General features: G+C 39.0%; 2 protein-coding genes and 1 pseudogene across 3 annotated transcripts; 2 read left to right on the top strand and 1 right to left on the bottom strand.

The window, feature by feature from the left end:
- The first annotated feature begins 99,628 nt into the window (after positions 1–99,628).
- On the top strand, positions 99,629–237,081 carry ELOVL6 (ELOVL fatty acid elongase 6). The gene is made up of 5 exons (XM_082652907.1): positions 99,629–99,985; positions 100,140–100,260; positions 179,415–179,546; positions 215,019–215,170; positions 231,370–237,081. Exons 2-5 carry the CDS (start codon positions 100,172–100,174, stop codon positions 231,792–231,794), a joined length of 798 nt encoding a protein of 265 aa, XP_082509033.1. The 5' UTR covers positions 99,629–99,985; positions 100,140–100,171; the 3' UTR covers positions 231,795–237,081.
- LOC309821651 (small ribosomal subunit protein eS26-like) lies at positions 149,164–149,534 on the top strand. Its single transcript, XM_082653143.1, has one exon. The coding sequence runs from the start codon at positions 149,169–149,171 to the stop codon at positions 149,514–149,516; it is 348 nt and encodes a 115-aa protein (XP_082509269.1). The 5' UTR covers positions 149,164–149,168; the 3' UTR covers positions 149,517–149,534.
- A 21,768-nt stretch (positions 237,082–258,849) lies between the features above and the next one.
- Positions 258,850–259,773, bottom strand: LOC309821648 (small ribosomal subunit protein uS5-like; annotated as a pseudogene). Its single transcript has one exon. The product of its transcript is annotated as a small ribosomal subunit protein uS5-like (transcript).
- Between the last annotated feature and the right edge of the window lie 28,585 nt (positions 259,774–288,358).

Genomic DNA, 288,358 nt, shown 5'->3' with positions numbered 1-288,358 from the left:
GGAACATTACTTCAGATGGACATAATAGATTTATACAGAACATTCCATCCAAATGCAGCAGAATACACATTCTTCTCAAGTACACATGAAACATTCTCAATGATAGTCATTATGTTAGAACACAAAACAAGTCTCAATAAATTTAAGAAGGTTAAAAATCATATCAAGCATCTTTTCCAACCACAATAGTATAAAACTAGAAATCAACTACAGAAGAAAGCTGGAAAAATCACAAATACGTGGAGACTAAACAGCATGCTACTGAACAACTATTGGCTCAATAGAGAAATTAAAGGAAAAAAAAATTTTTTTTTTGGCTGCGTAGGGTCTTCCTTGCTGCACGCGGGCTTTCTCTAGTTGTGGCAAGTGGGGGCTACTCTTCATTGTGGTGTGCAGGCTTCTCATTACAGTGGCTTCTCTTGTTTCCGAGCATGGGCTCTAGGCACACAGGCTTCAGTAGTTGCAGCATGTGGGCTCACTTGTTGTGTCTCGCGGGCCCTAGAGCACAGGCTCAGTAGTTGTGGTGCACAGGCTTAGTTGCTCCACAGCATGTGGGATCTTCCCAGATCAGGGCTCGAACCCATTTCCCCTGCATTGGCAGGTGGATTCTTAACCACTATGCCACCAGGGAAGCCCAAAGAGAATTTTTTTTAAACCTGAAGACAAATGAAAATGAAATATGATGTACCAAAATCTATGGGATGCAGCAGAAGCAGGACTAAGAGAGATGTTTATAGCAAATACAGGCCTACCTCAAAAAAACAAGAAAATGTCAATTAAACACTAGACCCTTACACCTAAAGGATCTGGAAGAAAAAGAAAAAGCAAATCCTAAAGTTAGTGGAAAAAAGGAAATGATAAAGATCAGAGCAGAAATAAATGAAATAGAGACAATACAAAATTCATTTTAGACAATAGAAAATATCAATGAAACTAAGAACTGATTCTTTGAAAAGTTAAACAATTGACAAAACTTTAGCTAGACTCACTAAGAAAAAAAGAGAAGATTCAAATAAAATGAGAAACTAAAAATGAGAAATTACAACAGATACCACAGAAATACAAAGGATTATAGAAGAATACTATGAACAGCTACAGCAACAAATTGGACAACCTAGAAGAAATGGATAAATTAGAATCGTACAACCTCCCAATACTGAATCATGAAAAAATAGAAAATCTGAATAGACTGATCACTAGTAAGGAGAACAGTTTTAACCAAAGAGGTGAAATACCTGTACACTGAAAACTATAAGACATTGTTTAAAGAAATTGAAGACACAGATAAATGGAAAGATATTTCATGCTTATGGATTCAAAGTATCAATATTGTTAAAATGTCCATACTACTTAAAGCAATCTATACATTCAGTGCAATCCCTATCAAAATTCCAATGGCATATTTCACAGAACTTGAACAAAAAATTATAAAATTTGTATATGGAACCACAAAAGACCCCGAATAGCCAAAGCAATCCTGAGAAAAAAGAGCAAAGCTGGAAATATCACACTCCCTGATTTCAACTTATACTAAAAAGCTGTTACATACTATTGGCAGTAAAACAGACACACAGATCAATGGAACAGAACTGAGAGCCCAGGAATAAACCCACACATATGTGATCAATTAATTTACAGCAAAGGAGCAAAAGGACATACAATGGAGAAAGAATAGTCTCTTCAATAAATGGTGTTGAACTGACAGCCACATACAAAAGAATGATTCTAGACCACTGTCTGACACTGTACACAAAAATCAACTCTAAATGGACTAAAGACTTGAATGAAGACGTGAAACCATAAAACTCCTAGAAGAAAACATAGGCAGTACATGCTCTGGCATCAGTCTTAGCAATATCTTTCTGTATACGTCTCCTCAGGCAAGGAAACAAAAGCAAAAATAAACAAATGGGACTACAACAAACTAAAAAGCTCTGCAGAGCAAAGTAAATCATCAACTAGACGAAAAGACAATCTACTGAATGAGAGAATATATTCGTAAATCATATATCCGGTAAGGGATTAATAATCAAAGTATATAAAGAACTCATACAACTCAACAACAACAACAAAAACAACTCAATTAAAAAACGGGCAGAGGATCTTAATAGACATTTTTCCGAAGAAGACATACAGTTGGCCAATAGACACATGAAAAGAGGTTCAACATCACTAATTATTAAGGAATGTAAATCAAAACCATAACAAGATATCATCTCATACCTATTAAGATGGCTATCATTAAAAAAGGCAAGAGATAACAAGTTTTGGCAAGGATATAGGGGAAAGGGAACCCTTATACACTGTTAGTGGGAATGTAGATTGGTGCAGCCACAGTGGAATACGGTATGGTGATTACTCAAAAAATTAAGGCTAGAATTACCATACAATCCACTTGTTTCACTTCTGGGTATTTATCTGGAGAATATGAAAACACTAATTCAAAAAGATATATGCAACCCTATGTTGATCGCAGCATTATTTACAATAGTGAAGATTGTGGAAACAACTAAGTGCCCATAGACAGATGAATGGATGAAGACGTGGTGTGTATATATATATGTGTGTGTGTGTGTGTGTGTGTGTGTATACACAGCCATTACAAAAAGATAAATCTTGCTGTTTGCAACAACGTGGATGGGCCTTGAGGGTATTATGCTAAGTGAAATAAATCAGATGGAGAAAGACAAATAACATGATTGCACTCATATATGGAATATTTTAAATGAATAGCTAAACAAGCATTCAAACAAAACAAAAACAAGCCCATAGATACAGAGAACAGATTTGTGGTTACTAAAGGGGAAGGGGGTTGGGGGGAGCATAAAATGAGTTAAGGGGGTCAACTGTACGGTGACAGATTGAAACAAAACTTTTGGTGGTGAGCACACATAGTGTATACAGAAGTTGAAATATAATGTTGTACACAAACTCATATAATGTTTCAAATCAGCGTTACCTCAGCTAAAAAAAATAGAAAGTTTTCTGTGTGACATAAAAAAATAAAGGTCAAAATACAACAAACAGGCGAAATGTTTGCAACATGTATCAGAAGGGCTAATTTCCTTAATAGATGAAGAATTTCTCTGAATCACTGAGAATAGATGAATGATCCACTAGAAACACAGAGAAAACATGAGTAAACAGTTCACAACTTACAAATGGCTTTTACATATTAAAAATGCTTAATCTCTGTCATAAGTAGAGCCAGTGTGAAATAAAACTATAATTAAATAACATTTTCACCTATCAAATTATACTACCTTTTCAAAACTTAAAAAATTCCCCCGATACAAGAAATTATAAGGGCATAAGCTAATAAAATGGTTGTCACGCAGATAAATGTAGAATCCTAATGCACCAAGTAAAGATTGGGGACGGGCATCTATGCAGTTGCCCATGTGGAAACATCTCTAAGCTCTTAGTTGATAATAAATGCAGTACGGTGAAAGCTGAAAAACAGTATTCTCAGTATGATTCCTTTCGTGTAAAAACGTTTTTAAGTACCTTCACAAAATCCAAACAGTTTTATAATGTGATATGTTTACAAAAACAAACAAAAGTATCTATTGGGATTTCAGACTGCCATAAAAGAAATATGTGATCCTGTTTAATGGAAATAAAGTAAATTTATTTATATAAATAAATAAATTTTTATTTTTATTTATATAAAATATATTTACTATAAATATAGTAAATATATTTCCTCACATAGTAAATATAGGACAAGCTTTAGATTCATACATGTTTAAATTTCAATCCTTCCTATTAAAAGATTAGGATCAATTAATTTAACATCTCTGATGTTTCATTTTCCTATCAGTAAAATGAGGGAACAATAATCCATTCTCAAAGTTTTGGAGGATTAAAGAGATAATGTGTAAAGCCCTTTAGCATGGGGCCTGGCACAGAATCTGTCCTTAATTAATGTCAATTCTCTTTCTCTTTCCCCTCCTCTCTCCTGGCCCCCTCCCCTTCCCTTCACATTAGACCACTTCCTCGTGAGAGTACTATAGTGGCCTGAGAAGTTGGTGGGGAGTACTTATCAAGAGAGATAATGGGAGAGTTCCTAGCAGAGTTAAAGCTATGGAATTTAAAACAGCTTGAGCCAGCCCCAGCAGAGTTTGGGAATAAAGGTGGGATAGAAAGAGCTGGAGTTCCAAGTAGAAAGAAGAAAGAAGGGAAGAGGGCCCAAGAGAAGCAGTGCTGGACAGGCAGGCTCAGTAGCTCAGGTCAGCTGTAGGAACTTGCAGAAAATATTCACATCTGCAGCATATTTTCAGAACTGTCTCCTTGGCTAGTAGGAGGAGGCTGAGAGGCAGACTGAGGAATATCCCCTCAGAGCCAGAGTAGGAGCAATGGCCAATGAGGAATCAAGGAAATCAGAGTCCCAGTCGGATCCAAGCAGGTCAGAGGACTGTGAGCTAGAGCCAGAAAGCAAATTAGAGCAGTCCTCTGACAACAGCTGAGGAACTGATGAGACCATGCATAACTTTTTTCTTTTTTTTTTTGCGGTACTTGGGCCTCTCACTGTTGTGGCCTCTTCCGTTGCGGAGCACAGGCTCCAGACGCGCAGGCTCAGTGGCCATGGCTCACGGGCCTAGCCGCTCCGCGGCATGTGGGATCTTCCCGGACCGGGGCACGAACCCGTGTCCCCTGCATCGGCAGGCGGACTCTCAACCACTGCGCCACCAGGGAAGCCCCATGCATAACCTTTGTTTCTCAGCTGGCAGCACTGTTCTAAGGAGCCAGGAAAACTCAAAGGAAAGTAGATAAGTACCAGGGGAAATGTAAGTGCCTCTCTAAGAGTTTCCTAGCTATGGAGAGACAGAAGTTGATTTTTTTTAATATCTCTTTACAAAGGAAGTCAAAACTGCTTAGGGACATGAGGGAAGAAGGTTAGCAATTTCTTGCTTCTAGGAACAAAGGTCAATCTTATGACATGACCTCCTTAACCAGTATGAATTAGTTAAGGTTCTCCAGAGAAACAGAACCGATAGGATATGTATAGACATATAAAAGGAGATTTATCATAGGAATTGACTCACACAATTATGGAGGCGAGTCCCACGATCTGCCATCTTCAAGCTGGAGAACAAGGAGAGCAGGTAGTGTGGTTCAGTCTGAGTCCAAGGAGAACCAGGGGAGCAGACAATGTAAGTCCCAGCCTGAGTCCAAAGGCCCCAAAATGGAATGGGGGGCAGACGATGGTATAAATCTGGGTCCAAGTCCAAAGACCTAAGAACCAGGAGCACCTATGTTCAAGGGCAGGAGAAGATGAATGCCCCAGGACAAGCATAGAGCAAATTTTCCCCTTCCTCCACCTTTTTGTTCTATTCATGTCCTTGAATGACTGGTCCTGAAAACAAAACAAACAACCCAATTGAAAAATGAGTCACAGACTGTTATCAGACACCTCACCAAAGAAAATATACAGATGGCAAATAAGCATGTGAAAAGGTGCTCCACACCATATGTCATCAGGGAAATGCAAATTAAAACAACTATGAGATACCACTACTCATCTACTAGAAAGGCCAAAATCTGGAACACTGACAACACCAAATGCTGGTGAGAATGTGGACCACACTAACAGTTACTCATTGCTGGTGGGTGTGCAAAATGGTATAGCTACTCTGGAAGACAGTTTGGTGGTTTCTTACAAAACTAAACATACTCTTAACATATGATCCAGCAATCATGCTCCTTGGTATTTACTTACCCAAAGGAGTTGAAACTTTATGTCCACACAAAAACCTGCACACAGACGTTTATAAGAGCTTTATTTGTAATTGCCAAAACTTGGGACCAACCAAGAAGTCCTTCAGTAGATGAATGGATAATTAAGCAGTGGTACATACAGACAATGGAATATTATTTGGCACTAAAAAGAAATGAGCTACCAAACCATGAAAAGGCATAGAGGAACCTAAAATGCATATTACTAAATTACAGAAACCAATCTGAAAAGACTACATACTATATGATTCCAACTATGTGACAGCCTGGAAAAGGCAAAACTATTGCTAAAAAAAACCACAAACAGACCAAAATGGAGTCACATATGCTAAGCCCCACATCACCAAACCAAGACTTAACTTACAGTTTCAACTCTCCTAGAAATGGAATCTTAAACCAATTGGTCAGGAATTAGCTGATGAGCCCTAGTTTGGTAATCTGCCTGATAGACCCCTGCCATCCTCTAAAGGACAGTAACCTTGCAATAACCAACCTGCTTTTTTGCCTAGTATAATTTCCTTTTTCCCACTCTCTTTTGCTGTAAAAGTCTTTCATTTTGTACATTTCCTCAGAGCTCCTTTCCTTCTGCTAGATTGGATGCTGCCTGATTCAAATTGATTTTTGCTCAAACTCAAAATTTTTAATATGCCTGTTTATCTTTAACACTATGAAGACAATAGAAAGATCAGTGGTTGGCAAGAGTGGGGTCAGGAAAGAGAGAAATGAATAGGCAGAGCACAGAGGATTTTTAAGGCAGTGAAAATACTCTGCATGATATTATAATGATGAATGTATGTCATTATACATTTGTCCAAACCCATAGAATGTACACCATCAGTAAACCTTAAGGTAAACTATGGACTTTGGGTGGTTATGATGTGTCAGTGTAGGTTCATCCTTGGTAAAAAATGTGAGTGATGTTAACAATGGCAGAGGCTGTGCATGAATGGGAGAAAGAGGTAGACAGGATCTCTGTACCTTCCTCACAATTTTGTTGTAAACCTAAAACTCCTCTAAAAATTTTAAGTTTCTGTAAAAAATAAAATAAAAAACATTGTTAACCTATAAGATTGTTAAAGATTAATAAGATTGATAGTACCTAGTTGGTAAAGATATGAGAAGATAGCATTGTCATATAACTTTCATAGAACTGCATTATGGAGCAATATTCTTGGGGAGCAAATTGGAAATATTTTGCAAAATGTAAATGATGTATAGACTGTTTATTCAGCAACTTTACTTCTAAAAACTTTTCTGACAATTTTTAAACAAATGGTCTGAGATAAATGTAGAAATTTTAATTGCAATATCGCTGTAATCACACACGCACACACAACCAAAACAAGACCAGCCTAAATGTTCATTCATAAAGAAATAGTTAAATAAACCATGGTATACTGGAATAATGTGAAGCCATGAAAAAGAAGGAGTTAAGATTTTCATGTACTACTAAGAAAGTATCTACAGGAGACATTGTTCAGTGGAAAAAAAATGAATGTGCAATGCAGTATGATTTCATTTGGTTTAAATATATATGTATGTATATATGTATGTTTATGCACGGAAATTTTCTGGAAGGATAAGAATATGAGCATTATCATAGTATAATTCTATTTGTAATATATATATAGAAAATTTCTGGATAGATGGAGAAGATACCATTAATAGTGATTTCCTCTGGAGGAGCAAGGCTGAGTCAAGGAAGAATGAGGTCATCTTAGTTTTTATTCTATATCATTCTGTATTGTTGAAAGTTTTTTATCATATGCATGTATTGCTTTTATTACTAAAAATATATTTTTAAATGTTTGTTATTTATATTTCACTGGTCAATTTTCTTTTGGATTATTACAGTTTCATTATTATTTCACATTTATCTGTGGTACACATGAAATATGAGTTTGCCTTTCTCTTTCCCTTTCCCTGTTAGCCTTGGACTTTTTGTTGATATATACATACGTATATATGAGTATAAAATAATAGGGCTCAGTGAAAAGTGTATTCACCATGTAACCAGACTCAGATCAAGAGATAAGAAACTATACTAAACATGGATGTGGGAAAGAAATGCATTAGCAGAAGGGCAATATAAATAACACTCAATAAGTAAGAGAAAACAATCAGTAAATACTGTCAGAGAAGAGGTGAGCTTTTGTCAGAAACTTATCTAACCCTAAGGTACATCATTAAAATGTCTAACACAGTGGCAAAATAATGATAGTTTAGCAGGAACTTTGTACATGATGTGATTGTAAGATGTGAGAAATATATTTATAAGTCTGTATGAGAGTGTATTATTTATATATTTATGTATTAGCAGTATATGCCACAAAAGAATTCTTTAGCTGCATCAAGTTTTTCAATGGTATCGTTTCTTATACTCATTTACATCTCATCTAAGTGATTTTTTTGGTAGAAACTATAACATTTATAAGTATTATGGACAATTTAAAATAAATATCTTTTTAAGTTAAAAAAAAAAAAAAAGAAACAAGCACTACCAGTCCCCAAAACCCCCTCTTACCCTTTTAATTTTATTTACAGTTTTTGAAGAAGAGTCTCCCTTGCTTTGGTTTTCAAACATAGTGCTCTGTTCCTTTGAAAATTCTTTCTTTTCTTTTGTGCATATAAAATCTTTCTTGATCTAGAGATAAAATGAATATTCACTCATATTTTTGTCTAGTATTAGTAGCATTTTATTTTTTTACATTACTCTGCTGGAGTTTGTGTAAAATGTCAATAAGAATTTCAATTAAATCGTTTTGCCGAATAGCCAATCTTACAAAATCTTTTGTTCCTGGGAGAACACAGCTAAGAGAATTTAACCAGCTTCATCATCCTAAATACACCATAGCGCAAGAATCATCATTTTAGTTTAAGGAGAAGAGAAGGACCTCCCTGAAATATTGATCATGGCTGCCCAGTACTGGAAAGAACAGCAGAAACATTTGTAATGGTGTAAAATAGTATGCATCCTTATGGTACTGTTTAAAAGTGAATCAGGGGGCATCCCTGGTGGCGCAGTGGTTGAGAGTGCGCCTGCTGATGCAGGGGACACGGGTTCGTGCCCCGGTCCGGGAGGATCCCACATGCCGCGGAGCGGCTAGGCCCGTGAGCCATTGGCTGCTGAGCCTGCGCGTCCGGAGCCTGTGCTCCGCAACGGGAGAGGCCACAGCAGTGAGAGGCCCGCGTACCGCAAAAAAAAAAAAAAAAAAAGTGAATCAGGGACTTCCCTTGGTGGTGCAATGGTTAAGAATCCGCCTGCCAATGCAGGGGTCATGTATTCGATCCGTGGTCCGGAAAGATCCCATATTACCGTGGAGCAACTAAGCCCGTGCGTCACAACTACTGAGCCTACGCTCTAGAGCCTGTGAGTCACAGCTACTGAGCCCACATGCCACAACTACTGAAGCCCATGTGCCTAGAGCCCTTGCTCCACAACAGGAGAAGCCAACACAATGAGAAGCCCACGCACTGCAAGTAGCGCCCACTCAACGCAACTAGAGAAAGCCTGTGTGCCGCAATGAAGACCCAACGCAGCCAAAAAAAGTTAATTGAACTTTGTACATACATATTTAGACATAGCTATACAGATGTTCTGGGAAGGGGCAGAAAAGGCCTTGGCTAAACATTATCCCAACAATCTTAAGTAGAAGAGAAAATAGAAAAAAGGGCATTGCCCGGACCATGGTGCATCAAAAGGGCAGCCTCTGATGTTTTCTGGGATAGAGACCACAAGATTATCCACAAATAAGCTGGGAGAGAGTTAAAAGATTGGCTCAGTGAGGGAGTTTAGCCACAAAGCACAAGAAAAATACACAAACAAGAAGTCAAAATCTGTATTCTAATTCTTTTTCCACTCCTTGCAAGCCACATGACCTTTAACAATCTAACTTTTCAAACTTGAGTTTTCTCATCCCTAAAAGGGACACGAAAATATCTGTCCTGCCTGTTTCACAGGGTTAACAAAGAATTAAACTGAAGATTTCAAAATGCTACATAAAGGATAGGATCACAGCACCAGTGTGGGAGTCCTCTTTGCACCAGTTTCCCCACATGCAGGAGGGTTGTACTTAACAGTTGAGTGGGAGAATGTTGGGTCAGGTGATGGATTCATCTGCATAACAGGCTGCGGAACAAGAATTTCAGGAAGTGAGAAGAGTCATATGAGGACAAGTTTGAAAATTTTGAGAACTTTATTTCTGTGCTTTCCTTCCCAATGGGAAGGGATCATTCTGAAGCTGTAATGGAAAGAACATGGACTTTGGAGTCATGCCAAAATTCAAATCCAGGCTCTGCTCTTTTCTATCTGTGTTACATTAAGCATGTTTATTAACCTCTCTCTAAGCTTCATTTCCATCTTGTAAAATGGGGGAAAGAGCAATGCTTTTTTTAAAAAATAAATTTATTTATTTATTTTTGGCTGAGTTGGGTCTTTGTTGCCGCGTGCAGGCTTCCTCTAGTTGCGTTGAGCGGGGGCTACTCTTCGTTGTGGTGCATCGGCTTCTCATTGCGGTGGCTTCTCTTGTTGCGGAGCACCGGCTCTAGGCGTGCGGGCTTCAGTAGTTGCGGCTCGCAGGCTCTAGAGTGCAGGCTCAGTAGTTGTGGCGCACGGGCTTAGTTGCTCCGCAGCATGTGGGATCTTCCCGGACCAGGGATTGAACCCGTGTTCCCTGCATTGGCAGGTGGATTCTTAACCACTGCGCCACCAGGAAAGCCCAGAGCAATACTTTTTTCATAGAGTTATAAGGACATAATGCCTAGCACAGCTTAGGCACTTAACAGTTTCTGTAATTTCTATTCATATTTTCCTCTACTTATTTATAAATAAAAGATTTGTTATTTTAATATCAATAAATTAAATTTGATAAATGTGAACAAGAGATGCCTCTATGATGGTCACAAGGATATTAATATACCCTGTCATACTCTAGAGCAGGGTTTCTCAGCAGTAGCAATGGTGACATTTTGAGAGGCGCCATGTTTTGTGGGGGCTATCCTGTGCACTGCAGGAGGTTTAACAGTATCCCTAGTCTCTGCGCAGTAGATTCCAGTGGCATCCCCCAAGTCGTAACAACCAAAAATGTTTCCAGATATCACCAAATGTCTCCTGGGGGAACAGTTGCCCCCAGTTGAGAACCACTGCTCTAGGAGACTTTTCTGGGTATGAAGGGGAAGATAGGAAATAGTTCCATCAAGGACAGGGCAATGGGAAGAAGACAATCAGAGATTTAGGGTCAACTACAAGTAAGGTTTTCCACAATACAGTACAGAACTGGTTTTCACTTAAGCTGAATATTTACCCAGTAGTAAGCTAATACAAGGGATGAATTAGATAGATGTTCGGTTCAGCACAGAGCTTAAAAGTTTAGATAAGATGACTCTATAGGAGACTCACTTAAATATTAGCTATCAGCAAAACTACCTGAAACATTAGAACATAGCCTATGCTTATGACAGGAGATTTTGGTAGTTTGGTTCATCCGAGTCAAAACCAGGAAATAATTAGATACAGTTAGGTCCCCTAATAGTATGGAGGACATTTTCTAGGAGACTAGAATAGATATTGTCTCTGTCCTCATGTGTCTTAAATGAAGAGCTAGACCTTAAATAATGATCTTAATAAACATAAAATTTTAAACAGAAATAAGTGTTCAAAGAAAATTTCAGGGAACTATGAGTGAAGAGCAAGGGTGCTTAACACTTGCTCAGAGACTAGTTTGGAAAATATGGTACATGGCTCTTCCCTAGGGGGCTTTTTGCTATCCCTTGTGACACGTAGAAATATTTTCATTCAATTAAAAAATATTTATTGAAAGCCAAGTGATGAGTTAGATGTTGAAAACACACAAAGTAAAAAGACATTGTCGATTTCCATACTCTCTCCCTCAGTGATCTCTTCTAACCCCAAGGCATTGAATACCTCCTATAAACTGATGACCCCCCAAAGTATATTTCCATCTTGGATCTCTTCAATTGCCTTCACAGCATGTGAAACTGCATTTTTAATAGAGAACTTTCTTTTTTTCCCCAACCTACTTCTCCCTCAGTCTTCTCCGTCTCAGTCAGTGGTAATGCCATCCATCCTTTTGCTTAGGCCAAAACATTTGTAGTCATCCTTAACCCCCCTTTTTTTTTCTCACAACCCATATCCACTCCATCAACAGAGTCTGTCATCCTGGCATTCAAAATATTTACAGAATCCATCCACCGCTCATCACCCTCACTGCAAATACCCTGGCCCAAGTCACCATTATTGCTTTCTTGGATTATTACCATGGGCTCCTAACTGGTCTTCCACCTTCTGTTTGTGCCCCCTTCCGTCTATTCTCAACACAACATGCAGAGAGAACCCTTTAAAATATCAGGTAAAAATAGAAGTCAAAGTTCTGACTGTAGCCCTACGTGCTCCCGCGTGAGCTTACCTCCAGCTGTAACCAAAAGTGGGGTCCAGCTACTTGCCTCTCAAAAGCCAATAAAGAGGCAAGGTTGGTGGAAAGGAAAGTTTGCTTTATTTTGGATGCCGGCAACCGGGGGGTGGGGAGGGGGGGCACAGACGACTGTCCAAAGGCCGACGCCCCCACTGACAATCGGGGGCAAGAGCTTTTATAGACAGAAGGAGGGGGCTACATGCAGAAGCAACACAGTCAGCTCTGACAGTCATCTGGAAATTGGTCATGGGTGGTCTGATCGGCGTCATCTTGATTGTTTTAAGTACAGTTAATCTTCAGTTCCAGGGTCAGTTTGTTCCCATTTCCTTGAGGCCAATTCTTGGAATCTTGGCAGCTTCTGTCATGGCTACAGGCTGGTCATCATGCAGTTAACTTCTTCCACCTGGTGGGGATTTCAGTATCTACAAGACAGCTCAAAGGATATGGCTCAGAATATTATCTATAGCCCTTGAGACGGAACTGAAGGTCCTTGACTATGCTTAATGACTAAACTATTATATTTTGGTCTCCTTTGACTGTTTTCCTCTGTTTCTGCATTTTCTCACTTCTCTGATTCAGCTTATTCTTTGGCTAAAAGTTTTTCCACAGAGAAAAAGCAGGCAGAGGACATGGGAGGGGCAAGGACCCATAGGTTCTGCTCCGTTTCACAGTCACCTCTTTGATTTCACCTATTTCTTCTCTGCCCTTTGTTTTTCTCTCTGCTCATACTCTCAAATCATACTGGCCTCCATCCTGTCATTCAGACATCAAGCACCTTCTTGCTTCAGGGTCTGCACACTTGCTATTCCTTCTTACAAGAATAATCTCTGCTGTATTTCAAATACCGCAGTCACTCACCTCTTTCGGGTCTACTCAAATGTCACCTACTCGGGAAGCTTTGCTCCTGGGGCACCCTATCTAAAATTTCAACTCCCCTTATGCTAACAATTTTAATTTCCATTCCTTGATTTATTTTTGTCTAATATACTGTATATTTTATTTTTTTTAATCTTGGTTATTATCTGTCTCCCCTGGGTTGCAGATGACCTTCATGGACCCTAGGCATTTTTGCTTTCGTGAGCCTCTTGTTGCAACAAAAAATATCAAAAATGGACTGTATTGGTGTAAAGACAAATATAATCCAGGCTCGATTCATTATTTTATATTCTTTTTTTCTGATTTTGAAAGAAGTTAAAACAAACAATTTTGTGGGTCCTAGGCACTGTGTTTACTCTGCCTAATAGTTAAGTTAGCCCTGGGCTCCCCAATGTAAACACCATAAGAACAGAGATGTTTTTCAGTATTGTTCAATGCTGTGTCCCCAACCCCTCAAATAGTACCTGGCACATAGTAGACACTCAATAAATACTTGTTGAATGATATAATGAATGAATGCATGACCTTTGGATGCTTAGGCTTGTGGGGAATATGCCCTGCACCTTGTTACCTTTCAGTAACATCAAACTGTAGTTCATTAATCTTAAAGCATGAAGGCCTTAACACCACCAGTAAATGGCTTTTCGAGAAAACTGCCATATTTTACTGAGTTTTGACCAAGCACAGAGCCAGTCTGTAGAGTACAAGCTTTCAGGGCAAGTGCACCATGCCCTTTACTCTGTATATTCGATACAACCCTGAGGCTTCAGTCTTGTAAATAACATAAATTGCTTTAAACCAGGTGATATGAGAGTCAGTGGCATTCCCTAGACTTTGCTAACGGATATCAAGAGGTCTGCTTCTTCAAGGCACCACTCTCTGTTGTAGACTTGTTACTCTGAACCCTTGAAACCATAAGTAGAGCTTTGGTAGCTGAGCAAGTGTTGACAAGTGTTGGTACATCTAAACTGGCCTGCGGACATCTTATAGAGACTATTTCCTGAGTTCTGCTGACCCTATTGCCAAGTGTGCTTTGCTTCAGACAGTTTCATTTTACAAGATGTCGTCTTAAATGTCTGTGACGTGAAGTGATGCTGCCTCATCAGTGCGGGCCTCTAAAAACATCAATTGTGTTCAATTGTGAAATGTCTTTAAAGGTTTCATTTCAAACTATACCTATAAGGCAATTCTGCAGTGTGTCCCCAAGGAGATGTAAACCAGAGAGTTGAGGTTGATGGAGTGACAGCCAGCAATGTCCTCTCTAGGTGATACATAATATATAATAAATTAAAATCCTTTCACCTCCAAAATGACAAGTTTACCTTGTATGTTTATTTTGGGTGATGTTTATATGTTGTGTAAAATATGAGATACTCAGCAGGTTTCTTTCAAACTCTCACTTTGTTTTGTAGCAAGGGTCCCAATCTAACTTATTCTGTGTTTACCCCAGAATTCAGATGAAGTGAGCCATCATGAGAAAAAAGTACCAAGGCTCACAAGTTTCAAGAACTATGAGGAAGTTTCTAAAGGGAGAAAGGAATCGAAATTGGGCACATTTGTCCTATGTTTATTTTCTTCTCCCGCACCATAGACAAAAATATAGGTTCACCTATTTTGTTCACTGATGTGTCCCTAAAATCTAGAACAATATGTATACATTGTAGGTGCTCAATAAATATTTGTTGAATAACTGAATGAATTGCATTTCTATCCAGTCCCCACAGATTCCTTTGAATTGTAGCGTGAGGGAGCTACAGAAGAGAAAACATTAGAACTGTTAAGGAAACTTTCTGAAAGCACAACACAGCTGCTGCACTGGTGACAGAAGTTTGAACAATGGCCAGGGACAGGGATGTCGGCTTCAAAAGATAGCACCCTTGTACCAACAACAATGCTCTTGGCTTCAAGTGTGGCAGATATAAGGAAAAGTAATAGTTGACATTGGAGATATGTCCTCAGTGGCCATTAGCAGGAGATCTGCTGCTTTTAATAGTAATGAGGGCCATCACCCTTGAAAAGCAGAGCTGAGAAGAGTAAAAAATGAATCCCATAGAGTACCCAAGAAAACTAGTTCATGACTCATGGACCCCAAACACCAAACTTCTTTATGCTCTAAGGTAGTTACTGTTAAGCACCAGGGTCAGTCTTGAATTGGTTGTTGAACTTGAAAGTTGATTTGCCCTGCCTATAGCCATCCAGCTTTCTTTTTAAAACAGGATTCTTGTCTTGGTGATAGAAGATGTTTTGTAATGAGTACTGATAACATGAAACAACACACTATTCTTTTATCAAGACAAAATTACTCTGGGCTAACCCTGCCCTGTGACACTACTTCACATAGTGTCAGAGACTCAAAAGGAACCAAACTGAACCACAGTATGTTTTGACTTACAAGCACCCCTGATGTCTCATACCCCTTCTCAGGTAACATGTGCATTTTCACAAGGACTATCTGGAAACAACGTCTATTTCTTTATTGTTTAATCCCAAAGACAAATTTGAGAAAGAAATGAGTAGCCAGTCAGGAATGGACGACAGCTCAGTGATAAGCAGTTTGGGGAGGGACTCCCAAATGAGGCTTCTTCAGTGTTGCTGGCAGCACACCACTCGACCCGTCTGTAGGGGCAGTCCTAGGATTATAATCACTTGTGTCTTTTCTCTCTTCACCCTGATACAACCAAATTTAGCCATGAATAAATCCAGTTAGGACTTGAGAGCAACACAGTGACCTTCTTTTTTACTGAGAGAGTCTGTTGGATCCTTAAGAACTAGTCCTGGACTGAAGCCAAATGCACTGGTCTTGGGATGAGAAGAAGAGCAGCTAGTGGAGCTGGAGAAGGAGCCCTAGGGAGGCTGCCACCTGGAGTGCTGTCCCTTTCATGAGCCCTTAACTTGCCTTTGGAGATTGGAGGATTAAAAAACAACATGAAGAAAATAATAACAGCCACAAACAAGACACAGGAAAACTGTGACATAAAAGCCAAGGGATGCATGTGTTTTGAGAAAGAAACTGTCAACAATGTAGAATGTGCTGAGAGGACAAATAAGATGAGGCCTTATATTGCCCAGTAAATTTAGAGATGTGGAGGTCCTGAGAAACGGGGAGAGGACAAACCAGGTGCAACAGAAATGGGTTGGTTGTCTTCCAATGTCCATTCTCCCCTTTCTCTTTGATAACTGAATTTTTTAGCTGGACACATGACATATAAAAACTCCATTTGCCAGCCCCACTCTGTCCCTGCAGCTAGGTGTGGCCATGTGATTGATGTAAAGCGCTAAGATGTAAGTAAAAGTGTCTTGGGCCAGCTGCCAAGCACATTCCTTAAGAGCCAGCTAACACATGTCTTTTGCCACTTCTTCCCCCTTTCTGCATCCTGTTGCCTGAACATGAATATAATCATGCAAAATCAAGTTAGCTCCTGAAGGCCATACCCAAGGCATAGCAGACCAGAAAGACAGAAGCAGCCTTAAATTCTAGGGACTTTCTTGGAGCTGAGCTTCTTTACCAGCCTTGGATTGCCTACCCCCAGACCTTTGTGATAGAGAACAATAAAATTCCATTTTATTTCAGCTACTGTTCTAGCCATATCTAATCATTTCTGAAGCCACGGTCAAAAAAGGTATCTCATACACGTCATGGCCAAAGCATAACTCTTGGCCTTCCTCCCCCAAAGTCTGCTTCTCACATATTCTGCCCCATCTCAATTAATGATATCCTATAAACCCAGCTGCTTAGGCCAAAAATTAAGCATCATCTTGATTTCTCTCACAGCTTAATTTAATCCACAGAAGTCCCATCAGCAGAACCGTCAGTAAACACCATGATTGCAACTATTTCTCCCACTCCACCCCTACCTCTTCAGTCCAGGCCGTTAGAATTTCCCTCCCAGATCACTGCCACAGCTTCCTTTCTAGTCTTTATGCTTCTACCTTTCCCTCTATTATCCATTTTCTATGAAAGATTTGAAATGATCTATTTAAAAATGTAAATCAGGTCATAACTGAATTCTCATCAAACCCATCCAATTAGTTTTCCTTCATACTTTGAACAAAATTTCAAGTCCTTGCCATGATCCACATGGACTTCCACGATATGCCCCTGACTACCTCCCGATTTCATCTCTTAACCAATCTCCTCCTAGCTCATGCCGTTCAAATTACGTTGGCCCTCCTGCTGTTCCTTGAACATCCTACCTCATGAAGATATACACACACTTCTAAGCCTTGGGTTTTGGGTTTTTTGCGGTACGCGGGCCTCTCACTGTTGTGGCCTCTCCCGTTGCGGAGCACAGGCTCCGGACACGCAGGCTCAGCGGCCATGGCTCACGGGCCCAGCCGCTCCGCGTCATGTGGGATCTTCCCGGACCGGGGCACGAACCCGCGTCCCCTGCATCGGCAGGCGGACCCCCAACCACTGCGCCACCAGGTAAGCCCTGCCTTGGGGTTTTGAAGAGCAGTTATTACATGCTAATTGCTGTCCTTGTTTTGTCTTATCTGTCAGCAAAATTCTCACCACTTATCCCCAGAAGCCTCTCCTTGTTGGCAAACTGCGTTTGCCAACAAGCTCTTAGACTGAGTGAACAGTTCAGTATTTACTGAACGCTTACTTTGTGTCAGAGGAGCTTACAGATATTATCTTTTATTAAATAGAGAATATCATTATTTCTATCTTCTGGATGAGAAAACTAAGAATTAAATAGGTTAGGTGCTGTGCAAAACATGAAGAGTTAGGGATGTCAACCCAGGTGTGTGTCCCCCTTGAGCATCAGTGTTACATGTAACTCTGGTGTTCATGTACCAGTGATGAGGAAAACCAAGCCAAGAGAAACTGCATCTGGGAGTTCAAATCCAGAGAGGAGGAATCAAAGGCCTCATTTCTCATGGGAATGAATCTTCTGTTTCCTGGAAACCATATCGAAAGTGGCAAGACTGAGTAGAAGGCTTTGGAAAAAACAAAGGGAAACTATCTTCCTATCTTAGTTTGAACTGTCACCATCCTAAACTTACTTTCTCTTACTTACCAAGCTCTAAGACGACTGCCCCACTCCAGTTGGGCAATAAGATCAGATAAAGTGCCTTTTAAATATATTAAAAGAGCCTTCACACCAAACTAGTTAACTAAGATATAAATCTAAACCAAACACTGGTACAGGACAATTATGTTCTGCAAAAGTAGTTATTTCAACATTGTGCTATCTACTTATAAAAAGGAGTGGTGGAAATTGATCTATTAAAGATATATCTACAATCTATATCTATATCTTTCTCCTATTGTTTCTGTTTCTCTGGAGAAGCCTGACTAATATTGTGACACTATCATAGGCATTGGGGCCTCCTCAGGTCCGAATTGCTCCAGATTGTCTTCAATCAAAACCAGCTTCTGGGCTTCCCTGGTGGCGCAGTGGTTGAGAGTCCGCCTGCCGATGCAGAGGACACGGGTTCGTGCCCCGGTCCGTGAAGATCCCACATGCCGCCGAGCGGCTGGGCCCGTGAGCCATGGCCGCTGAGCCTGCGCGTCCCGAGCCTGTGCTCTGCAACGGGAGAGGCCACAAAAATAGCTTCATTTAATTTGCCATGTTAGGCTCTGTAAAGAAAAACAAAGAAAAACTGTTTTTAAAACAGTGATTTGCTTTTGATTTGTAAAAATCACATGTAACAGTTGCACCTGGAATAATAGCTTATAAATAGTAGGCATGCAGTAACTATTTGTTAAACATTTATTAGACTGCATAACTTAGGGCATCTCTGGTTACTTAATGGCATCATATCCTAATTGCTAAGAAGAGAATGACTTCTGGAGAGCTTAAGTTAGAAATCTAAAGTTAAAGTCAGAGCCAAAATACCGTGTGTTATAGAGAAGTGGTGGCATTATGGAAATTGGAGATCCAGAGTATAGCCACAGTTTTTCTCTTCTTGAAAAATAATTTTCTTCTGAAAAATCAAGTGTTTCAAAATACATTGCAAGGCCAAGAGATTTATTTATAGCAACATTTTTTCTTCATAACTACAATACCTAATTATAGTTAACTTATAGCCATGATAGATTTGCTCCTATAAACTAATAAATACTGGTGCAAGGACTTAGAACTGCTGAACCAATGCAGGCTGGTTGATTTAAGGCATATGCATCCTCATGTGGATCATACAGGCCATTATCTCTAGCAGAGGTAGAGCTGAATGGTCAGGAATTGATTACAGTATTCCAAATAATGTCAGCTTTCTTTAATTATCAGATAGAAGTTATTGAAGCAAAGACTGGTGCTTTGGTGGAACCAAAGGCCAAAGGACAAGGTCTCTAATAATAAAATGAAAGTTATCTCAAAAAAGAAGAAAACGGGCTTCCCTGGTGGTGCAGTGGTTGAGAATCTGCCTGCTAATGCAGGGGCCACGGGTTCGAGCCCTGATCTGGGAAGATCCCACATGCCGCAGAGCAGCTAGACCCATGAGCCACAACTACTGAGCCTGTGCGTCTGGAGCCTGTGCTCCGCAACAAGAAAGGCCACGACAGTGAGAGGCCCGCACACCGCGATGAAGAGTGGCCCCCGCTTGCCACAACTAGAGAAAGCCCTCGCACAGAAACGAAGACCCAACACTGCCAAAAATAAATAAATTTAAAAAAAAAAAAAAAGAAGAAGAAGAAAACACTAGAGATATCTTAAGGAAGAGAAAATTTCATGATATTTATTTCTAGGCCAAGTCCAAATAAACACTTACCTGTGCTACCGTAACAAAGTTACATGGTTTCCTGGTTAGAAGCTATACATGATAGTCATGGGGAAACAGCTTTGTCATTTAATTAGGCATTTAGTCAGGTAACTGCAAGAAGTTGGGGGTTCTCTCCATTTCCAAATAATAAAAATATTAAAAGGCAATTGACACCTAATTTTAATATTTTTAAAATGCTTTCTTATTGAGCACCCTACAGAAATTTTAAAACTGGGGAAAATATAAGAAATGACTGCTTTTAGACATTGGCAGCACAAAACTGTGCTTCCTAAAAGAGGGGATACCAAAACGATGAACCTTACAATAATATCCTCAGCTTTCTGCCTAGAGGGACTTTCCAAGCTGGGGTACAAGGAGGTACAAGAGCTGAGCTGGCCATCCATGGGGTTCAAAGGCAAGACAAGTGCCTACCTTTAAGGAGCAGTAGCTTCTGCATCTGACTCCTCTTCTGCATTTCAAATCCCATTGCCTTGAGGCCCTTACATTTTCGGAATTACTGAAGTTTCTTCCCTAATTATCTTCTTCCTTTCATTTTCAGAACCTAAAAATCTATCCTTGAAATTTATGTCAGACTGATTTTCTAAAAAATAAACTTAGTTGCAATTCTTCCAATTAAAATTATTCGGTGACTCCCTCTGCCTTTGGGATTAATTGAAAATATTAGCACAGAACATAATTTTAGTGATCTAGGTTCTATTAATGATCACCCCCACCTATCTACTCTGCCTTACTTTTCTACCTCCACAATATCTGACACTCCATTCTTACTGGTAGTTGCCTAAATAGGGCATTCTTCCACAAGCCCACGGCCAGCTTATGGCACACAAGGACCATGAAACATCCCACAGGGCCCCATACTTAAAAGGGTTCTGCACTTGCTTTAAGGTTCTGCTGTCAGCATCTTGAAATTCTTAATAATGTTTTTGTAAGATGATTTTACTGGGCCCCACAAATTATGTAGCCAGTCTTTTCTAGTTTTATATATTTTGTTCTCTTTGACTGGAATTAACACACACACACACACACACACACACACACACACACACACACACGCCACTAGCACTGTGGAGAATGAGGTGATAAAGTTTGAGTGAAATGTAAAAAGCGCTGGGGCACTTGGATTTGAGTTTTGGCCCTATCAGATTTTAGGCCTTAACCTCTCTTAATTTGTTTCATTATCTGTAGGGGATTAAAATATCTTTTCTGCTTACCTTATAGAGCTGATAAAAGGATTGGCTTAGATAGTGTACAAGTTTTTAAACAGTAAAATACAGAGAGGGATTTTAACCGTATCACCACATCTTAATTGGCTCACTTGTTTTAGTTAATATCAAGTAATCACCATTTCCAGGAGGAAAAATTATGATGCCAAAACAAATTATTTCTTATACTCCAACAAAAACTGAAATTTAGATGTTTGAGATTGTGTAAGATCCTTTTATAAAGTAAGTTTTAAGATGGCCTCCAAACGCCTCTGCCTTTAACTATAACTTGGAGAATATCACAAATGAATCAAAACAATCACAGATTCTTGCAGTATAAAGGGGAAAAGTTGAATATGCAACCTGGTGAGTACACCCTGTCATTTTACCTTCCAGAAATTTCCTCTCAGCAAAGTAACTCACAGCAGCTTACCCTTCAAAAAGTTCCCCAGCAAGAGAGTAGAATGCTCTGGGGAAAATGTTTTTTGACATAATATTCAAAAATGCCTTATAAAGATATATACCTAGGGGTTGAAATTCACAATTAAGTAGACAGAGATCTCCTTAAAGCAAGGGTTATTGAATAGTATGAGACTCTTGAAGTGACATGCATTTTTATAAATAAGATTTTGGTAAAAGGAGACAGGGAAAGAGAAGCTGTTTTTGGAATGCTGACGGTAATGTCAGGATAGGTGCTTTCAAATACATTTTCATTAATCTTATCCTGTATTAGAATTTAATTTGAAAAATCTTAATGGAAATAAATTTGGAAAAAATAGGATATGAAAAGTAGAATTATTCTATTTTACTAGAGAAAGATGAATATAGATGTAAAAATCTTCAACAAAATACTAGCAGAGTGAATTCAGTAGCATATTAAGAGGATTATACATCCTGACTAAGTGGGGTGTATCCCAAGAAAGCAATATAATATGCCACAGTAATAGAATGGAGAATGGACTTCCCTGGTGGTCCAGTGGTTAAGACTCTCTGTTTCCACTGCAGGGGGCACAGGTTCGATCCCTGGTCAGGGAACTAATATCCTGCATGCATGCAGTGTGGCAAAAAAAAAAAAAAAAAAAAAAAAATAGAATGGAGGAGAAAAACACATAATCATTTCAATTCATGCAGAAAAGAAGTTTGACAAAATCTAATACCATATAATGATAAAAACAAACAAACTAGGAATAGAGGGGAACTTCCTCAACATGATAAAAGACATTTGTGAAAGATTATAAGTAATATTCTCAACGATGAAAGACAAAGTTTTCTCCCTAAAATCAAGAAAAAAACCAAGAATGCTGCTTTTGCTACTTCTAGTCAATGTTATACTGAAAGTTCTACGCAGATCAATTGGCGGAATAAAAGAAAAAAGAGAAAGAAAACAGGAGCGAAATGTATCTAAATCAGAAAGGAAGGAGTAAAAGTATCTCTGTTGTCAGATGACATGATTCTTATATATAGCAAGTCCTAAAGATTCCACAAAAAGAAGTTATTAGATCTAATCAAATTCAGCAAAGTGACAGAATATAAGATTGACATTAAATATCCAGTTATATTCTATACACTAGCCACAAACAATCTGAAAATGAAATTAGGAAAGCAATTCCATTTATAAGAGCATCAAAAATAATGAAATACTTAAAAAGAAATTTACCAAGGAGTTGAAAGACTTGTACACTGAAAACTACAAAACATTGCTGGAGGAAATTAAAGAAAAACTGAAATAAATGGGAGGACAGACCATATTCATGGATTAGAGGACTTAATATTGTTAAGGTAGCAGTACTATCCAAAGTGACTGACAGATTGAATGTAATCCCTATCAAATTCACAACAGTCTTTTTTGCAGATATAGAAGAGTTCATCCTAATATTTATATGGAATTGCAAAAGACTCCAAATAGCAAAAACAATCTTGAAAAAGTAAAGCCAGGAGTCTGTTGATAATTGGGGAGGCTACACATATGTGGGGGCCAGGGGTATATGGAATATCTCTGTACCTTACTCTCAGTTTTTCTGTGAACCTAAAACTGCTCTTTAAAAAAATCTTTAAAAAAAGAGAAGCAAAATTTAAGGACTCAAACCTTCTGATTGTCAAAACTTACTAAAAGATACAGTAATCAAAACAGTGTATACTGGCATATGAATAACATAGATTAATGGAACAGAGTTGAGAATTCAGAAATAGATCAATACATCTATGGTCAATTGAGTTTTGACAGAGGTGACAAGACCATTCATTGGAGAATGAATCGTCTCTTCAACTAGATATCTACATAAAAAAAGAATAAGGTTGAACCCCGATCTCACACCATACACAAAAATTAAGTCAAAATGAATCGAAAACTTAAATGTAAAAGCAAGAATTATAAAAAAAAAAAAACCACTTAGGAGAAAATATAGCACAGGGAACTCTACTCAGTTCTCTGTAATAAACTGTACGGCAAAAGAATCTGAAAAAGAAGAGAATATGTATAAGTAAATCATTTTGCTGTACACCTGAAACTAACACAACATTGTTAATCAATATAAATCTAATATAAAATAAAAATTTAAAAACACTTAGGAGAAAGTATAGGGCAAATCTTCATGGCCTTGAATTTAGCAATAAATTCTTAATATGTCAACAAACGTATAAGCAACATCAACAAAAAAAATACATAAATTGGACTTCATCAAAATTTAAAACTTTAATGTATTAGAAGATACTATCAAATAAGTGAATAGACAACATGCAGAATGGTAGAAAACATTTGCAAATTGCATATCTGTTAAGGGTCTAATATTCAGAATAAAAAGACAAACAACCCAATTGAAAAAATGCACAAAGGACTTAAATAGAGATTTCTCTAAAGAAAGGCCAACAAGCACATGAAAAGATACTCAGCATTATTAGTCATTAGGAAATGCAAATAAAAACTACTCATACTCATTTTCATCTGGATGTCTATAGTTTTTTAAAATGGAAAATAAGTGTTGGCGAAGATGTATTGAAATTAGAACCCTCACGTAGTGCTGGTGGGAATGTAAAACAGTACAGCCACTATGGAAAATGGTTTGTAGTTCTTCAAATAGTTAAACCTAGGATTACTATATGACCCACTAATTCCACTCCTCAGTATAAGCCCAAAGAATTGAATGCAAGTATTCAAACCAAAACTTGTATGTGAATGTTTGTAGCAGCACTATTCATATTTGGCAAAAGGTGGAAACAACCCAAATGTCCATCAGCTGATAAATAGATGAGCAAAATGTGGTATATTCATTCAGTGGAATATTATTCAGCCATAAAAGGAAATGAAGAGTGATCTTGCTACAACGTGGATGAACCTTGAAAACATTATGCTTAATGAAAGAAGCAGTCATATAGGGCTTCCCTGGTGGCGCAGTGGTTAAGAATCCACCTGCCAATGCAGGGGACACAGGTTCGAGCCCTGGTCTCAGAAGATCCCACATACCACAGAGCAACTAAGCTCGTGCACCACAACTACTGAGCCTGCACTCTAGAACCCGCGAGCCACAACTACTGAGCACGTGTGCCATAACTACTGAAGCCCGCATGCCTAGAGCCCGTACTCCTCAACAAGAGAAGCCACCGCAATGAGAAGCCCGCGCACCGCAACAGAAAGTAGCCCCCGCTCGAAAGCCTGCACGCAGCAGTGAAGACCAAACACAGCCAAAAATAAATAAATAAATTTATATATTAAAAAAAGGGTCATAAACTGTATCATTCCGTCTATATGAAATTCCCAGAACAGATAAATCCACAGAGACAGAAAACAGATTGTTTCCAGAGACTGGTGTAGGGAGGTTTGGGGAGTGACTGTTTAATGGGTTCAGGGGTTTTCTTTTTGGGTGATGAAAATGTTTTGGAACTAGATAGAGGTGATTGTTGCACAATATTGTGAAGTAGTAAATGCCACTGAATTGAACACTTTCTTTTGGTAAATTTTTTGTTTTGTTAGTTTTACCTCAATTTTTAAAAATCGAGGGAAGAAGATTCCATAACACAAGGAGAACAATTAAAACTTTTTTGAGGAAGGAAGTGATAGGACCTGACTTCTAGGAAAATAATTTTGCTGGAGTGTGAAAGGTTTGTTGGAGAGGAAGTATATTTCAACCACAGGCAGTGAGCAGTCTTTTATAATATTGTTTATAATCATGAAAGTGGTTCTGTGTTTGTGGAGCTGGGAGAATGGAATTAAGAGTAAGAGTGAGGGCTTCCCTGGTGGTGCAGTGGTTGAGAGTCCGCCTGCCGATGCAGGGGACACGGGTCCGTGCCCCGGTCCGGGAAGATCCCACATGCCGCGGAGCGGCTGGGCCCGTCAGCCATGGCCATTGAGCCTGCGCATCCGGAGCCTGTGCTCCACAACAGGAGAGGCCACAACAGTGAGAGGCCCGTGTACCGAAAAAAAAAAAAAAGAATATGAAGGAAACTTACCCTAAAAAATGTTGTCACAAAGCAGATGAAAGTTATAACTCAAAATTCCTACATGAATGGGGGGATAAACACCTTGACTTTGACTATTAAATTGGCTGAGAACAGAACAAGAAAAAAAAAAAGACTAAAATTTTATTGACATAAAAGTGCCTGGAGCTTCCCTGGTGGCGCAGTGGTTGAGAGTCCGCCTGCCAATGCAGGGGACACGGGTTCGTGTCCTGGTCCGGGAAGATCCCACATGCCGCGGAGCGGCTGGTCCCGTGAGCCATGGCCGCTGAGCCTGCGCGTCCGGAGCCTGTGCTCCGCAACGGGAGAGGCCACAACAGTGGCCCGTGTACCGAAAAAAAAAAAAAAAAGATCAGTACTATGTGATTCCATTTATATAACATTCTATAAATAACAAATTTGTAGAGATGGAAAATAGATTAGTGGTTGCCAAGTGTTAGGGATGCAGGGGAAGAATGGGTATGACTATAAAGGCACCAGGGAGACTTCTGTGATGATGGAATAGCTCTGTATCTTGATTGCATTGATGATTATACAAATCTTCACGTGTAATCAAATGACGTGGAACTACACAACACATTTGGACTGATGTCAAATTCCTGGTATTGATATTGTACTATAATTCTGTTAAGAAGTAACCGTTGGCGGAAACTGGATGAAGATGGATGAGACTCATCCGTTTTTGCAACTTTCTGTAAAGCTATAATTATTTCAGCATAAAAATTTTTTAAGACTTTTAAAACCCTACTGACGGTCTCTGGACCTAAGAAAAAAATATTTTCCACTTATTTCCAATCAGAGGAATTCTGATCAGAGTTGATTTTAATAAACATTAGTTTGCAAACTGGCCTCTGTACATGGAGGGCAAAGAGAAGCCAAAAACAGAGGCAGGTCACTCCAGATTGGTAGGTGGGAGTTTTCATAAGCAAGGGAACTTACTTCACGGGCTTGTCTTGGGCATCCACAAGATGAGTAAATCTCTGCACCTACCCACCAGAATCTTAAAAAATTGTATAGAGGCCTTAACTGGGTTCAGTCACTTACACAATCCAGAGGATCTCAGCAACAGCTTACTCTCGTCCTTGGAGTAACTCCCACTGTGGGAACATGGGGTGGAGTGTGCATTGCAAGGACAGGGGAGGGGGTAAGGAGCCTCTGAATGCCCCAGTTCAGCTTGAGGGACACTTGGCAGTCACATCCTCTTAATCATTACCTCCTCCAACAATAAAGCATAAACAGTAAAACAGAATGGTATAGAATTTTAAGTATACTCTAGGATAGCATAGATTTCAATCAGACATCATCTCTAAAATATACGCCTATGGCTTCTGAAAAAGATGGAGTCTGACCATTTAACAGGCCCTGATTCAGTACAGCTCAGGTCAATTTGGCTTTTGTCTAAATTGTCTGAGCAACTGCCTCATTCATTTTATTCTTCTGGGTCAGAAAGGATCAGCAAGGTTTGCATTCCTGATCATTGAAGCTCAGACTAGTCCACACAGGCTGACAGGAGCAATGTAGCTGTCTATAATGTCACTGTTAGTTGCTTCTTTTGAGTTTTTATATTTGTAGAATGATCCTTGGTGTTTACTTCTCAACTCAAAGAAGTTGTCCCACTGACATATATATGAACCATGGTTTGGGGCTGTTTGACATTTGATTGTATTTAAAAGATATTTGACTGGACTAGTTCACTGTTGAAGCCTTATTCATGACACCCAACTCAAATACCATTGTCTCCAACAAGTTGTCCCTGATCTCCCTGCCTGCCCCACGCCCATTAGAATAGATTGGTTTTCTTCCATATGCCTACAACACATGACTCTCAGCCTGAAGGTCATTTTGCCATGGGTTATAGAATCTAATAACATCTGTGCTTCCACTGAATTTAAACTTTTTGATTACAACAGCCTAATCTCAAAGTATCTACCATAGTTCTTATCACAAAAAAGTGGTACAGAAATCTTGGTTGAATTTAATTTACACAAATTACATGATAAATTTATCCTGATGAGAATTCAGGATCTAGGATTTGAGGGGTTCTCAATTGGCAAAATTAGGAAAGAAAATAAACCTTGTATTTCTAAGCTGCAAGCAGGAAAACTATTTAACAAGGCAATTTAGTTACAAAACTGTAAAGCGAGCATCTCCCATGTTCTTAGGAAAAATGTAACTTGGACAAAATTTTAATGTGAATGCAGATATTCCAGACTGAGATCAGTGCATGATAAGCATGTAGCATAGTGCTGGGTACAGAGTTAGCACTCAATAAATGTTACCTACTGCCTATTTCATTAATTTTAAGAATTTTTTTAAATTAGTTTTTATTGGAGTATAGTTGATTTACAATGTTGTGTTAGTTTCTGCTAGACAGCAAAGTAAATCAGTTATATATATATATATATATCTCCACTCTTTTTTACATTCTATTCCCATATAGGTCACTACAGAGTATTGAATAGAGTTCCCTGTGCTATATAGCAGGTTCTTATTAGTTATCTATTTTATATATAGTAGTGTGTGTATGTCAATCCCAATCTCCCAATTTATCCCTCCCCCCTTTCCTGCTTAGTAACCATAAGTTTGTTTTCTACATCTGTGACTCTATTTCTGTTTTGTAAATAGGTTCATTTGTACCATTTTTTTTAGATTCCACATATAAGCAATGTCATGATATTTGTCTTTCTCTGTCTGACTTACTTCACTCAGTATGAAATCTCTAGGTCCATTCATGTTGCTGCAAATGGCACTATTTCATTCTTTTTTATGACTGAGTAATATTCCATTGTATATATGTACCATATAAGATGTACCTTTTTTTCATTTTAACCTGTAGAATCAGGATGCACCCTGCAATCCACAGTATCTTACAATCTCTGTCAGCCAGAGGCAGTCTTGGTGTAGGTGTTTAAAAATCTTTCCTTGATATCATTTGGAAAGAGCAAGAAGACACCAACAGCAAAGTGTCTTAGGTTCAGTAAAATATGGATATTTTAATTGTGCATGGTTACATCCTAGACTAGTACCTGGCACCTAGTAGGTGTGAATATGTGTTGAATAATAACTAGTATGATAACCTTTGGTTATGATGTAAATTTTAAGGTACCTTATAAATTGGAAATGTGCATATAAGACAAGAGCTCCCTTCATTTGGTGATGTCTATACAAGTGAGTAGAATGTCACCCTTGTTCTAGCTCATATTCAGACATTAGCATTACCAGTTATTGCAGGAAAGTTGCAAATTAGGCATTTTGCAAAATGCCACAAAGGCATTGTGTGGTGTTCTGCAAATACATGCATCGGAGGGGCAAATACCTAAGAGCCACTGGTGCTCGTTGCCCTTCTCAACACAATTGATCTTGAGCCATTTCCTACTTTCTTGGTAGAAAATGTATTCCCTGTGTTATTCATTATCAAAAGTAGTGCAGGTTACTTCACCTTAAAAGGCAATGTGAATTTCTTGGTTGCAGTAATGAAATAGACAAGACTCGAGTGAGATTTTAAAAGAATCGTGATGGAATAAAGGAATAAAAGTATCAGAGGGCTTTTCCCCCCTAAACCCAGTAGGGTGTATTATCCAGTTTCTTTGAGGCTTTTCTTTTTTTTGCTGTGCCGTGCATCTTGTGGGATCTTAGTTCCCCAACCAGAGATGGAACCCCGGCCATGGCAGTGAAAGAGCCAAGTCCTAACCACTGGACCACCAGGGAGCTCCCTCTTTGAGGCTTTTTAGAAATGACACAGAGAATTTTCTGTTTCATGTAAGAGAATTGAGAAATCAAAATATAAATATATACGCGGAAAAAAAATCTTCCTCTGCAATTCATCTCTTCTTTTTGACTAATGTCACTAACCACTATCCCATTACCCAGGCATTTAATCTTTCTCACCCTACAAGTCTAACCAGCCACTAAATTCTGGACATTCTGCCTGTGCAATATTGCTGTCCTTCTCCCTACTTCCACAGCTACTGCCAGTTCAAATTCTGGCTTTCCTTATCTGGTGCCAGTTATAACTGCCTTCCAGATCATTTCCTCTATTCCAGTGTCTCCTATTCTGAGGCATTCCATGCTGATAGAAACCGATTACCAATTTCACACCCCAAAACCTTCAGAAGCTCCTTTTGCCACATCGATGGCTAATAGGCATCTCACATTCAATATGTCCAAAACTGTGGCCCTGATCTTCTCCTCCAAGCTCTCACTTCCCATAATCTTTCCCTATCAATCAGTGGTGGACGTTACAAAATCAACATGTTCAGCCGGCAGCTCCTGATTTATGCTGCAAAACTCATTGCTCCCATAGTTTTCCCTGTCATTCCAGTTAATCGCGGCAAAAATCTTGAAGTCTTTTTTGACACCTCTTATTTCCACACTTAACATCCAATCCATCAGGGAAAAAAATCTGTTAGCTCTTATATCAAAATAGATATCCAGACCAGCTGGCCTGAGCCACTATCGACTTTTGCTTCCATTGCTGCAGTAGCCCCTACCTCGTCTCCCACCTTCTACCCTTGGCACTCAAAAGTCTGCTCTTCTCATCACAGGACAGAATGATCCTTTAAAAAACATAAATCAGATTTGTTACCCCTTTGTTCAAAACCCGGCAATAGCACTATTTCCTATAATTTCCTAGCATGATCTGCAAGGCCCCACGTGATCTGCCCTCCACGTCACCTTTCTGACCTCATCACCTACCACTCTCCCCTGCAGCCGTGCTGGCCTCCTTGCTGAGTTCTCCAAACAAGCCCCAGCCATGCTCCCACCTTAAGGTCTTTGGATAGTCTATTCTCTCTGCATGGACTACCCTTTCCCCAGGTATTTACCTGGCTGTTTCGCTAACATCTTCATATTTTTGTTTAAATTTCACCTTCTCAGTGAATAAATATCCTCTATAGAACCAAACCCTCTCTACTGCCCAGTACTCTTGAGCCTCCTCACCATGTTCTACCTTTATTTTTTCATGATGGCATTCACCACCTTCTAACATACTATACAGTTTTCTTATTTCTTATTTGTATTGTCTTTCTCCTTCTGCTACGATAGAAGCTGCACAGATGCAGGAATCTTTGCTGATTTTCTTCATGGATGTACACTAAGCACTTACTTTGCTGAACATACTGTGAGTACTAAATGTTTTTTAAAGAACTTAATTAAATGCCAACCAATTAAGAGTGGACATTCTGGACATGATGAGAAAACGTCCACACAACAAGTCCTAACCTATTTTCCCATCTTTATCACCTACTTCACTCCTTCAATTTTCTACACTTCAGTGAATAGAATACCCACATTTAGGTAGTTTTCATGAGAATAAAATACTGGAGAAAAATGTACTTCTATGAAAAGCCTTTTTAACCCTAGGTCATTTGTCCAAATTACGATGCTAAAAAGGGGGACTATTTCAGGTGTCTTTCACAGTCATTCCCAAGGTGGTTGTTTGCACAGTTCCTAAGTGAAGATGGAATAGCGCCACCTGCTGTCGGCCTGCTGATTTTGATTAAATGACTTATTTGGGCCTTTCTGTAAGCAATTTGCTCTCTAATACATCTTAATACTTGCCTTCTTGAACTTTGTTCAGTTCTGTCTTTCATTTTATCACACAATACTTTTTATCTGGCCATATACATTTTTTCTCTTCTTATTCTATAAAAAACAAGTTTGTTTTGTAATTACTGCCAAAAACATTTGTCTGTTGTATAACTAAAACATAGTGCAAACAAGGAAATGATTCATTCACAGAAATGTGGAAAATTTCATATCTCATCTCTGGGAAAATTAAGGAAAGTGTTAAAGTAGTAATTCTAATTTTTCTGGTATATTAGTCATTTCACATCATGGTTAAGTCATGAATAAAGAATATTTCCTCCTAGGGAAAATACCCTTCTTGTGTCCAGATCTTCAGAAATGCAGATGTCACTCTTTTTTCTCCATAAGTGATTATTACAGTGATTGCTTATCATAGAGTCTATTAAATAAAGGCAAGATCGGTCTGACCCTAAACGTCATCAGTTCACCCAACAGATATTTATTGAGTGCCTACTGTGTGTCATATTCTGTTATAGGTGAAGGTGATTCAGCAGTCCAAAACTGACAAATTCCCTATCTTCAAGGAATTTACATTTCAGTTTTGGTTGTCCATTCGTTGCTTAGCTAGTTTGGGAAGACTGACAATGCTTGCCCTCCTGGTAGCTGATATTTAACTGAAAGGAAACAAACCATGGCCCGTTAGGAACCGGGCCGCACAGCAGGAGGTGAGAGGCTGGAGAGCAAGCGAAGCTTCATCTGTATTTACAGCTGCTCCCCGTTGCTCGCATTACCACCTGAGCTCCACCTCCTGTCAGATCAGTGGTGGTATTAGATTCTCTTAGGAGTGCGAACCCTACTGTGAACTGCACATGCTAGGGATGTGGGTTGTGTGCTCCTTATGAGAATCTAATGCCTGATGATCTGAGGTGGAGCTGAGGTGATGCTAGCGCTGGGGAGCGGCTGCAAATACAGATAATCATTAGCAGAGAGGTTTGACTGCACAGAGACCATGATAAATCAATTGCTGGCAGACTCATATCAAAACCCTATCATTGAGTGGCAAGTGACAATTAAGCTGCATCTGGTGGCAGGCTTTATAGTGGCAAGTGAGTTGATGTACTTCAGTTGTACAGCTGCATCTGGTGGCAGGCTCTAAGTCAGAACCTGACATTATTTTAGTCTGAGCGTGGCCTGCCCATTATTTTATTTACCACTTCTGCCCACGCCTCTTTCCCATATTGCACACTTGTCTCAGTCACATTTTGGTAAGCCCACAAGCTAAGCCTAGACAAAAAGTAAAAAACAAATGTCACTGGAGAGCTTCTTTGAAAAGGGGGAAAGACCCAGTGATGAGACAGCAGAAGACTCTAAGACTGCCCACAAAAAGAAAGCTGCATTTAAAAGAAAATACCAAGAGTCCTACTTAAATTACGGGTTCATTGCAACAGGTGATTCACGTTCTCCAAGCCCACTTTGTATAATATGTGGCAACTGGCTATTCAAGGAAGCCATGAAACCTTCAAAACTGCTTCGCCACGTGGAGACCAAGCACACCGCATTAAAAGACAAGCCTCTAGAGTTTTTCAAAAGAAAAGAAAACTTGAACACGAAGAACAGAAGCAATTAGTGAAGGCCACCACTTCATCAAGTATGTCTGCACTGAGAGCATCATTCTTAGTGACTAACAGCATTGCTAAAGCTAAGAAGCACTTTGCTGTTGGTGAAGAGTTGATCTTGCCTGCTGCTAAGGACGTTTGTCATGAACTTTTAGGAGAGGCTGCAGTTCAAAAGGTGGCACATTCCTCTTTCAGCTAGCACCGTAACTAGACGAATTGATGAAAAAAAGAGGATATTGAGGCACAATTGTTAGAGAGGATTAATGAGTCACCGTGGTACGCAATCCAGGTTGACGAGTCTACCAATGTTGACAACAAGGCAATAATGCTTGTTTTTGTGCTATATATTTTTCAGGAGGATGTGCATGAGGATATGTTATGTGCACTTTTGTTGCCAACCAACACCACAGCTGCAGAACTATTCAAGTCTTTGAATGATTACATATCAAGAAAACTGATTGGTCATTTTGTGTAGGTATATGCACGGACGGAGCAGCTGCCATGACTGGACGGCTTTCTGGTTTCACTACTCAGGTCAAAGAGGTCGCTTCTGAATGTGAAGTATTCTACGCACTGTGTCATACATAGGGAAATGCTGGCTAGCCGAAAAACGTCACCTGAACTTAACAACGTTTTGCACGATGTGATTAAGATTATCAACCACATCAAAGTACATGCCCTTAACTCACGTCTGTTCGCACAGCTCTGAGGAGATGAAAGCAGAGCACACACGTCTTCCCTTATACACAGAAGTAAGATGGCTTCTAAAGGGAGATCACTGGCCAGAGTTTCTGAGTTATGAAAGCCGCTCCAGAGATTTCTTTTAGAAGAACAGTCACCACTGGCAGCACATTTCAGTGACACAGAATGGGTCGCAAAACTTGCTTACTTATGTGACATATTCAACCTGCTCAACGAACTCAATGTCACTTCAGGGGAGAACGACAACTGTGTTCAAGTCGGCAGATAAAGTGGCTGCATTCAAAGCCAAACTGAAATTATGGGGGCGATGAGGGAACATTGGGATTTTTGACATGTTTCAAGCATTAGCAGAGATTTTGAAAGAAACTGAGCCAGGGCCTTCTTTCTCCCAGCTGGTGCATGACCACCTATCTCAGCTTTCAAAAGAGTTTGAGCATTACTTCTCAATGACAAAAGACCCCCAAACTGGGAAGGAATGGATCGACGACCCATTTGTGAATAAGCCAGGTGAATTGACTTTGTTGGTGCTAGAATCAACTGCTTGAGATCTCAAATGACGGTGGCCTTAAAAGTATGTTTGAGACAACTTCAAATCTCCATACGTTCTGGATTAAAGTCAAGGAGGAATATCCTGAGACTGCCACAAAAGCACTGAAAAGCCTGCTTCCATTTCTAACATCCTATCTTTGTGAAGCAGGGTTTTCTGCAGTGACAGCAACCAAAACGAGGAGATCACGGAGTAGACTGGACATAGCAGCACACTTCGGGTGTCTCTGTCCCCATCTCCCCCAGATGGGACCATCTAGTTGCAGGAAAACAAGCTCAGAGCTCCCACTGATTCTGCATTATGGTGAGTTGTATAATTATTTCATTATATATTACAATGTAATAATAATAGAAATAAAATGCACAACAAATGTAATGCTCTTGAATCATCCTGAAACCATCCCCTCTACCCTGGTCCGTGGAAAAATTGTCTTCCACGAAACCGGTCCCTGTTGCCAAAAAGGTTGGGGACTGCTGATGTAGAGGTTGCAATTTAAAATAGAATGACCATGCAAGTCACTGTCTAACTGGGTTTGGGGTAGGGGGGTGTTTTTTGGAATGATGAAAATGTTTTAGAACTAGTTAGAGGAGGTGGTTGCACAACATTGTGAATATTCTAACTGCCATTGAATTTTACACTTTAAAATAGTTCATTTTTTAACCTTTTTAATGAAATACCTAGTGTGCTCTTTGCCCATTATTCTTTGTCACATTGTCCCTGGTGCCCAATGTGCAGATATCACTTACGGCTGTAGCTCTAGCACTCCAGTCACTAACTTCTCTTTTCTTCAATAGACAAGACTTTATGTTATATTTATTTATTTTCCAGGTTGGACAAATTGGATGTAGAAGCATAACATAGTACATTTCTACCATCTTCATCTAAAACATACCAAATATGTACAATTATTGTATTAAAAATACAAAAGGGATACAGAGTCCACCAATGTCTTTCTGAAAGACATATAGGTACAAGTAGTATCAAAAGTGTGAGGAAATCACCAGCTAATTGTACGTTCTACACTTGACACCACAGAGTGAACCGACATTAGCAGTCTATGTTGTACAATTACTTAATGCTTAGATAACATTTTGCAACTTGTGGTAGTGCTTGACTGCTGTCTTTTCTGTATGCACGTGAGGTCCATAGCTTATATAATAAAACTGGTCAATAATGCATATTACCTTTAAATTTACAAATGCATAATTGACAATGTAATATATAAGCAAGTAACAAATGCCATGATACAGAAGAGAATTATTAAATAAAGCACTGACATTGTTTGATACAATGAAGAAAAAACACTGAATCAACTTTTAAACTTGACTTTTAAAATTTGAAGCTATTTACATTTATCTATTGATCAATATGATCAGCTGAATTTAATGGGAAAAAATCCAAGACTAGCAGTTCCTCACATTTGAGAACTACTCAGATTAGCAGCCTTCAATTTCTGAAATCTGTACAAAAGCAACACAAAAATAGAGTGGAGGGGTCCTTTCAGTCATTAAAGGGGTAACTATCTGTGACCAGATAATTGCCACACAGAGGCCTTTTCTATCCTCATTGTCCATGAAGCCACTTACAGGTTAGTCTTTGTTGACTGACCCTCATTGCAAAGGCCGGCATCTCTAACCAGGTTTTTGATCTTTTGATACCAGTCACCATCTTGGATAAAGAAGATGGGGATACTTCCTCAGCAATCCTCGAAAGGAGTTCAGGCCTTTTAGGTTTTTGCAGAGCTGATCTGCCATAACATCCCCAGATGGCAGCGTCCTGGGCTCTGTTGTGAGAGAGAAAGAAACTGTCCTGTTTAGTTTTTCTTTTCCAGTTGGAGCGCCATCTAATTCTAACTAATACAATTTGGAGCTGGAGGTTTAACTCAGCTCTTTATAGACAAGGAAACTGACAATCAGAGAGATCCAATGATATAGTTTACATAATTTTGTGTCCATAGCGGTATCTCAATAAATATTTGTTGATCTCCTGAGTTTTAACCAGTGTGCTAGCCACCCGTAATACTTCTCAATTTAGGTTTTCTAGGAAAGAAAGCACTAGAAGGAGGTGGTTACTTCTATTACGGCTGAAGCCAGTCTCTCAATAAATCTTTCCCTTTGTTGCTCCCCTTCTAGCCTTAGGGAGTAAAAGAAGTCCCAGAAATAGTGCCAGAGGATCAATAACCAATGTAAAGATTTAAAAAATAACTTGACAAGGCACATTAATCATAATATAGCTACCATTTATTAAACATGTCCTATTCCCAGGCTCTGTGCTAAGAGTTTCACTAAGATTTTCTCATATAATCCTCACAACATACCTATGAAGTATTACTGTTATCCTCATTTTTCATAGAAGGAAACTGAAGCTTCAAGAAATGGATTGACTTTCCTAAGTGATCACAATTAGTAAATGGCACATTACCCAGAACACATTAACCCAAGGTTGATTGGCATCAAACACTATGGTCTTAAGTATTGTGAAAACAAACATGAAAGCAGATGTTGACTGGTCACCACTTGTATATGCCGTCAGATTGAAACCTTTTTCTTTATAACCACCTCTTTACTGCTTACTAATAGGAAGCTCAGCTTGACCATGTTATACTCTCTATAAATAATTTTCCTTCTGCTACATAATGAATTTCCTTCTGTCATATATGTATTCTTTATGCATAGTGTAAGGTGTGCATTGTAGAAGGTAGTGAAATTCTCCATTTATAAATACAGGAATGGCTATAGCATCTAATTAGAAATCTTGATTCAATTTCTGTATTTATAGAAATGAGGAATGCATTACCTTATATCCATATTCCTACATCTTTAATTTCTGTTTGTGGAAGAAAGGGACTTTTTTAAGGAAAATGAAGGTTTCTCTCAAACAAAAGATTACTTGCTCCCCTCTGTGCCCCATCATGCTTGGTTCAGCTCCCTATTACACTCCTTCCCTCATTAGATTGCCTTGTCTACCCATATGACTATTTCCTCCATTAGACTGACAGCAACATGACAACATGGACATGTCTTTTGCTGTTTTGAATCCTTAATACTCGAGTTAGTTCTTGGCACATAGTAGGTAGATAAATATTTATTGAATGAATGAATGAATGATCCAACAAAAGAAAACGGCATATTACTGTACAATTCTCTGGATAAAGCCACCTAATGACAAGTTTTAAAATAAAGAATTTAAGGTAGTTTTATTATTTTATAATATGGAGTCTAAAATTAATTTAACATATAAGAAAGGAATTGCAAAACAAAAAAATTCTCTAACGTCTTTTTGCCATAACTATGCTAGACATTTCAACCATGTATTTTGAATTGTTTGCAAGACATGTTTGTAAAGAGATACCATTTTTTTTCATTAGATTTTAAGGGGTTTGATGGTTGTGAATTTTCTTTTTTTTTTTTTTTTTTTTTTTTGCGGTACACGGGCCTCTCACTGGTGTGGCCTCTCCCGTTGCGGAGCACAGGCTCCAGACGCGCAGGCTCAGCGGCCATGGCTCACGGGCTCAGCCGCTCCGCGGCATGTGGGATCTTCCTGGACCGGGGCACGAACCTGTGTCCCCTGCATCGGCAGGCGGACTCTTAACCACTGCGCCACCAGGGAAGCCCGTGAATTTTCTTCTCATGATATTCAGATATTCTGCCCCATAAAATCCAAATGAAAATTTCAGTGAGCAGATAAATCATCTATTTTACTGCTGTAAATTATAATCCTTTCTAACCTTGCAAAAATGCCAGGTGTTGAATGATTTTGATCAAAACTAAAAGTGTTAACTAAAGTAGCTACCAATTTCCTCCTACAGATGGGCATGTTTAACTTATGAACACACAATATGAACATGAGTATATATCTTTTCTCCTATTCAGCTCAACAGTTATTCATATGATTCCTCGTATATTTTCAGAATGCTAGTCTGCGAGTTATTCATCCAGGAATAGAATCTCTGAAATTAAATAGAAAGGGCTTTAAAACTGTGAGTGTAGTAATAAGCTATTCAGAGCAATAATACCATCAAGATGATTAACTATTTTATAGCTCCTAGTCTTTAATAATAAAATATGATTTTAAAAGAAATCTTTCTTTCTCCCAAGTTGAGTTCTGAAAATTTTTTCCGCCTGCCTCTCTCTAGAATAGTATATCTATAACCCTATCATTAAAAGAAAAGAGTGAGTCCTGCGTCAAGATGGTGGAGTAGAAGGACATGCATTCACTCCCTCTTGCGAGAGCACCGGAATCACAGCTAACTGCTGAACAATCATCGACAGGAAGACCCTGGAACTCACCAAAAAAGATACCCCACATCCAAAGACAAAGGAGAAGCCACAATGAGATGGTAGGAGGCATGCAATCACAATAAAATCAAACCCCATAAGTGCTGGATGGGTGACTCACAAACTGAAGAACAATTATACCACAGAAATCCACCCACTGGAGTGAAAGTTCTGAGCTCCACATCAATCTTCTCAACCTCGGGGTCTGGCAATGGGAGGAGGAATTCCCAGAGAATCAGACTTTGAAGGCTACCGGGATTTGATTGCAGGACTTTGACAGGACTGGGGGAATCAGACTCCACTCTTGAGGGCACATACAAAGTAGTGTGAGCCTTGGGAACCAGGAGGAAGGAGCAATGACCCCATAGGAGAATGAACTCCACCTACCTGCTAGTGTTGGAGGGTGTCCTGCAAAGGTGGAGGGTGGCTGTGGCTCACCGTGGGGACAAGGACACTGGCAACAGAAGTTCTGGGAAGTACTTCTTGGCATGAGTCCTCCTTGATTCTGCCATTAGCCCCATCAAAGAGCCTGTAGCCTCCAGAGCTGGGTCACCTCAGGCCAAACAACCAACTGGGAGGGAACTCAGCCCCACCCATCAGCAGACAAGCGGATTAAAGTTTTACTGAGCTCTGCCTACCAGAGCAACAGCCAGCTCTACCCATCACTAGTCCCTCCCATCAGGAAGGTTGCACAAGCCTCTTAGATAGCCTCATCCACCAGAGGGCAGACAGCAGAAGCAAGAAAAACCACAATCCTGCAGCTTGTGGAACAAAAACTACGTTCACAAAAAGATAGACAAAATGAAAAGGCAAAGGACTATGTACCAGATGAAGGAACAAGATAAAACCCCAGAAAAAAACAATTAAATGAAAGGGACATAGGCAACCTTACAGAAAAAGAATTCAGAATAATGATAGTGAAGATGATCCAGGACCTCGGAAAAAGGATGGAGGCAAAGATTGAGAAGATGCAAGAAATGTTTAACAAAGACCTAGAAGAATTACAAAACAAACACCTAGAAGAATTAAAGGACAAACAAACAGAGATGAACAATACAGTAACTGAAATGAAAATACACTAGAAAGAATCAATAGCAGAATAACTGAGTCGGAAGAACGGAAAAGTGACCTGGAAGACAGAATGGTGGAATTCACTGCTGCGGAACAGAATAAAGAAAAAAGAATGAAAAGAAATGAAGACAGCCTAAGAGACCTCTGGGAAAACATTAAACACACCAACATTCACATTATAGGAGTCCCAGAAGGTGAAGAGGGAGTGAAAGGACCCGAGAAAATATTAGAAGAGATTATAGTCGAAAACTTCCCTAACATGGGAAAGGAAATAGCCACCCAAGTTCAGGAAGCGCAGAGAATCCCAGGAAGGATAAACCCAAGGAGAAGCACACCGAGACACATAGTAATCAAATTGACAAAAATCAAAGACAAAGAAAAATTATTAAAAGCAACAAAGGAAAAATGATAAATAACAAACAAGGGAATTCCCATAAGGTTAAGCAGCTGATTTCTCAGCAGAAACTCTACAAGCCAGCAGGGAGTTGCATGATATATTTAAAGTGATGAAAGGGAAGAACATACAACCAAGATTACTCTACCCAGCAAGGATCTCATTCAGATTCAGCAGAGAAATCAAAAGCTTTACAGAGAAGCAAAAGGTAAGAGAATTCAGCACCACCAAACCAGCTCTACAACAAATGCTAAAGGAACTTCTCTAAGTGGGAAACACAATAGAAGAAAAGGACCTACAAAATCAAACCCAAAACAATTATGAAAATGGTACTAGGAACATACATATAGATAATTACCTTAAATGTGAATGGATTAAATGCTGCAATGAAAAGACACAGGCTCACTGAATGGATAGAATATATATGCTGTCTACAAGAGACTGACTTTAAACCTAGGGATACATACAGACTGAAAGTGAGGGGATGGAAAAAGATATTCCATGCAAATGAAAATCAAAAGAAAGCTAGAGTAGCAATACTCATATCAGATAATACAGACTTTAAAACAAAGAATGTTACAAGAGACAAGGAAGGTCACTACATAATGATCAAGGGATCAATCCAAGAACAATATATAAGAAATATAAATACACCCAAAATAGGAGCACCTCAATACATAAGGCAAATGCTAACAGCCATAAAAGGGGAAATTGACAGTAACACAATAATAGTGGGGGATTGTAACACCTCACTTACACCAGTGGACAGATAATCCATACAGAAAATTAATAAGGAAACACAAGCTTTAAATGACACAATAGATCAGATAGATTTAATTAATATTTTTAGGACATTCCATCCAAAACCAGCAGATTACATTTTTTCTCAAGTGCACACGGAATGTTCTACAGGATAGATCACATCTTGTGTCACAAATCAAGCCTCAGTAAATTAAGAAAATTAAAATCATACCAAGCATCTTTTCCAACCACAAGACTATGAAATTAGAAATCAGTGACAGGGAGAAAAACATAAAAAACACAAACACATGGAGGCTAAACAATACGTTACTAAATAACCAAGAGATCACTGAATAAATCAAAGTGAATTAGAAAATATCTAGAGAAAAATGACAACCAAAACATGACGATCCAAAACCTGTGGGATGTGGCAAAAGCAGTTCTAAGAGGGAAGTTTATAGCAATAAACTCCTACCTCAAGAAGCAAGAAAAAACTCAAATAAACTATCTAATCTTACACGAAAAGGAACTAGAGAAAGAAGAACACACAAAACCCGAAGTTAGTAGAAGGAAAGAAATCACAAAGATTAGAGTAGAAATAAATGAAATAGGAACAATGAAAACAATAGCAAAGATCAATAAAACTAAAAGCTGGTTCTTTGAGAAGATAAACAAAATTGATAAACCATTAGCCAGACTCATCAAGAAAAAGAGGGAGAGGACTCAAATGAATAAAATTAGAAATGAAAAAGGAGAACTTGCAATGGACACTGCAGAAATACAAAGCATCCTAAGAGACTACTACAAGCAACGCTGTGCCAATAAAATGGACAACCTGGAAGAAATGGACAAATTCTTCGAAAGGTATAACCTTTCCAAACTGAACCAGGAAGAAATAGAAAATATGAACAGACCAATCACAAGTAATGAAATTGAAACTGTGATTAAAAATCTTCCAACAAACAGAAGTCCAGGACCAGATGCCTTCACAGGTGAATACTATCAAACATTTAGAGAAGAGCTAACACCCATCTTTCTCAAACTCTTCCAAAAACTTGCAGAGGAAGGAACACTCCCAAACTCATTCTATGAGGCCACCATCACCCTGATACCAAAACCAGACAAAGATACTACAAAAAAAAATTACAGACCAATATCACAGATGAATATAGATGCAAATATCCTCAACAAAATACTAGCAAACAGAATCCAACAATACATTAGAAGGATCACACACCATGATCAAGTGGGATTTATCCCAGAGATGCAAGGATTCTTCAATATACGCAAATCAATCAATGCGATACACCATATTACCAAACTGAAGAATAAAAACCATGTGATCATCTCAATAGATGCAGAAAAAGCTTTTGAGAAAATTCAACACCCATTTATGATAAAAGCTTTCCATAAAGTGGGAATAGAGGGAACCTACCTCAACATAATAAAGGCCATATACGACACCCCCCCCCCCCCGCCAGCAAACATCATTCTCAATGGTAAAAAACTGAAAGCATTTCCTCTAGGATCAGGAACAAGACAAAGATGTCCACACTTTTTTTTTTTTTTTTTTTTTTTTTTTAATACATAGTTCTTTTTTTTTTTTTTAAACATCTTTATTGGAGCATAATTGCTTTACAATGGTATGTTAGTTTCAGCTTCACAACAAAATGAATCAGTTATATATATACATATGTTCCCATATCTCTTCCCGCTTGCGTCACCCTCCCTCCCACCCTCCCTATCCCACCCCTCCAGGCGGTCACACAGCACCGAGCTGATCTCCCTGTGCTATGCGGCTGCTTCCCACTAGCTATCTACCTTACGTTTGGTAGTGTATACATGTCCATGCCTCTTTATTGCTTTGTCACCGTTTACCCTTCCCCCTCCCCATAGCCTCAAGTCCATTCTCTAGTAAGTCTGTGTCTTTATTCCTGTTTCACCCCTAGGTTTTTCATGACATTATTTTTTTCTTAAATTCCATATATATGTGTTAGCATACGGTATTTGTCTCTCTCTTTCTGACTTACTTCACTCTGTATGACAGACTCTAGGTCTATCCACCTCATTACAAATAGCTCAATTTCGTCTCTTTTTATGGCTGAGTAATACTCCATTGTATATATGTGCCACATCTTCTTTATCCATTCATCCGATGATGGGCACTTAGGTTGTTTCCATCTCCGGGCTATTGTAAATAGAGCTGCGATGAACATTTTGGTACATGACTCTTTTTGAATTATGGTTTTCTCAGGGTATATGCCCAGTAGTGGGATTGCTGGGTCATATGGTAGTTCTATTTGTAGCTTTTTAAGGAACCTCCATACTGTTCTCCACAGTGGCTGTATCAATTTACATTCCCACCAACAGTGTAAGAGGGTTCCCTTTTCTCCACACCCTCTCCAGCATTTATTGTTTCTAGATTTTTTGATGATGGCCATTCTGACTGGTGTGAGATGATATCTCATTGTAGTTTTGATTTGCATTTCTCTAATGATTAGTGATGTTGAGCATTCTTTCATGTGTTTGTTGGCACTCTGTATATCTTCTTTGGAGAAATGTCTATTTAGGTCTTCTGCCCATTTTTGGATTGGGTTGTTTGTTCTTTTGTTATTAAGCTGCATGAGCTGCTTATAAATTTTGGAGATTAATCCTTTGTCAGTTGCTTCATTTGCAAATATTTTCTCCCATTCTGAGGGTTGTCTTTTGGTCTTCTTTATGGTTTCCTTTGCTGCGCAAAAGCTTTTAAGTTTCATTAGGTCCCATTTGTTTACTTTTGTTTTTATTTCCATTTCTCTAGGAGGTGGGTCAAAAAGGATCTTGCTGTGATTTATGTCATAGAGTGTTCTGCCTATGTTTTCCTCTAAGAGTTTGATAGTTTCTGGCCTTACATTTAGGTCTTTAATCCATTTTGAGCTTATTTTTGTGTATGGTGTTAGGGAGTGATCTAATCTCATACTTTTACATGTAGCTGTCCAGTTTTCCCAGCACCACTTATTGAATAGGCTGTCCTTTCTCCACTGTACATTTCTGCCTCTTTTGTCAAAGATAAGGTGACCATATGTGCGTGGGTTTATCTCTGGGCTTTCTATCCTGTTCCATTGATCTATATTTCTGTTTTTGTGCCAGTACCATACTGTCTTGATTACTGTAGCTTTGTAGTATAGTCTGAAGTCAGGAAGCCTGATTCCTCCAGCTCCATTTTTCGTTCTCAAAATTGCTTTGGCTATTCGGGGTCTTTTGTGTTTCCATACAAATTGTGAGATTTTTTCACTTTTTTTTTTCTTTTCTTTTTTAAGAAGTCTTAGCCATGGCAATCAGAGAAGTAAAAGAAATAAAAGGAATCCAAATATGAAAAGAAATAAAACTGTCACTGTTTTCAGATGACATGATACTATGCACAGATAATCCTAAAGATGCCACCAGAAAACTACTAGAGCTAATCAATGAATTTGGTACAGTTGTAGGATACAAAATTAATACACAGAAATCTTTTGCATTCCTATACACTAACAATGAAAAATCAGAAAGAGAAATCAAGGAAACAACCCCATTCACCATTGCAACAAAAAGAATAAGATACCTAGGAATAAACCTACCTAAGGAGGTAAAGGACCTGTACTCAGAAAACCATAAGAGGGCTTCCCTGGTGGCACAGTTGTTAAGAATCTGCCTGCCAATGCTGGGGACACGGGTTCGAGCCCTGGTCTCGGAAGATCCCACATGCCGCGGAGCAACTAGGCCCATGTGCCACAACTACTGAGCTTGTGCTCTAGAGCCTGCAAGCCACAACTACTGAGCCCATGTGCCACAACTACTGAAGCCCATGCTCCTAGAGCCCGTGCTCCACAGAAAGAGAAGCCACCACAATGAGAAGCCCATGCACCACAACGAAGAGTAGTCCCCGCTCACTGCGACTAGAGAAAGCCCGTGTACAGCAACAAAGACCCAATGCAGCCAAAAATAAATAAAATAAATTTATTTTTTAAAAAAGGCACCATCCCTGCAGGTCCAAAAAAAAAAAAAAGAAAACCATAAGACACAGATGAAAGAAATCATAGATGACACACACAGGACTTCCCTGCTGGTACAGTGGTTAAGAATCTGCCTGCCAATACAGAGGACACGGGTTCGAGCCCTGGTCCAGGAAGATCCCACATGCTGCATAGCAGCTAAACCCATGCACCACAACTACTGAGCCTGTGCTCCAGAGCCCGCGAGCCAAAACTACTGAGCCTGTGTGCCACAACTACTGAAGCCCACATGCCTAGAGCCCGTGCTCTGCAGCAAGAGAAGCCACCGCAATGAGAAGCTGGCGCACCACAACGAAGAGCAGCCCCCACTCACCACAACTAGAGAAAAGCCCGCACACAGCAACGAAGATCCAACACAGCCATAAATAAGTTAAAAAAAAATAATTAATAAAACATAAGAAAAAATGACACAAACAGATGGAGAGATATACCATGTTCTTGGATTGGAAGAATCAATATTGTGAAAATGACTATACTATCCAAAGCAATCTACAGATTCAATGCAATCCCTATCAAGTTACCAATGGAATTTTTTACAGAACTAGAACAAAAAAATCTTAAAATTTGTATGGGGACACAAAAGACCCCAAATAGCCAAAGCAATCTTGAGCAGAAAAAATGGAGTTGGAGGAATCAGACCCGCTGACTTCAGACTGTACTACAAAGCTACAGTAATCAAGACAGTATGGTACTGCCACAAAAACCAAAATATAGATCAATGGAACAGGATAGGAAGCCCAGAAATAAACCCACGCACCTATGGTCACCTTATCTTTGACAAAGGAGGCAAGGATATACAGTGGAGAAAAGACAGTCTCTTCAATAAGTGGTGCTCAGAAAACTGGACAGCTACATGTAAATGATGAAATTAGAACACTCCCTAACACCATACACAAAAATAAACTCAAGGCGGATTAAAAACCTAAATGTAAGACCGGACACTATAAAACTCTTAGAGGTAAACATAGGAAGACCACTCTTTGACATAAATCACAGCAAGATCTTTTTTGACCCACCTCCTAGAGTAATGGAAATAAAAACAAAAATAAACAAGTGGGACCTAATGAAACTTAAAAGTTTTTGCACAGCAAAGGAAATATAAACAAGACAAAAAGGCAACCCTCAGAATGGGAGAAAATATTTGCAAACGAATCAATGGACAAAGGATTCATCTCCAAATTATATAAACAGCTCATGCAGCTCAATATTAAAAAAACAAACAACCCAATCAGAAAATGGGCAGGAGACCTAAATAGACATTTCTCCAAAGAAGACATATAGATGGCCAAGAGGCACATGAAAGCTGCTCGATATCACTAATTATTAGAGAAATGCAAATCAAAACTACAATGAGGTATCACCTCACACCAGTTAGAATGGGCATCATCAGAAAATCTACAAACAGCAAATGCTGGAGAGGGTGTGGAGAAAAGGGAACCCTCTTGCACTGTTGGTGGGAATTTAAATTGATAGAGCCACTATGGAGAACAGTATGGAGCTTCCTTAAAAAACTAAAAATAGAATTACCATGTGATCCAGCAATCCCACTACTGGGCATATACCCAGAGAAAACCATAATTCAAAAAGACACATGCACCCCAATGTTCATTGCAGCACTATTTACAATAGCCAGGTCATGGAAGCAACCTAAATGCCCATCGACAGACGAATGGATAAAGGAGATGTGGTACATATATACAATGGAGTATTACTCAGCCATAAAAAGGAATAAAATTGGGTCATTTGTTGAGACGTGGATCGATCTAGAGACTGTCATACAGAGTGAAGTAAGTCAGAAAGAGAAAAACAAATATCGTATATTAACTCATGTATGTGGAACCTAGAAAAATGGTACAGATGAACCAGTTTGCAGGGCAGAAGTTGAGACACAGATGTAGAGAACAAACTTAGGGACACCAAGGGGGGAGAACTGAGGTGGGGTGAGGATGGTGGTGTGCTGAATTGGGCGATTGGGATTGACATGTATACACTGATGTGTATAAAATTGATGACTAATAAGAACCTACAGTGTAAAAAACCAAACAAACAACAAAAAAAACAACTGATACTAAACTTTCTTTGGGTTATTTGTATGGAAATATGTTAATGTAAATGTTTCAGACATTACATGAAATTTCTAAAAATCGTATATGTTCTGGTGTAATGTTATAAGCCATAAATCTAGTTATCACTTTAAAATGTATATCTCAGAAATAACTAATTTTTCTTGTCAATTGCATTATTATGAACTTTCATCAAATCTTTAACCGTGGTCATTTTTAAGTCTTTTGTCATTTACAGACAGTTCTGGGTGTACTCTGATGCTTTTGCAAAAATGTTCCTATAAAAGGGTTTCATCTTCAAGTAATTCATGGAAAAGACTCTGACGAGTACAGGTTTCTGGTAACTGAGTATACTGCTAAGCTGAATGAATAAGCATTTTCAGAACTCTAATGGAAAACTGATGAATTCATAAAAGTTCTAACAAAAGATCAAGATGAAAAAAATTAATTACATGGGACTGAGTGAACTGATGAGGATGATTATAATTTTTGTGACTTTCTGTTTGAATAAAAAAAAAAAATCCCCCCCCCATAAAAAGAAAATCTACAGACAACAATTGCTGGAGAGGGTGTGGAGAGAAGGGAACCCTCTTGCACTGTTGGTGGGAATGTAAATTAATACAGCCACTATAGCGAACAGTATGGAGGTTCTGTTCAACTAAAAATAGAATTACCATATGACCCAGCAATCCTACTACTGGGCATATACCCAGAGAAAACCATAGTTCAAAAAGACACATGCACCCCAATGTTCACTGCAGCACTGTTTACAATAGCCAGGTCATGGAAGCAACCTAAATGCCCATCGACAGACGAACGGATAAAGAAGATGTGGTACATATATACAATGGAATATTACTCAGCCATAAAAAGGAATGAAATTGGGTCATTCGTTGAGATGTGGATGGATCTAGAGACTGTTGTACAGAGTGAAGTGAGTCAGAAAGAGAAAAACAAATATCGTATATTAATGCATGTATGTGGAACCTAGAAAAATGGATACAGATGAACCGGTTTGCAGGGCAGGAGTTGAGACACAGATGTAGAGAACAAACGTATGGAGACCAAGGGGGGAAAGTGGGGGTGTGGGATGAATTGGAAGATTGGGATTGACATATATACACTAATATGTATAAAATCGATAACTAATAAGAACCTGCTGTATAAAAAAATAATGAAATGAAATTCAAAAAATTGTCTACAGAATAACTTGAAAAACAAAAAAGACACTTCCTTTCATAAGCACATTTCTCTCATCTAAACATCTCTGAACTCTTTTACAAGATCGTGAGACTTCTACATGTATAGTGATTACTTATAATGTTTATTTTATTTCTATCATATTTTTCCTGATTTCTACTCACCCTGCTCTTACTTTATCTTTTTTGCCTTTTTCTTGTCTTGTAGTAGACCAAATCCTGATACTTCTTCATCTTTGCTTCTGGAATACTCTATAGTCATGTCATCCAACAAATATAATGTGAGCCACATATGTAAGTCTAAAGTTAAAAAAGATAAAATTAATTAGTTCATATATGTTATTTCACAGTGTATCCAAAGTGTTATCGATTCAATGTGTGATCAATAACCATTTTACTTTGTTTTATTGTATTAAGACCTGAAAATATGGTGTGTATTTTACTCTTACAGGACATCTCAATCTGAACCAGCCACCTTTCAATGCTTAATAACTCCATGTGGCTAGTGCCTGCCATACTGGACAATGTAAGTCTAAAATTTATTCTCCTTTGTCAGCCTTAGGAAAACTAGGGTAATTTAAAAATACCCATTTGGAAATGGAACAAAAAAAGAACAATAATTAACTGTCAATATACATTACAGTTTTCCTAAGCTTGGGTTATCTATTCAGGAGTTATTCCTCAGGCAAGATCAAAGTGTTCATAACGTGCCAATTATTGCACATTAAATCAGCAAAATTGTTATGTGCTCCTAAAATCAGGAGCTCTAAATCACTACAGAGAGTAGTGAATGTATTCACTAGAAGATAGGATCTAAGAATTTTTTCCCTGTTTTTAAAATTAGCAATCCAAAGTCTTTCAGTTCAATATCAATAAAAATATAACACTGGCATAAATTGAAGAAAACATGATATCATTTAATAATTTTGACATCAGTTTTCCAGTGAACATGATAAATCTCCCCAGTGACAGCATTATTCTTCACTCTGTGAATGCAGAGTGAATAAAGGACACAGACTAACTTATCATGCTCTGGATGGCCTCTACCTACTGCTAAACCATTGCATGTGCATGCCTTGATCACATGCAAACTTCTCTAAAGCACTCAACTAGTGGCTGGGGAGGTTATAGTTCTACTGCCAAAGTTCTAATTGAACTAATTTCAATGTAAATATTGGACCTATCTTATCTCCTCATTTTGGCTAGCTTCATAAAGAGAAAAAATAAACTATTGAAATAATTCAGTTCAGTGTTGAAAGAACTTATTTCAAACTGTCAGTGCAATTGTTCAAAATGTTCCCCACATAAATCAGTTTAAATGAGCCTGTTTAAAATAACCAAAACTGTGCCTCAATTTCCAGCAACTTGAAACACATAGATTTTTTCTCTTTCCTTTTAGAAGTTATACTTCTAGTGGAGAAAAATTATTTACACCATTTCTTATCATGTAAGATAGATTTAATCTAAGTATAAATAATTTAAAACTTTAAATAATCCTCTCACAATTCATTTTGATTTCTTTTTCTTCTTTTTTTGGCTTTTGTGTGACATGCATATATATATATATATATATGTTTCAGGTGAACAGCATTGTAATTCAACATCTGTATATACTACAAAATGATTACCCCCACAAGCCTAGTTATCATCCTTCATCATACAGTTGATCCCCTTCACCCATTTCACCCACCCACCCACAATCCTCTTGCCTCTGGTAACCATTAGTGTGTTTTCTGTATTCATGAGTTTGTTTTTGTTTTATTTTGTTTGTTCTTTGGGTTTTTTTTTATACTCCATATATGAGTGAAATCATATAGTATTTGTATTTCTCCATCTGAATTATTTCACTTAGCATAATATCTTTAAGGTCTATCCATGTTATCATAAATGGCAGGATTTCATTTTTATGGCTGAATAATATTCCATTTTATGTAAACATATACACCATGTCTTCTTTATCCATTCATCCGTCAATGGACACTTAGGTTGTTACCAGATTTGGGCTATTGTAAATAATGCTGCAGTGAACATAAGGTGCATATATCTTTTTGAATTAGTGTTTTCCTGTTCTTCAGTTAAATACCCAGAAGTAGAATAGCTTGGTCATATGGTAGTTCTATTTTTAATTTTCTGAGGCATCTCCATACCGTTTTCTATAGTGGCTTCACCAATTTATATTCCCACCAGCAGTGTATGAGTGTTCACTTTCCTCTGAATTCTCTCCAACATTTGTTGTTTCTTGTCCTTTCCATAACTGCCATTCTAACAGGTGTGAGCTTGATATCTCATTGTAGATTTGACTTGCACTTCCCTAATAATTAGACATCGAGCATCTTAGATGTTGAGCATCTTTTCATGTGTCTCTTGACCACCTGTATGTCTTCTTTGACAAAATGTCTATTCATAGTCTCTGTCCATTTTTTAATCAGAATGTTTGTTTGTTGTTGAGTTGTATGAGTTCTTTATATATTTTGAATATTAACCCCTTATCACATATATGATTTGCAATTATCTTCTCCCTTTCAGTAGGTTGCCTTTTCATTTAGATTATGGTTTCCTTCACTGTGCAGAACTTTTTCAGTTTTAGTTTGATGTTGTCCCATTCTCATTTGCTTATTTTTACTTTTTTCCCCTTTCCTTTGGAGTCACATTCAAAAAAAAACAACTCTAAGTCCCATGTCAGTGAAGTGACTACCTATGTTTTCTTCAAGGACTGTTATGATCTCAAGTCTTACATTTAAGTCTTAAATTCATTTTGAGTTAGTTTTTTTGTATAGTGTAAGATAGTGATCTAATTTCATTCTTTTTCATGTGGCTGTCCAGTTTTCCTAACACCATTTATTGAAAACACTGTTCTTCTCCATTATAAGTTCTTTACTCCTTTGCCATAAATTAGTTGTTCTTATATGTGTGGGTTTATTTCTGGGCTTTCAGTTTTGTTTCATTGATCTGTATGACTGTTTATATGCCAGAATATGTTGTTTTGATTACTGTACCTTTATAGTAATCAGGGAGTTTGATACCTCCAGCTTTGTTCTTCTTTCTCAAGATTGTTTTGGCTATTCAGGATCTTTTTGTGGTTTCATACAAATATTAGAATTATTCACTCTTGTTCTGTGAAATGTGCCATTGGAATTTTGAAAAGGATTGCACTGAATTTGTAGGTTGCTTTGGGTAGTATGGACATTTTAACAATACTGAGTCTTCCAATCCACGACCAGGAAATTTCTTTCTATTTATTTGTGTCTTCTTCAGTTTCTTTCGTCGGTGTCTTATACTTTTCCGAGTACAGGTCTTTCACCTCCTTGGTTAAATTTATTCCTAGGTATTTTATTCTTTTTGATGCAGTGGTAAATGGGACTTTTAAAAATTTCTCTTTCTGATAGTTTGTTATTCCTGTATAGAAATGCCACAGATTTCTGTATACTTATTTTGTATCCTGTGATTTTACAGGATTCATTTATTAGTTCTAACGGCTTTTTATTGGAGTCTTTAGGGTTTCTAGATATAGTATGATGTCATCTGCAAATAGTGACAGTTTTACTTCTTCCTGATTTGGATGCCCTTTATTTCTTTTTCTTGCCTAATTGCTCTGGCTAGGACTTCCAATACTATGTTAAATAAAAGTGGCAAGAGTGGGCATCCTGTCTTGTTCCTTATCTTAGAGGGAAAGCTTTGAGCTTTTCACCATTGATCATGATGTTAGCTGTGGGTTTGTCATATATGACTTCATTATGCTGAGGTACTTTCCCTTTAAACCCATTTTGTTGAGAGTTTTTTGATAAATGGATGTTGAATTTTGTCAAATGCCTTTTCTGCATCTATTGAGATGATCATATGATTTTCATACTTTATTTTGTTAAAGTGATGTATCACACCGATTGATTTACAGGTATTGAACCATCCTTGCATCCCTGGAATAAATCCCCCTTAATTATGGTGTATGATTCTTTTACTATATTGTTAGTTTTGGTTTACTAATGTTTTGTTGGGGATTATGCATCTTCAATTTTTGTAAGTTTGAGTCCTGTCCTGGACTTTGTTTTTTGGGAGATTTTTGATCACTGTTTCAATCTCCTTACTAGTGATCAGTGTATTCAAAATTTATATTTCTTCATGAGTCACCCTTACAAGAGTGTATGTTTCTAAGAATTTATCCATTTCTTCTAGGTTGTCCAATTTGTTGGTGTATAATTGTTCATAGTAGTCTCTTATGATCCTTTGTATTTCTGTGGTGTCAGTTTTAACTTCTACCCTTTCACCTCTAATTTTATTTGAGTCCTGTCTTTTTTTCTTGGTTAGTTTAGATAAAGATTGGTCAATTTTGTTTGCCTTTTCAAAGAACCAGCTCTTAGTTTTTTCTTAGTTTCCTTTTAATTTATTTGCTCTGATCTTTATTATTTTCTTCTTTATACTAATTCTGGACTTTGTTCTTTTTCTGTATTTTGGGGGTATAGGTAAATTGTTTATTTGGGATTTTTCTTGTTCCTGGAGGTAGGCTCTATTGCTATGAACATCTCTCTTCGAGTGAAACAGAAACAGACTCACAGACATAGAGAAGGGACTTGTGACTGCCAAGGAGGAGGGGGGATGGGGGAGGGTTGAAATGGTAGCTTGGGACTAGCAGATGCAAACTATTATATATAGAATGGATAAACAAAAAGGTCCTATTGTATAGCACAGGGAACTAAATATATTCAATATCCTGTAATAAACCATAATGAAAAAGAATGTTTGTACATGTATATATGCATATATAACTGAATCACTTTGCTGTATACCAGAAACTAACATAACATTGTAAGTCAACTATACTTTAATATAAATAAATAAATATTTTTAAAAAATTTAAAAGAACCATTTGCACTGCATCCCATAGACAACTATACTTTAATATAAATAAATATTTTAAAAACATTTTAAAGAATCATTTGCACTGCATCCCATAGACTTCATGTTATATATCTATTTTCCTTTGCCTCTAGGTATTTTTTATTTCTCCTTTGATTCCTTTGATGACTCACTGGTTTTTCAGTAGTATGTTTTTTAATCTCCATGTTATGTTTTTTCCCATTTTTTTTCTTGTGATTGGTTTCTAGTTTCATACTTTTGTAGTTGGAGAAGATGTCTGATACGATTTCAGTCTTCTTGAATATATTGATCCTTGTTTTGCGACCTAACATGTGATCTATCCTGGAGAATGTTCCATATGCACTTGAGAAGACTGTGTATTCTGCTGCTTTTGGATAGAATGTTCTGTAAATATCTGTTGAGCAATTGGGTCTATTGTGTCATTTACGTCTGATGTTTCCCTGTTGATTTTCTATCTTGATGATCTGTCCATTGATGTAAGTTGGATGTTAAAGTCCCCTACTTTAACAAGAAATTGCTTTCAATTTCTTCCTTTAAGTCTGTTAATATTTGCTTTATATCTCTTGGTGCTCCTCTGTTGGGTGCATATACATTTATAAATGTATATCTTCTTGCTGGATTGACCCTTTTATCATTATGTAATGCTCTTCTTTGTCTTTTATTATAGTCTTTGTTTTAATTCTATTTTGTCTGGTATGAGTATAGCTACTCCAGCTTTCTGTTCATTTCCATGTGCATAGAATATATTTTTCCATCCCTTCACTTTCAGTCTGTATGTGCCCTTTCTTCTGAAGTAAGTATCTTATTAGCAGCATATAGATTAGTCTTTTTAAAATCCATTCGGCCACTATATGTCTTTTGAATTTAGTCCATTAACATTTAAAGTAATTATTGATAGATATGTAGTTATTGCCATTTTGTTAATTGTTTTCTGGCTGTTTTTTGTAATTCCTCCCTATTTCTTCTCCTCTTTCTCTCTTCCCTTGTGTTTTGGTGGTTTTCTTTACTGTTATGTTTAGACTCCATTCTCATTTTCTTTTTGTATTTACTATAAGTTTTATCCTTGTGGCTGCCATGAGGTTCACATACAACACCATTTATAAGTATTAGCCTGTTTTAAGTTGGTAGCAGCTTAAATTTGAACATACTTCAAAGCTTTATCTTTTTATAGTTTAAAAATATACTTTTTATACTTGTTATACTTTTGGTGACAAATTTTACATCGTTTTATTTTATGCATCCCTTAAATAATTACTGTAATTTTAGTTATTTTTACTACTTGTGTCTTTTAACCTTCAAGCTTGCTTTATAAGTAAAAGACCAATCCACTGCCTCTTTTATGTACTTACCCTTTCCAGGGAGATTTTTACTTTTGTGTGTTTTCTAACTGTGCCATTTCTTTTCAACTTAGAGAAATCCTTTTAATATTCTTGTAGGGCTGGTTTAGTGGTGATGAACCCCTTTAACTTTTGTTTGTCTGGGAAATTCTTGACCTCTCCTTCAATTCTGAGTGATAACCTTGCAGGGTAGAGAGTTTTTGTTTGGTAATTTTTTTCTTTCATCACTTTGAATATGTCATGCCACTCCCTTCTGACCTATAAAGTTTCTGCTGAAAAACCTGCCAATAGCTTTATGGGGTTTGTCTTATATGTAACAAATTGTTTTTCTCTTGCTGCTTTTAGAATTCTCTCTTTATCCTTAATTTTTAACATTTTAATTATAATGTGTTTTGGTTTGTGTCTTTTTGTGTTCATCTTATTTAGAATTCTCTGGATTTCCTGGACCTATATGTCTGTTTCCTTCCCCAGATTGGGGAAGTTTTCAGCCACTATTTCTTCAAATAATTTTTCTGGCCCTTTCTCTCTTATTCTGGGACTCCTATAATACAAATGTTACTCCACTTCAGGTTGTTCCAAAGGTACCTTCAGGTAGCTTCACTTTAATAAAATTCTTTTTTCATTTTGCTGCTCTGTCTGAGTGAGTTTCATTGTTTTGTCTTCCAGCTCACTGATTTGTTCTTCTACCTCATCTATTCTGATATTGAATGCCTGTAGTGTATTTTTCAGTTCAATTATAATTTCTGTTTGATACTTTCTTATATTTTCTATCTCTTTGTTGAAGTTCTCGTTGTGTTCATCCATTCTTCTCCCAAGTTCTGTGAGCATCTTTATGACCAATACTTTGAACACTTCATCAGGCAGATTGCTCATCTCCATTTCACTTACCTCTTTTGCTAAGGGTTTTGTCTTGTTCTTTTGATTGAAACATATTCCTCTGTCTCCTCATTTTGCCTCATTCTCTGCATTTGTTACTATGTGTTAGGTATGTCAGCTATGTCTCCCAGTTTTGAAGGACTGACCTTATTTAAAGGATGTCCTGTGGGGCTCAGAAGTGTAATCCCACCTGGCCATCAGAGCCAGGTGCTCAGAGGGTGTCCCCTATGTGTTCTGTGTGTGCCTTTCCATTATGGTAGGGCTGCAGCTGCTGCAGGGCACTGATGGGTGGGGCTATCACACAGCTGTGAGGCACAGCTGAGGTGCAGTATGGGTGGGGCTGTCCGTGGGATGTGCTCACAGGTGATAACAGGTTAGATAAAGAATTCCAAAATGGCACTTGCACTTCCTACTCAACCTTTTTTTCTTCCATCTTTCCTTCACAGAGGTCATACCTGAACCAAAGTTCTCCCCTGAACCAAAGCCTCCTCCAGCTCCCCATTTTCCCTCATAGGCATTTTTCCCAATAAATAACTTGCACATTTAATTCCATTCTGGTGTCTTCTTCTCAGAGAAAGCAAACTAATACATCATTCTTAACTTTCTTCTAGTCTTAAGATATGTCCCTTCCTCCTCCTGCCCAAGGATAGCTCATTCAACAATACTCTTGACCACAACCCCTCCTGTCATCTCCAGGACCTTTTCTGCCTCATTCTTACTTACAGTACTTCTAATTTTCTTCTTGGTATACATGGTCTTTCTCAACTAAACAGCAACTACTAATACATATGCCCTGGAAACTGAACCCTTTCAGTCTGGATTTGTTTAAGAAAGCAGAGCCACTTTAAAATTCCGGGAATAAAGGGTTTGTTATAAGAATAAGGATTTATCTGAAGGATAGAAGAGCTGGGGGAACAAAGATCAGGGAATTCACCACCAAAGTTCAGAAAAAGTGAAACAGGCACTGATGACCACAATCTGAAGCACTGAGGTAACAGGTTATCTATCTAAAGTTCATGTGAAACTTGGAATTTTCAAGTTTCTCTGAAAAGTTTTCATTGACTAATTTACTCCAAAGCAATGAAGCAGGTGGTTCTCAAACAAACATAAAAAAGACTAGCTCTCATTCAGGTTTGGCATTAGCAAAATCTATGACCATATGATAACCAAAATCATATGATAACCAGAGTTATCAGGGCTTACAACTAACTAGAAAACTTGTGACTGTAAGAACTCTGGAAGCCTGGGTCATTTCAGCACCTCTTTTCCTCTCTCTGCTCTCAGCTAGTTGTCCCTCATGGCCAGGACTGAGTTTCACTAGAACCTCCAAAAATGAAAGAAAGGAAACTACAAAATTATATTTCTCTTACCTAATTCAGAAAAATATGAGGAGAATGCTCCCTTTCTTAGTACTATTTTTATCAGGTCCTCAAAAAATTTCTCATCACATATCTATAGCAATTAGAAAGGAAATGTTAGGTTTGTTATTTCTTTATTTGAGGACAAATGGTTAAATTGCAGGAAAATGAGGTATTCATTCTGTCTTTACAAGAACCCGGGAGATCAGATTCTCTGGCAAGTGTCTAACCATCCTACTTCTACTGAAATATTTTTGTGATGTATGCTAACTATCCATTGAGCAGTTATTTCATATTCACTTCTAAATAATTCCCCAGAAATTTAGAAATATATGTTCACTTTTCTCTCACCTATGTACACAACATATATCCAGAGAGTTACTCAGAACTGTTAGAAATCCAAAGGTGGTATAACATGTCTGTTGTCCTGACTGAGGACATCTCAAGAAACAATCGTATTGACAGCCATAGGAGCAGAGGAGAATGCAATAGTGCTATCACATCGGCTCAAGGACTGCAGCCTAAAGTATATCACAAGTTAGCAGAAACTCAGCTAAAATGTTTAAGAAAGGGAGCAGTCATCCAAGGAGCATTCATTTAGAAATATAACTGAGACAAAATTTCCTAGTTCATACGATTCCTTTTTGGATACAAACTATGCATTTGTGTAAGCTGGAAAAATCTGGAAGAACGTTGCTTTCAATATCATAAACATGGTTTGTTCACATATTCGCCAAATGACCTGCGGCAAAATAGCTTCTGTAGCATCTCAGATTCCTCATTTGACTTTTAAAAATATTTATCTTAATTACCACCAATAAGGCTATTATGGAAATTAAAGGCAATCTTGTGTGTAAACTAAATACACACACACACACACAGAGAGATTAAAATAAAGGTAAAATAATTATTATTTCTTAAAGACTATTTTTTTTTGTTTTTTTGCGGTACACGGGCCTTTCACTGTTGTGGCCTCTCCCGTTGCGGAGCACAGGCTCCGGACGCGCAGGCTCAGCGGCCGTGGCTCACGGGCCCAGCCGCTCCGCGGCATGTGGGATCTTCCCGGACCGGGGCACAAACCCATTTCCCCTGCATCGGCAGGCGGACTCTCAACCACTGCACCACCAGGGAAGCCCCCTAAAGACTATCTTGATTAAACCCTGAGAAAGTCAGGTTCATGCTGTTTCATAACATCATGTAATGATTAAAATGGCAATATAATAATGTGTCCTTTCTCTTTTAATTAATTTATGTTCCTTCTCTTCTTCAAAAGTCAGCTCAAAGCTTCTACAAGAAGCTTAAGAGGGTATACAGAAATATTCAAAGATGAAATGTCATTATATCTGCAACTTATTTTGAAATGTGGCAGGGGGTGGAGTCGAGATCGTGGACCGGGAGGACGCAGAATTCGCGTCTCTGCACAAGTAGGGCACCTACCAGGCACTGGTGGAGGACCATGGACACCTAAGAGGATGGGAGGAACCCCCAGCGACTGGCTAGGATGTGGGGTGTGTGGGGGGGAATGAGGAGGGAGGAGAAATGGAGGCGAGACAGGATTGGTGCCCCAGAGGGGCCGCTGGGGTGAGGAAGGGATCCCACACCCAAAGGGGGAAATTGGGGGCCATCGGGGAGGGCAGAGGATCAAAAAGGAGCGTGGCCAGGTTTTCCGTGCCCGCTTGGGCCCCCAGGAGGCTTCTGAGATCCTGGGCCTGATCCTCTGCCCACTGAGGTCCCCTCCAGCCACGCAGGTCCTGAGGGAGTGGGAGGGAGGGAAGGGGGAGCAAAAGTAAAGGCAGAATCTACAGGACCGGCACCCCTGAGGGAAGGCTGGGGGAGGCGAGGAGTTCCTACGCCAAGTGGGACCCACCCCCAGTTAGCAGTCCAGCAGTGCGGGGAAGACCCTGGGGGAGACAGTGGGGGTGGGGTGCGAAGGAACAGACGGGAACGGGGCCAGTGCCTTCCCTGTCCACTTAGGAACTGGGTAGCCTGTTAGGTTCTGGGGCCTAATCCTCTGCCCTTGAAGCCTCCCTCCTACCATGCAGAGCCCAAGCCCCGCAGGCCCCTACCTCTACACTCAGAGACACCCTCTGAGACCCTCTCCAACTGCACTGACCCTAAACCCCAGCCTCAAACCCTCACCCAGGGCCTTACCTCCAAACTCCAGAACTCCACACTCCAGAAGACCCCCTTTGGACGTGCTGCCTCTCCTCTTACACACAGGTCCTAAGCAGAGGCCCTGCCCCATGCTTGAACATCACGCCACCTAGGACCCGCCCCCAAGGCCTTTTTCAGCTGCGTGGGTCCTCAGCCTAGGCCCCACCCCATGCTCAAACGTCACCCCCTCCCCACTGCCTAGGGCCCACCCCATCCTAAACCCAGCCCCTGCCTAAGTTCTACTCCTTGCCTAAACTCCACCCCCCATATCCAAGGCCTTTTTTTTTTTCTTTCTTTTTCTTCTTTTAGGTTAGGGTTCTGTTTCAACTTGTTGATTCATTTATATTTTTTCTAATAAATCTTTTATTTTTCTAATTTTATTTTATTCTTTATACTTTGTTATTGTTCTGCTCCTTTTGGCTTGTTCCCCTGTTGTTTGTTTTTTTTCTTTTTTCTGCTGTGGTTTTGTTTTACCTTGTTGCAGTTGTTTCAATTATATTTTTATTTTTCCTAATATATTTTTTATCTTTCCAATTTTACTTTACTTTTTATTCTTTGCTATTGTACTGCTCTATTTTTCTTTCTTTTTTTTTTTTTTTTTTTGCTGCGCCGCATGGCTTGTGCGATTTTGGTACCCAGCCAGAGGTCAGGCCCAAGCTCCTATGGTGGGAGCGCCGAGTCTAAACCACTGGACTAAGAGAGAACCTCAGACCCAGGGAATATTAATAAGAGTGAGGCTTCCCGGAGGTCCTCATCTCAGCACCAAGATCTGGCTCTACCCAACTGCCTTCAAACTCCAGTGCTGGAGGCCTCAGGCCAAACAACCAGTAAGACAGGAATACAGCCCCACCCAGCAAAAAAAAAAAAAAAAAAAAAAAAAAATGAAATGACCAAAAAAAATGTTACAGATGAAGGAGCAAGGTAAAAACCCACAAGACCAAATAAATGAAGATGAAATAGGCAACCTATCTAAAAAAGAATTCAGATTAATGATAGTAAGGATGATCCAGAATCTCAGAAACAGAAGGGAGAAAATACAAGAAATGTTTGACAAGGATCTAGAAGAACTAACAAGCAAACAGTGATGATCAACACAATAACTGAAATTTAAAGTACTCTAGAAGGAATCAATAGCAGAATAGAGGAGGCAGAAGAATGGATAAGTGACCTGGAAGACAGGATGGTGGATATAACTGCTATGGAGCAGAATTGAGAAAAAAGAATGAAGATAATTGAGGACAGTCTCAGAGACCTCTGGGACAACATTAAATGCACCAACATTCGAATTATAGGGGTCCCAGAAGAAGAAGAGAAAAAGAAAGGGTCTGAGAAAATATTTGATTATAGTTGAAAACGTCCCTAACGTGGGAAAGGAAACAGTCAATCAAGTCCAGGAAGTGCAGAGAGTCCCATAGAGGATAAACCAAGGAGAAACACACCGAGACACATATTAATCAAACTGTCAAAAATTAAATACAAAGAAAAAATATTAAAAGCAGCAAGAGAAAAGCAACAAATAACATACAGGGGAGTCCCCATAAGGTTATCGGCTGATCTGTCAGCAGAAACTCTGCAAGCCAGAAGGGAGTGGCAGGACATATTTAAAGTGATGAAAGGGAAAAACCTACAACCAAGATTACTCCATCCTGCAAGGATCTCATTCAGATTCAATGGATAAATCAAAAGCTTTACAGATAAGCAAAAGCTACAAGAATTCAGCACCACCAAACCAGCTTTACAGCAAATGCTAAGGGAACTTATCTAAGTGGGAAACACAAGAGAAGAAAAAGACCCACAAAAACAGGCACAAATCAAAAAGAAAATGGTAATAGGAACATACATATCGATAATCACCTTGAATGTAAATGAATTAAATGCTCCAACCAAAAGACACAGACTGGATGAATGGATACAAAACAAAAAGACCATATATATGCTGTCTAAAAGAAACCGACTTCAGACCTAGGGACACATACAGACTGAAAGTGAGGGGATGGAAAAAGATATTCCATGCAAATGGAAATCACAAGCTGGAGTAGCAATATTCATATCAGATAAAATAAACTTTAAAATAAAGAATGTTACAAGAGATAAGAAAGGATGCTACATAATGATCAAGGGAGCAATCCAAGAAGAAAACATAACAATTACAAATATTTATGCACCCAACATAGGAGCACCTCAATACAAAAGGCAAATTGTAACAGCCATAAAAGGAGAAATCAACAGTAACACAGTAATAGTGGGAGATTTTAACACCCCACTTACAGCAATAGACAGACCATCCAGACAGAAAGTTAATAAGGAAACACAAGCTTTAAATGACACAATAGGCCAGATAGACTTAATTGATATTTTTAGGACATTACACCTGAAAGCAGAAGAATAAACTTTCTTATCAAGTGCACATGGAACATTCTCCAGAATAGGTCACATCTTGGGTCACAAATCAAGCCTTGGAAAATTTAAGAAAATTGAAATTTTATCAAGTATCTTTTCCAACCACAACTCTATAGGTTAGAAATCAGTTACAGGAAAAAAAAAAGTAAAAATCACAAATACATGGAGCCTAAACAGTGTGCTGTTAAATAACCAAGAGATCGCTGAAGAAATCAAAGAAGAAATTCAAAAATACCTAGAAACAAATGACAATGAAGACACGACGATCCAAAACCTATGGGACACAGCAGAGGCAGTTCTAAGAGGGAAGTTCATAGTAATTCCTGCTCACCTCAAGAAACAAGAAAAATCTCACATAAACAATCTAACCTTACACCTAAAGCAACTAGAAAAAGAAGAACAAAGAAAACCCAAAGTTAGTAGAAGGAAGAAATCATAAGTATCAGAGCAGAGAAAAACAAAATAGAAATGAAGAAAACAATAGGAAAGATCAATAAAACTAAAAGTTGGTTCTTTGAGATGATAAACAAAATTGATAACCTTTAGCCAGACTCATCAAGAAAAAAACAACCCAAATCAATAAAATTAGAAATGAAAAAGGAGAACTTACAATGGACACCACAGAAATACAAAAGATCATAAGAGACTATGACAAGCAGCTATATGCCAATAAAATGGACAACCAGGAAGAAATGGACAAATTCTTGGAAAAGTACAACCTTCCAAGATCGAACCAGGAAGAATTAGAAAATATAAACAGACCAATCACAGGTAATGAAATTGAAACCAAAATTAAAAATCTTCCAACAAACAGAAGTCCAGGACCAGATGGCTTCACAGGCAAATTCTGTCAAACATTTAGAGAAGAGTTAATACCTATCCTTCTCAAACTCTTCCAAAAAATTACAGAGGGAGAGACACCCCCAAACGCCTGCTATGAGGCCACCATCACCATGCTACCAAAACAGATAAAGATATCACAAAAAAAGAAAATTATAGACCAATATCACCAATGAACATAGATGCAAAAATCCTCAACAAGACACTAGCAAACAGAATCCAACAACACATTAAAAGGATCATACACCATGATCAAGTGGGATTTACCCCAGGGATCCAAGGATCCTTCAATATATGCAAAACAATCAATATGATACACTATATTAACAAATTAAAGAATAAAAACCATATGATCATCTCAATAGAGGCAGAAAAAGCTTTTGACAGAATTCAACACACATTTGTGATAAAAACTCTCCAGAAAGTGAGCAGAGAGGGAACCTACCTCAACATAATAAAAGCCATATATGACAAACCCCCAGCAAACATCATTCTCAATGGTGAAAAACTGAAAGCTTTTCCTCTAAGATCAGGAACATGAAAAGGATGTCAACTCTTGCCACTATTATTCAACATAGTATTGGAAGTCCTAGCCACAGCAATCAAAGAAGAAAAAGAAATAAAAGGAATAGAAATTGGAAAACAAGAAGTAAAACTGTCACTGTTTGCCAATGACATGATACTATACATAGAAAATCCTAAAGATGCCACCAGAAAACTACTAGAACTAATCAGTGAATTTGATAAAGTTGCAGGATACAAAATTAATGCACAGAAATCTCTTGCATTCCTATACACTAGCAATGAAAAATCAGAGAAATTAAGCAAACAATCCCATTTACTATTGCAACAAAAAGAATAAAATACCTAGGAATAAACCTACCTAAGGAGGCAAAAGTTCTTATTCAGAAAACTATAAAACACTGATGAAAGAAATCAAAGGTAACATAAACAGATGGAGAGGTATACTATGCTCCTGGATTGGAAGGATCAGTATTGTTAAAATGACTATACTACCCAAAGCAATCTACAGGTTCAATGCAATCCCTATCAAGTTACCAATGGCATTTTTCACAGAACTAGAAGAAAAAATTTTACAATTTGTATGGAAACACAAAAGACCCCGAATAGCCAAAGCAATCTTAAGCAAGAAAAACGGAGCCGGAGTAATCAGATTCCCTGACTTCAGACTATACTACAAAGCTACAGTAATCAAGACAGTAGGGTACTAGCACAAAAACAGAAATATAGATCAATGGAACAGGATAGAAAGCCCAGAGCACATATGGTCACCTTATCTTTGACGCACATATGGTCACCTTATCTTTGACAAAGGAGGCAAGTATATACAATGGAGAAAAGACAGCCTCTTCAATAAGTGATGCTGGGGAAAATGGACAGCTACATGTAAAAGAATGAAGTTAGAACACTCCCTAACATCATACACAAAAATAAACTCAAAATGGATTAAAGACCTAAATGTAAGGCCTGACACTATAAAACTCTTAGAGGAAAGCATAGGCAGAACACTGTATGACATAAATCACAGCAAGATCCTTTTTTTTTTTTTTTTTTTTTGCAGTATGCGGGCCTCTCACTGTTGCGGCCTCTCCCGTTGCAGAGCACAGGCTCCAGACACGCAGGCTCAGCAGCCATGGCTCACGGGCCTAGCCACTCCGCGGTATGTGGGATCTTCCCGGACCGGGGCACGAACCTGTATCCCCTGCATCGGCAGGCGGACTCTCAACCACTGTGCCACCAGGGAAGCCCAGCAAGACCCTTTTTGACCCACTTCCTAGAGTAAGGGAAATAAAAACAAAAATAAAGGGGACCTAATGAAACTTCAAAGCTTTTGCAAAGCAAAGGAAACCATAAACAAGACAAAAAGATAGCCCTCCGAATGGGAGAAAATATTTGCAAATGAAGAAACTGACAAAGGATTAATCCCCCAAATATACAAGCAGCTCATGCAGCTCAATATCACAAAAACAAACAACCCAATCCAAAAATGGGCAGAAGACCTAAATAGACATTTCTCCAAAGAAGACATACAGATGTCCAACAAATAAAAGATGCTCAACATCACCAATCATTAGAGAAATGGAAATCAAAACCATAATGAGGTATCACCTCACACCAGTCAGAATTGCCATCATCAAAAAATCTACAAACAATAAATGCTGGAGAGGGTGTGGAGAAAAGGAAACCCTCCTGCACTGTTGGTGGGAATGTAAATTGATACAGCCACTATGGAGAACAGTATGGCAGTTCCTTAAGAAACTAAAACTAGAGCTACTATATGACCCAGCAATCCCACTCCTGGGCATATACCCTGAGAAAACTATAATTCAAAAATATACGTGTACCACAATGTTCATTGCAGCACTATGTACAATAGCCAAGACATGGAAGCAACCTAAATGTCCATCAACAGATGAATAAAAGATGTGGCACATATATACAGTGGAATATTACTCAGCCGTAAAAAGGAATGAAATTGAGTTATTTGCAGTGAGGTGGATGGACCTATAATCTGTAATACAGGGTGAAATAAGTCAGAAAGGGAAAATCAAATACCATATGCTAATGCATATTTATGGAATTTTAAAAAGTGGTACTGATGAACCTAGTGGAAGGGCAGGAATAAAGATGCAGATGTAGAGAATGGATTTGAGGGCATGGAGGGTAAGGGGGGTAAGCTGGGATGAAGTGAGAGAGTAGCATTGACCTATATACACTACCAAGTGTAACATGGATGGCTAGTGGGAAGCTGCTGCATAGCACAAGGAGATCAACTAGATGCTTTGTTACGACAACCTAGAGGGATGGGATAGGGAGGGTCGGAGGGAGGCTCAAGAAGGAGGGGATATGGGGATATATGTATACATATAGCTGATTCACTTTGTTGTACAGCAGAAACTGACCCAACATTGTAAAGCATTTATACTCCAGTAAAGATGCGGAAAAAAAAATGTGGCAAAATGTTAAAAGTGGGGATCTTAGGGAAGGATGCTTATTAAACTATTTGTTTAACTTGTCTCCGAGTTAAAACATTTTCAAAATAAAAAGTTGATGCAGGAAGCAGAATACATTCTCTCTCTCACTTCAGTCCTTCACATAGCTGTTCTTTCTCCTAGCACAGTATTTCCCTTCACCCTCTTTGTCCAGAATTGATTACAGTGGTGAAGTTTAGAGCCGTAGATCCTGATTCTGCCACATTTAAGGGGTTATTGGACTTCTGAAATGTTATTTTATCTTTCTGAGCCTCAGTTTTCTTATTTGTAAAACAAGAATTTTAATAGTATTGAGGTCAAAGACATATAGTTGATAGTACCTAACTCATGAATTTATTTACTTTAGAACTATGCAAAGTAGCTTCAGTAACCTTTTGGGCTTCAACTTTCTTACTTGTAAATGAAGAACAATGACACCTCATAGAATTGTTGTGAAGATGAGTAGAGATGATAACTGTGAAAATATTTTGCAAACCACAAAGTTCTATTATGATTATTATTATTAATTTATGAATTTTAAGTGCCTAATATACTAGCCACATGGTATGGGCTTAGAAATAATTATGAATAGGTTTTTGAATTTTTAGTAAAAAACTTTTTCTACAGTAACCTGTTAGATTGGACCACTGCTCTGTTCCCCTCAGCAGTTGTGTACCATTTGTATGGTGTGAATTTGTTGCTCATGTACTGATGTCTCTAGATGTTAACAGCATCTGTTGGGAGGAAATCCAATATTGGTCACTGTGGGGATCCTACCACTCCTTTAATATTGTACAAGATCCCTAATATTTATATAATTTGGTAAAAGTGAGGAAGATCTTCTGATGTTCAGTCCATTATGATCACTACTGAGATGCCCACTGTCCAAGTCTACACGGTCCACATGAAGATCAGTGAGTTGGTTAACAGTGTCTGCACCTTCTGAGGCAAATTTCACCACTGAGACATTTACCACCAAACTAAGGGAACACTGAGTGTCCGGTCTCCAGGCATGCACACAGTCAACTCCATCAGGCCAGTGCACTGATCATCACAGAACCCACCACCTCTCAGTCCTTCTAGTCTTGATAAATCCAACCCTCTTCCCAAGGTAAGCCCACATCTCTCTCTTACTCTGGCAAAGCAAATGCTTCCTTTCCCTCCCCACTCAGTACAGGTTTGGTTAATATCAGTGGACCTGACACACTGAGAACACAAAGAGCTGGCTGGACATCCACAAAGGCAATAGGGGAAGTCATCTTTGACTTTTTGTCTGTTCCTCCATACCAACAACAAAGATACCAAGTAATTAATCAATAACTCATCTGTGATAGTGCAGAAAATTGCACTGACTCTTGCTAGGTCATCAGGATGAACTCCTCTCCAATTTTTTGATAAGTCCATGATATGACTTAAAATAGATTTGTCATACTGGAGTCTGCAGGTGTAGTTTCAGGTATCCATGGTTCTCAGGTTTAAGAAATAGTGATTTAAGGCAAGCAAGTGATCTAAGCAAGCAGATGACATCAGGACGCTGATGGGATTTCTTCTCTGTCCAGAATTTCTATTTCAAAAGTTCAAGAACTGATTTTTAAAATAGCTTTGTGTCTTTCTTTCTAGTCATCTTATTGAAAGATTTTCAAATACCTGGGATTATTGAAACACTGAATATATTGTCTTAATAGAAAAAAAATGGTATAGAGCCTGCTACACCAGATAATTAAATGTGAGTCTTTCTTCGGTTGTCATGTGTTCTTTTCTTAACTCATCACTTTCATAATCTCTGGTACCACTGCAGTTAATTAAATTCTGTTATCTAAAGATTTGGGAATGATAAAATCAAAACTAAAGGAGAATCTCTGGTTTGCTGGGTTTGGACTATAAATACCTAAGATATCAGATATGGGGGGGAAAGTAGTCATTTTAATAGGCATGAACATTTAAAAGCTAAAAGAGGATAGAATCCATTTAGTTCAATTCATATATGACAAATCAGAAAAAAGGACCAAAGACTTTTTTTGTCTGAGGTCACATATTATTATTATTTGTTTTAATACAAAAACATTTCCATGAATATATCTTGAATGAGTGGACTGGTTCACTATCATCTTAGACTTTACAATTGGCATTTCCTACTCCTTTTTGGTTACTTTTAATTTAGGGAAAAAAAATGAGGAATGAACCTAATTCTTTGAGGGTCTATTAAATTTAGTATCTATGCTTTAATTTGATTGCTGTCTTTTAGCTAAGGCTTACCTTTCTTAGTTTTATCCACAAGTAAGCCAACAGTGATTGGTCCCCTTAGGCACATGCTCATTGAGATAAAATCACAGTGCTTTATCACAACCCAGCAAAACACACACCTAAACCAAAAAGCATTATCAATTAGTACAGATTTTCCTAAATATTTATTTACAGTTACAATTATTTACAATTATCTCCTGCTCCAGCTCCCTTAAAATCCAGTCATTAGATTCTTTTCTCCTGTTTTCATCCCAATGTAGCATCTCTGTCAGTTATTGATCTATTGTCTCTCAGCTTCAAACTAGCCCCTTTAATCTTTATGATATTGGGACTGGGCTTCTAAAACTACTTCTGTGGTTTCATTTGAGGTTTTGCCAGTAGGAGAAACTAGAGAGAGACTAGAAGGCAGGAGTAGGGAGAAAGAATTCACCATTTCCCTTTTGCTTTCTATTGCTGCTTGGGTCACCCCAGTATGGTTCTTTATCCAAGTAGCACTGTTGGTTCCAGAAGCAGATGGCTCCAGTTTCCAGGTTTTTTTCACCTTAGATCCAGCCTCATAATGAGGTAATCACCAGGCAAGCAGTTCTGAGGGCCCTTCCTCCAAGTGTTTAGGTTTTTGAGAACCCCAATCTTTTTCTCTTTGTACTAAAAATGAAGCTACTTCCTGAACTTATTATTTTCGTTTTATCTGTATTCCTTCCAAAACCCATTTGACCGATCCCCCACATTAAACTGTCTTTGTTAAAATAGTTGTTGCGGTTTCTCTTTTCCTGATTGGACTCTGACTGACACATGCTCAACATCCCATCTGTTGAAAGAGGTCTTTCATCACGTCTGTCTTGGATTTCAAAGTTCACTTAGCAAAATATTAAGGGAGCGCTTTAATTCATAATTTGCCAAATATATTCCTGCTCAGGACTATAGTTGGGAAAAGAGCTTCAGTTGACCCTTTTCCATCACTTTTGTCTTTCAGTTTCAAATGATGCACAGAAAAATTGTGCTCAAAGGGAATGAGATCAGGATAATCTTGGTCCCAAACAGAGAAGCTGAATGCTCGTTATCCTTTCATTGGCTGGCAGAAACTTCATCCAAACAGATGTCCTAGACCAATTTTTCCATGAATCTTGGTCTTAAATTCAGGATCTTAAAAAAGACTTAGAGATGCAGGACAGCTTTTCATCTGGGTAACTCAGAGGATCACAGATTGAAGCTCCCCCATAGAGAAGAAAGAGATATAACCCCAAAAGGCAGCTCAGGCTCTGACATTGAGGACAATTTTGTATGAATTAAAAGTTACAGCCTGAAAATTATATGTTCATCTGGTACAGGCCAAATCATCCATTCTGAGCAATCCAGGGAATGAAACAGAAAAGAAGTAGGTGATCTAAGGCACTTTAGGTCTAGAAAATTGTCCAATAGTTTTGAACTCTCCAAAAGAAGAACCAAACAGATAAAGAATACAATAACTGAAATAAAAAATACACTAGAAGGAATCACCAGGTCGATATCACTGAAGAACATAGATGCTAAAATTCTCAATAAAATATTAGCAAACTGAATCCAACAATACATTACAAGGATTGTACACAATGACCAAGTGGGACTTATCCCAGTGATGCAAGGAAGATTCAATATCATTAAATCAATCAGTGTGATACACCACATTAACATATTGAAGAATAAAAGATTGTCTCAATAGATGCACAAAAAGCTTTTGACAGAATTCAACATCCATTTGTGATAAAAAAAAAATAAAACCCTCAAGAAAATGGATATAGGGACTTCCCTGGTGGTCCAGTGGTAAAGAATCTGCCTTCCAATGCAGGGGACGTGAGTTCTATCCCCGGCTGGGGAAGTAGGATCCCACATGCTGTGGGGCAGTTGGGCTCGCATGCCACAACTACTGAGCTCACACGCCTCAACTAGAGAGTCTGCATGCCACAAACTACAGTGCCCATGCTCTCTGGAACCCACATGCCACAACTACAGAGCCCACCTGCTCTGGAGCCTGTGGGCCACAACTAGAGAAGAGAAAAACCACATGCCACAACTAGAGAGAAGCCCATGCACTGCAACAAAGATCCCATGTGCCTCAACTAAGACCGAACACAGCCAAAAATAAATAAATAATAAATATTTTTTAAAAAATCTTTAAAAAAAAACCCAAATGGATATAGAGGGAACATACCTCAATATAATAAAGGCCATTTATGGCAAGCCCACAGCTAATATCATACTCAATGGTGAAAAGATGAAAACATTTCCTCTAAGATCAGCAACAGGACAAGGATGCCAGCTCTTGCCACTTTTATTCAACATATTATTGGAAGTCCTAGCCACAGCAATCAGACAACAAAAAGAAATAAACCCAACTTGGAAAAGAAGAAGTAATACCTGTGACAGTTTGCAGATGACATGATACTATACAAAGAAAATCCTAAAAACAGCACCAAAAAAACCAATGAATTCTGTAAAGTTGCAGGATACAAAATTAACATACAGAAATCTGTTGCATTTCTGTCCTCTAACAGTGAACTGTCAGAAAGAGGAAATGAAGAAAACAGTCACATTTATCATTGCATCAAAAAGAATAAAATACCTAGGAATAAATCTAACCAAAGTGGTAAAAGACCTGTATTCAGAGAGGTATAAGACATTGATGAAAGAAACTGAAGATAACACAAGCAGATGAAAAGATATAACATGTTTATGAATTGGAAGAATTAATATTGTTAAAATGACCATAATACGCAAAGCAATCTACAGGTACAATGCAATACCTATCAAGATACCAATGATATTTTTCACAGAACTAGAACAAATAATTCTAAAATTTGTATGGAAACACAAAAGACTTAGAATAGACAAAACAATCTTGAGAAAGAAGAACAGAGCTGGAGGTATTATGCTCCCTGACTTCAGACTGTACTACAAATCGACAGTAATCAAAACAGTGTGGTACTGGCATAAAACAGACACGAAGACTAATGGAACAGAATAGAGAGCCCAGAAATGAACACTTCTTATATGGGCAATTAATCTATGACAAAGGAGGCAAGAATATACAATGGGGAAAAAACAGCTTTTTCAGTAAATGGTCTTGGAAAACTGGACAGCTACATAAAGAAGAATCAAACTAGAATATTCTATCACACCATGCACAAAAATTCAAGATGGATTAAAGACTTAATAGTAAGACTTGAAACCATGAAACGTCTAGAAGAAAACATAGGCAGTAAGTTCTTTGACATCGGTTTTAGTAATTTTTTTTTTTTGGATATGTCTCCTTGGGCAAGGGTAAAAAAAAGCAAAAGTAAATAAATGGGACTACATCAAACTAAAAGGCGTTTGCACAGCAAAAGAAACTATCAAACAAAACGAAAAGGCCATCTACTGAATGGGAGAAGATATTAGCAAATGACACATCCAACAGTGGGTTAATACCCCCAAAATACAAAGAACTCATACAACTCAACATCAAAAAAAAAAAATCTGATAAAAAATGGGCAGAGGATCTAAATAGACATTTCTCCAAAGAAGACATACAGATGGCCAACAGGCACTGAAAAGGTGCTCAACATCACTAATCATCAGGGAAATGCAAACCAAAACCAAAATGAGATTTCACCTCACACCCATCAGAATGGCTATCGTCAAAAAGACAGCAAATAATAAATTTTGGTGAGGATATGGGGAAAAGGAAACCCTCCTACACTGTTGGTGAGAATGTAAACTGGTGCAGCCACTGTGGAAAACAGTATGGAGCTTTCTCAAAAAGCTAAAACTAGAACTACCATATGACCCAGTGATTCCAATCCTGGGTATATATCTGAAACACACAAAAACACTAACTCAAAAAGATACATGCACCCCAGTGTTCATAGCAGCATTATTTACAACTGCCAAGATATGAAAGCAACCAAAGTGTCGATCAGTAGATGAATGCATAAAGAAGATGTGGTACATATATACAACGGAATACTACTCAGCCATAAAAAGTGAAAGTTTTCCATTTGCAGCAACGTGGATGGGCTTGGAAGGGATTATGCTAAGTGAAATGAGTCAGAAAACTACAAATATCTCATGATCTCACTTATATGCAGAACCTAAATACAAAACAGAGAAATAAAAAAGACAAAACAAGAACAGACTCATAGATACAGAGAACAAACAGGTTGTTGCCAGAAGGAAGGAGGGTGGGAGAAATAGGTGAAAGGGATTAAGACTTACAAATCTCCAGTTATAGAATAAATAAGTCACAGGGATGTAATATACATTATAAGGAATAAGATCAATAATATTGAAATAACTTTGTATGGGGACAGATGGTTACTAGACTTGTAGTGGTAATCATTTCATAATGTCTGCAAATGTCAAATCATTATGTAGTACACCTGAAACTAACATAATATTGTATGTCAACTATACTTGAATTTAAAAAAGAAACATTCAGGGACTTCCCTTGTGGTCCAGTGGTTGGGACTCCGCACTTTCATTGCAGGGGGTGCAAGTTCAATCCCTGGTTGGGAAACTAAGATCCCACATGCTGCCTGGGGCGGCCAAAAAGAAAAAAAGAAAGAAACATTCAGAAGATAAGTGATCCTTAAACATAGGAGTTAAATACCAAGTGATATACTCGCATGAAACAAGAAATTCTAGATCTCCTTTGTCAAACATATGTGAAATAGAGAGGCCCTTTCAAACTAAACCCCGATTCCTTTTTCAAAGGCCATTTATTTCACCCAAAGTGTTTTAGGTATAAAATAATGTTATCCCAATCTAGACTACTTTGAACCCAGAGGGGAAAAAAAGACAGATAATTTCAACACTATAACACAACAATTATAATTTTTGCCTAATACCCTACAGTATTTTTTTCCCAGGTCTGTTTGAAATTTTGAGGATGAAATCTTCACTGTAGATGAAAGAGCCCTTTATAGAGATGACTCATTGTAAAACTCACCACCTCTTTAAATTTATTTATCTCATTTTAGTACAGATGAGAAGATAAAGCCGTGGGAAATTTTTTAAAACAGACCTTATTATGGAAAGAGAAAACAGGTTCTCATTAATAAGATTTGGGATAACTCCTGGTGAGACCCAGCCTCAAGCTTCCCAGTTGCAGTGAACCAGCTCAGTCCTGCTGTACTTAATTACTGTATTCTTCTGTTGGAAAAAAAAATGAGAAAATAATCTAGTCCAAATTTACAAATCAAAAGGTTAAGAAACCTTGCCTACTCCAGATCTGAGCATATAGCCTCCTGATTCCATGGGAGAAAGGAAAAGAGAGAGAATCTACCTGTGAATGACTCTTGGGAAATTCATCGCACAGGCTTACCTTGCACTACAGTAAAACCAACAGTAGTTAGAACACAATCTCCAATTAGCAGATGAGGGAACTGAGGTGGGAAAGAACAAAATGCAAATAAATGGGCAAGCTCAATAACTCTCCTTCCTTTCCATTTTTTTTTTTTGTTGTTGTTGTTGTTGTTCAATTACACCACACTTTTGTTTGCTTCCCTTTAAGCCCTGAATGCCTATGTTTATGCTGGTTGCCACAGGCCAAAAAGGACTTGTTCAAGTTTCACTTCAATTAGGGAAAAAAGCTTAATTTGAACACTTAACATATAATCTTCCCAAAACTGCTCAATTTGTAAACTACACCTTTTTATCTGAAACTCCAAGGACTGCCTTAGTCAAATATATGGATATATTTGATTATTACAGGCATCCCCCACTTTTTGAAAGTTCGCTTTACACTATTTCACTTTTACGAAAGACCTACATAAGTGCCTGTTTTTGCTAACCAAAAGAAATCCAAAGATTTTCACTTGTGCAGAAAAAGGCAAAAAGCGAAAATGGCATTCAGCATTGGTTTTGCAGGAGCTGTTTTAGCTGCAGCGCGCACTCTGAGTAGTGAGAGGGGCCCCGCCCAGCTCCTCCCCAGGAACTACACCCAGCATCTCAGCATCAAGCCACCATAGCTCTGAACTGTGTCTGTGAGCATCTGTGCTTTTTCCTCAATGTGTTCTGTGCATCCATTAGCAAGATGTGTCCTAAGGTAATTGCTTCTTCGCTATATGCCATTTCTGCTTACAAAAGTTTTCATAGGAACGCTCCACTTTTGAATAGCGAGGGGAACCTGTATTGTTCCAAGTAACATGACTATTTTCCCAACGTAAACATAGCAGATGTTTATGTTTGAAAAAGGATATTTGAGCATGAAACTCTAACCTTGATAATTAAAAAGAAAAAAATTTAGACATATCCAGTGCAGTCAAATGAAACTCAAAATGAATATGTTTCCATTCCTTTTTCTTACATTGATACAGCTTATGATAACTCATACTCCTAAGACCCTGGAATTTGCGAAGGGGTTCACTCGTATAAATTTGAGCTCAGTGTCACCTTTATAATTTCCAACTAAAAGTGTTAGCCTATCTTTGGAGGCTTTGTGTGGTTTTTGTTTTTGTTTTGTTTTTTCTCATCTGTGAAATGAATGTACAAGACAGTATTTTTTTCAGCAAGATTGAAAACTTGTTTTGCAGTGTGACCACCTTCACCACCGCAGCCTCATTGTTGGTAGAATTACCCTGGTCTTCATACCTTGCAGTATTATCTGGGTCTTATTCCTCTCAAACTATCTCTGACTTGCTGTAAAATTTATTCCCTTCACCTCAATTGTGGTAGATGGCTCTAATGGCCCCAAGTTTTCACCCTCCCTATGGCCACATCTTTTGTCATGGGACTTTGCAGTTTCTCTCCTCACTAAAGCAAAGTATATTTCTCCTCCCATCCCTGACTTCAGGGCCAGCATGTGACTTGCTGAGACCTATGCAGTGTTAGTGGATGGGACGTGTCCAAAGGCATGAAAGTCATATGAATGATTGGGCTTGCCCTCTTACACCTTGAAGAAGAACATGCCTAGAATAGCTTGCTGACCTCAAATTAGACATGAGGAAGACCCCCAGCTCATCCCAGATGCAAGAACAAGCCTAGCTGAGACTAACAGAACCATCTACTTAAGCCCAGCCCGATCAGCTGAACCCCAGCTGGCCCATAACAAATGGTGACTGTTGTATGTCACTGAGATTTCTGTAATTGTTAGTTACGCAGCATTACTGTGGCCATACTTAACCGATATATCACTCCTATACCATTGTATTAGATGTCTGTTGCTGGGTGAACTATCCCCAAACTTAATGGGTTAAAATGGCAAACACTGCTTATCATTCTGTGGTCAAGAATTTGAAGAGGCTTAGTTGGGTGGTTCTGACTCAGTCTTTCATATGATTGCAGTAAGGATGTTGGCAGGGGCTGCAGTCAGTCATCTGAAGGCTTAACTGGGGCTGGAAGACCTGATGGCTCATTCGTAAGGCTAATGACAAGGGGCCTTAGTTCCTCACATGCTATTGACAGGAAACCTCAGTTCCTTGCCATGTGGACCTTTCCATAGGCTGCCTGAGTGTCCTCATGGCCTGGCAGCTAACTTCCCTCTGAGAGAGATAGCACAAAGGAAGCCTCAGTGCCTTTATGACCTTGTCTCCAAACCCATATACTGCCACTTCTGCTTTATCATATTCATTAGGAGAGAGCCACTAAATCCAGACCATATTCAAGAAGAGGGAAATTAAGCTTCACCTCTTAAAGGGGGGAGTAGCTAAGACTTTGAACATATTTAAAAGCCACCACAGAATGCATTCTAGCATACTATATAAATTCCTCCTACACGCAACATACACTTACTCCTTCCCAAGGCTTCCGAAATTCTCATCCCATTTCATTTACAGCATCAGGTCAAAGTTCAGAATCTCATCATTTAAAGCAGGTCCGGGGGCAGAAGAGGCACTTCAGTTGTAATGTCTTACATATAGCTCCTAGGGTCCAATTCCTCTCCACCCAAAGATCTGTTCACTAAAGAGGCCAATTACCTGCACCCACTCCCACACCCAACTACAATGGTGAGACAATTGTACAATAGGAGAAAGACCATAATCATCCTCAGATTTTCAAAAATATTTAGAAACCTAACCTTTACAGTTGTTTTCTCCTCAACTCTATAGGAGAGATGTTACTGCTATTTTACTAAAGAGTATATAGGTTTATGAGTTCATATTTAGTGACAACAAGCTAACCCCTCGTGAAAGGACAAAATGATCCTAAAGAAAAATAAATAATCAAGTCACTGGAAACTTGGGTAAAGTTATTAGTTAATAGTGGTGGTGGGAAACCCAGAATGCTTAGATTATAAAAGGCTTAATTAGTCATCTTATATCACTATTAAAAAGACTTTCCAGATGAGCAGCTGTGAGCTATAAGAAGATATCTACTTCTGCTTCACTGGTATTACCTGCTAAAACAATGTTTTTATACTATAGAATTTCTGCTTGGAATTCTTCTGAATTCTATCAACAGACCAGGTGTATCATATTTTTAAATCATGTAGAAATATACACCATTATATATCCACTCAGTGTGCAAAAATGGTATGCAGGTAGAAAGGAATTGGAGAATGGTATTTGAGCACTGGATTTTATTAAATAAGTGTTTTATTTACACTAGGAGGTAAAAAGGCAAGATAGTATACATCTTACATGGTTACAATTCTGCAGGTACAGAAATCCTTCTGAATCATATACATAACACTGTACACACTCTGAATTGATAAAAGTATACTACCAAATCAAGTAACTTCATAGCAATGTGTCTTTCATGCGAACCACCCAAACAAAATAACCTCCGGTTTATTTTTCCACTGCTCTTGGATTTCTTTTCTCCTCCATGAATAGAAATTCTTGTGTTTCATTTAAAATAACCTATGAAGTCTAAAATCAGTTTAGTGAAAATTGAGATAATTATAACTAGGGAAAATATTTGTGGTATATATGACCCAAAATAGTTAATACTTAATACATAAAGATCTCTATAAATAAGAAAAAGGCATGAGCTCAAAAGTCCACAATACTATTTCAATTCCATTTCATTTTTTTATCCCACATGAGTGTTCCTTTCCATCCATCCCACTCACCCACCCATCCATCCATTCATCCATCCATCCACCCATCCATTAAATCAACAAGTAGTGTTTACGTGGAGAATCCTTATTCAACCTTCAATATGACAGGAGATGCTATTATTACCCCATTTACATCCCCTCAGCACCTGTGACTGTCAGACCACAGAAGTATGCCTCACTTGGGGCGCAGGCCATAAGTACTGATGAGTTAATACCTCAGGAAGCAACCCTCAATCGATGAACAGAGGTGGTGGATAAATACCGCAACGCCTCACTCTCCAGGTGGAACAACTGTGAGTAACATGGTTCACTGTCTCTCAATGGGAGTTCCCTCCGGGATTGAGCCCTAATTTCTCTTTACACACGTTGTACTGGCTTCCTTCTCTTCCCTGACACATTTCCCTTTCCCCTACCTGTGTTCTCTAAAATTACTTCTTAAATCCTTATCTCAGAGTTGGCTTCTGGGAGAGCCTGGACTAAGGAAAAGCCTACCTCAAGCTTCCCCTCCATGAATGAGGAGTTGTGCTCCCCTCTGTGCTCTCAGAGTACATATTTACCTTGTTCTCATAGCACATTTCATTTGTTGACTTGTATTTGAAAGGCTCTTATCTCTCTCCCATTTTAGATTACAAACTTCTTGAGAACAAGAATCTTGTTTATATATTGTTTATCCCACACTGACTGGCACACTTTTCCTATAAAATTTATCATTTTATTTCTTTTCTATCTTTTCCATAGGATATCTATGTTTTATTAATTTTTATTGGAGTATAGTTGCTTTACAATGTTGTTACTTTGTGCTGTAGAGCAAAGTGAATCAGCTATACGTATTTATATGTATATCTTCTCTTTTTTTGGATTCCTTTCCCATTTAGGTCACCACAGAGCAGTGAGTGGAGTTCCCTGTGCTACACAGTAGGTTCTCGTTAGTTATCTATTTTATACATAGTATCAATAGTGTATATAATGTCAATCCCAATTTATCCCACCCCCTACTTTCCCCTTTGGTATCCATATATTTGGTATCCATACATTTGTCCTCTATGTCTGTGTCTCTATTTCTGCTTTGCAAATACGATCTCTATACAATTTTTCTAGATTCCACATATATGCGTTAATATGCGATACTTCTTTTTCTCTTTCTGACTTACTTCACTCTGTATGACAGTCTCTAGGTCCATCCACATCTCTGCAAATGACCCAATTTCCTTCCTGAGTAATATTCCATTGTATATATGTACCACATATTCTTTATCCATTCCTCTGTTGATGGACATTTAGGTTGCTTCCATGTCCTGGCTATTGTAAATAGTGCTGCAATGAACACTGGGGTGCATGTGTCTTTTTGAATTATGGTTTTCTTTGGGTATATGCCCAGTAGGGGGATTGCTGGGCCATATGGTAATTATATTTTTAGTTTTTTCAGGAACCTCCATACTGTTCTCTGTAGTGGCTGTATCAATTTGCGTTCCCACCAACAGTGCAATAGGGTTCCCTTTTCTCCACACCCTCTCCAGCATTTATTGTTTGTAGATTTTTTGATGATGGCTATTCTGACCAGTGTAGGTGACACCTCATTGTAGTTTTTTGTTTGTTTGTTTTTTTATAAATTTATTTATTTATTTATTTATTTTTGGCTGTGTTGGGTCTTTGTTTCTGTGCGAGGGCTTTCTCTAGTTGCGGTGAGCGGGGGCCACTCTTCATCGTGGTGCGCGGGCCTCTCACTGTTGCGGCCTCTCTTGTTGCGGAGCACAGGTTCCAGATGTACAGGCTCAGTAGTTGTGGCTCACAGGCCCAGTTGCTCCGTGGCATGTGTGATCTTCCCAGACCAGGGCTCGAACCCGTGTCCCCTGCATTGGCAGGCAGATTCTCAACCACTGCGCCACCAAGGAAGCCCTCATTGTAGTTTTGATTTGCATTTTTATAATAATTAGTGATGTTGAGCATCTTTTCATGTGCCTTTTGGCCATCGGTATGTCTTCTTTGGAGAAATGTCTATTTAGATCTTCCACCTATTTTTGGATTTAGTTGTTTGTTTTTTTGATATTGAGCTGCATGAGCTGTTTGTATTTGGAGATTAATCCTTTGTCAGTTGCTTTGTTTGCAAATATTTTCTCCCATTCTGAGGGTTTTCTTTTCGTCTTGTTTGTGGTTTCCTTTGCTGTGCAAAGGGTTTAAGTTTCATTAGGTCCCATTTGTTTATTTTTGTTTTTATTTTCATTCTCTAGGTGGTGGATCAAAAAAGGTCTTGCTGAGATTTAGGTCAAAGAGTGTTGTGCCTATGTTTTCCTCTAAGAATTTTATAGTGTCTGGCCTTGCATTTAGGTCTTTAATCCATTTTGAGTTTATTTTTGTGTATGGTGTTAGGGAGTTTTCTAATTTCATTCTTTCAACATAGTTTTGGAAGTCCTAGCCACATCACTCAGAGAAGAAAAAGAAATAAAAGGAATCCAAATTGGAAAAGAAGAAGTAAAACTGTCACTGTTTGCAGATGACATGATACTATCGTAGAAAATCCTAAAGATGCCACCAGAAAACTACTAGAGCTAATCAATGAATTTAGTAAAATTGCAGGATACAAAGTTAATAACACAGAAATCTCTTGTGTTCTTATACACTAACAATGAAAGATCTGAAAGAGAAATTAAGAAAACAATCCCATTCACCATTGTAACAAAAAGAATAAAATACCTAGGAATAAACCTACCTAAGGAGGCAAAAGACCTGTATGCAGAAAACTATAAGACACTGATGAAAGAAATCAAAGACAATACAAACAGATGGAGAGATATACCATGTTCTTGGATTGAAAGAATCAATATTGTGAAGATGACTATACTCCCCAAAGCAATCTACAGGTTCAGTGCAATTCCTATCAAATTACCAATGGCATTTTTCACAGAACTAGAACAAGAAATTTTACAATTTATATGGAAACACAAAAGATCTCGAATAGCCAAAGCAATCTTGAGAAAGAAAAATGGAGCTAGAGGAATCAGGCTCCCAGCCTTCAGACTATAGTACAAAGCTACAATGATCAAGACAGTATGGTACTGGCACAGAAATATAGAACAGGATAGAAAGCCCAGGGATAAAACCCATGCACCTGTGGTCACCTAATATATGACAAAGGAGGCAGGAGTATACAGTGGAGAAAAGACAGCCTCCTCAATAAGTGGTGCTGGGAAAACTGGACAGCTACATGTAAAAGGATATTTATTTTTAAGAAATAAATGTTTAAGTCAACAGTGTCCTCTTTCCTTGAGCATATTCTTCTTCATCTTCTCATTGGGGTATACTTATGGAGTATGCTTTGGAAACCTAACATATAATCATATTTTGTGACTTTACTATGGGCATTTGTATTCTCTAGTTCTAACGTCTGTCAATCTAATCTACCTTACTGATATGGTATTTAAATATTTTATATCCTTATTTCTTTGTCCAATTGTTACATTTTTAACTGAGGTTAACATCTATCATTATTAATGTATTTCTGTCTAGTTCTCCTTTCTTCCCCCTAATCTTGACTTAATGAATATTGTGGCTGTTCTATTATATGCATGGATATTCACTACTTCTATATCTTCATGAAAATCTTTAGCATTATAAAGTACACTACTTAAAATCTCAGTTATATTTTGTCTTACATTAAGATCACAGTCCCTATTCTCTTTTTGTTCACATTTATCTGTTATAATTTTATGTATTCTTTTGTTTTTAACCTTTCTAAATTACTTTTTTGTAGGTATGTTCATTGTATACAGCATTCAGTTGGATTTGATTTTGTGATCCATTCTGTTATTAGGTGCTATAAAATTATTATTATGTCTTCTTAATGAATTGACCCTTTTATCATTATGAAATATCCCTCTTTATTTCTGATAATACTCATTGTCCTGAAGCCTAACACAACCAATAGTAATATAACCATTCCATCTTTTGTATGCTTACTGCATAAATGGTATACCTTTTGCTATGCATTTATTGTCAACCTATCTGTAGCTTTATATTTACAGTGCATCTGCAGTAAATGGCATATAGTCCAGTCTTGCTTTTTAATCCATTTGGAAAATCTCTGCTTTTTCATTGGAGTATTTTGATTAATAGCATTTAATATAATTATCAACATGGTTAAGTTTACGTAGATCATTTTACTGTGTTCTGTTTTACCCTGCTGTTTTTTGTTTGGTTGTTTACCTTTCTGTTTCACATTTTCTGTTTTCTTTTGAATAGTTTGAATACTTTTTAGAATTCCATTTTAATCTATCTATAGACTTATAAGCTATATCTCTTTGCATTAATTTTTAATGGTTATAATAAGGATTACAATATACATCCTTAACCTTTTGTGGTAAATCTAGTGCTAATATTGTACCACTTGATGACTTGATGTAAAATACAGAAACCTTATAACCATTATAAGGTTATAACCTTATAACCGTTATAAGGCATTATAACCATATACTGCCCCATCTTCTGTATTCTATAGTCATCATATGTATTACATCTGCATACATTATAAACTCGACGTGGCAATATTATAATTTTTGGTGTCAGCAGTATTATATATTTTAGGGAAGTGAGATGAAAAAAAGATTGTGTTTACTCAGATATTTATGATTTATTCATTTTCTCACAAAACGGGAGATCCAGAGGAAAGCAATCCCAGAATCGGTTCAGTGGCTTAAAAAAATCTTCAAAGAGTAGAGTCTTTTTATCTTCCTATTTTGCCATCCACATCAAATTGATTTAGACCCTTCCTGGATACACCATGGCTGGCACATTTCAGGTATCGTCCCTTGTAGATATACCAACATCCAGCTGAACAAGGGTGTTTCTTCCAATACTTTCCAAGAAGCCCAGTAGGACCCATGTTCATGCCTTTGAATAAGAATCCTAAGAAATTATCTGTCATTGTATTTTCATCCTCTGTCATGGGAGGAAGTCTCTGTTGCATAGGAAATCAACAGTCCCTGCCATGCCCTCTCACATCTATTTATTGGTAGTGGCTGCTAAGAGTATTATATTTAAAAGAACTGAAGACTCAATTTAGAACAATTGCAGACTGATCAATGTATGATATCTGCTTTGCATATGGGAAGGAAGAATGTTGGGAGTGCTTTTTATCCACTGGCCTAAAATGTGTCCCAAAATTCTGGAACTATTGTCTTCAACACTTTATTGTCAAGCCCTCAGTGCTTTAGAATTCCACTGTCTGAATTTAAATTTTTGTTTGGTACACACCACTACTTAAGATGCCCCCTCTAGAACTTCTACTCTATACTTATAGTTAGCTTTCATATCCAACTTTAGGTCCAGCTAGATACAAATTTCATTTAATTATTAGTTCTGAGCCCAGTCTTACCTGAACTGAACAATTACTAGCATCTCAACATAAATCTACATACAGTTGCCCTACCCTCTAGCCTGCCTCATACTCCAGCATAATACCTAAAGAGTAAAGTTTAGCATAAACTAATTAATTTTTAATGCTAAAGTTCCAAAAATTTTAATGAAGATCATTTGTAGTAGAGGAATCTTCTAGAGACCCTCAAATTACTCAGCATATTTCAAAGCAAATGTTAAGACCATGTTTGAAACTCCTCTGCTATTTAGTAGGCTATAGAATATTTTTAACATTTAGTCAGCTTGTTTGCAGTATCCTAGAACAACCAGAAAACTGCAACATTTTATCAGTTAATGCATATAATTAAAGCCAACAATTACTATTTCACACATCAGCTGATAGTGCTTTATTAATTTTTTAAAATTAATTAATTTATTTTTGGCTGCATTGGGTCTTTGTTGCTGTGCACAGGCTTTCTCCAGTTGTGGTGAGCGGAAGCTACTCTTCATTGTGATGTACAGGCTTCTCATTGCAGTGGCTTCTCTTGTTGCGGCACTCGAGCCCTAGGCGAGTGAGCTTCAGTAGTTGTGGCACTTGTGCTCAGTAGTTGTGGTGCACGTGCTTAGTTGCTCCATAGCATGTGGGATCTTCCCGGACCAAGGCTCGAACCCTTGTCCCCTGCATTGGCAGGTGGATTCTTAACCGCTGCGCCACCAGGGAAGTCCAGCTGATTGTGCTTTAAATCAAATTAATGAATAAGCCGTCTGAGCTTTGATAAACTTAACACTTGGATTGGCCTTAGCTCACACATAATACCACACATAATACATAATAACCATAATACATATTTTCTTCTTTATTATGTGTTTTCTTTTTTCTTGAGAATTCTTTTACTATATGTTTTGGAGAAAAAAACCAAAGATTTTATTCCTGGAAAATTAGAATTTGTATATCACATAATTACATCTCATATTTTAATTGAAGCTTTTTTTAAAAAAAAGAATATTAGGGGGCTTCCCTAGTAGCACAGTGGTTGAGAATCCACCTGCCAACGCAGGGGACAAGGGTTCGCTCCCTGGCCTGGGAAGATCCCACATGCTGTGGAGCAACTAAGCCCCATGCGCTACAACTACTGAGCCTGTGCTCTAGAGCCTGCGAGCCACAACTACTGAGCTCACGTGCTGCAGTTACTAAAGGCTGCATGCCTAGAGCCAGTGCTCCGCAACAAGAGAAGCCACCACACCAAGAAGCCCGCACACTGCAATGAAAAGTAGCCCCTGCTCACCGCAACTAGAGAAATCCCGTGCACAGCAACAAAGACCCAACACAGCCAAAAATAAATAAATAAATAAATTTTATTGTAAAAAAAAAGAATATTGGTGATGCACTGTGGGAGGGAATGAAGTCATGTTCCCTAAAAATTAGGGCTAAGGTTGCAGAATCCTGAAATCGATTGATCTCTGTTCACTTCCACATCCTTTGACAACTGTGTCAGTCAGTATTCGGTGAAACACACACTCAAACCACTGTAGTTATTTTAAGTAGAAAGGAATTAAATACAGGGAATTATTCTAAAATTTTTGGAATAGCTCATGCAGAGAGCTCTAGGCTGAGTCTTTAAGAATGAGTCCTAGAACAGGATGAAATGGATCTGCTGGAACAGCTACTATCTCCGGGCCACCACTGGAATTATTGAGTCAAGAGCACGCCACTGCAGCTGTGACCCAGGAATGGGGATACTGGAATCAAGTCACTGCTGCTACTGCTGCTGCTGCCTGTGCCACACATGCATGGACACACAGGACGCAGAATAGACCCTGGGAAACTGCTGTAGAAATATCTGCTAGCTATAAGAGCCAAAAAGGGCAGGAAAATGGCTTCTAGCTAACTCTGTAATATATTGATTTATAAGAAATATCTGTTTTTTGCCCTCATTCCTGACACAGAGCTCCTAAAACCCTTGGAATTTCCTTAGTGATAAAAATGATAAAGATATCTTTATTAGTCATAACAAGCCCCTTTCAGCCACACCTGAGTTATATTAATGAAGTGACTTTTGGTTAGCTTCAGGATGAAGGCTGGTTGCCAGGGGAACCAACCACATGATTAGAGGAACTATCAGCCCATCCCCCGACCTCTGGAAAGCTCCGTGCCCTTCCCCCATACCTTGCCCTATAAAGCTCTTCCATCTGGCTGTTCCTGAGTTGAATCCTTTATGATAAACTAGTATCTAGTAAGTAAAATATTTTCCTCGGTTCTTTGAGTCACTCTAGCATATTATTAAACCTAAGGAGAGGGTTGTGGGAACCTCCAATTTGTGGCAGGTGGCTCAAAAGCACAGGTGATAACCTGGACTTGTGATTGGCATCTGAACTGGGAAAGTGGGGTGGGGGAGTCTTGTAGGACTGAGCCCTTAACCTGTGGGAGCTGTTGCTATCTCCAGGTAGACAGTGTCAAAACTGAATTAAATTGTGGGACACCCAGTTGGCGTCTACAGAGAATTGGAAAATTGCTCAGTGTGGAAAAACCTACACATCTGGTATCAGAAGTGAAGTATTGAGAATTAAGTGTACAGTAGGGAAAAGCAGGTTTTCTTCACAACCTTCCTCCTTCCAAATGTGTTACGACTGCCTCTGATAGACAGAACCTAATTTGCATCCAGATTACAGATACAAAGGAGAGTGGTCAACACAGTTTTCAGTTTTCCAGTCTCGAGTTTACATAAAGGCACTCTGAAAGGAGAGTGGAATGGGCCTGAGAAGGCCATTCTTCAGTATCTATCACAGATAGATACTGTGATAGGACTGTGTCACAGTCCTAATATATTTGTGCATTCTAAAATTATACAGTGCCAGAAAAACATGATGGAAGTTGCCCTCTTTGGGAAATAAACTATTTTAAGGAAATCTATTCTGTTGAAGGCAGAGGAAATGCAAGTAGTGTTACCTGGCAACTTTGAATATCGATGAAATGATTAAGCACACAGTTTCCATTTATTCATGAGCTGTAGCCACACATTGACAAATTTCCAATCATGTGATATTCCAGGAAAGGAGAAAAAGAGTCTGACGTGTAGGGCTCATTTGATCTTGAAAGTATTTCAAAACCTGTGCTTCCCCCAAGTTTATTCATTCTCTCCAACCCCCGCCCCCGCCAAAAAAAAATCCAGGAAGAAAGCCACTCTGGCTTGTATCACATAAAATCTGAAAACTCTACAAATACTAAATAAAATGCTGCAATGGACTAAACAATGGCCACCCGAAGATATCAGGTCCTAATGCGTGGAACCTATCAATGTTACCTTATATGGCAAAAAAAAAAAAAAAAAGTCTTCACGGATTTGATTAAATTAAGGATATTGAGATGGAGAGAGTATCCTTGTTTATCCAGGTGGGCCCTGAAGGCAATCACGTGTATCCTTATTAGAGGGAGGCAGAGGGAGATTTAACACAGATATATAGAGGAGAAGGTGATATGAAGATAGAGATTTGAAGATTTGGCCTCAAAGATTAGAGTGATGCTGCCACAAACCAAGGAATGCCAGCAGCCATCAAAAGTTGGAAGAACTAAGGAAGAGATCCTCCCCTATAGCCTCCAGAGGGAGCATGGCCCTGATGACACCTTGATGTTGGCCCAGTGATACTGATTTTGAACTCCTGGCCTCTAGGTCTGTGAGAAAATAGACTTCTGTTGTTTTAAGCCACTCAGTTGACAGTAATTTATCTCTGCAGCCATGAGACAAGTATTTCCCAAGGGCTGAAATATCAGCGCCTACTAATTCAGTTGCTTAAGGCAATTTTTCTCCAGGGACCTGTTGCCACAGAGCACCAGTGTGTACCAGATGTAGAGATGTGAGTGTGAGTCAGAGAGAGAGCACACTGCTTAGATCACACGAGACAGACAGTGATGCAGCAGGGATTTAAACTTCAGTTGCTCTGATTCCAGAGGCTGTGCTTTCTCCACTCTACCACACTGCTCCCTGAAAAGTGGGACAGAAGTTCCCTTGTGTCAGCCACTGGAGTCACTCTCCGCTGCACTCCCAGTAGAAACCCTGGTTTCTTGCTCAATTTCTCCCTCTTCCTCATACCACACCCATTCAACAAGGAAGCCATTCCTATCTAAATTCAGTTACGGTTCTTGAATCCATCTCCTTCTCCCACCCGCTTGTCACTACATTAGTTCATGCCTTTAATATCTTTTCCCTCAGACCATGGTAATAATTTACCAACTCTTTCCACTTACGGTCAACGGTTCCCTGTTACCTAAGGTATAAAGTCCGAGAGTATAGCATGACACAAACAACTTTTCATTATCTGACCCCAAATTACTTCACCAGCTTTGTTTCTCCCCACGCCCAGGGTTCTAGTTACACGCTAAATTTTTAATTCTCCTCCCATACACCAGGTCTTCACAAATGCATGGTTTTGTACATGCTGTTCTTTCACTTGCCATCTCTCTTACATCCTCCAGAATTCAGTGCAAATGTCACCTGTTTCATAAAGCCTTTCTTGATTTTCCCAGGCAACCCTAAATTCTTCCTTTATAGCATGTACTGCAGAGCATATACCAACTGGATCATGAATTCCTCAGGAGTAATGCATGAAATACTGTGGGCTCCACATTCTGGTTCAGAGTCTCCAAAGTGGGGCATGCAGTACCTGTTTGGTGTGCATAAAGTAAGTTTTAAAACTTTAATTTTAAAAATCTAATTTATGTTTATAATTTTCCTCTTGTTTTAAATTTTGATATTTTTAATATTTTATAAAATGAACATAATATGTACCAGTCGTACCTGTATATAATTTTTAAAAAAGAAATATATATGAGAGGAATGCCCACTAATTTTTTTTTTAACTGACAGAAATGTACAATAAAACATTTGGCAACCACTGGTCTTGCCTATTTGAGGAGATTTAATATCAAATCACCCAGATGCAGCAGGCGAAGCTCTTTATCTCCAAAAAACCAGTATCTAGAACAGTGCTCCACACTTGGCAGATACTCTGTGAATGTAAAATGACTGAATAAGTAAATGAGGAATACATTTTTAGCATGCATGTTGTCATGGAAGAAATAAAACATAATCTTTTGATGTGAAAGGGCTTGAATTGGAATCCCAAGTTTCATACTTTTCAAGTTTGTGTCCTTGGGTAAGTCATTTATCTCTTTGAACATCAACTTCGTCATCGATAAAATGAAGATAGTACAACGAGCTGGTTTTGAGAATTAAAAGAAATAATAAATGTAAGCTGCTTATCCTATTGCCACATTAAGCACTCAGTAAATTGACGCTGTGTTTACAGTTGTGTATGGCAGTAAGTCCAAACCAGAAGCCCCTTGTACCTTGTAGATCCACCCTTACTTCTACTCAAATTATTTTGCCTTACAGTCACCCAAGGAAAGGACCTGTGTCCTTAGACATGGATGAGTTACATGGATGAAATATGGGTACTTTTAAAGCCAGAGAAGAATCTTGTAAGTTCAGGGTCATTCATGCCCTTCCTCATTCTGCCACACTGCCAGAGAGGTTTACTGGATATTGGCAGAATTATTTCAAAACACCTCAGAAGAGAAACAAAATGAAGTCACCTTTCTTTAGGGCTTAGACCTTTGTGCCTCTCTGGGCTCATCTGGGCTGAAGGGTGGCATTGCTCCTGAATGACTTACAGGTGGGAAGGGGATGAGCCTCTTCTTCCAGTCATTGAGGGAAGGAAAGGCTCCCTGAGCAGAGGGTCATCATCTTCTGTGACCTGTGAGAGCACAGGTAGGTCCAACAGAACTTCACAATATCAGAGAGAGAAGGCTTAGAGAGAAAAATTACATTAGGCTGGTAAGTCCTAAGTGAGATCAGAGCAACTGAGAGATTTGTTTAATAAAGTGTCAACCTATGAGGCTCTAACAGGATTGCCTCTTCCCAGGCCCTCCCCAGATTGAATAGGAGGTTGTATGGCAGGAGCCTCTGGCAGATTCATAGGGGATTATGAGTCGTGGAGAGTGCAGCTCAGGTGCCCACTGAGTCCCAGTAGGGCAAGACAGGAAAGGCAGAGAATCATATGCTACAAAGGGAAGAAGTCAGGGTAAGCAAAGGATGGACAGCCTTTGTGGGCTCTCCTGAGTTAAAGAGGAAACAGTCACACTGAATGGCCTTGGGGCTCCAACCCACCCATCAGCTCTTAGTTGGTAGCTTCTCTTCTGGGAGATCCTTCCTGATCCCCCAATACAGAAGAGCTTGTGTTCTGAACCTTCACCATCTCCATGGAGGTACCATCTTGGGTCTGCTCCTCCCATTTGCCTTTCCCACAGTCGGCTCTTGGACACCATATTAGGGGTAGAAAAGGCTTGTCAGCCTAGTCATAACTTTGATTTAGCTAATGGCACCATTCAGAAGAGAAACAAGGGGATCACTTGATTCCTTGTTCTTCTTTCTTCCAAGGAGTCCCAAGTCTCGAACATTTCACTTCAGATTTTTTTCTCAAGTCTGTGCTCTCTTCTCCACTTTGTCATGACCTTAATTAGCCTTCAATATTATTCTCTTCAACCATAAAAATCCTTTTCTAGTCCCCAGTCCAGTCTCTAATTTGCTCTCTCAGTGCTTTTTCAGAAATCCATATCTGATCCTGTGACCCACCCCCCAAGCTGCTTTGGTGACTCCCCTCCTCTGCAGACTGAAAATTAATTTCTGGCCAATGTTTAAAAATCTTAACATGTCATACACAATTCATATTAAAGTTTTTGTTAGTTTTTTTTTTTTAAGAAATTAAAGATCTGGCCAACCCTGGCCTGCATTCAAACAAGGCCACAGGTGGCCAGAGCTGCCCAGCTGCTGCCTTCTTTAGATGGGACCTACTTTTCAAGTTCAGCACAATCCCCACCATGCCTTATTGTCTTTCCACATGGGCCAAGTATCGGTTACCATTTATCACCACTTTTGTGGTATTGTTTTCTTTTAAGTTAAGAGGAAAGTGAAATATTCTTATACCTGTGTTTCTGTTCAAGTAGGAAAAGCAAAGATAGACTTGAAATAGAAATGCATTCAGAAAATGAGAAAAAGTAGATCCTTTGAGGTGTGAAGACCATTTCAATTTATTTAATATGCATACAAGGTGTGTCCAGGTCAACATAACACCATTTTTAATAGCCTGCTTACTTGATTCATTTGTCAGCGAAAACTGTCTTCTAAAGGCATTTAGTTTTTGACACTGACCTAAAGGATGGAACCATAATCCCTTAACATGACAGACAAAGACATTCACCTTACCAGCTCTTGTTTTGTTTTGTCTCCACCTCATCACTGATACCCTTAATCCATTCTTTCCAGACAACTGCCGTGCTTGGAAATAATAATAACTACTACTGAGCCTTTTCTATCTACTAAAAATAGATGGGTGTAAAAATAGGCATGTTTCCCAAGGAGATATGTTTCCTAGTCACTAAAGTGTTTCAGGAGCAGGAAGATATATCTAGAAAATCTAATTTGAGGTTTAAGAAGAATGTTTAATGTACACTTAGAATTCTATGCCTGATACTCTTCTAAACTCTTTATACAACACCCCTAAAAGATAGGTTCTGTCCATCCTATATTACAGTTGAGAACACTGAATCCTAGAAGAGTTTAGGAATTCTAGATAACATGGTTAGTGAGAGACTCAGGCAGGAACTAAATTCAGGTTTCTCTTGTATCAATGATCTTGACCTCAGTTCTTCCCCAGAAGTGTTCCTTGGTCTACAATGCATTTCTCTACCATTACGTACAGTAAGCTTTTACCAATTCTCAGTGACTCAGCTCAGATATCCTCTGCCACATAAAGTCATCCCTGAATTCCTCTCCAAAGCCTCCAGCTTCTTCAAATACAACATTCATTCCACAAATATTTATTGAGTTCCTATCTGAGATAATATGCGTAAAGAGCTTAGAGCAGTGCCTGGCACATAGTAAGTGAAGGAGTGATCTATTATAACCCCTACTACCCATTTACACTGCATTGTAATTGTTTGCAATTATTTCACCTCTGATGGCACTCATAATCTGGAAGGAAAGAAAAATGATCAAAGAATGCTGGGCCCATTCATATGTAGGATAACAGAAAATTATTTCACAAACTATAAGAAAACCAAAACCCATTTTAGCACAGTATCAGAGGATTTCATCTGTATGCGAACACCAAAGTCTGAATGAATAATGATATGCTTTGAATGGGGCAATGCCCTAGAAAAGAACCTCGAGTGACCATTGAAAACAACAACTCATTAGAATAGAGAAAGAAAAAAGCAATAAATAAAAACCCAATGAAGGACAAAATAAATAAGCTTTCTGGGGAGGGATCCACATGGAAGCATTATGTTCCAGAAAATGCCAAGGACAGAATCACAAAGAGCCTAGTTTTGTACTTTTGTGAATTGAAGATTTTAAAAAATCTTATTGCATGAGAATGTTGTCGGAATTAAAGTAAATGAGATAATCTATGTGAAAAGCTTTATTCCCTGCCTGTCATTTGTTAGGGCTATCCAAAATATTAGTTCTCTCCTCCTCAACACTCCCCTTCTGAATGCTGGTATCCAGCCTGTCTATTTTTTTTTTCTTTTTGTAATAGCGTTATTGATACATAATTCACATACCTTATAACTCACTCATTTAAAGTATATAATTCAATGGTTTTTGGTATATTCACAGAGTTATATAAACCATCACTACAGTCAATAGAACATTTCCATCATCCCCCAAAAGAAACCCCATACCTTTTAGCTCTCACCCTGACACCTATGCTTCCCAGCACTAGGTAACCACCAGTCTAATCCTGTCTCTGTATATTAGCCTATTGTGGACATTTTATATAGATAGAATCATATAACATGAGATCTTTTGTGACTGGAGTCTAACACTCAGCATAATATTTCCAAGATTCATCCATGTTATAGCATGTATCACTACTTCATTCTTTTTTCTGAATGAATATTCCATTGAAGGAAATACCATATTTTGTTTATCTGTTCACCAGTTAATGGACATTTGTGTTGCTTCCACTTTGGAGCTATTATGAATAATGCTGCTATGAACATTCGTGTACAAGTTTTTCTTTGAACACTTTTTTTCACATCTCTTGGGTATATCCTCAATAACAGTGGAATTGCTCTATCAAACCAGACTACTGTTTTAAAAATCCATCCTCCACAACGCTTTCTTGACTCTATAATTGTTCAAAATTGCAAAACTTATATTACTCCGTAGCAGACAAATTCCTCAGAAGCTCCTCATTATATAAAGAATAAGGTACAAATTGCTTAAAATCAAAATGACCCACAGGATCCTTTAAGATTGGGCTTTTGCATTTCTCCGAAGAAGACATACAGATGACCAAGAGACACATGAAAAAATGCTCAATATTGCTAACTATTAGAGAAATGCAAATCAAAACTGCAATGAGATATTACCTCACACCAGTCAGAATGGCCATCATCAAGTCTACAAACAATAAATGCTGGAGAGGGTGTGGAAAAAAGGGAACCCTCCTGCACCATTGGTGGGAATGTAAATTGGTACAGACACTATGGAGAACAGTAGGGAGGTTCCTGAAAAAACTAAACGTAGAGCTACCATATGATCCAGCAATACCCACTACAGGGAATATATCCAGAGAAAACCATAATTCGAAAAGATACATGCACCCCAATGTTCATAGCAGCACTGATACAATAGCCAAGACATGGAAGCAACCTAAATGTCCATCAACAGATGAATGGATAAAGAAGATGAGGTACATATATACAATGGAATATTACTCAGCCATAAAAAGGAATGAAGTAATGCCACTTGTAGCAACATGGATGGACCTAGAGATTGTCATACTGTGTGAAGTCAGACAGAGAACGACAAATATCATATGAGATCACTTATATGAGGAATCTAAAAATGTTACAAATGAACCTATTTATAAAACAGAAACATGTAGAAAACAAACTTATGGTTACCAGCGGGGAGGGTAGGGGAGGAATAAATTGGGAGATTGGGATTGACACATACACACTACTATATATAAAATAGATAACTAATAAGGACCTACTGTGTAGCACAGCGAACTCTACTCAATACTCTGTAATGACCTGTATGGTAAAAGAATCTAAAACAGAGTGGATATATGTACATGTATAACTGATTCACTTTGCTGTGCACCTGCAACTAACACAACATTGTAAATCAACTCTACTCCAATAAAGATTAAAAAAAAAATAAAGGCACTAAACTAACAAAGATGAAAAAGAAAAACAAACAACAACAACGAAAGATTTGTCTTCTGGCCAGCTTTCTAGCTTATCTCCCGACATTCTGCCTCCTGTACCCAAGGTTTAAGGGAAACTGAAATTCTCCAAGCATGGGCAAAAACTTCAGCCAGACTTGGAATTGTGTGCCTGTTTCTGCCTCTCATCATTTTATCTAAACCTTAGGGTCCTTAACTATATTGTAAAACCTGCACTGCAGAGTTGTTAATAAGGTTAAAGGAGGAACAGTATATAAAGGGTCTGGTACATAGTCTATCTTCAGTAGTTGGTTTTCTATTATTATCATTATCATGGTCATCACCATCATCATCATCATGTTTCAATGTCTTTGCAAGTGCTTTTCTTTCCAGTTAGAAATTGGAATGCCTTCTTACCTTTTCTGCAAAATAAATTCCTTCAAGTCTCAGCCCAGATGTCACCTATTCTACACCAGAGAGTTATTGCTTTTATTTTTCTTTATTTACCAAACATGTATGTGCTGCTCACTGTTCCTGGTCCCTTTCACAAATCCTCATTAACAGTCCTATGAAGTAGGTACTGTTATTCTTTTTTCTTTTTTTAGATGAGAACATTGCACAGACAGATAAATAATTTGCCCAGATCACCCAGGTAGCAAGGGACAAACACAGAGTCTGTTAGCAGGCAGACCTTATGAGAGGTATCCTCCAACCAGTTTTTTTTTTTAGTTTTTTTTTTCTTTAATAATGTTATATTGCTTTACAATAAAACTGTGGGGGGTTTGCTTTTCTTTTTTTAAAGAACATAATGTTTGTGGAGCTCATGGATCTAAATACACCAAGTGGCCCGGAGGTCATGAAAGTTGACAGGGTGGCAGTTGCTCTCCCAGATCATAGCTAAAGCTCAGTTTACTGTTCTCTTGGAGGAAACTTTGCTAAGTCACGAGCACCAGTGATTTCCAGTATGAGGCTTTCCCTGTTTCTAAATGAACAGGCTCTGAGAACAAATACCTTTGCACAAGCCACTCAACCTCTCCAGACCCCAGTACTTCCCCAGTTCTAGCATGGTAGTGGCTTGCCTTTCTTGTCTTCTACACCTCTCTTGTGCTGCAGGGACGTGAGGAAAGGGCATAATGTGATTATCATGCCTGTTATTTTCCCAGGCGCTGTGCTAGTCACATTACATAGATTATCCATTAAGCCGTTTAGTGTATTTAATCCTCATTTTCAGAGAAGGAAATACAGGTAAGAGAGAGAATTGTGCAGCCCCATGATTGACAGGGTCCACATGGAATTAAGGGGTTTCCCAAAGTGTAATAGGGACGAATCTTTGTATCCTATTACAAGTTAATCACGAAAGGGATGTTGCCTATAAACTTAAATTATACATAATGGCCCTGGGAACCCTGCCTCCTAGGTAATAAGGGTGAGATTATAAGATGGAGATGGGAATAAGATTTAAAATGTGTATTATATTAAGCTAAAAACTTGCTACAAGGGTGAGTCCCAGATTTGCCCCCAAGTTTTCTAACAGTGAAGATATAATTCACATTATTCTTTATAATAAATCAATTACCTAAGATGACACAATTATTAATACTGAGACGAGATAGAATACTCTTCATAGTTTCATTATAATCAAGATATTTGAGGCTTTTTTGTTTTTGTTCCTTTAGGTTATTTGCTCTGGAACAGGCTGAAAAGATAGTCTTTAGGAGTTTAATCAGTATTCACTGTTTTAGCCCAAGTTATAAGGTGGTAAAGACCCTCCTAAACCTTACATGAGAGAAAGGCTGAGCCACAGTCTCCTGTCCTGCCACATGCCTCTGACAGGTGAGATTTGGATCGTGGTGGGAAAGGGACTCACTGAGACTCAGGCCTTTTTTGAGGCCTCCTTTATAGTTTGGACCAGTATTTATCAGAGGGATAGTAGGAGAGGGTCTGGGTGTTTCTTTGTAATTCAAGGAAATATATTCATCATTATATATTTCCATGCATCTCCTCTTTTCTACTAACACAGATAATGAGTAAATGCAATTTCCTAACAGCAAGTTCATTAATACATACATACATACATATATATATATAGAGAGAGAGAATCCTAATAATAATGTTAAAGTAGCCCTAGGCTTACCTTAGCCTGCAGATTGCCCAATTGTCCTCCAGGGGCACTTTGATCTTAATAGCAATAATGAGAAATTGCTTTCATTATCAAATAATTTTCTTTAGGTTTTCATTTATATCTCAAATACATCTTTGTACTACCAGATAATTCTGTGTGTTGAACGTAAACAGGGGAAGTTTATCAGAATACATCTGAATAAAGAAAACTCAAGAGAGGTAGGAGCCCATTACCTCCTTGATCCCCTTTCCCAGACATGCTCCAAGGGCCAAGAAAAACTCATTCCCTGGACCTTAATTGCCCTTTGCTATTCCCAAAGTAAAAAGTCTTGGCTCACAAACTCAGAGGGTTTCAGACAGAAACTATCTGCGGTGTGGAAGGCACATGCTCACAGTGTTGTAAAAGCCCCAGAGTTAAACTGGACTTTTGAACACCTATCACATTCCCTTATTACATTTTCTTAAATCAAATTTCTTCCTCTGAACTGCTGTGCTCATTGCTCATTTAATTGAACTTTTGTAGGTATCTATTTTGGAGTGTGAGTTTATTTTTACATAATTATTTGTATGTCTCTTATTTACATACAATTTTGATATCTTTTATATTTCCTTCAGTCCCTTACAAGATTAATAAGGTGTCTTGGTCACTATGATGAGATCTTTTAGGACAGGTCTACTTGGGATGGGGTTTGAGGTGGCTCAGACACACCCCAAACTTTGGGGGCAAAGGGAAGAAGACACTTTGGGGGCAAGGGAAGAAGATACTTTAGGGGCAAGGGCAGAAGATACTTTGGAGGCAAGGGCAGAAGATACTTTGGGGGCAAGAGAAGAAGATGCTTTGGGGGCAAGGGAAGAAGATACTTTGGGGGCAAGGGAAGAAGATACTTTGGGGGCAAAGGGAAGAACATACTTTGGGGGCAAGGGAAGAAGATACTTTGGACTCTGATGGGGCACCATGATAGGGAGATTGAGAATGCCACCCTAGGCACCTACAGAGCATCTCTGGAGGGCAGTGGGTGGCAGAAGCAGGCGAGTGCCCAGCTCAGCCTGTTCCTCCCAGTGCTTAGCGGAGGCCTCTGCCCTGCCAGGGTCTTTAGGGAGACTCTGGGCCCCAACTTCCCGTTCCAACCAAAAACCTTGTGAGGAGGTGAAGAGCCACTTTGGTTCTGTCAGAAAAGTTAAAGGTTCCTTGGCCTCTTTGGTTGGTAAATAAATTTGTGTCTTTGAGAAAAAAATTCTTCCTAAAATTTATAATTTTCAGAGAGGCCTAAAGTGAAAATGAAAAGAAAGAGAAAAAGAAGGTAAAAATGATCAGGAACTGAATATTGATTTTTCTCTCTGGCAGCTTGTGGATGAGTTTTGTTTTGTTTTTTGGGTTTTTTCCCAATGTTAAGAACACAAAAAAACATTTCTCTCTTACAAATCAGTATGTTTTCCAACTTTTGGAAACTATCTCCAGTTAGGTTAGCAAAGCTTACGCAGGAACAAAAATCAGATGTGGTCCCTGTATTGCCAACCTCTGTAAGTGGGGCCAGAATAAAACTACAACTTACGACTGTATTCGAGAGGTGTAGTCCCTTTCCACCTGTGCCCTTTGCCCAGAACTAATGCCAGCTTGGTGGCATCAAAGAAGGTACATGAAGAAATTATAACTTGGATTCCTGCATCTCTAAAGGGATCAACTGAATCAGAGTTCAAGGAAAAACAGGTTCACCTACTTTAAGTTTGTCTTCCAGTTTAGAAATATCTAGGTCTGTTGAAACAGAGCTATAGAACTCAGGGGTGATATGGTTTTTTTGTAGTCATTTGTTACAGCAGCCCTATGAAACTAAGGCAGTCAGGAAATGATTGTCTCTGCCCTTAAGGTTTATAATCTCCTACAAGGTAGAGCATGGCTAAGGGCTTAAGAGCTGTGGTAACAAGCGCTTCAGGAGTTTAGGAGGTGAGAGAGCAAGAGATCTTATTTGTGAATAGGTAAAGCCTCAAGTAGGGAGTAGCCTGTGAATATCCAAAGGATGGACTGAATTTGACAGGGAGAAATGGGGGGTTGGAGAAAGAAGGGTATTCCAAGCAGAGGGAATGATGGGACAAAAGAAGCCAAAACTTAAGATGTTCAGAGGATGTGAAATGGTTCAGCTTGGCTAAACTAACCTATGGAATAGAGATCTAGAAGATTATGTTAGTGTTAGACAGGGCCAGAAACAATGAGTGTATTTTAACATATGCCTGTACCAGAGAAATTCTGAGCTGGTATCATCCAGCCCAGTACTGTTATTTTATATATAGAAAAGGAAGTGAAAGGATCGACATACTTTCCCCAAGATCCAATAGGCAGGTCTGGAATAGAGTCAGGACAAAACTCCAGATCTTTTGTTTAGCAGTCATTCATCTTTGCAATAAATTTCTGTCTTTCAAATGTTCCTTACTCTCTGAACTAATTTTGAAAATTTTACTACTAAATATCAATTAACTGTTACTTTTTGAGCCCCAGTTATTTATATTCAATGTTAACTACCTACCTGGTTATGTTCAGAGACACACACAATAAATCTTTTCATAAAAATTCCTAGTGGTGTTGCTGGACACCCTCCCAACATTCCCCTCCATCTTTCCTAACTTTCTATAGCCCCTCTGCAAGAAAAGAAGATCTAAGCAAATAGCCATGTCTTAGTGTATGTTTTGCAATGTAAAATAAATATAGAAAAATCACCATTTAAAATATTTTATTTCCAATAGAAAAATAACCCATTATCTCGCTACTCAACTAACTCCTGTTGACTTTCTTTTTTTTTAAGGCCATACAGCTTTTTAAAAAATATATATTTATTTATTTATTTATTTAATTGGACTGCGCCAGGTCTTCGTTGCGGCACATGGATCTTAGTTGCTTGCGGCATGCAGAATCTTAGTTGCGGCGTGCATGCGGGATCTAGTTCCCTGACCAGGGATCAAACCCGGGCCCCCTGCATTGGAAGCGCATAGTCCTACCCACTGGACCACCAGGGAAAGTCCTCTCTTGACTTTTTTTTTTTAATGGAATACAATATAACATAAAATTCAAATACTGTGGAAAAATAAACGATAGGAGCTCTCTTTAGTTTGCTTCCAGGTCTTTCCCCAGATATGTACATCACCAACAAATTGTCTTTCCCCACCTCCCAAAAAAACTGTACATTTGTAAATATTTTTCTTAATGTATCGTTATACAAAATATCCTGTGCCTTGTTTTTTAATTTTCCTTAAACAAATTTCTGGAAGCTCTTTGGGTATTGCAACCTACATAACCTTTTTTTTTTTTTTTTTTTGCGGTACGCAGGCCTCTCACTGTTGTGGCTTCTCCCGTTGCGGAGCACAGGCTCCGGACGCGCAGGCTCAGCGGCCATGGCTCATGGGCCCAGCCGTTCCGCGGCATGTGGGATCTTCCCGGACCGGGGCACGAACCCGTGTCCCCTGCATCGGCAGGTGGACTCTCAACCACCGTGCCACCAGGGTAGCCCCAGAACCATTTCTTTTTAAAAGGCTTTATAATATTCCATTATAAGAGTTTGCCATCATTTAGTTAATATTAGCCATCATTTAGTTAGCCCCCTATTATTTCCAGTGTTTTCTTATTACAAACAGTGCTGAACAACATCTTATACATATATCTAAACTGTCTTTGTGAGTGTATCCACAGAGTAAGTCCCTAGTAGTGGAATTACTAGGATTTATCCTGCTATTCCGTTTAATATTTTCCCCACCCGACTGCAGTTAGAATCAAATCCAATTATCTTGATTTACCAGTCAGTCAAGACCTGACCCCTGGGTGCCTCTCCAACCTATCAGTCACTCCTTCCTTATGATCTGGAGACACACCAGCCTTTTGTCTTCAGTCCTGCAAACTCATTTCTTACTTTAGGGCATTTGTACTTGCTCTTGCTTCTTGTAACACTTTGAAAAAGGTAGCTGACTCTTTGTCACTGTGGTTTCAACTATTGATCAAAAACAAATAGACTGGTGGTTATTACTCCAGTAAAGGTGGGTTTATCCAGGATCAACAGAGAATTGCAATTCCTGGTGTGCAGCCATGACAAACCACATGCAAGTCATCACAGAAAAAGAGAAGGAAAACACTCTGATAGAGGGGAAAAGGAAGTGGGGAGGGCAGTAGTAAACAAAGAGTCCATGGCTTTTCATTGATTGAGTAGTTGCCAGGAAAAAAAGAGAAGTCTTTCTTCTTCCTATTGCGCTCTGCTGTGGTCCCGGGGCAGGAGAGCTCCCCCTTCTGGTCTCCTGACTCTATTTAATTGAGGTTTCTGTGTATTAATTTTTTACACACACATAGTCACCTTCTCAGTGAAGCCTTTGGAGCTTTACATGAGCACTCCCATGTCTTCAGATGATGCTATTTAATTTTAATCTTAGGACGTCACCTTTATGAAATTATTTTGCCTTCTGCTCTGGAAGGTGAGCTTCAAAAGAGCAGGAGTCCTGTCTCTCTTCTTCCCCTGACTCCCACGAGCTCAGAAGATCACAGGCTCATGCAATATCTAGTAAATAAGTGGTCAAAGGATAAGTGTATTTAAAATGATTAAAAGGCTGCCAGATTGCTTTCCAGGTGAAGTCACTAGCTTTCACTACCACTGACAGTGCGTGTTCTGAACACCCTCGACAGCACGTAGTACTATCAAGAATCTACCATTTTTGGCAAGTGTCCACTTTAAAGGTCAAGAAATAGGGACTTACCTTCCATGTTAAAGTAATTTTTCTTCAGACACTGTTAAGAATAAATCAGATACTTGCTTTTAGCATAACCCGAACTCCATCTTCAGAAAATAAACAGGTAATAACAGACATTGTTTGAATAAGAAACATAGTAAGTAAATGAGAATTTCTCATACCAGTTTAAAATTGATATGATGCCTGAGTACTGAGAATAGTACTCAGTTTAAAAATGGAATCCTTTTAAGGCAAAAGTAGGACTTATCCTTGCAATATACAGCAAAACATTCGCTGGATTTTCTCACACCTGATTCCTTTCTCACTTCCCTCCCTCCTTTCACTTACTTAATCACTTAACTTTACAAATATTTATTGATTACTCACAGGTCCAGGTACTGTGCTAAAATCCTTATCTCTCATCAGGTCACACCCACCTTCCACCTAAAGCCTGCCAAGTCTTTTGGTCTAGGCTTTACCTTCAAATTTACTCAGACTTGCACTGCAGAAGTCTCTAGAATGACACCCTTAAATGGAGATATGAGGAAAGTCTGTACATGGAATGTTTGGGAGCATCAACTTATAAATTAATTTATATACATATACACACACACTATATATATATAGTTGTACTGGATTTTTAAAACTCTTTAACTTTTTATTATACCTTCCTCATTTACAGAGATGTTTCTCGCAGTTCCCACTTTTCAGTGGTTCCAGGCACCTGACTTTAAATGAAAACACCCTCTCTTTGGACTGCCTTGGAGGTGGGGAGGTACAGAGAGAGAAAGAATTTTCTTCTTGGCCCTAATGTCCACCTAATTTTTAAAGCATAGGTTCCTTACTATTAATATGTTTGAAGCTTACAATTACATGCATAGATTATATTATCAGATGCCTCCATGTCTCATTTCATTTTTCCTAACTTGTGAGGAATGAGTGGAGGGATGGACAGAGTAAAAAATACTTTTCCCTCTGAGAAAAGAAAGATGGGTGTATATGGAAGCAGAGGTTAAAACACTGCTGTGAGACTGGGGGATCAGTGGAGGTCAACATTACATTTAGCCCTCTCCTCAAACGTGATTCTGTTCCATCTACCACCGTACAATAAATAAAGCGAATTTCTCACGCATACAAATAGTTTTTGCATTGGACCAGTTGGTCCAGTTCTCCCATCTGCTAACTTCCTTCCCCCGCTTTGTCTCAGTTCATTAACTTTACCCTTTCCCGTACCCAAACCCTCCACCTAACCTCCCTCCCTCTTCTGGCTACTAGTCACTCTCGACTTTCCGCCACCCTCGTCCTCAGCATCCCCAGCCAGCAGCTGATTGGCGAGCTCAGCGGGCCGGGCCCCAGGTTAAAGTAAGTCAAAGCCAGAGCTCAGAGGTGAGTGACCTGGAGGGTGCGGCGGGGGCCAAGAGGTAGGAAGTGCGTTCCTTTCACGTGGGATTTCAGCGCAAATTGTCTGGAGTTCTTGCGAGAGAGCTGGCAGGTTTTACTATTTATCACCTACTCGCCAAGCTCGCCTTGGGGCTGCACTCGGTTCTCGGAAACTTCATTCAAAAGCCAGGCTAGGCGGCCCACGAGGTCGGGATTGGGGGGTTGTGAATGACCTCGAGGCCACTTCCTCCCTCTCCGAGCCCGTCCTCTACTCCCCTAGTCACCTTCACGGAAACAAAACTGCCCCCCAGGGCTAGAGAGGTCTCTCTCTCAGTCTCCCTCGCAAAGGGTTAATTTGTCAGATCGCACGAGGGGGAGGAGATTTCCCCGTAGACAAGTAAAAAGGGTGATGGACAAACGTGCGGGCACTAAGACCGCAAGGCATTCGTTTCCTCCTACTGTGGATGCGGACGCCCGGAGGAGGAGAGTCCCAGAGCGAGGAGCTGGGAGCAGAGGCACAGGCAATGCTCAACCCCGACCGTAGCTGAGAGAGGCTGGGGGAGACCGATTGCCGGAGACCGAGCGGCGAGGGGAAGACCTAGGGGGGTGGGTGGGGGAAGCAGACAGGCGAGCACTCGAAATCAAGCGCTTTACAGATTATTTTATTTTGTGTAGAGAACACGTAGCGACTCCGAAGATCAGCCCCAATGAACATGTCAGTGTTGACTTTACAAGAATATGAATTCGAAAAGCAGTTCAACGAGAATGAAGCCATCCAGTGGATGCAGGAAAACTGGTAGGTGATGCTTTCGCGTGATACTGTCCCCGGGAGCCCTGCGCGTCTTCCCGGTGTGCCTTAATGTCGGTACTCCCTTTCTGGGGCGTGAATCGAGCGAGGAACCGCGAGCAGCAGTGAGCGGATCGCTGAGTTCCCGGGTCTCCCGGGTGCAGGAGACATTGGGGCTGCATGAAGCGCGTGAGTCTGTGGGTGCCCCTGGGTGAACCGTGGCTACACATGCATCTTTAACATAGATTATATAACATAGACCATATGTGTGTACATAGAGTAGATGTCTGTGCTACAGGGAAGGCGGGAGAGATGCCACAGTCCCTACCTGTGCTACTCCTTGTTTTCCTCTAGATTTGGGTTTTCTTGCTTGGCCTCCCGCAAGCAGAGTGTGAAAGGCAGTGGAGGGAGGACCCAGTTGCCTGCTCCCTTTAACCCTCTCCGGCCCGCCGTCCTCAGCTCTCTGGTCCTCGCCCTCTCCCCATCCTTCCTGCCCTTCCTTTCTCCTTGCAGCTCTGCTACTTCACTGTCTTCCTCTTTGCTGCTCCCCGGCCGGATTCCTCCTTTCCTGGACCCCTTTCCCCACGCGGATCCCTTTCCGGTTTCATAAAGAGACGGAGGCGGGGAGTGGGGGAGGAGGGGACAATGAAAACAGTAATAAAAATGAATGAACCCGAGCGAGTGGAGCCACGCCATTATTAAGTTTGTTTTACGGAAACGCCTTTTGGACACACTCAATTCTAATTCAGTGGGAAACTGCTGACTGGAGTTGAGACACGGATTAAAAACCTCCGGGTCCGCAGAGTCCTTCGGGGCTCTTCCCCAGACAAACTTCTAACCCGGTAAAGCATCTTTCTTGTTCACTGTGTCCCTCCGCCAGTCCTTTTGAAAATCCCTGTGTGGGAAGCGATCCTGTGTCACCTTGCAATATTTAACAGGGTGAGGGTGTGTGTGCTCATCTCGCTTCTTCCCTGTAGATCGAGCTGCTGTGGCAGACATTCTCTTACTCCTCTTAACCCCAGGTCTGGCGATCAGTAAAGAGCAAGCCCAACGCACCCCCAAGCTGGGCAGCGGCTGGCAGCCTCCCAGGTGCTGAATGAGAGGGTCCGGCCAAGGGGGCTCCCTCCTGGGATCTGGGGGATCCCGCCCGCCGCGTGCGCGAGCGCTTGCCCCGGCGCCCTCACGACCTGCCTTCCCTCCCCCATCTCATCAATGGGAAACCAGAGACGCTGGCGCGCCGGTGGGCCGGGGCGGGGGAGCGGTGCAATAGGGGGTGCCGTGCACCGGAACCGGGTGGTGGGGGTTCAACGTCTTTTTCTCCGGCCCCCGGGAGTCGCGACTAGCCTCGGAGGGTTCGGCCGCCGCTCCCGCCTCCTCCCTCCCGGCCAGCCCGCCCGGGACCGGCGGGCCATTTGCGGCCGCAGCCCGGCCGGGCCCGCCCCCTGCGCCGTGCGTGCCGACCGGGCCCGGCCTGTTGGGGCGGGCGCGACCGGCCCGGCGCGCGGCCCTGCGCGCTCACGCTCGCTGCGGCGTGGCTGGGGGCTTCCGAGGGCGCGGGGGCCGGAGGGCCGCTGCGGGCCGCTGCCGGAAGCCAGGAGGGGACCGCGATCCGCTCGGGAAGCCGGGAAGTGCGGCAGCACACGGGGCGCGGGGCCGGGGCGCCCCCTGGGCCGCCGAGGCCGAAAGCGCCGAGGGTGGGTCCGGAAGACGGCTGTGCACCGGGAGGCTCGATCCAGTAGGAGTTTAGGCATTTAAGGCCTCGGCGCTCCGGGAGGCCAGGCCCCCTCGGGCGCCACCAAGGGAACCTTCTCCAGCGGCACTTCCTCCTCCCGCGAAGGGGGTGGCGCTGAAGGCAGGGCGGGGGCGGTGGCCCGGGGTGGCGGGCGGCACGGCGGGCCAACCGAAGGCTCTAGTCTTCTCTGCAGCTGTCTGTCGCGTTCGCTTGCCACACGGCTCAGCCCATCTTCCTCCCCCGTTGGCCCTGCGCGCTCTGTGGTTTCTAACGTCCGCCCTGTCTCCAGCTTGCTGCACCCTTGTTGAACCTGCGTCTCTGGAGCCGGCCTCCCCTCGCGCCGGCAGCTCGTTTTCACTTTGGGCCAGTGCCCCTCCGCGGTGGATACTGTCTCTTATTCACTTGTTGCCTTTTCTCTGAGGCCACTGTCTGTGGCTCCTCCACCTCCAGGTACCATTTCCCGCCTCTTTTCTCCGCTCGCTCAACAAGTACACACTCAACCAGACAGGGCCTAGCTCTCTGGGGACTGAAAATGGCAAAAGTGAGCCAATTAATCTTCGCTTGTTGGGCTCTTGCCACACTTTCCTCCTAGCTCTTTATCTGTACCTTTAATCTGGCAATGTCTTTCCTGGCTTTTCTTCATATGCCTAAATATTTGCATGTGTGTCTGTGCCTCCTATTAGACCATCATCTCTTCAGGGCATTGGTTCTTGTCTCATTCCAATCTTGATTATGCGGAGCACCTCGAAGAGTGCATTGTACCTGGCAGATGCTGGGGAAAAGGGTTGTCTAGTGGGTTAAAATGATGATGGGTGTCCATTTTATTGCCAGCACTACCTGTTAATACTCGAAGCGTAACATACTTGGCCTCCCCTTGCGTTTTGAATACTATGTCATAGTCACACACTAGGGTTTCCCCTTCCTGACTTCTCTCTTTGACCTTAATTGTCTTGCTTCTTTTATCCCAGGGTGTATGCATTTCTCCCAATATCCTTGGGTCCCAGTTTTATAAGCCTCCCCCCAAAACCTCAACAGCCAAAAAGTTTTGAACCAGGTATATAAGAAAATGAAGATTTCCTTTTCATTTCCCTTGTTAACAGGAGAAGGCACTCCATAACCAAGGCTTACACCCTCTTGGGGGCAGGGGAAGTTTAGGAAACACAAGGTCTTACCTTTCCCAGACTCATTAACTAAAAATGGCTTGAATAGCTTCTGGAGGAAAAACACAATGTTGTGAAGTTTCTACTCTATTTTTTGACAAGACACTTTCAGTGGTCCTTAAAAATCCCTTAGACATAGCCTCAATTTAGAGGCTACGTCAAAACTCAATTTAGAGAATTATAACTTATCTCTCAGAAATAAGTTACACTTACTGTCTTTTGAAGAATTGTGAGGAAGGCCAGGAGTGCTGTTTTGTCAGTATGCTGTCTGAACTACCTTTTGAATATTGTTTGAAGGCCTTTATTACACTTATAATCCATATTCATTACCTTATTACATATTAGTGTAATGGGACCCATTTTTGGAGTGGTGTTTTTATAAACTAAAGGGTTCAACTGAGGGAAGTTTATCAAGTTAATTGCTGCTTAAACAATGATTAACCCTGTATGCATTGTTCTAGACACAGGATAAATACTATAGACTGTTTTACTCTTCTAGCAGGTGGTTTCACATGTAATAGATTAGAAAAGCTATGGAAATGCAAAGTAATAAATATTATACCTTGGAGAATCATCCTGAGCCACATCTTGAAATTATATGTCAAGTTAAAAATATCCTGGGTAATATTATCTGGTAAATGAAAGTGTTTTGCATGAGGTAGAGGAAAGTGCCTGCTTTTAGCTCAACAGCATTTTTGACTTCTGATTTTACACAGAAAAGCCCTTGTGATTTTATGGCATTGAAAATAGAGGCATTTTGTTCTTTTATGAGATGTCTGGCCTTTACCTGTTACTTTCACGAATAGCTGACTTAATTTATAAGGGCTGCCATCAAGAGAGCAAAACCGCCTAGTGATTGGTAAGGTGACATAAAATTCATTGAGTGAGAAGGGCAGCTGGGCTCTGCCTTCTCTTTCAGCAGCCTGTCAGGCCTGTGCTAGCAGCCCTGGATGCTAGTTGCTCCAGTTGTAATTGTCTGGCCAATGATGATTATCTTCTGATGTCGGCTGACACGGTGTCCACCAATAGGAAAGCAGGAGGCCTGTGCTGACTGCTGTAACATTATGTATGTGAGGTGACGTCATCACAGGGCTTGTCTAGAACCTCACGAAACCCTCCCCCGCTCCCCTCTGGCATCCTCCACATCCAGCTTTGTATATTTTTCTGACTTTCTCCCCTCCCTCCACCCGTGGTAATGGTTATAAGGGTTTTATTGTTTTTATATTTTGAGTTCTGTATTTGGGGTCTATAAGATAGTGTAGGAATTTTTAGAAGTAAATACTGTCTGGCTAAGGAAACTTTATCCACAAATTGGATTTTACTAAGGAAAAATAATAAAAGAAACACTATCAGTAAAAGGAATTGTACATCTTTATGTTCTTTCTTATTGTGAGGTTTGGAAAGTAATGTACAATTTCAGTATGAAAAAACTATAAAAGTATTATAAGCCTGTGTTAGATTTTTACTCAAAATATAGCATCGTAATGTCTATCAAACTTTAGAATGCAGACTGTTGTTCTTCCTGTAGTGACGGTTGCTTTGCATTGATCTTTAAAATCCTCCTTGTGACCTGTTGTATGCTTTTGTAAGAAAAGTGGCTGGAAAACAGTACAATCTGTGGTCATGAGTCAGAAAAGGCCACGGTGTCTCATTTAATCAATGACACTACAGCAAATACAAATTTGATCAGCTGTCTAGGAAACTACTGTGTCCACATTGTACACAGTGTGTTGCTTGCCACTTATTTTGGAGAATCACAGTTCATATTAGCCTTAAGACTGAAAATCCTAAGTGTGAGGCACTTAACATTTCATTCAATAAACTTTAGAAAGCACTGAGATGTTGCCTAATATGTACTAGGTTAAGAATGAGAACACTGAGAAAAAGTATACAGAGGAAAATTGGAATCTGTTATGATCCTAGAAAATAATGGAATGTTGTGAAGGAACTTTAATCTGAACTTTTATGTAGCTTTAAAAAAAGGATGTATATCCATGCAGTCTTTGAATTTTTTTAGGATTTCCAGGGATAATGCAAAATTATTTTATGATTATCCATCTCTATATTTGCATTAGTAATAAATATTATGCGTATGGTGGTAAAATGTTTACATAGGCCTTCTGTTAAATTGGAAGTTAAATTTTGTGGTCTAAAGAAGGCTCCTTGGTGCTTTTAATGTTAGATGATAATACTAAAAGTGTCAAGTTCACATTGGAATTTAACTCCAAAGTCAGTCCCCTCCAGATCTAAGAGTTGTTCTGCGTATTTCCTTCTAGGGAGAATCTATCTAGTCAGCGGGAAAGTTTTGAGAGGGATGGAGACTTAAAAATACTTAGGAGAGCATAAAATAACCGTCTAGCCTGTCTTAAGCCAACAAAATAAAATGAAGGAGTACAGCAAATCAAGAATTCATCTTTGGTTCAATGATTGGATATTTCAGGTCCAATATTTCCTGAGATGAGTTATCCAAAAATTGTTGCCATGATTCGCTTAATTTTTCGTGTCTGGATACAGGTGAGCTGAGCTGGCTTTATTAACAGGAATCAGACAACAGCCCACACAATTTGCCTTTGCTCTGTACCTTTATTCTTAGCTTCAAATCTGTCTGCTCCACTTACTTTCCATTTATCTTTGTTAGAAGAGCACAGGCATTTATCTGGGAAAGTTTACCTTAGAAAAGTTACCTATACCACAGATATTATTCCTATTGATAACCTAAGGAAATCTGAATGAAACTATAACATGGCTTTATTGAAAGCTTTATTGAAAATAAAGCTTTATTGAAAATATAACAAGGCTTTATTGAAAGCTCATAACTTCATTCCTTTATTTGTATACTGATTGTGTGTGTATACAGGCAGGTACAGATGCGTGAAGTTGGCATGGTTACTCAGAATTTTTAAACAACAGCATCCTTAATTATATTTGACTTAGAATAATTTTATTTTAGAGGTAGATTAATCCTTTTTTTAAAAAAGTTTGCCCTAGAGTCTAGAATGGATTTGTAATTTTAAGTTCATTGAGCAAAAATCATCCCAAAGCACAGATCCTGTTAAGTCATCTAAGTTCAAGCTTATAATTTTATCATGATTCATTTCTGTACTGAGAACTCATGATTTTTAGTTTCAAGGTTATTTTTCTTAGTATATTGGAATGACAGGTATTTTTAGGAACCCTTTTGTTTAGTCATTCACCCACTATGAACTTTCTAAAATTTAACTTTAAGCCTGTCTGCCCAAAATAATGTACAAATGAAAAAGATTTACACTTATCTTTGCTGAGATAAATAATTAGACATGCTGATTAGAAGCAGTTTTGCTGGACAGATACTCATACAGTTTTCTAATGAGTTAATTCTCTTTCCTTTGGGATTTCATATTTTAGTTTTTTTCTTTCTAAAGCTTTTTTTGGGTTTCTAATTGTAATATGATAAGGAAAATATCATTGATATAATGTATTTTGGGGAGGGGGACCCTTACTGTTTTTAACCACACCTGTGATCACATATTTTAAAGTATAATGTATATATAATATAGTATATATATGTATATATATTATATAACTTCGTTTTCTTAAAGGTAAATTTCAGATGTTTTAGCTCAACCCTTTATTTTTTAAATTAATTAGTTAATTTATTTTTGGCTGTGTGGTGTCTTCGTTGCTGTGCATGGGCTTTCTCTAGTTGCAGCAAGCGGGGGCTACACTTCGTTGCGGTGTGCGGGCTTCTCATTGCGGTGGCTTCTCTTGTTGCGGAGCACAGGCCCTAGAGCGCACCAGCTTCAGTAGTTGTGGCGCGTGGGCTCTGCAGCACAGGCTCATTAGTTGTAGTGCATGAGCTTAGTTGCTCTGCAGCATGTGGTATCTTCCAGGACCAGGGATCGAACCCATGTCCCCTGCACTGGCAGGCGGATTCCTAACCACTGTGCCACCAGGGAAGTCACTCAGCCCTTAATTTTTTTAACACCCATCCTGGGACTTTTTTGTTTTGTTTTGTTTTTTTAATGATCCTTTGAATTCTGGGGCTCAATTTTTTAAAAATATATTTATTTATATTTTTGGCTGCGTTGGGTCTTCGTTGCTGCGCACAGACTTTCTCTAGTTGCGGCCAGTGGGGGCTACTCTTCACTGCAGTGCGTGGGCTTCTCATCGTGGTGGCTTCTGTTGTTGCAGAGTATGGGCTCTAGGCACGCGGGCTTCAGTAGTTGTGGCGCGCATGGGCTCTAGAGCGCAGGCTCAGTAGTTGTGGCACATGGGCTTAGTTGCTCTGCAGCATGTGGGATCTTCCTGGACCAGGGATCAAACCCTGTCCCCTGCATTGACAGGTGGATTCTTAACCACTGCACCACCAGGGAAGTCCGGAGGCTGAATTTTTGAATTGATTGTTAACGCTTAATGGGCAGTACAAAAGATCATTCTTTGAAGAAGACTGACAAGATGAATGAAATGCATGTTTATCATTTATCTTTGTTAGGAGAGAATAGACATTTGCTTAGAAAAGTTTATGTTTATATATGTACACACAAACGTGTATATACATAAACATGTTAAAGTGACTTTTTAAAAAAATGAAAACCGATACCCCGTTAAAGACCATTTTGTGTGTTTTTCCTGCTATTAGAAAAGCATCTTCCTTGGAATTCCTTGGTGGTCCGGTGTTTAGGATTCGGCACTTTCACTGCCGTGGGCCTGGGTTCAGTCCCTGGTTGGGGAACTAAGATCCCACAAGACGCACAGTGTGGCCAAAAAAAAAAAAAAAGCCTCTTCCGGAGCCAAATGTACTTTTCTAAAATTACAGCCTAATTTGACTATTTTGTCAATTTTTTTAACTAGTTAAATAATACTATTTTAGTAAGTGTCTTAAAACTGCAAAATTTGAACATTTAGTACTTGGATTTACCCCAATTATTAATAATTTTTAAAAAATCTTCAGTATGGGTAATAGTGGGTGAAACCCTCAAGTTTTCCTGTCTTGTAGGCCCAATTGCCTGTCTCCTTCTACTTATAAAGGTGGTGTTAATACAATGTAAAAGTTTTTAAGATGCTAGACCCGCTCCAACTGGGGTAATTGACTTTTTCAGGTGAAGTGGGTTCAGTGGAATTGAACTCTTTGAAGTTGAGAATTTCATGATCTTGTTTCAGGAGGCTCAATGCGGGGGGGGCGGGGGGGGGACCCTGATGAAAAGGTTTAATCCTGAAGCTTTTGTTTTTAATGTGTGAGACTTCTCTTGAAGTCTAAGGGTGCCTTAAGCATTTAAAAGCTGGTCTAGCAGTGGTTATCATTACAATAAGAGGGTATGAAGCTCAATAAAAAGTTATTCTAAATATCAAGTTCGCAGTTTTCTCTCAATTTTATGACTTCTTGACATAGATTTAATTTCAAGATCTTAGAAAGGAAGGTAGATTTTCTTCATTCTGGAGTAATGATACTAATAGTTGATACGTAATTGTTTACTGATTGCAGACATTCTTTTAAAGTGTTTTATATATGTTAATGGTTAAATCCTCCCAACCACCCTTTGATGTATTATCTTTTTGATTTTACACCATAGGAGATGAGGCACAGTATGGTTAAAAAAGTTGGAATTTGTATGTAGGGACAAAAAAAGGAGAAATGGGCTCCAGCCTTGACTAAGGCTTGGTCACCCAGGCCCCTATCATCCCCCTAGTCATATGAGAATAAATATTCAATCAATAAAATAATGCTCTTGGAAACTTGGCAGTGCTGTAAACATGGAAGGTACCTGTGGTTTTAGTCTGGTATCTCACAGTGTCTATATTCTGTTTTTCGCTAAGTGGATCCTGAACTCTTAAGGCTAGAAAAACTACAAAAAGCACTATTAATGTTATAATGAGCATTGTGCTATGCAGATATAAATACTTTAATCATTAATAATTATTATAAGTATTACCATCAATACTTTTACAATTGTAGAAAGCCATGTCACCTTTAATAATGCTTCTATCATAAAATATTCCAATTTTATCTCAAACAAACCATGACATACAGGTTTGGAACATGTCTTACGAAGCCTACTTTGTCTGCTTCTCTGTGCTATGAGCACTGTCCACTCAGCTTGGTTCTAAACCCTAGGAGCTTCTGTTTCCACCTGGTACTACCTGTAGCCAGGCTTTCCTTCAGGCAGGTTTTAGTAGCTACTGGTAAATAGCCAACACCTGTTGACAGGGGGAAATAAATAAATAAATAAAATTTTATATATATATATATATATATATATATATATATATATATATATATTACCCCACTCACACACACACGCATATGGGTTGGAGATGTCCTTATTCTTAAAGGTCAGCTCCTACAGTGTGAAGAATTAAAGAGAACATTTTTGTTTTGTTTATTAGTTTTAAATCCTTTTCCTAATTTTAAAGTAAATATTTACTATAGAAAAAAAGAAATGAAAACATTAAAAAATATGCAGGAAAAAAAACACCTTTAATTCTTATCCAGAGGCAACCACTGTTATTTTGCCACATTTCCTTCAGCTTTATTTCCAAGATTTTTATATACTTTAGATCATTCAGTGGATGTCAACGACAGATTGAGTTCTCTATTATGTGCCAGGGACTACACTGGGCACTTTCATTCACCTACTGTCTCATTACAACTTTATATGTTGCTTTGTTTCCTCTTTAAATGTTTTTCATGTCACTAAAACCTCTCCGTAAGTATAATTTTCAGTGGCTACTTAATATTGTATTGTGTGGTCTTAATTTAGATAACCACTCCCTTACACGTTAGGTTGAACATGTCAAGTTTCTAATATTTTGCTATTAGAAATAGTCCTCTGGACATGGTTGGAGGAGGTCATCAAGAGGACGTTGGCTCCCAGTTGACCGGAAAGCCAGACCTGGGCGATTCAGACTCTTCACCCCCTCCCCTGCCCTTGGAATATAAGTTTTGCCCACCATTGCCACAGCCAGAGCCATTTCAGTGATGCAGCCTTGAGAGGGTAATGTGTTGTTGAGACCATCTGGGTGGTATGCAGGGCTGAACCTCCTTAAGGACAGCATATAAACTCTTAGTTCTCGCGGGAGGGTGCAAAGATTTACTTGTCTTGCAGCCACCCAAGACAAGTCCCCTTGCCTGTTACCTGCCACCTACCAATCTGGAGTGGCTGCCTTTTTCTTTGGTCTCTTCCTGGCTTCCAGTGTAAGGGGGCCAGTTTCAAATCTTACCTGGGTACTCCTGGGGATACAAACCAACAGCTGTCCTTCTAGGCCTGGAGGTGGCACTGCAGTGGGCAGCTCGCAACCCCTCTTTGTGATGAGAGCACAGGTAAAGTTTGCTGTGCTATTAGAGGTGTTTTATAACTAACCTATTATGAATAATGCTTAACTCATATGTGGCCTGACCCACCGGGCCCCTATCAACTGTAGAGTGATTCCCCTTTAAGACCTAGTGTTGTAGATACTTGGAATTTGTGGTTTTAACACTAGCAGTTTTGACTTGGAGAATAATCCAATGGTCCAGGAAATCAAGCAGGTTTGTTTTTTTGGTTTTTGTTTTTTTCTTTTTTGCTGAAGTATTCGTCTGTCAGAGCAGTTATGTTTGCTTTCTTTTATTGTCTGGTAGGTAGGAAATCTTGGAGGTAGAAACTTACGTCCTTGTGAAAAATGTCCCCACGAAGGAGTGCAGCACTATAAAATAAGAGAAGGTTAAGAGGTCAAGGAACACTGTGATCCTTAATCAGAAAAAATAGGTGGTTTAATGGAATTTTCTGGGTTCAAGGAGTGTTTTCCAAACTTTTTTGCTGATATCCACCTAAAAGATATTTGAAAAACTATGTACTGCCTCACACATTTAATTGTTTTTCTTTGTAAGTTGAAGTAAAGTAAGTTTTTAATAGAGATAGAATAAATAAGTTGAGGATTGGCTAGTTTCAATAAATATTTCATGACTTGCTAAGGTAGGTTTATCTCTTTGTTGAGTAATGCACAGCAAATCTGAAACAAATGACATAACATTTTTATCCATGGTTTCATTCATTGGTAGCTCCAAAAAGCAGACTACATTCCACCTCGATACATTTAAAAGACTTGGCTGTACTCATCCTACATTGTTTCTGGTTGTTCTGAACTGAGAATATCTCAACGTTCAGAAGGTAGTAAGCAGGAAAAAAAAAAAAAAGATTATCATTCTGCCCCACATCATTTTTCATTTTTACTTTGCTTTTGGGGTGAGAAGGAGAGACACGGGTAGGCTGTCAAGTGTCTTTTTTTTTTTTTTTTTGGTGGTACGGGGCCTCTCACTGTTGGCCTCTCCCGTTGTGGAGCACAGGCTCCGGACGCGCAGGCTTAGCGGCCATGGCTCACGGGCCCAGCCGCTCCGCTGTATGTGGGATCTTCCCGGACTGGGGTACGAACCCGTGTCCCCTGCATCGGCAGACGGACTCTCAACCACTGCGCCACCAGGGAAGCCCTGTCAAGTGTCTTAAACTATCTTTTCTTGACTGCGGAGAAGGTCATAGCTGATAGCATTTCTGTGTGTGTTGTGGCCATTAGGACTGGGTCCTAATTGGGCAAAGCAATTCCTTATTCTTGACTTGGTTATCCACTGTCAGAACCTGAGGACTTCCTCAAGAAGCTGAAGAAGTAGAAGCTCATTCTACTTGGGGTGTCTCTGATTATTGAAGACTGTTCTACGTATTGACCTGAAAGTTATGACCCTCCATGGGTCGTCCATTAGTACTTAGTCCTGACTCTAGCTGTAATTTGTTCTCACTTCTGTATGAGTGTCTTGTATGCATTTGAAAATGACTACTCTCTCCACTCTAGGCTTTCTTTTTTAGAATATCATCTGCAGTTCACTGGTAATCCACATGGATATTTGTGAAAAATAAAAAATTAGAACTCCTATACTTTTGAATAATTAAATATTACCTGCTAGGAAACTCCTGAGAAATGTATGAAAGCTTACTAAAATTTGGCACTTCTACGTTAAAATGAGCAAGTCTGTATTGGAAAGTACAGTGAGGGAGGGGGAAGTCCTAATTTAGTATTCTGCTAAAAAGTTCACAACATGGTGCTTTGGAACAATACAAAGCTCCTATTGTGTGGGATATTCTGGCGATTTTAAGGACTCTGTTAGCCCTGAACCAGTAGGGTTGTCTTGAGTTGTAGTTGGTTTCATTTACTGTTCCTGCATTCATATTTGCAGAAATACTTTTTTGGAGCCTGTATTTTGTGATGGCTGATATTGTTTGTGATTATACCGCTTTGGTTGGTACTTGGTTCTTCTCCAGTTCTTTGTAATTACTGGGTTCGTTTTCTACTGACAAGAGGGTAGTTTGAGGCAGAAAAACGTTTGAGAACCACGCTCCGTGTCCTCGATCCTTAACCAGGAATTTGGGCCGATCTTCCCAGCTGATTCTTGCCTTACCGAGGAGCGCCGCTGTGGTGGTGCTGATTCCATCTCACATTCTTTGCGTCTGTCTTCTCAGATCATTGATTTCACAAACTGGACACCTCTCCCTCTTCTAGCCTGTTCCACCTCCTTTATCAGCTAGCTACATGGGACCAGGCCGTCACTCTGCCCAGCACCCTTCTCTCCCTCCTTCTCTCCCTCCTTCCCTCTAATTCACAACCAAGTCCTTTGTGATCTGGCCCTCAGTTTCCTTTCTCTCGGTTCATTTCCATTGCCACTGGCCTCCTTCAGGCCCCCCCGCACTACTTTTTGTCTCCTCGCTCACTTTCCAACCTCCAACTCCTGCCCTGCGTTCAGCATTCTCTAAGTCACAGATCCCTTCGTGTCCCTCCCGTGGTAAAAACCTTCAGTGGTTTCCTCTTGTCTATAGGACAAATCTGAATTCTTTTGACTGATTTGAAAAGCCATTCAAAATCCCAGCTCCAGATTATCTTCCTAGTGTTACCTATTGAAATAGCCCTCCTCCCAGGCCTATTCAAATACAGAACCTTTCTCTTCCCCGCCCACCAAAATCGGTTGTCCTTTCTCTGTGGTTTGCTGGCACTTGGCTCATAAATAGATTAGTATTCTCGCTTCTATGTTTGAAATCAGTGCCTATCACAGAATTTGGCTATAGTTGCCCTCACTGTGTGTTGACTAGATGCATGCAGATATGAATGAATACACAAGGCTGTTTATTTACTCTTGGATGTGTATCTGCTTTATTATCCAGTACCTCTTTATATGGTCCTTAAGTGAATTATGGGAGACTGTCTAGTGCCTTCTGGAAACAATAATAAAAAGACTTCTTTTTTTCATCTAATTTTCTTTTTAAGAGGAAAGATATTCATTTAGCATGACTAATTTTTAGTGAATCCATTTTAATTGTTGGGGATTATTAGTCCTTTTCTAGGCAGCCAAACCAGCCACTCCAATCAGAAAGAAGTCAAAAGCTTGCCTAAAGTTGGGGGGGAAGGTGGGATTGTATGCACAAGGAAAAAAAAGTCAGGGAGAAAATAATATTGATACCAAAATGGTAAAAAGTAGCTGTATAAAATGATGGTTGTTATTTCTCTTATTGCTCTTCCAGTTTTCCATAATCTTTTTTGTATTACATTCTGGGTATGTATAGGTGGTGGGATTTTGCATATGGTCATATTTTTTAATTTTTTGCATTAACTATAGTGTACTTACTATCTTCATAGTAAAAGATCAGCTTCATTTTATAATGGTGTATTATCTGATACAAGGTAATAAGCATTTTTGTAAAACACCAATGCACATTTTAATAAACATTAAGCAACATAGTTAAACACAAAGGCATTTTGTGAGAACAGGGAACTGCACATTCTTATTTCAAATGAATACACTTTCTCAGATTAAGGTAGAGATTAGTCATACTGTTGATGTCACAAAAACTTCCCTTTCTCCATTTCTAAATTATACAGTTTGATTATTTTTTTAGTAGGAAAGGTTCCTGCTTCTTTAAGGAAGGGTGATAACAGACATTCACTTGAACATGACAACTTTTATGTCTGGGTTTCAGGAATGTATCTAATATGGCAAAGGTTCCCCAGGGACAATAGTCATCTAATCTAATAGCAATAAAAGATTAAACATAAACCTGTCTCTAGAGAGCAAAAAATGAATCGGGTAATCAGCTCAGGGACCTCGTGGCACCTGGAAACATGCTGCATATGTACCTGGGATACATCATTAACAAATACTCCAGCACTGCTGAATGCCTGGGAGATCAAGGCATCGAATGCCTGATTTAGAGGAGCTGGAAGGAATTTGTTACTCTCTGCAGTAAAGGGCCAGTCTAGTCCAGAAGCCAGGCCTTGTGGAGCCAGAGAACCTGGTGTGTCTAGTCTGGTAGGAAGTCCCAGGGATCTTGTTGGGACCCCAGTGACAGAGCTTTTCCACAGGACTGCTTTGCAGAGATCTTATCAGTTCTGGGCATTGCTTTGAACTCTTGCTTCTTCTGGACTTGCTGTTAGAGAGGAGAGAGAGACAAGGGATTGATTGCAGTGTGAGAACATGAGAAGTAGTATTTTGTTTTTACAGTTAGCTGTGTCTAGGAAGCATTGTCTCAGCCAGCAAACAAAAGGGCACAGGAGCCGGGAAAGGGAGGGTGGAGGAGAATGGGTCCAAATCATATGGGATATAGTTTTTTTAAAATCTCTGTAATTGATTTAGTGATGATCTTTTGGTTTTAACCTTCCTATAAATTTAGAAAAAGTTCTGCCCTTATGCTCCGGACAACTTAAATAAGTATTCTTTCTGGATGCAAGAAAATAAGCAGAAGGATAGAAATATCCTAAAGGAGCAAAAAAGACAATAGTAAATATAAGGAAAATACTAGGAATATTAGACTCAATTTTTCTAAAAGAGTGTTAAAAATACTATTTGCTCAAAAATAATATTTCTTGAAGTAAATTTAAAAATTTAATCTGCTAAATGTTTATGACTTTCTTCTGTAACATCAGAAAAAAGGTACATTTATCTCTCTTCAGGTAACTTTTTTAAGTGAAGTTTTTTTCCTATTACAGAAATTTTTTTTTTTTAATTTGAAAACTACCCTAAAATAAAGCATAAGAAATTATACATTGTTTCATATTCTAGAACAACACGTTTATGAGCCTAATACCAAAATTGCAATTCACCAAGTATGAAACATTCTGACTAGCACAATCTCTAAATATATATATACATTTCTGACTGGTGGAGAGTGAGGGCTATATGATTGTATCTGACATTTTAAAACATTACAACAGGAATTTTCACATTATAAACTTTTGATAAATTTTTAAACATTCAAGCAAATTTTCACATACTTTAAATGCTTGATATGTATTTATACTTTATTTTGAAAATAGGCTTCCATTTCAATGCCATATAATATGAATATTATAATAATTTAAAAAATAAGTATTAATTATTGGGCTTTTTAAAAAATTGGGCAAATGTTGATGCCAGTCCCTCCTCAACATCCTGTAACTGCTGTGTAGGCTTGGATTGGGGGTATTTTATGTGGATAATTAAGGCAAAACAGCTGGTTTTTTGAACTTGCATTATTATAGAAAGAGAATAACACACTCACAATGGAAAACTACATAGAATAAACTAAAACAAAAACAAAACTCTACCATTATAAGAGAATTAATCGTGGCTAAGGAACAAAAAGTTCGGCCTCAGAGGTCTATTGCATCATCAGACTAAACTTTCTGTGGAGATTGTTTCTTCCCCCAAAAGTATTTGGTGTCCAGAGGCTCTTTTTGTCCCAGCAACGCTGAAGGGACCAGGGTATAGGGACTCAAGCTGGTGAATTATGCTTGTCCTACTTTCTCACAGTGGAATACAGATTCTAACAAAAATTGGTGCAATTGGATCCCCCTTTCAGGATTAAATTTTACTTAGTGGGAAGAATACGTAGTCTCTTTTATGTTTATAGTCTGTCCTATCTGGATATGCTCTAATAGATTTAAACTGTTTTCCTAAGGTAGTTACAATATAACAGCTCCAAATGTCTTGTTTATATGCAAAGTCTAGGACATTTGGAATGTAGTAGTTTTCCGAAGTATTGCTATAAATTGTGTTTTCATTGATCTCGGGCCAGACCATCAATAGCTTGCCAATTGTCTTCAGTAGTTGGCTTAAATTGTTTTTTTCATGTGAAAATGAAAAGCAATACTCTTGTTTTCTCATGAGTTCAGCTGAGTTTAAATATTTAATATTTCCACCCTAGTTTCTGAAATATATGTATGTATTGTTTTTCATCAAATTGTATGCACCTGGAGGCCTAGAATTAGGAGATATACATAAAATCTTTACTTTTTTCTTAAGACTTTTCTTATGTAGAGAAGCATTAGGATTCATCTTGATAAAGCAAAGATGTGTACTGTCACAGAAACATTTTTTAAAGGAATAAACTATCAGTTGTAGTTTCTTCATTCAGTGGATAGGCCTGGTGCAAGTAACTTTAAGTTACATATTGTAGAAAATTTAGGAAACACAAATAAGCAAAAATAAGAAAGCAGATAAACATTAACATTTTGGTGTAAATCTTTTTAAACATCTTTCTTTCCATCTCTCCATCTCTCTGTTTTTAACAAAAATATTTTCATAGAGTTCATAACATATTTTTCTGTAACCTGACTTTTTTTCTTAATATGGAATGGAACATTTTTCCCTGTTCTTAAATACTTCCTTCACCAAATTGTAAGCAGAACTATGTTTCTTTAATGTAATGTTCTAGCTGACATTGGAAAACTTCAGGAGACACATGTCATTCTTTTCAATCAACATATTTTCTATCATTCTTAGAAGGAAAAAGAAAACTAGCAGCTTTAAAAGAGCAAAAGAATACACTGAATAACAGCATTAAAATGGTTTTAAGTTTGACCAGTAGAATAAAAGTGCAATAAATTTCAGATTATTTTCTTCATGGATTATGTCTTCTTTGGGTAATAACTCATCAGTTTGCTGTGCAGAACAAACCCGCCAATCAAGGAACTATGTTAAAATGCTTTTAACTGCAAGTAACAGATTATAATTAACTGTGGCTTAAAACATAAAACATTTATCTATTTCATATAAGAGTAAATCTGATTGGAAGCCTCTGTAGTCATTCAGTGGTTTAATAATGTCATCAATGTTCCAAGTTCTATCTGAGTTTTTGTCTTGCCATCCTTAATGTATCAGCAGTATTTTCTTGGTGGTTCCAAGATGGCTGCCATTTCACCAAACATCTATCCTCACTGCAACTTCCCAAGCAGAAGGGAAGGGACAGCAGCAAAGAAGCCTCCTTTTAGTTCTCTTCTTTGTCAAGAAGATACCTCCAAGCCAACTTGCTCTTAATAAGTTTATAAAAGGATTTACTTCTGTTATTGCTGTAAGTTCATCTCATCAGTCAGGCCTGGGTCACATGCCTCACTTTTGGACCATTCACTGACAAAGAGGAGCGGAATTGCTTTTCTAACCCTTAGACTGCTGACAAAGAGACCGATTGCCTTGAGATGCTTATACCCTGTCTTTCAGGACTGTGTGCATTGCCCTCCAAACGATATCAGATTAAGTTTCCTGTTAGCAAGGGAAAGAATTGGGTTGGCTAGCTTACCCTCCACTGTGCTAGCAGTACAAGAACATACACTCTAAGAAGACAGAAAAGATTGAAGTCTGAAATAAAATTCATTTTGGTACTTTTTACATGACTCCTCACAGACAGAATGGTCTTATTAAAAAGTGGAAACATTGACTTATTCATGCTAATGTTAAACACAAACTATTGTGTGAATTACTCTTTAGTCTCAAGGATGATAGAGCTGGAAATACTAACCTTCTAGTGGCAGTGGAGGAATAATTCCCAAACAAAGTCCCAAGAAATGATTAAGAAAGAACTGTTCTACACATTGCATGATGTGTACTAAAACTTGACCCAACATTGACAATGTGCTGGGATCACTGATGTCAGAATGTATCATTCGTCTTCAGTAACTCGGTACGTAAACTCAATGCAGATCTTACCTAACCTTCCAAAGCATGGCACTACTTTGGAATAAGTAGCCATTATTGTCTCTGTTGGATCGCATAACACGTGCTAGTAATATCATACCGAGGGATGATATAGTGACACTAGGGCCACATTCTGCCTAGGTTTGAATCCTTGTTCAGTTCAGTCACTTACTAGGTCTGTAACCATGGGGAGGTTACATATCTTTTTTTTTTTTTTTTTTTTTTTTTTGCGGTACACGGGCCTCTCACCGCTGTGGCCTCTCCCGTTGTGGAGCACAGGCTCTGGACGCGCTGGCTCAGCGGCCATGGCTCCCGGGCCCAGCCGCTCCGCGGCATGTGGGATCCTCCCAGACCTGGGCACAAACCCGCGTCCCATGCATCAGAAGGTGGACTCCCAACCACTGCGCCACCAGGGAACGTATCTTTTTTTAAACCTTAGTTTCCTTATCTGTAAAATGTGGAAAATAATACTGACCTGATAGAGTTGTTGCCTTGATTAAATGAATTAATGTGTGTGAAGTATTCACTAATGCTATGTGCTATATAAGTTTTAGGTATGTTATTATCATTGATGTTAATGTGTCAATATTGAACATTTTACCCAGTACGTTCACATTGTCTCATGGTCCCCTCAACGCAACACTGTGAGCTAGGAATTTTCATCCCCGTTTTATGGACAAGAACAAGAACATTTTATGTCCCGAATCATGTTGTGAGCCCAACTATGATTCTGTTTGTCTTTTTAGTTTCTTAATTATAAATTTTACTTATAGTGTGAGCAGAAATTATAAAATATGTTGAATTTACACATTCCTAGATTATACAGTCCATAAGATCACATTAGAAAGTATGAAGAAGAGATAGGAATGTTTGGTTAATAGACAACAAGTGTCCTAGGAGTTAATTGCACTCTGGAGAAATAATTATGTTCATTCACTGCATTAATTTCTTGGGATTGATGTAGATACTTAGATGTAGCAACTCTAGGGTGAGAGTAAAAATACAGGTAAAGATCATGGTATATTACATGGCAGTTTCCTGTGCTTTAAATATATTCTATACCTGTGGATTTTGCATCCATGACTAACAGGTCTAACAGAGGAAAAGCAGATCCAGTCTGGTGAATATGTGTTGACACTAGTACTATCCAGCTCAGTGCAAGAGAGAAGGTCAATAGAAAATTCTCAGTGAGTCCAATCTGATTCACTAGGGCCACAGGCAAAAAGAGGTACCGTCTGGTATTTTTTTTTTTTTTTTGATTTATGTTCAGAAGTAACAGCATTTGTCATTAAGATATGTACTTAAAATGATTGAATGGCTTTATATCCCTATATTTGAGATGGTTTTTATTTCTAGTTTGCATTGAAAGTAATGTCATTTCACCCTATTTTTTTTCCAAAGCATCTTGCAGAAGGACCAACTAGTTAACCAAGAATTTTTTTTACAGTTCAGCAAGTTCTTTTGGCAGACTGCAGCCATAGACTATCTAATAACAGCGTAAATTAAATTGTGATGGCCTCCTGCAGATCTAGAAATCAGGTGATGAATCCATTCTCATCAAGTCTAAGAGTTTTTTTTTTTCTTTTTTTCTTTTTTTTTTAATGGTGTAACTGCCCCATTCTTAAACTTTTTTTTTTTTTAGATGTTGGGGGTAGGAGTTTACTAATTAATTAATTTGTTTTTGCTGTGTTGGGTTTTAGTTTCTGTGCGAGGGCTTTCTCTAGTTGTGGCAAGCGGGGGCCACTCTTCATCGCGGTGCGCGGGCCTCTCACTATCGCGGCCTCTCTTGTTGTGGAGCACAGGCTCCAGATGCGCAGGCTCAGTATTTGTGGCTCACGGGCCTAGTTGCTCTGCGGCATGTGGGATCCTCCCAGGCCAGGGCTCGAACCCATGTCCCCTGCATTAGCAGACAGATTCTCAACCACTGCGCCACCAGGGAAGCCCTTCTTTTCTTCTTTTTTCTTTTCTTTTTTTTTTTTGCTGTACGCGGTTCTCTCACTGCTGTGGCCTCTCCCGTTGCAGAGCACAAGCTCCGGACGCGCAAGCCCAGCGGCCATGGCTCACGGGCCCAGGCGCTCCGCGTCATGTGGGATCCTCCCGGACTGGGGCATGAACCTGTGTCCCCTGCACCGGCAGGCGGACTCCCAACCACTGTGCCACGAGGGAAGCCCTTTTTTCTTTTTTAAAGGGAAACATTTTCTATAATCAAAAGATACATCCACTGCAGAACAAAATGGAATTATGGTATGAGCCATTGTCCCTTTTTACTGAAAATATTTTTTAAAATCCCATTTTTCTAAAGGCAGTTTACTGCATCAGCCAAGGTGCCTGCGTCTTATAAAGGTTTGTTTAGATGATGGTCAGGAGTCTTTTGAAATGTTTCAGATGTGGATGCTGTAGGACGAGAAAATGACTGGTTGAGGGTATCATTCGGGGCATTAATGGAATCTGGAGCAGTTATTGCCGTCCTGGGACTAGTACTCAGAGGACAAATTGGTCTGCTGGGATCCCAGTTTGCTTGCTTCCAAGCAAGTTCACGTTTCCCTGTTTGTGTGTATTCTCATGCTTGACTAAGTCACACCCAGCAATTTGTATTGTCAAGGAGGAGAAGCAGGTCAGAGGTGCCATTTGAACATATAGACAGCAGATGAAGTCAATGGATGAAACAGCATACTACTATGGTGATGCAGGCTGTGCCTTTTGTACTTTCTTACACAGACCTGTAGGTTGACTCAGCACAGGGCTGCTGGAAGGTATCGCCTGAACATATGAAAAGTCAGTGTGGCTCCAAATTCTGTTTTTCCTCTTGTACTTAGGACCTGAAGAAAAGCAGGTCTGGGAGATCTGGGAGTGTTGGTTTTCATGTGTTTCTCCTGCACTATATAGCATCAGGTTCAGAGGAAAAGTCTCCATATTCCAGGGGACATAGGTCCATTGTCTCACTGTAATAAGACTAAAAAAAACAAGCCCTTTGCAGAGTCCACAGTTAAAAAAAAAAATCAGCAATAATTTTAAGTACTTTGGGATAATGCAAGTATTTATTTTTGCAGGAATTTATTTTAAACTAAGCAAATTCAGATCACATTTCTCAAGAAGAAAGGTAATCACTCACCTAAGCAACTGGTATGAAGTATGAATTATACTCCAGAAGGCTCTTTCTTTGCAGGGATGGATTAGTACTGTCTACCTCTGATCCACATTCTTTGTAGGAGGTACAGTTGATTCTCATTTCTTGACTAGTTATGTTCTATAAAGTTGCTGGAAATACTAAATTAGCAAATTCTGAACCATTGCTTCTAGAGGAAATACAGGGTTAGGTTCCTGCAAGCCCCTGGTCATATTTTTGTGAACCAAGCAATGCTTGTTTTATGTGTTTCTGTTTAAAGATACCTTATTTAATGTATCGTTGATTCATTAACGTTAAACTCTCAGCCAACAGCACCATAACTCAGGCCTGAATGAAGCTTATCTGACACATGGCTTTCTCGGTAAGACACAGCACAGCCTTGTACTTAGGAACGCTAGACAGCATTTCAGCACTGGGGGCCATTTTAAACAGTGAGATCGCCAACAAAAAACACAAAAATGCAGAAAATGTGACACTAAGTAGACTGAAAAAAGGACACTTTTTTACAGTATGAGAGTTGAAATAACAAGGCAGAACGTTGCCTTGTTTGACCTCAGCCTGGAATGCAAGCATCGGGCAACTCAAATTAAACACCACTCTGGGAATGACCATGAATGACCATGGAAGCACTGTGTGTTTAGATTTGGGGGTGAGAAATAAATTTTAATGAGTAGGTGAATTTGCAACAATGAGGATCAACTGTATTCCGCTGTAGGAAGTAACATCCAAAGTTCAAGTGTTCATACTGTCCTGGATAACCCTAATTTATAATGGCAGCACTCACCTATCCTTAGCAGTGAAAATACTTTTTCACAGAATGCTGAGAAGGCAAGTCTCTTCGTACATAACAGAGAACTTGTCTTTTCAGATTTACATCACAAAGCATGCCTTTAAAGCTGGAGATTTAAAATTTTATTAAAGGAGATAATTAAAGGAAAAAAAAACCCAAAACTGTTGTGGTTTTCTGAGGGAGAATCCAGAGAGAACTAACAGTTAGCTAACAGTTATTGAGAGCCTATCTTGGGCCTAAGATGGACTTTATGAACATTGACTCACTTAACCCTCCATTTTACAAAATACAGTTTGTAACGGGGCCTGTTTTGCAGCTGAAGAACCTCAGGCACAGAGAGGATGAGTAACTCGCAAACAGTCCTACAGCTATAGCTGGTCATCGTTAGAGACGGGTTCACAGCCGGGCAGTCTGGCTCCACCCACTAGGCTGTACTCCGTCCCCCACTTTGGCCTGCAACCTCCGCACTTATTGGGAAAATCACAGAAACCATTTCCAAAGAAAATATTTTAAAAGGGTAGGGATGGGTGGCAGGGTGGGCTTCATTTTGTTAAGGAAGGCCCAGATCAATGGGAATATACTGTATGAAATAGCAGTTTTTGAAACAATTGTGATTGTATCTGTTGGATTGGACTTTTATTCCAATAATTTACAGCAATATAATGCTCACCTAATGAGCTAAAAATACAGATATAAAGTACTGATTCACTTTTGAAGAGTTTTATTTTTTTTTTTTTTCAGTAATCTATGTTCACTTATATTCTGGGCTCTAGTCATATAGTGATACGAAGGCAAAATTTCTACTAAAACATTAATCTTAATAAACACTCCCCAACTGGACTTTCCAATTGGAATCAAGCACTAAATTTAGAATTTTGTACCAAAAATACAAGAAAGAACTTCCTTAATTGGCCTGATATTTGTCAGCACCTAAAGGCCTCGATAAGTTTTATACAAACCATTAAAACAGCCTTAAACATTGAAGTAGGCATTCTGTTCTTCTGCCGCTAAGAAAATAAGAACTCTATGTATATATTAAGAAAAAAAAATGATGTCAGTGAGCTACTTGTATGTGCTTGACAGAGATCACTTTTCAAGAATAGTATGATGGAAAGGTCCTCTACCTGCCCCTCCCCCCCAAAAAAACCAGAAAAACCTTTAGTAGACACTTATATACCCATTAAAATTACATTACTGAGGAATATATCTTGACATAAAATGTACATGATATATTGCTACAGGGAAAAAATACTTGCCTACAAAACAGTCTGGCCAGTTTGTAAAACACACACATTGTATACACACATACATACACACATATATACAGTTAGTACAGTTTTAACTGTGTGTGTACCAAAATTCTAATCATGGTTGTGTTTTGAAGAGAGGATTGAGTTTTTACTCCAGGAAACCAAAAGAGTGTCTCATTGTACCTAATACTTTGCTAGTGGAGAGACTTCCAGGTGCCTTGGTGTTCAGCTGTGCACATCCAGGCTGATCAGTGTGTTCTTTGGTCAAACCAGCTGGTAATTACTAGAAGATCAGAGTATGCATGACATGCAGGAGAGAGGCCAGAAGACAGAGAAGAAGGCAATGTCCTATGAGTGTTAGACAGACCCTCTGTAAATATCTCAATCTGTTTGAATTACAGTCCATTCAGGAAGGCAAATGTCCATGCAAAATACAGGTAGGTGCCATGCAGCAGAGCAGATATTCAAGTGCTGGCATATAGGAATTACAGCAAACGAGAAAAGAAATTCACTGTAGTGGCATGTTTAGAAAGACTCCATTAAGAGGCAGGGACCTTGAGAGCTTTCATTATAGTTGGATTGACAAAAAGGAGAACTGGGGGTTTACTTTTAAGGTGGTAATGAGAAAACTGCATGTTCTCTGATATGCAAGCCATGACTGTACAGAGGGCTGAGATTAAGAGGCAGTGTTCAGCTGCTCTCTGTTAGCCAGGACAAAAGCAGAAACACAAGAATTTAAGAGAGTTTTTGTTATCTGTAAAGAAAGGCAGGCATCTGGCCGTCTAATTATCGCTCAGGAGAGTTAGATGATTTTTCTGGCAGTAAGGTAAGGACAGACCAAGGTCCTAGACCAAAGACCTAGAGCAATCTTTAGAAGAAAGTCAGTGATGTAATGTCAAAGAACACTCCAGCCCAGGGGCCAGATTCATGTGGCCCAAGCCACTTCCTAATCTCACCAGATAGCAGGCTAGAATTCAGTCCCCAGGGAAATGGATAATGCTGACATGACAGTATCTTCCCTAAAGATGGGCTCTGAGCCAGGCTTTGTTGATAAGCTATCCCAGGAGTGCTGGGGCTCTGTGTCACTGACAGGGGAGGTGGCCAGAGGTATTGAAAGCCGGATCACTGGTTGATACTTTGTTCGGAAGGGAGAGAAGCCTAATCGGTCATCTTGCTTAGAGAAGACCACCCCTCCTTTCCACCTGCCCTGGTGCGCTAAAGGGTGCAGGTGGACAAGGTAGGGCTGACTGTCCTCAGAAATTCATCCTGGCTTCTCTCCAATGTGTGGGTAAATGTTTGTGTTTTTTTGAAGCAGGTATTACTGGCAACCTCCACATAACTTATTTCATAAATCCCCCTGATAATCCTGACGGGAATGCATTATAATTGTTATTTTATAGTTGAGGAAACTGAGTCACAAAGAGGTGATTAGCTCACCTCTGCCCCACAGCGAGTGATTGACTGACTTGGGATTCGAACTTGAGCATGCCCGGCTCCCGAGACCGGAACCCATGCTCCTGACCCACCACACCCCTACATGTGAAGGAGAACATCTAAAGCGTGGCCCTTCCATGACTCTGTGCGCTGGGCAAGCCGAGCTCATTCCTACCTACTCTGTTTCTTGCAGTGATATTAAAATGTGGGATTTGATAAGCATCTGTAGCCGAGAGGAGCCGCAGCCCTGCCTGACTGAGGTTGACTTGAGGTTGTGGGGAATGAGGTTGGATACATGCGGGTAGATTGGCAGCTTGGAAGCCAGCCTCAGAAATTGGAGTAGCTCCAGTAGGCAGGAAAAAATCCCATGCAAATCAGATAGGAACATAATGGTGGAAGTGCCATCTTCTTTCACAAACCCAAGTAATACTTAGGATGAGCTATATGCAGTTGCCAATCCTTAAGTATTTTGACCTATGAAATGACAGTATCATATGGTGTAGCTAAAACAGGTTCCCTGGTGTTTTCATCACACTCTTCTTTCACATCCACTTTCCCCTGAGAGGATGTTGGAGAGGGCTGCCATTTTGAATTTCTTTTTGTTTGCAGACACCAAGCAAACAATCTGTATTGCTTGTCCAACTAGTTAGAAGCCAGTTCTCTTTTTGCAGAATAAAGGTCAAACCTGCTGCACAAGTTTATATATTTGCCATGATTAGGATAAACATTATAAAAATTAAATACACAGAAAGGCCACACACTGCATTAATTTTTGGAAATCCTTCCTTTCGTCAGAAATGAGCAGCCTACCTGCCTACCTTCCATCCTGTTTTCTGCCTTTCAGCAAATCTTCGTGGCATCTCTATGGCAGACTTGTGATAGTGGAATTATCTAAAAGTGTTTGGGTCATAATACCCATGATAGAAGTACAATTTTCCTTTTCCCTTTTTAAAACCATGGCCTCAACTTTCCTTTCCCTGAATGTGTCATTAAAGAAGCAGCATATGAAAGCCTGGGACCTGTTATTTCATTCTAATTTCATTCCTTTGTGGTAGAGAATACAGCCTGTATAGTTTCAATCGTTTAAAGTATCTTGAAGGTTGTTTGGCCTAGCATACAGCCTATCCTGCGGATGCAGGCGCACAGAGTTCCAGATCCACCTTTGACACTTCATGGTTTGCTGAACTTGGGCACATTCATTAACCTCCCTGGGCCTTCATTTCTCAGTGTGAAATTGAGGTCATCAAATTGGGTTCTGGCCAGAATTAAACAAGGTAAGATGTGTAAATTGCTTAACAAACGTCTAGCATTTTATAAGCCCTCCATAGAAGGTAGCTTTTACTGGCTTGTCTGTGAGCCACAGTTTTATTTTTGCCTGGCTCTCCACCAAACAAGCGTTCCTAATCCAACAATTCTTTTTAACTTGTCAGGAAGCGTTCAGAAACATTGTTTCGCAACTCTGCATAAAACCTTTCCATTGCTCCCAAGTTGCCTATCCATTGACTCAAATTTCCCAACCTGATACGCAAGATTCTTTGCAGTATGACCTCAACTCACCATTCCTGTCTTATAGTTAGTTCTCCCTTTTTTCTATGGATAGCTTATGACCATGGCAAACTGAAGAATTTCTTATTTCCCATGCATCTCCATACCATCCTTTTCCTTTTATTTTTGTCACCTGGAATATCTATCCCCTTTCCCTGCTTTGAAAACTTACCCAGAAAGCCCCACTTGATACTACCACCTTCATAAATACTTTACAGTTTTTTGAAATGTTTTTTTTTTTTTTTTTTTTTGGTACGCTGGCCTCTCACCGCTGTGGCCTCTCCCGTCGTGGAGCACAGGCTCCGGACGCGCCGGCTCAGCGGCCATGGCTCACGGGCCCAGCCGCTCCGCGGCATGTGGGATCTTCCCGGACCGGGGCACGAACCCGTGTCCCCTGCATCGCCAGGCCGACTCTCTACCACTGCGCCACCAGGGAAGCCCTTGAAATGGTTTTGATCTTTGCCTTTAAACCCTCTAACTCTTCCATTTGATATTTGCATTTAAAACCCCTAAACTCCTATTTAGCTCTGGCAGATTTTCTCATAATAAAGTTAGCTGTGACTTGTATTTATACAAGTTGTGTATACAAGCTGTGACTTGTATTCATCTTTATAGCATTTTATACTAATTGATGATAAGATTTGCCTTTCAGTCAAGCCTGGTACAATACACAAACATTTTGAGTCACTGTCCACAACTGATCCTGAAAGCGCTGCAAGTGTTGATTTGGGGGGTAGCAATAAATTTTAGTGAGGAGAAGAATTTGCAAATACAGAATCTGCAAAAATATTCTATTTTCTAATTGTAGATACACAAATGTATCTAATACATAATGTTCTGTATCTCAATTTCTTCACTTAATGCTACAATTTAAACATATTTTATACACATATACATATATTGTTTTTATTTCAGTGGAAAAGGAGCTTCTGTTTTGTTACTGTTGAAGCTGCATATCATTTCATTACATGGGCATTTGTGTTGTTTCCAATCCTTTATTATTAGAGATACTGTATATCTGTAGGATATACATGGATCAAACTGCAATGGAAATGCTGATAGATATTGTCAAATTGCCCTCCATGGTGGTGTCCCTTATACACTGCTACCACCATTGTAAGAGGGGATGGCATTCTTTCACATAGCAGCATTCTTTGTTGGTTGTAATGACTTGAATTGTATTTTAATACCAATCTCCTGTGTCAGGGGAACCATCTTTAAGTTTTCCAATAAGCCTTGAGAACCTACTGAATAGAAAAGCAAGTTAAAACCTCAAAGGGGTCAGTGTGTGAGATATTCACATTCCTTCCCTCGCTGTGCACCGAGTTCCTAACCTCTTACTTTGGCACGTGACTGTACTAGGTATTTCACATCAAGCCATTTGTTATTCCCCATTCTGGTTACACTTTCTACAAAAAATAACATGTTTCCAAAAATCAGCACACATTGTAGCAACATATGGGCGACATGCATGCTTTTAGTATTTTATTGTTACAACAGCCTAGAGTGGATAATCTGAATAAATTTAAACTATCTGAAGCTTCACTACCATGAAGTTGATGTGCATTAAAGCTAGTAAAATGGCATAGCTATGACAACTCTTAAATAAGATAACATTTTTAATCCTTGCCTTCATGAAGTTTATATTTTAGTAGTAAGAGATAGATAGTAAATAAGTTAACCATGTATATTTCTGGTTTATCTAGTATGCCTGATGGTGATACATGCTATGGCGAAAAGCAAAGCAGGAAGGCCAGGACAGAACTGGGGACAGCTGGAAGGTCTGGTTTGGCAGGGATGTTAGGAAAGATAACATTTGAGTAAAGACTAGAAGATAATGAGGGTGAGCTATGCAGGTTCTGAAATGCTGGGATGAGGAAAGGGCCCAGGAAGAGGCTCTATCTGGCAGGAAAGTAGCATATCTGTTAAGGGGCCAGGATGGCAGGAGTAGATGAGTGAGGGGACGAGTAAAAGGAGAAGACTCCAGGCAAAGAGTCGAGAAGGAGCTAGATTTTAAAATTTGATCACTATCAGTGTGTTGAGGGTATGGGAAAATAGACAGTCATATGTACTATTGGTGGGACAATCAATGGCTACAATCTTGGAGAACTTTAGGCAACAGCCATCAAGACTTTTCAACATACATACATTTTGCCCATGACTGGAATTTCCCCCTTTACATATGTGTACAAAAAGATGCAGGTGCAGGAATGTTCTTTGCAGCATTGTTTTTAATAGCAAATAATTGAAGGCAATCTAAATGTTTTCCAATAGAGAACTGGTATAATGAAGTACGGCACATTGAAGCCATGGAATATTACAGAACTGCAGAAAGAATGAGGTCAAGCTCCAAGTGCTATGATGGGAAGATCCACCAGACACACTGTTAAAGTGATAAAAGTCATCGTATTTAATAGTGCCTGCCTGCCTGTGTGTGTGTGTGTGTGTGTGTGTGTGTGTATATTTAATAAGTGGAACAAAGTGGTAAACCAACCCTCACTGTATTGTTTAAAAAAAGGATTTAAATTTTATTTCAGTGTTTGATTTAGGTACTCATTTCTCTCATTGTAAAAGAAGTCTTACAAATCAATAAGAAAGATAAATAACTCAGTAATAAGGTAGATAAAGAACATAAATAGAAAGTTTACAACAAAGGAAATGTGTCTTAACCATTTCTTTCAGGAGACGTGAAAAAGGGCTTAAATGAACTCAAAACTGAAGAAAGTAGAAAACAGCAATGAGATACCACTTTCGTCTTTTAGGTTATGAGAGATTAAAGTTTTTGCACACTTTCAATGCTAGAGAGTGTGGGGAAATATGTTGGTAGAAGGATAGAAATTCCTGAACTTTTTGGAGTCATTTTTGAGGGTAATTTTTCATTCTCTATGAACTGTTAAAAAAACTGAGATAGAGACTCCTGCTGATGTGAAAAGATCTCAGAGATACATTGCTGTAGGTGAAAAACATCAAGATGCACAATAGTATTAAAAATATGATTTTTTAAAAAGTACTTATGCATGTATTGATACACACAAATATGCATAAAAATCTGAGGAATGGAATTGGGAGTCAGTCTGTGGGAAAGGGAAGGAGACTTGGCTTTCATTTTGCACCCTTTCTGTATTACTTGACTTTCTCTTTTTTTTTTTTTTAACCCTGGGTATTTCTTATTTTTATAGTAAAAATTTAAATCTCATTTAAATTGAAAAACATTTATCTTTTTTCATATGATGAAGCACAATAATTTAATCAGTTTTTAAAATTGCCTTCATATATATTATTGACTGGTAGTTCCCGTGTATTATAAATCCCATGACAATAGATTTGCCTGTCTTGTTCCCCTGGGTATGCTCTGGTACCTTGGCACGTGGTCGGCACTCCATGAAAGTTTGCTGACTAAATGAATAAAGGAAAATAATTTTTAAATAAAGTGTTCAATATTCCAATACTACTGTCATTCTGGCAGGTATATTATTGCCTCCATTTTACAGACAAAGGAGAGAAAAAACTGTTCAAATCACAAAGTAAGTACGGAAGTGAATAGATAAAATAAAGCAACTGCAGAGTAAGTTAAGCATTAGAACTGAGGCTAAGACTTTGTGAGTCATGGCTGGCTGTGTAACTTAGTGCATTATCCAACTTCTTGATCACTAACTGGAGAATGGTTGCTAAACTTTTTTGTCCTGGTTCTTGATGAATGGTGCTCCAGGGATCCAGAAAGATGTTAATAGGCGGGGAGTTTTTCTTCATCAGAGCTGTGTTTCTATCTCAGTAAACAGATCGCAATTGGAGAAAATGTGTAGGTTGATCCCATAGGTGGCAAAAAATAAATTACATCACGTTTGGTTTAAAATTTTTGTGGTATTCAAATTGGGTTACTTAAATTATGGACCATCTATACAACGGTCATTATGTGGTCTGACAACTATTTCTGTGGAGATGGATGAATATGTACTGACATGGAAAGATGTGCCCTTATATAATATAAAGTAAAATAGAAATGTACACTATGATTGGATTTTCGTAAGTAATATATATGTTAATAAATGCACTAAACTGTAAATAAGTGCAAGAAAGTAATGTAATGAGTTTCTTAAGCTGTGTATTAAAGCATAATTAACTGACTTGGCAAACTTAGTTTTCAGGGTACTACATCCATGAACTTTGGATTATCTTTGTATTTATAAATAAAGTAACTGAGTATTTAATTACTATTTATATGTGTTTGTTTAATTCTTCCTTTTCCTAGAAAAGAATTTTCAATTAGATGTCAAAATATTAAGCACTGATCTCTGGTTCACGTCTTAACTTCATGAACATATATTTCCCACTTCCTTTCTTTTAAAAAATGTACTTAATAGAATGAAACAAAGTGTCGGTTAGGCTAATTCAACATGTGTAACCCCATGAGGGTGTTTTTATACCTTCCACAGCAGTTACATAATTCCTTGAGGTAGTGGGCACTCAGTAAATGTTTAGTGAATTGCCGTTGGGTTTCTTTCTAAAGAAAGATAAAATATCTTTAAGAAATATATTACAGATTATTCGGTCACCCCCACCAATACTGTGTAATGTTATGTGGCATATGGCTCTTTTTACTTCACATTGCATATTCCAAATGATTTTCCTATTATGCTTCCAGCAGTAACTTGAGGGAACAAGTGAGGTTGGTGTCGGGGTAAATGAAATGCTTGAGCCTTTCTCTCATGAACCTCTAACTTCTCCGGGGCTTTGGCCTTGCTGCAAGGAAACCAAGGAGGCCCTGGCTTTTTACTCTTGGACCACCCCCCTCTCCAGATCTTCCAAAAACGGGTCCACATGATGACTAGCCAGTTTGCATAGGTTGTTAAATCAGCTGAGTGAGTGAGGAAAGGGCACCTTCTACCAGTTTGGCCGTGGCTCCCTATAGCCACAAATATCCAGCCACGGGCTACCATATGAAAGATTTTTTTTGAGGAATAATTTTGTGCTTTTGGTGTGGATGCTGTTTCATGATACATTTTGTTCCAAGGCAGACATTTATTAGTAAAATTTATTTAATTAACCAAGGAAGTACAAAACTAACTGCTTAGAGAAACGAATTCAATTCTCCTGTCCTTTCTTTGCTGAGAACAAAGTATGTAATTCATCACACATGGAGCCCTTTTATTTCTGTTCATGAACATTCGTAAGATTTTAGACAGAGCACAGTCAGGCATGGAAGTGTCTTAGAAAAGCCCTTACTTTCATTACACCCTCTGCGTAGTTCTCTCGTTCAGGGAGAATCACATCTTGATTCCAGGTCACCTGTTACCTAATCCTCTTCCCCTCCACCACTCTAGAAAACATTTTAACGTCCCCAATACTTAGATTTTACCAACTGTGGCAGGTTCAGTAACAACTACCCATCTCTTGCATTTCAAGGTGGCTCAGATGGAATCTTCCTTTTCCAGTAGGTTCTGGGGTTTTTTTGGTCTACCTCTTCTTGTTCTATCCTTTTTTTGAGCCTTATTCAGTAGATATTTAAAGAGAAGACAGCAGGCATATTTGGAAGTATGCCCACTAAGGCACTATTCTTAAGAGAACATTTGTTCAATGTCTTTTTTAATGCTTGTGTGCTTTACTATTCCTGCACTGCTTTGTAGCCATTCTCGTTATTTAGCATAGTTGGTTCTGAACATGACTTGCACTTCCCACGTTGTCATCACCTGGGAGGCTTTTACTGTCACCCGTGCAAAATCACCTTAGCATCTCTGGATGTGGAGCTTGGGAGTTTTCAAATCTTACCCTGGAGAGGAGGTAATGAGAACCTCTGATTTAGGAAGATATTAGAGACATTGGGTCTGTTTATCTGCCCAGTTGATTCTGATTCTTTAAAATCTACCTGGAAAATGTAGCCATTCTACCAATGGTGTATTGAGCAATCTCTGGGTGTAGATATGAGTACATGAGCCAGGACAACATGGGTCTCTCTTGCTGTCTGAAAAGAATGAAATTGTGTTAGAGTCAAGTTAAATATTCCAACAAATGTCTATAGCGTAGTTAAGTCCTGATACTTGTACGAGTTTTAAAATTTTGATTTCATAAAATATTATCCAATTTGTAATAAAATGCATTTAAATAATTTCAGTAGATTTTAGAGTTATCATTTTTCTTGTTTTATTTTTCCCTCTATTATAAACACATATTTTTTGTTACAGATAGGAAAGTTTCCTATACTCTCAGGTCCCAGAGCTAATCATTTCTGGTGCCTGTATTTTTAAATAACTTTTTAAATGATATGTCATTACTATTAACACGCTAATAAATATGTGTAACTAAATGTAAGAGGATTTCTAAAACCACAAAGTCATTAATAATTAGGATTATGCTTTAGTTCTAAACAAGCAATTATAATAATTTAACATCTGAAAACTCTAAGAAGTAAAAGTTTTTGTCTAGGTAAACATGGTCAATATATACTTTAAAATTATATTTTCAAGGAATTCTTAAAATATGTTAGCAGTTGTGCCCCAAATTTGCTAAAATTTGTTGGGTTTTATAAATTAAGTGCCTATCGTGCTTAAAATGTATTACTCATTTAATTCTCAAAAAAATGCTGCAAGGAGGATATTCTCCATTTTACAGATAGGGAAGCTGGGGCTCAGGCACAGAATTAGTAACTGTCAAAAGGGTAGGATTTTGACTCAGCCCTCTCTTTCTGGAAGGCGTTTGTCGTTTCTACTTCTACCACATTTTTGGCCTTACAGCAGCCAGAATTGCGTTTCTCCTCCAAGGTAATTACAAATATGAGACGGAGTTTCATAGTTGGAGAACAGCATAGCATAGGAGTCTCTGTCTTGGTCATTACATTGCTGCTTCCTTTTTATTTCCGTGGAGGACCAAGTGCTCTACTCCATCCCATGGTGACAGTACAAGACAGAAGTTGGCAGCTGGTAAGAAATTCAGGCAGAGTTTGCCTCTGATGACAGAGATAGCCTAAAAAAATAACTGGAGAGAGAGGCAAATCAAATGTTAAACTTGACATTAAGAAATCAATATTGATGACACAACGCCTGGGACTTTTTACATTTCTTAACTTTTCTAAATAAAAGAGGAATCAGTATTTTTAATAGACGAAAGACTGTGCCTTGGTATTAAATCATGGTTGGAGAAAAAACTATTTCTGTTTCATTGCAAATGAAGTAAAGAATGCTGTTAGGTCAGTGGAGACAGCTAAGCCCTGTAAAGCTGCTTATTTTGCATTAAGAAACTACAAAGTAAGAAACAGCCCATTATTCCATCTCTAGAGTTATTTCAGGAATGGCCCTGGAAAGTTCGGTGGATCCCATTTTAAACAAAGATCTGTTAGTTTTGTTTAAATCTGTAAAATCATCCTTAAATTTTTCAAGTTTATAATACTTTTCACTTCCTTTTCTACATGAAAGCATAAGATTTAAAAGTTTAATTTCCAAAACATCAAAAAGAAAACTGTCTTCGTTTAAGAAAGAGATTTACATGGAGGATAAAATGTGTCAACAGCTTATAAATCCTAAAGAAGCATTTATTACACTTTATTTCCTTTATATGGAACCATTCACCCAACCATTCTTCTGGATTTTACATCAACAATTGAGTTCCATCATCAGTTAAACTTCATCCCACTGTCTAATAACTATCTATTAAATTATCCCACTCTCTCTTAAGGTTTAAAGCATTCAAGAGAGATAGGTAGGTGGTAAATGCTGTCATTCTGTTTCAAAGGTAAATATTTTGTGTAAGAGATTAAGTAAGGTCTTAAATAAGGTCTCAGAAGTGACACCAGCCATCTACTTTGTACAGAATGGTATCGTTTCCACAAATGTACCATAATTATAGTTTACTATTATTATTATTAAATATGAAAAGTCTTATGCATGACACCAGGAAATTTTCCTAACATAGATTCCGTTTGTAATTTTCTTTGTATCTGTCAGTGTGCCCTGGCCGCCTAAAAGACACAAGCTAATGACATAAAAAAGTGACCAAGGGTATATCAGAGAAGTTATTCATCAACTACTGTGTCCTCCCTGCTCTCTCACAGGCCAGTGTCTTTATTTATGGAGGGGTCACATAGATTTGAGAGCCTGTTTTAAGAGATAAAAAACTGTCTTTGCCAATTTGAAAAAGCAAATTTTGGAAGAACCAAGTGTTCATTTTGAAATAAGGTTTCTAGGACAGTGCAGTGAGTGCTTCCCCCTCCTTCATCTAAAAATTTCTGAAATATTTTTAGCCATCTAACACACACACACACGCACACACACACACACACACACACACACACACACACTATAGTGACCTAGTTGTCATAATCATCACTAATTCTAAGTTTGCTCTGTGTGTGGACCAGCCGCATCCCTGGGGAGCTTGCTAGAAATGCAGCATCTCAGGCCCCACCCCAGACCCACTGAATCAAAACCTGCATTTTAACAAGATCTCCAGATGTTTCATAGGTTCAAACATATTCAGAATTTGAGAAGCTGGTGTCAGGAATCACTCACTGCCTGGAAGAAAGGCCAAACGTGGCACTATCTGTATTTTCACTGAATTAATTATTTTTCTGTGCTGGAGAGAATCCTACTCTTTTCTAGACAAGGGAGATCCTGAACCAGGTGGTAGAGAGGAAAGGTTTAGGCAGGTAAAGGTTTTATAACCATAATAATGAGACAATAGCAGCTGTAAAATAATGCCAGGGAAATAACTGATGAGATTCCATTGTGACAGATGAGTTTTTTTCTCAGCAGTTTCCTCTTTGATGGTATCTTCAGTTAAAGATCTGCAAAGAGAAAGGTCCATAACCGGGAATGGGATGATGTAAGATGTGACCTTTCGGTAGTCTCTAAGGACAACTGTTTCTTATTATAACAATCCAAAGAGTATGAAGCTGTAAAAATATTTTTTGGGGGGTGTTGGAGTGCCAAGAACCAAATCAATAAGAGTGCACTATTCAGAATCGAATACTTCTCATGTGAATATTCATTTTACTGTAATCAGTTATTAGATGAACCTCCCTTTTACCCCTAGGATTTCTATACAGTTTAGAATTTAGAGATGTTCATATTTTCAGGTAATGACTTCTTATTGCTGACTGCTACAACTTCTCTAATAAGATTAATATTTATTTGCTGATTACTAAATGCATCCAGCACAAGCCATTAAGTTAATCTTCACAATACTCCTAGGCAGCTAAGGGCTCATTATTTCCTTTTTACTGATGAGGAAACTGAGAAACTAAGAGATTGAGTAATTTGCCAAAAACTGTACAGCTGCTAAGTGGCAGAAGCAAGTATTAAGTCCAGGATCTCTCATTCCAAAGTCTCTCCTCTTAATTATGACACTAGATTGCCTTCTAGACTTCTTTATGGCCCAAGAGCACTGGCTCTTAGGGACGGGAAAGCATTTCAAATCTCATTATTGCTCTAATTAGTAAAACCTTTTGGTAAATAATTACATATAAATCTTCTGACACACCCAAGCACCTGTCTTATCATTCACACCCAAATACTGGTCTCATTGGTGACTCATTACTATAATAATAGTATTAGAAGGCCTCAAAATCTCTTTCATGTGGAACTTATAAGAGGTACAGAAATTCAGCTAAGAATTTTAGTTTTATTTTAAAGATTTATTTTTAAATTATCAATATATATTATTACCAAATAATAAGATTAAAGTATAGGAATGGAAGGATCATACAGTGAATTAGTATCTAAAATCATTTAAATCATGTCAAGAATGTTTTAAGCATTCTGCTTTTTAAATTTTTTAAACATTTTTTAGCTTTTTAAAATACAAATTGGAGGACTTTTGAAAATACTTGCTTAACTTTCCTTATTGTTCAGAAATCATCAGTTTTAGAAATTGGCTATTGACGGGTGACGAGTAAGAGATTTCCTTTTGCCAGACAATATAGTGACATACATTAATATGGAAATTGCCAGTATGTTTGGATATTTATGGAGAATCATCAAAAACAAATCTAGATCTATATAAGCAAAGAACACAAAATTTATGAGTTTAATTTTTGCTGCCTCTATGTTTAAGTTTGGCAATTCAGGCAATGAGAATGTTGTATGAATTTGAATGCATGCATATTCAGGGTTATTTTGGAAGTGTATGGAATATAATGCAGAAAAGAAGAAACAGTTTCCACTCAGATTTTTACTTTTTAACTACACAATTGTTCACTCGCTTCATTATGTGCTTGGTTTAAAGAAAAAAGTAAGAATTCAACTAAGAATATGATTAGGAAGGTATTAAACTCTCTAAAATCTATAGGGAACACATTCATTTATCAATTTGGGGATGCTTATAACATGTTTTTTCTGCTTATAACAGGTCTTTTCTAAGTGGAAATTTTTCTATGCAGGCAGGTAAATGTCTAGTCTTAGGAAGATACTTTAACAGGGAAATAGCAGAAGGTGCTCCAGATAGAACTCAAACCCATATCTGTTTTATTCCAGAATCTTTTTCTGTTTCTAGTAGTTGTCTTTTTCTATCTCATCTTTGTCCTGATTTGTGATCACAGACGTGGATAGACTGATTCACCTCTTTTCTAGAACCAAATCAGAAGCCTTTACTATGGTAAACTGCTCAGCTTGGGAATGGTCTTGGTGACGTCTTTCTCATGAGTGTCTGAGTAGGTGGCTGCCGGCCAGGATTCCCTCTACCTGGATATCCTGTCCATTTGAGTTTCTCACCTTGCGGAGTGGGCGTAGGTAATGAGTAGCTGGGAAACGATCCTTTCTTGATCGGTTTTGTTTTCCCTCTTTGTTCCCTCTTTATGTGGGGGGATGGATTATTTCTCTACCTAGGTCTAAACAGAACTCTTTCCTTCTGAACCTGGTTTGCATTTACTCTATAAATACAAAACATGAAATCAGAGCGTGACATTTTGTGACCTTATCCACAGATTCAGGAGTACCATTAAAGAATAATTGAACTAATGAAGTAATTGGGAGACTTGTATTATATCTTGTGTATAAATAATATAATATAGAATAGGATAATGTAATATATATTTATAGAAAAAATGTGTTGTAAAGATAAATGGAAAACAGCACTGGAGCCTAGTTGGAACCACCCTGCACAGCTTTCTTCTGTCCCTTTCCTGTTCTGTCTGCCTGGTCTGCTGCCCAATCACATCTTTCCCCTCCACCTTGACACCCTCCCCGCCACAACGCAACCAAATTCCTCCTGCAGCTGGCATGAACCCCAGCCTTCTAGGATGAGGATTTTAACACACTCCTGGGAGCTTGTGTTGAAAGTGACAGAGCAAGTTAGACCAAAAGGAGAGAGGCGGCTGCCTGATGACAAGATAAGAAAGGTTTCAACAATTGATGGGTTCTGGCTTCTAAAATTAGCTCTTTTGAAGTGCTGGAATTTCCATCTTTTACCGATGTATTTCTTGGCAGACGTCCTCTTTGTAGTGATTGCTGTTGTTCCATTTGGAATTAGTTCAGTTCTTCAAAGCAAGGAGAATCTGTTTAAAGACTTAGCTGCAAATTGTGTTTTTGTTGGCGATGGTCACTCCTGGGCAACAACCAAGTGGGGTGACACTAACTGCATCCATCCTGGCTCATTATATGTCATTAAGATCCTTTCTGCAGATTAGGAACGGTGGAAGGTTGGAGAGAGCCGTGCCACAGCTGACTCCTGAGGAAGGACCTCTTAAGTCATCTGTACCCTAAGGGGCTCATCACCCCACTGATGGTTAATACGGTTTTCTTGGGGAAAAAAGGGTATTAATATAAAATGTTCATGTTCATCATCAAAAAATTGGAAATAGACTAAGTATGTATGATTTTAAAGCCAGTAAAATATTGTAGGTATATGTTGTAAGCACCGTGCCAAGTTTATTGATTTACAGTGGAAGACTGCCTTTCCAGTATCTGAAATATCCATAACTACTCCCTGTGGCTCTCCATTTCTTGTAAATAATCCATAGGGATTATGGATTGGGCTGGAATCAAAATGCAGGGAACTACCTCGTTTTGTGGGTTATTTCACCTGTAATAGAAACTGACATGCTGTGTATTACTATTAGTATCCAGCAGATCATGGAGAATGCCCCTATATGACAGATTAAGTATCTTTTTGCTTTGAAGTTGCTATGTCAGTCTCTTGACAGATTTATTTCAAGACCACTCTTCCTGTGCTATGAAAGTCATTTACCTTATGTTCCTGTTGTTGTTTTCTTGGTGGAAAACTAAATTTTCTAATACAGTGTTGTTCCAACTTTAATGTGCATCCAAATCGCCTCAGGAATCCTGATCAAAGTGAACCTTTTTCAGGAAGTCAGTCTGTAGAAATATAGATTCTTAATCTTAGATGGCTCTGGGGATGCTGGTTGTCACTGCCCTTTGAGTAGCAAAGCTCTTAGTCAGCCTACGAAATGGCTGAGATTTCTTGGGATGGGTTATTTCTAGACAACCTAGCCCCTTTCTTCTGAACTTGGTTTGAATTTACTCGATAAAGGCAAAATATGAAATCAGAGCGTTAAATTTTTTGACCTTATCCACAGATTCAGGACTGCCATTAAAGAATAATTGAACTAATGAAGTAATTAGTAATTAATATAATATACTGCATAATGTATTCTATTTATAGAAAATATTTTACTGTAAAGATAAATGAAAAACAGCACTGGAGTCTAGTTTGCATGTAAATCTCACTTCTATTTATTTGAGCTGACATTGATGAGATATGCCATGTCTAGCAATGTCAAATGAGGTTGTTAGTTTTGTTTTTTAATGATGTATCCTCATCAGATCCTGGGATTAGGAGTTTGATATTCCTCACACAATACTATGGTCCAGCCTAAAATAACTATTGACTTGCTAGGTACATAGTACAGAGATAGGTTATTAATTAGCTTTTAACTGGTAGATTTAAGGGTCTAGGAACTTGACAAAGGGATAAGCCATTCTGTGTAGGAGGAGGGGAATGTGTATGAAGGAGAATCAGCAAGCCATAATATTGATAATATTTTTTAGAAGATTTAGCATTGGTATAATTAATAACCTTTTCAAAAGATAAAACCGCAATTTAAAGATGAGTTATATTGAAGAATTCGTATGCTGTAGTATTGGTGATAACTGGAAAAAGTGGCTACACAACCAAAAAGCTCCCAGTCAAGTGATATGTAAAGGAATTAGGGACTTCCCTGGCGGTCCGGTGGTTGAGACTTTGCCTTCCAGTGTAGCAGGTGCAGGTTTGATCCCTACTCGGGGAGCTAAGATCCCACATGCCTTGTGGCCAAAAACCAAACATAAAACAGAAGCAACATTGTAATAAATTCAATAAAGACTTTAAAAATGGTCCACAACAAAAAAAAAAATCTTCAAAAAAAAATAGCAAAGGAATTAACTAGAAGTCAGTAATTATGTCTTTTACCTGTTCATTATGAGTGAGAAAAATGCTGATCTACGTGAAGGAGGAAGGACCAGTTTGATTATAAAGAGAGCAAGTGTTCATTCTTATTGTTGGAGATTTGAACTCCCTGGTTATTAACTCATTTAACTATATGTCCAAAAATTCCTTAGGCAGACCAAATGAGTAGACTGATTACATCAAATGACAGTAATTCCACAGTTTAGACAGGCATAGATGGGAATGTAAGCAATGTTCATAAATTCTAGTTAGAATGGGAGCAAGATTAACCCTGTTAAATCCTGTTTAACAGGTCAGGCAGATTCCTATAACCCAAGACATTACTAACAGTTAGTGAAGGCAGGATGTCCAGGATAAAGTTCTTGGACTGCAAAGATCCCAGAAATGAATGACGTTTCTGCAGCTGGAGATGGGCCAGCAGTCAGACATCAGACCACCCACTCACGTGTCTTATGCATTTTCAAGTTCCAGTTCTCGAGGGAAATGGAATGTCAATCACAGCTGCCACATTTGTGGGAAAATTACAGTGGTCCCACCTCATCTGCAGGGGAGAGGTTCCAAGACTCCAAGTAGATGCCTGAAAATGCACAAAGTACCAAACTCTATATATACTCTGTTTTTTCTTATACACACATACCTATGATAGAGTTTAATTTCTAAATTAGGCACACTAAGAGAGTTACAGGAATGACTAATAACAAAATAGAACAGTTATAACAATATACTGTAACAGACGTTATGTGAATGTGGTCTCTCTCTCACAAACATCTTAATGTACTGTGCTCACCCTTGTGGTGGTGTGAGACGATAAAATGCCTGCTTGATGAGATGGAGTGAAGTGAATGATATAGGCATTGTGAGGTAGCCCTGGGCTACTACAGTGTTGACCTTCTGTCAGTAGGTCAGGAGGAGGAGTGTCTGCCCCGGGTGACCCTGGACCCTGGAGCCATGACCTTGATGTTGGATGTCAGGGGCGAATCAAGTGGATGCTGGGGATTCAGAGCAGGGTGGACCAGGATGGCACTGAAATGCCGTCACACGAACCAGAATGGTGCACACAACTTAAAACTTCTGAATTGTCTAGTTCTGGAATTTTCTACATAATATTTTTGTGAAAAACCATATTTTGACCACAGTTAACTGAAACCGTGTAATGTGAAACCGCAGATAAGGGGAGACTGCTGTATTCTCACAGTGTGCGTGACAGAGGACTTTGTTAAAAAGAAAAAACAAAAAAACACAGACATTTTTACCAGGAGTATAAAATAAGGAATGCAGTTAATACTCTTAAAACATACACGTGGGCATCAGAAGCATTTTGATTTTTGAAGTCTAGTTCCAATGCTGTTAAACACAGGCCTGGGAAATAGTAAGAAGAGGGTAACTCAACAGTGAAGCATGTGACAAGTTCCAGCACCATCTGCTACAATTTACTTTGGTCTTCTGAGCTCCAAGCCCATTTCCTCATCTGTAAACTGATATGATAACATCAATATGATAAGGTGGGAGCACATTTCACTCAGTGATAAGTTTTTTTAAAAAAAATACAAGCATGCAAGAAATTTGCAGGAAGTAGTTAAACTAACAGTCTAAACTATTTGCATACAACAACTTACCCTTTCTCTGGGGATGAAATACTTCCCAGGTAAGTGAGCATAGCCAGCTCTGTAATACTATGTCACAACCCACTGAGAAGTGCATTCCCGACTTGCCATAGCAGAAATAGTAATTCCAGGGATATGATAACTTATTTTGTGATTTAAAAGTTTTTTAAAATAAAGCTGTCAGTATGGGAATGATAATACCTCTTTATAGAATTCAAGCAGGAAGTATCCTTTTGAACCTGAGAAATTATTTCTATTTCTATTAGAGAGAAGAGATACTCGTTCCAGAATCAGTCATTTTGTGATATCTGTATGACCAAAGAGGCATCCCACCGATGAGGAGAGAGGAAAGTGCTTCTCTAATCTTATCAAGTTTCCATTTTGGTTGTCTGCCAACTCCACTGGACTATGGAACACAAAGGGCATTGGCATTTGACAAAAGCTGGAAAGAGACCATAGTACCACCAGTAATAAGTGGACAGACACGGGCGGGTGACAATCGCGGCTTACAGGGCACTTTCCCAGCGTTGCCACTGCTGCTGTTGCTGGTAGTTGAACCCCTGTAAAAAATGTGGGCCAATTTGCGGGCATGTTGCTAGTTCAGAAGTGGACAAAAGGAAGACGATCAGACAGCGCAAGGCCAGCTTATGGAAATGCTGGGAAGTGTAACTACTACAGCCGGACTATGCTATCTAAATATATGCTAGTCATTCTGTTTCAATGTATAGTCTCCCACACCAGCTGAGTCTCTCATATTTGTAAAGATTTTTGCCTGAAATTCCAAAGCATCACAAGGTTCTTTTAGACTAATAAAACCTGAGTTAATACTATACTAGTAGAATTCAAATACTTCTGCAAGGATCAGAGTGGCCCTCCAGGTAAGGGCCAGTCCCCGCCACGTGGATCATTATCAGTCATCTGTAGCTTCTTCGGATCTTCCACTCCCTCCACCGCCCTCCTTCTGATCATCTGATAGACTCTCTTCTGAGTAGGTGGTCCCAGGGACACACTGTTTCTGTTGTATTCTTCAGGTGCATTGTGAGTATCCTTCATATGTGCTGGGGCTGAATATCAGAGTTACCTGGGCAGCTTTTTCAAAATACCGATGTCCCTTACGCCAGACAAATCAGATTCTCTAGGAGGCGGTTCTCAAATACTGTGTTTTTTAAAGCTCTCTAGGTGATTCTAATAGGCCCCCAGGGCTTAGAACCATGCAGCTTTCAAGAATGAAAAATGAGGGACTTCCCTGGCGGTCCAGTGGTTAAGACTCCGCACTCGCAACACAAGGTACACAGGTTCAATCCCTGGTCAGGGAACTAAAAGATCCCACGTGCCCCGCGGTGCAGCCAAATAAAACAAAATTATTTTAAAAAATTGTTTTTGAAGTAAGAATTAAAAATGAGAACTGTCGGTCATTCATTCATGCCTCATGGTGAATCAGTTCCCATGGACTGAGTTTTTCAGAACCAAGAGGTATGAGAATGAGTGAATGAGAAATTTCAAGAGCGGTGGTGAGCTGTAAAAAAAGCAAACATCTTAAGAGTCTGTAAATTTTGGGATAACAGAACTTATTTAAGTCAATATTTTGTTCAATCTAAATTGTAAGCTCTTCAACTGGTTGAAAACCACTTGCAGAAAAAGGGCCTAAGGCTTTGCCTTCTTCTTGGGGCCAAGAGCAGGATATTGCTGTTATACACTCTCTATAAGTTTTTGTTAAATGTCCCTTTACCTGCTAGTTGTTAAGCTCATAATAAAAGAGGTTACCTAAGAAACATGAGAAAAACAAGTCACTCTGGAAGAGTTTACTGTGGTATTTTTTTGGTCGTCTAAGAGGTGATCTTTGTGCACAGTATTATTCGTGGTTTTTTAAACCTTAGGTACTTCTTGAAGACTTTAAGATATTCATTAAAAATATTACCCTTGGTTGCAAATAACAAGTAGTCACTGAAGGTACTTGGGCAATAGGAACATGCTCGGTGTCATTCAGACATTGCTGAGACTTTGAGTATCTGTTGATAACCTTAAGAATTCACACACACAAAAATATTGTCTCTTGGTTGCAAGTAAAAGGTGCTCAGAATTGAAGGCAAAAGATGATCGAAAAAAACTTAAAAAGAACGAGACCCTCAGAGTCAACGTTTGTTCTCTTTAGCAGAGTAAGTGGTGGAGATTGGTTGGGAGTTGATACTTGAGTGCACAAAAACTTAGAAGTAGGGAATGGGAAGCAGCTGATCATTGTAACTGCAGAAAGTACAGTACAGGCTTCCTCTGGCTTTATCTTCCTGTGGAAAGGAAAAGGGGGCGGGGCGGGGGAAACCCAACTTCTCCACCTTTCTGTGAAATGCAAAATCAAGTTTAGGGCTTATAGAAACATGCTAGCCCTATCCCCAAAGTGGCATGGGGAATTAAGGACGTGGGGAAAGCACTCACTGAGTGAAAGAGCGAGTGAGTCAGCTCCATCTATGGCCGCCAGGGACTAGGGGAGTCACAGATAATTACCACATGCTAGGAGTACAGGGATACCAAGCAAATGGGGGTGTCGGAAACATCCTGAACCAACCCCCAAGGGTGCTTAACATGACAGGGCCGGTTATGTAAGGTATTCCGTCACAGAAGGGAAGGGACAGGACAAAGCCCTATCAAACACTTAGGTATGACAGAACAGTTTGTAACCAATTGGTAACTCCTGAGATTCTTTGCTATGAAAATTCAGCCACAGTAGAGATTGTTGCAGTTATGTTAGAGACTGTTACCTGCCGAATGACAGGTTTAGCCGAAGGTGACTAGGGAAGGGGGCCAGATTTAAAGAAGCAGAAAAAAATCTTAGACAAACAAAGTTCATTTCCACTTAAAAATCCTAAGTTAAAACACTCCGTTAATAGAGAGAGTTGGGTCAACTGTATAGCCATTCTCTTCTTTGCTTCCAAATCACTTCCAAAAAGAGACAAAAGAGTAGACATATAAAAGGTCCAGATGCATCAGTGCAAAAGGAAAAATTTTATGTGCATCGTTGTTTTCTAAAAACGTATCTGTGAGCCGCACCGTCCCGCCCCCCACCCCCCCAAAAATCATGTTTAACAGGCAAAAAATACTTTGGAAAGAAGACAGATTTAAATAAGGGAAAATGTTACCCAAGGTCACCATGATTATCTATAGGTGTATGCCCATCTCTGAAAAGTAAAATATTGACAGCCCAGAGCCCCAAGGGAATAAAAATGTATATTCAGTTCTCATTCAAATGAAAATGCATTAGGCTCAGGTCCAGAGAACAGTCTTGAATTTGATTTTTTTTTAAGCTTCCTAAATTTAACGAGCTGAAATTCTTAAAACCAGGCTTTCATAAAAACAAAAAGGTTTTTTCATTTTGTTGTTTATTTTCTTAATTTAAAAAATACACACTGTGCCTCCCTGGTGGCGCAGTGGTTGAGCGTCCGCCTGCCGATGCAGGGTACACGGGTTCGTGCCCCGGTCCGTGAAGATCCCACATGCCGCGGAGCGGCTGGGCCCGTGAGCCATGGCCGCTGAGCCTGCGCGTCCGGAGCCTGTGCGCCACAACGGGAGAGGCCACAACAGTGAGAGGCCCGCGTAACGCAAAAAAAAAAAAAAAACCCACACAAAAAGAAGTCCCATAATCTCACTTTTTTCCCTTAAAATTTACAAGTTAAGGTTTCCCTACCCTCTCACCTTGAGAGATAATGCTTTTTTCTAGAATACTAGAGATATGTATCTATATCAGTATCTATAATTAATGATTTAACTTGATGCAAACCTTCATTAAAAAGATGGAAACTTGCATCCTTGGTTTAGGTAATCTATTGATATTATTCTGTTTTTAGCTTTATCTGCTTAATCTGTGATAGTTTCTGGATTACAAGGCAGCTGTTTAAGTGTAGTTGATTGAAGACAGATGGTTGGGATCAGGTGCCTCGAGGCAGTGTAAAGGACTGAAGAGTAGTGTAGGACCCCCTCCTTATCTCAAACCTTCCCCCCCCCCCCCCCCCGCCTGGTCCTACCCACGCAATGACCGTTTCTCAGCCGCTTACACGAGCTAAACTCCAGTTTTCAGACTTTCCAGTATGCATTTCCTTCTCCCTGGAACGTCCTTCCATGCTTCTCAAAGGCCAGCTCTTCCCCATTTTTATGATCCCAACTGATGTGCCAGCTCTACTGAGATATTCTCATTCTCCATCTAGAAGAGCTTCCCGCCCCCAAACATTGTCTCTCCCAGTATTCTGTTGTTTTCTTTCAATTCACACCATAGTGGATTATTTTTGTTTATCTGTGGATTAGCATCCATCTCTCCCCAATTCAACAGAACAAGCTCTGTGAGGCTCGTGGTGGTGCCCATCTTTTTCAGTACTGTGCACCCAGCACTTCACATAGGGGCTGGTAGATAATAGGTGTCCAATAAGTATTTGTGGAATTAATGAGCTGTATATATCATTGGCACAAATCCACAAACATGTAACTAGCTTGCTTTGCAACCATGTGGCTGTAAAGAAAGAGAAGGCTGCTCTTTGATTGCTTTTTATTAGTCATGTTTTACCAAGTTGAAAGTTACTAGTAAATTTCTGGTAGTGGCTTTGTCAGTAGTAAATTACAGAGCATGCTGTGTTACTAAAATGGGTTACCACTCTTGAGAAACCCAAGCAACAAGGGATAAGAATCTCTCCGTGCATTTCTATAATGACTTGGCAGAAGCTGTGGGATGGAGGAAAGAATTGGACTCACTCTAATCATAGGTCTGCTATTTTTTAGTCATTTATTAGTAACTTCTTTTCTTAAGAGCCTTGAAGAGCCTCCATTTTCTTACCTGTAAAAGGCAATCGTTTTGTCTCATAGGAACAAAGTAGATGATACGTGACATACAGTTAAAACCTGCCATAATATATAAATGAATCTGCATGGTCTTGTTATTTTGAAATTAATGAAATGGGGAACACATGCAGCTGGCTGCCTGGGAATTCCAGGCATCTGTGAGCCCATTGCCAACAGTTGTTTCCACAAATTTGTTATTGTCTCAGAGTGGGTTGCCCAGGAATCTATGTCATGTTAGTTAAAGTGTTTTGTGAATTGCAAAGCGCCAAAAAAATTTATGGTGTCATTACTATTATTATTATTATATGGTTAAAAATAGATCCTATTAATAAATAAGAGAAATCTATTCATAGTGACTATCAGCTTTTGCCTTTTAAATTTAGATAGACTTACTAGAGTCATACGCTTAACTGACATGGATATAAGAAGATCTCCAGTAACGTCAAAATATCTTCTAAAACCTTGGAAGAGGCTAATGCTTCATAGCATAACCGAGCAGGACCCTATGGGGCCTTCCTGGGACAGATCCTGCCCCATACCCTCTGCTTCGGCTCCTCTCTGAAGTACCTAGATAATAGTATCTGATACACACTTCCTGAGTTGTTTTACAGACGCTAAAACCACCACCAAGTGAAAGAAATTAACTACTTAATGACCGTGAGCACGTAGCCCCTAAACCTACTGGCGCCTAAGGATTGATGTTGTTAACCCTTGTGACACCGCCCTGTTACCTCACCATCAACCAATCAGAGAACTGCAAGAGCAGCTGATCGCTTAACCTGGGACCCTCCTCCCTCACCTTGCCTTTAAAAGTGCTTTGCTGAAACCCACGGGGAGCTCAGGCTTTTCGAGCGCTGGCTTCCCTGGATTCCTCGTCTGGCACCGTACAGTAAACGCTGCACTTTCCTTCACGACAACCCAGTGCCAGTACATTGTTTTTACTGCAGACAAGCAAGTGGACCCGAGTTTGGTTCAGTAACAATAGTGGAAGTGTCCTCCTCACCAGGTAGTAGAAGGTGAGTTTGTTTGCTCCATTTCGGATTGACTTGGCCCTCTGCTTTCCAACTTCCCCCCAAAGAAATTAGTCACGATGGTGAACTTCTTAAGAGGAAGTGGCTGTAAAGTGCAAAATCAGTAAAAGCAACCAGCCAGTAAACCAGGTTTATACTCGGCCAAGGTAGATTTAATCCAGGCTCAGAGTCAAGGAATCACTGAATTCTAGTGCTGGAAGGAACTAAAATTTACTTATATTAACCCCAAAGTTCTTTTGATTTCCAGTCTTCTAAGGAAAAAAAAAGAAATTAGTTTTATTATATTTCTTGACCTATATTTAAAGCCAGACCATAAAATTTCCAAAGGTACTATTTTCCCTGCCAAACTTTGACCTGGGTGCTTTTTACCGCGGGGCTCTTGGCCTTCCAGCCAAGAAGGAAGAAAGGGTGTAATTCTGCATTTATGTGAGTTCCACAGCTCTTTAAATGACAATCCCGGAAGACAGGATGTTTCTCTGATAAGGTGTTCTTTTCAGACTTCTGTTTCTTCTCCCTTCCCAACTTTTCTTTACCATCCCCTCCCAGCTTATCTCTGTGCTCTCTATTAGGGTATAGGTAGGCAGGGTGTGGTCGTTATTCAGCTGCTAATTTTGTTAATTTAGCCTCAAACAGCAGTTTTACAAATGAACTAACATTTGAGAAACTGAAACACAAAGGTGATAAGAAGCTCCGAAAAGTACAGTTTACCTTTAGTCAGCTAGTCAGAGGATAAAAGAATGCTATTCAGAGAGTAGAGTTCGGTGTGATTATTGGGTGAAGCTGGTGTAATTAGAGGTAGCTGGCAGATCCTGCAGAATTAGTTACTCTGGGGAAATAAGGAAATCTTCACAGGACCTCCCTGGTGGTCCAGTGTTTAATACCCTGTGCTTCCACTGCAAGGGTCACAGGTTTGATCCCTGGTCTCCCTGGTGTCCAAGGTCGGGGAACTAAGATCCCGCGTGCCAAGCTGCAAACTGATGGGTAAGACTGCATCTCCAGTCTTTCATTCAGTTTGAGGAAGTAATGATTGCTCTTAATTTAAGTGAGTGTATCTGTCAGTCAATGGCATACGTAATCAGTCCTAGCTTTGTCTATGGCAGGACAAACTTTCCTTATTACTACCTATGAAGCCACATAACTCAGACTGGGCCTTGAACCCACCGTCTTTTCATTGAGATCACACACCTGATCTCAAGACTTAATGAAGCTTAGGTTCTTTATGTCTCCTTGTGGAAAGAACTCAGTGAGAGACAAAGTGATAGGTAAGAAGTGTTTATTTAGAGATACACATTCCAGAATGGCCCTGGGAGAAACACATTTCACAGACGGAGTGTGGGCCATCTCAGAAGGTGAGAGGCCTCGAACTATGGGCTGGTTAATTTGATAGGCTAATGAATGGGAGGATTATTCCAACAATTTTAGGGAAGAGGTGGAGATTTCCAGGAATTGGGCCACTGCCCACTTTTTGACATTTTATGGTCAAACTTGGAGATGTCATGGTGCCTGTGGGTGTGTCATTTAGCATGCTAATGTATTATGAGTGTATAGTGAGGTTCAAGGTCTACTGGAAGTTGAATCTTGGACATAATCGGTTCTAACCAGTTTATGTCGTATCCTCAGTGGCTATGTCGTTCTTTTAAAGGTTGTGCCCGGCTTCCTTCCTCCTATTTCACTTGCACATTCCTAATGTCTTCAATAAGGCACTCAGTATAAAGCAAACATTTTATTAAAGACAAACCTATTGTTGTGGGAATTCTACCCAGAACTATCAGCACAGCCTTTAACTTTACAACCGATTGAACTTATATATGAAACTCAAGGTATTATAGCTATGTGTCTATTCCTAATGCAGGATTCCTAGCTCCAGAGGAAACATCTGAGGGCATTCATGACCTGTCAAAAAGTGAAATGGGAATTTGAGATACTTATATAGAAAATTGAGACCAAAATAACACTTGGAATTTCAAATATCTAGAATCCTATGAGACAATATGTTGAGCTAAATTTTCTGAATGGGTACATCTCAGTCTGTGAACGTGCAGTCTCCGTGATCACTGCTTTAAGAAACCCACTATAGCCTCTTTCGCCTCGCTTCCAAGATGACCAAGAAAAGAAGGAATAATGGTCGTGTCAAAAAGGGCCGCGGCCACGTGCAGCCTGTTCGCTGTACTAACTGTGCCCGATGCGTGCCCAAGGATAAGACCATTAAGAAGTCCGTCATTCGTAACATCCTAGAGGCCGCGGCCGTCAGGGACATTTCCGAAGCGAGTGTTTTCGACGCCTATGTGCTTCCCAAGCTGTATGTGAAACTGCATTATTGCGTCAGTTGTGCCATTCACAGCAAGGTAGCCAGGAATCGTTCTCGGGAAGCCCCGAAGGACCGAACACATCCACCCCGATTTAGACCTGCCGGTGCTGCCCCACGACCTCCACCAAAGCCCATGTAAGGAGCTAAGTCCTTAAAGACTAAAATACTGTTCCCTGGAAAGACAATAACGTGGAAATTATACTTTAAACAAAAAAAACCCACTATAAATATCTTTCATATGAACCCAGATTTAATCATACGTATTGTCATTAATCAATATATATTGATTAATATCCTAGCCCCATATCCAAGTTTAGAAGAAAAATTCATTTTTCAACTAGGCTTACTGAGTTACATCTAATTGAAGTTCTTCCTGTGGTATTAATGAAGGTAGAGGTTAATTCTTTGAAAACCTCACTCCAAATTATGGTCAGCTTTCTCTCTTCCTGGTTCCTTTGATAATTCTAAACAGATCTAATATGTTGACCTCTTGCTCGTCTTTGAGGATCTTCTCGAAAGATTAAATTGTCTCTGGTGCCTGGTGGGGATCAGACCTGTGCTGAGGATAGGAGGATTACTTTAGGGTTCTTCCAGGTGACCTTGACTGAGGTGAATTACAAGAAGAGGAGGGAGAGGAAGGGAAGGGGCAGGAAGAGAAGAGAGTGCTCTGCTGCGGTCCCTCTACTGGTTGGCTTCTTTTCCAATAAAGCCTTTATCTGCTGCTGAGTTTATCCATTTTTAACTTTTTAATTTTTAGTGCCTTCCCTTATTCCCTGGGCTACTACCCTGCTACCCTTAACTGTGCTTATACTGAGGTTCATTACATGTGTTTCCGACTCCTCAGATTTGCTAATTCGGTTACAATTTTTGGCCTCCATGATGTTGACCTTGGCTTTGGAGTGAGGCCAGTTTGATCCCAGATCACCACTGCTTATTAGTCATGCAACCTTGGGCAAGTTAGTTATTTCACCTGGCTGAGCTTCCTCACCTGTCGGTAGGGGTGGTGCACACACCTAGTGTATCTGGTGTGAATATTGAAGGAGAGATCTGCGTCAAGTTTTTAGCACAGTGCCTGAAGAGTCCTAAGTAACCTGGACTCTGGTCAAGTTCAAACATCTCATTTGTTTGGCATCCTCAGATTATTTTCAGTGACTTCCTTGATAACCTTAAGGTGATTATCTCATTTTCACCCAGTTGTATATCCACATAATAAAGGAGTGTCCTGGGTTCTATTTTCCTGGTCTATGCATGAGTACAAAAAAAAAAGGGAAGACCTTACATGTTTAGCCTGGAATTCAAGGCCCTGCTCAGTTCTGTCCCCAAACTTCCTCTACTGCCTTATTTCCCACATCACTGTTACCGAACGCAGGGTTGTGTGCCCGATGCACGGTAAGGCCAAACGAACCCAAACGTTGCAGTTTGGAAAAGAGAAAGGTTTGTTGCAGGGCCAAGCAAGGAGAACAGGTGGCTTGTGCTCAAAATTCTGAATTCCCTGATGTTTTGGGGAGAAGAGTTTTTACAGGCAAAATTTGAAGGGTGGGATGCAGGGAATGTGACTTTCTAATAATTGGCTGATGGCGAGGTAATGGGGGTGGTCTAGGCGTCTTATGCTCGGCCTGAAGTTACTGTCTTCCACCTGAGGTGAGGCCTTCGTTCCTGCAGAAGAACTCAAAGATATTGTTACGTATATCCCTTGAGGTAGAACCAGTATCCTGCTTTAACTGTTGCACTGTAGTTTCTTCATTGTTCCTCCTTTTTTCTGCATTCCGTATTTCCCTGACCGGTAGCCATTTGCTCTGCCCTTTGGAACTTAGGGAAGGCCTAGGAGGCTGAAGCCTTTATCCTGCAAATAAGAAATGGGGGACCTGGAAAGGCTTTTGTGCCCCAGGAGGGCCCCATGGGGTCCTGCTTGGTTTCATCATCACTTTCACATGTCGAACACATTTACCAAACTGGAATAATTCTCACTCTCCAGATAAACACTGTCTAGCCCATGTTTCACACTGTTCCTTCATTCTGGAATGTCACATTCCTAGTCTCCCCTGTTCCCTATCCTGCCGTGGTGTTAAGTCCTACCAGAAGCCATGTTCTCTTACAGCCTTGTAATCCCTCCATCAGCACAATTCTTAGCACAATTCTTTTTATGACTTGATTATGACTGACCGTGTTCTTTCATGTGTGATAGTCACTACTAGTTAGTAGACTCTGAGAGCAGGAAGGGGTGTAATGCTTCTATTCCCCACTGTGCTTAAAATGGGGTTTTGCAATTGGTAGATCTCAGCGATGGAGTCCTGAAGGAAGGAATATATTGTGGGGATCAGAAGCAGATACCAATTGTGCAGTCAAATATATTCTAATTGTTTCAAATATTTTATTTTCATTTATTTCTATTCAATATATAAGAGGCCTTCCCTGCCCACCATAGCTGATGGAGTCCTGTCACTCCTGGCCCCCTTGCTGTGCTTTAATTTTGCACCTGAAAACATATCACTATGACTGTAGATACACTATAGAGCCTCCAGTTAGCTTCTGTCTGCCTCTGGAATGTAGGCTTCGTGAGCTCAAGGCCTTCATCTTTTTTGACACTTAGAATCTTTAGCAAGAACTCAGTCAGTATTTCTTGAACAAGTGAATGGATAACTGAAATAATCATAGGATTTACTCTGCTAAAGTATGGATAGTATCAGTTCTAAGTTTCTAAAAGTATAAAAACAGGCTTCCTAATAACTTGTTTTGAAGGTTTAGACGTTAAGTTTTCAGAGTAATTCTAAGAAATGGAAGCCCTTCCAGGAATGCTGTTTAGAGGCGTTCAACGTGTCCTGAGTTTGACACACCATCGTAGGCTATCATGCAATACAGCCTCTAACAAAAATAGGCTGTCTTGAACCCCTGGTAGTAGAACTACTTGCTTTTATACCAAGAAGGTTGGGAAAAGCACCAAAATCTGTATGTGATATGTGCTGAGAAGTTCATGCTGTGAGACCTAAAGTTCTTAGGAGGTTACCTAAAGTTCTTAGGAGGTTACCTAAAGTGAAAAAACATGTCAGCAGGGCCTGTGGTGGGTCCATGTGTGCTAAATGGGTCTGTGACAGGATCAAGCTCACTTTCCTTAATGAAAATCCTGGTCAAAGTGTGAAAGGTACAAGCGCAGAGTCAGAAAGCTTAAAAAAAAAAAAAAAAAAAAAGCTTTTATGAGTAATAAAAAAAAACCCTAAAAGACTTGTTCTATTTTTAAAAAAAAGAAAGTAACTATGCTGAATAACTATAAGAGGAGGTTTCAAAAGTGTAGTCAGAGCCCAGAAACAATTTAATTTGGTGAGTTTAACTCTTTCTTATCTTAATTTTCTTCTTTCAATACCAAGAGTATATTGGGAAATAACTGCTTCTCTTCAGCATAGGACTTTGCTCCCCAGGCAGACGTTGGAGCTAAGTCAATGGTTAAACAAAATAACAGGTCAGAGGATGAGGAGGTGATGCTGCCACACCTTTTCTTCCCGTCCCCGCTTTCATCTCAGACTCCTGTGATTCTCTAAGCCCCATCTTCCTAAAGCATCTCACCCCACCTCCTTTCCTTGCTGTTTGCCCAAGTGCGATATCACCCAGTGCTTTGCATACAAATTCAATTCCTGTTCACATCTGAACGAGTGTAACATTTGTAAGGAAATGGACATGCCTTTGCTCTGCTTTCAAAGTAGGATGAGGCTGTCCTTGAGGTTTATCTGTACAGCACCTGGCACCCAGGGGACCTCAGTAAATATTTGAAGAAATGAATGAACCATGTACAGAGGAGGCAGCCCAAAGGCCACTTCAGGTCACAATGGAACACTCTTTATCAGCACTTATCTGACTTGATTGCCTGGTGACACTCGACCCTCTCTTAGCTTTGACCTTTTTTCCATGACACTCCTTGGTTTTCCTCTTACCTTTTGGTTGTCTCTTCTTATTCTTTCCTGCTTGTTTTTCACCTCCCCCTTCAGTGGTGATACCTCCCTCCCAGTTAGGTTCTACCCTGATCCTCAGAATATTCCCCCCTGGATGACCTCATCCAGGTTCCTGACTTCAGCCATCACCATGCAAATGTGGATGACTTCCCAGCCCAACATTTCTAAGTCCCACGCCCTATGTGTCTCTTTCTTTCTCTTTCTTAAAAATTTATTTATTTATTTATTGTTGGCTGTGTTGGGTCTTTGTTGCTGCGCCTTTGTTGCTGCACGAGGGCTTTCTCTAGTTGCGGGGGCTATTCTTCATTGTGATGCGCGGGCCTCTCATTGTGGTGGCTTCTCTTGTTGCAGAGCACGGGCTCTAGGCACACAGGCTTCAGTAGTTGTGGCTCGTGGGCTCAGTAGTTGTGGCTCACGGGCTCCAGAGCTCAGGCTCAGTAGTTGTGGTGCACGGGCTCAGTTGCTCCGTGGCATGTGGGATCTTCCCGGACCAGGGCTCGAACCCGTGTCCCCTGCACTGACAGATAGATTCTCAACGACTGCACCACCAGGGAAGCCCCTATGTGTCTCTTTCAATCTCTACCAGTAAGTCACACATTCTCATTAACTATTAACTAAATACTAGAATACCACTTCTTTACTCCCCACCCACAAAGCTAACACCAGCTACCGGGTCAGACAAACCAGAAACCTGAGAACCACCACCTACTCTCCCTTTTGCCTTTCTCCCCACATTAAATTAGTTGCTAAGACCTGTCTGTTCTACCTTCTCTGCTGAATTCATTTCCATTCACGTAGGGAATGATTACTCTGATGGGCTACCATCTTCCAAATAGCGTTCGCCTATCCATCTTCACCAGTCCTGGCTTCTTCTCATGACGAGAATTGCAGTTACCTGGCATCTCTGCCCATCAGCTTACATTCCCCCAGGTGTCCTCCATGTGACCATGGCTGGGCGGGCTTTCCAAAAATCTTATCTAACTCTGCCCCTCCTGCTTCAACCCTCAGTGGCCCCCTGTGCCTTCAGAATCAAAAGTTCAAACTAGGCGCATGTAGGTAGAAAAGTCATTCAGGATACTACCTCCTAATCCTCCAACCTCATTGCCTACTCCTCTGGTGCCCTGGTCGGTCCAAACTCCTTGTTCAATTTCCAACATGCCCCACTGAATGCTTGTCCCCGCCGTGCTTCCTGCCCAAGCACTTTTTCTCCTGTTCTTTAGCTGTTCTGCTCTTTGAAAACTGGTTCGTTCTGCAAGAGAGTTTAGTTTCACTTCTGCCCTCCTTTTTTATGCCTTCTTCTGTCCTCTTCACATCCCTCTGAATGTTTGGAAGGCATTGTAAAATTGTTGCCTTGTCTCTCTCACTAGACTGAGCAGTCTGAGATATGTGTCTCTGGCATCTAGAACAGCATAGACCAGTGTTTTTCAAAGTGGGACCCGCAGGCCTTCCTGTGTCAGAATCATTTAGCCATTGTCAACACTCATGTTCTTAGGCCCGCCCCTCCCCCATAGGACCTAGAAAATCAGAATTTCTGGGTGTTTTTAAACAGACTCCCCAGGTAATTTTTATGAGTATACGTATTCAACCAATATATTTAAGTAAACAAATCAGCTGGAGCCTTTGAGCTTATTTTTGAATTCACATACACTGCATAACTTGGATTTGTTGCTGATACTTCTATCAATACTCCTCCTGTTTATAGAAGACCATTTAATTTCCTAGAGAAAAGTTTGCCTCTATGTCGTAAAATGAACTGGGGATTTGGAAGTCCTGTGGCCAATTCTAAACACTTTAATAAACAATTTGAACAGTTCAAATTAAATAATCCACACAACTAGATTTAAGCAGCCCTGATGCCTCTTCTTGTTCTTTCGGTGAGCACTTGGCCTCACGTCTCTGGAACTCAGTTTTTCTCTGTGCAAATTCAAATCACTGGGCGTAGCTCCAGATGGCTTACAGGAATTTGAAAATCACTGTGGCAGATATTTGATGTGTTTCATCATTTTCAGTTCAATGTCCAAGGTGTAGCCCCTACACATAATATAAAATTATTGCTCAGGAGTCTTCCTCAACTATAGAAGATTATTTATATACGAAGACAGTAAAAAACAGTGCAGCCGGAACTTCTATATATGAGTGGGAGTGAGAAGTCTCTAGTGATCTTTAAACTCACCAACTATCCCCTTGAATAGAAATATGTACTTACCGATGTTTATATGCATTTAAGTGCCAATATAAGTACACACTCGTGCACAAATGTAACTTTGCTCTCTTTGATATCCTGCAAGGATTTATATTCGTGTGCATATAAACTCGCCTGAAAATCCTGGAGCCTGCCAGACAGGTTGCACCTTTGAATAAGGATAGCTGTTGTGGACTTTAGCCCACATGTTTGCTTAAAGAGAACTGTCCAGTCCCTGGTGGCCAGTGCTTTTGTCCGGTTTGTGCAGTGCTTATTATTGTGTAACTTTAATTTGCCCAAAATTGTCCACAAAGCATTTTATCCTTTTGTTTTTCTGGACAGTTATTCCCTTGGACCAGTGTGTTGCTCCTGCTTTAGCACTCGGGGCTCAGTCATTTTTAATACTTGACCAATCAAGCTCAACTAAGTGAGAGTAATTGTGGCCAAAATGCCTAGGCAGGATGTAGAGAGTTCTGGGGTTTTGTTTTCCTGTCTTCCTGCTGTTTTTTGGTAACAACACAATAGATCAGGTAGCCTAGCATCTTTTATAGAAGGAGCCTCTACACATGTCACTATATAAACATTTACATTTTAGAGGTAATGGCTTGCTTGTTGCCACCCACATTATTAAATCGCTGCAGCATGCCATGTATTTCAGTAGCAAAGAACTTCGTACGTTGTATTCAGAGAAGTTTGAATCGAAATTCAGAATATTCATTAAGAGTATGTTGCGAACTAACAGAAAAATTAACAAATAGAACCTTAATTAAGTATGGCGATTTCCTTGTTTCATTCAACAAAAGTCCGGAGCATGCAATCTAGAGTTGATGAAGCAGCCCAGTGATGCCATCTGGAAACCAAGCTCATTTCATCTTTCTGTGCCTCTGGCTTTCTCTCTCGTGGCTATAAGATGGCTGCCGCCAGGCATCCAGTCTGTGACAAGGCAGGAAAGAGATGTGCAAAGGAGCAAAACTCCAAAGGGTGTGTCAGCTAAATCAAGCAAGCTTCCCCAGAAGTCCCATCTGGCCACTTCAGCTTATGCATCATTGCCAGAACTCTATCACATGACTACCCCTAGACCAATTGCTGGAAGGGAGCCAGGGAGAAGGGCATTGTGATTGGCAGTTCAGTCATACCGCCATCCTCAGACAGCTTCCCTAAGGATCCAATCCATTGAAACTAGCGTTCCAACCGAAGGACATCTGTGGAGCACATGCTTACTATAATGTTTGCCCTGGTGTTGATCCATCTCTTGAGAGACTCAGGGACTTTCCAGGCGATGACTCTGGGTACCTTCCTCTCATGTGGCGAGAAGTGAAAGCAATCCAGTCTAGATGTGCCTCACCTGAGAAAATATATACAATACAATAACAAGATTCGATCTTTACAAGTAATCATGAAATTTCTCTTCAGTAGGGACGCTCCCCAAACTTTCTCAAAATACACTTTAGTTTAAAACAATTTATACACAATTTTCTGGGAGTAAATCTGTTGTATAGAGCAAGATAAACCTGTACGTTAAAAAGGTTTATTTTACCTTTGAGGCATGAATATAAAATTCATAACATAAAATCTTGGTAATCACTCACATACTTACTGGATCTTCGTAAGTGTGTTCCACGGGAACTTAGAACTTTACAAGTTCTGCCCTGTTGGTTGGGAAAATGGGTGAATGTTTTCTTAGTCCTGAAACTGACATTATTACATGCCGCTGGTTGACACAGGAGGGAGCATAATTTTATAGATAAGATCATGATAAGCACCAAAACCATGAGGAAATATTACACTTTGCTGCATTCCCTATACTCTCAGATGGATAGAGTGAAAGTAATTTGCAGAAATCACCTGACTAACCTCATACACCCATATATTGAACATTAGACCATGTGATCAGTTCCTATGAAATAACTCCCCACCTAAGAATGTTCAGACCGGGGACTTCCTGTATCCACGTTGCACACGCCTGCCTTGTCTTCAGCTCCAGGCCCTGCCCTTATCTAAAACCTGTGCTACTCACTCAAGCTCCTGCTTTGATCTTATCAGTGAGCAACCTCTATATATCACAAGCAAAAGCATGTTGACTTCATTCATTTAAATGCTTCAGTGGCTTCCTATTGCTCTTAGGATTAAAAAGAAATGTCTTAACATAGTCTATAGGAGCCCTCATAATCTTGCTTCCACCTATCTTGGACCATCAGCTCAAAACTCTCAAAACCTACTCTTGGGATCTGAAGGTCAAACACACTAAATTCCTCATAGTTATTTGAATGTGCTCTCTCTCTCTCTTGCTTTGGTCTCTGCCCATGTTATTCCCACTTACTCATCTTGTCTAAATCTGGGTGAGGGTGCATCTGTAGTATTATTGGAGTGTTTCCTTATGATCTTATTCCCCCACTTTCCCATACACTTGTCTATTACCCCCCAAAGACTTTAAAGTCTCCAAGGAACCAGGGAGTGTCTATTTTGTTAACTCTCCTCAATGCCTTGCACATTGTCAGTGCTTAATAAATATTTATTGAGTTGCAGTATGAAAAAATGAATCAGAACTCTCCTTACTCTTAGCCCAGATAAACTCTTAGCAGTACAAATTCAGCAAAATTTGGCACCGTAAGCCAAAAGGCTTTGTAAATTTTTATTAATTAGGAGGTAAATAAATATCTTTGATCTCTGTTATTAGACTAAACCATCATCCTCCAAGCAATTCCTGAAAAAGTATATCTTTCAACTGAAGTAGCTTATTACTTATGAAGAAAAGTTCCTAGGTTTCAGTTTTCTGGTTAAAGGGCAAAGAATTTTAGATTAATGTGTTTGTTAAATGCTCACATAAATGAGAATCTTGAGAAGCTTAGTGAGATGTAGGCTTACCTTCTCATCCTCAGAGTCCTAGAGCAGCTACAGTGCAATGTCCTGTCTCTGTTCTTAACGCAGAGTACAAGAGGTTGCCTGCCACTCTTCCTTTCTTTCAGTTTTCCTCTCTTGTCAAAGTCTTTGCTAGTTGTAATGCACTGATATTTTTTTTGTAAATATGATATTAGCCAGAAGTTTTTTATTTGATTGTAGGATATAATTGATTTTGATGTGCCTTACAGTTATGTTATCTTTGAGGCAGGGAATCAAAGAACCCGGAGGGATGGTGGTGGCTGAAGACAGGGAGCTCAGTAATCATGATGATCTTGACGTAGATCGAGCTCAAGTCTAAAAGTCTTGTAAGAGTCGTAGTGAAGTGCAGACTTTTAGGGTTACTTTTTGTTCTTAGTCTGTTCAGGCTGCTATAACAAAATACCACAGACTGAGTCGCTTAAGTAACAACGTTTTCTCACAATTCTGGAGTCTGGAAAGTCCAAGATCAAGACACCAGCAGATTCAGTGTGGGGAAAGGGCCTGCTCCCTAGAAGGTCGTGTTCTCTCTTTAACCTCCCACGGAGCTTTCTTTTATAAGGGCACTAATTCCATTCAGGAGATCTCTGCCCTCATGACCTAATCACCTCCCGCAGACCCCACCTCCTATCATACCACAATGGAGGTTAGGATTTCAACATGAATTGTAAAGGGTACAAGACATTCAGACCACAGGACTCTTCTAGATTCAGAAGATTAGGGAGGCGGGAATCTGCCGCCATAAGAAGCACCACCTCCCTCCCTTTTTTGAGTCTGCCCTGCTTCCTCCCAACTCAGACTAGGCTCTGACATTTTTTGTTTATGACTTTCATTTTAGCAGGTTTTTTATTAGCAATAAAATTAGCAATCTCTAATTCTCACTCCCAATCTCTAGCTCTCTTTTCTCACTCAAATTAAAACTTATATTTTTATTTTTTAATTAAAAAAGTAATAAATATATATCCTCTTTTAAAATATGTGTTGCATAGACACAAGTGGAAAATAAAACTTACCTGTAAATCAACCATCTCAATGTAACTTTTTAATAAAAAGTAAATAAAGAAAATTAACTTTTATCCACCCCTTTCTTTATATATATTAATATAGTTTTGGCCTTTCATTTCACAGGCAGAGAGAGATCTGAGTTCTGTAAGGATGTGAAGATATCTTTTGCGACATTAGAAAGGATGAACTAGGGAAATACAGAGTGTTTTAAAAAGTAAGTTTTTGGCCTTTAAAGAAACGGCTATACCTTATATTTGGAGTGTTATGATAACTTCCTAAAATTGGGATTAGGTTATAGTGTATATAGCGTTATTACTTGGTCGAAAATTTAAAACCTAACTGCAACTCACTTAAGCTCTGGAATAAAAGGCCTAATTTTTTTTTTTTTAATGGAAATAGTTGCTACAGTGTGTTTTAAAAGAAATTGGCTTAGTTCCTTTTTTAGTTTTAAAGTCATATTTTATTCATTTTATTTGCCTCTTTTTCTAAAGCTTTGATTTCCGCAGTACCATTGGGCTTTGCTTCTTATATGTATATTTAGAGAACTACACATTAAAAAGCCACTTGTGTCCTACATCCCCCTGCTGACTCAGGAAAAAAACGGAAAACGTATTTCCTTGTCCTTGTCAGGAATTATTATCCCTTTTCTTGCCACTTGGACCTAAAACCAGTTTGCCAGTGAAGCAGAATTAATGTGCTTGTAGAAAATCAAATTCTCTCTCTAGTTGGGAATAATCCTGTCAATTTTTGAAGAACCAGCTTTTGATTTTGTATATTCAGGTTTGGGTTTGCAGGAGGGAATCCCGAAAGAACACTACACATCTTCTTTATGAGAAAGACTAAATAAATTCATCTCTAGTGTCAAGCTACTTTAGATCTGTCTTAATTTAAGATTCTACCATGGTACCTCATAATCTTTGTCTACAGACTAACTTAATTCACAAAAGATCAGAAACTGAGAAGTTTGGGGATTTCTTAGGAACTCAGATTTACAATTATAATTACCCCCTAAATAAAATGTTGTTTGCTTATGCAAATTAATAAACTTTCTTTACCATAGTCTAGATACTTTTATGCTCATTCTTCCTGAATATTTATGACTATGCAAACATAGCTGTATTTATCAATAGATGAAAACTTACTGAAAGAAGCAGAATTATTGTTCAGATATACACTTAGAGATACATGCTCAAAGGATATCTCAGTATACTGAAATTTCCAAAGGCAAAATTAGCAGAACCTGGTCATTGTAAACACAGAAGACAGTTCTTGCCCGTGTTATTTTTCTCTGCCTTTTCTCTGCCTAGCTTTTTCCAGAGGGGTTCACTCCCTTACCATAAGTCTTTTGCTCAAATTCACCTTCCCACTGTGTCTGCCCTGGCCACCTTATTTAAATTGTGGTCTGTCCCTCACTTCCCGCCTTATTTTCCCCTCACACTGCTTTACCATCTCTTCTTTCCATCGTATGTATAATCTTGTAACATATCTTATTATTTATTTTCTTATTTATTGTCTGTCTGCAGATGTGTAACCTCCATGAGTACAGGCTTTTTTGTCTGTTTTGTTCATTGATGTATTCCCAGAGCCTAGAACTGTGCTTGGCACACAGTACATGCTTGATTAGTACTTCTTGAATGAATAATCAGGAGTTCCAAATGGAGTCGGAAAAGAATATGGAAAATTTCTCTTTCTGTGAGGTTATTTGTGCTGTCAAAATGTACAACTTTTCTTCCTTGGAGAAGCTATTAAGACCAGACATAAGATACGTTTTCAGTGAACATATGCCATATAAATTTCAGTGAATATATGACATAAATTGTTAATTCAGTCAATTTATCCCCCTAAAATTCATCAAATTAATGTGAAAAAAAAGGAGTCATCATATTGGTGTCATTTAGGTAAAACCTCTGCTTTTTTTTTTTTTTTTTTTTTTTTTGTGGTACGCAGGCCTCTCACTGTTGTGGCCTCTCCCGTTGCGGAGCACAGGCTCCGGACACGCAGGCTCAGCGGCCATGGCTCACGGGCCCAGCCGCTCCGCGGCATGTGGGATCTTCCCGGACCGGGGCACGAACCCGTGTTCCCTGCATCGGCAGGCGGACTCTCAACCACTGCGCCACCGGGGAAGCCCAAACCTCTGTTCTTTTGCTTTATCATATGCAGTTACGGATAAGAATTCTTGATCTCAGTGCCCACCCATGTACCGTCAGGCAAGGCTGTTTTGCCCATGGTCATATGCATGCCGCGTTTTTAATGAGAATATTATAGGCTGATAGACCTCACATTGGACCTACTCAAAGAGTTTGTAGGTGGGAGAAAGATTTAACTCTAAAAATAGAGATTAGATTTTGGCATCACATGCCACTCTTGAGGTGAAAAATCTTATTGGAGCTACTTTGTACTGAGAACTGCTAGTCCAGTCTCTGCCCCTCGACTGTTCTGATGAGTGGAATTCTAGCCCAGCTGCTCACTTCCCTGCCCCAAGCAGCCAGTAGGAGTCAAATGAGGCAGATACTGATGAGAAAAGGAGACTCTCAAAGCCCTTTCATAATTTCAGTCCTTTGTGACGTACGGGTAGACTCCCTTGGGTGCTCCCTTTTTGTATAAAGCTCTAAGGGAAGTTATGGGCGAAAGGCAGGACTAGAAGTTGAAAACCAATTACCTAGGATCATCAGCTTTTGCTGACCCGAAGCAGAAGATGCACCAGAGGTCAAATAGCTGATAGATATTTGCTCATGATCAGCCAGGTTCACCCAATGCCAGGTGTGTAGAATTGAGGGACGATTCTTGGCCACTAACTGGTTTGGAATAATCAGATTGTGCCGTATCTGTATCCTGTGGTTATCCTTTGAATGTCTGCTGACATCCAAGAAATGATGCCAGTTTTACAAATCTGGGTTAGATCAGAACTTTACCTCACGGCCAGGTTTGCTTTCGCCTCTCACCACCAAGGCAGAAGCAACCTCACAATACAGCATTGTTATATCCACCCGTGAGGCTGCATGGCCAACTGATCTCAGCTCAGACTTGCTGCAATCAACATTTTTTATTGTGAAAATACTGTAAGTTGTACAAAGAATGAGCATTGTACAATATTAATATCCTAACATTCCATGGGCCTTTTAACTGCAGTGTAAATCAGCCAAATGGTCAAATTCAACTCTTTTCTTTACTGGTAGCCTAGTAATTAAATGACTATAAAAGGATCTGCTTTTTCTTCCTACTATAAATAGGTCAGAAAAAAAAAGCATATCTTCCATAACATTTACAAGTTTTTCTTTTAGAAATATCTAATTTACCGCACCACCCCCTCTAGTTGCAGGCATCTGAAATAAAGCAAACTTTCCTTTCCACCTAAAAAAAAAAAAAGAAAAAGAAAAACCTAATTTAGAAGGCTTATTTATAGCCACTTTTAATTGTTATTATTTCTAAACATACTTTTAGGTGGGCCAGTACTTTTCAGCTCAGTTCAAGAGTGACCTGTGTGTACCATCTAAGAAACTTATGTCCTGTGTCCTGTCTAGGACTTTTTATAAGAATAGTGTTCAGATCATTGTTTCACAATGTTACCGCTCTTCATACTCAAGCTGAGATATCTAAATGATGTGTTTTCATAAAAGCTCTTGTATATTACAAACTTGGGTAGTGCAGTTTTGCTTATTTATCATTTTCAAGGTACTCACAAAAGGCTAATATCAAATTCACAGATGTTCTGGTATGTATACCTTTAAAATGACTAAACAGGACTTGAAATGCTTTTGGCCATAGAGACTCAACCAGCCTGATTTTTGGCGTTTGAGTCTGTTATAACATATATATATATTTTTTAAGAAGATGTTGGGGGTAGGAGTTTATTAATTTATTTTTGGCTGTGTTGGGTCTTCGTTTCTGTGCGAGGGCTTTCTCCAGTTGTGGCAAGCGGGGGCCGCTCTTCATCGCGGTGCGCGGGCCACTCACTATGGCGGCCTCTCTTGTTGCGGAGCACAGGCTCCAGACGCGCAGGCTCAGTAGTTGTGGCTCACGGGCCTAGCTGCTCCGCGGCATGTGGGATCTTCCCAGAGCAGGGCTCGAACCTGTGTCCCCTGCATCCCTGCATTGGCATTCTCAACCACTGCGCCACCAGGGAAGCCCCAAACATCTATTTTTTTCCCCCCGATAATAAGCAATTGTATTAGGTACCATGTATTGAGGACTTAGTGTGTCAGATGCTGCCAGGTACAGTATTTTGATGATTTACAACAAGCCTGAGAAGGCAGTGTTACTTTCCCAGTTTTTTTGATGAGGATACTGAGGCAGATAAGATGTACAGTATTTTACTCAAGATCACAGAGCCAATATGATGACTTACAGCCAGGATTGAAATCCAGGTCTTTGTGACTCCAGTAGATATGATGGTGACTACACTGGTATCTTCCAATAAGACATGTGCAGAAGTATATGGAATAAAATTTGTGTAATCTTATATAATCATGCAACCACCACCAAAATGCTTGGTGTGTTGGTTAGCATTTTGTACTTTTAAAGTTTTAAACATTTTTAAACATTTATTATATAAAATTTTCATCTTTTGTTATTAAACTAGTAGAAAAAGGTATTCAGTACATAAAAGTAAATTGGAGAAAAAAAGCATGCATAATCCTGCCACCCAGTAATAACCACTGTAAAATTGGAGTGAGGGGTATTTCTTCTTCCAAGATGTAATTATACCACATTCTGCTTTTTTTTTTTTAAAGATTGTGGATTAGATCTCATTCCCTCTCTTCCTTTTTTTTTAAAGGGAGGTTGCAATTTTAATTAATTTATTTATTGTTTATTTATGGCTGTGTTGGGTCTTCGTTTCTGTGCGAGGGCTTTCTCTAGTTGTGGCAAGCAGGGGCCACTCTTCATCACGGTGCGCGGGCCACTCACTATGGCGGCCTCTCTTGTTGCGGAGCACAGGCTCCAGACGCGCAGGCTCAGTAGTTGTGGCTCACGGGCCTAGCTGCTCCACGGCATGTGGGATCTTCCCAGACCAGGGCTCGAACCCGTGTCCCCTGCATTGGCAGGCAGATTCTCAACCACTGCGCCATCAGGGAAGCCCCCACATTCTGCTTTTATCTTCCATAGTTATTAAAGTCATATACACTTTATGTAACTCTAAATTTATATAACTCTTTATGTGTAATAGTATTTTGAGTGGACATACCATAGCATATCCCTGACTCTTAGAGATCTAGTTAACTTTTTCACTGTTGCACTGTAGAGATTATCTTTCCTTTACCATATTAAAGATTGTTTGCCTCAAACAGACTCCTGGAAGTAGAATTGCAGGATTAAAAGCTATGGATCTTTTAGAATTCTTGATAAATTGTTTTTTCAAGAGCTATATTACTTTACCTTCTGGCCAGCGAAACAGATGAGTTTCTGCATCCTCACTTGAATCAGGCATTATCACTTCCCTCATTGCCAGTTGATAGCATTAAATAGTATCTTAGAGCTTTCTTGGTTTATGTAATAATCCTGATCAAAATTAATATGATTTATTTATCATCAAAATAGTATGATGTTGTTGGCATTATTTTGCTTTCAGATTAAGCCTGGCCTTTCAGAGTCGGTCTGGAAATGTATCGGTAAATAACAAGATTCTATTGATTGCAGGTGAGGGTACAGTCATCAGGTGGAAAGTGATGCTATCACAGTGCCGCTCTCACTTTGTCTGTTCTGTCTTTGCTTATTTTATGCAGACAATTACATAGAGAAAGCAATATGTGGGTCTCTGGGCAGCAAGAAGTAAAGAAATTCGATGATGCTTCCCCAGTGTTTCTGAGCAGGTACTTGTTACAATATACTACTCCCGGAGCAGCCTGCCTCAGTAGAAACAGAACCATATTTCCAAAGAGAGGTTTAAAAAACGATAGTAGAATTGAAACTAACTTGTAGGATTCTTTCAGCTCTTGAGGTAAACAAAATTATAATAAAATATAATTTTTACCATTTAGATTTAGAATCAAGTGAGTTTGAAGCGTAGATTCATAGATGACTTCAGCATTGGTTATCTTCTTTAGTCTCCCACTAATATATATATATATATATATATATATTTTCCTTAAAGTATTTCCAAAATGCAACATCTTTAAAATAGCCAATATATTATTCATCCATTCACATGTCAGGAGCCCACTTTAGGCCAGCATTGTAGTATAAGGCCTTGGGTGTAAAAAACTGAGTAAGACACAGTTCCTAGCTTTCAGGATTACAAACCTGTGAATTTATGTGTGAAATATGAAGAGTTAAGTGCTATAATAGGTGGCAGAAGGTGTATAGAAAGCACAGAGGGATGAAGGAAAGGTTAAATCCAGTTGACCTAGAAGCAGTCAGGGAATATCTTCACAGAGATCAACAAAATGACGAGGATGGGTTGGAAGGGCGTTCAAAGTGGTGAGAATGGCGTGTGTAAAGAAAGACAAGGTGGGCAAGGGTGTGATGTCTTTTGAAAATCACAGTATGGCTGTAGCATAGGATGTTCCAGGAGACGTTATAAGACATGATTTCAGAGTAGTCAGAGGTAAGATCATTTGAATCATGTGAAAGCATTTAGACATAGTTTGGGAGACAATGGTCAAATCTGTTAAAATTCTCTAGAGCCTATAATCTACATTAATGACGTTTCTGTTCAAATAAACAAGGAGGTTGGAAAATATAAAGTACTTGCCTTTGTATGATTTAATGCCTACATTTTCTTAGATGTAGTCTTGTACACCTGTCCTCAATAATTTTTCAATACTAGGTTCTACGAGCTGAAAGCACAGGAATACGGCAAGTCCTTTTGTACAGCTAGAAGGACACAGTAAATCAGTCTAAGTAGGAAGATACAAAGGCAGAAGATTGTGTACTATGTCAAAGATTGCAAAGAAATCACATGGAAGATTGTATAATATGCCAAAGTATGCCCAGCCATTAAGTGACCCAGGGAATATGCCTGTCAGTATACAAAAAGAGTAGGCAAGCATCAGACTGGAAAAGGAGTCAGCTTCTAGCATGCAGTGGCTTTTTGAGATGTATTCTCCGGAGACTTTGACCACTTAAGCAAGGGCACTGCTTTTTAGTTTATCTTCTTCAATTTATTTCTCTCTGTTAAAATCAATAGCCTTATGAATATGACTTAAAGGAATACTTTTTGAAGAATCAATAGATTTCAACAGTAAGTGATTATTTATGTTTGTGAATGTCAGAAAGACTGATGGGGAGCTGGGAAAGGTGATGATACACTATTGCTGAAGGAACCAACTGGGAAGGTATAACATTCTGGATAAGAACCCAGTGTAGCGATTAAGGGCACAGGGCTGACACTTGGCTGCCTGGGTTTAACTCCCAGCACTGTCACTGAAAATCTCTGGGTTCTGTACAGGTATTTAACCTTGTTCTTTAGTTTCTTGGTCTGGAAAATGGGCATGATCACGGGTTCTCTGAAATGTAAATGAGACATTGTATATAACAAGTCCTCGAAACACTAAGAACAGTGCCTGGAATGCAATAAGTTCTCAGTTAAACAAGTTATTATTACTTTGACCAAATTGAAAAGCATTCTATTTTAGTGTCCTGGAGCAGTGCACAAACGTGCACTCCAAGCCAGTGTTAACTTTGTGTCTATGTGGAGCAGTAAATTCATGTACTAGAGATCTACTGTGGATACTCAGCAAAACTTTTAAATGTTGTTGTAGCATGTAGGCATGTAGGCATCTAGAATTTCTCAGATTGGCTCACAAATGCTTTAGACTGAAGGATACATCTTGAATAAACACTTGTCACATCTTTTTTTTTTTTTTTTTACTTTTTTATGGGGAGTGGGACAGGCGGGACCTTTATGTGTAAACATAGCTAAGTAAAGAATATTCTTTATCCCAAATCTTGTTGCTTAGTAAGTTGGTCTTGACAAATAAGAAAAGAGAATAGTGAAAGCAAAGGCTGAGGTTTACAGAGTGATGGCTATCTATTAACACAGTGTGTGCATGCCACCGTGAATACTCTCAAGGACACAGTCCCTCTTAATGCCAAAGGGAATGCCCTTGGGAATATGGGAAGACACATTAACCTTCCGGCTTTCAAAGAAACCATGAGTCAGATACACACCCTTCTCCTTAAGCATTTTTACTTCCTTCTGAAACTGTCTGGTTGAACGAAAGGGTGCTCTGGGCATTGCTATTTTAAGAATCTCTTTTCTCAGAACCCATGCTTGATAAATCCCTGCCGTACCTTAGACATGTCTCAGGATTCACCTGCCATGCAAGTGAAGAAGAAATCATTCTTGTCTCACAACCTAGTAGTAAAGAGAAACTTTAGAAATGAAACAAATTCACTTTCTGGAGAAATGGGATTTGTGCTCTTCGTTTCTGTGTTTGTTTGATAGACCTGGAGATTTTTCTATTAAACATTTTCCCCAAGAGGAATTTTTATCATATCATTTTTAGCTTCGATCCTGTAATTGAAGGGGGGAAAAGAAAAAAAAAAAAAAGCAAAGTGAAAGTCTCTGTGGGAAATGATGAACACAGATATAAAGATTAAAAGCTCCTAAACCAGTGTTGGCCACCCTGGCAGGTTCTATTCTGGTTCCCCATGTAGAAACTGATGACACACACATAGTAGAGAGCAGCTTCCTGTTCAACTCATTCAGCTTGGTACACAATCATCAGAGGATCAGTGTCTCCCAACATGGCAGAAATGCAGGATACCAAAGGCCTGAGGGTGACTAATAAAAATAATCAAATAATTTGTTCTAAGGTTTAGAAAACGGTGCAACTGATTTTGTTCATTACAATTGGCATCCTTTAGCATATGGTAGCACCTACTTGTATAGTTCTGAGATTTACAAAGTAGAGTTTAAAAAGTTTGTGTCACAGAAACCTTTATTGTTGTCAAATTGTCATACTTTGATGATTTAGAAGAGACTGGCTAAGAACATGTAAGATCAGTATTAGAGGTGTAGGTCCCGGTAGTCTAATGTATTTTTACAACGTTTCCCCATCCAGGGCTAGGAAAGCGTTGGCAACCATGGGATTCTTATACTCAGGGGGTGAATGGAAATAACTGGAATTCCGCTTCAAAAGGGGGCTGTATTGGCAGTGACTATTCTTCATTCCAGGTTATTCGTTTCTGTTGCCTGGAGAGATATTATAAAATGCAATTCTGGGTGATCTTCTTGGCAAGGGTAGCATCACAACAGGTATACAGTTTGTAAGAATTGATCACTCCAGGCCTCACAGGGCAGCTGGACCATGATTCCATTGTAGACAGAAATGAACCTAATTCTAGAATAATGAAGGGAAATATTGCTCGAAATTGGTCGTTTTGTCTTATTTTCAATTTTAAATAGAACTGCTGATTTGAAACCAGGCGTTTATTTACTCTGTGCTTGGAATTGGTTTGAAGCAATTCAGCCTGAGCGTATGTGAAACAAAAGTGATGTCATTCTAAGCCATGAACATGTTTTTCGAAGCTGTATCACATTTCAACACACACTCTTTGAGTTTTCCGATTTCTCTTTTCTTCATCTCTTTCTTTATATTTCTCTTGTCCAGGGTTTCTCAACCTTGGCACTGTTGACATTTGGGGTGATTAATTCTTTGTTGCGAAGAGCTGTCCTGTGCAGCATCCAGGCCCTCTACATACTTGATGCCAGTAGCCAGTCCTCCTGCAGTTGTGCAAATGTCTCCAGACATTGCCTTATATCCTCTGGGGGGGAAAATCATCACCCCCTCTGAGGACCACTGGGGTAGATGGAAAGAAAAGAGGTCTGCAGATTGAGCCCTGAGAGCCCTGCAAACTTTAAAGCCTGGGGAGATGAAGAGGGAGCCAGCAAAGGAGAATGAAAAAAGAGCAGATGGTGGAGTTGGAGAAGAAATAAGAGAATACAGTGTCCCAGAAACCAAGTGAAGAAACTGTCACAGAAAAGGGGGGGTTACCGTCTGTGTCAAATGCTGCTGTTCATTAGACCACTTGAGATGAAGCCTCCTTCTTTAGGGATTTAACATAAGAGTGATAAAGTAAAGAACAAATGGATTGCTGCAAATAGGAAAATGTACTTGATGGAGCCTGTAGCATATATTTTAAGATTGAAATACAGAGGATGGTCACAAGTCAAATAATCTTTGTTGTTGAAAATAGTATAAAATGGCGCTTTAGAACCTGTGACAGTCGGGATCAATTGAATACATGCTAATAATTTCTAACATATCATATATTTCAGTGGAAATCCTAAGCTTTGGTGCCTAGTCCATTGGAAGGTAGTATATGATAAGTCATATGTTACTAATACGAGTTCAGGTATTGACATTTGTGAATTTATATATTTATGAGTGGCTTCCGGACAATCCACAACAGTGTGCCTCTCAGCCCCTTGAATTCTAAAATGCTTTCTTGAGTTGGAGAGAAGAGACTGCTTTCGGATCTAGCAAACCAAAATTAAAGGATGGAGGTTTGCCATCTGTAGGGGATTCCTATGTCACAATAGAAAAAGGGCTTTAGACCTTCCTATTATTCAGGGTGATCCATGTGGTGGGTTGAATAATAGTCTCTCTAAGATGTCCCTGTCTTAATCCCTGGAATTTGTATGTTACCTTACAGAGCAAAAGAGACTTTGCAGATATGAGTAGGGTAAGGACTTTGAGATGAGGAGATTATTCTGGAATATCTGGACAGGCCCAAAAAAAGGCAAGGAAACAGATTTCCCCCAGAGGCTCCAGAAGGAATGCAGCCCTGGGAACACCTTGATTTTAACCCCACAAGACTCATGTCAGACTTCTGACCTTCAGAACTATAAGATAATACATTCATGTTGTTTTAAGCCACGAAATTTGGGAATTTGTTTCTGCAACAGTGGAAAAGTAATACAATCCAATTCATAAGGCAAGTTTTCCTCATTACCAACCTTCTCAAAGTTAGTGCCTATAGGCCTTATTTATGTCACTGAATGAGAGTTCAGATTTTGAAGTAGCAGTGTGAATACCCTAATCAAAATCTTGCCGTATTATTATTTTCAAGAGTTTGCTTGGATAATTAGGTGATATCTATCTCATGGGTGAAAAAATGTCTGCCATTTTTACTACCTTGCTAATATGCCATTGCTTCTTCTTGTCATTGCTAGTTTTTACTCAGGTGTCATTTGTTATGTAAATTTGATTTGGTGACAAAAAAGTGTCCATGAGTTACACCATGAAATAATCTTCACCATTGCTGAGCTGCTTTCTCCCTAATCCAGAAATAGTGTTTGGGACATATTTTCTCATCGCTTCCCCAATACCCTTTCAAAATTTATATCCAGGAGAAAGTTAGTGCAATGGTATATCTAATCACCCAATAGTTAACATGAAAACAGGTAATTTTTTCCTTGATAGTATTTTCCAGCTTCTTTAAAGTTGTCTGAAGCAATGAATGTCAACTAAAACTCTTTATAAATAGAAGGAGGTAGTTAACAGAACAGAAATGGATCATCTTTCAGTTCAAACAGTTTGCCCTTGAGTATAGAGAAAGTGCTCTCAGATTTGGGTATGTTTATGCTTATTTATATAGTTATCTGTGCAGCTGTCATTTTGATTTAAATCTGGGAACATTTTATGTCTGAATTGGATTTAATCTTGTAAACCCGAAATCCTGTTTCCATTCCATTGTGAATAATCATATGCTTTTTATAGTGTTTCTTCACTTCTGGTTTTAGTCTCCAGCTCTCAGATAAATCTATTATCTACAGAACATTCGGGCTTCTGCAGGATAAAGACAAACAGAAAACAGATGTTTATATTTGACTCGGTTTTAGTTTTATATTTTTGACATTTTATATTAATTTTATATTTCTATGGTCAGCAGGCCGTTCGAGTGGATGACAAGATTTTTTTTTAAGCTTGCAGCCTTGACACAAGCCCATAATTATATGTTGTACAACTTCTGGCCCAAGAAAATTTCATATTCAGGGGAAAAAAATCACTAATACCTCATTTATGTTATATAGTAGATTTTAAGGCTGTAAGAGATAAAATTTAATCTGGTGACAGGGGTGTCACTCAACTGCTCTTATTTAATAGAAGCCATTTCAGAATTCTAGTATGCTTTCTGTATTATCTTTATTATTATATTTAAAAGTCATCAACAAGTGATCATTTCTTCATTGGAAATTCAGATGAAAGCTTTCTGTTTCTTAGAACAAAGGGTGTTTCTTTAAGGGCATTAGCACAATGAAACTGAATTGCTGATGAAAGTACTTTCTGGATTCTCTTTCTGCATGTTGCCTCTCCTGTTCAGAGCATACTGGTTTGTTTGTTTGTCTTTTTTATGGCCGCTAGAGTTAATGTTTTACCATGACTAGTATCAGTAGCTGATGTATTATATAAGACAGTTATGTGAAAATTGTAGCTTGAAGTGACAGTCATTCCCAAAGAATCAGGATGAGAATATTGAGAGCAATACTCTCAAACAAAACAGAAGCTAGAAATTATTTTGTCAATGCAGGGCTCATTTTAAGTTTGCTTTGCGGTGGGAGGAGATTTGTCTAATTAAGACCACTGATACATTTTTGGCTAAATTTTTATTCAGAGATTGTGGCAAGCTTTACTCTTTTTAAGGAGATTAGAAACCTCTGTCAAAGAATTCTTTCTTTCTTTGATTTACTATCCTCAGAAATCTTTGATTCTAACTTTGGCATTGATTCTTCCTGATCCGTTAGGTTAAACCATGTCTTCCAAAACAAAAATATTCTTGTACCTCTCTAGGATGCAATACTTCAGGATTAAAGCTGACCTTTAGGTGACAATTCAGGACACAGCTTGACTGACATAATGCCATGATTAGCCTAGCCATTTTCTAAACTTTTTTCGGAACAGGAGAATATTCATTCTTAAATAAAACTTTAAAGAAGGTCCCATCTGATAATTCCTGGGAAGAGCAGCAATTCATTAAAGAAGATCCTTCAGTTCATACATGTGCTTCAGTAACTCCTGCGGCTACAGATGCTGACAGTGTAAGTTGTAAGGAATATGCCAGAATGTTTTGACTTAGAGTAGTAGAGTCAAACTTCAGCCACATCTGCCCGCTGGAATAGAAGTCATTAATGCCAAATTTCTCTGTGAGCATATCTTTTTTTTATTCTGCCCTCTCCCATCTCTAAGACTTTCAATGCTCTCCACGGCTTAAACCAGCATTCTCCATCGCTCTCTTTGTGGAATCACTATCAGTCATTCTTCCCCCTTCTTCTTGCATCCAAGTCACATAATGTTATATGCATGAGCGAATCTATTCTTTTTTTATTTTTAAAGCAGGAGGAAAGAAAAAATTAAGCCACGAATTTCAGTATGTACTTTAATTATTAGTGGTAACAAATTACTGGCCACCTACCTTACAACCTATGGCAACCTTGAGCTAAGATGCAGTCCTAACTCTGCTGCAGTTTTCAGAACTCCACACCCTGTGACTTTCCCCTACACTTCCAACCTTGCCTTCCCCACTCCAAAGCATCTGCCTGATCTGATACACTCCTGGCTTAGCTCAGGCCTAACACCACTGCTTCTTCCCAGCCAAGATCACTTGCCGCTGTCCAGCCATCCAAAGCCTAAAGGGTCCACATCAAAGCACCAACACACATATTTTTCCTGTCTTTCTAACCAGATTAGTAGAGGCAGAATTTTCTCCTTCATAGGGATTTTTTTTTCCCCATTCAATGGCATACTAAGCACACTGCAAATGAAAAACATCATTAAATTTTGGATGGATGGATGGATGGATGTCAGCATTTTTCATCAACAACTGAAAGTATCTAGGGAAACAAAGGTAATTAATTGGTATCTGGCCAATTTAAGTATTAGAGAGATGGCATTTTTTATGGAGCTGTGTGTGTGTATATGTGTGTGTTTTTTTACACATTTTGAAAGTATTTTCTCCCCAAAGATCTTATTTCCAGTTGTAAAAAGAAAGTCAACAATAAAACAGAATTTATCAAGATATTTTTTAAGTGGCAAGGGGAAAAAAAGATATGTTGACAGGAAACATACAAGCAACATTCTACAACCGGTCTGTCCTAAGAGGAGTGTACTTTCCTAGAAAGGATATGTAGCCATGTCATTAAATCCATTGTATTAATGTGACTACTTTGATTGTGACCTACTTTGGCAATAGAAAGACTGAATTACAAAAGAATGGTTTTCTCACCTTAAACAAAGAGAATCTGTGATCTTTAAATTAGCATCTAGGGGAAAGCAGGATGAGAAGCAGAGGCGTTTGCAACTCAAAGAAGCTCAGAAATCACACATCATTTGCTGGGTCAAACATAACAGATTAGAATAACACCCTTTTCTTTAGTCATGGCTTGTCTTGCAATTATAAAGTCACCATTCATTTGTATTAATTATGGACATATTCCACTATTCACAAAACTATTCTTTGTCAGAATTTCTGGGCACAGAGTTAATTCCCAGTTATAATTTACTTATGAATAAAAACTGCTGAAAATTTTCCACTATTTTTAATATAGAAAAATGCCTCTATGAACTCTTGGTGGAATTCTCAAGAAAGTGACACAGTCCAGCCCTGGCTAGAGCTCCAGGAGCACAACTTCGGGATCCCTCACCAGAAAACCTTCCTTTATATCCTTATCAAATTTTAACCACCATACACATCTACTGAGTATCTTGTTGGCAAAAAGCAGTGTATTTCCTTCAGTCTCTGGGTCTTGTTGACCTCAAACAAATAGATGACCAGATATTTCTCCAGCAAAGATGGGTTTATTGGGGATCAGCAGAGAATTGCAGTTTGGGGTCTACAACCATGGCAAGCCACGTGCAAGTCACCACAGAGGAAGGAAAGGAGAAAGGCTCTTATAGAGGGGAAAGGGAAGTGGGGAGGGCAGTAGTAAACAGAGTCCATGGCTTTTCATTGGCTGAGTTGTTGCCATGAGAGAAGAGGAGTCTTCTTCCTGTTGGGCTCTGCTGTGGTCGGGGGCAGGAGAGCGCCCCCTTCTGGTCTCCTGACGCTATTTAATTGAGGTTTCTGTTCATTGGTTTTTACAGTCTGCAGTTCATATGTGTCCTATAACTACTTTCAGAACCTTGAATTATTTTCTGACTTGAATCAGCAACGGAACTAAAGGAGAAACCTTAAAAGAGATGTGGCCTTACTGAGTAACATACTTTCTCAGCTTCACTCTTCACACATAGAAAGGTGGAAACTTTCTATGTACCAGGTAGATCAGCCAAAATAGATGCTTTTAGGTCTCCTTTTCTTTTCTTTCCTTTTCTCCCTCACAGCTTAATTTTCCCTTTCACAACTCCTTGTGTCTCACACATACACAGTAGCTGTAAAAACAAGGTCACTGACATAAAGGAGCTCAGGTCATCTCCCCAAGGTGCTCATTAGCAATTATTCTATGTGAAATGCTACCCACATGAAAGTTTTGCCATTCTCAGGTAAACTTGTCTGAGTTCCAAAGGAGTGCAGGTCACCTGGCAGAGATCTTGATGTGAGCATTAAGGGACTCTAGTTACTAGGTACTGGTTTCAGTGGAATCCCAGGAGTTGGGGGAAAAAAAAAACATTTGAATATATACATACCCTTTAAGAAGTGTTGTGAGGCAGAACAATAAATACAAATCATAAGCAGCTACTCAGAATAGGTCAGAATAGAAAAAGCATCTAGGAATGTTTTGGAACAAAGTACCATGATAAAGAAATCCAGCTCTTTAAGGATAAAGGATAAACCATTGTTTTGATTAATTGTGGACTAATTATTATTCACATTCACTAATTATTTCATTATTCTCATTGATGACAGAAGTAAAAGGGAAAAAAGGGTAAATACAAGCATGACAAGCTCAAAGCATATCAGTATTTCATTTGCGTGATCCTTATTTTGTTGGTTACTTCGTAATTACAGCTACAGAATCACCTCCTGAAAAGTATTAAGTACCTACAGTTAAAGGTTGTGCTATATGATTGTGCATTTAAGACTTCCTAAACAAGAGCCCATACCATCTAGAAATTGCTAATTATCTGATAATAGAACAATGTAGTGTTACCATTATACCCAGCTATGGAGGCCTGTCACAATATGAAGTATGATTGGATTACTGTTGAAGCTTTAGGGAAGTCATCTATCCACATTAAATAGTAAGTGGGCCAGCGGCAAGTCATTATTCATTTGACTATAACTGAACCTTTACCAAAGAGATACCAGAATGGAAAGATAGTTTAAATCGCCCATTTGCCTAAAGAAAAATTTTCTTCTAAGTAAAATGGAAAAAGCATAACATTCATCTATAAATGATAAATTTTGGTTACTCCATTGAAGAGGTAAGAGTTAATGCTTCCTTAGATGACTCCCTCTTTTAGAAGAAGCCTAAGCTTAGTTCTAAATTAACCCAAAGCATTATTTACCTTTTTTAATTTTTTGTGCATTTACTTACTTTTAATACAATTTTAAAAGGTTACACTCCATTTACAGTTATTACAAAACACTGGCTATATTCCCCGTGTTGTAGAATACAACCTTGCAGCCTATCTTATACCTAATAGTTTGTTCCTTCTGCTCTCTCACATCTTCATTGCCCCTCCCCTTCCTCTCCCCACTGGTAACCACTAGTTTGTTCTCTATATCTGTGATTCTGCTGCTTTTCTGTTATATTCATTACTTTGTTGTATTTTTTAGATTCCATATATAAGTGATACCATACAGTATTAGTCTTTCTTATATGACTCCTTTCACTTAGCATACTGCCTTCCAAGTCCATCTACTGTTGCCAAAGCATTATTTAAATTTCACCATAGTGGAAGATTTATATAAGATACGATAAGTCACTTATTTTTATTATAGCACTTATAATTAAACAAGTATCAGTTCCTATTATTGACTGCCTGTGACCCAGATGTAACCTAGACAATTGATTTATGTTTACCTACCTGCTTGATCACGGCCATTACAATTTTTGGTAGTTTTGACCAATATGCAATATGTGGCCACGTGACCCTGAGCAACCAATGTCATCAGCACCCGCCCCGCATTTCCTCTTCTGTAGAACAAGGAAATTTGTCCCTCGCAATTCTCAAATTCTGCATGTTTATGTTGATTGACTTGTTTGTCCTAGCTGTGTGGAATTGAAGATTCTTAAAGAGATCTTTAGAAAACATGCAAACAAGAATGGTCCTCGCCAGGAAGCTAGTAGTCCATTAGGGCTAATTCTCATTCTAGAACTGAAGAAATTTGAGGAAGAAATACAGAGAGAAGATTTTTTATTCTTTTGCTGGTTCTTCAAGGCACATTATTTTTCCCTTAGGCTAGAATGATGGGATCATATGGACAGTCACTTAACTTAGTTCATAACTGTAAGTAATGTAATTAATCTAACTATAACCAAACTTGGAATTAGATTGACTAATTTTAAGAAAGAACGATAAATAATTGTAAGGAAGAGTTTTCAGTGGTATATATAGTGAATTTGTTATGCAGGAGGTGAGGAGGGTTGTGATCAAAGTGTTCCACGCCCAGAAAATATGACAGTTGAACCAAACCTGTAGAGATTTCTCTTCATCTTTTCACAGTTAAACATTGTGCCGCAAAGTTGCACAATAACCTTGCAAGTCAGAAGGAGGGTTTAAGGAATTCTTATAACTTAGCAGACACACCCTTCTTTCCTCCAAAAGTTTACCACAGGCGAGCAGGGAGATCTGAGGCTGCTTAACCTCTAAGCCAGGTTCCTAAGCTATAACATGGAGATAATGTTTTACCTACATTAAGGATGATTAGGAGGATTAAATAACAAAGGTTTTTAGCACTATCTCTACCCACAGGGATCACTCCCTAAATCATAATACCATGATTATTGTCACTTATCATTACCTTTATAATTTAGAAAAGAATATATACTTTTCCATATTACTATTATCTACATTAACTTCTTAAATTTTGTTTTTCTTGAGTGAGTCCTTGCTTATATGCATGTAAATGCAGTGATTCTGACATTTAAAGTAATGCCATACACTTGCAAACTTCAAAGAAGTAAAGCAATAAATATAGTTATGGCCAAAAATACTCTCTTCTTGAAATGTTCAATAGTTACAGTTTCCATAAAATCGTCTCATTTCCACTTCTCTTTGAAATATAGAAATAGTCTCTTTCTTTCTGGAGGAAGAAAATGGATGGTATGTTTCTTTCTGAATATTTTATTCTTTAGTTATTAAGACATTACTGGGAAAGCACAACTGTTCATTTACTCAGTTAGTGTTCACTGAGCCCCCATGTGCCTAGGTGCATAGATATTTTCCCCATTAGAAAATTTGATATGACAAGATCGTGATCATTCAACAGGTGTTTATTAAGCACTTACTGTGTGCCAGGTCTTGTGATTCCAAGAGTTTGCGACACTCAGTGGAAGTGATTTATTTGACACTATTTACCAGTTGATTTCGGGAATCACTGCTTTATTTGGTGGGGTTCACCAGGTAGGTCACTTGCACTCACTGGAGGAGGAGTGATGCTTCTGTAAATAATAAGATCGCTCATGAGTCAGCAATACACGGTAGTGGTTAGGGGAAAAAATATGAAGCCTTTTACAAGTAATGCTCTTCAGTTAATGCATTTTGCTTTTTGTATTATATCTTGTATCTTATTTTTCAGCCCTTTCCATTTTAACCTGAGTGAGGAATACCCATTTTAAAAGAAACATTGCTTTATCATATCAGAAGATATACTCAGATGTTTCAGTTATTTACACAGCCACTGTTACTTTCTGTTGAATCAAAGTCTACAGAAGCTTTGTGTTGTTTGTTCTTTATGGCATTATCAATACTATTGTTCACTTCTCCTTGGTACAATAATAAACCAGCAGGACATGCAGATTTTATTTAGTTAGACCTTCCTGACTGAAACTCCCACCTAAATCTGACTAACAAAAAGAGAAAAGGACTCATGGGCCCCTGTGTTCCATTATCTTTTTTGTTAGTCTTGTGTTGTCTCTCCATTCTTAATATTGCTTGAGTTCTGTGTGTTTCCCAGAGTATTTTAACGCAAATCCAAGACATATAATTTCACCCATAAATATTAACTGATAAGAGCTTTTAAGACTATGACTGATAACTTTCTGATTTTATTAAAGATTTTTTTTAAACAATTGGTTTGTTCAAATATGGATCCAAAGAAGTTCTGCCTGTTACCTTTGATTGTTATGTCTCTCAAGTCACTTTTAGTCTAGAACAGTCCCAGATTTTGATTTCTTACCACTGACATTTTGAAGAAATCAGCTGTCCTACAGAATGTCCAAAGTTTGGCTTTATCCCCTATCTTTCCTATAAGCAGGTAGTAAAATCAGATATTTGATGAGATTCAAGCTCAAGGTTTTAGGCCACTGTACTGTAGGTGGTTCTGTGTTCTTCCTATTGCATTGTATGATGTCTGACAGGCCTATTATTGATGATGATACTGAAATTTAATACCTGCCTCCCTTGGTGGAGAAGATGTCAGGAATCCATCTTGGGGGGGCTTTAAGTCATGTAGCTTAATTGTAGTGTTTCAAATCATCAAGTATTTCTCCAAAATCATTTTTTAGTATCATTAGCCTTTTAGGAAGATGACATTTTAAAAGACCTTCTTGTCCTAGGACACAACTCTGTCACCTAATATTTTATTTGCAATAAAAATAATTCCTTTTTTAAAATTCATCTATCTAAATGGTCCAACAAACTCTGAAAAATAATTCTCTCAGTGAAAAGGTTTCTTTTTTACCTCAGTGCTATGTTGTTGAAATGTTTATAGTTATAGAGCCCAAAAAGAAAATCTATCCTCATATGGGTTGGTTAATCCAGATGACCTAATTTGTCAGGAGAGGATTCAACAGCCGCCATGTTGCCAAATGGATAAACATTCTCTCTTCAGTGAAGGGGGCACATTCCCAAGAATGTTTTTGGTGCTTAGCAAGAGGAGAGTGGTATAAAAGTTGATGAACAATGAATAAATATAGAATTCTAATGGATAAAAATAATTGCTTAAAGATCTTTATTTCAGAAGATTTTGGTTTTCTGTTTGTTCATAGGAAGAAATCTTTCCTGTTTTCTGCTCTGTATGCTGCCTTTATCTTCGGTGGTCGGCACCTAATGAACAAACGGGCGAAGTTTGAACTGAGGAAGCCATTAGTGCTCTGGTCTCTGACCCTTGCAGTCTTCAGGTAGGTTTCTTTGTTTGTTTTTTTTCATTTTCCAAATAAAATCCATCCATTTCATCAGACTCCGCTGAAAGAAGCAACAATCGAACATTTTATCATACGTCTCATATTTTTGATTATTAAGGGTGTAAAATAAACCCATGTCCAGAGGGAAAGCCTTCATTGCAACCAAACTTACCACATTGTACTCAGGCTCTAATTTTGAGAGCTCTCAGGCCATCTCCTTTCTTGTCCAAACTGTTCATGCAGTAATTCAGTTTATGTCCTAGGACTAGAAGCAGAGCATCAACTCCATTATTTTTGTCATATAAGTATAGATGAAGGGCTAAATGGAAAGCCACAGCAGTAAACTGTGGAAGTGTATGGTAGAGTAGGGTTCCAATGTGGTGGGCATGCTGCTACTGACTAGTACTTAATCAAAAATGGCTTTCAGGCATGTGACCAGACACCGGACACCTGTCTGTGTTAGTATCACTAGACCAGAGAATGTTTTTGTTCCGCATCCCCCAAAGTATCCTCCACCCTCACTGCCTGAACTGCCTCGCAGGCACAGGCTTATGCAGCCAAGTCTTACTTTGCACTGGCTAAAACTCATCATAGAGGCTGTCAGAACCAGGCCTGGTCTCTCCAGGGACATCTGCCAGCCAACATCCAGACCCACACCTGGAAGCCTGAAGGAACATTCGTAGTTTTGTAATATTTGGCAATCATAAGACGCATTAGCACACAGCTGGTGTCCAAACAGGTGCCAGAATTTACCTTCAGTGCTAACAAAGGCACCTGTTCTATTTGTGTTTTGCTTGTCAAAACCAGCAAGTTGATAACTAGGCTTGGGGTGTAGGGGGGCAGGTATGGATAGATATGCTACAGAATAAAAACCTATTCATTTTAATATTTAGGAGCATTTCTACTTTTTTCATATTACATATTAACTGTTCTACTGCTAAGGAGAAATAGATGGTATCATCAAAAGCCTCTCATTAGTCACTTGAGGCTTATTAAAGACGATCGGGCAGGAGGAGGATTTTTGCAAACTGATGATCTGTACGTCTCCATTAGGTTGGCTCCCTGCAACTGAAATACTCCTTTGCTTGCTACCACCGCATGCACTCTTTATTTCGGTGCGTTTTGTAGGGTGCAACATTTGAGGTACTTGTGATTTGACTCTGTCACTAAAGACTCCTTCCATTTCAATATGTATCAGGTTGGAATTCTCTAATACAAAGCAGCATTTTCATTTTTATTTACATTGAAGGTTCACAGTATGCCTCACCTGAAGTATTTTGATATTTGAGGAAAAAATTGTTAATGATGCCTTTCAGCATTTTACAGATCTTTCAACATCCCTTGAGTCTTTATCTTTTGTTTTTGTTTTTTGCGGTACGCGGGCCTCTCACTGCTGTGGCCTCTCCCGTTGCGGAGCACAGGCTCCGGACGCGCAGGCTCAGCGGCCATGGCTCACCGGCCCAGCCGCTCCGCGGCATGTGGGATCTTCCCGGACCGGGGCACGAACCCGTGTCCGCTGCATCGGCAGGCGGACTCTCAACCACTGCACCACCAGGGAAGCCCTGTTTTTGTTTTTTGTTTAACCTTAACATATATAAGCAGAGAAGGGAGTTCAAGGACCCCCATGCACCTGTTACCCTGCTTAAACAGTTATCAACAGTGTTAATCTTATTTCATCTATATCCCTACCAACCTCTCCCTTGTCCCCAAATTATTTGGAAGTAATACAGACTCAAATATTTCTGAATGAAATGATACCATTTCTAAAAGTAGTCATTAAAAAATCGATCACAGTATCATTACCTCGTCTAAATTAGTAATAATTCTTTATTATTGAGTGTTCCAGTTTCTCCAGCTGTCTCATGAATGGTTCTTTTTTATTACAATTTATTTTTAAGAATCCTGACCTAACTGACATACACACTACTATATATAAAATAGATAACTAATAAGGACCTAAAAAATACAAACAATCCTGGTCCAGATGGGTTCACACATTTCCATTGGTTGATTTCCTTAAACTAAGAGGTTTCTTCCTTCCTCTCCAAGCCCCTCCTCCCACTCATAAGCCATCCTTTGGAGAATCCAAATCATTTTCCTTTTAGAGTTTCCCCCAGGCTGGATGTTACTGATCATATTCTTCTGTCCCCTGTATTCTTCGTTAGTTGTTAGTTAGATCTAGAAATTTTATTATATTTAGGTTTAATGTTTGACAGAACTTTTTACAAGAAGTTAGTGTAGCAAAGGCAGGATAAATGCTTGATTCTTTGGTCATATTTAGCAGTTTCAAAAAAATTTTGATTACTTAGCATGTGAATAATGGGTTTTTTTAAGTATCGTTAAGAGCTCATAGATTTATCCTTTTTTACATGTCAGTGATTTTGAGATGAATTTGGATTTGGTGTATTGTAGTCCATTGCCATTATTCTTTTAGATGCTAAGTTATCCCATGTTTGGCCAGTGGGAGTTTCTTCGGATTGGCTCCTGAATCCTTGTCCGTGTACTGAGTAGTGCTCATAGCTCGATTCTGTGTATGTGTGTGCGTGTTTGTGTGTGTATGGGGGCGGGGGGCAGGGATGACAAGCTGTTGCAGGCCAAGCGTGTTGCCTATTCCTTGTCCAGAACCGGAACCAGTCATTTCTCAAAGGATCCCAAGTTCATCCCAAGTTCCCTTGGGAAAGGGAGATAGTATTTAGAAATGACTCTCTAAGTACTAGGGGTGGTTTTCCCTAAGGTAGTTCTTATTTCCTCTCAGAGGGCCTAGAAATAGAAAATTATTTATTTTTTGAAAGAAATGTATCCAGAGTTAGTACTGATACTTCCAATTCATATTTATGCCTAGAGAGTTTTTACTTAATTACCTCATTTCTCCTTCCTCCTATGCCAAAATCCAAGTTCCCAATGTCAGCCAGTAGTTACTCATTTACTTACCCCACAATGCATGTGCAATAGTTGTTAATACTACCAAGTCTTTTTTAGATTGACAGGTTCTAATTGCATCTTCCATTTCCTTAATTCTATGTGTTACTTTACTTTCTTCAGAGCCATGTTTTGTATAAAATTTTAAAAGCTGGAACTACACGGAGGCGTCCAAGCATGGACTGTCTAGGGTCTTGTAAAAATTTATCATAATATTCTAATCAGTTATTTGGAAAACATTATTATGGAATTCTCTGGTTGTATCAGTTGAACATGGTTCCATGTTAGGAAGAGTATATTGAGGTTTCTCTGTGCTTAAAGAATTCTGGTCAACAGTGTATTGAATGAAAAAGGCTACATACAGAATGATTTTTTATGTAATGTTTATGTAAATTTTACTCCTAGACATGAAACATGCTGTTCATTAATACATTTAAGTATTTGTAAAGTATCTAAAAAGATACTGGAAGAAAATATACTCGATTCTTACGTCTATGGAAAGGCAGAGGAGACAGGCTTTTATTGATTGCCTACTATTTCCTGGAAAATAAAGCAGAAAAACTTTCAGTGCTTGTAGAGCTTGGCTCTAGTGGACTGGTAGTTTGGAAGCAGAGAGGATTTAAATTTTTTTTGCTATGCGTTATCTTCCTTTTCAAAACAAATGAAGCAAACATACTGTTGACAACCCGATTCTAGATATTGGCTGTTGATTATTCTTTGTGCTTTTCTGCATTCAAAACATTTTCTAAAATATACACACATGCATATACAATCTCATACACAGCCTAGAGAATCTCAAGTGATATTTGCTCTTTATTTTAGAATCCAAATAGCTTTTGAATGAAATTGACATAAAGCATCAAAAATAAGCTCTTCTCACAAACAGATGTTTTGATGGGTATTAATAAAAATCCTCCTATCTTGGTCATATAAGATAACCTCATTATTACAAGAATATGTTTTTGTAGAAAATTTTGAATGGCTCTTAACTATAATTCACAAATTTTTAAATCCACCTGTAAACGGTGTCTAATATAGAAGTATACAAAGTCCTTACACAAGAGACAGTCCTGCATCAGATGGTATGCAATTCAGTAGGACGTTAAGGACCAAACATCTACTCCACTGCCCACTCCTTACTACTAATAGGATGTGATATCATGGATTTGGAAAAAGAAGGAAAGGGAAAGAGAACCAAACTTTTCTGTTAGAGGAATTAGAAATGAGGGGGTGGAGGGCAAAGAACAGTAAGATTTTTCTGAAAAGTGTTTTTATATATTTTACTGCTTAGAACTAATGTCTTTTCCCCAGCTTTTCAAGCTTGCCTATTAGCTCTTTATAGTAACTAGAGACCCAACTGTGACGTATTTCCGGATACTCCAAACTGTGTTTACTCATGAACTAAGACAACTGGGTGGAAATTAAATCAGATATGTAGGCTCCCTAAGCAAAAAGAAAAACCCTCTCTTCTTTACTGCTCTGCTTCAGAAAGAAGTGGGGTTTTTTGTATAATTTGGCGAACATTACCTGTAGAATGTTTTCTTTCTCTTTACCTTTGGGTGTTGACTGAATATGATAGCAGACTTCATACAGGCTGAATACAATATAATTTATTGAAAGCTGTCATAAGTTTTGAAGGAGTAGATAGGATATGATCAAGTGAGGTTTTCCCTAGGCCCGCCATGGGTTTATTTCACTGGAGAATGATTTTTCTGGGGTTTTCTTGACAATTTCTTCCCATTACCCGCAAACCCTGCTTCGCCTTTTAGATCTAAGCCATCAGCTTCTGGTGTCAATTAGTCTTTATGGATATGACTGGGTGGGGCACAGCAGCCTACTTCCACCCAACCCAAGGATAAGCATTTCCTTATTTGATGAGATAATTCCAGGTGGCGTTTGTTGGCGCTGCATGTTTGAATATTTCCTTAGGGTAAATTCTGAGAAGATTTCTGGTAACTTGAATTAGTAAGTCCTTTAGATGAGACTGTTGCTTATGGCAAACAGCATCAAACCCTTCAAGGTGCCAGCCATCCATTCTTCCCAGACGCTGCCTAGTCTTTAAATCCTGTTGCTATGACATCTCACCTGGGTTACTTCAGTCGATTTGTAAAGGACTTTCTGTGTATTGATTTAATAACTTCAAACCCTTCTAGATTGGGTGCAGATGCGTGCGTGCTTCTGATTCAAGCAGCCTTTACCAGGTATCTGTCTGGCAGTGTTTTCCACTCATTGGCAGCACAAGGAGCCTTCTTCTAGGTCTCTGACCCAGAGCAGGTCAAAGCAGGTTGTCTAGTCAGTGCACATTAGTGTTAATTACTTTGTGCTGCTTGTGTATAGAGGCCAATGTCACACCTGCTTCAAATATGTTTATTCCTGTTTCCTGGTGATTCACTCTGGCCTCAATTGTTTTATGCTTTATTTGCTCAAAGCCAGATAGCCTCACTTTACAGTTTGACTTTTTGCCTTGTTATTAACGAGAAATTTTCCCTGTTGAAACTCATTTTTATTTCCTGGCCATATTTTTATTTTGTCATTGAATTTCATCTTTGGCTTAACTATAAGATATATTCAAGACGAATAGAAAATTACTCTTTTTCTTTATTTAGTAAGATTTTCATGAACAAAGAGCTTATATATAGCATAGGACACATTCAGAAAAGTATATTTAACAGGGCAGAGCAGCAGATGAATGGCATTTAATCAAATCTACTCGTGGTTTTATACACACACCCATCAATATTTAATATTAGAAGCATTATTGGCAAGTGCCTTATTTTTAAAGAAACAGATATATAATAAAACCAACTGAAACTGTTCAGATGAGAAAAATATGACACTCTAAAAACCCATTTTGAAGGAGTTAAGTACATCATTGACCTGTAAAATGATGAAACATTGAAAATTTCAGAACTTAATTTATACTCGAGCACCTTGTATCTAGTATTTTGCTATATGGTTGCCAGAAGTGGTCCTTAATCCACAGAGAACATTACAGATAATGATTACAGTGATATTAATGATATAAAGGAAATGGATACATAAATTATAAATGTCATAGGAGAAAAGCTGCTATTTTATCAATGACAGGTTATAAATTTCACATTTTAAGATGTAGCATCAAAAGGGCAAAAGTAACAAAGCAAAAGATACTTCTAGAAAGCATATGCTTAGAAGTAGAAAAGCAAAAACTGATGAATAATCATGGGAATGTGATACCACGTATGAAAAGTTTAATAACCCGTAGCGTAAAAACAATGTTTAAAAAGTTCAGGCTAGTGATTATATGTTTCTGGAGGCAGGGAGAGCGATGGGATCAAAGAGGGTCCAAAGGAGGCTTCCACTAATTTTGTATGACTTTGTCATTACAAAAAAGTTAAATAAGAAAAAGATAACTGTGTTTGATTCAAGTGTGGATAGCAACTAAAAGAAAGCTAGCAATTGTAGTCATTTTATAAGATTCTGGCAAAATGTAGGTGTATGTTAAACAAAGTAAGTTTATATCAAAACACAAACTCTGTACCCTATTGGTCCAAACACACACCCCAATAATGGCAGATTTATAGTTGGAATTAAGAATGTTTTTTGTTTTCTGACAGTGACCCTGAGTTCATTGTGTATGTGTAGCTGGAAGGATAATTTGGGAACCTTTCTTTTGGCCATTTATTGTGACACTAGTTGAATCACTTGACTCATTTTGAAAAACCAAGAGCAATTATGTAAAGAAATGGCAACTCTCCATCCTTTAAAGTGAGATAGAACCTATAAACTAGAATCCGTACTTCCTGGTGTGCTCTGGGTAACCATAGTTTTATGCCTAGTGTCTTGGTGTAATTATTAACAGCTCCCCTTTCACTCTAGAAAATGGCCCACTTTGAATGGTAAATGCTATGGTTAATCTGTTTATAACCCACTGAAGAATTGTGTTGGCTTCATAAAACAGAAAAAGGGAAAATTCTAACCATCATTTGCCCAATTACCCCTAACAAATCTTTATTTTTAGTATTGACCTCTTCTCTGAAATTTGCTCTTCTGTTTATAATATTTCCAAACGTGTGACATATCGTCACTTGAATTTAAAATATTCAAACCAGATGCCTTTTTGATAACCCTTTAAAATTTCTCAAAGTTTGTCACTATTTTCCTAGTGAACATCTTTAAGTCATTCAAAATACTATAAAAATAACTCTTTCAACTGGTCACCAAGTTGTAAAATTCTTCTTGAATATCTCGAGTAGCTGTCTCATCTCCATTTCCACACCAGACACTCCAGTCGTGGCCTCCATCACTTCACATCTTAAGTATTACAAACCACCAATTCCTGTTTCCCAAATGTTTTCTCTATCCAAGCTACTCACATACCGTATCATTTCTGTGTTTAAACCTTAATTGAAATGCCCTTTTCTTTAGGTTGAAACTTCAACCTGCCCATAAAAAAATTACAGTCTTTCCTTGACGGACCTTTCACCATTGCCCTATGCAAACGTTCCATTCAAGATGACGTATGTCTCTGATCATTGACCCCCAAACAAACATACTTTGCCCATGCTCATTTCTTGTCTTTGAACCTATTATTCCTCCTCTTTCTCCATTCTTCCTCCATTTTTTTTTTCTTTAAGTCTTATTCATCTTAATTTAGGATGTCTTCTCTATAAAGGCTTCTCTGATCATTTCAGCCCATATCTCAGCTTCTACCGACCTTGTTGTTCATCATCATTTAACCAGGCTGTATGCTGCCTTACCTATGTACCCCCTGGGAGGCCATGTGAGTTCCCTGGAGCCAGAATTGTGTCTGGCTGTTCCTGGAACACCTTGGCACACACACAGTTTCTGAATTAATGAATAAAAATCTCACACTTGGCCACTTCTCCAGTCACGTGTAATCGACATTTTTATTCATTCCACTTGTTCGCCCTTTATATTTCTTGTATCAATTGCCGCAGACATGCCCCAGTCCAGTCTTCCTTTAGTATCAGGGGGCTTCACCTGTAGAAGTAGAAATGTGCTTCAAGAAATCTGGGATTGACGTCATACAGTTGGAGGAGCCTTCCAGAGGCCTGCAGGGCGCTACACAGTGGGGCCTTTGTTACTCTCTGACCTCTCCTCCTCTCCCCTCTCCTCCTCTCTCAGGCCAGAGTGGCAGCTGTGCTGTTCCTCAAACATGCTAGCAGAGCTGCTGCCTCAGGGCTCTCCCACTTGCCGCCCCATCTGCCCAGAACATTCCTTGCCCAATATTCTAACGCCTTGTCCATCGCCTCCTTCAGACCTTTGCTCAAATTTCGCCTTCCCCTCCCTGTCTAAAATGACAATATCCCCCACCTTCTCTCCTCCTTTTCCTTGCCTGATTTAGTTTTCTCCTTGACGCGTATCACCTTCCGGCCCACTATATATATTGCTGATCGTATTCATTCTCTCTCCCCTCCTACTCGACTTTGAGTTCCATGAGGGCAGGGATTTTTGTCTGATTTTTTGCTGTGTCTCTAGTGTCCAAGCAGGTGTTGAATAAATTGTTAGCTTTTCAAAATAAAAACGGGAAGAGAGGAGGTTTGTAAACAATTGTTAGTAAGTTTCCTTGCCTTTTTTGGAAAGTCTTTTCTCCCAAGGGGGAAATAGGATATTTTTTCTGCTTTTCCCTTGAATCCAGGAACAATGTGGATTTTCAGGTACTTCCAGGAAGATAATGTTTAGATTAACTAAATTCATGATATTTTGCTTTTTTAAAAAAATATATTTTTTAATGTCCATTATGAGGGAGAATTCGGAGCTACTGGCAGAGGAGTTTAGCAAGGAAAGCCAGGAGAACAAGCATCACCCTGCTTTGCAGGTGGTACTTTGCCCTCTAGCAGGCTGACCCCTCCTTCCTTACCTGGGGATGGCACAGACCTGCAGGTCTCTCTACTGCTCCAGATTTGCCTTCCAAATTAAGAAAAAAATCCACTCCTAGTATAATGATCTAGTCCAAATAGGAGAAAAGTGTACAGGTTGTTGTTAATGTAGTAAGTTTTTAGAGGACCCAGACTGTCCCCAGTGTGATACCTGAAGGGAGCTGCATGTTAATACAAGTCCAGGCAGCAGTGGCCTCTCCTATTCCCAGAACTACCGTCCACTTGACAACCTTTGCTTCTTTACAGTTGGAAATACTATCCAGTAGTCATAGTTTTAGTAAATAATTTTTTCTACTTATAAGAGTGAGAGTTCTCTGTTTGTAAAACTGAAAACCACGGAAAAGCACAAACGCAAAACCTTTCATCTCACTACCCACAGATATTTGCTATTAATATTTTGGTGCATGCCCTTTCAATAATTTGATGTTAAGCTTGAGATTCCTTTATCATAATTTTAATTCTCTGTAATCCATTCATATATTTGAGTTTGGACAAAAATAGGACTTCAGTAATATGTTTGTAGTTCAGGTGCTATAACAACTTAAAACAGTGACACACAAGGCATTTTAAATCATTTTACCGAAAGGAATTAGTATTTAAATAGCTGGAATAACATAGCTTTCCTGAAACTTGTGTGAGAAATAACATGAGCGTTCTCGAAGAGATGTCACAGTAATTTAGGATGTAAGTATAATAACTTCTGAAGCATTTGCTAAGGATTATTTTGAGTTAAGGCTGAGTTAAGGATCACTTTGCTTATAAACTTTTGGTGTTACCTCACAAATCCTTAAAGGATCCTTCTTGTTTAGCAGAGTTTACAAAAAAATATAAGATTTTGAACAAAAAATTGAATCCTTAAAAGAATCTTTAGACCTAACTTTTAATAAAATTGCCTGATTGCGTAATCTGGAATGCATCAGATGATGTGACATCCCATCCATTATTAAGATGAAGTAACCGCAGTAACCACAATTGTAGATTGGCTGAAAAAACCGAAATGAATAACATGGAAAAGTACCAGAAGTTTATTCTGGAGAGGCCTGTTTGCAAGCACAGAATTAACTGAAATACGGAGAGATTAAACTTCCTTCCTCTCGTGGTCCACATGTCCTCAAGGCATGGGGGTGAGTTAAGGACTATAGGAAATACATGAGATTAGGGTTCAGTAAAGAAACGTCGGTAACTCACCCTAGGGTTTAACCACAACTGTTAGATCAATGGAAATATGAAACAGCTATTGCAGGCCCCTTCCAACCTCAGTCTTGAAAGTATCGGCAGTCCTTTCACGAGAGCTATCAATTTTTATTCTCTGTATTTCAACCAATAAGTCCAAATAGTAACTGCTCGTCTATTTTTGATGATGCTGTGAAGCTGACAGGCTGCCCACATCCCACTTGATTTTGTATGTGAAAGAGGGGGCCCAGTTTTCTCCCTGGTAACCAGCAATTCTTCTAGCCCGTGCCACCAATAGATGGATTACTTTAATCCATCGCTGGTTCTTCTCGGAACTCGTTCCCTACCATTTGTTTCCAAAACTCTGTGAGTGCAAATTGGTGGGGACTATTGGAACCCTTCTTCTCATCACTTAAGACTGAATTGTCACGTATGGTAGAGGCTGCGGTACCAAGTAACCCTCACTGTATTCATTGCTATCCACTATTTTCTTTACAGTTTTCGGAATCCTGGGGTTTAGAAACAAATCTGTATGATTCAAATGATTGATCTGGGGCATAATATTTCATCGCTCTCACACTGCATTTTCCTAACAGCATAATATAGCGATGGTTTTCTTTTATTCTTTTCATTTCATTACTGATGGTAACATGGTGGACAGAAAGGTGGCTTTTTGTATATATTTTTGTTCTGAGAAGCAGATGAGCAGGGTGATTAAAGTAGCCAGGAGAGATTGTCATTGATTCTAGGTATTTGTGTTAACCCAAGCTGGAGCAGAAATCTTCAATACAGCTTATAGAATTGCCTATCATTTGAAGAAATTATGAATCATTAGCTATTCAGAGTTCTATTATGCAGGAGGCAGGGATTTGGGTTCTCTGAAAGGGTTTAGCTTTAAGCTGGAGTTTATACTATCTTGGTGCCAAAAAAAATCAAAAGGTCCAGGACAAGGCCACAGAGATCAAGAAAGAAGAGCTGAGGAAGAAAAATTGAATTTCTGCCTTTAAAAAGAACATGATTAAAACTCTAGAATTTTTCCAATTTTGAACAGACAGCCTGGCCCAGGAGGTTACATCTTAACTTCTCAAGACGTTCTTGCCACCTCTTACATTTTTGCTGAGACCAAACACATCTTTTGTCACACCTAGCAGTGAGGGAATCACACTTGAGCGTTCTCTAAGCTGCTGATTGACACCGCTGAGATGTAAAGATATGAAATTTCCTGCACTCTTTAAGAACTTAGCCCTAAATACATAGTGGAAAACTAGGTTAAAGTTCAAAGTCATTAAAAGTAAAGGCAAAGGCACATTTTCCTGCCTTGCGTATTTCTTAAGTTGATAATATCTGTTTTCTTCCATCTTTGCCTGACCTGGAAATACTTTATTAACCTTTTTTCTGCCGTCCCTTTAGAATACATTCTATAATTCTTCACATTTATACACACAAGCTAAGACTACAAATGGAATTGGATCAGAAGATAGTTCTAAAGACAGTAAGTCAGGGAATTCCCTGGCAGTCCAATGGTTAGGACTCTGTGCTTCCACTGCAGGGGGCCCGGGTTCAATCCCTGGTCGGGGAACTAAGATCCCACAAGCCACACAGCACGGCCAAAAACAAAAGAAGGAAAGTCAGATTTTCTTTGGCGTTTTCAGAAGGCTGAGTCCTGTGGCCCCGTGCGGGAGAGGCCTCCTCTTCTCCTGCGTCTCCAGCTCCAGCACAAAATGATTCACAATTATGTCTCAAGTATACATGTGGATATGGATGGTGACTGGAAGGATGGTACATGCTACAAGCAATGTGTGGTACCCTTATGTGCAGAATGCCACTGGTGATGGGCACAAGCTGCATCTTTTTCAGAGTTCTGGCAGGCAGAAGTATCAATGGAGGGCACTTCGCTTCTACTTCTGTTCCTAACTGTACAAACGTTCCGACGTAGATAAATGACCAATGATAAATCTTGCTGCTCAAAAAGAACCCACAGCGAAAACGTCCCCCTGCTCCAAACACAGTCTAACCCACCCCCACCCCGAAACACACAAGATTCAGCAATGTTATCTGGAATTAAGGAAAAAAGCTTTAAGAGAATTTTGGTCTTTGCTCTTATAATGCTAACACCAATGACGGATATTGTTCACTGGATGTTCGTTAGGTACCTGGCACTGTGCTAAACTCATATATTGTCTTACCTAACTTTCACAGCTGCCTTGAGGTATGTGCTTTCTCATTTTACAAATGAGGAAACCAAGATTCTGAAAGATTTAAGTAATTTGCCCACTTTTAACTCTAGACAATAAACCTAAAGCCTGTTGTATTTTACAAAGAAAATCACTGCAACATAGGAGCCTATTGCCCTCTGGGTACCTAAGTTACGGCTCTCTTCCTCTTCGTCATCATGCTCATCATCATGGCTGTGCTCGTCATGCAGCCCAAGGCCCTTCAGGTAGAAACACTGAATTTGTAACACTTATGACTTGCTGTCTTGATGCCATGATATCATATCAGAACGATGAGCAGCTTTGACAAGAAGAACGGTTGGCCCAGCTGTTGAAAAGTTCTCGTTTGGCAAGAATCTCGTAATCCACAATGTTAGCAGCTAATGTCCTGACCTTCTGCCTGCATCTCAGAAAAGGCATGAGATCTATTAGGAGTGAATTTCAATTATTGAGAAATGCAGAAAGGCAATGATGTGAGACTGCCAGTGGAAATGGATACCAGGTGTGTAGGCAGCCTTCTATAGTCATAGTCAGCCAAATGCATGTTTTCATACTCCACTGTGTCCATACTTCTTCATGCGGAGAAGACTGAACTTCTATTTCTTCATGAGGAGAAGACTGAACTATTAATTTTGTCTTTTATAAACATTTTATCCCAATGAAATTTATGGTTATCACTTGGGTTATTCTTTTTTTTCCCTTTCTAGCAGATGTACTTTGATATATTTATATCAAATATATAAAATATATAATAAATATTAATATATAATTAATATATATAATAAATATATATGTGTTTATATATATTTGATATAAATATATCAAAGTAACATCGGCTAGAAAGGGAAAAAATTGAATAATCCAAATTAAAAAGACCTTAATTTTTTAGAGGACAAAGAAATCTGTTGTGCAAGTTCTGGCTAAGTTCAACTGTAGGGTCTCTACATTAAAACGCCAGTATACTCAAGTAAGTCCTTGTGCTTTCACTTGCTCTTGCTGCGCCCAGCATTTGGATAGAAAGTAATATTTGTTCTCATTTTACCTCCCATAAAATATACAAGCCATTAACACCCTGCTGTTGGCTTTGGTGAAAACAAACTCTGAACTTAGTTCCACTGAACACTTTGACTAGGAATCACTCAAGGGTTTGGAAGCTTCTGTACCACTGCCTCTTGTTTTCTTGAAACTTCTAGGCAAAACCGTGAGACGTTCTATAAATCCTAAATAGACTTATAATTTAAAGCACTCTTCAAAAATCAATAAAACCATGTATTTTTAATCTTTATGCAAAAAGGAAAGGCAGAACCAAAGTGACTAATTTTTAAGGACAGGATGAGCAATCTTTTGACAAAATGAAGCTAGTAGAAACCATTTTGATTAGAAGTATTTTGTACAAAAAACCGACCAGAAAATAGGACCTGCTTTAAAAACTTAACTCCTCCTTTATCCCACCGTAAGTTTTAAATTATTGTTTCTTAATGCAGTCTAAGTAGCTACACAAACAAGGTAAGGGCAAGTCTCTGCTGTGACATTAATGACAGGTGCACTAAGAAACTCATTCAAGTATTTTTGCAGAATGAGGAGGAGTGTCAGAGACAGCTGGGCTTGCAAACCTTCCGGAAGTCTTTTATTGTTTCCTGTATTGGATCAAGTCCAAAAGTGAGAATAATTACCCTCTAGAACTGCCAAGTCTTCAGGCTGTTCAGATAACCGTGGTCTTGTAGTAGGAAATAAATGTGAGCCAAGGTACAAGAATAGTGACTGGATTTTATAAAAAAAATATTTCTAAGGCAGCAGTTTTCTCAGAAGTGGTCCTTTTCCTTTGACTAATAGAATGCATAGTAGAGAACCATCCAGTCAAAACCGCAGACAATAAAGAAGAGAGGAAATCAGACTCATTATCCACTCCTAGGCTGCCTTAGTAATCCAAGAGCTGAGGATTTCAACCAGGTTTCCTTGGGACTTTTATTTAGGTAATTCATGAAAGCCTTTGCTGGGGAGGGGAACAGGAAGTTTGAATGGGAAATTTTTATTGTTCTGAAAACTCTTTATTTACCAAAAATTTTTAAGATTACCCTGATTTGAAGTGAACAGGTCCCCTCTGTTTAGAATAGAGAAGAAATGATAGGTTTTGCTCTAAATTTCCAAACCTAATGACCAGATCAGATGATATATGCTGGGTGCTTTATCTACGCTATCTTATGCTCACAACAGAAAATACTATCCTAGTGAGGTCACATTTTTTCAGATGGGATGAGTTCTTCAGTATGCTCAAATATTTCAGAACTTTCATAATTCAAAAGCCTTTTCCCATAGGAATAATTTTAAACACAGCAAATAAATACATACCTAATAGTAACTTTTCTTCATATCTAACTTTTATTCCTTCATTTGAATGTTCTTGGTTTCTGACACGTTTCTCTGTTCTATCACTAGCCCCACCCCCTTAATGAATACTTGGATAACCTTGTTATAATTTATCAGCAATGATTGTTGAAGTAACAGCCTGGGAGTCACCAAAATCACCCTTAAGTCTTCTTAAGATGAAGTAGGTGAGGCACCTGAACAACAAAGTGGTTCAGAAGGTAATGACCAAAGCTGTGGGTATTCCTGTTCCCCACTGATGTGGTGCAGCATGGGCAGCATTGTAAAGGTAGTTTTAATCAGTCGCGCCACCAGCTTTGAAATTGTGTGATTCTTTTCTTTTTAGCTGCACTGGGTCTTTGTTGCTGCGCGCAGGCTTTCTAGTTGTGGGGAGCAGGGGCTACTCTTAGTTGCGGTGCACTGGCTTCTCATTGTGGTGGCTTCTCTTGTTGCGGAGCACGGGTTCTAGGTGCACAGGCTTCAGTGGTTGCAGCACGTGGGCTCTAGAGCTCATGGGCTCAGTAGTCGCGGCACGCAGGCTCTAGGGCGCGTGGGCTTCACTAGTTGTGGCACACGGGCTTAGTTGCTCTGCGGCATGTGGGATATTCCCAGACCAGGGATTGAACCCGTGTCCCCTGCATTGGCAGGCGGATTCTTAATCACTGCGTCACCAGGGAAGTCCCAAATTGTGTGATTCTTGAGTATATTTTAGATGTAGGGAATTCATATTCCTTCAGATTTTACATACATCTTGATTAATATCGTATATACATCGATATTTCACAGAGTCGTGATCCAAATCCATATAAAATGCAACTGTGTCCCTATTTTGCAAAAGAAGGAACCGATGCTTAGAGTGATGAAGAAATTTACCCGTGAACGTACAGCTTACAGGTGAATCACGTTATAGATTTACTTATAGGATCACTTTTAGTTGGTCTGACTCAAAAGCCCATGCTCTTTGCTCAATGCCATGCTGCTCACATAACTGGGAAAATCAGAAATAGAGGTCCTAATTCCAGAAAGACTTTATGAGTGGCTTACATAAGAGGGGAATATGATTTTATAGGCCAGGGAAGGAGGAGAAACTACTGAGTTTCTCAAACTGTAACCACATGCATCAAAACATCTGGAATGTCTATTAAAAATTCCCGTTTCTGGGTCTTCCCCCAAAGCTATTAAATTGGAGCCCCTAGTGGTGGAGCTTAGAAATATGCATTTTTATCGACCTCCATGGTTTACTATCGTTAAAATTTCTGTGTAATTTCAGGGCTCTTATATGCCCCTGACACATTACCCTTCCCCCCACCGCCCGGGTCCAGGGACATCCCTACCCACACACACGCACACACATTGGCAATAGAACAGCTAAAGACTTTCAGGAGATGTATAGTAGCTGAGAAGTCCAGTGCATGGTGAGCTGCTTTGCAGGGGTATCAGACTGTGACTTGCCAACCACGGCATACTTGACCCTTACTCCTGCATTTCTTATTGTGCCTCTGACCTTTTTACAGACATTTCCTCCAGCACCATGGACCAGTCTCTTGCTTGCACCTGAGATAACAGCAGTGCTCTGGTAACCTTTCACTCAGGGCGTTATAATCTCAATCAGCTTCCTGATGAATCAGCTCTCTGGTCGACCTAAAGCCATCTTGGCAGAGCCAGGGGAGGCAAAGCCAGCCCTACAGCCGTGTCTCAGACCTCTGCTATGACTTCCTACGAGGGCAATGTCTCCATGATTCTGCCTTCTCCACCCCACCTCCCTCCACTCAACACGCACATATGATTTGCCAAATCTCGAGTTCCTGTTTCATTATAGGTTTGCGTTTTCTCTCTTGACTGTCCCATCCTCCCTCAGAATCAACATTGTCTGAACCAGTTTTATGGAAAATGTTCATAGGTGGTCCTTTAACTCAATAATTCCACCACTGAGAATTTATCCCAAGGAAATAACGCAAAACAAGGAGAGGCTTCATGTATAATGATGTTTAGGGCAGCTTTTTTTTTTTTTTTTTTTTTTTTTGCGGTACGCGGACATCTCACTGTTGTGGCCTCTCCCGTTGCGGAGCACAGGCTCCGGACGCGCAGGCTCAGCGGCCATGGCTCACGGGCCCAGCCACTCCGCGGCATGTGGGATCTTCCCAGACCGGGGCACGAACCCGTGTCCCCTGCATCGGCAGGCGGACTCTCAACCACTGCGCCACCAGGGAAGCCCAGGGCAGCATTATTGACACTTAAAGGTAATTAGAAGCAATGTAGAGAGAAATGTGAAAAGAAGGGAGTGCAAGCATCTGGTGGAATAGTGATGCAGATATTAACTAGGGGGTTCAGGAAGACTAGGTAGCAACCTGGGAAAATGGCTGATGATAAGTAAGAAATGTACCTAGGTAGGCTGCTCTACTTAGGTACTGTCAGCTCAACCATGAATGGAAAATGAGCAAAAATGGAAGGTAATACAAATTATGATCATTGTGTTGTGTTGATAGGGTCATGACTAGCCTTTTCCCCTCTATTTCCTAAAGTGTATATGCTGTAATTAAACTATGGGGGTGTTTTGATTTTTTTTTTTAATAAAGCTCATCAAAGATTGCAGTCAAGATGGCCTGATTACCTCCTATTCCCAAAGCTCAGTACAGGGAGTAACCTTTGCTCTCACCCTCATCTGCTCAGGTGGCGTCTCTAACGGACCTCAGAGCAGTCTCCTCACACTACCTCTGCCACGGTGCTCAGCTGCACACCTCTGCTCTGACCTCCGAAAGTTGAAGCGTCCTAGGGCTCAGTTAGGTGCTCCCTTCTCCCCTCTATTTCAGTTCTCTCCCTAAGTGAACTCATCTCATTCAGCACATGCTTAAATAGCAGATGACTCTCCAATGAAGTGTCCAGCCCTGATCTCTTCCCTAAACTACAAACTTTCCTTCATCTGAAAGCTATTTCATCTTCACTTGGATATGCATATGATATGCCTCTCATATCTACTATATCTAAACAGAGCTCTGGATTTCCTCTCTACCCACTCCCCAATACGACTTCATTAATTAATTAACATGCAAATAAATTAATAATTAAGCCGATTCCTCTCTACCTCAGTACCTGGCATCATTTTCCACCCTTGTTCATCGGGTCAAAAATCTTAGCTGTCTTCCTTGGTATCTGGCACCACGCATGGTGTTTCAGGATGTCCTGTCAGGTATACAGATTTGTCTACTTCTTTCTGTTCATGTGTGCTGTGACCACATAGCAGCCAGCATCGTCTTTCATTTGGAAATGAGAGATATAATATCCGTTTAAATGTTCTCCCTGGTGGATTTCTTATATAGTGATAAATCATTATCTTTTAATATGGTTAATAATTATACATTAGTCTTAATTATATTAACTATTATGTTATATTGATTATTGTAGCCTTTCTGATTGTATTACAGTCCATTCTTCACACAGAAGTCTGAGTTATCGTTAAAAACATAAAGCACATCATGTCACTCCCCTGCTTAAAATCCACCAGTGCCTATGCAGTGCAGTTAGAATAAAATAAATTTTATGGTTTTATTAATTCTTAATATTACTATCACTGTAACCATGTAAAAATCCTCAAAGGCCTTACAAGTGCTAGTCCCCGCCCACCTGTTGAACCACGCTTCCCTGTAGCCCCTGTCGCTGCCAGCCTCGCCGGCCTCGCAGCACAAGCGCGTGCAGCTCACTCCTGCGTTGCCATTGTCCGTCCCTCTACCTGCCGTGTTCCTCTCCAGGTCTTGGCCAGACCGGCTCCTTTTCATTAGCTCACGTGTCACCTCCTCTGAGAGGCCTCCTCTAACCTCAGCAGATGATCTCGCTGTCCCCCATCCTTAATCATTATCACCTCACCCAGTTTTATTTAGCATAGTGGCACTTGGCACTATCTGAAATCTTTAAGCTGTTTTTTATGTATTGTTATCTGCCCCCCACAGACACTAGAATATAGGCTCTGACACTAGGTTCCTTGTCTTTTTCTCTTTTTTTAATCCCTTGAACCTAAAAAGAACTTGTACCTAAAAAGAATTTAGTATGTAGTAGGCATAAAATAAGGTTTTTGGACTTTTTTTTGTAAGCCTTTTTATTTTTGGTATATCATATATACAGAAAAATGCACACATAGTAAATGTAGAACTCAATGATCTTTTTTCTAACAAAGTGAACTCACTTGCGTAAAACCCATCCAGATCAAGATATAAAACAGTACCAGCACCTTGGAAGCATCTCTCTGTGCCCCTTCCCAAGTATTATCTCCCCAGAAGTAACTATTACTCTGACTTCTATCATCAGATTAATTTGACTCTATTTGAACTTCATATGAACAGAATCACACAATATATACACCCTTGTGTATCTGGAATCTTTCTTTCATTATACTTGTAAGAAGCATGCATGTTTTACCTGTAGCGGTACTGTATAGTACTTCATTTATTCATTTTATTTTACTCTATCGTAGGTAGACATTTGGGTTGTTTTACCATGGAGATATTATGAGTAATGCTGCTGTGAACATTTGTATACCTGTCCTTTAGTGTGCGCTATGTTGGCATTTCTGTTGGGTTTTTACCTAAAAGAGGAATTGCTCGGTCAGAGGGTTTGGCTTTAGGAAATTCTGCCGAACAGTTTTCCAAAGAGTTTGTACCAATTTAAGTTCTCACCAACAGCATGTGGAAATTCCAGTTGCTCCCCATTCTCACCAACCTTTTCTCTTAGCTTTAGCAATTCTGATAGGTAACTTAGTCATTTCTTCTTTTGAAATAAATCAGCTGCCTGGGTGGATTAAATCTCCGAGAACATCTTCTTTTTTTCCTACTGCTGTTGTATGTTTGTCAGCGATCATAGGAACATTCACACTGTGAGGAATAAAAAGGTAGCTGTAGCTAGAATGAAAGGATTTTCTTAGGGCTTCCCTGGTGGCACAGTGGTTGAGAGCAGGGGACACGGGTTCGTGCCCCGGTCTGAGAAGATCCCACATGCTGCGGAGCGGCTGGGCCCACGAGCCATGGCCGCTGAGCCTGCGCGTCCGAAGCCTGTGCTCCGCAACGGGAGAGGCCACAACAGTGAGAGGTCTGCGTACTGCAAAAAAGAAAAAAAGAATTTTTTTAAATGAACAATACAAACAATCGGGTAAAATTAAAATTTTCTGAAGGGATATCTGTGCTCTGATTTCACTCACGTTGGGTGCCAGATTCTTGTCTCAGTATTCAAGTAAGGTTTACAAGTTATGATATTTACATGTAACAATACCAAGGGGTTCCTTAATTTGAAATGTCTATGGAGTTGCTAACGGGTTTGTGGATAACGGTCAAGTTCATTATGATTCTATAATGAAAACTTGATACAGCCTATCATATATAGTTATATACGGTACATTTTAGAGAATAGCTCTGGTTTCACCCTCATCCTCTCATGCTTTGGAGCATTCTTGTCCCAAGATATTGGTACTAATGTTTATCTCTCTTTCCTTCAGCCACTCATCACTAATTCTTCATCTCTACTGATAAAGGAATCCAATTCATAGCTTCAAGTGCTGAGTCATTATCAGGCCGTTTCTTCAACTTGCCTGATATTGGTTTGGTGTTGATACTGACTGTGACCATGTGATACTGGAGCTCAGTTTTATACTCTGCTTGTTAGAGATTACCGTTTCTGTACTGTAATACTTCCATGCAACACCTCTATGCCTGTAATAATTTTGATCAAGTGGGTTTCATTCTATCACCTCTTCATTGTTGGAAACTTTGATTTGTTTCTGGAAGTCATTTTAGTATTTTTATCAAAGACGCCTATGTCACCTACGTTTGGACTTTTTGATTTGTTTTTGGTTCCAATATTTTAAATCATTAACTGGAAAATCCATCTAATCTGTGTTCTTGAAGTGATTGCCCAAGATACAGGAGTTTGGACTGGGAGATGGACTTGGCACTCTTTTGATTTAGGTAACATTTTGGTTAGGTAACATGTTAGGTGGCATTTCTCCCAGAATAACATATTTTCCTGATATACTATGTTTCTCCCCACTTTAAAATGTAAGCTCCAAGAAATTCGAGACGTATCTATTGAGTTTACTGTTGTATGCCCGCTACCTAATGTCTTTCTAAACTTCCTAAACCTTTCTAAACTTCTCCAGGCCCTAAAATTTCAGGACTCTCCTTCACTCAAAATAGCACCTGAAACATATAAAACACTCAAGAAATAATTGGTTGAATGCATGAATGATTACAAACTCCTATCCCTTCCCTGTCTGGAATTCTTTAGGGACCTGGACTCTATCTGCACTTGTATTAGTTGAAAAGTCACCTAACACCCCAGGAAGAGTAAGGGAGTGTCAGTCATTCCCTCCTCCAATCTCATTTGTCTTTAACATCTAATTGAGAAATTATGGGAATTTCCAGTAGAGGTGGAGAAGCAGAAGAATCTGTACTTTGAAACTCAAAAGTTTTGATGGGCTGTGGGTTATGGGAAAGGAAAGGAGTCAGGACAAGGGAGAAGGCCAGAAAGGGAGGTCAGAAATGCCACACACAAAACAAATGCTTCCCATTTGTGTTCTAGGCTATATTTTTTCTTTTCCCTTCTCAAACATCAGATGGAAACTGGCTTCTCCTCCAGAGGAGAGAAAAGCCCTAAAACCTCAGGGTCCCATCTTCTTTGCTGGGATGGCTGGGAAGTCAGGGGCAGAGGTGGAGGGAATTCCCCTTGTTCCTCAGGCTCACGTTTGATAAGGAAGTGAGAAGACCTTCTCCCCTGAGGAAACTTACAGAGGTCTGGAGAGTTCAACTGTGCATGAGGAGGCCATTCGGAAAGTTCAATAGTGCGGTGATCTGTGAGACAAGAGAAAGCAAAGTCCCCTGACTTTTGGAAACCTTTGGGTTTTTTTGTTTTTGTTTTGTTTTAAAATATATTTATTTATTTTATTCTTGGCTACATCGGATCTTAGCAGTGGCACGTGGGATCTTCGTTGCGGCATGCGGGATCTTTCGTTGGGGTGCGTGGGTTTCTCTCTAGGTGTGGTGCATGGGCTCCAGGGTGTGTGGGCTCTGTAGTTGGCGGCGCGTGGGCTCTGTAGTTGAGGCACGCAGGCTCAGTAGTTGTGGCAGGCGTGGGCTGAGTTGTCCCTCAGCATGTGGGATCTTAGTTCCCTGACCAGGGATCAAACCCACGTCCCCTGCATTGGAAGGTGGATTCTTTACCACTGGACCACCAGGGAAGTCCCTGGAAACCTTTGTTTTTATTACCCAATCCTACTCATAATCATAACTACCATAGCACACAAATACCCATTGAGTTCCTATTATTCATAGGGCCCAGGGTAACTCACAGGCCCAAACCACTTCCATCCAGCCTTAGGTACCAAACACTTTTAAGATAATTTGTGAAAGCACACTTAATGGTTGTTCAAACTTTTCCTGCCTTGAGGGTTGAAAAAAAAATTCCTCTGTGGGAACAAAGAGGAATAGGACTGATGGCATGCCAAACCAGTCCAGGTGCAAAGTGTGCTTCCATGTGGTATGAAACATACGAGCTGGAGATATCTCCATGCACTTGCGGTCCCAACCAAGTGCTTGAACGGGCTTGAGATTTTTTCCAGTATTAACACAAGGCATCAAAGCTTTAATGCTCTCTATTTTTGTGGTTAACATTGTTGTTGTTTTCAATTGTTAATGTGTTAGTAGTCAGGTATGATTTCTTAACTAAGAGACAAACATATACATAGATGTCTTTTCTTAAAAGTTAACCAGAATATTGTCATTCAGCTCTAACAGATTGAACTTGAAATTTTTTGTGTTTGAGGAAGAAAGAAATGCACTAAAATAAGCAGAGCAGTAGGAGAGTGTAAGCATGTTCCTAGCTCTTACAGATTCACAGAACACAGTTACTATGTGTGTTTGCTTCAACAGAAATTAGAGAAATTATAGATGAAAATGATGTGTGGAGGGAGAAGAGAAGTAGCTGAGGGAGATTAAGAGGTACAAACTTCCAAAGTGCAAAATAAATGAGTCACAGGGATGAAACATGAGTGTAGGGAATACGGGCAATAATTATGTAGTATCTTTGTATGGTGACAGATGGTAACTAGACTTGTTGGGTTGATCATTTTGAAATGTATAGAAATATTGAATCACTATGTCATGCGTCAGGAACTAACACAACGTTGTAGGTTAATTATACTTAAAAAACAAACTCATAGAAAAAGTGATTCGATTTTTGGTCACCAGAGGTGGGGCGTGGGAGGGGAAGTTAGATGAAGGTGGTCAAAATGTACAAAATTCCAGTTATAAGATAAATAAGTGCTAGGGATGTAATGTACCATGCGGTCAATATAATGAACATTGCTGCATGTTATACATGAAAGTGATTAAGAGAGGAAACCCTAAGAGTGCTCATCACAAGGGAAAAGTTTTTTTGTATTTCTTTAATCTTGTGTCTGTATGAGATGATGGCTGTTCACTAAACTTGACTGTGGTCATCATGTCATGATGTAGATATGTCAGACCATTATGTTGTACCCTTTACACTTATGCCGTGCTGTAGGCCAATTATATCTCAATAAAATTGGAAGAAAAAATGATGTAGTCAGGAAAAGATTTGTCGATGAAAGACTGTGGTGTTATCAATGATAAAGTTTTACTGTTGGCTAGTGAATACTTTTAACATCCATCAGCTTATGTGATCCTCATGACACCTTGTGATGTAGGCAGAATAGGAGACAATGCCATTTTCATTTTCCAAAGGAAGTGAGAAGATTTATGGGACGTGCCCTAAAGCACTCAGTACTTGGAGGAATCTGGTTGCCAGATTTTCTTTGCCTAACACCAGGATGCCTCTCTGAAAACACCTTAAACTTCAAGAGGATGCCTTAGTCATCAGAAATATTTTCATATAAATTATCTCAATGGATATTATATTTTACTGGTGATTAGCATTACCTTCCTACATGAATAGTCTTATTTAGGGATGTGCATGTCTTGTTTAATTGGGTGAAGACAGATGAAATTTTTCATATACAACTTTTCCTAGGCATAATAATTTAAAGTAGTCATTTTGGTCAGCTCCATTTTTTGCTGCTAGTAGATAACAGATTTGTCTCTACTCAAAAATCTGGTTAATAGGAAAAATGGAAACAGACAGTAAGCAAGCCAAGGGCCTATAGAAGAGTTAAGGAGCAGAGTGGATTTTTCTTCTTCCATTAGACCTGGTATACCCAAATGTATCGCAGTGTGCTTGTCTATGCTACAATTTCTGTTTTCAAAATTATTTCGTGATGAAATCGGGACCACGAGTTCCTGTGGCCTCATTGTACAGGACTGTGGGAGGCTATACTTTGGGCTTTGAGGTGCAGGAGAGGGAAAACTCTCGGACTTCCACGGAGCCATGGGAAGTTCGTGAAATGGAAGTGAGAGGATCCCACAGCAGACTGTTTGGCTATTCAAAAAGGTCGGAGTAGCCATGCCAGCATGTTGACATTTTTAAGAAAGGGATTCAGAATTGGCCATGAGTTCAGAGGTTGTAAGTGCTGTTTAGGGTTTGTGGCTGGGGTCTCTTTCGGAGGAGTCAGTGAGCTCTGCGGTATTAGTCACTGCCAACCACTGCCGGTGTGTCACTTTTGAAGAGTGACCCATCTGGTCTCTATTTGTAAACACCTTACAGTTGAAGAGGTTGAGTTTCACCTGGAAGATAAATTCCCAGCGATTCCTAGGAATAGCACTACAATGAATTTTCACAATTTCCACTTTTTAACCTGCAGGCTTAATGTTCTGAGATCACCATTTAGCTGCTAAGACTTAGGCTCTCTCTAGTAAGTCAGTAGCTCTCATTGAAGGGCTCCAGTCAATATCTATCTGTCTATCTGTCCATCCCTCTAGTTTCATGACGGTGGTGGTGAATTGATCTGTGTGAGAACTACTGTATTTCTGATGCAAAAGACCCAGAGATGGGGAGGCTGGGTCTCCCGTTATCGCGTTATAAAGTTGCCAAAGAGCTCACCATATGTTTCAGGCCATGTGATCCTTTGGCAAATCTCCCAGAAATTTCCCTGGAGATCTGTATATCCCTATCTTAAAAAAATATATTAACACAAGATATGTTTTAGAAAGGAATATCTTTTCCTTTCCTACTACCTCTTTTCAGTGGTGGTGTTTGATCTCTTAAACTCTTTTCAATAGGAGTAAGGTATGGCACAGGGCCTATCACCTGGTAGGCATTTATACTTAATAAATATTTATGAAATGAATATTGTTTAAATTTACTTTCTTTGGTATGTCTTGTGATTATAGTCATTTAATTATGGTGAATGATGATGAAAATCTCAGAAAAAAATAAGTCAATGAGCTGCTTTAAAAGATTAAAAATTTATCTAATGGATTTTTAGATTAACAGCCCAAAGAAAGGAATAGGGCACATGAAGAGTGAGAAAATTATGACTTATGTTCCCTCCCTTTCTTTTATAGTTATAATATGATCTGACAGAAGTTTAGGGCTCAAATCCTAAAGGACATTCCTAGTCCCCAGTTTTAGGGATGTGGAAAACTGAGGGTCACAGTGACTTTTTCTCCTCCTTCCCTCCCTTCTTTCCTTCTTTTTTGTTTCAGATTTTGCGTTGGGTTGGGTTGGGGAAGAGACTGTTTATACAGATAATGTTATATATCATCAACTCAAGTATTCTCCCAATGAAATTTTCATTCATCATCCCTCAGGAAAAGAAAAAAAAAGTTTCCTCTTGCAGTTGTGAAACCTAGTTAAGACTGTGCAATGGAGTTAATGGATCAATGCTGTTAGTCTTGGCACTGGCGTTATCACTGTCCTAGTAATTTGGGAATATTCCAAAAGAGATTAAGAGTTTTTCTCAAAGGAACAAAGTTTTCTATAGAAACAAGATGTTTAACCACTTTTGTGGTTCTGGTGAGTTTTTGGCTTCAACATTAATCTCTATTATGCCCACATTCATTTTCAGGTTCTTTTTAGTTCATACAAGTCTCTTACTTTAATTTTCTGCCATACTTAATAGGGGTCACTAATGGTAAGACTTTATCTCTTTGTTCCCATTTGTAAAAGTCCAGAAACCAGCACACTGTGCTTTCCATATGTAGGTGAAAACAAATAAGCCTTAGTCACGGGCAAGTCTCCACTTTCCCAAGAATGAATTAGATGGCATTCCATCAATGGTTGAATTCAGAGAGAAGGGTTCTCATCTAGGACAGCAGTGATACAGAGATAAGCAAATTTCTTCATCAGTTACCTGGGCAGCTTCATCCAGAGGTTCATGGAGTGTGGAGTGGAAGGCAGCCTGGAGGATGAAGTCTCCAGGGTGTCCCTAACCCAGAGCCAGGACTCATAGGTACTTCCACATCTAAGATGCTGAGTGAATTGGTATGAGATGGGTTCTAGGCATTAGAATTGTTTTAGCATGCATCTTGGTGATTGTCATGTCCACTCAGGTTGAGAACCACTATCCTAAATGAAAGCCTACTGGGGAGTTCAGGGTCAGTGCTGGGTAAAGGGCAAAGCACTGGAGCTGTAGTCAGAAGATTCTTTTACTTAGTAACTGTGTAACCTAGGGCCAGTCCCCTGCCTTCCGCATGCCTATTTCTCTCTTTGTCTATATAACCAGGAGAGTGGTGCCCCATAAAGTTGTTGTGAAAATCAAATTTCATAACGTAGGAGCTCAGTAAAGTTCTTTAAATGTGAAATACCATGCCACCAACTAGTTAAGTACTTGTCAGCCAGAAATGAAGCTGGCATCATGCGGTCTGAGAGTCGGGGCAAAGTAGCAGTGGCCACCTTCCACTCTAGTGCTGATGGGGTGGAGGCTACTAGTCTTGCCAAGGAAGTGAAATTCCTGTATCTCAGATTAAAACATAATAACAGTGGCTCAAGTAACATAAAAGAAAATCCTGCCTATTTTATGAAACAGTGTGCAGTCAATCAAAATTCTAAATTAAAACTAAACTGTTATAATTCTAGAGCCAGGTATCATATTTCTTTGGGGGAATTCTAATTGAGATCCATTATAGCCCCAGTTGTCTTTATTCTTGTTATTATTTTTAATCTTGCCACTCTTCCTTACTCTCCACTCTGCCAGGCTGGTCTATATCAAGTTAGTTTTTCAAACTTGACCCAATATTTTTTTTTGCCTTGTCAGATACCTGGAATAAGTGTGTTATATCCAAGTTGCACACTCCCGATGCAAGGACTGTACCCTGCACTATTCTCTAAGCAACAATTCAGATCCTTAAGCCTTCTTCTTCTTTTTTTTTTCCCCCAACACTTAGGTTTACAAGTTAAGGTAATAGACAGATACATCAGAAAGTGCATCAATACAAAACCATCCTACCAAACTTTTACTAAGAACATCTGGTTCAGACTGAAGTTTTCTGACTTATCAAGGGGATTCGTGGTGGGTGTGGAGAACAGTCATAGAGTACATGCCCACCCTCTCTCTGTCGGAGAACCAAAGTATCGACTAAGATAGCTTCTTTCATGAAGTCTGTAGCTCTGATAGACTCCACATGCAACATATAGCATTTACTTAGTCTAGGAGTTCATGAATATCATCCCATGTGATTCTATATAACAGTAGATACCATTACAAGAAATGCAGTGGAAGCTATTCCATCTTTCAGGGTTTAAATGATATTTCTCCAGAGGCTTTCTCTATCCTCCCATTCCCGTTCTAAACTAGGTTCAGCTTTTCTACTCAGGATTTGCCGTGTATCTCAGTTTCAATTATTTATTTCTGTTCCTTTTCATGGTTGTTGTTGGCTGTCTGTAGACTAAAAGCTCCATCTAATATATCTGATCTCTGAGAAGCAAAGGAGTTATTGTCTAAGTAACATTCAGACCTTTAAGGTATCTTTTTTTTTTTTTTTTTTTTGCTGAGATATAGTTGATATACAACATTGTGTTAGTTTCAGGTCTACAGCATAGTGATTCAGTTTTGGGTTGTTTTTGTTTGTTTGCAGATTATATTCCATTATAGGTTATTACAAGATATTGGATATAATTCCCTAAGCTATTCAGTAAACCCTGTTGCTTGTCTATTTTAGTGTATAGTAGTTTGTATCTGTTAAACCTATACTCCTAATTTATCACTCCCCACCTCCCACTTCCCTTTGGTAACCATAAGTTTGTTTTCTATGTCTACGGAGATGTTTCTGTTTTGTATACAGAGTCGTTTGTATTATTTTTTAGATTCCACATAGAAATGATATTATATACCATTTGTCTTTCTCTGACTTGTTTCACTAAGCATAATATTCTCTAGGTCCATTCATGTTGCTGCAAATGGCAATATTGCATTCTTTTTTATGGCTAAGTAATACACCAGTGTGTGTGTGTGTGTGTGTATGTGTGTGTACCACATCTTCTTAAGCCAGTCATCTGTTGATGGACACTTAGGTTGCTTCCATGTCTTGGCTGTTGTAAATAGCACCACTATGAACACTGGTGTTCATGTGTCTTTTCAAATTAGAGTCTTCGTTTTTTTCTGGATATATACCCACAAGTGGAATTGCTAGACCATAGGGTAGGTTCTACGTTTTTAATTTTTTAAGGAACCTCCATACTGCTTTTAAGGTATCATTTTTTTTATTAACAAAAAACCCAAGGGTTATTTGATATCAGATTATAAATATTAGAAATGAGAATTTAAAATTGGGTTTCTAATAGCTCCTGAAAAAAAGCAATGCATGGATATTGTGAAACAAAATTCTAATAGGAATGATTGTTAACAGCTTGAATGGTTTTCCTTCATAAATACTTTTATAACTAACAGTTTGTGTATGCATAATCTTTTAAAAATGTACACAAATTGGATCATACTATAGAATGTTCTCCTTATATTTTTCACTTAATCATCATTTACCCTGGAGCTCTTCTATGTCAGCACCCAAGGCAACGGTACCTGGTATATTTTATTGCTGTATTGTGTTCATTGTAATGTATTTAATAATTCTCATGTCAATTATATTAGGACATTTACATTATGTCCTAACCATCCTTTTTGCTTTTTTTATTAATTTTTTAAAATTGAGGTAACATTGGTTCATAACACTATATGTTTCATGTGTACAATATTATATTTTTATTTCCATATACCCTACAGTGTGCTCACCACCAAAATTTTAATATCTATCACCCTAGAGTTGATGCCCTTTACCCAATTCACCCACCCCCTCTGGTAACCACTACTCTCTCTTCTACATCTACATATTTTTGTTTGGTTTGGTTTATTCATTTATCTTTGTTGTTAGTTTATTAGTTTCTTATATTCTACATATGAGTGAAACCATATGGTATTTGTCTTTCTCAGTCTGGCTTATTTCATTTAACTTAATACCCTCAAGGTCCATCCATGTTGTCCCAAATGGCAAGATTTCAAAAGATGTATGTATTTTTAATTTTGGTGTGTGTGTGTGTGTGTGTGTACATAATGCAATTTTAGCCTCATGTTTCTTGATCCACAAGGAACTTCAAACTTTCTAATGGAGGTATGCAATTAAATATGCCAGTCAAGATAGATGAGTCACACCTAGAAATGATCACTCTGTAAAAAGTGAAAATGTACACTCTGAATTGTTACTGGAGAAAGAGTAGGGAAAGTAAATTTTTAAAAATTACCATGTATATCTCCATTTAACTGCTGATTTATTGGACAAAAAAAACCTTCACACTTTGATGGCTTGTTATATTATTATTGAAGAATATGTTTTTAGCAAAGACCAGACTAGACCAAACTAAAATAGACATTCTCTATTAGGGATACCGGTCATCAGTGTGGAAAGGTGGGCTGTCGTTAGAGACATGATACTGATATGGAGATGCCATCATTCCCTGTCACAAGCATGGTAATTTTTTGGTTGTTGTTAAGTTGCTTTAACCTATTCTGGGATCATTGAGTATTCTTCCTGTTCTGGAAACTGTCAGAGTCTAGGACAGTTGTCAGAGTCTAAAAGAGTCTAATGGCAGTTAAAGTTTGTTATCAGGAAAATCAGTGGCCTCTCCCATGTTTATAAAGAGTTGCTACTATTAGATCAGCCGTTCCCATGTTTTGACAACTGACAAAATTTCACAAGTGGTTTCTTTTTTCTTTTTCTGATTATAGGATACAAGTGTAATGAAACATTTTTGTTACTCAGTCCTGGAAGTAATTGCACCTTTGGTTATTGAGTTAGCAGGGAGTGGGGATGGGGGAAGGGGGTCAGTGTGGTTGACACTTCATAATAAAAAGTCCTTGAGAAATGTTGTTTTGAGTCCAAAATACCTTACATTTAAGTTGAGGGCCAAGAAGGGAGCAATGCTAAAGTGGTTTTATCAACTATTAGCGTTCATGCAGAAATAATTGAAAGTATTATTGATGATTTATACCCAAGGCTCTTTCTTCACAGGGCAGAATTCTGGAATTCTTATAGTCATTACTGAGGTATTCCACTTTGACTTCCAGATGGCACTAAAATTGGAAGGCTAGAATACAGAGTTATTCAACTTTTTCTCAAGTAAATACATAGTCAGACCTCATGGTCAGAGTATGGTTTTGAAAGAAGATTAGCCATATCTCTCAAGCTTTTTTAGAAAGGACCCCAGTACTTACACCATGAATTGTTCTGTCAGAATTTGAAATTTGTTTATACAATACACATATATTTGTTTATTTACATGTTTACTGTCTCCTACAATGAGCTGTAGAGACTCTTGCTGACCCAGTGAGCACTATAATATCTGACACTTGGCGGATGTTGATGACATAGGTGTTTATTCAATAAATAAGTCAGTCTTTCTTCGCCAGTCCCAGCGCCAGTGTGTCATCCATGGGTTGATCAGGGATTAGTGTTGTATCTCAACCTCATACTAAAAAGTTGCAAGCTAGTACCATTGTGATGATTTATTCAGTGTATAAATTGTAACCAGGCACCTATTTAAAAAATATATTTTTTAACTTGTCAGTCTAATATCTGCTTGTTTAAAATAGTCAAACAGTGCAGAAATGCGTGTGGTACGGAATAGAAGGTTCCCATCCCCACCCCCAGAGTATCACAGTAATGGTCCGATGGGCATTCTTGGCACTTCCTTGAGTACATCCGTGGCAAATGATTAATGATGACGAAACAGGCTTCTTCTGGACCAGAAATCCAGAACATCTGATAGAGGAGAAGCGCCTCAGTTAATCAGGCTGTGATCTCCAGATCTCCTTGCTGCATTTTGCCTAACATAGCTGAAGGGGGCGGAAACATCCACTGCACCGTCCACTGAGCTCTTCCATTAACTGTTATAATCAAAACTAGATTTTGGTAGGAAAAATGATGTATTTCTTTAAAAAAAAAAAAAAAAGAAGAAGATGCTCTTGTGACCTTAACAGCTAGAAAAGGGGTATGATGCAGTAAGTAGTCATCTGCCCTCATTAAACACAATGGCCCAGACTCTCGGCCTCTTTGAGGCCCTAGATATTTAGAATAACCTTTATCGTCTGATTGAAAGATAAATTTCGTATGAACCAGATGCTTTTCTATATCAACAGTCTCTCCCTCAACATGTTCTATAGGAAATGCTCATTTCACATTCTACTGCGAACTTGCTATCACTTATTTTGTGAAAAGTTGGCTCATGACATAAAACACTTAATAAACACTTAACAATAAACCACTTAATAACAGGAATAATCATTAGTGCAAATCAAATTCTCCGTATATCAGTTTCCTTGACTTTCGATTAGGGATAATTAGACTTAACTGCTCTTACCCGATAAAGTGAGATGAGAGTTAAAAGTGATTTTCAACATTGAAGGACAGACCAAGTAAAGCAGCAATAATAACAACCATAAATAGTAATAAAATCATAATTGTACAATAAAAACTGTTTTATTCAGCACCTATATATTAGAGGCTCTATGCTAACTAAATACCTTACATATATGGTTCTACAAAATTCATAGAACTAATTTACAAGTTAGGTATGATTATTATTTCAGATGAATAAAGACTTAGGTTAAGTAATTTTTCCAGTCATTAAACTAGCAAATGAGAGCACTGTGATTGACATTGGCAGCCCTAATCTATTGGTAGTGGCTTATAGTGGTTGGGAATGTTGATGCAATGTCCAGGCATGGCCAGAGAGTGTCCGGATCGATTAGTAACATCCGCCAGAAGTATGGGTAAGGACGGGGCAGAGCAGGACATAGCTGCATACTTGTCTCTTGCATCACATCAAGATGATGTAACTTAGGGAGGAAAAAATGTTTGCTCCCTTTAAGTATCACAGTCTAAGGACCCTGTGCCCAGTTATAACAAAAAGCTGTATGGTTCCAAAGCGTACAGTGGCTGAGATGTGCCAGAGGCAGAGCTACTGGCTTCCCACAAATAACAATCATCCCACTGGCCAAGCAGCTCCCCGACGGCTCCCCAGCAGTAGCATTGTCACATCACAACAAAGCGCCTTTGCCCTCAGACACATAGGCCCAATGGCTGGCACTGAGGGTTTCCCTGAAAAATGCACTGTCCTCTGTTTTGAGTCAGCCTTATTGTTCAGAGCTTAGGGAGTGAGGCTTATGTCCAGATATGGGACAATAATATGTGCTATGCTCTTGTTGCCAGCAATGTTGTGGGTCACCATGATACCTAAACTTTCAATTCTGCAGTGCTCTGAAATGACCTCCTCGTGCCCTAACCCTCAAAGTTGGGAGACGTATTTATGCCTAAGTCCAATACCACCTCCTCGGAAGTCTTCCAGCAGCAACCGCAGCAGCCAGGGTCAGTGTATCGATTCTTGTCACCCCAGCATCTAGAACATTGCCAGTAAATATTTAACAAATGAAAGGATTAATAACTGTGCCGGTACTGAAGAAATTAGGTATAGTTAAACTACAATGAGTTTTGAGACTCAGGAAGATAAAAAGGTGGTAATTATTCCAAAGTTACTTTCCTTGGATCTACTCTGATCATGTGTGAAGCACACAGTCTAGCAGCAAAATATAGTAGAGGACGGGCTCAGCTTCCTGGGAGTGGTGGGCTTGACTCAGTGGGAAGAGACAGGATCCCTACAATGTACTGATGGTTCAGAAAAGTCATAGGTCTGGGGCTAAGGAGCAGAGACCGATACATAGTGAAAGTGTGTCCTTTGTGTGTTTCTTTGCTTTTGGCTTGTACAAAAGTCACTGCCATATCTCCCACTGGTCTATGAAAGGCAGATAACTGATACAGTAAGTAGTTCACCAGCCGTGTCTATGACTAGATATATTGGGTTGGCCAAGATTTGATAGCTACCAAATGTTAACTAGTGTTCAAAAGTCTCCTGAAGTCTCTGGTGTGTTGTGTCTGCTGGGACGCTTTGGGGTGTAAATAATAAAAAGCAAAACTCCAAATAGCGTATACTGTGAGGAAGTTTTATCCCCAAAACAACTCTTGTGATGGGGTCACTGAAAGAGGAGTTAACTCAGCAGCTCGATCACATCTTGAAGGAATACTTTGCCATCCTCTCTGACTTAGCTTTGTCCTCAAGGTAGCTCCCTCCTGGTTGCGAGGTGGCTGCTGCACTTCCAAGCAATACGTGGTAATGAGTAAGGAAACCTTTCCCTAAAAGGCCCCCAGCAGCCCTCTCCTCACATCACATTGGCTAGAATTGGGTCAGTGCCCATCTTAACAAATCACTGGTAAGGGAAGTGGGATTACTAAAACTTGCTTAGGTAATTAGGATCTACTCCTAAGTTGAAGATAAGGTCACGTTCCTTAGGGGAATCATGAGTTGGGAGAACCTGGACCAAATCAGGGTTCTTTTAACACGGAGAAGGAGAAAGGGACTTGGCCCTTGAATAGGCAGCCAACAGTGTCTGCTCTGTATGCTAAGTGGACATGCCATATCCATACTTCTATAATACCTTCCACAGCAGCAAGTCAGTCCCCAGTTAGCTAATAATCTTAATTTGGTGATGGTAGCAACTTTTCATATGAAAATTTAGCCATCATCTGGTGAGGTAAAGACAAACCATGAAAAATCAATTCAGGTAAGATGGCAAAATCTCCATTACCTGACGTTACCAATGAAATCCACCTCCCCATTCCCAAATCCATAAAGGCTTAGGTCATTCCAGCAGGAGGGGACATTTCTCTGAGATACGAAAGTGAGAAGGAACAGCCTTCAAGGGAACATGGGGGCAAAAAGCTCCCCAAGGAGAGGAAAAGGCAGAAAACTGAAAGGATCAGAAAGTGCTGGAATGACTGGCTCACAGTGAGTGGGAAGAGAATGGCAGGAAGGAAGGTGCAAAGGAGGGAAGGAGAGGCCATTCAGAGCCTTGCAGTTCCCACGAAGGAGCTGGGGGTTACATTCTACGTGCAGCGGGGAGACACTGAAGGATTAAACAGGGTCTACAAATGTAAAATCATACCAATAATCCTATGCAGGATTGTTTTATATGTTGGAAAGAGTAACTCTGTTTAATGTAGGCCGTGTGTCATTAGAGAAGCTACTCACCAAATCCCCACTTAATAGGCAGTTGCCAGGAATTCAACTTCATTACCTTGGTTCTGTGCAGAGTTGACCTTTAGTTCGCGCTGGTGGATGCACGTTTGTGGACGGGGTAGCCTAGTGGGATGACTTAGTCGGGAGTGGCACTTAAGGCATTTTAAATAAACGATATTGCCTCTGAAAAGAAATAAAACTCCTGTTTCCCTATTGGGTGAGGCTGCTGCTCATTTCAGTAGCTGTTCACTAGTTTATCTCCTGACTGTTTTTAATTTATTTTTCCTTTTTTAATTGGAGCATAGTTGAGTTACAATGTTATGTTAGTTTCTGGGGTACAGCAAAGTGATTCAGTTATACACACACAGATATTATTCTTTTTCATAGTCTTTTCCAATATCGTTTATTATAAGATACTGAATATAGTTCCCTGTGCTATACAGTAGGAGCTTGGTGTTTATTTTATATACAGCAGTGTGTATCTATCTGCTAATCCCAAACTCCTAATTTATCCCTCCCCCACCCCCTTTCCCCTTTGGTAACCATAAATTTGTTTTCTATGCTAACTGACTTTTAGAACCTAAAAAGGGAATGCTGCCAGAAATAGGATGGGTAAACACATCTCCCCCCATGGTCAGCCAGCTCTCCTTTCGGTCATGCGTGTGGCTTGTGAACTCTGGGACACATGCGTACAGGGTTCACTACGTGACGGACGTTGCCTGTTCCAGTTGCCAAGTCCTTTCATACTTCATGTTACATCATTGAGCTCAACACACTCCAGAGCTCTCCTGTTTCCTTAGCCGTTCCTTGATAACAAGTCCATATGTCAGTTTTCTTTTCAACAATCTCACTTTTTCAACAATCTTTGAGCACCTATGCCTATGTAGAGGCAAATACAATACAGGGCATTGAAGGACAGTGTTGGAGCAGTGTCAGTGAATGGTTATGGGAGCTCAGGGGAGTGAACCTGGGTGGACTTTGGTGGGTGGAGGGGGGGTTCTGAGAGCAGAGCTAAGCCTTCTTCCTCTGGCTTCTGTGAGAAAGACGGATTAGAGAGAGAGATTCAGGGAACAGAGCCAGGCGATTTGGAGAATGATTGGACAAAGGACAGAACTGAGATAATTCCAGGAGTTTTCAGCCAACCCCATCTCATCCCAAGGGATAGTTCTCAAGCTGAAACACAAAGGTTATCAGAGTTCTTGAGATCCTGCCCTGCATCCATTCCCCTTTTCCACGACCTCTTTTTGGAACACTGGTGCAGAATAAGTGGCATGGCCTTCAGAAGAAAGCACTGAGGAGTTTTCCTACTTTTGTTTACAAAACATTTTTAATGCTTCTGGGTAAATGCAAATGACTGTGATGCCTCTCTACCTATTTCCTGCCAATGGCAGTCTTCTAAGAATGGTTAATGTCAGATGTGAAATTATTTTCCTGAATGTTGTTTCTTTTCTCTTTTCATTATGAAGTATATTCGGTGCTCTTCGAACTGGTGCTTATATGGTGTACATTTTGATGACCAAAGGCCTGAAGCATTCAGTTTGTGACCAGGGTTTTTACAATGGACCTGTCAGCAAATTCTGGGCTTATGCATTTGTGCTAAGCAAAGCACCCGAACTAGGTGAGTGTCTTCTCTCCTTACATTTCCTCCCCCAAACCCCCACCCCTTTGTAGCTACACACCCACAATATTTATGGAAAAACGAACAAAGAAATAATTTGAAGGTCCTGTTTTACTGGTTGCAGGAAAGTTACAATGAATGAATTTGCGTTCTTGACTAACTTCCACTGTTTTTTTTCTCTCCCCTCCTTCCCTCCTTTTAAATAATTGTACATTGAATATGAAGAGCAGAATAGTTTACATAGAACATGCACGTATCCAAGCCTTACTGAAAACACACTTGCAGAGGCTTATAATATCTACCCAGCCCCTTCTCTGAGGCCATTAACAGCTGAGCTAATATTAGAATATTGGGAAAAGTTAGCCACACAGCTATTTCCCAGTCCCACATCGAAGTGTAATTTCAGCTCTGGAGTTTGGACGCAGACTAGGAAATTCAGCTTTTTGTTTGGGTATCCTCATGTTCTCATTAACGAAATAGTAAGGGTTAGTTTCTGGTGTTGTTTAATTTTAATCATCAAAGAAATAGGCCTTAGGGAAATGTAGTTCATCTTCTAGAAATTAATCCAAAATACTGGGGCTAGAAATTAATCCAATATCTATATATGTAGATTCCTAAGTTTTTTCCTTTAACTCTTTAATAGTCAATATAAGTGTGGCACAAGTTAGCAGAAACAGTGAAAAATTAAGTAGCAAGTGTTTGACACAGACACGGTTCCCCAGGAAAATCTCTCTATTGCCAGAGAAAGGGATCCACCAGTGATAATAAGCTCTGAGTTCATCCATGAGCAGTGCTGGCCAGCATCTCACAAACTGGTACATATCCTTAGGGGACGCCTGTCCATCCTCTGGGTTTCTTAATGTTTTATCTGGAATTAAGAATTGGCTTATTTCATTCAAAATTTTTATTTATAGATTGTGTTCCGTCTCCTGTTGCTCCTAAAAAGGGGGTTAGAGGTTGTAATTTCACTATAAGTCCCCTGCAGTATTAGCTATCAAGTCTTTCTGAAAGGTGCCCCTAGTTTGTGTCTGTGTCTGTTCACAATGGATATGACGTGTCTCCCATGTGTGCATCCGCCACCTATAGCCACTCTCCGCCGCAGGCTGTAACCTGATGCCTACAGAGTGCTGACAGTTGGTTTGAACTGTTGGTTTGACCACTGTCTTCCCAGGTCAAAGACAAAGGAAGAGCAGCGGGGGGAAAAAACTTCAGCGCTCACACACAGAGCCTATGAAAACAGTCTTGTGAAATGCATTAGTATGGATTCATTCATTTATTCCTTTAATAAATTTTTTAAATTTATTTTTCATTGAAAAATAAGTAGTTGATTTAAAATGTTGTGTTAATTTCTGCTATACAGCAAAGTGATTTAGTTATACATACCTAAACATTCTTTTTTTATATATTCTTTTCCATAATGGTTTATCACAGGATTTTAAATATAGTTCCCTGTGCTATACAATAGGACCTCATTTTTTATCCATTCTATATATAATAGTTTGCATCTGCTAACCCCAAACTCGCACTCCATCCTTCCCCCTCCCACCCCTTCCCCTTGGTAACCACAAGTCTGTTCTCTATATCTGTGAGTCTGTTTCTGTTTCGTAGATAAGTTCAGTTGTGTTATATTTTAGATTCTACATATAAGTGATATCATATGGTATTTGTCTTTCTCTTTCTGACTTTCTTCACTTAGTATGATAATCTCTAGTTCCATCCATGTTGCTGGAAACGGCAATATTTTGTTCTTTTTATGGCTGAGTAGTATTCCATTGTATATATGTACCACATCTTCTTTATCTGTTCATCTGTTGATGGACATTTAGGTTGTTACCATGTCTTGGCTATTGTGAATAGTGCTGCTATGAACATAGGCATGCATGTATCTTTTTGAATTATAGTTTTGTCTGAATATATGCCCAAGAGTGGGATTGCTGGATCATATGGTAGCTCTATTTTTAGTTTTTTAAGGAACTTCCATACTGTTCTCCATAATGGCTATACCAATTTACATTCCCACCAACAGTGTAGGAGGGTTCCCTTTTGTCCACATACTCTCCAGCATTTGTTATTTATAGACTTTTTAATTATGGCCATTCTGACTGGTATGAGGTGGTACCTCATTGCAGTTTCAATTTGCATTTCTCTAATAATTAGCGGTGTTGAGCATATTTTCATGTGCCTGTTGGTCATCTGTATGTCTTCTTTGGAGAAATGTCTATATACATCTTCTGCCCATTTTTCAATTGGGTTGTTTTTTTGTTGTTGAGTTGTACGGGCTCTTTGTATATTTTGGAGATTAAGCCCTTGTTGGTCACATCGTTTGCAAATATTTTCTCCCAGTCTGTAGGTTGTCTTTTCGTTCTGTTTATGGTTTCCTTTGCTGTGCAAAAGCTTGTAAGTTTGATTAGGTCCCATTTGTTTATTTTTGCTTTTATTTCTATTGCCTTGGGAGACTGACGTAAGAAAATATTGGTAAGATTTACGTCAGAGAATGTTTTGCCTAAGTTTTATGGTGTCATGTCTTATATTTATGTCTTTAAGCCATTTTGAGTTTATTTTTGTGTATGGTGAGAGGGTGTGTTCTAACTTCATTGATTTACATGTGGCTGTCCAACTTCCCCACACCCCTTCCCATTGTATATTCTTGCCTCCTTTGTCAAAGATTAGTTGACCATATGTGTGTGGGTCCTTTAATAAGTTTATATTAAGCACCTATCATGGGCCAGGCATTTAAAACATTGAAATGGAATTGCTACTTTATCAAAAAAAGAAATTTATAATATGAATTTAATGAACCAGGCCCCCAGGCAACTATTTTTAGTATTTGAATTAGGACCACTAGCTGCAACGTCTTAGGCCAGAGAAGTGTTTTTCAGACTTGGAGCTACAGACAATGCCTAAAAGCCTACAGATGTTTTTAGGAATTTCAAAATTCTATGACGATATTTTAATTTTGTGTCTTCATGTATGAATAAAAGAAAAGATTGTCTTGCCAGCTACATTTCTCATAGTGATTCTTTCTTCATTTAGAGTCATAGAGTCTCTGAGTCAGATCACTTTTTCTGGAACTGGTGTTGGTCTGAGAACGTGAGCATGTATTTTTTCTCTTGGGTTTTTGTGACGTTTCCTTTAAAATAAATTCATACATTATTAAAGTTAGAGAATTATTCAAACTGAGCGATATCATATCCCCTTGACCCCTATACTTTATGCTGTATAATAAGTATCCTTATGAATCCCTCCTGTGTTTTTGATGAAGAATTGACTACAGATACATGAATACAGTAAATGCATGAAACTTGACTCCCCTTACATACCACCCCTGAGCACCTTTAAAATTTCCACCTCCCTACCCTCAACAAGTACTTTTTTTTTTAAATCAGAAAAGGTGCCTCTATGCTTCTGGCCTTTAAGCCTCAAATTGCAAAGGAGCTACTTCAGTCTTTGCTTCTAGAAGTGCCTTTCCCTGCCAGGACTGCTTGTCTGTGTTCTGAGTTTTACCCAGTTGTGTTTGAGGGACTTGCAAATAAAATAGTCCCTTCTACTTTTTGAAGGAATAACATATTGAAGAGCCACCCAACCCATTCATAGTGGTCATTTTCCTTCAAAGACGTAAGTAGCCCTGTGCCGTCTGTCCTCCCAGCTTCCACGCCCGATGGACACCAACGTCTTAAGGTGGTGGACAAGTTAGGATTCGTGGATGAGCACTGTTAGTGCATCACTCAGAGGTACTTGTGCTATAATCCTCTGTCTTGTTGGAGTGTTGTTGGTCCTGAGGATGTTAGTGAATCACCTGTCTTAACTAATCTAGGCCCGAACATGCCACTCCCTCCTGCCCCCATGTAGACCTTGTAATTGGACACAATTCTGTTCCGTCTTGAGCCCAAAGGAGCTGTACTCTAGTCCCCTGTGCCACTGGCTTGATCATTGCTTTCCCTGGAGAAGCCTCATTCACCACAATAGTTTATAGGTTGGATATCAAACAATCCATTCCTTCACACTTCAAACGTGGGATTGAAGTATTGACAATGGGGTAAGAGCTGAAAAAAAATTAAATCCCAAACTTGACACAGCTCAAAAATAATGAGGCTAGTGTGACACCAATTCTTCATGTAATTTCAGATCCGATATTTTCATGGTCTGAGTCCCCTTTTTCATTTCTAAAATATGACTTATTCTCTTTCAAATATCCTGGAGCTTACTTGATAGCAGTCTTCCCAAAGTAAATTGCTGAATCAAAACAGATCCAAAAATCAGTTCATCTAATTTAGTGAACATGTGTGCTTGGATGGTTTTTTGTTCGTTTGAGAAGTTAAATTCCTTCCCTGTTTTTCACTCTTAGAAAACTTTGTCACTACTATTTAATCAAGAAAGCTTTATGCATTTGGATTACTTAGAACTTTTCTTATTTTTAGGTCCCCAATTCTTCTTTTCAATTCTTTAAGATTCTGGACTCCCTATGTGTACCAGAAAGAAAAGGTCTTGTGAGAAAAAAGCACAGTTCTTCAATGTTCAATACTGAAACTCTATTTCCCCCCAAAAACCTGCATGCCTGCAGTTTTCACTGAAGTAGTTTTTTATTGTGGCAAAACATACATAAGCTTTGCCATTTCTAAGTGTACAAGGCTGCAGCATTAAGGACGTTTGCAGTGTTGTGCAACCATTACCACCATCCATCTCCAGCACTTCTATCTTCCCCAACGGAAAACTCTGTGCCTGTTAAACACTAACATTCCCCCTTCACTAGACTCTTAATAGCGAGAAGGGCTTTCTGTTTCAGCAGAGAACAATGAGCTCATTTCAGTGAATTCCAGGGCTACGGTTTACTAGAATAAGTAAGGGGAAGAGAGCCACCAACCTGCTTTGTGTGCCAAAATCTTTGAGTGACTACTGTTTGAATTATATTAAAACCTGCTGAGATTTTGTTTTGTTAGAACTTGGAAACATCTGCTCTGAGTCTAGGTCCTTGCTCAGTTGAGCTTGTCATTGTTTTTGAAACTCTGACTCAGCAGAGCTCCACCTAACTCTCAGAAAAGAGGGGCACAGCCATCTGTAACAAGCCACACACAGAGTAGGCTCCCCATCTCGGTGGCCATGCATGCCCTGTGGCTCCTAAATGCTCATGAACTTCTCCAGAGCTGCACACAGGGCTACGCTTAATAGCACATGGGCAGAAGGCATAGTTCAGGAGGAACACTTAGGTATGTGATCACCAGGTCCTGCCTGCAGGCTGGCTCTTGATGGAAAATAGCTGAACCAAAGGTTAGAGAGACTTGCAAAGAACATGAGCCAGAGGAAGCTAAGATACGGGACACGGCCGAAACGTTCATGAGTCAGAAGTCCCACTGCTTACACTTGGCCAAAATTCTTTCCATAATGCTAACAGGACCTTTGGCCAAGAAAGATTGGTTGGCCAACATTGCATCCACAGTCCCTATCTTTTGTTTGTATTTCTAGGTCACTCTGTAGCTTTTGACAGGCCTGTATGTGCCATCCTCTTGGTGTAACTGGCTCATGACAAATTAAATGGGTTATTAAGTGGTTTTCCCCAGAGGAAAAATAATTCATAACTGCCAGAGTTGCGTGACTGTAGCATCTCAGCTGCGATATCAAAAGAACCATGAGAGGTCTTGGGGAGCTCTTTCTGGAACCCCACCAGCTTCCTCTCACCCAAGGAAAACTACCCTCTCTGGATTGGTGGCCTGCTTGGGGACAGTAATCTTGATATGGCATTGGAATGCTACTCCTGAGAGGCTCAGGGCCATTACCTGAAGATCCTCATCTTCTTTGCTCCATCTATCATCCTGCATATCTGTTCTGAGAAAAATTCTTATGCGTATCTAAATTAATTTCATTTTGAAGATCTCATGACATGTCCTTTGCCCCCACCTCCCCATATTAAATGGAAACACCTAGTGTGTCTCAGATCAAGCCTGAGACCACCACCCCGACTCAGACAGGAAAAACACAAAGCTATGTTCAATTCCAGATTTGTAGCTTCTATGTTAGCCCATTCTAATATGGTCTGTGTTTTGTCCCCTACCACTCTTCCCACACTGAAATCGTTCTTTAGACAATAAAGTTTTACATAAAAGTGGTGATAGAGTTAAAACTAAATCTAAAGAATTTAAAAGGATAAAATGCTCATTACTTTAAGGCAAATAACTTTTATTACAATATGTTTGAATATTGTACAGGATTTATATTTATTGTAGTTAATACTTAGAGACTCATAAAAAAATCTCAATTACGAATGAATAAATTTGTTTTTAACGTACAATTCCTTGGACTTCTACCTTCTTTCCACTGGGAACAAAGGTAGCCTGGAACTACTGTGTCTACGTTATAGTCCATAGAAGGAAGGGGAGGCGCAGAGTAGTAATTACACAGAAGTAGTGGATCTTTGACAAGCACACAAAAATAGCACAGTTTAACATAAGTAAGTAGACCCCAGGTCTCCTAACACTAGTTGTGTCCCTTAAGCATACAAGTGAGAGTTACTATCACCATTGATCGTTATTAGTCTGTCTGACATTTACAGGCTTAATATGTTAGGCATCTCATAGAGAAGAGGACTTCAAAGAACATTTTATAAGAGGTTCAGAAATGCAGCAGCTGGAAATTTTCCTTTTCTGTTCTAAACAAATAATAATGTTGGGGTATTTTGTTTGTTTTTTTTCATATTCCCTAGGTAGCAGCTGACTTTATTTTTTATTGAAGAAGAGCTGATTTACAGTCTTGTGTTAGTTTCAGGTATACAGCAAAGCGATTCAGTTATTTTTTTTTCAGATTTTTTTTCCATTATAGGTTATTACAAGATATTGAATATAGTTCCCTGTGCTATACAGTAAATCTTTATTGTTTACCTAACTTATCCCTCGCCCTGCCCCCGCTTTCCCCTTTGGTGACCATAAGTTTGTATGTCTGTGAGTCTGTTTTTGTTTTGTAAATGAATTCATTTGTATATATTTTAGATTCCATGTGTAAGTGATAGCATATAATACTTGTCTTTGTCTGACTTCACTTAGTGTGGTATTCTCTAGGTCCATCCATGTTGTTGCAAATGGCAATATTTCATTCCTTTTTATGGCTGAGTAATATGCCATTGCATATATACACCACATCTTCTTTACCCATTTCATCTGTTGATGGACACTTGGGTTGCTTATAGTGGGGCTATCGACACTGGGGTGCATGTATCTTTTTGAATTAGAGATTTTGTCTTTTCAGGATGTATGCCCAGGAGCGAAATTCCTGGGTCATATGGTAGCTCTATTTTTACTTTTTCTTTTTTTAAATATTTATTTATTCGGTTGCGCCGGGTCTTAGTTGTGGCAGGCAGGCTCCTTAGTTGTGGCATGCAAACTCTTAGTTGTGGCATGCATGTGTGATCCAGTTCCCTGACCAGGGATCGAACCCGGGCCCCCTGCGCTGGGAGCGTGGAGTCTTATCCACTGCGCCACCAGGGAAGTCCCTATTTTTACTTTTTTGAGGAACCTCCATATTGTTCTCCATAATGGCTATACCAATTTACATTTGCACCAACAGTGTAGGAGGGTTCCCTGATGATAGTCATTCTGATTGGTGTGAAGTGATACCTCATTGTAGTTTTGTTTTGCTCTATAAGAAGAAATAATGTTTAACAGTTCAGTAGGGAAATAAACTAATAGCTCCTGCTGAGTGGAATAGGGCAGCACCTGTATTATTCCAACCACAGCCATCAGAACCTTAAAAGTCTTTCCAAGATCCAGCATTATCTGACCTTCCTTTGTATGAGATGTTTTAGGGCATCCTTGAAGTATGAGGGATAAGACAAGGGTAAGTACTAAGTTCCCTTGTGCTTAATTAAATTTCAGAATAAGAAGAGGGACCACCTAGATCTCCTTGTTATACAAAAAGAAGTCAAGTTCGAGTTCACCAAAGGTCATGACGGATATTGGTTTTTCCCATATCTGAAAACCACAGAGATAGGAAAGAGAATGAAGCATCTGCCTGCATAAATCCTGTTTCTGTCTCACATGGGACACAAACAGGATTTATGCAGGCAGATGCTTTCTCTTTTTTGGACTCGTTAATGGCATCGGGTGTATTTGTTACTGTGCTTGCTCTTTATCCATTTTTACGTAAGTGTTCTAAAGTATATTTTTCAGAACCCCTAGATTTTTAAGAGACTCACTGCAGATTAATAACATCTACCTGACTGAGCACCATTCTTGCTTCTATAATATGAATTCTCTACCTTAGAAACAGTGATCTTTTGGATAGTCGAAATAGCTCAGATGGGAGAGCATTAGACTGAAAAAAACAGTGGCTTTCTTCTTCAAGGGGGATAATATTAGTAAAATTTTGGATAGATCCTGGAAAGCTTTTTCAAAGTTAATTCCATAAAAATGTGTGTCATTCTCAGTTTTTTATCACTTGATTCATTGGTACCAAAATATTCCTATTATCCTCTTCAGTAAATACAATAGAAGGTAATTTTTTTTCTCTTGTCCTATTTTTGCCTTTTGTTTATTTAATTTTTTTAATTTAATTTTTATTTTATATTAGTGTATAATTGATTTACAATGTTGGATTAGTTTCAAGTGTACAGCAAAATGATTCACTTATAAATATATACATATCCATTCTTTTTCAAGTTCTTTTCCCAAATAAGTTATTACAGAGTATTGAGTCGAGTTCCCTGTGCTATACAGTAGGTTCGTGTTGATTATTTATTTTACATATAGTAGTGTGTATCTGTTAATCCTAAACTCCTAATTTATCCCTCCCCCTGCCTTTTCCCTTTGGTAACCATAAGTTTGTTTTCAAAGTCTGTTTGTTTTGTAAATAGTTCATTTGTATCATTTTAAGATTCCACATATAAGTGATACCATATGATATTTGTCTTTCTCTGACTTACTTCACTTAATATGATAATCTCTAGGTCCATCCATGCTTGCTGCAAATGGCATTATTTCATTCTTTTTTATGACTAATATTCCATTGTATATACACATTGTATATATGTACCACATCTTCTTTATCCATTCCTCTGTCAATGGACATTTACTTTGCTTCCATGTCTTGCCTATAGTAAATAGTAATAGTGCTGCAATAAACATTGGGGTGCATGTATCTTTTCAAATTACATTTTTTTTCTGGATATATGCCCAGGATTGGGATTGCTGGATCATATGGTAGTTCTATTTTTCATTTTTTAAGGAACCTCCACACTGTTCTCCATGGTGGCTCTACCAGTTTACATTCCCACCAACAGTGTAGGAGGGTTCCCTTTTCTCCATACCCTCTCCAGCATTTATTGTTTGTAGACTTCTAAAAAAATTTTATTGGAGTATAGTTGATTTACAATGTAGTGTTAGTTTCAGGTGTACAGCAAAGTGAATCAGTTATACATATACATAGTCCACTCTTTTTTTTTTTTTTAGATTCTTTTCCCATATAGCCCATTACAGAGTATTGAGTAGAGTTCCCTGTGCTATACAGCAGGTCCTTATTAGTTATTTATTTTATATATAGTAGTATGTATATGTCAATCCCAATCTCCCAATTTATCCCTTCACCCTCTTATCCCCTGGTAACATAAGTTTGTTTTCTACATCTGTGAATGTACTTCTGTTTTGTAAATAAGTTCCATATATACAATGGAAGATTACTCAGCCATAAAAAAAGTACAAAATAATGCCACTTGCAGCAACATGGATGGACCTAGAGATTGTCATATTGAGTGAAGTAAGTCAGACACAGAAAGACAAATATCATATGATATTGCTTACATGTAGAATCTAAAAAAAAAGGGTATTGTTTGTAGACTTTTTGATGATGGCCATTCTGATCAGTGTGAGATCATACCTCATTGTAGTTTTGACTTGCATTTCTCTAATACTTATAGTGATATTGGGCATTTTTTCATGTGTTTTTTGGCCATCTGTATGTCTTCTTTGGAGAAATGTCTATTTAGACCTACTGCCCATATTTTGATTGGGTTGTTATTTTGATATTGAGCTGCATGAGCTGTTTGTATATTTTGGAGATTAATCCCTGTCGATCACTTCATTTGCAAATATTTCCTCCCATTCTGTGGGTTGTCTTCTCGTTTTGTTTGTGGTTTCCTTTGCTGTGCAAAAGCTTTTAAGTTTAATTAGGTCCTATTTGTTTACTTTTGTTTTTATTTCCATTACTCTAGAAGCTGGATCAAAAAAAGATTTTGCTGTGATTTATGTCAAAGAGTGTTCTGCCTATGTTTTCCTCTAAGAGTTTTATAGTATCCAGTCTTATATTTAGGTCTTTAATCCATTTTGAGTTTATTTTTGTGTATGGTGTTAAAGAATGTTCTAGTGTCTTTCTTTTACATGTAGCTGTCCAGTTTTCCCAGCACCACTTACTGAAGAGATTGTCTCTTCCCCATTGTATATTCTTGCATCGTTTGTCATAGATTAATTGACCATAGGTGCATGGTTTTATTTCTGGGCTTTCTATCCTGTTCCATTGATTTTTTTGTGCCAGTACCATACTGCTTTGATGACTGTAGCCTTGTAGTATAGTCTGAAGTCAGGGAGCCTGATTCCTCCAGCTTCGTTTTTCTTTGTCAGGATTGCTTTGGCTATTTGGGGTCTTTTGTGTCTCCATATAAATTTTAAGACTTTTTGTCTAGGTCTATGAAAAATGCCATTGGTAATTTAATAGGAATTGCATTGAATCTGTAGATTGCATTCAATAGTATAGTCATTTTAACAATATTCATTCTTCCAATCCAAGGACATGGTATATCTTTCCATCTGTTTGTGTCATCTTCAATTTCTTTCATCAGCATCCTATAGTTTTTGGAGTACAGATCTTTTGCCTCCTAGGTAAGTTTATTCCTAGGTATTTTATTCTTTTTGATATGATGGTAAATAGGATTGTTTCCTATATTACTCTTTCTGATCTTTTGTTGTTAGTGTATACAAATGCAACAAATTTCTGTGTATTAATTTTGTATCCTGCAACTTTACCAAATTTATTGATTAGCTCTAGTAGTTTTCTGGTAGCATCTTCAGGATTTTCTATGTATAGTATCATGTCATCTGCAAACAGTGACAGTTTTACTTCTTCTTTTCCAATTTGTATTCCTTTTATTTTTTTTTCCTCTGGTTGCTATGGCTAGGACTTCCAAAACTCTGTTGAATAAAAGTGGTGAGAATGAACATTCTTGTCTTGTTCCTGCCCTTAGAGGAAATGATTTCAGCTTTTCACCATTGAGTATGACATTAGCTGTGGGTTTGTTATATATGACCTTTATTATGTTGAGGTGTATTCCCTCTATGCCCACATTCTGGAGAGTTTATCATAAATGGGTGTTGAACTTTGTCAAAAGCTTTTTCTATTGAGATGATGATCTGTTTTTTTTTTTTTTTGGTTTTTTTTTTGGTGGTTCACGGGCCTCTCACTGCTGCGGCCTCTTCCGTTGCGGAGCACAGGCTCCAGACATGCAGGCTCAGCGGCCATGGCTCACGGGCCCAGCCGCTCCATGGCATGTGGGATCCTCCTGGACCGCGGCATGAACCAGTGTCCCCTGCATCAGCAGGTGGACTCTCAACCACTGCGCCACCAGGGAAGCCCGATCATTTGGTTTTTATTCTTCAGTTTATTAATGTGGTGTATCACAATGATAGATTTGCAAATACTGAAAAATCCTTGCATCCCTGGGATAAATCCCACTTGATCATGTTGTGTATGATCCTTTTAATGTATTGTTGGATTTGGTTTGCTAATATTTTGTTGAGGATTTTTCTATGTTCATCATTGATATTGACCTGTAATTTGTGTGTGTGTGTGTGTGTGTGTGTGTGTGTGGTATCTTTGTCTGGTTTTTGGTATCAGGGTGATGGTGGCCTCATAGAATAAGTTTGGGAGTGTTCCTTCCTCTGCAATTTTTTGGAATAGTTTCAGAAGAATAGGTGTTAACTCTTCTCTAAATGTTTGATAGAAGTCACCTGTAAAGCCATCTGGGCCTGAACTTTTGTTTGCTGGAAGATTTTAATCACAGTTTTAATTTCATTACTTGTGATTGGTCTGTTCATATTTTCTATTTCCTCCTGGTTCAGTCTTGGAAGTTTGTACCTTTCTAAGAATTTGTCCATTTCTTCTAGGTTGTCCATTTTATTGGCATATAGTTGCTTGTAATAGCCTCTTATGATCCTATGTATTTCTGTGTTGTCAATTGTAACTTCTTTTTTTATTTCTAATTTTATTGATTTGAGCCCTCTCCCTTTTTTTCCTTGATGAGTTTGGCAAAAGGTTTATCAATTTTGTTTATCTTTTCAAAGAGTCAGCTTCTACTTTCATCAATCTTTTCTATTGTTTTCTGCATCTCTATTTCATTTATTTCTGCTCTGATCTTTATTATTTCTTTCCTTCTACTAACTTTGGGTTTTGTTTGTTCTTCCTTCTCTAATTGCTATAGGTGTAAGGTTAGGTTGTTTATTTGAGATTTTTTCTTGTTTCCTCAGTTAAGACTGTATCACTATAAACTTTCCTCTTAGTACTGCTTTTGCTGCATCCCACAGGTTTTGGATCATCGCGTTTTTGCTTTCAGTGGTCTCTAGGAGTTTTATTATTTCCTCTTTGATTTCTTCAGCGATCCCTTGGTTGGTTAGTAACATATTGTTTAACCTCCACATTTTTGTGTTTCTTACAGTTTTTTTTCCTTGTAATTGATTTCTAATCTCATAGCATTGTGGTCAGAAAAGATGCTTGATATGATTTCAATTTTCTTAAATTTACTGAGGCTTGCTTTGTGGCCCAGCATGTGATATGTCCTGAAGAATGTTCCATGTGCACTTGAGAAGAATGTGTAGTCTGCTGCTTTTGGATAGAATGCTCTATAAATATCAAGTCCATCTGATCTAATGTGTTATTTAAGGCCTGTGTTTCCTTATTGATTTTTCTCTGGATGATCTGTCCATTGATGTAAGTGGAGTGTTAAAGTCCCCCACTATTACTGTGTTACTGTCAATTTCTCCTTTTATGGCTGTTAGCATTTGCCTTATATATTGAGGTGCTCCTGTGTTGGGTGCATATATATTTACAATTGTTATATCTTCTTCTTGGATTAATCCCTTGATCATTATGTAGTGTCCTTCTTTTCCTCTTGTAATGGTCTTTATTTTAAAGTCTATTTTGTCTGATATGAGTATTGCTACTCCAACTTTCTTTTGTTTCCATTTGCATGGAATACCTTTTTCCATCCTCTAACTTTCAGTCTGTATGTGTCCCTAAATCTGAAGTGGGTCTCTTATAGACAGCATATATATGGGTCTTATTTTTGTATCCAGTCAGCCAGTCTATGTCTTTTGGTTGGAGCATTTAATCCATTTACATTTTAAGGTAGTTATCAATATTATGTTCTTATTGCCATCTTGTCAGTTGTTTTGGATTTGTTTTTGTAGGTCTTTATTCTTCCCTTCATTTTCTGGTTCCCTTCTCTTGTGATTTGATGACTATCTTTAGAGTTGTATTTGGATTGCTTTTTCTTTTGTGTGTGTTTATCCATTGCAGATTTTTGGTTTTCAGTTACTATGAGGTTTTGATATAGCTGTCTATATATAGACAAGATTGAAATTAGGAGACCAGCAACTTAAAACAAATGCATTTCCAATATCCTGCATTTGTACTCTCCTCTCCTTCTCATGATTGCTCATTTTGACATCTTATTTGTGTGTGGATGATTTCCTACCTTTACTGTGTTTTTGCCTTTACCAGCAAGCTTTCCCATTCATAATTTTCCTGTTTCTAGTTGTTGCCTTTTCTTTTCCGCCTAGAGAAGTTCCTTTAGCATTTGTTGTAAAGCTGGTTTGGTGGTGCGGAATTCTCTTAGCTTTTGCTTGTCTGTAGAGCTTTTGATTTTTCCATCAAATCTGAATGAGAGCCTTGCTGGGTAGAGTATTCTTGGTTGTAGTTTTTTTCCCTTTCATCACTAAATATATCATGCCACTCCCTTCTGGCCTGCAGAGTTTCTGTTGAAAGATCAGCTGATAACCTTGTGGGGATTCCCTTATATGTTATTTGTTGCTTTTCCCTTGTTGCTTTTAATATTTTTTCTTTGTCATTAATTTTTGTCACTTTGATTAGTATGTGTCTCAGCGTGTTCCTCCTTGGGATTATCCTGTGTGGGACTCTCTGCACTTCCTGGACTTGAGTGTTTCCTTTCCTACGTTAGGGAAGTTTTAGGCTATAATCTCTTCAAATAATTTCTCAGGCCCTTTCTCTCTCTCTTCTCCTTCTGGGACCCCTATAATGTGAATGTTGGTGCATTTAATGTTGTCCCAGAGGTCTCGTGGACTGTCCTCATTTCTTTTCATTCTTCTTTCTTTATTCTGTTCCACAGCAGTGATTTCCACCAATCTGTCTTCCACCTCACTTATTCTTCTGCCTCATTTATTCTGCTAGCGATTCCTTCTAGTGTATTTTTCCTTTCAGTTATTGTACTGTTCATCTCTGTTAGTTCTTTAAAGCTTCCAGCTCTTTATTAAACATTTTTTTGTATCCTCTCAGTCTGTGCCTCCATTGTTATTCCAAGATCTTGGATCATCTTTACTATCATTCCTCTGAATTCTTTTTTGGGTAGATTGTCTGTCTCCGTTTCACTTAGTTCTTCTGGGTTTTATCTTATTCCTTCATCTGGAACGTATTTCTCTGCCATCTCATTTTGTCTAACATTTTGTGTTTGTGGTCTCCATTCCTCAGGCTATAAGATTATAATTCTTAGTTCTAGTGTCTGCTCCTGGTGGGTGAGGTTGGTCCAGGGACTTGTGTAGGCTTCCTGGTGGGAGGGACTGGTGCATGTCCACTGGTGGGTAGAGCTGGGTCTTGTCCCTGTTGTGGGCAGGACCATGTCAAGGTGTGTGTTTAGAGGTGGCTGTGAGCTCAGTACAACTTTAGGCACCCTGTCTGCTGATGGGTGGGGCCAGGTCTTGGTGCCAAAATGGCAGCCTCTGGGAGAGCTCATGCCAATGAGTGTTCTCTGGGGTGTCTGCCATCAGTGTCCTTGCCCCCATAGTGACCATAGCCTTGTCCCTGCAGGAGACTCTCCAAGACCAGCAGGTAGGTCTGGCTCAAGCTCATATGAAATCAGTGTATTGCCCTGGGTCCCAGTGCAGGTGAAACCTTGTGTGCACCCTCCAAGAATGGAGTCTCTGTTTCCCCCAGTCCTGTAGAGCTCCTGCACTCAAGCCCTGCTGGCCTTCAAAGCCAAATGCTCTGGTGGCTCATTCTCCTGATGCCAGACCCCCAGGCTGGGGAGCCCAACGTGGGGCTCAGAACTCTCACTCCTGTGGGAGAACCTCTGCAATATACTTTTGCAGTCTGTGGGTCACCCACCCAGTTGGTGTGGGATTAAATTATATTGCAAAAGCGCACCTCCTACCGTCTCATTGTGGCTTCTTCTTTGTCTTTGGATGAAGAATATCTTTTTTGGTAGGTTCAAGTCTTTTTTGTCGATGGTTGTTCAGCAGTTAGTTAGTTGGGATTTTGGTGTTTTTGTGAGAGGAGGTGAGCTCAAGTCCTTCCTCTCTGCCATCTTGTCTCTCATCCCAGAATAGCCTTTTGTTTAAATTTTACTTTCCTAACTTCCATATGTCAAGGCTTCACACTTTATTGGGCGCTTACAAAGATATGTTTTTAAAGAGTACCTTTATCATGGACGAAAGAAAAGTGTCTTTTTACTACTCCAGAGAGGCCTAAGAACATTTTGCTGGGCACTTGAATTCTAATTTGTTTCTCTTGATTAATAAATATCATTTGACTCTTCCAGGTGATATTTATTTCCTAAAAATGCGTGGCTGAGTTGGAAATGGACAACACGGTTACTAGTGTCCCTTCCAAATTAAAAATTAATATGATTTTGTGCAAAACACCTTTCTGAAAGTAACATTTATTGAGTGCTTACCATGTGCCAAGAGGGCATGTTGAGTATCCTATTTAATCCTCAGATAATTTCAAGCTATTATTATCCCCATTTTACAGATGATGAAATGGGAAAATAGGATAAATAACTTGCCCAGGGTCACTGAGCTAGTAAATATCAGTCCAGGATTCTAACCCAGTCCATCTCATTCTCAAGTGCCCGTTCAAGACATCCACCTTCTTGCAGAGATATAGATTATGATTTTGTTACGGTCAAGGGGCTCATGTCCAATTTTTTCTTTGTCTTTCAGGAGATACAATATTCATCATTCTGAGGAAGCAGAAGCTGATCTTCCTGCACTGGTACCACCACATCACTGTGCTCCTGTACTCCTGGTACTCCTACAAGGACATGGTTGCCGGGGGTGGTTGGTTCATGACTATGAACTATGGCGTGCACTCCGTGATGTACTCTTACTATGCCTTGCGAGCAGCGGGTTTCCGAGTCTCCCGGAAGTTTGCCATGTTCATCACCTTGTCCCAGATCACTCAGATGCTGATGGGCTGTGTCGTTAACTACCTGGTCTTCCACTGGATGCAGCATGACCAGTGTCACTCTCACTTTCAGAACATCTTCTGGTCCTCACTCATGTACCTCAGCTATCTTGTGCTCTTCTGCCACTTCTTCTTTGAGGCCTACATTGGCAAGATGAGGAAAACAACGAAGGCTGACTAGTGTCGGAACTGAGGAGGAAGCCATAGCTCAGGGTCATCAAGAAAAATAATAGACAAAAGAAAATGGCACAAGGAATCACATATGGTGCAGCTAAAACAAAACAAGACATGAGAAAACACACAACCCAAAGCAGCTTAGGGATAATTAGGTTGAGTTAACCCAGTAAGTTTATGATCCTTTTTGGGTGAGGACTCACTGAGTACACCTCCATCTCAAAGGACTGCTGCTGGAAGACCCCATTCCCTCTTTATCTGTCAACTCTAGGACAAATGAGAACAAAAGTGGGCCAGAGGCAGAGAGACAGAAAGAGAAGGCAAACAAAAGCTATTAACAGTATATGAAAAAAAAAATGTATTTACTAAGTGTTATATTTCTCTAAGGATCAAAGAAGTTTACTTAAAAGACTGTGCGAACCCATACACACAATCCTTTCTAATCTTTTTTGACACTAAACTGGAGCCAACAGAAAAGATAAAAATGGAAGAGACACAGGGTGTCTATCTAGAACAATAATGCGTTTGCAAAAATGAAAGCCTTTTTAAGAAAGGTTGGCAGTTGTAGCCCCCATGACAAAAGATATCTTAATCACCTCCTGAGAAAATGGATATAAACAACTATATTTCAACTAAGAGAAAGGCTCGTTTCCCTTCATCGCACAGCCTCAGTCTAGTGAGTATGCCAAAACCAAACGGGGCACAATATTTTTCCAGGGTTCTTCCTGGGAGGAAGGAAATAATGCAGCCCAGTTCCTAAAAGGGCAGCCCCACCTCAGAGCATTTCTGATAGTTTAATTTCTACCTCTAAATGAGGTAGGAAGCATTATCCTTTGTTCTGTTGCCTCAGGCTTTCAAACAGAGGAGTAAATACAGAATAAAAAAGATACAGCTCAATCAAATGATTTGAAAAATCGACTCTCTACTACCTGTAAAAAGGGGCAGCGCTGTACCGTTCTTGAGCTGGGAAAGAGAAAAAGACAGTGGGAACGGAGCCGAAGATCAATGTAATAGACAATAAGTACACCCCTCCCTCGGTGACTTCACACATATTCATAACTTTCAAATGAAACCCTGTGGTACAGTCCATATTTTCTATATTTTTGTGAATTTCAAACAACCTGCAGGGCTCTTCTTGATCTTGGGTAAACACTGTGTTTCTGCATCATCTGCATTTGCTCCCTGAGGCAATGCAGAGGTGTTTAAAGTGCCCTCTGCTGGTCGAGTGGAGATACTTTGACAAACACACTTCATGGCAAGTTTGGCTGGAACAGTTGACAACAAAGGGCCCCTTATAGACTTATTCTTCAAATTTTAAATGATATAACATACTCACCATGTTTTTGGCCAAATCAGAAGACATTCTTCCTGCTTCAAGTCAGCTTCAGAAATTTTTTTAAAAGGGACTTTTGCTCTGGAACTCAGAAAATCGATTTATTAAGAGCCATATTCTTAAAAAAAAAAAGCTAGATAATATAATATCTGTAATATTTCAGTCCTTTTCAAGCCAAATAAATGTGTAAACATTCCTAGTATTTCAAAGAAGCAATTATGTCAAGTTGTTCAATGTGATATAATAGTATTCTCATTGGTTAAGTAGCTTAATGATTAGACAAACTAGATGAAAAAATTAGGGGCCACTACACTGCATAGATTAGACACGCATAACCACACGTATAGGCACACAGATGAGGGGTCCACCGAACTTCAAAGCTCAAATGAATAGAAACACATTTTCTGGCTAGCAGAAAAAGAAGCTGTTGTTTATCTTTCTTGCTTTATTTGAGAGTGTACAGAAAAGGGATTTTTCAAATTATTTTTATATTATTTTAGCTTTAATTGTGCTGTCATTCATGAAACAGAGCTGCTCTGCTTCTCTGTCAGAGATGACAAGGGCTTTCTCAGCATCTCGTTTATGTGTGGAATTGAAAAGAATAAAATTTTATTCCATTCTGTGTGAATGGTCTGAACCATGAACAAAGAATCCGTGCAAACCAAGTCATGACTGATGGGGTGGAGGGCGGGGGGGGGGGGTATGCAGGGAAGGGAAGCTGTTACACCTGTGTTAAATTATTGTGAACAGTCTATGATGTCTTGACGTTGGTTCATAGATGAATTGATGGAGGAATGTATTATTTTTAGGGTAAAAACTGACACGAGCTGAAAAGATAAGGATCTATTAGTTATAGCAGGACCTAAGATGCAAATAATGTTATTTTGAGCTTTGAAAATACATGATACTGTGCAATAAGCTTTTTTTCTTAGAAAAAAAGCAGAATAATTAAAATGAGGAAAAGGCCAAATAACAGTTGACTTAAGCTCTAACTGGCCCTTCAGTTAAACTCAACTCTGGTTGATTTAATTTAATTATTTAATCCATTGATTTATCAGTGATCCTTTAATGCAGGTTAGAATAAGGAAATGAGCATAGACCTTAAATAGACCCTAAATGATGCTTCCAAAGCACTTTCATCTTGATACAGGTTCATACTTGTGTTCCCTTGTGAGATAATTTAGAATTTTTGTTTACAGATTGAATGTCTAATAAATAGTTTTAAAATTAGGTAAATATACCTAAAGGCATTTCTGATGATTATCATGGGAGGGAAAAAGAAAACACACCTGTAAAAAAAAAATCTAAATTCTGGTATTACAGGTTCAGTATAATGTTTTTAACATCTCAGCTTAACTGCTTAATTATATCAAGATACGAGGCTGGACCACTAGCCCATGGCAAATCTGAAGCCTATCAGAGAACTGACTGCCACACAGAGAATCCTGCTGTCACTTAACATTCCAGAAAAACTTGGGCAGGCAGGTTTTTATAGCTGCCCCACTATGCTGCAATAGATTATCTTTCTATTGAAGATTTTCCACCGCATTCCAATTGCAGTTTGGTGAAAACATTCCTGGATTTAAAAAAAAATTTTTTTAACCAAATCTTCATACATAAATACGTGCAATTTGATAAACAAGGTCTGAGCATCAACCCAAGTCTGAGTTTGCAGTGAAAACCTTTCTAGTGAGAAATGCTCTATTCATAGAGCAAGAGGTTTTATCTGCACCTTCTAGTTTTGCTCATGAAAAAAGAACCACTACTATATTCATATTCAATATCAGGCCAATGTACCAAGTTAAAACAATGTACTGAGGTGATTATTCCAGGTAACTTACTCCCATCCTTCTAACCATACTCCACTATCAAAATGAGGGGGCAGGGACAATACAGCTGTATATGTTGCTGAAGGGGAAAGAAAAAATTGAATACATCCCTCTCACTTCTCTCTACTAATGTAGCTCTGAGTCTAAAACTTTACTGAGTGGGGTTTCTGTAGAACTGAATGGAAGAACACTTCTAGGAGACCCACAGAATTTTTTTTTTTAATCAGACATGGTATCTTTATCATAAGATAAAAATTCACATAAGAATAACAAAGCGCCTGGAGTCAACTACACTGGAGTATAAAGTTCCAGAAGTCTGGCCTGGTTCCCAGACTGCTGGGTTACCTGGGAGAGACAAGCTCAGGTTGCTATCTTTATTATGAGAGAATAGCGTCTCCTCAGACATAACTAAGTCAGCTCCAGCACATTCTGAGGGTTTTGTTTTTTTTTTTCCAGTTTGGTCAATGAATGAATCTTTAACACAGTCGTTGGATTGGCCACGTGCTGACTCAAGAGGGCTATTAGGAGAGTGGAGAAGGTCAAATAGACCACCTCCCAGAGTTAGGAGTGCTTTGAGTTGTGTGTGCATGGTCCATGTCTGTCTCATAGACACTTATTTCCCCAAAAATGTTTCCATCCTGAAAAGTACAATTGTGTGAGAGTTTTATGATGAAAGTTTAGTGGTCCAATCTTTTTGTTTTCGATAATAAATATTTTGCTATCGATTTGGGATGGTAGTAGAGCCTATTTTCGTGCTGTGAGTCATTGTCTCCTGTAGCTTAACTTGTTCTTCTGTCCCTTTTCTATTTGTATACAAGACCCAATTCTTTGTGTCTGAGACCCCTCACCAACCAAAAGAGATTTTGCTAAGAATGCACCACAGGGTTTGGCCTGTGGTGCGTACTCACTCAAGTGAGAGCTGATAAAGCAATGATACTCTATTTTGTGCTGACAATCAGTGTGAAGTGTTAGGTCCCAGTCTTCCAATGAACCAAAGGCCTCTGTACGCTGGTACGCAATATTTAAGCAAAACAAGCATCAGTGCAGTTATAGTATTTTCTTGAATGCCAGTTGTAACACGCCAGTTATAAACATCCTCGAGTCACATGGCAGAACCCATAGCTAAAGAGACCAGTTAGGTACACCTGTGCAGAGCATCAGAGAATCTCCACAAACCTGCTGAATCACCAAGTTACCTGCTTCATCCTCAGACACTGAAAAGTCAGGGCTAGCAGAAGGGGGAAAAATAAGCCCCAGATTTCCCTTCCTCCTGAATTACACTTTACAAAAAGTGGGGACTTCCCTGGTAGCACAGTGGTTAAGACTCCACCTGCCAATGCAGGGGACACGGGTTCGAGCCCTGGTCCGGGAAGATCCCACATGCCGCGGAGCAACTAAGTCAGTGCGCCACAACTACTGAGCCTGTGCGCCTAGAGCCTGTGCTCCACAACAAGAGAAGCCACTGCAATGAGAAGCCCGCGCACCGCAACTAGAGAAAGCCCGCCTACGGCAACAAAGACCCAACACAGCCATAAATAAATAAAAAGTGAAACAAAAGTTATTCTAGCACTAAAGAGATAGACAGTGGGAACACACCCATGGCAGGGTTGAGGGGGATTAGGGAGATCTTAAGAATGGCATTTTGATTTTATGTTGAGCAGGCAAAAGTCTTGACATCAGACACACTTCACCAGAAATCCAAACCCCAAACTACATTGTAGTAAACATCTCCTAAAGCAACTGGTTAAATTAAAGAAACTGGTCCCATAAATCAGGGTCAAGCCATATTTGCAGCACATTTAAGCCAGGATTGCAAGGTCCTGACTCATGTTGGTATTGAAACGCTGTTATCTTCCCAATGCTTGGCGGCACTGGGGACTTTTCTCCCCAGTGGGCAGAATCTAGAGTTCTCCAGAAGTAGCCCCATAAGGCTGCCCAAGCCTGTCCGATTCAGGCAGGTCTGCTCTCTTGGCGTGTTCAGGCAGGAGGTTGCTTGCTGCAACCTTGAAAACCACTGGAAGATTCAGCCTCTTGGAGGCCCCAGCGCCTCTGTTCAGATAAAAGCCCGCCCACATAAGCCTCACAGAGCAAATCACAGCAATGCTGGAATTGTTATTTTCAAGTGCTTATTTCACGACATTAAAAGAAATATTTTTTTCTGGTATATTAAAAATAAAATCATAACTTTTGATGAAAACTAAACTATGTTTCTGGCTTCTTTTCTCTCTTGTCTGGGCAATTCAAAGGGGGCGTCCAGTACACTAAGGGCTACTCAAAAATCTCACAAAGCCCATCCCACATTTGACTCCAATGTGTTCACGAAACACAGGTGAGTCCCTAAAACTCCTCAGTTCTCGAGCATAGCCCCGGAATGATGTGGTCCCCGGATACTGCTGATCAAAACCCCACAGGTGTCTAGTGCGCCCATGGTGTGTCATGGGTGTAACACTTCACATGTTCTCCAGACCTGAGGGTGCATCAGAGCAGTCCTCGTGGGGCACATAGTCTAAGTTGGATCCCCATTTTACCGCTGAGGAAAATTTGTTCATTAGATCAAATGTCACAGAAGTAGAAGGAACGAGATGTGAACGTAATCTCCTTAAATCCGATTTCACTGTAGCCATTCAAATTTTTTGAAAAGAAGTAGAGTATAAATGAATGAAATTCTGATGCTCAGCACTGAACTAGGAAGCACTTGGCCACGTCACTGGACAAAGTTTTTCAGGACAAAATGTGTGATGGGGCAAACAGGAAGCACAGCACCTCCCTCCTAGGAGGGCCCAGTACGTCACACACCTGCTGGCTACTAGCAAGGGGAAGGCAGCCATCTACTCCCTGCTCCTACAATTTGGCCTTCTTCTAGTGTTTCTGTATGTTCTATTGTATGTGTTTCAGGTTAAGTGGTTCATGGCATTCTTTATGGTTTTCTCTACAGTGTGTACAACAGCAATGTCCCGACAGCATTTATATTTAAAACTAAGAACCTGTTATTTGTGAAGGTTCTCCACAGCTAAATTACTATGAACATGCCTGTCTCTTTCCACATCATCTCAGAATAAGTTAAGACAGAACTTTCTATTTTATTTGTAAACCATTTAATGTATGTTCTTAACTCAGGGCAAAATGGGTGGGTGGGGAGAGGGAGACCCATACTGCACAGAAAGTTATTTTTATTAACTTCACCAAAAAAAAAAAAAGGAAAAGCAGAAGCAAACCTTAGGGGTGCTTCTCTTTTTGACAGGAGTCTCAGAACCCAATACAAACAACTGCGCCATCAGGTAGCTTCCGATAGGAACACAGTCTCCTATAATGCAAGCTTCAGAAATGAATACAGCATGCATTAAAACATACAAGCATTTTATATCACTGTCTAGCCAGCAAAAATGCTGTGCTTATGTCACTTCAAGACCACGAAATATGTTATAGCAGGCTTCCTAGGAATGAAGAAATAAGAATGGGATCAGAATACAATACCTCAGCAACATGACCACTCTCGGCTGTTGTTTCAAAATGAATGAAATTAATTGGAGCCATAGTGAGTGTCCTAAATCAATGGTCAGCACACTTAAAATAACTAAAAGGTCTCCCCACTGGTTGGTCTGTAGCTGATGGATCTCCAGCACTGGTAGGTCTGGGGCAAGGTCTCAGTTACTGCCAAACACCTGTCCTAAGACTAAATGGGGAGGCCCTGCTGAGAAGCAGTGGTGGCCATAGGGACTTCCATTGTGGGGGGAGGGGTGGGCTGCACAGAGGGACCCAACCCCCTCCCCCCAAAACTGGACGCTCACACATGTACAGAATTTCGCACCCGCTCTCCGCCTCAGCCCGTGATGCCTGCAAACTTGTGTCACCATAAAGGACTCTAGGCAAGACAAGAAGCTCTGGATCAGATCAGATCAACTTCACTATCCCATTTTACCCTGTAACCTTTTACATTTTCTTCTACTTTTCATTCCTTTTCATCTATAGACTAGTTGAAAGATGTAACCATTGGTAGTCCACCTTATTTATATATGCGTTATAGAATACATATTTATACAGAAAAGATAACATACATACGCTCTCCCGGAAAACAACTTTGCAGCCTAAGGGTTAAATATGTGGGCAGCCCCCTCCTGACACAGCGCTGCGACCTCACCTGAGATCTCATGGGATTCTGCAATCTTTGGTATTTTCAGCCCCTCAGGGCAAAAACCCTGTGTTACAGTCTGGGGTTTCATACACAGCTTCCTTTTCTATCGACTACACTAATTCCTTTCATACTAGAGGGAAAAACTGCCCCCCTGGGTGTTTCTCTGCTATGTTTTATTTATGAAAACTCCAGTGGGCGTTTCTTAAGGCAGCCAATATCTCTCTACAAAGAGAAGGCAAACAGTGTTAGCTATTCCTGCACCCCGCCCAGCTCATAGCTCTATGTGAGTTACTATAAAATACCAGATCATTTTTGCAAAACGAGCACTTTGTCTCCTAATTAGAAGCAGTTCTGATTTTAACTTCGTTTTAGAATAATCAAATCAATACAACATAAATAAACCTACTGAGCTTCCAAATTGACTTAGGCGGCCATGCCAACTCATTTGTTCATTTCCACGTAACCCGAATTTCCCCCGGACCCACCAGCCTGTAGAGGCAAATTGTTTGCTGGTTTGTATCTCCCACTGATGCAGGACCTCTGACTTCCTGCCAAGTCCCTTGCATCTAATTCTGGAAATTGCCAAGGGGTGTCTCACAGCCTCTATCAGGCATTTCTGTTATGTGGTCACTCCCACCCCACCTCCCTGCCATCCATACCCGGCCCAGCTGCTATTTCATCTCTCCACCGGGCCTTGAAATCTCTAGGCCTGGCCAGCTTTAGCAGTTCTCAGCAGGCATCCACCACCCCTCAGAGAGGGAGGGTGCCCTCTGCTTTGCAGTGGGGCAAGAATGCCTCTTTCCCTTGGTTAGATGTGCTGTGTGAGAAAATCGGCCCCCTTCTCTACTTAGGAGCCAGACATGCATCCAGGAACCAGGGATGGATTGGAGAAACGGCCATCACACTGCATCAGAATGTCCATTTCCTCTCCTGCATGCGGCAAAGCTTGCCCCCAGGTTGAGCTCATTGGACCTCATTTCTCCTTTTACTTGGATAAGTATTGCCCCTGGAAGGTCCTCAGCCCCACTATAAATGGACTCCTGTGACCACCACATCTGCTCCCCAGACTTGCCCTGATATATCTGAGCTTAGCAGAGGACACAGGTGGAGTTGCTTTTCTAGAAGTGCCCCAGGTCTCCTTCTGAAGCCCCATTATCTGTCCCCACCACAGGTCCAGACATCTCTGAGACACACTTAAATTCAGTCCAGGCAGCCTGCCACACACATAAATAAATAATGAAATGCAAACATACTTAAAACAAGTGCTTTCTTTTCTAGTGAAAATCAGCTTTTGTATTAAACAGGCAAACTGCAGAAAGTCACAATAATTTCTTAGGTTTTCTCTGTTTATGCCTGACTCGTGGCCTTCCCATGTGCCCGTTTTGTCGGCCTGGAAAGTAGAGGTTAGGACACTCATGTTGAGTTCTCATAGCCCTGTGCTTTTCTACCTTGTGGGGTTTATCACCACGGTAAATAAATAATTAGTTATTTGTGGACTGTTGAAAAATCTGCCTTCAACAGATTACAAGCTTTACAGGACAAAGAGTCAAGTTCTCCTGTTCTCCCTGGCAACTTCACGGCCTGGGAGAGGGCTAAATGTTTGTTGAAAGGATGAAAAAAATATGATGTTAGAGCCTGTTTACATCTTCATTTTTCTTTTTGTCACATAAAAATTGTTTATCAAGAAAAATCCTTACTACATCTGAAAAGCTATTTTAGTTCTTATCAAAATGTCCCACATTTACATATATATGTGTATTTTTAAAAAGAATTTTCAGTTTTTTTCTGTATTTTGAACTGCTCCTTAGAGCTTAATTCTTAAGGAATTTTACTGAGCCTAACCACCCATTAAACTTTTTATTAAGAGAACTTTTAAACATATATAAAACAGAGAGAATAATATAATGAGCTCTCATATTCTCAGCACCTAGATTTTTAACATTTATTAACTTCTGCCACATCTACCATATTTGTTTTAAAGCAAATCCTGGGTGTTATGACATTTCATTCTTACATATTTCAAGAAGCACTGCTTTTTAAAAAAAGGCATTACTCTTACATAACCACAGCATTGATATTGTGATACTTAGTAAAATTAGTAATAATTTCTTATTACCACCTAATATCCCAGCCTTTTTAAAAATTTCCCTGCCTGCCCAAAATGTCTTTGTTCACAGAGCACCTCCTTGCTTTTTTTTTTTCATGCTGAGTGATTTATTAAAGAATCAGGGTCAATGGTCCTAGGAAATTGTTAGATTTTTCTGATTGTTAGCTGTGGTATCATTTAACTTATTCATCTGTCCCTTGTATTGCCTATCATTGAGAAGTCAGATCTTAAAGTCTGATTAGATTCAAGCTATTTTTTGGCAAGTATAGTTTAGGTGGTACTGTGTATGTCATATTGCTTCTCAAAGGAGGCATGAAACGCCTGTGTGTCCCACTTTTAGGGAGGCTGAAATTGACAAGGGGCTCAAATGGCAATCCACCCTTGATGTCCACTTTCCCCCTTATACTATGGGCTAGTACTTTGACATCTTTCAAATATCCAGTTCCCTCTAAACTTTCACCTAATCCTTTTGGCATCCATTTTGATAACAGTTGCCTGAATCATCTATTCCATTGGGGGATAAAAAAATTGAGATTTTATAATTTTGTTATTTTTTCCACATTTATTAACTAAAATTTTTTTGCTTAAAAAAAAATCACTCCTTAAAATTCAACATCCATTCATGATAAAAACTTTACTAAAGTGGGTATAGAGGGAACATCTTGACATAACAAAAGCTATTTATGACAAACCCACAGCCAACATAATACTCAACAGTGAAAAGCTAAAAGCCTTCCAACTAAAATCTGGAACAAGACAAGGATGCCCACTCTCACCACTTCTATTCAACAGAGTATTGGAAGTCCTAGCCTCAGCAATCAAAGAAGAAAAAGAAATAAAAGGTATCCAAATTGGAAGGGAAGAGAGCTATCAAGATGGCAGAAGAGTAGGATGTAGAGCTCACCTCCTCTCAGAAACACACCTACACGTGGGACAATTCACACAGAACATCTACTGAACACAGGCAGAAGACCTCAGACTTCCGAAAGGGCAAGAAAACCTCCACATAACCAGGCAGGACAAAAGAAAAAGGAGAGAAAGGAATCAGGACAGGACCTGTGTCCCAGGGAGGGAGCTGTAAAGGAGAAAAGGTTCCTACACCCTGGAATGTACCCTCACTGGCAGGGAGATCAGTCTGGATGGAAAGGGAGCTTTGGAGCCTTGGAGGAGAACACAGCAAACAGTCTGAGAAAGGCAAAACAGAGTGACCTGCACAGATGGTGGGTACTGCCATCCTGTGCTCCCCAGCCTGAGACACTTGTCCACCAGTGTGGGCAAGGGCTGGGTGCTGAAGCTTAGGCTTCAGGAGTCAGACCTGGGGGGAGGACCAGGGATGGCTGCACAGAGACAGCCTGAAGGGGCTGGAGTATGGCAACTGAGTGTGTCTGTGGAAGAAGACTGGGCCCGCCAGAGAGGCAAGGTGCCACTGTTGGAGTGCATGCAAGGAGAGGGGTGGGCCCACCATAGGACCTTCCTTCCCCCTGAGCATGCTCTCAGAGAACAGGACACTGCCTACAGGAGCTCCAGGGGCACACATGAGCTGCTGCTGCCATCCTGGGTTCCAGAGGTAGGCACAGGCCACTGCCTTTGAGAGACTCCTGAGCAGGCACCAGTTGCTGCCCTCACCACCTGAGGAGCACGCACAGGCTGCTGCCACCACCACTGAATGACCCATGAGCGGGCACCAATTGCTGACCCCACCCAGCACAGGCCCCCTGAGCACGTGCAGGCCACCACACCTGCACACTCCCTATCAACAGGATAACAGCCAGCACACACTGAGGAAAGAGGCAGCAAGCTTCCAAACGAAAAGCAGGCTTCTCGCCAAAAGTATTAAACCTACACGAGTTATGGAGGGATGCTCACATATATAGTCTTCCAAGACTACAGTAGATAATTATTTCTCTTAAACTCACAGAGTAAGAGAAATACGAGTAAAATGAAGAAGCAGAGGAGCCACTCCCAGTTAAAAGACCAAGAGAATTCCCCTGAAGGAACAAACAATGAAACAGACCTCTTCAGTCTAATAGACAGAGTTCAAAAAGGAGGTAATGAGGCAAGGAACCAAGATGGCAGAGTAGAAGGACGTGCTCTCACTCCGTGCGAGAACACCAGAATCACAACTAGCTGCTGTAATCATCAACAGGAAGACACTGGAACTCACCAAAAAAGATACCCCACATCCAAAGACAAAGGAGAAGCCACAGTGAGATGGTAGGAGGGGCGCAATCACAGTAAAATCAAATCCCATAACTGGTGGGTGGGTGACTCACAAACTGGAGAACACTTATACCACAGAAGTCCACCCACTGGAGTGAAGGTTCTGAGCCCCAAGTCAGGCTTGCCAACCTGGGGGTCTGGCAACGGGAGGAGGAATTCCTAGAGAATCAGCCTTGAAGCCTAGTGGGAACTGATTGCAGGACGTTGACAGGACTGAGGGAAACAGAGATTCCACTCTTGGAGGGCACACATAAAGTAGTGTGCACGTCGGGACCAAGGAGAAGGAGCAGTGACCCCAGGGGAGACTGAACCAGCCCTACCTGCTAGTGTTGGAGGGTCTCCTGCAGAGGCGGGGGTTGGCTCTGTTTCACTGTGGGGACAAGGACACTGGCAGCAGAAGTTCTGGGAACTACTCCTTGGCATGAGCCCTCCCAGAGTCTGTCATTAGCCCCACCGAAGAGCCCAGGTAGGCTCCAGTGTTGGGTTACCTCAGGCCAAACAACCAACAGGGAGGGAACCCAGCCCCACCCATCAACAGTCAAGTGGATTAAAGTTTTACTGAGCTCTGCCCACCAGAGCAACAGTCAGCTCTACCCACGACCCGTCCCTCCCATCAAGCCTCTTAGATAGTCTCATCCACCAGAGGGCAGACAGCAGAAGCAAGAAGAACTACAATCCTGCAGCCTGTGGAACAAAAGCCACATTCACAGAAAGATACACAAGATGAAAAGGCAGAGGGCTATATACCAGATGAAGGAACAAGATAAAACCACAGAAAAACAACTAAATGAAGTGGAGATAGGCAACCTTCCAGAAAAAGAATTCAGAATAAAGATAGTGAAGATGATCCAGGACCTCGGAAAAAGAATGGAGGCAAAGATCGAGAAGATGCAACAAACGTTTAACAAAGACCTAGAAGAATTAAAGAACAAACAAACAGAGAAGAACAATACAATAACTGAAATGAAAACTACACTAGAAGGAATCAATAGCAGAATAACTGAGGCAGAACAGATAAGTGACCTGGAAGACAGAATGGTGGAATTCACTGCTGTGGAACACTCTAAAGAAAAAAGAATGAAAAGAAATGAAGACAAAAAATAAAAAAAAGAAATGAAGACAGCCTAAGAGACCTCTGGGACAACATTAAATGCAGCAACATTCACATTATAGGGGACCCAGAAGGAGAAGAGAGAGAGAAAGTACCAGAGAAAATATTTGAAGAGATTATAGTTGAAAATGTCCCTAACATGGGAAAAGAAACAGCCACCTAAGTGCAGGAAGCACAGTGAGTCCCATACAGGATAAACCCAATGAGAAACACGCCGAGACACACAGTAATCAAACTGGCAAAAATTAAAGACAATGAAAAATTATTGAAATCAGCAAGGGAAAAACGACAAATAACATACAAGGGAACTCCCATAAGGTTAACAGCTGATTTCTCAGCAGAAACTCTACAAGCCAGAAGGGAGTGGCATGATATACTTAAACTGATGAAAGGGAAGAACATACAACCAAGATTACGCTACCCACTAATAATCACATTCAGATTCGAATGGAGAAATCAAAAGCTTTACAGACAAGCAAAAGCTAAGAGAATTCAGCACCACCAAACCAGCTCTACAAATGCTAAAGGAACTTCTCTAAGTGGGAAACACAAGAGAAGGAAAGGACCTACAAAAACAAACTCAAAACAGTTAAGAAATGGTCATAGGAACATACATATCAATAATTACCTTAAACGTGAATGGATTAAATGCTCCAACCAAGAGACACAGGCTTGTTGAATGGATACAAAAACAAGACCCATATATATGTTGTCTACCAGAGACCCACTTCAGACCTCGGAACACATACAGACTGAAAGTGAGGGGATGGAAAAAGATATTCCATGCCAATGGAAATCAAAAGAAAGCTGGAGTAACTATACTCATATCAGATAAAATAGACTTTAAAATAAAGAATGTTACAAGAGACAAGGAAGGACACTACATAATGATCAAGGGATCAATCCAAGAAGAAGAGACAACAATTATAAATATACATGCACCCAACAAAGGAGCACCTCAATACATAAGGCAACTGCTAACAGCTATAAAAGAGGAAATCAACAGTAACACAATAATAGTGGGAGACATTAACACCTCACTTACACCAAATGACAGATCATCCAAAATGAAAATAATTAAGGAAACAGAAGCTTTAAATGACACAATAGACCAAATAGATTTAATTGATATTTATAGGACATTCCATCCAAAAACAAAAGATTACACTTTCTTCTCAAGTGCACATGGAACATTCTCCAGGATAGATCACATCTTGGGTCACAAATCAAGCCTCAGTAAATTTAAGAAAATTGAAATCATATCAAGCATCTTTTCTGACCACACTGCTATGAGATTAGAAATCAATTACAGGGAAAAAAATGTAAAAAACACAAACACATGGATGCCAAACAATACATTACTAAATAACCAAGAGATCACTGAAGAAATCAAAGAGGAAATCAAAAAATACTTAGAGACAAATGACACTGAAAACACACGATCCAAAACCTATGGTATGCAGCAAAAGCAGTTCAAAGAGGGAAGTTTATAGCTATACAAGCCTACCTCAAGAAACAAGAAAAATCTCAAGTAAACAATCTAACCTTACACCTAAAAGAACTAGAGAAAGAAGAACAAACAAAACCCAAAGTTAGCAGATGGAAAGAAATTATAAAGATCAGAGCAGAAATAGATGAAATAGAAACAAAGAAAACAATACCAAAGATCAATAAAACTAAAAGCTGGTTCTTTGAGAAGATAAACAAAATTGATAAACCATTAGCCAGACTCATCAAGAAAAAGAGGGAGAGGACTCAAATCAATAAAATTAGAAATGAAAAAGGAGAAGTTACAACACACGCTGCAAAAACACAAAGTATCCTAACACCTACTACAAGCAACTCTATGCCAATAAAATGGACAACCTGGAAAAAATGAATAAATTCTTAGAAAGGTATAACCTTCCAAGACTGAACCAGGAAGATATAGAAAATATGAACAGATCAATCACAAGTAATGAAATTGAATCTGTGATTAAAAATCTTCCAACAAACAAAAGTCCAGGACCAGATGGCTTCACAGGTGAATTCTATCATTTAGAGAAGAGCTAACACCAATACTTCTCAAACTCTTCCAAAAAATTGCAGTGGAAGGAACACTCCCAAACTCATTCTATGAGCCCACCATCACCCTGATAACAAAACAAGACAAAGATACTACAAAAAAAGAAAATTACAGACCAATATCACTGATGAATATAGATGTAAAAATCCTCAACAAAATACTAGCAAACAGAATCCAACAACACATTAAAAGGATCATACACCACGATCAAGTGGGATTTATCCCAGGGATGCAAGGATTCTTCAATATACGCAAATCAATCAATGTGATACACCATATTAACAAACTGAAGAATAAAAACCATATGATCATGTCAATACGTGTAGAAAAAGATTATGACAAAATTCAACACCCACTAATGATAAAAACTCTCCAGAAAGTGGGCATAGAGGGAACCTACCTCAACATAATAAAGGCCATATACGACAAACCCACAGCAGACATCATTCTCAATGGTGAAAAACTGAAAGCATTTCCTCTAAGATCAGGAACAAGACAAGGATGTCCACTCTCACCACTAGTAGTCAACATAGTTTTGGAAGTCCTAGCCATGGCAGAGAAGAAAAAGAAATAAAAGGAATACAAATTGGAAAAGAAGAAGTAAAACTGTCACTATTTGCAGATGACATGATACAATACATAGAAAATCCTAAAAATGCCACCAGAAAACTACTAGAGCTAATCAGTGAATCTGGTAAAGTTGCAGGATACAAAATTAATGCACAGAAATCTCTTGCATTCCTATACACTAATGATGAAAAATCTGAAAGAGAAATTATGGAAACACTCCCATTTACCATTGCAACAAAAAGAATAAAATACCTAGGAATAAACCTACCTAGGGAGACAAACCTGTATTCAGAAAACTAGAAGACACTGATGAAAGAAATTAAAGATGATGCCAACAGATGGAGAGATATACCATGTTCTTGGATTGGAAGAATCAATATTGTGAAAATGACTATACTACTCAAAGCAATCTACAGATTCAATGCAATCTCTATCAAATTACCAATGGCATTTTTCTTTCTTTTTCTTTTTTTTTTTGCGGTACGTGGGCCTCTCACTGTCGTGGCCTCTCCCGTTGCGGAGCACAGGCTCCAGACGCGCAGGCTCAGCGGCCATGTCTCACGGGCCTAGTCACTCCGCGGCATGTGGGATCTTCCCGGACCAGGGCACGAACCCGTGTCCCCTGCATCGGCAGGTGGAATGTCAACCACTGCACCACCAGGGAAGCCCATCCCAATGGCATTTTTTACGGAACTAGAACAAATCTTCTTAAAATTTGTATAGAGACACAAAGGACCCCGAATAGCCAAAGCAGTCTTGAGGAAAAAAAACGGAGCTGGAGGAATCAGACTCCCTGACTTCAGACTATACTACAAAGCTATGGTAATCAAGACAATATGGTACTGGCACAAAAACAGAAATATAGATCAATGGAACAAGATAGAAAGTCCAGAGATAAACCCACGAACCTATGGTCAACTAAATCTATGACAAAGGAGGCAAAGATATACAATGGAGAAAAAACAGTCTCTTCAATAAGTGGTGCTGGGAAAACTGGACAGCTACATGTAAAAGAATGAAATTAGAACACTCCCTAACACCATATACAAAAATAAACTCAAAATGGATTAGAGATCTAAATGTAAGACCGGACACTATAAAATTCTTAGAGGAAAACATAGGAAGAACACTCTTTGACATAAATCACAGCAAGATCTTTTTTGATCCACCTCCTAGAGTAATGGAAATAAAAACAAAAATAAACAAATGGGACCTAATGAAACTTCAAAACGTTTGCACAGCAAAGGAAACCATAAACAAGACGAAAAGGCAACCGTCAGAATGGGAGAAAACATTTGCAAACGAATCAACGGATAAAGGATTAATCTCCAAAATATATAAACAGTTCATGCAGCTCAAGATTAAAGAAACAAACAACCCAATCCAAACATGGGCAGAAGACCTAAATAGACATTTCTCCAAAGAAGACATACAGATGGCCAAGAAGCATGTGAAAAGCTGCTCAGCATCACTAATTATTAGAGAAATGCAAATCAAAACTACAATGAGGTATCACCTCACACCAGTTAGAATGGGCATCATCAGAAAATCTACAAACAACAAATTCTGGAGAGGATGAAGAGAAAAGGGAACCCTCTTGCACAGTTGGTGGGAATATAAATTGATACAGCCACTATGGAGAACAGTATGGAGGTTCCTTAAAAAACTAAAAATATAATTACCATATGATCCAGCAATCCCACTCCTGGGCATAAACCCAGGGAAAATGATAATTCAAAAAGACACATGCACCCCAATATTCATCAAAGCACTATTTACAATATCCAGGTCATGGAAGCAACCTAAATGCCCATCAACAGACAAATGGATAAAGAAGATGTGGTACATATATACAATGGAATATTACTCAGCCATAAAAAGGAACAAAATCGTGTCATTTGTTGAGACATGGATGGATCTAGAGACTGTCATACAGAGTGAAGTCAGAAAGATTAAAACAAATATCGTATATTAATGCATGTATGTGGAACCTAGAAAAATGGTACAGATGAACCAGTTTGCAGGGCAGAAGTTGAGACACAGATGTAGCGAACAAACATATGGACACCAAGGGGGGAAAACCACGGTGGGGTGGGGATGACGGTGTGCTGAATTGGGCGATTGGGATTGACATATATACACTGATGTGTATAAAATTGATGACTAATAAGAACCTGCAGTATAAACAAACAAAAAAACAAATACTAATCTTTCTTTGGGTTATTTGTATGGAAATATGTTAATATAAATGTTTCAGACATTACATGAAATTTCTATAAATCTTATATGTTCTGGTATAATGTTATGAGTCATAATTCTAGTTATTAATTTAAAATGTATATCTCAGAAATAACTAAATTTCCTTGTCAATTGCATTATTATGAACTTTCATCAAATCTTTAACCGTGGTCATTTTTAAGTCTTTTGTCATTTACAGACAGTTCTGGGTGTACTCTGATGCTTTTACAAAAATGTTCCTATAAAAGGATTTCATTGACAAGGAATTCATGGAAAAGACTCTGAAAAGTACAGGTTTCTGGTAACTGACTATACTGATGAACTGAATGAATAAGCATTTTCAGAACTCTAATGGAAAACTGATGAATTCATAAAAGTGCTAACAAAAGATCAAGATAAAAAAAATTAATTACATGGGAAAAAAAGGAGGTAATGTAAATACTGAAGGAATTAAGAAAAGCTATCAACATAAATGTAGATTACTGTAAAAAGGAACTAGAAACTGTAAGGAGGAACCAAGAAAAATTAGAAAATTTGTTTGCTGAGACGAAAGCTGAGCTAAAGGCAATGAATAATGCAGATCAACTAAGTGATCTGGAAGATAGAATAATGTAAATCACCCAATGAAAAAAATGAAAGCAATATAAGAGGCCTATGGGATAATATAAAGTGTGCCAATCTACACATATTAAGGATTTCAGAAGGATGAAAAAGAGAAAAGGGGATTGAAAATGTATTTGAAGAAATTATGACTGAAAACTTCCCAAACCTAAAGAAGGAGACAGATATCCAGACACAGGAAGCACAGAGTGTCCCAAACAAGATGAACCCAAACAGACCTGCACCAAGACACATTATAATAAAAATGGCAAGTTAAAGATAAAGAGGGTTCTAAAGGCAGCAGAGAAAAACAAAGAGTTAGTTACAATGGAACCCCCATAAGGGTATCACCTGATTTGTCTACAGAAAAACTGTGGGCCAGAAGGGAGTAGCAAGATATATTCAAAGTCTTGAAAGGGAAAAGTATGCAACCTAGAATACTCTACACAGCAAGATTATCATTTAGAATAGAAGGAGAGATAAAGAATTTCTCAGACCAGCAAAAACTAAAAAATACAGCAATATTAAACCTATCCTAAAAGAAATATTGAAAGGTCTTCTCTAAATAGAAAAGAAGCAAGAAGATATAGAAAACAGGAAATCACAGTTGGAAAGTAAATCACTTAAATAAGCCAGTATACAGATCAAAAAGAAAAAATCTATTTGTGAAAGTGATGATAACAAAAGGAACAGCAAAAGGATAAACATAAAGATGTAAAAGAGGACATCAAAATCATAAAATGTGGAGGAGGAGTGTAAGAAAATGTAGATTTCTTTTTTTTTAGAAGGTGTTTGAGCCTATATGAGTATCAGTCTAAAGTAAGCAGATATAGGAAGGAGTTAATATACTTGAGAAACAGGGTAACCACAAATCAAAAACATACAATAGATTCACAAAAACCAAAAAGAAGAGAATATAAGCATAAAAGGAAATCATCAAACTGCACACAAAAAAAAGAAAAAGAAAGGGACAAAAAAGAAACAGAATCAACTGGAAAACAAGGTTTAAAATGGCAATAACTACCTTAAATGTCAATGGACTAATGTTCCAATCAAAATACATAGAGGGGCAGACTGGATAAAAAAAACAAGAGCCTACAATATGCTGCCTACTAGAGACCCACTTTAGGGCAAAGGATATACATAGATTAAAAGTGAGGGGATGGAAAAAGATATTTCATGCAAAGGGAAATAACAAGAAAGCAGGGGTTGCAATATTCATATCAGACAAAATAGACATTAAAACAAAGGCTGTAAAGAAATATGAAGGACACTATAAAATGATAAAAGGATCAATACAAGAAGAGGATTTTACACTCATCAACATATATGCACCTAATATAGGAGCAACCAAATACATAAAACGAATACTAACAGACATAAAAGGAGAAATTGTTGAGAATACAATAATAGTAGGAGACTTTAACAATGCACTCACATTAATGGACAGATCTTCTAGACCAAAAATCAGTAAGGCAACAGAGATCCTAAATGATACAATAGAAAAGTTAGACTTAATTGATATTTTTGGGACATTACATGTTAAAAAAACGGAATACACATTCTTTTCAAGCACACATGAAACATTCTCTAGGATTGACCACATACTAGGGCACAAAACAAACCTGAACAAATTTAAGAGCATAGAAATTATTTCAAGCATCTTCTCTGACTACAACAGCATGAAACTAGAAATCTACCACAGGAAAAGAAATGAGAAAAAAAACAATTACATGGAGACTAAATAATATGCTACTACAAAACCAATGGGTCAACAAGGAAATCAAAAAGGAAATTTAAAAAAATACCTTCAGGGCTTCCCTGGTGGCACAGTGGTTAAGAACCAGCCTGCCAATGCAGGAGATATGGATTCAAGCCCTGGTCTGGGAAGATCCCACATGCTGTGGAGCAACTAAGCCTGTGCACCACATCTACCGAGCCTGTGTTCTAGAGTCCGCGAGCCACAACTACCAAGCCCATGAGCCACAACTACTAAAGCCCGAATGCCTAGAGCCTGTGCTCTGCAACAAGAGAAGCCACCGCAATGAGAAGCCCACACACTGCAACAAAGAGTAGCCCTCACTCACCGTGACTAGAGAAAGCCTGCATGCAGCAACAAAGACCAAAAATAAATAAATAAATTTATATTAAAAAAATACCTTGAGACAAATGACAATTGAAACACATCCATATAAAATCTATGGGATGCAGCAAAAGCAGTTCCTAGAGAGAAGTTCATAGTGCTACAAGCCTTCCTGAGAAAACAAGAAAAAATCATAAAAAACCTAACCTACCACCTATAATAATTAGAAAAAGAACAAACAAAATCTAAAGTCAGCAGAAGGAAGGAAATAATAAAGATCAGAGAGGAAATAAACAAAATAGAGATTTAAAAAACAATAGGAGGAACTTCCCTGGTGGTTCAGTGGTTAAGAATCTGCATACCAATGCAGGGGACACAGGTTTGATCCCTGGTCCAGGAAGATCCCACATGCAGTGGAGCAACTAAGCCCGTGCGCCACAACTACTGAAGTCTGCGCGCCCTATAGCCCGTGTGTCACAACTACTGAGCCCGCACACCACAACTACTGAAGCCTGTGTGCCTAGAGCCCATGCTCTGCAACAAGAGAAGCCACCACAATGAGAAGCCTGCATACCACAACAAAGAGCCCCCGCTCTCTGGAACTAGAGAAAGCCTGCACGCAGCAATAAAGACCCAACGCAGCCAAAAAAATCAAATAAAATAAATAAAATTTTTAAAAATCTGTAAAAAAAAAAAAAATAGAAAAAAGTCAATAAAACCAAGAGATGGTTCTTTCGAAGGGTAAACAAAATTAACAAACCTCGGGCTGGGCTCACCAAGAAGAAAAGAGACAGCACCCAAATAAACAAAATAAGAAATGAAAAAGGAGAAATATCAACCAATACCACAGAAATACAAAAAAGAATACTATGAACAATTATATGCCAATAAATTTGACAACCTAGAAGAAATGGACAACTTTCTAGAAACATACAGTGCACCAAAATGAATCAAGAAGAAAGGGATAACTTGAACAGACAGATCACCAAAAGTGAAGTACAATCTGTAATTAAACAAAAACAAAAAAACAAACAACGAAAACAAAAACAAACTCCCTATAAGCAAAAGTCCAGGACCAGCTGGCATCACAAGTGAATTCTACCAAACATACAAAGAAGAGTTTTACCAATCCTTCTCAAACTCTTCCAAAAGATTGAAGAGGAGGGAATACTCCCAAAGATATTCTGTGAAGCCACCATCACCCTGATACCAAAACCAGACAAAAATACCAGACAAAACCAGACAAAAATAAAAATAAAGTTACAGGCCAATATCTTTGATGAATATAGATACAAAAATTCTCAACAAAATACTAGCAAACTGAATCCAACAACACATAAGAAAGATCATACACCACAACCACGTGGGATTCATCTCAAGTTCACAAGGATGGTTCAACATATGCAAATCAATCAATGTGATACACCACATCAACAAAAGAAACAACAAAACCACATGATCATCTCAACAGGTGCAGAGAAAGCATTTGAGAAAATTCAACATCCATTCATGATAAAAACTCTTTCCAAAGTGTGTATAGAGGAAGCATACCTCAACATAATAAAAGCCATTTATGACAAGCCCACAGCCAATATAACACACAATGATGAAAAGCTGAAAGTGCTAAAATCTGGAACAAGACAAGGATGCCCCCTCTCACCACTTCTCTTCAACATACTATATTTAAAATAGATAACGAACAAGGACCTACTGTATATCACAGGGAACTCTGCTCAATATTCTGTAATAACCTAAATGGGAAAAGAATTTGAAAAAAATAGATACTTCTATATGTATAACTGAATCACTTTACTGTACTGAAACTAACACAACGTTGTTAATCAACTATACTCCAATATAAAATAAAAACTAAAGGATAAAAAAGGACAGGAAAAAAAGGTCAGTCAGGTCTACTTGATCCAATGTGGTTTTCCTGTGTGAAACTCTAAAGTTGTGTTTTTGTTCCCCCTCACTGAAAAGACCATATGGCTTTCATTGTATAAAGATAGAATTTTATCCATCCATCTCTGTTTTAGCAGAAGTATAAATTCAATTACATTTGATAAAGATAAAAAGGAATCTTCAAATTGTCCATTACACAAAAATAAAATAAAGCACCCTTGTGCTGACTATTTAGCCCATGAACAGAAGTAAAATGTCACGTACATTATGGCAATTTCTACAGATTACAGCTACCATGATTTTATGTGTTACATTTTATATGGAAGTAGAATAAACAAAATTCCAACAATAACAAAAAGCACTGTGTTTCCCTCCATATTTCTTATTGAAATATTTGAAGTACAAAACTGGTTATGGCCTAAGAAGCCTTGTAATATTTGACAACACTAGTGACCACTGCTGAAAAGGTTTGAGATTTTTTTAAACAAACAATCAAGAATGGATTAATTTGATACTAATTTTATCACAATGAAGTTTTTAGTGAAGGATTCCTATTATGAGATTTTTTCTAATTTGTTACTGCTGATAACACAAAGGTTAAAATAACAGAAAATAAAAATGAGCAGAAGAACCAAATAGACATTTCTCCAAAGAAGACATACAGATGGCCAATAGGCACATGAAAAGATGCTCAATATTGCTAATTATTAGAGAAATGCAAGTCAAAACTACAAAGAGGTACCACCTCACACTGGTCAGAATAGCCATCATTAAAAAGTCTACAAATAACAAATGATGGAGAGGGCATGGAGAAAAGGGAACCCTCCTACACTGTTGGTGGGAATGTAAATTGATACAGCCAGTATGGAGAACAGTATGGAGGTTTCTTAAAAAACTAAAAATAGAACTACCATACGACCCAGCAATCCCACTACTGGGCATATACCCTGAGAAAACTATAATTCAAAAAGAGTCATGTACCAAAATGTTCATTGCAGCTCTATTTACAATAGCCAGGACATGGAAGCAACCTAAGTGTCCATCAACAGATGAATGGATAAAGAAGATGTGGCACATATATACAATGGAATATTACTCAGCCATAAAAAGAATCAAAACTGAGTTATTTGTAGTGAGGTGGATGGACCGAGAGTCTGTCATACAGGGTGAAGTAAGTCAGAAAGAGAAAACAAATACCATATGCTAACACATATATATGGAATCTAAGAGAAAAAAAAAAATAAAGGTCATGAAGAACCTAGGGGTGAGACAGGAATAAAGACACAGACCTACTAGAGAATGGACTTGAGGATATGGGGAGGGGGAAGGGTAAGCTGTGACAAAGTGAGAGAGTGGCATGGACATATATACACTACCAAACGTAAAACAGATAGCTAGTGGGAAGCAGCCACATAGCACAGGGAGATCAGCTCGGTGCTTTGTGACCACCTAGAGGGGTGGAAGAGGGAGGGTGGGAGGGAGGGAGATGCAAGAGGGAAGAGATATGGGAACATATGTATATGTATAACTGATTCACTTTGTTATAAAGCAGAAACTAACACACCACTGTAAAGCAATTATACTCCAATAAAGATGTTATAAATAAATAAATAAATAGTCTACAAATAACTAATGATGGAGAGGGTGTGGAAAAAAGGGAACCCTCCTACACTGTTGGTGGGAATGTAAATTGATACAGCCACTATGGAGAACGGTATGGAAGTTCCCTAAAAAAGTAAAAATAGAGTTGCCCTATGATCCAACAATCACACTCCTGGGCATATAACCAGACAAAACTAATTCAAAAAGATACATGCACCCTACATTCATAGCAGCACTATTCACAATAGCCAAGATATGGAAACAATCTAAATGTCTATTGACAGATGAAGGGATAAAGAAGATGTGGTATATATATACAATGGAAAATTACTCAGCCATAAAAAAGAATGAAATAATGCCATTTGCATCTACATGGATGGACCTAGAGATGATCATACCAAGTGAAATAAGTCAGAAAGAGAAAGACAAATACCATATGATATCATTTACATGTGGAATCTAAAATATGACACAAATGAACTTACCTATGAAACAGAATCAGACTCACAGACATAGAGAACAGGATTGTGACTGCCAAGGAGGAGTGGGGTTTAGAGAGGAATGGACTGGGAATTTGGGGTTAGTAGATGCAAACTATTACATATTGAATGGATAAACAACAAGGTCCTACTGTATAGCACAGGGAACTATATTCAATATCCTGGGATAAACCATAATGGAAAAGAACATAAAAAAGAATGTGTATATGTGTATTACTGAGTCACTTTGTTCTACAGCAGAAATTAACATAACGTTGTAAATCAACTATACTTCAATAAAAAATAAATAAAAACAAATCGGAAGGGAAGAGGTAAAATTGTCACTACATGCAGATGACATGACACTATACAGAAAAGCCTAAAGACTACACACAAGAGCTACTAGAACTGATAAATGACTTCAGCAAGGTAGCAGGATACAGGATTAACATACAGAAATCTGTTGCACTTCTTTATGCTAACAATGAAACATCAGAAGGGGAAAGTAAAAACAATCCTTTTTTTTTTTTTTTCAGTGCAGAAGCAAAGGAAAGCTTTATTTTTCGATCAAAGAATGGAGTAGTGCAAGCTTGAGCTCTCGAGGACACGCTCTTCCTGACAGGCCATGGGTGGGGCTTCTTTATAGGATTCTGGTCTGCAGGGAGGGGGTGGAGTCCTTGCAGTCCTGCGCATGCATAAAAACAATCCGTTTTAAAATCACATCCCCCCCTCAAAAAAAACAGAATACATAGGAATAAATCTGACCAAGGAGGTGAAAGACTTATATGCTGAGAACTATTAAACATTGATAAAGGAAATTGGAGATGATTCAAAGAAATGGAAAGATATCCCATGCTCTTGGATTGGAAGAATTAATATTGTTAAAATGGCCATATTACCCAAAGCAACCTACAGATTTAATGTGAGCCCTATTAAATTACCCATGACATTTTTCACAGAAATAGAGCAAATAATCCTAAAATGTATATGAAACCACAAAAGACCCAGAATTGTCAAAGCAATCCTTAGGAAAAAGAACAAAGCTAGAGGCATAACCCTTCCAGACAATACCACAAAGCTACAGTAATAAAGACACATTTGTGTATTGGCACAAAAACAGACATATGGACCAATGGAACAGAATAAGAGCCCAGAAATAAACCCACACACCTACAGTCAATTAATTTTGGACATAGGAGGCAAGAACATACAATGGAGAAAAGACAGTCTCTTCAGCAAGTGGTGTTGGGAAAGCTGGACAGCCACATGTAAATCAATGGAGTTAGAACACACCCTCACACTCTACACAAAGATAAACACAAAATGTCTTAAAGACTTAAATATAGACATGACACCATAAAACTCCTCGAAGAGAACATAGGCAAAACATTCTCTGACATAAATCATACCAACGTTTTCTTAGGTCAATCTCCAAAGGCAATAGAAATTAAAGCAAAAATAAACAAATTGGGCCTAATCAAACTTATAAGCTTTTGCACAGCAAAGGAAATCATAAACAAAATGAAAAGACAACCTACAGAATGGGAGAAAATATTTGCAAATGATGCAACTGACAAGAGCTTAATTTCCAAAATATACAAACAGCTCATACAACTCAATAACAAAAAATCAAACAGTCCAGTCGAAAAATGGGTAGAAGACCTGAATAGATATTTCTCCAAAGAAAACATCCAGATGGCCAATGGGCACATGAAAAGATGCTCAACATTGCTAATTATTAGAGAAATGCAAATCAAAACTACAATGAGGTACCAACTCACACCAGTCAGAATGGCCATCATTAAGGGATCTACAAGCAGGAATTAACACAACGTTGTAAAGCAATTATACTCCAATAAAGATGTTAAAAAAAATCTACAAATAACAAATGCTGAAGAGGATGTGGAGAAAAGGGAATCCTCCTACACTGTTGGTGGGAACGTAGATTGGTACAGCCACTATGGAAAACAGTACGGAGGCTCCTTAAAAAACTAAAAATGGAGTTGCCATATGATCCTGCAATCCCACTCCTGGGCATGTATCCAAAGAAAATGCTAATTTGAAAAGATGCATACACCCCAATGTTTACAGCAGCACTATTTACAATAGTCAAGACATGGAAACAGTTTACATATCCATCAGCAGATGAATGGATGAAGAAGATGTGGTATATAGATACAGATATAGATAAAATGGAATATTACTCAGCCATAAAAAAAGAATGAAATAATGCCATTTGCAGCAACATGGATGGACCTAGAGATGATCATACTATGTGAAGGAAGTCAGGCAGAAAAAGACAAATATCATGATATCACTTACATGTGGAATCTTAAAACTGATGTAAATGAACTTATTTCCAAAATGGAAACAGACTCACAGACATAGAAAACAAACTTATGGTTACCAAAGGGGAAAGTGGTTGAGGGGGGAGGAGGATAAATTAGGAGTTTGGGATTAGCAGATACAAACTACTATATCTAAAATAGATCAACAACAAGGTCCTACTGTATAGCACAGGGAACTATATTCAATAACTTGGAATAAACTATAATGGAAAAGAAAAAATAATCACTCTTCATCAATTCAGGCAATTTGGGCACTCTAAAATACAATTTATGTAGGAAACTATACAGGTAAGGTAGGATAAATCCTTAATTCTTTCCTTAAATGATGATTATCAGAGTATCAGCCTGGTACAGCAGTGACTTCCAAAGGTGACAGATGAGTTTTGAGGTTCTTTTTTCCTTTGGCTCTCTTCTTTTATTCGTTCTTTATGAACTCATGGATCTTTTTTTTTAAACTAGCTTCATTCACTTTATTTTTCCTATAGAAAACTATGTGGTGGCTACAGCTGGAGCCTGAGTCCTCTGCAGGGAAACTCTGGTGCGGGTCTTTACAAGATGGTCAGTGAATTCCTGATATGGAGACTTGGTGAACACCGTCTCTTTCCAGAGATCAGGAGTGAGATAACTGTAGGTCTTGGAAATGGCATCAAAAGTGGCCTTGGCCAAGTTGCCCAGCGTGGCAGTGCAGCCCCTGGCAGAGGTGTAGCAGTCGTCAATTCCAGCCACCATCAGTAGCTTCTTGGGCACAGGGGCTGAGACGATGCCAGTGCCCCTGGGGGCAGGGATGAGGCGCACCAGCACAGAGCCTCAGCGGCCAGTCACCTTGCAGGGGACGGTACGGGGCTTGCCAGTCTTGTTCCCCCAGTAGCCTCGTCGCACGGGGACGATGGAGAGCTTGGCCAGAATGATGGCCCCACTGATAGCAATGGCTACCTCCTTAGAGCACGTCACACCCAAACCAACACGTCCATTCTAATCCCTATGGCGACAAATGCCTTGAACCTGGTCCGCTGGCCAGCACGGGGCTGCTTTTGCACAGGCATGATCTTCAAAACCTCCCCCATGACGGATGACCCCAAGAAAAAGTCAGTGATCTCAGATTCCTTGATGGGCAAAGAAAAGAGATAGATCTCCTCCAGGGACTTGATCTTCACGTCCCTGACCAGGCGGCCCAGCTTGGTGACGGGGAGCCACTCCTTGTCCCTGGCCTTGCCTCCGCGAGCTCCGCAGCCTCGGCCCCGGCCCCGACCGCGACCCCGGCCCCGACCCCGGCCCCGGCCCCCGCTGCAGAAGCCTGCGCGGAAGCCATTGCGGCCTCCCATTCCAGGGCCCCCGGGGCCTCCCGTAGCACCGGCGGCATCTGCCATTTGGTGCTTTTACGGAAAAAAAGCAATGAACTCATGGATTTTTTATATTTTCCACATGTTTCAACAACTGTAGTCATTATTCTTTTTTGGCTGCTCAACGCATCGCGTCTTTAGGCAGTGGGCACCCTTTAGAACGGCTGCTGTGTCCCTTTGGCGTGTCCTCAGACGTCTTTGGGAGCTTCCTCTCCTTTGGGCAGAACAGGAAGTCCCAAGCTCACCTGAGCTTTTCCTGACCCAGACCCAGAATCAAGCATTTCTCCAAGGAGTCATAGTTTCTTTTAGTGGGGGAAATTTCCCATTTTTTCTACTCTAAAATACTTACATTTCAAGATGAAGCTGAATTTAACTACATGATCAAGTTGAAAATCAACTTATTTCAAAGACTAAAAACCCACTTACGTGCCACTCACGAAAGACATTTTGATGAATATTACCAGGCACACACAAGTAAGATTATCAAAGCACTCTGGGCATTTCCTCACTGGTTCTGCAATATTCCCGTTAAGTTGGTACAAGATAGTTTATCCCCATGTAACAAGGTGAGCTGAATAGAAAAGCAGAAACTTAATTGTACAGAATATTAGAGGCATATAAACCTTAAGGCATCAGTTATGTTCTCACTATTAACAAAAACCTAGTCAAGACTTTAAAGAGATTGTACAAAGCAGTCCAAAAACTATTATGCAAATGATACTAACCAGCAGTTATTTAATTAAATGTTCGTTAAGTAACTTAAAAGAAGTGTTTTGATCATAATTTAAAATTTTTATTTCACATAAAAATAGATAAGGATTAGCCAGGGATGTAATGTACTGGCTAGAGCAAACACTTATTTGGTCAGTAAATATTTATGTGCCTAGAAACATGAGATGCTAACATTTAGTCTTTTGGGCTGTGACGTTTTAAATTAATTTTTAGAGATAGGATACTTTTCCTGTGACTTTAAATCAATCACAATTGAACTATTCCACAACTGTCAAAGGTAGGATTACAGTATCATGATCTCTTCAAAAGACTCAGACATATGAAGAGGAGATTGGCCTAATTTCCCGAGATATCAAATCCCTTGAGGTCCTTGGCATTTGAGAGTCCCTTGTTTTACACTGTGGTTTGGGTCAGGTTTCAAGTTATAAATCTGGGTTATTCTTATTTTGGTTGCCAACTTGTCATTATCACCATCCTAACCAGCCCCACCCACCTCATTGTCAGGCATCTATTGTACCAAAGAGTAAACGTGAGGCAAACGTATTCCTCCCCGAGGGCTCTCTCTGGATGAATGGCCCAGGAGACTTCCAATAGGACAGTTTCACTATTGCATTCTGCCTCTTTGTCAGCAAATGCCTTGTCACCAGAGCTGTTCCTCTTCACTGTTACTTTTCAGCTTCTTCAGGCCACAGGGCACCATTGTGGAAAGAGCTCTGTTCTAGAAAGCGAGCGTCCTAGGTTCCCTTGAAGCCCCTCTGTGAACCACTGTGTGTGATCCTGTGCAAGTCTCTGACCCTCAGTGATCCTCAGGTTCCTCATCTCCAGATGATCTCTGAGGGTCATGTTGACTCCAACTTTTTCCCAATTAAAGTTACACACGTGTCTCCAAATTCCACGTTGGCAAAGAGAAATACGCTCAAGGTTAGATCCAGCCTAATTCATTTGCATCACTGCACTTTGGTTCTCTTTGGCTGGTACAAACTCAATCAATACAATGAAGTGGAGAATTTAGGAAACCAGGTGAAAAAAACCCAAACAAACAGTAATTGAGGACTTAGACACCATCATCAACAACTTGACTGTTTCAAAATAGATGGGTTGACAAATAGGATTGACTGAATTCACCAGAAGATAATCCAATTCCTCACTTAACTTCTTTGCTGGGACACAGTCTCGCTTCAAAGTAACCTGAATGACGTAAGCCTATAATGCCTCCTCCTGGTTATGGTTATGCCCTTGGAGGCCGTGTAGCAAAACAGTAAAGAGCATGTGCTCTGGAGTTAAAGTAGCTAGATATAAATCTTACTCTATCACTAATTAGCTGTGTAACTATAGGCAAGTTACTTAACCTCTCTTTGCCTCAATTTCCTTATCTATCAAACATGGTTAGTAAAAGTACCTCCCTCATAAGTAAATACATTTAAGTTCTTAGATACTGCTTGGTACAGCCTGAGCCCTCAGTAAATATTAGCTAGTATACATCAAACCAAGCTACCATTCCTGACCAAAACAAAGAATTTTGATTTCTTTCAGCATATCACCATCACCCTTCATCACCCACCACCGAAAGCTCATGAGCCACTACATTTTTTTACAGATCACACAGCACCTGTGGGGACACAAGTTTTCAAGGCAGTCCAATAGAGAAACCATAACTTCCAAATATTTCTGGAACACTTTCTTCAAGTGAGTACCTATCCAGTTGCAAATCAATCAAACCCCTGCTGGACCAGGATTGCTCTCCTGAGAGCTGTACAAAAATTCTCTCTCCTGGCAGGGGAAGCAATGCACCTCTTCGGCATTTTTTTCCCTGAAAGGTCGTATCTACTTGTGGTCTTAGACTTAACGCTGAAATGTGTAAGTCTCCCTTTGAACAAGATTCTTCAGCCCACGCCTCCTATACCACAGACCTCAGCAGCTCTCACTTCTAATACTCACAACCAAAGACTTGAACAAAGATTGAGCACTTCCTGTCCCCATGATTGCTGCAACCGGAACACTATTTTCATAAGAAAAACTTATAAATGGGTTTCATTAAATGCAAAATTTCCCCTAAATTCCTTCACGTATGCCGAATGTGGGAAGAAAATGAAAGTTACCTTCAGAAAAGTACTTTTTTTCCTTTTCTGCCATGAGGACTAGTCAGAGTAGCTTGAAACCCTAAGAACATGCCTGAAACTTATTTGCTTGTCAATTACAAATAGATTCACGTTTATAGTTCCATAGATCACTCTGGAAGTTGCCCAGCAGCTTTCAGAAAAACAATTTCTCAGGTGCTTACATGAAATGATTGAGGCAAAATGGATTTTTCTACCCAAAATGTAAATTAATTCTGACTCACGTATTGAAGTGTGTATTTTGGTAAATATATAATATGATACTGTATCCTTCTTAGCTAGCTGTAAGCAGGAGACAGTGGATTAATTCACAAACTTAGAAACCTTTGCCTGGATTACAGCTGAGCAAAAAAAAAAAAAAACATGTTTTCTTACCTCAGAAACCAGCAGACAAACATGCTTAGGAGAGGAGTGTCAGGGGAATGCGTTAGGAGGCCTGTGGGGAAAGAGAAGAGAAAAATTACTACCATACACCTTTTTATTAACACTCTATTTAATAAATTTCACTTGCTTTTCCCCTTCAAATTAAAAGGCTTTTCCAGTTAGAACATTCCGGCCTAACATTAAGGAAAACATTGCCTTTAGCAGAAAGAAAAGAGCTACCGTCAGCTTCACATCAACTGTGAAAGGGAAAATTTTTCCAGTTGTAAAACTACAAACTGCTCTTCAATAATATCATCCATCATGATAGTAACGACAGCCGTGAGGGAGGCTGCTGGCGCCCCACCCACTACCACCTGGAGCGCCCCTCCCCCCAGCTGCTCTGTTAAAGGATGATTAAGGAAAACAATGTCAGTGACACAAACAATGTCAAGACGCAGCCAGTCTCCACTTGAAGAACTGAAAATTGGGTCAGAAGCCAGGAAGCTTTCGGAGGATAAAAAATAACGAACCAGGAAGAGACAAATAGAAAACATCTGATTGGCAGGGGCCACGTAGTCAACCTGGTCCGGGGTGAGAACAAGGAAATAAGTAGAGTCCAGAGTTGGCCTGGCGTTAGGGGATTGGCTGGCTGGATACACTGCATTTCCGGTCAAGCGAAGCATTTACAGGGACACACAAGTTATCTAAGTGTCTGTTTGCTGATGCGGCACCCCAGGAAGGGGGCGTTCCATCTCGGGCCTAGAAATTCAATTCAACAGCTGATAACAACTCACTGGAGAGCTGCCCACTCTCTCTGCGTGTGTACTGGGGCTCTGGGCGTGGGCACAGACAACGCGGACCGCCATCAGTTACCGACTGATGTTGAACCAAAGGCCCACTCACCCCGCGGCGGGGGAGGGGGGGGGTCAGTCCCTCAGTGCAATTCCTGCCCCAGATCTTCCACAGGGAAAAGCTGGTCTCTAGCTTACATCACACCCTTGTTTAGTTTTTCCTCTCTGCCCTATGCCTGATTCCTTTACTCCTCTTCTCCAGAAAGCTTTCTTCCAATAAATAACCTGAACAAGAAACTGCACATCAAGCTCCTTCCAGGGAATCCAACCTAAGAGGGGTGGTATAGCATTTGGTCCCAGGAAGCAACGCTGAGGGTGGAACGCTCTGCATCCCTACCTGGCCAGTTGGAAAGGAGGCTCATGTCACTGGTGGGAGGTGGAGGGCTGCTAGTTCCCAGCTTGGTGATTGCTAAGACCTTTACCTGTGGAGAACCGGGTTGGGATTTGGGTGGAAAGCGGCCCATTAACTGGTTCAATGAGATAGGCATTTAGGGTATGTGGGAAAGAGTAACTGTAAGGCCTGGGAAATTTAAACAAGAGAAAGTGACTGGCAGATCTATTGATTAACAGTTTAAAGCAAAGTATGAGAGCAAGAAAAGAAGGAACCTCTGGCAGCTTTTTACAATGACCCTCATCTCCTGCAGCTGGAAGACTTAATGGTAAGAACAGCAGAAGTTGAGAGAGGGTTGGATTCCCGGCAAAGACCAAAGTCAGGGCCTTGATGGGGAAGAAGCGGGAGCCTGAGAATTGGCATGGATATCTCTGGGTAGATGCACTTGAGAACCTGGACAGACCCCCTCCAGATTCCTATGAACTCCCGGGGCTTGCGGTGGAGGCCCCTCCCCAAACACACACATTCTTACTTGAAGAGGTTTCGCTTTCTCAGCTGCCTCCCTGCTTGCCCTTGTCGTGATCTGCCCCCCGTATTCCCTCTTGGCCATCACACCCACAATTAGGGTCAAATCTCAGCATAACCAACCAAGGAACTGCTGGGTTTGCCAGGATAGAGGGGGATTGTCTTCCCAAGCACCACAGGGCCAGGCTAACATGAATCAGTAGGCGCCCATGGTTGCTGGTGGGGCAGGGACGTGGATCAGGGAAGACAGGAGGGTGCGGAACAGGACTCACGCCGTGGAAAGGATTCGTTCAGGGTTTCCACTGCTACTTTCCGTTCATTTGAGAGACATCACTTTATTCCTGGGGTAGCAAACTGTTTGGTCAGCATGATTTTTCTTATACATGTAGTTTGTGATTTGAATGCTTTTATGCAGAGCCCACAACTCCCTAGTCTGTTATATACGGTAGAATTATGTGGTCGTGTTACTTCCCTGGCCCTTGAAGATATTTGTTAGTTGTCCTGCTCTTCTCTCTGCCCCTTTGCTTTCAAGCATCAATTAAAATTCTCTTTATTGCTTTTTGAATCCCCTGAAAAGGCTTATTGCCTTTCTTTTAACATCTGTTTATTTACCCATTTAAACCTGGCTGTTTGTCTTATTATATTTAAATTCTATCACAATTTAACTGTAATTAATTCCTTATTTATTCATTCTTATCCAAGCTTCTAATCCTTCAGATTGCCTTCCAAAACATCTATATATTATCTACTGTTCGTGTGTGAACTTGGTTTTCTGTCATTTGTCACGTATGAATTTATAAAATGGTATATATTACAATAAACATGAAAATTTTCACAATCTATTACGGTGGGAAAGATAATTTCCCACTAAAATGTTTGTGTTAATTAACAATTGATCATATGCTATTTACCAGACACCTTGCTTAAATGCATTATATCATAATCCTCACAACAACCCTATAAAGTAGTTAATATTGTCTCTGTTTTACAGATAAAAGAAAACAAGAGGAAAGTTAAACAACATATTCAGTCACACATCTAGTGATTGAAAAAAGCTGGGCTTGAAGTTGATTAACCTGAGATCAGAGCTCCTGCTCTTAATCACATTGTTCTAAAATTCTAGTTACTACCCTATAAATATCAACTTATTCTAGAAGAGAATCTTAAATTTCAGTCAGTTATAGCCTTAAAAATTTAACAAAGTTTGGAAAGACATCTATTTCGCAAAATAGTTTGACAGCTTTTGTGTGTTATTTTCCAAAACATGCAAATAGAAAAGAAGGAAAAAATACTTCTAAAATGGTATAAGGGAACAAAGGAAATTCCCAACTCCTTTCTTTTAAGTTCTCTGTCCTTGTTGGCTTACTTACTAATTCTTTTGCCTCATAAATTCCTCTACCTCATTTTTATTCACAGGGATTAAAACTACACAATGAAAGGAAAAGAATCTCATGTGTATCTAACACTAGATAAGGTCCAATCATAAGAAAACTTACAATTTCCCATTAAGCCTGCCAGCTTTGAGATGAAGTTTAGCCTCCGACACAGGACCAAGAAAGACTCACCAGCTCCAGCTCACAGCTCCAGCCACCATTGCCTTGTTCCCCTTCCTTCAATCATTCTGGTATGTTCTCAGTTCTCCCAAGGAGCCAGCTGCTCCCCATCCAAGGGCCTCCACGTTCACCTGTTCTTGTGGTCAGACGTGGTCTTTCTACCTCTCTCTTCCTCCTGTCAAACTCTCCCTTCTCCTCCTTCCCGTCTCAGCTTCAGTGTCAGATCCTCAGGGACATCTGTCTGGACCCTGGCAGACCAGGTTAGAGTCTAGCATCTCACACTGTAAGCAGGTTCTGTCCTCATCATCACCATTCTAGTCCCCAGATGGTCTAATACTCTGTGAGGGTGGGTCATTTTATACCCAGCATTCTGTGCAGTCCCTGCAACATAAGTAGAGTCTCAACATTTTTTGAAGGAACGCATTGAACATAAAAATAAATGAATAGGGCTTCCCTGGTGGCGCAGTGGTTGAGAGTCCGCCTGCCGATGCGGGGGACATGGGTTCGTGCCCCGCTCCGGGAGGATCCCACATGCCGCGGAGCGGCTGGGCCCGTGAGCCATGGCCTCTGAGCCTGCGCGTCCGGAGCCTGTGCTCCGCAACGGGAGAGGCTGCAGCTGTGAGACGCCCGCGTACCGCAAAAAAAAAAAAAAGTATAAACAAAGTGAGGAGAGAGTGGGCCAGAGCTAGAAAATTCTTGTTAATCATCCCAGGTTACTTTTACTGCTTTCTGTCCCCACTCTCTTGAACCCACTTATTCCTCAGCACCACTTCCCTTCATTTCCCCAAGTAGCTGGGGTTCCATAAGTGAGGCCCGTGTGGAGTTGCGATGGCGTGTACCACGCAAGAGCTCACACCGTGCCTCCTTGAGCTGTGCATGAGCAGGCAGTGTCAGTCCTGGTTAATTAACCCCCATGACACTTTTCAAGCACCCTCCATTCGTCACTCAGTAATAAGCACAATCCTTGGTTCCTAAATTTTCTCATTATCTGTAATTACTCTTTGAGGCACATGAGATGTTAACAGGAATAAGTACAATTATCCAGCTTTGCAATGAGAAGCCATACTTACCGACACTGTGATTAGGACGTCACTAAATATAGATGTGGTCATCTTAGGCTGAGTGCCAGTTCAACCAAATGATTGAAAGGCACCTTTTCCAGATGGCTGGGCTGATTGAAATCAGATGATTACATCATGTTTTTTACTGCATATTTGTCCAGGAGTATAAGGGAGTATTGTTATCAGAATGTTATCAAAAAGTGTTGAGGACTCCTGGAGGCACAGGTCTAGTAGTCTGAGTAGCAACAACTGAGAGAAGTGGACTGAGAAAAGAGAAGGAAAGGAAAGCAGATCTCTTATCTCCCCATCCCATGGGGAGTGCCAGGGAAATATCTACAGAGGGTAGATTTGCCCAAGAATCCTACCCTACCCCACTCCCCCATCCCACTCTGCTCCACCGAACCCAGATGACCCTGAGAACGAAGGGTCTCCTCCTGGTTTCCACGGCTGCCACACAATAAACCGATTGGCATCATTTCTCTCTACACCTGCCTCCTGATCTGTTGGGGGATTTCATAAACCTCGCTCTGGCAGTGTCTCCACGTAGCCTACACAAACAACCTACAGAAGTTTCAGCGGAGAAAGATATTTACGTAAACACAGCAAAGCCTCCGAAACTCAAAGAAATTATCTTGCAAAAATGTGCCCTTGATTATAAACGATGTATTCACCAGGATCCACAAATAACAGAAACCGAGCTCACGATGGCTTAGGCGAAAAAGGTACTGAGTAGTCCACAGATGGTAAGGTCAGATCAGTATAGCTGGGGCCAGTCGTTAAAATGGCAGTGATCTTTCTCCGTCTCTGTCCCTCTATGTCTCTCTCTTTCTCTCCCTCCCTCTCTCACTCTCACTCTCACTCCCCAGTGTTGCATTTCCCTTTGTGGGATTCTGTCTCTGGCAGGCTCTCCCCAGGGGGTGGCAAAATGACTCCCAGCTGCACCATCATTATGTCTTATCAGCTTCACATCTCTGGCAAAAAGAGAGGGAGTAACTCTCTCAAGAGCCCCTGCAGAAATCCCAGGATAGAGTATTATTATCCTGATTGAGATCAAGTGTTCATCTCTGGGGCCAGTCAATGTAAACTTAGGGATGAGAAATGCTGATTGGCCAGGCCTGGATCACATGGCCAGGAGATGAGCTCAGCCCCATTTAAGCTGATAACTGGGAAAGGCTGTTGCCCAAAGAAAGAGCAATAAGGAGAAACGAGCCCCAGGCTGATAATAAGATAGTGCCCATTTCCGAAGGCACAGGGCTTTCTGCTTTCTAGAGGTATCTACACCCCTGCCTCATTCCTCATTTGGCCTACAGGAATCTTTCCCTTCTTTGGGCTGATTGGTTCTCCTACAACAACAAAAATAATAGTCGCTCACCCTTATATGATACTTACTATATGCTATTTACATGTTTTTATTTATGTATTCCTCACAGCTTCATATGAAGTTGTTACTATTACCACCCATATTTTATAGATGAGGAAACTGAAACACAGAGAAGAAAATAAGTTGGCAGCTTTACACAGCTAGTAAGTGGTGGAACCGAGGGGCAAGTCTAGCAGGCTGGCTCCAATGGGTACTAACGTCTACCTTGCTATTTTGCCTTTATAATAGTTTTCTTTTGTTGCCATTTTATACAATTAGACTGCTTAAAGCATGGTTTCAAAAGCAAGGATGAGGCTGAAATCTTTTTCACTCCAGGTGTACATAGAATTCTAATCTCAGAACTCAATGACTCTGTAGTGGGTAAAGGTAATTGAAATGTCTTAAAGATTTTTACATGTTGAGTTTTTGAGTCGATCCAAAAAAAGAAAAGAAAAGCCTTGGAAATAGAGGAAGTCTCAAAAAAGATCCTCTATAACAGTATTTCTTAAGCTTCACTTATTCACAAATTTTCTATATCCATACAACACCTCAACTATTATTTACTTGGTATTTTTATTGAACTTGATCTTAAATTGACTATTTATTGGCCCTGACTCCAGCCTGAAGTACCTGAAATCATGGAGTTGGTGTTCTAATCGTCTTTTTCCTAAAACATATTAAAAATAAGCACCTGGGAAATCAAATTACAATGAGATAACACTCATGTCACCAGAAAGGGTAAAATTAAAAAGACTGACAATAGGACAACCAAACCACTCATGCATTATTGGTGGAAATATAAAATGGTACAAGCGTTTTGTATTTTTTCTAAAGTATAGAAAAAATCTGTTTCTTATAAAACTAAAAGATACACCTAGCCTATGACCTGGCAGTTAGAATCCTACCTGAGAGAAATAAAAATATATTTACACAAAAAGACCAGCGTAAGAATGCTTATAGAGGCTTTATTCATGATGGTAAACTGGAAACAGACAAGAGAACGGATAAACAAACTGCGGTCTATTAACAGAATATTATTCAGCAACATAAGGGAATAAACTACCAATGTACACAGAAAAATGAATGAAGAAAAAAATTAAGCTGAGTGAAAGAAGTCTTACACAAAAGAATACATATCATATGATTCCAGTTAATTGAGGTTCTAGAATAGGTAAACTTATCTATGGTGAAAAAAACAAGAACAGTGGTTACCTGGGGATGAGATCGGGACAGAGACGAGGGAGGAACAGGCATAAGGGAGCTTTCTGGGGTGATGGTACTATTCTGTATTTTTACAGGAGTTTGGGCTACATAGGTATATGTATTCATTTTGTCAAACTCAGTAAATTTTACTAATATAGAAAAATAAACTAAATAGATAATCAATAAGGACCTACTGGATAGCACAGGGAACTCTGCTCAATAGTCTGTAATAACCTATGTGGGAAAGAATCTGAAAAAGAATAAATATGCGTATATGTATAACTGAATCACTTTGCTGTACCCCTGAAACTAATACAACATTGTAAATCAACTATATCCAAATATAAAATAAAAACATTAAAAAATGCAAAAACCCCCCAAAAAAGAAAAAGAAGCTATAAACAAATATTGAACTCATTAATAACCTGCATGCAGAAGGGTTTTAGGGGAAATACACCGTTGTCTGCAATGCATTGAAAATAAGATGAATCGATGGCTCCATCAAGGGGTGGCTAGAAGGTTAGATATGTGATGAAGCAAGTACAGTGAAATGTTGATGGAGAATCTAGGTGGTAGGTTTACAGCTGTTCGCTGTAAAATTCTTTCCAATTGGCTGCATTTTGAAGATTTCCATAATTAAATGTTGGATGAAAAGTAAATACCTAACCGTTAAAATAAACTGTTCACTTAGCTACCACTTGAAAGCACTTCATCTCCCTCCAGTGGTACGTGTTCAGAGCCTGCAAACACTGCTGGAGCAGAAACTTGCTTTTTCTTGACATCTAGATTTGCAGAAGAACATTTTTCCAGTTCTGTTTAAGCCTATAAAGCTGACTGAGAAAGTTGTGGTTCAGGTTCATATACATCTCTTCACTTTTCAGGTCACAAATTACACATTTTCTCCTATTTGTCTCAATTCCAAGCTTTCCTGAAACAAAGGAACAACTGACTAAAATTTTGTAAATGAGCTCGATTCTCCTTCAGGAAGGTCATTCTTTAGGAAAAGAGAGGGATTTGGCTTTTGGACGTCTTGGTCACTGAACAAATATGTCTCTAATTTAACAGCATGATGGAAAAAAATGAAAGCTGATCATTATGGAACTTTGTAAGTTTTATAGGTGCCGCCACTTAAACCATTGCCTGAGATACTGTTAAAGTTTCAGTTATAGTATGCAGTTATCAAATATTTGAATCCAATAGCAACCCATATCAGTAGTGATTTGGACTAAAATATATTTGTGTGACAAATAAATGACTGTCATTCACAAGGTTTAAACAATAGTCCTTAATCAAAAGAAATTGAGAACGCTAGAGAAGCAGAGCAAGCAGTATAAAACAAATTAGAATAGAAGATTTGGAGCTAGGCAGAATAAACAAAATGATTATTTTTTAAGCCATGACAATTACTATCTTGATCAAGAGAAGAAAAGCACTAACAACAAATATTCAGCAGTCTGAAAGAGTTTGAATAGCTATTAGCATAGATTAAATTTGTGTAGAAAAAAAATAGCACATGGGCTTGTTACTTGCTATGGTATCCAAAAAAATTCAATGCCCATAAAATGCAGAAATTGTTCTAATTAGGCAATGATAATGACTCTGTTTATTAGAATTGTAATTCAAATGCAAGCTTCCATTTTACATAATCTAGCACTAAAATGAATAAATTAATTGCTTTTAGGAAAAAAGAAACCCAGATTGCTATTTGCTTTATATCTGTGTATATGTGTATAAACTAATAGAGGGTAGGAATCAGATCAATGTTTCTTCTTCTTATAATATCTACATGAAAGTTATACTTATTAACTACCTAGATGAGATCTACTCTTAGACAAACTAATGATAACAAGTTTATTTGAAATTTAAAAAAAATGACAGTGATGCAAAAAGAAAAATTATTGAGCAAACATTAAGACTATAAGCCTTCAAAACTGCCTTCTAAGGGAAGAGGCAAACCTCTGTGGCTATAGCCAAATATAAATTACAGATCGCTAAAAAAAAAAAAAAAAAAAAGGACAAGAGAGGATCCTGCCAAGAAAACCAGAGTAAGGAAACTATGGATTCTGTCTTGATCTCTCCCATTTGGTAAAATGGAAAACTCTTGTTGAAACCGTGTGATGAACAGACGAACATGACTGGGATCATGCATAATGCAGTGGTACAGATGCTGACAGATTCACACAAAGACACTTCCATTTATTTTTCATGGGCTTGAAAACTGATCTCTACAATGGTCCCAGGTGAGTGTATTTTGGGCTTAACAAATCTCCCAGAGTACTTTGATTTTCCTTGCATCCTAAATGAAGCTATCCATCATGGCTATGCCTCTTAATTGGCAAAATCGAAGAGATGGAAAGGAAGCCAAGTTTCTGATTAAATTAATGTGCCCATTTGCTGAATTATAGAAGACCTCTTGCCAACCCCAAATGGATCATGTGGTTTTTCTAGGACTAGTTTTTTTAAAACTGAATGAATGATAGGACCAACTCTGACAAGCCAGGATTGAAATGAACAGCTATAGGGTTTCTTCCTAGGCTCCCCAGGTAGAATCACTTCGTTACTCTCCCCAGTCTCCTGCCAGAGAAATTTCTCATTATCCTGTCTCATTATATCCCCATCAACCCCTCTCCATTGCACACTCACTCAAATACTTCAGTCTCCAGAAACTACCTATGTGCTTAAAACTAAAGAAATATTGAAGCTAATTGGACTAGGTATCACTACGATGGAGTAAGCATCTAGATTAGGGAGTAAAAATAATAAAACGCTGACATGGTTCCCAGTATCCGTAACGTGGGGAAGTTGGCATCCTGCAGCAGGTCTGTGGGTTCTGGTGTCGGGCATAGGTTTTAGCTCTGAACCACAATATTTCCCCTCTAGACATCATTTGCACAGTTTGGAAATCACACTCACAGATCCCTGGAAGGGCCATACAGACCCACCTGGGGAAGTTATTGAAAAGGGGCATTTGACCATTTGTAATTGCAAGTCTGCACCTAGTTCAGGGCCTGGTACAAAGATAAAGAATGCAATGTAAATGGTTCCTTTAAGATATCTGATTGAGAACAAGTCTTTCTTTTCTTCCATCTCACTGAAATGACAGACGAATAGAATCTAAAATATAAAAACCTGGGCTTCCCTGGTGGCACAGTGGTTGAGAGTTCGCCTGCTGATGCAGGGGATGCGGGTTCGTGCCCCGGTCCGGGAGGATCCCACATGCTGCGGGGCGGCTGCGCCCGTGGGCCATGGCCGCTGAGCCTGCGCGTCCGCGTCTGGAACTGGTGCTCCGCAACGGGAGAGGCCACAACAATGAGAGGCCCGCGTACCGAAAAAACAAACAAACAAACAAAAAAACTATTTTAAGAAGATAATTCATAATTTTTTTCTTTTCTGGAATATTTTAACTTAACAGACATAAGCCTCAAACATCAGAAGCAAGTTTAACTTAACTCAATCCTGATTGATTTGCTACTCGCAGTGTGATCTGTGGGCCATCATCATCCACATCAGCCAGGAACTTGTTAAAAATGTACATTCCTTCTCCTAGACCTACTGAACCATTCTTTGCATTTTTGACAAGATCTCTGTGTGATTTTATGGACACAAAAATTTGAGAGACGCTGAGCTGGATGCTGGGGAGGTGGGTACTTCAAATGAAAAGTTGTATGGAACTTGGGCTAGGCTGGTTTCAAGGCACACTGGAGCAGAGGAAAGCCAAAGTTATACAGAAACAGAAATGGCTGGAAGAGGCCATGTTGTCAAGGGAAGAGGAAAAGCAGAGTGGAGAGAAGCAGAGACAAGAGGCCCTGGGACAAGGGACTGAGAGAACTATACCAGCTCCTTACGGTCCTGCCCAATCCTCAGACCCAGAGATCTCTCACTTCAAATCTTGGATGGATACCCTATGATCTGTGGCAACTTTACATTTAATACTTCGTTAGGGCAAGTCTGATGCTAATCCCTGATTATCTCTATATGATTTTCCTGTGTGATGTAGTTGCTATCGAAACTAACAAGATTTGGGAAGTTGAGTGCAAAAAGGGAAATAAATCACTTAGTTCTCCACAGGATCTGGGCCACATCTGGAGTGTGGAGCTCAGTTTGGACACCTCATGTCAAAAAGGATCCTGGCACCTTTGGACTTCCCTGGTGGTCCAGTGTCTAAGACTCCATGCTCCCAATGCAGGGGGCCCGGGTTCAATCCCTGGTCAGGGAACTAGATCCCACATGCCACAACTAAGAGTTTGCATGACGCAACTAAAGATCCTGTGTGCCGCAATGAAGATCCCGTGTGCTGCAACTAAGACCCAACGCAGCCAAATACATAAATAAATAAATAAATATTTAGGCAGGGGAAGAAAAGGATACTGAGGGTACTGACACCCTGGAGTCAGACCTCCAAGGAGGCATAGTCTGAACTACGTCTGAGAATATAATCAATAGAGGAACGGGCAACAAAAGCAGGGGTATTTGGCTCCTGGAAAAGAAGATTCTCAAGATACATCTTGAAAAAGGAGACACTATTTTCTAATATTTTAAGGATTAGATAAAGAATTGATCTTTCTAGATGTCAGAGCCAGCCCACTGGGTGGCTGTGAACAGCTCACTGTAAGGAAAAATTTTCTTACGACTCCGACAGCATTACAAGCTGTCTTTTGAAGTACCAAGCTCCCTGTGACCACAAGTCTTAAGTCGAAAGCTGAAGCCAAAAGACCCTCTTCAGAGACTTGGGAGAGAAAATTCTACTTTGAGCATGGAACTAGAAGACCTTTGAGATATGTTGTATCTCTAAGGTTGTCCAGTTACAGGGCTAGAATTATAAAGGCTCTTTTCCCTCGTTCACTCTTGAGCAGGTAGAGTGACTGCTTTAGTGATCCGAGTGATCATCGAAGTCCAGATTTTTCTATTTGCCTTATTTTCTAAGAACGCTGCTGAGTTTTATGACAGATTTTGAATAACAAGATGGTAACAATTGTGAGGGAATAAAAAGTCATTTGGAGTCCAAGAGAGAAATTGAAAGAAAGCTATGAGTTTGGAATGAGAAAGGAACAAAAGCTGGTTCCAAGAGTTCTAATATGGCAGGGGGTTAAAAGAGCTGTTAGAGGCAGAGGACCTTGAAGCTTCTGCTTTCTTGCATTTGTTATCTTTATTTCCTCTCTATTTTAATTGCTTAAAAAATTATCCGTATCAACTATCTCATGAAGGCAGGAAGTACAGATAATTTCATTATCATTTCCAGCGCAGAGCAAACACAAGCAAGTGATGCTGTATGAATCTGTTGAGTAATTTAGCAAACACAGAAAGTTGCACAAGGATTTGAAAAGCAGAAGTTAAAACTTAAAGTTAATGGGAAAACCTAAACGACCAATTGCTAAAGGTCAGATTTGTTAATAGAAGAATGAAGCAAATCAAAGCAGCAGAATTTGAATGACTCTTCTCATCATACTTATGAACATCATTTTTTACCATCCCCAACCAAGTCATTTCTTATGAGACTCCAAATGCCAATTTTCTATTTTTCTCTATATTGCCTCCTAGTTTGTACACAGCCTTTCTTTCCTCATAACCTCTGTTATCTCATTCCTCTTTTTTATACCTCTATTTGCCCAAAGCGTTCAGTATGTGTGGTAAACAGCATTCTCTGCCTCTCTTCAGACTTCCAACCGTGGAGGAAAATTCCCAGCTCAGAAACGTGTTAATCCGGCATACATGCTCCGTGGCTTCAGGGATCCAGAGTTCAGAAGACCCAACCCAGACAAATGCAAGGAATGTGAATAATTCTGCTTTGGAATCCATGAAGTGCTCAGTAAAATTTAGGGACAATATCTTTTGTGTTCTTTTCACCCTTTTTTTTTCTGGCAACTGTGAAACGTACATTTTTTTCACTTTTATATTATGATATATGGGTAGTTTACGGAGAAATAATAACAATAGAAATACCTATGTACCTACTACTAAGACTTAGAGATAGCACATTACCAGGACCTCAGAAGCCTTGGATGCCCATCACTGAAAGGTATCCTCTCTTAGTGCCAAAGAAAACTATCCTTCAGAATTTTTTGTCAATGATTCCCTTTCTTTTCTTTATAAGTTTACCATGTAAGCCTACATACACAAACAATATACTGTTTAGCTTTACCTGCTTATAACTTTATATAATGGAATTATTTTGTACATACATTTTTCTTCTTTTCTGTTTAAATATTGTTTTTCAGATTAATCCACTTTCATGTGCGTAGCTATAATTCACTTAACTGCTCTACAGTATTCCATAATAAACCTATACACTGATTTCTTATCATGTTACTGTTGATGGATATTTATACGGGCTCCAGTTTTTTTGCCATTGTAAACACTCTTGTATGTGCCTTGAGATATATTATTGGTGTAAGAGTTTCTCTAGGATATATACCTCAGATTAGAATTGCTAGGTTGTAAACTATGAACAATGTTCAAATTTGCTTGGTAATGCCAACATGGTGATACCAATTAACACCCCACCAGCATAGAGTACTGGTTGTTCCACACTTTTTGCCAAAACTTAGGTCTGACTTTAAAATTTTTGCCAATGAGTGTGAAATGATATCTCATTGCGGTTGGATTTCCCAATTACTAATGTGATTAATCATTTCTTCATGTGTTTTTTTTTGTTTTTTGTATAAATTTATTTACTTATTTTATTTTTGGCTACATTAGGTCTTTGTTGCTGCCCATGGGCTTTCTCTAGTTGCGGCGAGCCTGGGCTACTCTTCATTGTGGTGCACGGGCTTCTCACTGAAGTGGCTTCTCTTGTTGAGGAGCACGGGTTCTAGGTGTGCAGGCTTTAGTAGTTGTGGCACATGGGCTCAATAGCTGTGGCTCACGGGCTCTAGAGCACAGGCTCAGTAGTTGCAGCGCACGGGCTTAGTTGCTCCACGGCATGTGGGATCTTCCCAGACCAGGGCTCGAACCTGTGTCCCCTGCTTTGGCAGGCAGATTCTTAACCACTGCATCACCAGGGAAGTCCCTCTTCATGTGGTTTTTGGGGGCATATTTGTGTTCCCTCGTCTGCCTTTCTACTGCATTTTCTTTCTTGTTCCCTTTAGGAAGTATGTATATATTCTAGGTTTATATCATCCTTTGTCAGTTATATCTATTGCAAACTTCTTTTCAAAGTTACATCTTGTATTTTTACTCTCTTTGTGGTGTATTTTGAGGAACAGAAAAGTTCTTAATTTTAATGATAATTTATTGATATTTTCCTTTTTGAGGTCTTAAGAAATTTTCCTTTAACCCAAGGTTATTAAAATATGCTCCTATAAATGTTTCTAAAGGCATTCTAGTTTTGCTTTCCACATTTAAGTTTATATTCTACCGTAGATAGATTTTTTTTGTAAATGTGTAAAGTGGGGATCTGTTTCATTATTTTCTGCACAGTTAACTGATTTTCTCAGGTGTACTTGCTGATACTCCATTCTTATCCCACCGATGTGCATTACCTACTCTATCATCTTTCAAGTTTTCATGTATGGGTATTTTATATTCCATTTGTCCATTGTTGTTATATTTCTACAATGACACTACACTTCTTAGTGGCTATAGGTTTATAATAATTTCTGATACCTGCTAGATCAAGTCCTCCTATTTAATTCTTCTTCATGGGTAACTTTTTTTTGTAAATAAGTTTATTTATATCATATTTTAGATTTCACATGTAAGTGATATCATATGGTATTTCTCTTTCTCTCTTTTGTTTTTGGTGGTACGCGGGCCTCTTACTGTTGTGGCCTCTCCTGTTGCGGAGCACAGGCTCCGGACGTGCAGGCTCAGCGGCCATGGCTCACGAGCCTAGCCGCTCCATGGCATGTGGGATCCTCCCGGACCAGGGCACGAACCTGCGTCCCCTGCATCGGCAGGCGGATTCTCAACCACCACGCCACCAGGGAAGCCCTATCTTTCTCTTTCTGACTTACTTCCCTTAATATGATAATCTCTAGGTCTATCCATGTTGCTGCAAATGGCATTATATCATTCTTTTATATGGCTGAATAATATTCCAGTGTGTGTGTGTGTGTGTGTGTGTGTGTATACAACATCTTTATCCATTCATCAGTTGATGAGCGTTTAGGTTGTTCATGGATAACTTTTGACTTTTCATAAACAGCCTATATTCATTTAAATTTACCCACGTATTTTCTCTTTCAGTTGGCCGCCTTTTCTTATATTTTCATGATTCGACCTGATATCATTCCACTTCTGTCTGAAAAATTACTAGTATTTCTATTGGTGCATGTCTTCTGGTGTCCAATTTTCTGTTTTTGTTATCTAAAGTTTTAATTTTGCCTTCATTTTTAACAATATTTTTTGCTGTAGAAATCTAGTTATTTTCTTTCAACACTTTAAATATATTATTCTATTTTCTTCTGCCTTACATCATTCCTGTTATGTCTTTTGAAATTATGTTTCTTATTTCTGAATGCTTTAAAAATGTTATTTTCATTGTATTTAAGCTTTTAAATATTTATCTTGTTTAATTTTGTAGCATTTCTTTAATCTGGTTTATTATTTTTCATCTGTTTTGGAATATTCTCAGACATTATATCTTCAAATATTGCTTTTACTCCCATCCTCTCTTTTCAACCCTTCTGGAATTAAATATATATATTTGGTATGTGTTAGAAGTTTTTTTGTGTGTCTCATGTATTGTGCTTTTTGTATTTTTCATTTTTTCTCTTTCTCTTCATGTTTCAGTATAGATATTTTCTATTGACCTAATTTTCTAGTTCACTAATTCTCTCTTCAGCTGTGTCTAATATGTTAAACCCATTTACTAAGTTCTTTATTTCAGTTATTGTAATTTCCAGTTGATTATTTTTAATAGATTCAAATTCTTGCTGAATTCTTTTTTCTCAGCCTTTATATTCTTCAACATGTAAACCTAAGTTAACTTTAAATCCATGTCTAATAACTTCAGTAATTGAATCTCCTATAAATCTGTTCATTTTGCCTGTAGTTCTTTTTTCCTCTTCTCCTGGCTTTTGGTCAGTCGTTTATCTCCTGGGTTACCTAATAATTTTTTATTAAATGCCGGACATAGCATATACAAAATTGAAGAAATAATCAGAGGTTTTCAATGATGTTATGTTCCTATAGATAGGGCTCACTTTTTGCCTGTAGCAAAATTAAAGTTAAGATCACTTTAATCCTATTTGGGAATGAGCTAATTTGAATCTGTGTTTCTTTGTGAGAGCTGGACTGTTTCTAGTTAGCTCTTAATCCCATATGGGAATGAGCTAATTTGAATCTGTGTTTCTTTGTAAGCAGTGGACTGTTTCTAGTTAGCTCTTTTGCCTAGGGTGTAGCATTCAAAGATCCTTTATGAAAGCTTGCATTGGTTATCAGGACCACTCCTCTTTGGCAGGCCCTAAACTCTGATTTTTTTCTCCTAGCCCCATAAAACTGTTGAAAGCTCTGTTAAACCTTTCTTCATTTGACTGCTATTCTCCTCTTATCCTTTTAGTCTTCTGTTTAGAAGTTGGCAAATGCCTCAAGAAGAAAAGTGACAATAAATGTCAGTTTCATCTCTTTGCATTTTCCATTCCTTCTCTCCAAGATTTAACTCTTCAAATTCTCACTGCCTTAGTAGCTCTCTGATGCCTTCAAATAGATTGTTGTATTTTATGCAATTTTCTAATTATTCACAGCAGGAAATTTCTGATATGCAGATGTTTATAACTTTCCATTTAAATTTTAGAATCAGTTTGTCAAGTTTTACTTTAAAAACATGAAATTTTTATTAAAATGTTATTGAATCTAAATATCTGTTTGAGGAGATATATTAAGACCTCCTATCCATGAACATGGTATATCTTCTTTAGGGTATCTTTTGTATCTTTTCATCAAGTTTTAAATTTTCTCCAACAGAGCTTGGACCCTGTTAGATTTATTCATGGTTACTTCATATTTATACTACTATTGTAATTAATATGTATTTTAACTATATTTTCTAATTAGTATTACTGAGGTATAATTTTGTATTACTTCTTGCAATTTAACTGTAGATTCTTTTGTGTTCTCTATGAACAACTATTTTAACTATATTTTCTAATTAGTATTACTGAGGTATAATTTTGTATTACTTCTTGCAATTTAACTGTAGATTCTTTTGTGTTCTCTATGAACAACTGTATCATATTAAAATAATGAGAGTTTAAGTTCCTTGTTTTCAATCTTTACATATTTAAAAAATTTAATTGCATTATTTTTGGAATATTATGGTGCTGTCAAATTACTGTCTACAACATCTAGTGCTATGTTGCGTGGAAGTGATGCTAGTAGGGCATCCTTGGTTTGACTCTGATCTTCAAGATTTCACCATTAAATATAATGTTTGCCATGGGATTTTAGCAGATTTTCCTTCACCAAATTAAGGAACTTCACTTTTCTTTGTATTTTGCTAAGATTGTTGCCATACATGGATGTTAAATTTTATTGAAAACCTTTTCTGCATTTATTATTTTTTTCTCTTTTTATTTGTTACTGTTATACTTATTGGTTTAAATACTTAACCAAATTTTCATTTATTATATAATTGCCATTTGGTCATGATATGCTGTCTTTTAAATAAATTGCTGAATTCTTTTGTTAGTATTTTGTTCAGGCTTTTTACATCTATACCCATAATTGACTTTGGCTTGTAATCATTCTTTCTTGTGCTATACTTATCTACTTTAGAAATAAGTGTTATATTAACACCATAAAATGAGGTAGGGAGTGTTTTCCTTAAAAAAAAAGACTTAATTTTTTTAGAGCAGTTTTAGGTTCACAGCAAAATTGAGAGGAAGGTACAGGGATATCTCATATGCCTCTTGCCCCCACACATGCATAGCCTCCCCCATTATTGATATCCCCCACCAGAATGGTACATTTGTTACAATTGATGAAACTACACTGACACATCATATACACCCAAAGTCCACAGCTTACCTTAAGATTCACTCTTGGTGTTGTACATTCTCTCAGTTTGGAAAAATGTATGACATGTATCCCTCATTAGAGTATCATCAGAATATTTTCACTGCTTTAAAAATCCTCTGTGTTCCACCTATTCATGTCTCTCCCTTAACCCCTGATAGCTCATTTCTTTTTAGTGCTAAATAATATTCCATTATCTGGATTATCACAGTTTATTCATTCACCTATGGAAGGACATCTTGATTGCTTCCAAGTTTTGGCAATTATGAATAAAGTTGTTATAAACACCAATGTGCAGGTTTTCGTGTGGACATAAATTTTCAACTCCTTTAAGTAAATACCAAAAAGTTGATTGCTGGATCTTATGCTAAGAGTATGTTTAGTTTTATAAGAAGTAGTCAAACTGTCTTCCAAAGTGGCTGTACCATTTTGTATTTCCACTAGCAATGAATTAGAGTTTCTGTTGTTCTAAATTCTTGCCAGCATTTGGTGTTGTCCATGTTCCAGATTCTGGCCATTCTAATAGGTGTGTAGCAGTATCTCATTGTTGTTTTAAAATGTAAATTAAAAATTGTGTGGATCATCTTTTTATATGCTTATTTGCCATCAACATATCTTCTCATTTTCCTTTTTTATTCTATGGAAGTATTTGTGTAATATAAGAATTAGCTATATCTTGAATATTTGGTTGAATTTGACTGTTATGTCAGTTAAGATTAAATCAAGGAAGCAAACAACTAGGTATATGGAATAAAGAAGTTATTATAGAAATTATATCTTACCTAATTGCAGGAGGAGCTGGGAAAGTAAGATCCAGAGAAGGGATTTGGACGGTCAGAGAAGTCACTGATCAGCACTCTTGATGCAATGGAATGCATGGATAAGGTGACATTTACAGAGAAATCTGCGCACCAGGCACTCTTACCTTTCAAGTGGTAGCTGAAGCAGAGCTGGTGGGGAGGTCAATGGAAGATGTCTGCATCTGTGTCTAGTGGTGGAACTGGGATCACTGGTGTGCATCAGGGTCAACAGTCAGGAAAAAGAGATTAACACCAAATAAGGGAGAGAGAGAACAATCTGCAACCTGGCAGCAATCACTATGGGGAAGAGTGAGGACTCACTGGCACCTGTGCATCTGTCTTTCACTGCATCTAACCATGATGACCAACTGTATCACAAAAACATACAAGGGGGCTTCCCTGGTGGCGCAGTGGTTGAGAGTCCGCCTGCCGATGCAGGGGACACGGGTTCGTGCCCTGGTCTGGGAAGATCCCACATGCCGCAGAGTGGCTGGGCCCGTGAGCCATGGCAACTGAGCCTGCGCGTCTGGAGAGGCCACAAGAGTGAGAGGCCCATGTAACGCAAAAAAAAAAAAAAAAAAAAAAAAATACAAGGAGGAAATTCTGGGAAACAGTTCCAGTTTACCCAGTTGATACAATGCAAAGCTACCAAATATGTAATGTTTAGTATTTTCCTTGTGGGAAGAATTTTAAATTTTTAAATTTCTTTAATGGATTTAAAACTATTTCTTTCTCTGAAAGTTTGGTAAGCTGATTTTTTTTTCCCTAGGCAATTGTCCATTTGGCCTAAATTTAAAATTTTATTGTCAAAGTTATTCATACTATTTTCTTATTTTTTAAAATCATGACCATGTCTATAGTTTTATGCTCTTTTCATCCATAACATTATATAGTTGTTCATTATTTTTTCCCGATTAATTTTGTCATAAATTTGTTAAATTTTTTTCAAACAATTAACTTTTGGCTTTTTAAATTTTCTTATATTTTTTCTTTATTTCATTAATTTCTGCTTTTTATGATATCTTTGCTTATACTTTCTTTGGATTTATTCTACTTTTTAAAAATTTCTTCATTTGGGTGCTTCTTAACTCACTGACTTTCAGGCTTTTTTCCTATATAAGATATAAAGGTTTAAAATTCCCTCTAAATGTCAGTTTAGTTATACACCATAAATTGTGGTATACAGAATTTTCACAATTGTTCAGTTCCATTATGATTATGATTTCCATTATGGTTTCATCTTTCACCTGTAAGTTATTTAGGAGTGCTTTTGTAATTTCCAAGCACTCTCATTATCACTTATCATTTAACTCTAACTCAAGTTCATTATGGTCAGAGAATATGGTTTATACCACCACATTCATGTGGTCTTGTGAAACTTGCTGAAGATACATTATGGACTAGCAAATACTAACGTTCATGAATTTCTATGTGTACTATATATATCCAATTGGAAAAATTATAAAGTCTTCTATATCCTTACTAATTTGTCTCCTAAGTTTATTAACTACCAAAAGTAGTATGGTAAGATCTCCTACTGTGATAGTATTTTCTTCAATACTTCTTGTAAGTTGTCAATTTTTTGCTTTATATATTTGAAGCAGGATATTAAGTGTACATGATTTTAGAATTATATTTCTGGCAAATTGAACATTTTATCATTATGAAGTAGTTTTTATCTCTAGTAATATATTTTATTATTCATCTTCACTTTCCTTCAGTTTTGGACATTATCTTTAAGAATAAGTAAAATGGAAAGAATATCTGCCCCACTAACTTTATAGTTTGGGTGTGAGAATTAATGAGGTTGAATAAGATAATGAATACAAAAATCCTTATTAAATTACAAAGCACCATGCTACAGCTGAAACTAACACAACATTGTAAAGTAATTATACTTAAATAAAAAATAAAAAGACCTAAATCATTAAATAAACGAACGAATAAATAAATAAATAAAATAAAAAGCACAGTGCAAATGTATGATAGAACTCTGGAGAAAAATATTTTAATAACACAGATACAAAGGCTTTTTGACCCCAGTGCAAACTATCATATATACCCACATCTATGGGACTAGGTAGCTTAAATGAGATTTGGGTATAAATGGTTTAAAAGCTCAATCACAGCCCAGTCATTACCATAGTTTTTATTTATTTATTTGTGTGTGTGTGTGTTTTCAGTTTAATTTAGTTCAAAATATTTTCTAATTTCCCTTGAAACTTCCTGTTTGGGCCATAGGTGATTTATAAGTGTATTGTTCAATTTTAAATATTTAGGGATTTTCCTGGTATTTTTCTACCTTTGATTTCAAGTTTAATTTTTTTTGTAGTCATAGGACATCCTTTGTATGATATATAGTTGACCCTTGAACAACAGCTTTGAGCTGCACAGGCCCACTTATATGAGGATTTTTTCCAATAAATGCCTACTATATTACTACATCATTCATGGTTGGTTGAATTTACAGATACAGAACTGTTGATACAGAGAAATGACTGTGAAGTTGTATGTGGATTTTTGACTGTGTGAGGGGTCAGTGCCCCTAATCTCCATGTTATTTAATGGTTAACTGTATATTTTTAAAAAATTGTTAAGGAAATTTGTCGCCCAGAATATAGTTTATCTCAATGGATGTTCCATGACCACTTGAAAATAAGGTATATTCTACTGTTATTGGGTAGAGTGTTCTATAAATGTCAGGTTGATCAAGTTGGTTGATAGAGTTGTTCAGGTCTTCTATAGCCTTACTGATTTTCTGTGTACTAGTTCTGTCAGTTACTGAGTGAGGAGTCTTGAAGTCTCCAACTATAATTGTGGATTTGTCTATTTCTCCTTTTAATTTCGTTGGGGAAATGGTATTTCCTTATCATTGAGGCAACAGGTATAAATACTAAAAGCAGGTAATGATAGTGAAAAATTTGGAAAGTTGCTGTTGACAGAGATCAAGTGGTTCTGGAAGTCTAATTATACATTTTCTTACTGATCATTAGAAGCTACCACCTACATCTTTTGTGCTGCTGTCTCCAGCTCTAACAAATTAATAAGTATTTAAAACTAATATCGACATTCTACAGTGTATTTCTGCTTGGCTTAGCAGCTGTCAACAAATATTAGAGAAATATCTCACTATAATATACAAAGGGTTATTCTTACAACACATGCGATATTTAATTACCATCTGAGATTTTTCAGTAGAAGCCTTATTATAGTTTCTCAAGGACCTCTTCTGTTTATAAGCTTCCTGCCTTTAAAACATAGATAAAAACAAAAAAATGTTTTTCCCAGTTCTATTAAGGCACAGATAAGCTGCACAGTGTTGTCTCATACTAATATAGTCATGAATTAATATTCTCATTAATTTCTTTATCCAATGCATAAAACTTGATGAATAAATGACCAACATGTCCCAATGTATATGTCTAAGGTAGTGATTTTAATGTAAAAATGAAATTGAATATTTAGTCTGTCTTGATATTTGTGCATAATGCCTCTTAAAATTTTGACCCAGGGGTTTAGGGTTCTGCTCTTTGCCCCATCTTCATGTGCAAATTGCCTGGATTAGAAACGGAAAAAAACAAGGTCACCATAATGTAAATTAATGCTATTAAAACAGTGGTCTCAGGAAAGGGCAAAATAATAACTATAATAATACCATTTAATTTTATGGTAAGCATTATGCTAAGTACTCTACATGCATTATTTCATGTAAAAATCACAACAGTCCTCTGACAACAGTAGTGTTTTTCTCCCCATTCTACAGATGAGGAAATTGAAGCTGAGAGAGATTAAGTAGTTTGAACAAGGTAACAAAGCTAGTTAAGTGACACAATGGGATTTGAATTCAGTTTTATTGACTTCAGAGACCATCTTCATAACCACTACATTCTGTATTGTCATTAAACGTACCCACACCACCTCCTCTATCTGGAATCGATGCATCTGCACTCTGAGAATGCAGCTGAGAAGATTAAGGAAAAAAATAAAAGGATGCAACATGTCAAAAGTTTAAGGGCTGCAACTTCCCTGGTGGCGCAGTGGTTAAGAATCCACCTGCCAATGCAGGGGACACAGGTTCGATCCCTGGCCTGGGAAGATCTCACGTGCTAAGGAGCAACTAAGCCCATGCACCACAACTACTGAGTCCTCGTGCCACAACTACTGAAGCCCACGTGCCCTAGAGCCCATGCGCCACAACTACTGAAGCCCACACACCGCAACTACTGAAGCCCGCGTGCCTAGAGCCCGTGCTCTGCAATAAAAGAAGCCACTGCAATGAGAAGCCCGCTCGCCACAACTAGAGAAAGCCCGCACACAGCAACGCAGCCAAAAATAAATAAATAAAGATAAATAAATCTATATTAAAAAAAAGTTTAAGGGCTAAAACTCAAGTACTTTACACAGGAAATGTACTTAAGTTCTCCTTCAGTACTATACATGTACTCTTACTTTACTTACAGTGCTAACTTGCTTGGTAATCTGAACACCAAGTTTACAAAACAGAAGCAAGCGATAAGGAGCATCTATGGAAGGTAATTGATAGAGCCATGAGAGCTGACAGCTTAAAAGTTCATAAAAGTAATAAAAAAATAACAGGTTAAAGTATTTGGACTCAAGTTCTAAGGATCTCTGTAAGCGGCAAAGAAGCTCTGACTGTCACAAAACTGTAGCATTATTTTATGCCTGGTGTGTAATGAAGTTCTTATGTCATCAAGAAAATGTGTAATTATGTGCAGGGTGTTTCATAGAGTGGTAGAAAGAGTGCTACCTTAAATTGATTTTTTTTTTAAAAAGAATATTTGGTTTTTAAAGCAGTAAGGCCTTGATTACCTCAATACCTCAGTGGTAGAAATAAAACCTTAGTTTGTGTTGGTGTTGCTGTTACTTTAAGTTGGTTCATACAAAAGATGCCTCATTTTAGAGCTAAAGAAACCATGGTGCAAGCACCTGCCTCACTGTTCAAATGACTCCCTAAAATTCTGAATAATACAGTTTTACTATACTTTATTATTTTGGCAGGTGAGTGGTACAAATGAAAAATAAGAACCCAAATAACTCAGGCATCAATCTGGGATTGACAACTCTTAGTTTAGAATGCACTCTGAAGGCTTAATTGTTGAGTCAGGCACATCATAATTTTCCTTCTGACCCACCAGAAATGGAAATTGAACTATGTCAGAGGGTCAAATATTCACTGTAGAGGAGAAAAAATAGGAAATGACCACCAGCTAGGAAATTTTCCTGTTTGGTAATTTATGTGCTTCCTACAGTCTCTGGTTCAGATATGTGAGTGATTAACTAAGGATCCACGTCCATCACATTATTTTCCTACTGAGCTATGTTGTTGTAAGCATATGCTACTAGCGACAGAAACCCTGTCAAGTTCCAAACGGGAAAGAACTCTGCTTCAGGCGTGTCTGGAGTGAAAACAGCTCAGGAGGAAACAATGCAGAGAGGGTTTCTCATTTAAGGATTTAAAAAAAAGAAGAAAGAAAAAGTAAACAACAACAACAAAATCTTGCCTGTCACAGCTGCTTAAATTACCTCGATATTTTCCCTTTCTCCCAGCCTTTTTGTTGGTTTGTTTGTATGTTTTTAAATAATTTATTTAGTGTTTTTAACACATTTTCAGTGATCACACGATAATCATTTATTCACATGAAGAGGATATCAGTTGGAAATCAAGGTTAATAGGTGGAACTGGAACCATACAATTTCAAAAGAATAGAGTATGCTAAGCCCTCTATTAGGTGCTAGAAAAGAGGGCAGAATGCTCATGTTATGTAGCAGGTGACGTTTAGTCCAATAGGATCACAATCAGGCATTGTGCACAAGGAGACCATGAGATTTAGGAAATAAAAATATTTGATTTGCATTTTTTCCAAACTGAATATCTTAGATGAAAATGCTCTTTTAAAAAAAATAGATTCTTAAGGAGGATATTTCTGGTAGAGACGTGGGAGCCTCAGCAAAGGAAAATTCTCTTTCAGGGTGACTTGCTAAGGACACAAAGTGTGTTTTCTCTCTACTTTGACCAGGGAGACAGTGTTAGATCCTGATCAAGGACACAGGGTCCTAGTTTATGAGGTATCAGATTCACTGCCCAGCTTGAAGATAACGGTTCAAAGATAATGGTATGTTATGAGCTATTGTGGTCTCATGTTATCACTGGAATCCTAAACGAGGTGCCAAAATACAAAAATGTAATCTAAACACTTAAAGCTTCCAAAATGTTCACTTTTGGAAGAAGAAGAAATATTCACACTTAACAAATATAATTTTCCCATCATTGGGAGAATTATGACTGCATTTTTCCTGAGGTCAGTTCACTCATTAGAAACAAAAGACAGATCTTCTGATCCTCCAGGTTATCAACTACCAATTAAAGCAAAACTGAAGACAGAAAAATCTGAATTAACTCTGCCACAACATCTTTACCAAAACTTCTAAGAAGTATCTACTTGAAATGGGCTTCAACGCTTTTTCATGCTGACTTCTGGTGTAACCAAAGTCCAAGGAGTTCAAGAGAAAGGAAAGAAAAGATAAGCAAAAGGACTAGTTTATGCATAAACTGAATAATCCAAAGACCCAAACAATCCAGTTACAGTATTAGGTTGTGTAATTTGTAGTAACAATGTCTTGGCTGCAAGAATGATATTTAATTGGAACACTTTGTGAAAATCTACTTTATAACGTTAGAAAGATTTCAAATATGATTTTTTTTGTAAAGTAACAATAGCAAGCTTAGAAAATCACTTTGCTT

Source organism: Grampus griseus (genome assembly GCF_964374135.1).
Source record: "Grampus griseus genome assembly, chromosome: 4".
NCBI lineage: Eukaryota > Metazoa > Chordata > Mammalia > Artiodactyla > Delphinidae > Grampus > Grampus griseus.
This window is presented reverse-complemented; position numbering and strand designations above follow the sequence as displayed.

What these genes read in the sequence shown, in the direction of transcription:
- LOC309821651 (XM_082653143.1), top strand. Translation starts at nt 149,169, where the DNA reads ATGACCAAGAAAAGAAGGAATAATGGTCGTGTCAAAAAGGGCCGCGGC.
- ELOVL6 (XM_082652907.1), top strand. Translation starts at nt 100,172, where the DNA reads ATGAACATGTCAGTGTTGACTTTACAAGAATATGAATTCGAAAAGCAG. An exon ending in CAGTGGATGCAGGAAAACTG is followed by an intron (nt 100,261 to 179,414) that starts GTAGGTGATGCT and finishes GTTTGTTCATAG; the next exon opens with GAAGAAATCTTTCCTGTTTT. An exon ending in CTGACCCTTGCAGTCTTCAG is followed by an intron (nt 179,547 to 215,018) that starts GTAGGTTTCTTT and finishes TTCATTATGAAG; the next exon opens with TATATTCGGTGCTCTTCGAA.